Source organism: Pan paniscus, chromosome 4 (genome assembly GCF_029289425.2).
Source record: "Pan paniscus chromosome 4, NHGRI_mPanPan1-v2.0_pri, whole genome shotgun sequence".
Lineage (NCBI taxonomy): Eukaryota > Metazoa > Chordata > Mammalia > Primates > Hominidae > Pan > Pan paniscus.
The window spans coordinates 19,679,916-19,928,491 of NC_073253.2; the positions used below are offsets into that span (position 1 = coordinate 19,679,916).

A 248,576-nucleotide genomic window follows, 5' to 3' on the forward strand; every position below is an offset into this window, starting at 1 on the left:
AAGTAGGCATAATTTATCCCCATTTTATAGATGAGAAAACCGACGGTCCAAGAGATTTACAAATGTGCCACATTGTTTAAGTAGCAGAGCCAGGATATGAACTCAGGTTAGCCTGGTTACAATCATTATGAAACACCATTCTCCTAAATATAAATACATTTTGTTCCTTCATTAAAATATACCCAGCAGAACCTCAACCTGGCAAAAATAGAAGCTCAATGAATCGCAGCATTGAAAGCACTTTATTAAATGAGTTGAACTGAGCAGGGTGCATGCTGAAAGCTCCCACTGACCTTCAAGCCTGCGCCTTCCATTTGTTCCAGCTCATAGTGCTCCACTCCCACCCCTTTCAAATCTCAGGGAGATTTTATTGTTATGTTGTTGCATTCAGGTAGTAAATGAATAGTCTTTTTTTTTTAGTAATTGAGTTGAGTTTGCTGTAATAAATAATGATAATTTTGTTGTTGCTCTCAGGTAATAAGTAGTAGTCTTTTTATTTTTGTAATTGAGTCCAGTTTGATGTAATAAACCAAATGTTAATCTCGTTTCATTTAAAACTTCTTCCCATTCCCCGTTGAGTTTTGCTCCAGGCTTGGAAGTCTACAGTGGAAGAGTGAGGGAACTTTGGTCAGCTGCTTTTCCTCTCCTCAGCTCTCCTCCCTCATCGGTTTCTGCTTTTGGCCTCTTCAAAGCTGCAAGAGGGAAGGAGAAAAGGTAAGATAGGAAAAGCTCTTACTTAACTGCATGGTTATGACTGACATTGGTGCCCTTAGGAGTGGCAAATAACCCGAGGTTATTTGTCTCTTGGAAGCCTTCCGGGAACCTTCTACTGCATTTCTGGCCAGATAACAATCTAGTCCCTGAGCGTCTAGGAGTCTGCCTGACACTGCCCCTTCAGATGGAGCCTGCTGTGAGAATTTCAGACTGGCTCCCTTCACAGATGCTTGCATCAAGTCCACAGCTTGCTGTGAACTTAGCCTTCCCTCTCTTTAGTCTAGACCATAACATGCTCATTTCATTCCAGCCCCACTGTCTGCTTATTTTCCTCTCCCACGTTTCCTCCTCTCTGCCAATCTCAATGTAATTCCCATCTGATCGCAGTGCACACCTTTTTCCATGAAGCAATGCCTTATTTATTCCTTCCCACAGTGATTTTCCCAAATGAAAGTCCCAAGCACTCTATTATGTACCAAAAGAAAAAAGAAGAAATCAGTTTTACTTAAGAAGCTTGAGTACATATATTAAATATTGACCCCAGGGTACACATCATTTTTAACATTCCATGTAATTAAATATGAAGTAGTAGGCATAGGCACTTCTGCTGCTTACTGAAACACATGATTGCCTCAAGGAAATGTACTTGTGTAATTGAGCTGTGAGCTGCTTTTTTTTTTTCATGGAATGTCATTTTCATGGAATGTCATTTCATGGAATGTCATTTTCACTTGAAAGACTGACTGACAAAAACACCCAACTATGGTTATAGGGAGCTGGGTATTTGGCAGGTATTTTCTTGAATGTAAAAGAAGCGAGTCTGTCATTTCAAGGAAAACAATTGACAGTGTTTATTGCCAATGATAAATGTGAGCTTTAAAGCAAAAATTAGAACTCGGGAAAACTTGCATCCACAATGATGAGCTTGACAATTTGTGGTGGTTTTGTAGCTGTGGCTACACATTCTTCAATACAGCGCCCTACAAGAGACGGAGGTTACCTTCCCTCCCCTTGATTGTGGAGTTGATTGTCTCTAGTGATGAGCTATCATACTGAGATTAGTTATAAAATGACTGTGGCTCCCATCTTGAGCAGACTATCTTGTTCTCTCTCTGTCTCTCTCTCTGTGTGTGTCTCTCCTTGCCACTCCTGTTTCTTTTGAACTGCTCACCATGGGACAATCCGCCAGGTTGTGAGGTGGCCCTGAGAGAGGGAAGCCAGCTGAGGACATACTGAAGCAGTCTATGGAGAGGCCACATGGTAAGGAACTGAGGGTTCCCAGCAACCATGGGAGTGAACTTGGGAGTAGATCTTCTGAAGCAGCCAAAAGGCACACGAGTGAGCTTGGAATTGGACCATCTCTCAGTTGAGTCCTAAGAAGACCATAGCCCAGCCAACAGTTTGACTGCAACCTCTTGAATGATTTCAAGCCAGAACCACCTAGCTAAGCCACTCTTAAATTCCTTACCCAAAGAAACTGTGAGATAACAAAAGTTTATTGTTTTAAGTTGCTGAGTTGGGGTAATTTGCTATGCAAAGATATTGAGAGAACCAATATTATTCAAATAATCAATGCATGATGTTATAAAATTATGCATTAGTAAATGAGCCAAAGTGGAGGATAGATTTATAAATTTTAATGTAACAGAGCATAAAAAGTTCACTGATATGGTATTTAGGTTGCACCTAATCTTTAAGAAATTACCGTTTTGTTTTGTTTTGTTTCATTTGGAGACAGGGTCTTGCTCTGTCCCCTGGCTTGGAGTGCAGTGGTGCAATCCTAGCTCTTAGTTCACTGCAACTTTGGACTCCTAGACTCAGTGCTGCTCCCATCTCAGCCACCTGCACACCAGATTAATTCTTTTAATTTGTTGTAAAGACTGGGTCTTGCTATGTTGCTCAGGGTGGTCTCGAACTCCTGACCCCAAGCAGTCCTCTTGCCTCGAGCTCCCAAAGTGCTGGGATTAGAGGCATGAGCCACTGTGCCAAGGCATCATTTGTTGAGTGCTGCTGTAGGATCAAAGAGTAATGCCCACTGTTATCTGGAAAAACTATTACAATACTCCTTTCTTTTACAATTACATATCAGTGTGAAGCAGGATTTTCTTTATGTATTTCACCCAAAACAATGTACTTCAACAGCTTAAATTCAGAAGCAGATATAGAAAACAAATGTTTTCTGTGGTACTAGACATTGAAGAGATTTGCAAAAATGCAAACAGTACCACTCATCTTACTACATTTTTTATTTTAGAAAATAGTTATTTTTCATAGAAAATGTTATTGTTAGTTTTAAATGAATTGTATTAGTTTTATTTTACTGTGTAAAAATTACCACAAGATTTAACAGCTTAAAACAGTTGATATTTATTATCTTATTGTTTCTGTGGGTCAGGAGTCCAGGTGCAGCTTAGTTGGGTATCTCTGGCTCAGGGTCTCTCACAAAGCTATAATTAAGTGTCAGTGGGGTGACAGTCATCTTAAGGCTTCACTGGGTGAGGATCTGTTTTTAAGCTCACTATATGGCTATTGACAGGACCCAGGTCTTCATTGCTGTTGGCCAGAGACATTGGTTCCTTGCCACATGGATCTTTCCATAGGACAGCTCTCAACATGGTAGCTGGTTTTCCTTAGAGAGAGATGGGGATTCAGAGAGAGAAAGAGCGAGCAAGACAGAAGCCACAGCCTTTTTGTAACCTAATATCTGAAGTAACATTCCATCATTTCTGCTGTATTCAAGGGAATTAATAAGTCCAGGCCACACTCAAGGGAAGTGGATTACACCAGGGCATGAAGACCAGGAGGCAGGGATCATTGGGCTATCTAAGAAGCTGTATATCATATGATTTAACAAATATTTCATATATTTCTCAGTGTTTGTTTCTAATAAGATAATTATAAATAGATATAACTCACATAAACAGAAGCTATTAGGGAGTTCTCAACAATATATAAGAGTGTAAATGTGTTTGTTTGTTTGTTTGTTTGTTTTTGAGTCAGGGTCTCACTCTATCGCCCAGGCTGGAGTGCAGTGGTGCAATCTCAGCTCACTGCAACCTCCACTTCCTGGGTCCAAGCGATTCTCCTGCCTCAACCTCCCAAGTAGCTGGGAGTGCAGGTGCGTGCCACCACGCCCAGCTAACTTTTGTATTTGTAGTAGAGATAGGGGTTCAACATGTTGGCCAGGCTGGTCTCAAACTCCCGACCTCAAGTGATCTGCCTGCCTCAGCCTCCCAAAGTGCTGGGATTACAGGCGTGAGCCACTGAGCCTGGCCAAACGTGTTTTTAAGACTAAAAAGTTTGAGAACTACTGCTCTAGAAATACAAATATTGACTTGACATGGTAAAGCTGCAGGACATTATTCAGGAGTTGATAATATGTGCCTTACTTTTATTATTATTCATAACCATAAACTCTTACCTACAAAATAGTATTTATAATAGCACTATGAGATACAGAAATTCATATTCAAATATAGTAGCCTTTGTCACATGCATGTATACAGTAGATGTGGTATAAAGACTTCATACTGTATGTACTGTATATTTTTTAACATCTGGAAACACATCACTTAATTTTTTTTAAATGATGCCTATTCCATATATTAAATACTTAGATTAGTAGCTTTCAATAATTAGTGATTTTATTATATTATTATTTTGTTGGATTGGTGTGTTATGTAGCTTCCTCTGGTGCCATCGCTGGACTAAATCTAGAGTTGTCTTGGACAAATAAGAATTATCCTGCCCTCCCTGGTAGAAAGGGGAGAGCAGAGAGCTGTTCTTGTGTCTGTTTCTTTTTAATTGACTTCAGTTCAAAATAATTCTTATGTCAAAGTGGCATATTTTGAAGTGGCATATTCTTCAATCCTTCACATGTAAGAATTATTTTTGTACAAAGTAATTGAGAAATCTCTAAGATGATTGGTTCATATTGGCTGAAAATAAATTTGGTTTCATGGAAAATTTAAATAAATTCACACATAGTGAATTATGTCATGTCTGGGCTCCCTCCTGAAGAGGTATCATCGTCAACTTGCTGGCAGTGTTGGGTTTAAAAGAAAGGGTGGGATGCATCCTTTAGCGTTTTTATTTTTAGCACTGTTGAGTGAACATGATACTTTTCTTTTTTATAGTTATGTAGATTTACATAAAATGACCAGTTTTCTTTTTCCTTATGCTTCAACATTGTTGGTTTGACCAAGGAAATTTGCCTAAGTAGCTAGGTAATTAAGTAATATACTCTATGACCATAGCTGAAGGGATTAAAATACAAAATCTGTACTTTAAGTCATGCTCTGCAGAGGTTACCGTCTAAGTAGATAAATCTAAGACTTCTAACTAAAGATCATAACAATATATGAAGCTTATATGTACTTACATATATGTACTTAAAATGTATGTAATACTTATTTATTTGCCTTCTTTTTGAGACTAGGTCTTGCTCTCTTTCCCAGGCTGGAGTGTAGTGGTGTGAGCATGGGTCACTGCAGCCTTGACCTCCTGGGCTCAAGTGTTCCTCCCACCTCAGCCTCCAGAGTAGCTAGGACTACAGGTGTGTGACGCTATACCAGGCTGCTTTTTTATGTTTTGAAGAGATGGGGTCTCGCTGTGTTACCCAGGCTGGTCTCAGAATCCTGGGCTCAAGCAATCCTCCTGCCTTGGCCTCCCAAAGTTCTGGAATTTACAGGTGTGAACCACCTGGTCTGGACTTTGCTTTTCTTGAAATGCTTCAATTATAGTTTGCCTATTTCCAACATGGAAGATTCTATCAGGAGATACTCAGCTAGACAGTGATGACTACAGATTGTTAAGATCCAAAAAAGAGAAAGATGTCAATTTAAAATATATTTATAACAAAAAATTTTCTAAGGCGAAAATAAGACCTATTTTTTAATCAGGGGAATATTTAATATTATATATAGTTAACTTTTTCAAGTGTTGCAGAATGCAGGTATCAAACATTCATCTCAAAATGTGAGCAAGTTACTAATGAAAGAAATGGTTTTTCAAGGTTTTCTTTGTAGTTTTACAACATATGTGTGTACTTCTAACATATTGTTTAGTTTTAAATGTTTTTGAGCTTCATATAAATAAAATCTTGTGCCTTTTTTCTGTGCCTTGCTTTTTCTCATTCAAAATTATTACATCCCTGAAATTTATTCGTTATGTTGCATGTAGTTATAATTCATTCATTTTTATTGCTGTACAGCAGCTATTATGGATATATTATGCTTTATTTATTAATTCTACAGTTGATGAATATTTGGGTTGCTTACAATTTCTTAATATTTCAATTGTAGCATTGAACATTCTCATATCTAGGTCTCCTGGTGCTGGTGGGGATATTTCTAGGTTTGGAAGCAGTGATCACAGCTATGGGTATCTTCAGTTGTACTTGATGATACTAATTGTTTTTTAAAGTAAGCATGCCAGTTTACATTCTCGCTACCAGTGCGTGAGCATTCCTGAGCTCTACATTGTTGCTAGCCCTTGATATAATACAAAAACAATGAAGAAAATGAAGAATGCAAGGAAAACTTGATGACAATACAATTTGTGGAAGACTTTAACATTTCTTTTTCAGTAATATATTTAACAGGCAAAAATTAGTGGGCTATAAAAGAATTGAATAATACAATCAATAAATTCAATGTATCGTATTCTTGCATTATTTGACTAGAGTAATATGTCTCCTTTGTATGACTTAGAACATTTGTGAAAAAATTGGTATGTAGTTGGCTACAAAGAAAACCTTGAAATCAGAAAAAGTGGAGATTTTATAGACCATATTCTCTGATCTAAAAGTCAATCAAGTAGAAAGAAATAATAATATAATATTAAACCTTAATTACTGGGAAGTTATAAAATGTAATTAAGATAGTCCTTGGAGCAAAAAGAAATCAAAGGAAGCATTGAAAAGAACTCTTCTTTCAAAAATAAATGGGATATAGTGAAAGGCATATTTAGAGTACTTTCATTATTAAAGAAGAAAAACTAAAAGTAAGGAAACTTTGTACTTAACCTTAAATTCTTCCTGAGCATAGATTAAAGAAAAAGGAAAAAATATACAAGATTAGAAATAATATAGATCCAGAAGACTAAAAATTAAATGCACTTCTGTGGCAACATATTTGAAATTTTTGCATGAGTATTTCTTAGTAAGACATAAATCACCAAAATCGGTCCCCAAATAAGAAAATTTTAATGTACAAATTGCCACATGTGAAAATTTGAAACTTGGTGATACTAGCTTCTAAAAAGATATCAGGACCAAATATTTCTACAGCTGAGTTCTAACTAGCTTTTTAAAAAAATATGTAAATTATGCCTCATTTTTAAGAAAGAAAAAGAAATTTGAAATATTCTGATGTTATTATTTCAGGCACCACTGAAAGATGCAAACCTTTTCAATTCATATTCACAAAAATTTAATACCAATCTGTTAAGTACAAAAAAAAGCCATAGACCAATCTCACTTATGAATATAGTGGCAAAAATTATAAATGAAATCTAGCAAGATAAAAAAGGAATACACTGTAATCAAATACAAATTCTTTTTTCCAAAAATGTAAAGACAGTTTAAATATCAGGAAAGCCAATACATACTTTGCTATGTCAACAAATTGAGGGACAAAAGTGATCATATTCATAGATTATGAAATGGAAGTTGATAAAATTCGATAATCAATCCCAGCAGAAACAAACAAAACCAAAATCGGCATAGAAAGAAACTAAATATGATAAAGATTATTTAGAATAATGTTTGGTGTTGGCTTCAGTAAACAGTATAATATTGAAGCCATTTTAATTGAAAACAGGAACAATATAGGTGATCCTGCTGTAATAATTATTCAGAACTGTTTTAGAAGTTCTAGCAAACACAATAAAATAGGAGAATAAAATAATTGGCATTAACATGGAAAAAGAAGAGATAAAAATATCTTTTGTAACCCCTTGAAGATACTGAATTTGTAGAAACTCTGAGAAATTAGCAGAAAAACTGAGATTAGCATAAGGAAAAAAACACTACTACAAAGAATGAAAGAGTGAGAATCTTGCCTTAACAGAAAGTAAAACATACTATTAAGCCACGGTAGTCAAATCAGTATTTTAATGACATAGAAGGAGACAAATAGATCCGTGAGACAGCATAGAAATCCCAGAAATAGTTCCCAACATATATGTGTGTATGTGTTTATATATAAACATATATGACAAAAGTGGTATTTCGTATCAATGAGAAAACAACAGTTTATTTAATCTGTGGTACTAAAACAATTGGATATTCAGATGGATGAAAGTAACAGCCTATTAAAAATAAAGCATTAATGGAAGGAAATGTTGAAATAATAAATGAATTTTTTTTTTTTTTTGAGACGGAGTCTTGCTCTGTCGCCCAGGCTGGAGTGCAGTGGCACGATCTCGGCTCACTGCGAGCTCACCCTCCCAGGTTCACGCCGTTCTCCTGCCTCAGCCTCCCGAGTAGCTGGTACTACAGGCGCCCGCCACCAGGCCCAGCTAATTTTTTGTATTTTTAGTAGAGATGGGGTTTCACCAATAAATGAATTTTTAAAGAAAAGAAACAGAAGAAAATTAGAGAGACTACATGTATAACTGAGGGCCTAGAAAAAAACTCCTTAAAAGGAAAATCAGAAGCTTTAAAAAGAAAAGACAGTTTTATTTGACTATATATAGATTAAAAAATAAACCAGAAATATTGTTTGTCTTTTAAAAATGTGTTTTTTAAAAGGTAATTTGCTTTTAATCTATAAAAGTATTGGCTTCACTATAGTTTGAGAAGCTCTTATTTAGGCTGTTCATCTATCTCCTATATTTCTGGGAAACTGGAAGATAAATCTAAAAGTTAGATCATGCTGGAATTTTTTGGCTGGAATATATCATAGATGGTACATACTTCATATTGCATTACGTTAGGAAACCCATAATATCTGTTTGTCCCATATTAGTGATGTCAATATTGACCACTAGATTAGCATGATGATGGCCTGATTCTTCCATTGCAAAGCCCAAATCATCACAACTAAGACCAGTAGGAACCAGCTCAAGCCGGCCTGAGTTTCCTTTTAAAGGACTCCATTAATCTTCAAAATTATTCTAACTTTTTGGCATAAAATCTCCCTGGCTCACCTTGTGCTTATCCTGCCCCAGACTTGGTATCACATATTTCTTTAGGAGTCCTGGTTCATTGTACTAACAAATGGTATTAAAGCCCAGAATTTAGATACCAGGGTGCTCTTTTCTACTGGGTTGGCCATGATTCTAGCCATTTCAGCCTGTACATCTAGGAAAAATATATTCTTAAAAATCTTGAGTTTACGATATTTCCAATTCTGTTTAACATTACAGCATTTTACATTGTTCTTTGATCTTCTTTTTTTTAACTTTTATTTTAGCGGTTCATGTGTAGGTTTGCTATATAGGTAAACCCTTGTCATGGGGGTTTGGTGTACAGATTATTTCATTACTCAGGTATTAAGCATAGTACCCAATATTTTTTCTCATCCTCTCCCTCCTTCCAACTTTCACCTTCAAGAAAGCCCCAGTCTCTGTTGTTCCCCTCTATGTGTCTATGTATTCTTGTTGCTTAGTGCCAACTTATAAGTGAGAACATGTAAAATTTGGTTTACTGTTCCTGCATTATTTTGCTTAGGATAATGGCCTTCAGCTCTATCCATGCTGCTGCAAAAAAACATTATCTCATTCTTTTTTATGGCTGCATAGTATTCCATGGTGGGTATATACCACATTTTCTTTATCTGGTACCTCATTGTGTTTTTGATTTGCATTTCTCTAGTTATTAGTGATGTTGAACATACTTTCATATGCTTGGTGGCTGCAAAAGTATGTCTTCTAATTGGGTCTTCTCTTACACTGAAATTTTTTATTCCTAACATTATTAACCCAATAATGTGTTTGTCCTGCACTATAAGAAAAATAATTTCAAATAACAAAACCAATATTAATACTAACAAGAAAATGACTGAATGAGACTTAGCATGTCTTTTTGGTTTATTGTCCTTGCAGTGTCTTGTACCGTGTTTTAAATTCACTCCAAATAAATCCTTTCTAGGTGTTATTATATAACCAATTTGATATACAGCTTTAAAAAAATTTTAGGGATTGCTTTTTAAAAATAAGTATTTTGAAATTGTTTACATGTATATTCTTTTGATCTCTACTGCATTACATATCTACATTTACCTTACTCATGTATTTATCAATACTACCCTCATAAACCTGCTACACATTTATTTTCTAGTCTCAGAGATGTACAATAATAGACTGTCTGCAATTAATTATATACAATAATGGACTGTTTTCAATTAATATAGTCGGTATTATTTACCAGGAAACAGCAGAAAGGGAAATGTTCTTATTGTGTCTGTTTTCTGGTCTTATGGAGCTCATATCGTGTTGTTGGGATGTGTCACATGAGCCAGTATTCACTATAACGGGTTACAGTTTTTAAAATGCAGTGTTTTGTGGGAGAAAAAGTTTTCTTTCTATAATGTTTGATAAAACATGTGTGTCTATGTGTATTTATATATGTGTCTTATGTGTCTTAGGTGCTTGCATTTACATATATGTTAGTTGACTCCATAATGAATTTTTTAATGATAAAATTTTTCAGCTTGGCTGAGATGTAACTAATAGATTTTATTATATTCATTCAGGAAGGTTTTTAAAATTATTATTTTTATATATTTAGGGAGTACTAGAGCAGTTTTGTTATATGGATATGTTGTGAAGTGGTGAAGGTTAAGCTATGAGTGCAATCATTACCCAAATATTGTACATTGTACCCATTAGGTAATTTCTCATCCCTCACCCCCTTCTACCTTCTCACCTTTCTGAGTCTCCAGTGTCTATTATTCCACTCTATATGTCCATGTTTATGCATTATTTAGCTCCCACTTATAAGTGAGAACATGCGGTAATTTACTTTCTGCTTCTGAGTTATTTCACTTAATATAATGGCCTCCAGTTCCATCTACGTTGTGTAAAATGCATGATTTCTGGCCAGGTGTGGTCATACCTGTAATCCAAGCATATTAGGAGACCAAGGTGGGAGGACTGCTTGAGGTCAGGAGTTCAACACCAGCCTGGGCAACATAGCCAGACCCCATCTCTATAAAAATTTTAGAAAATTAGCCAGGCATGATGGCACATGCCTGTAGTTAGCTACTTAGGAGGCTAAGGTGGGAAGATCATTTGAAACCGGGAGTTTGGGGCTGCAGTGAGTTTTGATCACACCACTGCACCACTGCACCTCTTGCACTTTGTGAGAGAGAGATACTGTCTCACAAAAAAGAGACAAGATTTCATTCTTTTTTATGGCTGAATAGTATTCTATGGTATATACACACCATATTTTCTTTATTCAATTACACATTCATGCACACTTAGGATGATGTTTTGCTATTGTAAAAAGTGCTGCAATGAATGTAAGAATGCAGGTATCTTTCTGATATAATAATTTCTTTTTCTTTGGGTGGACACATGGTAGTGGGATTGCCAGATCGAGTAGTAGTTCTATTTTTAGTTCTTTGCAAAATCTCCATACTGTTGTCCATAGAAGTTGTACTAATTTACATTACCACCAACCATATATAAATGTTCCATTTTCTCTGCATTCTCACCAACATCTGGAAAGATTTATTGAGTGCCTATCATGTAAAAGCACTGTCTAGGTATTGGGAATACACCCTTGAACAAAACAAAGACCCAGAACTCAGGGAACTTATAATCTGATAGGGGAAACAGACAACAAATAAATCTGGCCATTTTTGCTTCCTACCATCTAACCAACTCTCAGCAACTCCCAAACCTGGGTAACAATGCTAATGTTGCCGATTCTCTCTTCTATATAGCCTGTTACTTTACCATAACTATTTGAAGACATCCGTTAGTCTTTCCCATTGCCTGCTCCTTATTAATGGTACCCAACTGGAATTGTAAAATATGGTAATTAAAGAACTTTTAAGAAGAATCAAAATGTTATCAATATATCTGTTTTGAAACGTATTTGTGACCTATGTAGCAGGCATTTATTTTTGCTATTAAAATGATTATTTGCCTTACAGGAGAATTTTATTTAGGGCTATTTTTAAAGAATACACTCCCCTAATACATTTTAAATGATTCAACTTACAAATTTCTTATTTACACACAAAAGGCTTCAAATTCTTATTAGAATGAGAAGGTCTATACATTTTCTCTTGTGACCCAGGATTTCCCAAGCTTGGCCAACCTATGACTGAAAGTGGAATCACAAGAATAATGATAACCTGGATTTCACTGGCTTTGCCCCATCTGCAAAACTTCAAGTCTCTACAAAGGCCTGAATCTGCTGTCTCCTAAGTATTTTTGGGAATTCCCACGGGGTGTCTAATTATCAGGAACAAATCTGGTAAGCAGCCTGGCAAGTGGCATCTGCTTGGCCCTTTTAATTATTTCTATGAATACCTTCATGTTTCCTTTGGGATCTGCTTCGGTTTTGGCTATTTTCTGGACACAATAGGTACCACTACTGATGTAGCAACACTTTCAAAGAGCCAGGGATCTTTGGCAAAGTCCAAGAGAATGCCTCTTTTCCCTTTTTTGTTTTGCTGTCCGTGAAAGGAATACCCTAGCTGTATAGCTAACTTGTGTCCACTGCCTTAGAAAGTTTAGGAAGACTACTTAAGGCTTATCTTTTCCTCCCATCTACTCCTAATCCCTGTGGAATGTGAGATCAAGGATAGCTCTGAGGGACATACCCCAGACTGTGCTCAGAATCACATCTCTCCTCTGATTATTAAGGCATTGCTACCAGATTGGATTTTTAGAGTGGGATGCCTCACTGAATCTGAGTTACCCCCCGCCCAGGAGGGTCCTGCAGTCTCACGCATGTAGGATTTCATCAGGTTGCCCCATCAGTTCTCCAACATCAGGACCTGTTTGAGTCTTCAATAGTAGATGTTGAGACTTCTTCTGCACGCTCGATTGATTTATATAAAACTTTTCACTAGTCTCTAAGCAAGGTGATACACAATCATACTTTCAATTCATGTCATAAACTTGTTATTTAATTAATTAGACATAAGTGAACAATCCTATGGAAATAATATTTCCTAGTTTTTTTTTTAACTTGGAGGTTTTGGGGGCTTTTTACTACTAGATTCCTTTCTAAGTCTCATTTGTGTACATATAATTTTGGATGGTTATAAACTATATTGTTTTACATAATTTTTTGTAAATTAGTTTTACCTACATAGTTAAATATAGAATCCACATCTTACAAACGTAATGAACAGAAACTTTTCCATAGTCTTGAGGTAGCAACCATTTAATGAATGTTGGGTATTTGAATTATTTCCATTCTATACTATTCAGAATAGCCCTGCATATATCATATAATGACACAACTATCATTATAAAAACTATTATTGACTGGGCACGGTGGCTCACATCTGTAATACCAGCACTTTGGGAGGCTGAAGTGGGTGGATCACCTGAGAGAGATCAGGAGTTCAAGAACAGCCTGGCCAACATGGTTACCTGCCTCTACTAAAAATACAAAAATTAGCCAGGCGTGGTCGCGGGTGCCTGTAGTCCCAGCTACTCAGGAGGCTGAGGCAGGAGAATCGCTTGAACCCGGGAGGCAGAGGTTGCAGTTAGCCGAGATCGCGCCACTGCATTTCAGCTTGGGTGACAGAGAGACTCCATCTCAAAAGAAACAAACAAACAAACGAAAAAACTATCATTGAGGATTGACAATTGATATTGGTAATACCAATGTATTTGTATTGATACTTTTCGATTGTGTTCAATACATTCCTAACTAATAGGATTGTTAAGTGAATTTAAAAAGATAAATGATGTTAACTTAGCCCCTAGCACAGTTACTAGTACTTAGTTGGACTTTAATCTATATCAGTTCTCTTCCTCCAGATAATAAGTTTTAAAATTACTTTGACGTTTTTAAACATTTGCCACTCATTTAGATGTGCATAGTCACAAAGCACGCTGTGAACTGGAGGACATAGTACTGGGACCAATAGAACTGATCTGTTTATCAGGTTGACATCCAAAGGAGGTTACTTCGAGTCCAAATCCTTGATCTAAGGCCAACAACAATTCTTAAAGAAGTCTCACATGGCAGATAGGTTTTGAGGATTGGTAGGTAATACATGAAGTGAGGAGTATGACTTCATCTCTGTTGAATTTGAAGTAGGTTTGAGGGAAGGATCCAATTAGGAAGGTTGTTAGAGTTCTAGCCAGTTTGGTGCAAATCAAAATGCTGAAGCCCAGGTGAATCGGGCAAGCCCAGCATTGACTTTTACCCAAGTTTTGCAAAATTTCCAAAACCAGAAGGTCAGTGCATATTTAATGAAACCTGCCACTTATTGGGTATTTAATGTTCATCAAGTATTGTTTCCTTTTTAAAAGGTAAGAGGCTTATAGAACTTATGTAATTTGCCCATGGCAAAGCCTGGTAAGTGATAGAATTGAAACTCAAACCCAGGTCTGACTGACCCCCAGATTTCTATATTTCTATCACTAAGTTTATACTGTCTATATGTGAATTATGTAAAATGTTCATTTTCTTCAAAACTGTGTGCAAAACAAAAGTTCTGTTCTTCTGTATTAAAGCCTTTTAAGTACAGATAAATCTGTACAGCTGTTATAAAAATTATTTGGAGATATTTTTAATTGTTTCCTAGTTTATTTTATAATTATGGGGTACTCTATTATGAACTCTAAAGAATAACATATTGAAGAATTAACAAGAAAAAAACAGACATTGTTATTTCTTTTGTCTAAGTTTATTATCTGAAATAACATAAGATGCATAACGTTATTGGCATAAGAAGATAATTAAACACAAACCAAAATATTATAAGATCATAATGTAAGTGCTGCAGGGTGAGATTTTCTTACTCCATCACCGTCTGTCATTTTTCACCACTCTACTTCTGGGGAGAGGGCTCTTAAGTAAGAAAAGACAAAAAGGACGTTGTTAGCAAACACAAAGAGTTGCTTATGCTTTAAGTGCAGTAAACATTAGCCTGAGAAATGCTTTTCCTCTAGATTTGTTAATTTTATAGGATGCCTAGGAGGGAGAGAACTGATGAAAAAAGAAGAAAATTGGGTAAAACCAGTTGGGCAATGACATTGGAATCAGTGGATGAAAAGAACTAGGGGATGGTGGAAGGGAGGAGAATGGAGAACAGGGAAGAAGACCAGAAAGAGAAGGATCTGCCAGGTGTTCCTCTGCAGTGGACGCTGGTGACCAACTATCTTGCTAGGACAGATAAAGTATTTCATTATCTCATAGACTCCCAGCGTGTGTATTCATCATTGTCTAATATGATTTTCTTTGTACCGATGGATTGCACTTTCCAAATGTTAAGGGCATAGTTATCTTAACCATGAGAGTCATGAGAGGCAAGCAGGTTCTATTTTGGTTAGGAGAGGTGAATGTGGTATGGCGGAGGGTGTTCTAAGGCAGATTGTGGACTAAGAACACCATGAGAGCTGGGGATTTTCAGGCTTCCCATGCTAGAGGAATCCTGGGATGAAGATTTCTCTTTCCCAAACTGTTCCCATGAAGACACTTTCAGCAGCCGTGGCTTTATGCTTGCTGAAGAAAGTGGTCTAGCTGCAATTAAATATGAGGGCTTCAAATTAGAATGGGATTCAGGTTAACCAACTATTTCATTCACACTAAAATATAACTAGGCTGTCGGCCGGGCGTGGTGGCTCACGCCTGTAATCCCAGCACTTTGGGAGGCCGAGGCAGGTGGATCACGAGGTCAGGAGATGGAGACCATCCTGGCTAATACGGTGAAACCCCGTCTCTACTAAAAATGCAAAAAGTTAGCCAGGCGTGGTGGTGGGTGTCTGTAGTCCCAGCTACTCGGGAGGCTGAGACAGGAGAATGGTGTGAACCAGGGAGGCGGAGGTTGCAGTGAGCCAAGATCGTGCCACTGCACTCCAGCCTGGGCAACAGGGCGAGACTCCATCTCAAACAAACAAACAAACAAAATATATATATATATAAAACTAGGCAGTCAATCAAGTCTGCATGGTATCAAGTTCTTCCCATATTTGATCGGGGGAACTAATGGTCATCTGACGTGTGAGGGTACTAGGAGGGTAAAGATGAAGAAAAGAGATTGAGATTATAAAGCAGAGAAACCAAAGACTTTACAGTTTTGCCCGAGTTTGACCTAGTGATCCTCATTGGTGAAGCAAAAACAATCTATTCAGAAGTCTTTCTGAATTCACTGCTGGTGTTTCTTTTCTATTTGGCCTCATATATAAAGCATTTCTTTTAAAGCACACGCCAGTTTTTTTCAAAGGGACCTTTGTTCTCAGATGATCCATTATTTGTGGTATCACTGCAGAATTTGGGACAAATTTCAACTTATATCATAGAACTCCTTAGTGTACTTTATTATTCAATCCCCTCACTCCTTCCCTTATGCCTCCAAACACACTCTTCTTCCTCTCACTGCCAGAGTGATGTCAGAAGATTCTGTAGCAGGTTCTCGGAAGCCTATTGTACAGTAACAAAGAATTCCAGCAGTGAGCTGTGAGTTCTGTCCTTGCTGGCTTTCCCAAGTGGAAGGCTACCCTCATCTTTCACTAATGGCAGACTAGGACAAGCATTACCCAGGCCTGCAAGCTTGTTAAGCACTAGGAACCCAAGCAAGAACTCACCATGCCAATCAAACCTGTTGGGTGGATATGTGGGCAGGTGTTGAAGAACTTTTCTGGAAGAAGTACACACAATCTTGTTGTAAAGGGCGTATGGGTGTGGGAACAATTGGGAATAAGATCCCCTAGAGTTCCTTTACTTTCCCAGTCATCTAGGAATTTGATCAAGTGTTTCATGTTCTTTTGAAACATTTAGGGGATGTTTTCAAAGTTTTCTTTTTCCTAACCTCTTTTTGTCTTAGTCGAGGGGATCCAGAAAGCAATCATGGACCTTGTAGATGAGTTTAAAGACGAATTTCCCACCATCCTAAGATTATCACAGTCTAATCAGGTAATGTGATTTTATAACCTTTAAAAGGAATAGAAAAAATATATTCTATTTTTAGTATCATACCAATTATTTAATGCTTGATTTTGAGATCAGTGCTCAAAACTTTAGAAAACACTAATTTTGCCTCAGAAAAACAAATTTCAAATATTACTCATTAAGAGGGGTCTTTGGGAAGCACAGAGATTGTGGACCAAGAAGTGAGGCAGATTGAGAATTAAGTTTAAAGACAGTAACTATGTCATTAGGGTAAACACCTGGCAGTCTCTCAACACTACAATTGCAATGTAAAATCAGAAAAATACCTAGATACACTTTAGCAAAAATCTATGTCAATTAAATCAGTGCGAAAGCTTGAGATAAATTGTAACAATGGAAAGATAAATACAATATGGATGTGTGTTTAATAAGGAAAGAAAACAGTAGTATCAATTTAAATAAGGTATACATGTACATTTTTTAAACCTCTGTTCCAAAAAGGATTTGAAACAGATAAAATATTGGGAGTGAAGGAGGAGGGAGGTATATATTTTGAAGAGACATAAAGTCAGGAAAAAGTAACAACTTGTTTAGGGAACACATGTAACCTAATTTACTCAAAGGTACACAGCTCTTAATGGAAAAATGTGGTTCGGTCATTTTGATCATAGTTGGAATAGAATATGCTGTGAAGGTACATGGTACAGGAACAATCCACTTATCCACAAGTCAGATTCTTGGCAATGTCAAACATGAGGTATATAACCAAAACCTGGCAGTTAACAAAAAGCACTCTGAGTAACACAGTAATCACAAAGTATACATATTTCATTCCAAAGGGGGGTATTAGAGCTAACTTTAGCCACGCCTGCAGACAACCAGCCATCAGACATTTAGTAAACACCTCACTACTGCTTGGGACTGGAGAGAGGAAATACAGAGATAAACAAGACGTGATCCTTTCCACCAATGAGCTTAATCTAATGGAGATAGAGTTGTAAAGGAGTAATTGCATTAGAATATGGTAAGTGTTACATCTCTATATCTAATTTAGAGGAGTGAATGACTCTACTGAGGAAGGTCAAAGAAGGCTTCATGGAGGAAGCATGCTTTTAAGTTGGGTCCCAACGGATGAATAGTAGTTTTCAAGGTAAAGAAAAGGGTGGGATCAGTGGGTAGGGGCAGGGAAGCATATTCCACTGGCAGTGGGGGTTAGGCCAAAAAGTAGGAAACAGCATAGCATGTTTCCAAAATGTCAAATAAATATAAATTAAAGGCATGTAGGATAGAAGGGTTGAGATAGGAAATAGTAGAAAAAGGGGTGGAGGTCTTTGTATGCCATGTGAAAAAGACTGGACTTTCCCTTATAGGTAACACAGATATCAGCCACAGAGAGGTTTTGGGCTTGGAAATGACATTCAGTTTGCACAACGAAAATACTTTTTTGTGGTAATGAGATCCGAATGGAGGCAGAGCTTCTAGGAAGATTTTGTTGCAAATGACAGCTAAGAACAAGGACATTAACATTGGGAATAGAATGGGTTGAGCACAAGAGATATTTAGCATATTTTGAAACTGACAGTGTGGGATGAGAGAGAATGTGTAAAGGTTGAGGAAGATTCTGGATTTCGTGGGTGGCTAGAAGAATAGTGATCCCGTTAACTAGGACCAAAGACAAGATGAGGAAGAGCAGCTTTGGAGATAATGAGTTTGATTGGATCACAGTTTAAGGGGTCATGCCACATCCTGTCCAAGCCTTGGAGTTGAGTTATAAATTGGATATGTAGGTTGGAAGCTCAAGAGAAGCCCGGCTGAAGATGTATATTTGGGAATCATCAGTGTATAGTGTGATGTTATAGTGTATAGTTAAACCATGTATTTAACTAACTGTAGTGTACATTTAAACCAAAATGGCAATCATCACTGCTGAAGAAGATTGTGTAGTAACATTAGGGCATAGGATAGAACCCCCGACAATGCCATTGTTTAAAGGGTTAGCAGGGCATCAGAGAAAAGAAGAGAATGAAGAGAATGAAATTCTATGAAAGCCATCGAAGTGGAGAGAAAAAGGAGAGAGGAATTAGCAGCAGTCAGAATCCTCAAAGACGTCAAGTATGGGATACATTTTTTAAAGTTATTTTGCATGTCAGTAAAAATTTAGCCAACACTAAGTGGAAAAAATTTTAGTTACCCAGAAAATTTACTTATGTGGAACCCCTCATTCGCCAATAATGGTTGCTGTGACTTAAACTCTTATTTAGCAAAAATAATGTTCTGTTCTGAATAGAAGGTAATTGTTATATATGCAGATGATTCAAATTACTGAGCCTATACATTTCTAAAAATAAGTTAACTGGGCCAGGCGCGGTGGCTCAGGCCTGTAATCCCAGCACTTTGGGAGGCCGAGGCAGGCGGATCACAAGGTCAGGAGATGGAGACCATCCTGGCTAACACGGTGAAACCCCGTCTCTACTAAAAATACAAAAAATTAGCCAGGCGATGTGGCGGGCGCCTGTAGTCCCAGCTCCTCGGGAGGCTGAGGCAGGAGAATGGCATGAACCTGGTAGGCGGAGGTTGCAGTGAGCCGAGATCGCGCCACTGCACTCCAGCCTGGGCGACAGAGCGAGACTCCGTCTCAAAAAAACAAACAAACAAAAAGTTAACTGATATGCACTCTTGTTTACCATTGAATCGGATGAGTTTTAACTGTCAGGACCTACTGAACTCCCTTAGCTATAGTAGAGTTCTGGGACTTGTAGAATGGACTCCTAGATGGTATAATAGAAGACAATACTGATTTAGCCTGTAAGATAATAGCCCTGGGGGAAGTGGACATTCCCAGTATCAGTCATCATAGGAGGAGGCGGTCATATTGGATACAGGACACCAGAACTTGGAAGTTGGCCTTAGTGTCAGGGGAAGCAACTGTTTTCTGCCTTTGGCCGGCCCTCTCTTGGGTCTAGTGTTTGAGGAGGGGTGATACTAAAGGGTAGGAATCTGCAGGCACAGTAGTAACATGGCATCCAAGTGCTGGTCAGATCAGCTAAGCACGAGAGGTAAGGCTTAAGAGTTTCTGAGGGCAAACTGGGTTTTCTAATGCTGTATCTTAGCCTTGGCATCCAGTTGCTCCCCCTTTTTGCATTCCCCTAGCCTTGGTATAAAGTCTTTTGAAACATTGGAAACTATTTTGGCTATGCTCTGGAGTAGGAAGGAAAGACATGGGCAGATGTACATGCCTGGTCAATGTCAAATAGCTCAGGCCAGCACAGTAGTAATTATTTAGAAGGCTCAGGGTGAATCCTAGGAAGCCAGAGACAGGCATGGAAAACCTTGTTATCGTTTTCAAGTTTTGATTCTCCCACCATTGCTGAAATCAGAGAAACTGGGGTTTCATTTAATAAAAGAAATGGCAACTTCATTTATTCATTTCTACCTTCTGAATAGCCTCATTATCATTAGAACCATAAGCATGGTTTATGGTGACATCAGTTGAATATTGTGGTCCCCAAAGATAAAGCTGTGAGTTCCCATTTCCAACTAATTGAAGTAATTTCCTTATAGAACTTTAGCCAACTCAAATAGGAACATAATTAGTTACTTTATTTCTCATTTTCAAAACACTTAATATTGCTGTTTTCCCACTATTTCCTTTGAAGAATGTGTTGCTGAGATTGGCAAGAAACTTGAGTAGTTAGGGGATATTATCACATGTTTGAAGTTATTTACCCTTCAAATATAAATTATGTGGAAAACATTACTAATACTCCGTTGTTAAGCAGATTAATTTTAAAAGGTTAGATTGTAAGTGCTGCAAATTTTTTTTATTTCCAGGATGATCCATACTTCCCGAACAGTGAAAGGAATGGTCTTACAAATTCTTAGAGGGCTTTATTAATTGAGTTGTATCTTAAAATTCTAAATTTTGTGATTAGTATTTAAATCTTCCTCCCCTCCCCCGCACCACCCAGGCATGTATTTATTTACGAAAAGGCCATCTTGCTGGCCTAGAACAAAAAAAGATTTGATGGGAGTGACGATGGAATTTTTATAGAGGAATATATATACCTAGAATACAACCAGAATAATGATTACTAAATCGTTCTTCCTGGATAGATTTTGAAGGAAATCTTCTTTTTGAGGCTAGGAAAGTTACTTTTATTTTATTTTACTTATTTTTTTGAGATGGAGTCTTGCTCTGTCACCCAGGATGAAGGGCAATAGCGCAATCTCCACTCACTGCGACCTCTGCCTCCTGGGTTCAAGCTATTCTCCTGCCTCAGCCTCCCAAATAGCTGGGATTACAGGCGCCTGCCACCATGCTGGATTAATTTTTGTATTTTTAGTAGAGACGGGGTTTCACCAGGTTGGCCAGGCTGGTCTCAAACTCCTGACCCCAAGTGATCTGCCCGCCTTGGCCTCCCAAAGTGCTGGGATTACAGGCGTGAGCCATGGTGCCTGGCCAGAAAGTTAATTTTAGAATCTTGGCTTGAGATGATGGCTTCTGGGGTTCAGTTCTTTCCACCCCTTCTGTCCCAACCAGCCCAGATAATAGCCTTAGTATCTACTTCCTTAGTAAAGAGTAATTTTTAAAGGTTTACACTTGCAAATTTCAAAAGATTTCCATATGATGAATTTAAACTAGTAAACCTTTAAATTATGTACTACAATTGGGTATCTAAAAAATTTTAATTTAGATGCTCATTCTTGGAATAAGAGAAAAATATTTTAGGATAAATACAGTCAATTTTTGTGAGTTTTTAAATATGAAAGATGAATATATCTTTTTTCTGTTATCTTGTACTTAACCATATATACTACAAAATAGAAGTTGTAGACAGGACATATTAGAATCCATGCCAAAAATTTTGGAGTTTTATGCCCTTAGATGTACTTTTCTGAATTCTCTATGCTTTTTTATTTGTTGTTGGTTATTGTTAATGTGTGAAAAAAACTGCTAAGAAGGCACCAATGATGTTTGGAAATTACCTGTAATGGCATTTAGGTTTCTGAAAGTAATGAGACTATGACTGTCACTAGAATGCTAATTCAATTATATTTTTGTCTTTGGTGAGTTGTTTCTTGTGGAGAATTGTCATTATTGTGAAAGTTATAGAACTGTGCACTGAAAACTTTCTGTGTGGTTTCTAATGTAATATTTGGTATTTTTTTGATGTTTCTCAAGATTAATTTGTTTTATTTTCTGATACTCTTCAATCATTCATTCTGACAAAGATAGAGTGCGTATTACATGCCAGACACTACTTTGGCTCTGGAGAAAAACAAGCAAGCTAAATGGATATAAAACACTTACAATTTATACTCTAGTCAAGTAAAAAACAATGAACAAGGAAAATAAACAATATAGTACATTAGTGTAAGTGTTAAGGAGAAGAAAAACTATAGCAGAGAAGGGATGCAAAATCGAGGTGCAGAGATAGAGAGCACAACTGATGATTTTGGTAGAGTGACCAAGAAGGTCTTAGTGAGAAAGTGATTCTTGAATGAAGATGTGAAGGAAGTGAGGGAGTGAACTTTGGGATGCTTGAGGAATCAAATGGCATAGCTAGTGTAAAATCCCAGAAACCTAAAAACTTCGACAAGTTTTTAGGGAAGGGAAGGAAAGAGAAAAAGATGAGGCTGAACAGGTGAAGAAAAGACAACCTTTGTAGGGCCTTGTGGACCACAGTATGTACTTTGGCTTTTACACTGAGAGCAACTGGAAGCCACTGAAGCAGTTGAATAGAAGGAAAATATGATCTGACATGAGTTTTAATTAGATCTCTCTGGCTGGTGTATTGATGAACAGAATGAAAATAGGCAAAGGTGGAAGCAGAGAAACCACTTAGGCAAATTCACTAATCTGGAAAATAGATGATGGTAGAATTCAAATATAATAGACTGGGTGCTGTACTGGGGGTAATGAGAAGTGGTCAAATTCTGGGACAAGGTAGAGAAAGAATTTAGTAAGATTTTCTGACAGGCTAGTTTGACAGATATAGAAGAGTAAAGTTCAGCATTATAATTGCCTATGACAAAGAAATGGGCATGGCTGTAGCAAGAAGAAAATAAAAAAAGAAAAGCAAGATATATATTTAAAGAGTAGAGCTCAAATGGAGAAATCAGTTAAGAAGAATTCTTGTTTACTTAATAGCTCTTTAAAAATTCAGTGTGCATTTGGTACAGTGTACACTGCTCGGGTGATGGGTGCAGCAAAATCTAAGAAATTACCACAAAAGGACGTATTCATGTAATCAAATACCAGCTGTTCCCCAAAAACCTATTTAAATTAAAAAATAATTTTTTAAGTAAAAATTCAGTACACAAAATATGTAAATCTAGGAGGAAAATGAAACATTTGTATCTTTTGGCTGGTTACTTCAATTCTTGATATTTATCCCAGGGAAAAAAATATACATATATAAAGATTTAAAGTCCGGGTGTGGTGGCTCACACCTGTAATCCCAGTACTTTGGGAGGCTGAGGCAGGCAGATCACCTGAGATCAGGAGTTTGAGACCAGCCTGACCAGCATGGTGAAACTCGGTCTCTACTAAAACTATAAAAATTAGATGGGCATGGTGGTGCTTGCGTGTATGCCCAGTTACTCGGGAGGCTGAGTCAGGAAAATTGCTTGAACCTGGGAGGCAGAGGTTGCAGTGAGCTGAGATCGTGCCATTGCACTCCAGCCTGGGCCACAAGAATGAAATTCCATAAAAAAAAAAAAAAAAGATTTAAGTACATGGCAGGGAATTCAAGGGGTTTCATGGGGGGACAGAAATATTGGATGTTGAATATATGCATGGCACCATGCACAATGTAGTTATATAGTAGTCAGTCTCTGCCAGAAGTAGTTTTAATAATGCACTGGAGATTACACATCAGTTACTTTTCAAAGGCCTATTTTTCAGAAAAGAGAACCTGCGCAGAAAACATCCAAAATCAGGATGGCTATTGCTTTAGCTAAGATTAATCGAGCAACATTAATTCGTGGATTAAACAGCATATCCAGATCCTCCAAATCAGTGGCCAAACTTCTGCATCCTCAGCTTGCATGCAGACTTTTAGAGCTAAGGGACATATCTGGTCGTCTGCTGAGGGAAGTTAATGCTCCGAGGCAACCCCTATATAACATGCAGGTAAGGGAATACTGCATATGCACAAGTACCCCTTTTTAAGAAACTTTTAAATTTGCAAAACTTGAAAAATAAAATGTGGTGAACTTGATTGTCCTGTGTAAAACAGATATACTTGGATAAGAGAAATGAATGGTTGGGCCTTTTTAAAATATAGTGCAACGTGGACTTTTTTCTACCTTATTGTTTAATTGAACTATATGAAACTGTCCATTTCAAATGGTGCAACTTAAATATATGCATGTAAATTACCATTTATGTTAAATCTAACAGAAATCTTACAACTAGCCTTAAAAATTACTGTGTTTTGTTCCTTTTTCCTCATAACTTTGTTATGTTTCCAAGGCAACCTTTGTTTGACATAATATATTGAGTATATTTACCTATAAATTCAAATTACGTTTTCTACATTCTTATTGAGGCTCTGTTATATTTTGTTGAGGACAACAACTCTTAAAACTTTTTTGGAATCAATTTCTTGCTTTCTAAACTTCGCGGCACAGAACTCAGAGTTTCTCAATTTGGGCATTATACAAAGCATCCTAAATGTCACTAAAAAAGATTCAGAATTTTGCAATTCTGGCATCTAAACTGCAGGACAAATTAATTTGAACTCTTTGCTGAAGGAGAAGAAAATGGGGCTCCAATTGAGTTAAACCAAAAAAGAAGATGTATTAGCTCCCATAAACAACCCAGAGCTGTTGAGATTCCCGACATGGCTGGATACAGGTATTCAGACGATACCTTCCGGATCCTTTCTCGCTTTTGCTCAGTGTCTTGGTTCTGCTTTCTGTCTTGACTCCATTATTAGGCTGACTTTCCCCTCATAGTTGCAAGATAATTTGCAGCTGTTCCTTGGCTATATTCTTCGAGGTTCAATTCCAGCAGAAAAAAGAGAGAAAACCCCTGACCCCAACGGGAATGTCTCCAGGTTCATTCCAAGAGCATGGCTTGTGTTCTCAGTGCTTACCTCTAAACCAAGGACATGAGATGCACTGATTGGCCTAGAACTTGATTACCTGCTTATCCCTAGAGCTGGGGTTGGAGCTCTGTCCAGACCACATGACCTGAGAGTGGTGTGGAATGGGGGAATCCTCAAAAATCTGGGTTGCTTCAAGAAGGTAAAAAATGGATCCTGGATAGCTGAAATCAACAAATACCCTTTATGTTGGAGTCTCTCTTTAATGAAAGATTTTGACATTTCTAGAAAGCATCATATATTTCAGCTACAAATTGCCTGAGAGCAGCATTCATAAAAGGCTCTTTTATAATTTCTGATGTCTGAGAAAGTAAAAAATGGTTTGTGTTTGCCAACCACTGGATTCTTTATGAACTACAAGCCTTAATCCTGTATCTTTAGATCACTGAAAATAAACATAGCTGTGGCTCATGCCTGTAATCCCAGCACTTTGGGAGGCTGAGGCGGGTGGATCCTTTGAGCTCAGGAGTTTGAGATCAGCCTGGCCAACATGGCGAAACCCTGTCTCCACTAAAAATACAACATTAGCCAGCATGGTGGTGTGCCTGTAATCCTAGCTACTCAGGAGGCTGAGGCAGGAGAATCACTTGAACTGGGAGGCAGAGGTTGTAGTGAGTCAAGATTGCACCACTGCACTTCAGCCTGGGCAACAGAGCAAGACTCTGTCTAAAAAAAAAAAAAGAAAAAAGAAAAAGAAAAACAGGAAAATAAAAAGCAAAAAAGAAACAAAGCTAAACCATATTATCTTAAATCCCCACTGAAATATCTTTCTAAACCTAATGTTTTGACTTCATGTTTCTTTCCTTGCATTGTCAAACCTATAGTTTTTTATAGAGGGTTGGCAGAAGAAATGTCTTTTGAAGAATACTTCTGTATTTAATGAAATAATCTTTAAAGACACAGGCCATTATGCTATTCAGGGTCTTCCTTTTTGCTTCTCCACTAAGTCAGAACTGTGAAGGATCTGAGATCTTACACTACCCACAAGCTAACAAATTAGCCTGCCACAATTGTACACACACATATGCACATGCGCACACACACACACACACACACACAAACACACACACAACGAGCCTTAGGTCACGAACACATGGTTTATTATTCACAGCAAAAGCGTCAGCCAGAGCAGTATCTTGTGCTGGTTCCCTAAGCTTGAATTCCTTAGGGCAATGTGATGCGGGCCAAATGTTGCCTGTGCACACAGTACGTTGCATCACAGGAGAGAGGAACCTTGAAATCAGGAGACCCTGGGGACTTTTTATAGGGACACTGGCACATCTCCCTAGCCTCCTCTCCAAAAAGATATACAGATGGAGAGACAGAGAGAGGGAGAAAGAGAGAGAGATTAATTATTCATTACCCTGGAATATAAGTACATGTTTCAGGGAAAAAGGAGAGGGCTTTATTTTTAGTGGCCTATGACATGTTCAGGGAGGTACATGTCTCTCTAGAAGGATATACTTTTTCTACTTTGCAAGGCTGTTTACTATTCAAACATGTCCTTTGCTCAGAAGGGCCAATCTGCACAGGAATGAGAGAAATCCATGGAGACTTATCTCCCAACACTCATGAAAATTCAGTGGCAAGAAAAAAATCTGTCTTTCCAGTTGAATTTGTGTGTTTTTATCCAGTAATGAGAACTAAGAGACATAATCTGTTTGCCTTTTTACTTTGACTGATAATGAGTTTCTGAGGTAAATTTAGAGATCAAGTGTGATAACTTATTCCAGGAACCTAAGAAAAACAGGCTTAGGGACTAAGTGACTTGTGTAAGGTCAGGATGTTAACTGTGACTACCTTTTCTGACATTAATTTAAAATCCATGACTATGAAATCTCTTCTTCTTTGCCCTTATTCTAATTATCTTATGTGATCTATATTGCATCTCACTTATAATTTTCTTATGTTATAATTTTAACTGAAACTTGAAAAGAAAAGAACTTCAGAGTTTTGTTTATTTAAAAAAAAAACAAAAATCCTCTTTTGGCCTTGGTGGTGAAACTGTCCCTCTAGAGAAATTGTGCTTGTTGCTCCAGGGGTTCCAGCAACCTGAGACCAATCTTTATGTTTTTTTCAGCTTAGGATTTCCTGCATCACACTGATAGGGTAAATTCAGATCCCTTTATAAGGGGAAAGCCTGGAATTTTAATCTCTCATGGGAGTCCCACATGGAGACCAGTTTCCTTTCTTCCTGTTCTGGTGGATGCAATTGTTTGAGTCCCAGTTTCACTGAAATTGCAGTTCTGCAAAGACTTGATCCCCACCTCACATCTACCCAAGTCTCATGTCCAGTCTCTGTATTAATACTCAAGCACCCAACCATTATTTTAGGGTCCAGTAACATCTCCAGAGTTCCTGGGATATAAGCTCACACACTTGCTGCTCTGGCTTTTAGTTCCCTTTTTGTTCGTGGCATTGGGGGTGGGGGGAAAGGTCCCTTACCTTTTTGTAAGCTCAATTTTGTATTACATCTTTTGAACTTCATTTTTATAGCATTTCTGTTTTTTTTTTACTTTTTTTTATTATACTTGAAGTTTTAGGGTACATGTACCCTAAAACATTTCTAGGTGTTTTTGTGTGAGATGCTCCACATTAGCTCAGTCTGCCATGTGTATGGAACCAGATGTTTTTCAGCTTTACTTCTTAATATCTTCCAAGTTTTAAGATGATTAAATTTATTGGAAGTGAAATATACTTCTACATTTTTATTTATTCAACAAATAGCGGCCAGGCGTGGTGGCTCATGCCTGTAATCCCAGCACTTTGGGAGGCCGAGGTGGTGGATCACCTGAGGTCAGAAGTTCAAGACCAGCCTGGCTAACATGGTGAAACCCTGTCTCTACTAAAAATACAAACATTAGCTGGGCATGGTGGCAGGCACCTGTAATCCCAGCTACTCAGGAGGCTGAGGCAGGAGAATCGCTTGAACCCTGGAGGCGAAGTTGCAGTGAGCCAAGATCGTGCCACTGCACTCTAGTCTGGGCAACAAGAGCGAAACTCCATCTCAAAAACAAAAAAAAAGTTATTGAAAACCTGATATGCAAAATCACTGGATTAGGTACCAGGGACTCAGAGATGTCTCACCCTTGCCCTATGGACTGTGGGGCTCACAGGCAAATAAGCAAACAGTGTCAGTAGGATGTAGCAAGTGGATGATCAAAGTATGCAAAGTGCACTACAGAAACATCAAGAAGAGACATAGCATTCCAAAGAGTGGTCCATGTAGACATTCTAGAGATAGGATACTGTATCTGAGTCTTGGAGGAGGAATTAGCCAGATGAGAAGTAGGAGAATCATTCCAAGAAAAGAACAGTATATATGAAGATACTGAGGTGAGCGAGAACATGACTTATTTGGAGAACATAAGTAGTTCTGTATGGCTGGAGTGAGACAAGTGAGAACAGTCCCAGGTCAGAGGTTCCAGGGTCCTTGGGGGCTGGGGTTAGGAAGAAGCTTTACGTGGGGAGTATACAGTAGCTAGGGTTGATAATCAGAATTGCCAGTAAGGGAAAACTAAGTTGTAGTAAACAACGTCTCTCAAATCTCAAAGGCTCAGTGAGGACAGAAACAGAACTGACTATGAGGACAATCGCCTGGAGAGTCAAAGGTACAACCGGAATGTATGAGATGTGGCAGAGGTCAATGGATTGGTCTGTAAATGGAGTGCATCCATGGTACCAGAGGGTGCTGAGAGCAAAGTGCAGTAGTATGAGAAGCCACATCAGACAGAGTTCAGCTTACCCAGAGTGGATTCCAGCATGAATTCCTTTAAGAATTGTCAAACTGCCTGTCTCAGATGGAGCTTTGTGTGGGGAAGTAAAAGGGGAGAAAGCTGGAAGGACCATGCAAGGGGATACGCTTTGTGGATGCATGATAAGATATCACTCTAGGAAAACTTAGCTGTAAGAAGGTAAGTGGCCTGGTTAACTTACCTGAAGGTGTCTTTCAAATATCTTCTGGATGTGTTCTGTCTGGTCACTGTTTTGTGGATGACAAATGATGAAAAAATGCATTTGTAGCTGGAGCACCTTAAATAGCTCTACCAAAACTCTCTATTATGTGGCTGAGAATACCAGTGAGGCAGGTGACTTCCTTTGGAAACAAAGAAATAGAGGAACATTTTCATTAGGACACAAACAATAACTAGAATAGTGTTTCAGCTCTTTGACATGGGGAGCTCTGAAATGCAGCATCCATTAATGTTCTTCTCAAGGTGAAGAATGGACACTGGCTCAGGAGCTCCCTCTGCCATCCACCCGGGCCTTTCTGATTGGATGTTCAGCTCTAGAGCATGCTTAATATGTCATAGCGTATTGAAATGTTGTGCCAAATAGAAGCCTCCCAAAGACCCAACCGGCAGGAATGGCCTAAAGCGATTCTAATGGCCTGAGACATGTGCACAGATGGTTGGGGTCATGACTTTCCAGCTTGCCACCTTGTTAGAAGTGGGTTCTTTTGTACTTGGCTCTATGGATGCTGAATAAAATTATTCCTCAAACCCCTCCAGGTTCTGCAGGAATGAGACTGCAGTGATAGAATTGTGGCTAGTTCTATAAAAAGCCTCAGGAATGGAAAACTCTTAGTAGAGAATTTCCTGGTAGTTTTCAACATCTCCAGTGCCAGTATTTACAGAATGGTGCATCTGCTTAGCCTTGTGAGTTGCCTGCCTGAGTTGAGTCCGCAGCTGCTCTAGGCTGCAGTGACCTAGATAATCGCCTTGAATGCTGACTTCAGCCAAGACACGTCAGCTCCCAGACATCACTGTTGATTCTGGCAGGCCAATGCAGAGCCACAGGACCAAGAGCTCTTCCTGTGATAGACTCATCCCTATAATGGCATTAGAGTTGACTGATTTTACTTTGTATACATACTGCGGCATGGTATAGAATAGGGACCAAAGTGAAGAAAATCCTCAGCGTTTACAATGCCTGGGCTGTAAGGTGGATCCCAGTGAACTCGTGTTCTTTTTTCAGGATAAGGATCAGAAACTTACCTATGTAAAGTTTCTTCCTTACCCCACCCTCTAAGTTAGACTCCAATTTGGGGTTTAAACTATAAACCTCATAAATATCAGGAAGTTCTGTAGGTCCCACATGGGCCTGCCATGAGGCTAACTTGGCTGGTATAATCTAGACCCGGGGAAAGAGGATATTTCCTAGATAGTAGAACTCCTGGGCTCTTGAAGACATACAGTACTCCTCCACGTTGGCAAAGGGATTAGGACATTTGAGCCTTTACAGGACCACCGGATTAAAAGCTTGTTTAAGAACAATGTTCTACAGAATGTTAACACTGGGGTTAATAAAGTCAGGTAGCTTTCTTTAAAGTCAGGAGTCTTTCCTGTATTCAAAGGTGTTGTGAGTTGCTAAGCAAAGACACATTTGTGCAGCTTTTCCAAACTTAACAGGAATACTTTTTTTCCTGGACCTCTCTATAAGTAGCAGTCAGTGTTTCCTGCAACATTTGTCTGAGAGTTAGAATTTCCCCTATGACTCCCCTTGTAACTCTCGTCAGGGTGGTTTTGGACAATGTAAACTACATGGGGCCTGGTAATTCTCCAACCTTCAGGTCATGTATAAGTGAATCTTTACTGCTCACTGTTGGGTTTTTTGTGTTATTTATCTCAATAGTGAAAATAAGATGAACACACATACTTCTTTTATGAGATAAGGCAGTCAAAATTATGTGGAAAAAGTTGAATTAAAGGTTCAAAATGTTTTTACTGCTCAAATATCCATATATTTTACATGTTTTACATGACCAAATTTAAAAAGAAATATATGAACATAACATTGATACCAAGACATTTTTTAACTCAAATATGCACATAAAGTGAAATTAATATAACAAGGTTGAGATAAAAATTTTGAAATAGGCCAAGATCATCTAAAGACTGCCACTTAACAAATTTCTCCTGTTTTTTATCTTAGCTTTTACCATACACTATTTCTGCTCAAAGCAAGACAAAAATGAAACAGCATGGTTTATAATATGAAAAACATGTTTTTAAAGTGAATCATAAAGTTGAAAAATGGCTACTTGCCAGGAGCCACATATATTTTGGAGGAAATATATTTTCTTGTTACAGGAATAAAAAGTAATTATTAAAAGCATTAAAATATTTAAATATGACCTTTAAACAATATAAAGGTTAATTATTCAGAAGCATACCATATATCAAGTACATAATTTATTTTGAAACTAATCAGCTTTAATTACTTTTAGGTGAAGGACAAAACCTGAGAAAGAAAGATGTAATAAAACAGAAAGAGTAATTTCTCATGTAGACACCTGTATTAGTCCATTCTTGCACTTCTATAAAGAAATACCTGAGTCTGGGTAATTTATAAAGAAAAGAGGTTTAATTGGCTCATGGTTCTGTAGGCTGTATAGGAAGCATGGCAGCATCAGCTTCTGGGGAGGCCTCAGGGAACTTACAATCAAGGTGGAAGGCAAAGGGGAAACCAGCACTTCACATGGCTGGAACAGGAGGAAGAGAGAGAGGTGGGAGAGGCCATACACTTTTATACAACTAGATCTCATGAGAACTCACTATCCTGAAGACAGCACCAAGGGGGGATGGTGTTAAACCATGAGAAACCGCCCCCATGATCCAATGACCTCCCACCAGACCCCACCTCCAGTATTTGGCATTACCTTTCAACATGAGATTTGGTGGGGACACAGATCCAACCCATACAACACAACTTTTATTTTTATTGTATATGGCCTACCAATGATTGAACATGGACCTCCCACTATGAATTCATATATTCACAAGCTCAAGAACCTTTTCACTCTGCTAGGAGGTATATCTGCTTTTCTTCCTCCTAGAGAGTCTGCTCTCTACTTGTATATTTGTCTCCGTGTAGCCTAAAAGTGGGATTCAAAGGCATGCTATCAATTTGATTCTTTCTAGAGAGAAAAAGCAGCAGCTGCTTCATTTCCTGGAAACTCTTTCCAGAAGCCAGGAATTCTGGGAAATGCTGCAGGTGACCTATGGAGGGAGTGGGCAGAAACTTTCCCTACCTATCCCTACATCTAGGAGTTAGTACGGCCCGAAGAGAAAGGAGGAAGAAAGAAAACAGCCTTTCCCCAACCCCCAGCACCCCCACCCCCCACTCTTAGCTACTAGGCTAGATCCTATTCTTGGTTTCCTTGTTCTGTAAATCACTTAAGAGGGAAGAAGGAAATTGCAGTGGGCATTTTTGTTCTGCATTCAGTAGTGGCAGCACTAAGCGAACACTGAGCATACTAGAACAGGATGTACACATATTTTAATAATTTCATTTACAAAATACCATATGTACTTTCAACCTAACATACAAAATATAGAAAACAAGAAAGAATTTAATTTCTCTGAACCTGTGTTCTTATTTCATAGGTTTGTTAGAGGATAAAATGAGAGAATGCAAGGAAAGCCAGTAGAATAGAACCTAGCATGTAATGAGTGTTCTACAAATGTTAACTATACAAAGCCACATAACTAAATCATAACAGCAATTAAACTTTTGGTGCATTTCTGTCCAAACTTCTTCTATGCAATGTTAATTGTGTTTAATCATAAAAACATGGGATGTAGAATTTTTAAGCTTTATACTGAAGTATACAGAATAGTGCACAAATTAAGTGTATAGCTCCATAAATTTTCATAGATTGAACACATCTTGGTAAGCAGCACTCAAGAAATCTCATGCTGCCTTACAGTCACTAATTCTCACCCTTGCTAGGATAATTGTTTCCTTTTCTTCCAACAGCATAGTTTGGCTTGTTTTTGTATGTTATATAAATGGAATCAATCATACTTGTTATGCTTACTATTTTGAACCTCGATCTTTCTCTATTATTATTACTATTATTAATATTCCCTCTCTAATAAGGGACTATTAATGTCCCTTAATACTACCCATGCACAGACATTTTACTAAAAATTTTACAAGCATTTTCTTATTTATTTTTACAGCAAATCTATGAGATAAACATTAGCTATTATTCTCAATTTGGAGATGAGGGAAACAAAGCTTAGAGGAAAGAATTAATTTGTCCAAGATTTCATTACTCAAGAACTCTGGGGCTAGAAATTAACTACATCTATTTACTCCAGAGTCCATCCCTATAATGCAGTCCTTTACCACTCTTCATGAGCAGTAGTGTATCCCAAGGCAGCGTAGCTTAATGATCAGGTTAACAACTTGGGCCCTGGAGTACTATTTCCAGTTTAAACCTCACTTTGCTACTTATCAGCTATATTACCAGAGGCAAGTTGCCTACTTTTCTTTTTTCTGCTTTCCAGTTGTGGAATGAGGATAATAATAATACCAACTTCATAGGATTGTTTTAAGAATTAAATGTGAATACTTATAAAGTACATTGAACAGGACCTGGTAGACAGTGCCATGTAAGTGTTCGTTCAACAAAAAGTTATCACATGTTCTTCAGAAGTACCTTTTATTTATTTATTTTGAGATGGAGTTTTGCTCTTGTTGCCCAGGCTGGAGTGCAATGGCATGATTTCAGCTCACTGAAACCTCTGCCTCCCAGATTCAAGCGATCGTCCTGCCTCAGCCTCCCAAGTAGCTGGGATTACAGGCATGCACCACCAGGCCTGGCTAATTTTTGTATTTTTAGTAGACATGGGGTTTCACCATGTTGATCAGGCTGGTCTCCTGACCTCAGGTGATCCACCTGCCTTGGTCTCCCAAAGGGCTGGGATTACAGGTGTGAGCCACTGTGCCCGGCCCAGAAGTACCTTTTAAAAGGCTGCATACTATTCACAATAGCCTAGATATAGAATCAACCTACGTGTCCAACCACAGGTGAATGGATAAAGAAAATGTGGTTTATATACACAATTGAATACTATTTAACCATTAAAAAGAATTCTGTCATTTGTGATGGCAAGGATGAATCTGGAGATCACATTAAATGAAATAAGCCAGGCACAGAAAGACAAGTACCACATGATCTCACCCACACGTGAAATTTTAACAACACAACAACAAAAAGTTGGTACATAGAAGCAGAGAGGAGAACAGTGGTTACCAGAGACTAGGTAGGGAAAGGGGAAAAGGGAAGGATGGTGAGAGGTTGTTAAATGGGTACAAAATTACAATTAGATAGGCAGAATAAATTCTGGTGTTCTACTGCGCAGTAGGGTGACTACGGTTAACAGTAAAATATTATGTATTACAAAATAGCTAGAAGAGAGGATCTTTTAATGTTCTCACCACAAAGAAATGATAAATGCACAATGTGATACAGATGCTAACTACCCTGATTGGATCATTATATAACATAGACTTCTATGGGAACATCAAATTGTACTCCTTAAATATGTACCATTACAATGTGTCAATTAAAAATACATAAAAGGTTTGAAAAAATAAAAAGATTGCATAATATACCACTGAATGGATATAACATAATTTTCCTAACTATTCTGGAATCATTGTTTTAGTTTTTTCAATGTTATAACTCTTTAATGAACGATCATTGTTTTAGTTTTTTCAATGTTATAACTCTTTAATGAACGTTGTCTAATGAACATTATGTGCATGTTTTTACCATGCATTTACATGATTTTATCAGCTACAGCCTGTACCTTTTGGAAGTTCATCGAAGCCATTAAGTTGCTTGGCTCTTACTTCAGAGGAGCCTGGCTAACTGTCACTTCGCTGCTGAATGGAAAGGGAATGTATTTCCTAAAGTCCTCATTTCATACCCTGCTCAAGGCAACAAAGGTGGCCCATGAGACAGTATAACTAAGTATGTTAAGCTGATATGTTTCAGGCCGGTACACCTACTGCCAGAAACTAGAAACACAAGAGAGGCAACTTCATTATTGGTGTTAAACTTCTCTGTGTTTCATGAGAGCCTGTTGCATATGAGCACAGAACATTTTCTGAAGCTTAATGATCATCTAAGGTTAATGCTGGCCTTCAGCAGTCTCATGATTAACATTTCCAAGCAGGTCATGAATCTCTAGGAAAAGCTTATTATTTTGATTGCTGTTTACTTAATTGAGGTTGTGAATAATTAGTAAAGAATGATTACATGAATTTGAACAAAGGAAAGACTGTTTTTCTAATATGCACAGCAGCACCTCCTAGTGTGCACAGTTGGTAATTGGGAAAAATTAGTCATTTAGATCGCAGAAATGCAAGATTTTTATAGATTTGTCACAGGGTTTTGATTAGCACAAGAAAGTGTCTTCTTGTTAAAAAAGGAAAAATAATTTTCACAATGTGAAAAAGCCCAGATAGCTCTGAAGTAGATGACTTTTAGAAAAAAATAAATTCTCATTTTACAGTAACATTTTACAATATGACATTGAAACACTGAAAATGTTTGTTTATTAAGAAAATCTTTTCTGTTTTTGCAGGTCAGAAAGGGTTCTTTGTTTGAAATCATCTCCTTTCCAGCAAAGACTGCTTTAACTAGCATAATATATGCTTCATATGCAGCACTAATTTATTTGGTAAGTTAAGAAAATTATTAGAATCTAGAAATAAATCTACTTATTTTGTGTAATGTTAATAATACTGTGCAGTATACTGTACAATATTTAATGTTACCATTCACAAACAGTCTCATTACACAAAACAATTTTATATTAAAAATTTCCTTTTCTGATGAGCCAGGTCAATCCACCAAAACCCAGTTTTCTTAAATAACTAAAATTTTATTTTTATAAAGTTTATTACCACTTGAATATTTTTGACCAAGAATTTTTAGTTTTACTGTTATTTAGCTACAGTTGTTTTTTTCAGCCATTGTACCATGGTTGGCTAAAGTTCAGTATTCTAACATTTGGGGTTTCTCACTTTGGGGAACGCAGGTATTAGTGTATTTTGGATTACAAGTGCTGTGCATGAGAAACATATAAAAGATTTTTTAATTATAAGGGTTTTATTTTCTATTAATAGCCACTTAAAAAAACTGTAACACACAAAAAGGAAAGTGTACAGCTTAATGAATTATCACAAAATCTATTAAGCTCTATACTACCCAGGTCAAGAAACAAAACATTACCATAATTCCAGAAGCCTCTTTCTTGACCCTCACAATCACTACCCTTTCCTATACAGGATATCACTATTTTGACTTGTAATACTACTGATAGTTTGACTGCTTGAATTCTATATAAATAAAGTCATATAGTACGTATTCTTTTGTGTTTGTCTTTTGCCCAACACTGTTTTAAGATCATTCACTGCCTGTAGCAGTAGTTTGTTCATTTTCACTGCTGTGTAGTATTCAACTGATTGACTGTATCAACATTTATTTATCCATTCTACTGCTGATGGACATTTGGATTATTTCATTTTGGCTACTATGAATAAGGTTGCTATAAATATTCCTGTACATATCTTTTGGTGAAACTGCTAGGCCATAAGGTATGCATGTGCTGATACCTAGTAGATATTGCCAAAGAGTTTTCTAAAATGGTTTTTTAACAATTAACACAAATCTCAGTTTTAAGTCCAAGTTGCTCCACATCATTACTGACAGTATTGTCAATCTTCTCCATTTTAGCCATTTTTGTGGGCATGTAGTATAATCACATTGTGGTTTTAATTTGCATCTCCTTGACTATTAATGAGATTGAGTACCTCTGCATATATTAGTTGGACATTTGGATATCCTCTTTGTTAATTTCTGTTAAAATCTCTTCTTGCTTTTTTACTGAGAGATGTCTTTCTTAAAACAATTATTGATTTTTACTTTAAAAAACATATTCTAGCAGCCTGTCCTTTTTTGATTATATATGGACAAATTTCTTCTCTTACTCCGTGACTTGCCTTTTCATTCTTTTAATAATGTCTTTTAAGGAAGAAATTCTTAGCCAGGCATGGTGGTGTGTGCCTATAATCCCTGCTACTCAGGAGGCTGATGGGGGAGGCTAAAGCAGGAGGATACCTTGAGACCAGCTTGGGCAAAATAGTGAGATCCAGTCTTAAAATAAATAAAAGCATATCATAATTTTAATGTCATCCAATTTATTAATCTTTTCCTTTATGTTACGTGCTTTCTGTGTCAAAGAGAATCTTGACTTACACCTAAGGTCATGAAAATATTCTCCTGTTGTATTCTAGAAGCTTTATTAGTTTACCTTTCACGTTTAGATTTATAATCCATCTGGAACTAATATGAGGTAAGAGTCAAATTTTTCCCCATGAGTATCCAATTAATCTATTTTTTCTTTAAAAAAAAAGCCCGTTTTCTATTGTCCTAGAATACTTTTTTGCATAAATCAAGTGTCCTTTATATGTAGGTCTGTTTATAGATTCTCTGTTCTATTCAGTTGGTCTATTTGTCTATTCTTGTACCAATTGAGCACTGTATTAATTACAGGAGCTTTATATCTTAATAACTGGGAGAATAAGTCCTCTTTCCGGTTCATGAATATAATATATCCTTCTATTTATTTTGGTATTCTTTAATTTCTTTTAATCATTTTTATGTTTTTTTGTTAGCATTCTTACCCATTTATGTTAATATATCAAAACATACAAGAAGTCCCAATTAAGAGCCAAGCAGGTGTGTGCATGTGTGTGTGTATGTGTGTGTATGTAAGTTGACTAGATAGTTCTAAAATATATAGGGAAGTGCATAGGGTCAAGAATAGCTAAATATCCTTGAAAAAAGGTAGAACTTACTTTTAAACATATTAATTCAGTTTTTTAAAAACTAAATTTATCAACTATTTTGCCACTGTTTTAAATTTTCAAGAAGTGCTCAATATTTTAAATGTGAATCTTATACAAAATTGGCATTCAACTAAGCTAGGATGCAAATACATTGCATAAAATGAACAGGATGACATGTCTATGGGGAAATAAAAACTAGACTAACACAAAAATTAGATTTCAATTTCTCAAAGGCTGTTGAAATCATCTCACACAATTTATCACGCCATGAACTTTATAAGCAGGTAATAGAAACAAATTTTTGTTGATCTGATAATTGGTCATATATGTATCTAAGGCCTGGGAGAGGTCAGGTTACAATTTTGGTTTTGAAAGCAATATATATGTTAGATGTTAATGTCCTACGAGTGGAACCATATCAAGAGAAGAGACAGGTAAGTCAACAGAAATATGAAGAACAGCAATATTTAAGTGAGCTAAAAAAGAATCCATTTGGGAGACAAGAAGCAACAATCAGAAAGGCAGAAAGAAAATCAGGAGAAATAGTGCCAAGGAAATAGAGACTCAGGATGTTGTGAGTAGTTAAGTGTCAAATACAAGCAGAAAAAGTCAAGTAAAATGAAGATTTGAAGTGTCCATTAGATATAGTAGTAAAGATGTCAAGGTTAACCATCTCAAAAATGATTTCAGCGGCATAATTGGGTAAGGAAGACAGAAATAAGCAGGTTTCAGAGTGAACAGAAGGTAATAACGTGGAAACAGACTCTGGTTTGACTAAGAAGACAGAGTGTGTAGCAGTCAATAGAGAAGCAGATTCCCAGAGATTTTTAATTTTTAAATATTAGGATGGAAGATACTCAAGTATGTTATAGATTGCAGGGGAAGATCCAGTCAAGAGTAAAGAGGCTGAAGAGACAAGGAATAATTGATAGAGAAGATGGTAGGATGTAGGTTAAAAACAAAGATAGAAGGATACTGACCTTGATCAAGACCGTTCATTCCTGAGACTGGGAAAAAGGTGGTTAGAATGTGCACAGATATAATTTTTTGTTGGTGAGGGAGGAGAGAATGTTTCAAATAGGATAGAACTTTCCAACCTTTTTCGCAACATGAATTCACAGAGAATGATCATATTTTGGATAAATGGATGAGGCTGTTTACAGCTAAAGGTCATGACTTTAAAGGTTTCTAGTGCTGGGTCTGGATACATAAAAGTGCAAGTAACAAAGGATATCTGAATGACAGTACCTTAATCGATAAAGATATTTAAATATCTTAATTAGAAGTTGGGAGTTAGGCAATTCCCAGGTTTGTACAATTAGGTCCAACATGTTATCAAAGCCCAGGTCTGAATGTCTGTGCTTCCCCCAAATTCTTATGTTAAAATCTAATCCCAAGGTGGTGGTATTAGCAAGTGGGGCCTTTGGGAAGTGATTAGGTAATGAGAGCAGAGTCCTCATGAATGGGATTAGTGCCCTTAGAAATGAAGCCTGAGACAGCTGCCTTGTTCCTTCCACCATATGAGGACATAGATAGAAGGTACCATCTATGAAACAGAAAACCAGCCCTCACCAGACACTGAATCTGCCAGTGCCTTGATCTCGGATTTCCCACTCTCCAGAACTGTGAGAAATAAATTTCTATTGTTTGTAAGCTACTCAGTTCATGGTATTTTGTTACAGCAGCCCTAAAAGCCTAAGACAACAGGGTCTTTCCCTCTTTTTCTTCTAAAAACTTTTTAGTCCTTAGGTTTGTTGCCTCATGATCAAGCATCACAATACTATCAGTGTTCAAAGAAGGAAGAGGGAGATAGGTAGAGGGAAAAGACAGTCTATATAGGAGGAAAAACTTCCAAAAATCCTTTCTGAGTTCCATCCCAGCAGACATATCATTTTATTTCACTAGTTACAGGGTAGCTAATGAACTAACTGCAGGGAAGTGAGGGAAAGTGTCTGTGTTCCTCAATTCTATAGCAAGAGGCAGGCAAGAAGGAGGAGGCAGGAGGGCAAGAGGAAGTTGAGGCTGTTCAAGCCTGAGGACCTCAATCCTTTTGCTGTTACCTCTTTGGGAAAACCTTCTAAGTGTTTATAATCCTTTATATTACCTTGAGGCATCTCTTTGGTGAAATAAACTGGTTTAAGTCTTCTCATATTTCATGAATTTTCCGTTCTCACTGCGTGCCTTGAATACTTAGCATCATCATCATCTTCATCATTAGTAAACTTACAGAGTAAGTTTAATTAATGCAGTCCTTAGTGGTTCTGAATTTCTGAAGTTATTTTTCTCTGTTTTATTTTGACACTCCTCTCCTTAAAGTACTGAGTGACATTTTTGGAGGGGACAGTGGATCACATGTTTGCTCAGAAACCACTGATAGTAGCTTACTAAATTCTTACTGATATGTTGATGTCCTTTCATTGCACATGCAAGTATAAGCAAAGTCTAGGGGGAAGAAAATTAAAACAAAAAAACTACTTTGAGAAAAACCATGTTTGAGGACAAATTCCATCTCTCAGAAAATGTTTCATTTAATTACATCAAGAGAATAAAGATGTAAAACAGCTAATGAATTGGGGGAAAAAGATGTAAAACATATATTTATTGAAGCATACTAGGTTTTAAATTGCTCTCTAGATTGTAATGTATTATTTAGAACAATCTCCCAATGCTTATCATATTATGTACCTGAAGGTCCTGAAAAGAAGTGTTTTTTATTAGATTATGTAGATTAAATGACTTTATGTGGAACACTATATTGTATGTTTTTAATCTGTGGTTAGTAGCTTAAAAAGAAACTTTACTTTACAAACTCTTTTTATTGTATAGGCAGTCTGTGTTAATGCTGTGCTGAAGAAGGTAAAGAACATCTTCCAGGAAGAAGAATCCATCAGGCAAAACAGAGAGGAGAGTGAAAATTGTAGAAAAGCCTTTTCTGAGCCTGTGCTTTCGGAGCCTATGTTTGCTGAAGGTGAAATCAAAGCAAAACCTTATAGGTCATTGCCGGAGAAGCCAGACATTTCAGATTACCCCAAGCTTCTTGCTAATAAGCAGAGTAATAACATCCAAGTTTTACATTCTGTGTTTGACCAATCAGCTGAAATGAATGAGCAAATCTGAATACAGATATCACTGAACAGAACTTAAGAGTTATCTATTTAATGGCACATTTCATCTGACAAAACTCAGAGTCCAGTTTACATATTCTGAATTGCTCTGCTTTCTTAAAAAAAAGAGAAGGGGGCTACTATTAAAATGTCATTTTCTAGTATTTACATGATAGAGTAAATAAAGTGAATATTGATGTGGAATATATGTACTGACTACATACTTTTAATGAACAAGAAAATCCATCCTCTGGTAGGTTAGACTTTACACTGTGGTTTATAATATAAGCATATTTATAATACATTAATGTTTTTATTAAAGACTTGTTTTGAGTGTCTAATTCTTTACTTGGGAGGAAAAAAAGCCCCATCAAGATGGTGCATATCAAAATAAAAGAATATTTATTTTTTATATGCAGACTGGAGAGTTTGAGTCCGCCTATTATTATTTTGTAAATCACTTGTAAAGTTATGAAGGATTTGCAATTCACAGATGTCATAAATTTATAAAACAAAATATTACTTACCAATGTGATGAGAAGATTTCTGTATATGAAGACAGTACATGATATGATTTTTATTTCTAGATTTAGAGATACAAATTTAGAATGAAAAATCAAGTGCACACTGCTCATTATTGCCAGTGGCTCCTATGAGAAAATATTTCTGTAATTATTCCTGCAAACCAGGGCTACAGTTTTTGCCTGAAGAAAGTACTTTGATTTCTTCTGTTCACTTTATATTCTGGACATGTGTTAAGACCTGACTGGGCATTGAAGGATTATCACATGATAGAATAGACTGGGATGTACCTTCCTGAGAGATAGTACATTTTCTGTACTTAGTAAGTAGCTGCTACCACAAACAGTATCTATAAAAAGCCCAAGTCTGGTTCGTTGGTTGTCTGAGAAATGAGGACCAAGTGCTACTCATGCTATCCAAACTCCAACAGAAAAGGAAGTGTAATAATATGTAGTAAAGGTAAGTAAGCAGAGTCTTTACTATACAGACCTTACTCATTTACTATTTTTATAATAACCAAGAGAAAGAGTCCAGGTCGGCTCCTTAGAATGTTAAGTATTAGATTTAGATTCTTAATTCTATTCCTTTAAAAATACTACTGTGCTTTGAGACTAGGTTCCAATCTTGACAGTTCTTCTAACTCTGAATTCATCATCTACTCATTTTAGCTATTTCTGGTCCCACATAGTGGTGATTTTTGCATGAGCACTGACCATGCAAAAATCACCACTATGTGCTGCTGATTTTTGCATGGTGGGTGCTTGGGGTGTTATTTTAAATACATTACAACTGGTACGGTATGAGCACCAGGCAACTGAACGGTACTGACCATAAATAACTGACATGATAAAACCAGGGTGAACCAACTGAACATCAACCTTGCCCGGGAACTCCAAGGAACACAACCCTAGATCTCCTCTCTATAATATTTATAGGAGACACTTAGTTGTGCGTACATTCACAAAGTTCTAAAACGTTTTTAAAAATCTTTATTTGAAAATTTCATATAGGCGTTCAAAGAACATTGGCTCACTGAATAGGAGACTTTACATCTCTCATGGCTGGGCAGCAGCTGTGTCTGGCTTCCTTACTTCAAGATCTGCCTTGATCACAGATCACTTAACAGTGGTTAAGTTTCTTATTTTCAAGTTCAGCAGGTAAACCTATCTCATTTTTGGAGGCATTTTTTAAGTATAAAAAGTCTGTTATTTAGGAAGGTTGCACAGTTCAGATGTGAACATTTCAATGTATTTAAACTTTCCTAAAAATGTAAAAATAACAATCAAATAGGAGAGGTAGCAAATCCACAGAGGTGTAAATAAAACAAGAATGGAAGAATGCTGATAACTGTTAAAGCTGAGTGATGGAAGTTCATTATATAGTCTGTTTACTTTGTATATACTAAAACTTTTCCAGAATTAAGTCTGCTACATCAAACAGGGATTTTTTTTCCTATTTTAAAAATTAAATTTTTTAAATTAAAAAATTTTTTCTTACTAATCCTTAATTTTTACCTATTATTTGTTTACTCCAAATTTATTTTCATCCTTCTTAAACAGAACATCCCAAACCTATAACCTTCAGGTTTCTAATTAATCCAGAAGATTCGATAAAATGTATTCTATTGATCCTGATGATAATCCTTACATCATACTAAGTATGTGTGCTCTTAAACCTCTCAAATGTATATGAATTTTAAACAGTTGTGCCTATGTTGAAAAATTTCATCACCTTTAAAACTGAAGCAGAGTTATTCTAAAAATGTTTTCAAGCATACAAAATATTTTTCATTTCTATATATTTTTTATCAGGAAGAACTCTTAATTACTTTGAAGTCTCCAGTGGCATAAAAATCAGAGTCACACTTAAAAGGTTCATTAGAAAGAGTCACATAAATATTTCCGTTGTCTACTGTCACTGTGTGAATCCTTTGCTTTATTCCTTTGGAGCACCACTTGGGTTTTGCTGATGGATCTTTAGGGTTTATAGACTGGTACAGACCTTCTCCTGTTGCCAAAGTAATTTTGTATTTATGCCAGGGGCAAACTATACACGGTCGTCCATCAAAATCCTGGGGAAGAGAATAACTCATTTAATATTCTGACATGTCAAATGTTCTTGATAGACTCTGAAGAGTCTGCTGCAGAAGAACCAGGTTAAAAAACAGGTTAGCTTTTCTTTTTTCCTCCTATGTACAAATTATTCAGCATAAAGCAGATCCTAATCTGAGAAGAGTCATCAAGCTCTTTTACAGTTGATTAGAAAGCCAGTTAGAGCTCTATCAGAAGACTGACATGCTCAGGCAACTAAACCATGTGACTGCAGCTGTGCTGTTATCTATGAGATGTTAATGTCGCCTCCTTGACAGAAATGGGGCAAGGACTTCAAGTGCTTCTATAGGAATTTTCACTAGCTTCTAGAAGAACTGTAAGGTTCAGATATAAATTCAAAAGGAGTTACTAAAGGCATGAGTGCATATGATAATAGAAGAGCAATTTGTGATCCAAAGTAGTTAATTCTCAACTTTTTAACTGTCTTGGTGAAGTGCTTCTCAAACTTTAAAAAACATAGGAAGCACCTGGATCTTGTTTCAATGCATGTCTCTCTGTTTAAATGTAGTAGGTCTAAGGGGTTGGGGTGACAAGATTCTGCATGTCTAAGAAGCTCCCATGTGACACCAAAGTTGCTGGTCTATGGACAACAGTTTGAGGAGCAAGGTCTTCAAGCTCTCATTATGGACTGAAACTGGAGAAAATTCTATGGTACTATTATCAGCTCACACATGTAAGTGGGTGCTTTCATTTTCCCCTCTATATCCAAAAGTGCAGGAATACTGATTTGTACTTTCATAAAACTGTCAGCAAAGATTCACATTTTCATAATTTACGTTACATAAAACTGTCAGCAAAGATTCACATATGTGGGTTTGGACAATGGGAAAAAATAGAAAAAATAAACACACATATGTTCTTTAACATGAGGACAGGTGTGTACACTCATCAAGTGTAGAGAGAGTGGAATGCTAAGTTCAAGCTTGTACTTTGCATTGGTTAGAGAGAGAGAGACCAATTTCATGAAGAAACAAGAAATTAGGTGACTAGTTTTGGAATCCAAGGAAGCAAAGACAACTTCCCCCGTTCCTCCTCAGTTAAGACTACAGTGTGGTTTATTTCTTTAAAAATATATTTATACTGTATATTTTTGTTATATTATAAAAATAATATATACTCATTTTAAAAATTCAAATTATGCAGAGTGTATACAGTAAAAAGTGAATATTCTTTTTGATGAAAAAAGAGATCTCATAAGACTATTATCATCCTATGACGTGCTTTTTTCAGTCACAAATACATTGTTCACATCTCTCCATACCCATATGGATCTGCCTCATTAGTTTAATGATTGCATGGTACAGTTATTCCACAGCATGGCTGTATCATAATTTATTTAACCAGTTTCCGATTGTTAAAACATTTAGGTTGCCTTCAATTATTCATTATAATAAATACTGCTACAATGAATCATTCCTATACAAATACTTAAACATCCGTGCAATTATGGCCATAGAATAGATATAGAGTATAATTGCTAGGTCAAAAGATATGCATATTTCTCATTTATCTTATGAATTCCCAGAATACTTGAAATTATATTCAAAGCATTAAAATACAGTTCAAACCAATTATAAATTATTTTTGAATATATTTATTTGCTGAATTTGCTGAAAATAAATTTAATTTTACATACCTCTATATCTCCCAAATGTAAAGGTCCTCCTGAGTCTGAAAAGGAATTGAATATTACCTGCAGTCACTAAAAAACTGAAATTTTGATAGTTTCATGGTTTAAAGTTTTACAAATGAAAAATAACATCTTACGGTAACAGCGAATATCCATAGCATGATATTCTCCCTTGTGGTAGAAAATGACCACTTCTCTATCATGGACAACAGCTGTCATTCTTTCAGATTTTTTAATGTCATCTTCTCTGCCCACACACACAGAAGAATATTCCCTCTTTTCAGGATCTTGTGCAGAGCCATCAAGATTCATACTAGTTGAACATAAAGAAGGAAAGTTACAAGAAGTATTCACTAATTTGGTTCCAGCTTAATGGAGATAACCATAAGAATGAATAGTTTGGACTTTTCAAGATTAATGGAGGCACTTTCTGTAGCTATATAAAAATTTATAAATACTAGATTATTATTATTTTGAGACAGAGTCTCACTCTGTCACCCAGGCTGGAGTGCAGTAGCACGATCTCAGCTCACTGCAACCTCCGCCTCCCAGGTTCAAGGGATTCTCCTGCCTTGGCCTCCCGAGTAGCTGCGATTACAGGAGCCCACCACCACACCTGGCTAATTTTTGTATTTTTAGTAGAGACAGATTTCTCTGTGTTGGCCAGGCTGGTCTCAAACTCCTGACCTCAAGTAATCCACCCACCTCAGTCTCCCAAAGTGCTGGGATTACAGGCGTGAGCCACTGCACCCGGCCATAAATACTGGATTATATTAAGTAGGTAGTCATTACTTTGCGTTAGAGACTCTTAAAGACTGCCAAAATTAGGGAGGATTCCTCAGTCTGAGGCTAGAGTTGTATTAGATTCATTTCAAGGTCAAGAAGGAAATTTCAGAACTTGTAAAACATAGAGATTTAAGTTTCACTATCCCTTTATTTCCTATCAAATTCAACACTAAACAACATTCAGTTATCTGCATTGTTTTCAGCCTTCTGCTGAAGGCAGGATTCTTTGATTGTCTGAATAGTCTTCAGCCTCTTGGCTAAGGTGGTCCACTTGGTTTTGCCTGGAGTACACAGTTGGCTCTTACAGGCACAACCAGATAGCTATTACAGCAAGAGAAGGTGGGTATGAATGAAAACCTTTCATTTTCTTACCTCAGATAAAAACTGGTCACTGAGATGACAGCTGAGCTGAAATGCCCAAAATGCAAATGAACTAGACATGCCAACAGCTTGGGGAAGAGAATTCCATACTGAAAGAAGAGCAAATACAAAAGACTGAAGGAAAGAAAAGTCTTGGTGAATGTGTTCCAGAAGACTGGAACATAATATGCAAGATCGGTAAACAGGCAGGAGCCAGGTTGTGCAGTGCTGTGTATGGATTTTACTCTAAGAGCAAAGGAAAGCCACTAAAGAGTATAAAGCAGGAAAGTGTGAATTGATTTCTTTTTGAAAGAATGCCCCCGGCTCTGTGGAGAATGGATTATAGCAAAACAACAATGGATGCCCAGAAATCAGAAAGCTAGGGGTCCATGAAAAAGATGGTGGCTTGCCACAGGGGGTTGATGCTGTAGGGGATAAAAAGTAATAATAACAGTAGCAGCAGTAGCTACAATTATATTGTGTTAACTATGTGCCAGGCACTATTCAAAGGCTACATTTATTTATTAACTCCTTTAATCCTCCATGTTACTAAAAAGGTATTATTTTAATTTTATAGTACAGAGAAGTTGGGTTGATGAACTTGAATGAAGATGCTACAGAAAAATAAATAAAGATGACTCCCAAGTTTTAGGTTTGTGCAGCTAGGTGAACTGTAGTGCCAAAGACTGTTGAGGAGAAAGGCCAAGAAATGAATGGTATTTTTGCAGAACGGAAAATCAAGAGCTATATATATTTTACACATATTGAGTTTAAGGTATCTCAGAGACATCCACGTAGAGATGTCAAGTCAACAACCAGATATATGAGACTAAAGTCGAGAATTTCTAGAGAGAAAAACTGGGGAGTTTCCAGGTCATAGAATTCTATGGACTCACTTGGAGAGGAAGTGTAGATAAGGAAGAAAGTCTAAGACAATTCCTGAAACACTTCAACATTTAGAGGTCAGGTGGAAGAGAGGTTGTAGAGAGGCAAGATCAGTAGAGTGTCCAATCTATTGCTAATCAAATGAAATTCATTCACAGCTTTCTTCTCTGTCTTATATTCTCCTTGAATTGCAAATAGGTGGTAACCTGGAAAAAAAAAGGCAGGCAATGAGGCCAAATAAATTCCAATGCTGGTCACGTCTGTGTACTAAAAAATAAATAATACATGAAGAAAACGCGAGGTTCTTAGGAAACTGTCCTGAAACTTTGGTTGTTCTATAAAGAGTTGTGCCTACCCTGTACCCTTTTCTCTTTGTAAGTTCACTTACTCCCTATACATCCACCCTCCTAGAAATCAAATACTGATTAGTATCCAAGTAAGAGCTTATATTCAGAATATAACCATTACTACTCTCTTTTCCCTGTATTTCTAAAGTCTGTCTCCTATTCCACTCTTTAATATCCTTTTGGCCAAATATAGAAATTAAAAGGTGGGAAAAAAATCAAGACTAAGAAATATCTCAATATTATTTTTAGGAACAGGCTTAAGGATTATAGGTTTGATCCTGCCCTTGAATCAAAATAATGACTCAGGCCAGTGGCTCACACCTGTAATCCCAGCACTTTGGGAGGCCTGGGTGGGAAAATCAATTGCCAAGAATTCAAGACCAGCCTAGGCAACATACTGAGACCCAGCTCTACATAAAAATGTTTTTAAAAAATTACCCAGGTGGGTTGGTACTTGCCTGTAGGGTTGGCTGCCTGGGAGGCTGAGGGAGGAGGATCACTTGAGCCCAGGAGTTTGAGGCTTCAGTGAGCTATGATCATACCACTGTACTCCAGCCTGGGCAACAGAGTGAGACCCTGTCTCTAAAAATATTTTTTTTAAAAAAGAAGTTTGCTGTGGAATGCTCAAGATATTAAACACACACTTGTCTACAAATATTTAACAAAATTACAAATCAGTTGTCAACTTCAAATAAATATTCTAACTTTAGGAAGATATTTCATCATCCACACCTTCTTCAAATATAGTAATACTGTAGTATTTCACAGGAGTTAAGCAACATGATAATGTACCTTTCCTTGATCAAAAGGAATCTGCATTGTAATTCCACTCAAGTCTTAGGTTACCATTTTACATAAAAACACATATATCCCACTTCTTTTTTTTTTTTTTTTTTTTGAGATGGAGTCTCGCTCTGTAGCCCAGGCTGGAGTGCAGTGGCTCCATCTCGGCTCACTGCAAGCTCCACCTCCTGGGTTCATGTCATTCTCCTGCCTCAGCCTCCCAAGTAGCTGGGACTACAGGCGCCCGCCACCACAACCGGCTAATTTTTTGTATTTTTAGTAGAGATGGGGTTTCACCGTGTTAGCCAGAATGGTCTCGATCTCCTGACCTCGTGATCCGCCCGCCTCGGCCTCCCAATGTGCTGGGATTACAGGCGTGAGCCACCATGCCCGGCCCTATCCAACTTCTTTAAAGAAGGCATTTGTACCTTGGTGTACCTAGCTTAGAATGGTTACACACTATGGGCCAGTCCCTTCCCAAAAAAAGGGAAATTGTTTTCATGGAAGTGCCAAGTGACTTTAGGACTTCTGCAGATAATTTTCCTGATGGCTTCTCTAAATATTTATTTAATCCCATATAACTGATTGGAAGTTTTAAAATGTTAGCAGAAAAAGAGCATGGTTCATTTAAAAAGTAAGTTTATAAAACAGAAATTATTAAGAGTAAAATCTCTGTTAGTGTGTTACGAGCGAGCTTTAGAAAAAGAGAATTTATAGGTCACTATTTTAAGATAAATAGTTCTGAGCCATGTGGAAGACAGATATCAGATATCATTGTAAGTCTGGGCTCCAAAATTGAGGTGTAGGTAGAGAGATATGTGTGTTCATGTTTGTGCATGTGTGCATGTGTGTTGATGGGGAGAGACAGGGGCTTTGAATTCAATGTATAAAAGAAGGCATTACACACATCAAACTTAGAAAATTATAGGGATGTCAAATTTGTACTCTGAAGTTTGCATTTTTAATTCTGCTCTAATTTTTTTTAAAGAGGGGGATAGAAAAGTAATACATATGCTGTTTTTAAAAATTATTTCACAATAAAAAAGCAAAAATTTATTATTTTAAAGCAAAGGCAAAGAGGACCATGGCCATGATTTTCTGGGTTAGCTATGGCTGATAGGAGGCAAGAATACTATCTCTGAATGGTCATCTGGTTTTATTTGATTTTGGCAGGTACTCAAAGAACACAAATTGATCAGGTGGTAGTATTTGCCTTCAGAGTTGGGCATGCAGCCTTCATCACATTTTGTGACAGAACAGAGGGGTAATAAGAAAAATGGGAACAGACAAAGGAATGAACTGAAAGAAGGGGAAATAGGCTAAAGAAAAAGAAAAGAAAGAAATGTGGAATTTGCAATACATATAACTGACAAACTCTTGAGATTCAGAATATGTGAAGAACTCCTATAGGCCAGTAAAAAAAGAACAAATAATCATAGAAAAATGGGCAAGACATGAACAAACATTTCACAAATAAAGAAATCTGAATGGCCAGTATATGTAAAGACACTCAATCTCATTAGTAGGAAAACGCAAAGGAAATGCAAAGCAAGGCCATTAATGTGATACTATTTTCTATCCACCAGGCTGACAAAAAATTATACCAAGTATTAGTGAAAATATGGAACTGCTAGTGATAACATAAATTAGTGCTACCACAATTTGGCATTACCTAGTAAAGTGAAACATAATAATAGTCCCACTTTGGGTATATGCCACAGAAATGCGCACAGGTACACCAGGAAACATACACAAGAATAGTTACAACAGCAAAAAACAAAAACAACACAAAACCCATCAACAGAATGGAAAATGTGTATGTTCATTCAATGGAATGCTGTACAGCAGTGAAAAATGTATCTCTACATCAAGTTGGCTTAATTTCAAAAAACCTAATTGCAAGTGAAAAATTTAAAAAGGAATTCAGAGTATGTTTCCGTTTTTATCACAAAAGTGGCAAAACCAAACAGTATATTATTCATGGATATATGTACTATAGGGTAAATATATCAAGAAAAGCAAGGGGATAATAAACATTTCTTAAATGTCTAAAAATATTTACTTTTTTCTTATAATTAAAATTATTCTTTTCAAGATTTAAGTTGTATCCTAATGTATATTTATGTAGCAAATGACCCCAAACCCAAGAAAAACGGAACAAAATTGCCCTTTCTATCCTCAGAGAATGTGCCTGTGCATAGGTCATGAATTAACTATTTGAGAATTTTGTACAGCTAATTTCAAAACTTGGCACCAAAGGAGGAAATAAATGAATAGTTGTTTTCCTCCAGGCCAAAAAAAAAAAAAAAAAAAAAAAAAAAAGCACTACTATCAAAAAGTAACGAAATACAAGAGATGTAGTATAATATCAAAAGTTAATTATGTTTTCCCAACTCCCAAATAAATGAGAACCAAATACAGGTCTTTCTCAAATTTGAGTCACTACAAACTTACAGTTTTTGCAAGGTTTGCCTCCAACCCGACAAACTGGTGAACTTTTACGGGACTGATAAAAAAGGAGCAGAGAAAACTGGGGCTAAATGATAAAGGTTTCAGAGCACTATGATTATGGCCGTGCATTTTGCTTAGAAAAGTATAATTTTATATGTCAAATAATAGTTTCCTCTATGTATCTTAAATGGTACTATTTATACTATTTGATGACTTTTTACATTTAACACCCATATTATTCTTACTATTGTGAATATCATGATCCATTCACACAATAAGGAAAGCCCACGTGTTCACCTTAATTATCGTTATTTTGATGAACTATTCATAAACTCCCAATATATTTCGATTTTAAGTCTACTTTAAGATAGTAGAATCTTAACTGAATGAAACAGAAAATTAAACAACTCATACAGTTTGGGGGCTAGATGAAAACATCCCCCTGAAAAACTTAGTCGTTGTGTTTCATGTTCTCTTCGAGAAAAATTTTTGGCCTGTCCCTAAAATTGGTTTCTAAAGGTGCTAACTCCATATAAAATTACAAATTAGCTAAATGGATACTCGGTCACTATTAGATTCCTTTCCAACAAAGGAAATAAATTCAAGTGGAATTAAAAACAATATTTAGTGTAACTCAAATTTCCACAAGACACGGGAGATAAAAGAAACATGAAGTGAAACGTACTTACTTGTCACTCGTCTTGAATCATGACTAAGATGCTTTTACCAAGTGTGGAAACTTTGCCTACACATTATCAGAATGCTTATCTCAAGTATGACACCCTTGCTTTTACATGCAGGGAAGAGAAATGCCTTAGAGAGTAGTTTTTGTATCTCTCTGAATGGCAGAATAATAACACATAAAACTAGCTGTCCTTCAGTAAATGCCTACTGCTTGGACCCTTTGAATATAATAGTTCATTAGTCTTCACAAAACCGCCAACGGGTGGGCATTAGTTTTATTCAGGTAGCACCCACGTTTTTATAAAAACATGAGGCTTGCAAGTAAACTATCCTGAAGACACAGAAACCTTTTAGCAAAGCAAATATGTATATTGGTGATATATATAGTATTGATATTTATATTTGTCACCAAAGATGGTCCTGAATTAAAAAAAAAAAAGGAACGCTAATGTGCAACAGCTATGTTCACGAATGTTTACAATTGAACGCTTGCCCAATAATTTTATATAAAGTCACAGAGCTGCTCTGGAAATCAGCACCACCGTATGATGTTGAACTGTGATCATGAGTGAGCCAGACCTGGGTTTGCATCCCAGTTCTGCGTGATTTGGGGCAAGTTGCTTAACTTCGCTGTGCTGCAGTTTCTTTTACTTTAAGAAGGGCCCGCCACATAGGGGTGTGGGTAAAGCACATAAATGCTTTAACACATGTCAAATGTTTAGAGCAGGCCTAACCGCAGAAAACGCTCACAGCGCGTTAGCTGGCACCTCTAAGGTCCATCCAGCTCTGGCAGTTATCCTGCCTAACTTCAAGTTGTGTTTAACATTTCGGTAAAGACCGCCTGCAGTTCTGAGACTGCACGTGGCTGTCCAGGTGCTGCAAATTCTCGACACAGACTCCAGGAGGCGAGTATCCCCAGGACGGCCGGGGCTGCGGAAGCCCTGGAGCAGCTTCTATACTTTAGAGCTTTCATGGCACAAATGCCATGAAAGCTTGTTAAAAACGACCCGCGTACCCCCCTTAGGTGGCAGGTCTCACGTGTGGCCCAAGTTTCAAGGTGAACAAGCTCGGTGGGTCTCCTGTGCCTGGGCGGAAGCCCGCCTTGGCGGGTTAACCGTTAACTAACGCTGAACCGAAACCCAAGAGGGCCTCAGGCCCCGCAGCGGCGCGGCCACAGCCGGAATGAGGAGTCCACGCCCGCAGCCCAGCCGGAAGCAGCTGGTCCCGCCAGCCCGCCCCCTGCGCGGCGAGAACAGAACTTACTGTCCCCGAGTCCTCGCTCCGCCTCCGCGTGACGCTACTGCACGAGCCAGAGCTCCAGACATGCGCGGCGCCTCGACGGGGGGCGGGGCGAGGCCGTCCACGTGACCCAAGAATGCCCGCCCCCGGGACCGCCTCTATGGCATTGCCGGCAGATGACCCTGGTTGATAGAGATCTCTGGCCAACAGCGCCGCGCCAGCACCTTCAAACTGGCAGGCATACTCGTGTGCTTGACAAATGTGGATAGCATCAGTTTACTTTTTAGTTGTTTGTTGATCTCATTACATTTATTCAAATTTTAGATGCGCCCAGCGACTTCATTCAGTTATTTACCCTATAAAAATATTTGCTGAAGGTCTTCGCGATGCTGGTAACCCATGTATAAGGATGTTAAGGCCGGGCGCGGTGGTTCACGCCTGTAATCCCAGTACTTTGGGAGGCCGAGGCGGGCGAATCACCTGAGGTCGGGAGTTTGAGACCAGCCTGACCAACATGGAGAAACCCCATCTCTACTAAAAATACAAAATTAGCCGGGCGTGGTGGCCCAGGCCTGTAATCGCAGGTACTCAGGAGGCTGAGGCAGGAGAATCGCTTTGAATCCAGGAGGCAGAGGTTGCGGTGAGCCGAGATCGCGCCGTTGCACTCCAGCCTGGACAACACGAGCGAAACTCCATCTCAAAAAAAAAAAAATGTTTATTGCTGTGAAGTAGTGAAAATAGCTGAAGTGATAACACGGAGGAATGGTTCAATAAAACACAGCACAACAGTACAGACATGTGAATTACTTCGTAGCTGTGTACTGTATACTCAAAGGACAGGTCCATCATGTAATGAATATTGAAGGCAAAGCGTAGAATACTATATATGGTGTCCTCTCTTTAATGTAAACAAAAATTATTTTTTGAAATACAAACATGCAGGTATGTACATAAACTTTTTCTCGAAAAATCAAAAGAAACAATAGTGGTTGCTTTGGGAGGAGATGGAGAGTTTTCACTTTCATATTATGAACTTTGCAATTTTGCTTTTTTCTCATTGTACTTCCCTGAATTGACAACAACAACAACAAAGAAAACCACCAAAACCCTCATATTTGTGTTCCGAGCTGGGAAACTAGATGAGCCTAAGTTTTTAATTTCCTTGACTACTTTCCAATGCAGTGATTCTTAACCCTGGCTATGCCTTAGAGTCGCTTGGGAGTTTTGAAAAGTCGTAATGCCCAGTCTGTATGCCAGACCAACAAAATAAAACACAGATTATTTGGGGTGGGGAGGGAGTGGGCAGATTCAATGTATGTTTTTAACTTCCTGAGTGATTCCAGTGTGAACCCAAGGTTGAACACTACAACTTGTATTTAGTATGGTGACATAGTGATCTCAGGCTCTAGGGTGTCCCAATGAACTGGGGCAGCCGAAACCCAGGAACTTTGTCCATTTACCTCAGTGTGCTATATAAATGCCATTTTTTAAATGAGCCTCAACATGTAAGAAGTTGAATAGCTCAGAATAATTTGCTTCCAGTGCTAGTTTCTTCTGTTTTTTTTCTCTTCAGTACAGTTTTATGGTGATCAATAATATTTTATTGGGTCATTTCCCTTTTGGCCATTTTTTTCACTGACCCAAACACAAATTAACTATCTAGTTTTGATGTATCAGTTATCAAAGATATAAAATATATTTTGATTTATTGTAATTTCCATTATCTGTTGGTCATCCCAAATGATTTTATTGGCACATGGAAGGTGTTAGTAGTCCCCAGCTTGTCATCGAAGGATTAAATAAGGTTTGCCATTTTAGAAATCCTTTTTTGCTTTGTCATATTCTGGGCATTAAAAAAGGACACATCTTAGATCCATCGACCTTAAATTTGATATTGAATAAACTGAAGACCTCAGTAGTTATACATGCATATACACACAAGTAGGATGAAAGAAGAGAAACTTTCTTTTATCTCTACCAAAAGTATTCATATGGTTAGTCATGTGATGTTTGGAAAGCTATAATGGAGGTCAGAATAAACTACCCTTCTCCACTTCCCAAGTGCACACACACACAAATGCACAAAACCATTCACACACAGGCATGCACATTAGGTAACAGCAAGAACCCATCCAGTCTATTTGGAAGTCATTATTGTTCAGAATAAAGTTCATGATTTCTACTGTTATTTTGCCTTTTTTTTTTTTTTTTTTTTAAATAGAACAATGTTAGCAATGCTACCACTAAGTTTCACCTGTGGCCATCTTAGTGCAGGTACTACCTTTTCTTTCCTTCCTTCATTTGTTCTTTTAGCCTTTCCTTTTCCGCGCTTCTAACTTTGGCCTATTAGTGACACCTAGTGGTTCCTGTGGCCAGCTTTCCCCCTGATTTTGGCTCTCAATATCTTCATGTATGGTTTCAACTGAAAGTTGTGAGCCTAGTCCCTCTGCCGTGAGCATCAGGCTGTTTCTAGGCAGACTTTTCAGGCACCAAGACTCCCCTCTTAGAGAAGTTAAAAACTTGCCTTCAATCCTAAGCCAAAATCTGTCTTGACTGCTAGTGAAGGCACCTGTGTGCTGCTAGTTTCACTACAGGGAAGTTTGAAGGGTGTCCACCAATCTGGATTTCCTACTCCTTCACACCAGAAAAGGGTGATAATACTGCCTTTACTAGGCCCTGGAACTCAGATTACATGACAGTGAGTGTGGCTCTAAATACCACCTATGTGCTTATGACTCCTAAATGAATGTCTCCAGACATACGTTTGTTGGGGATGCCTACTTGACATTTCTATGGGGCTATTGTGGCAGAAACAGTGGTGTTCACCAGACATCCCATCAACTACCCCACATTTTCCAGCTCCACTTACAGTTTGTTGCGGCCACATGGCCAGTTTTGAACAATGGGCTGTAGACTGAAGCATAGAAAAGCTGAGATGAGACTTCTCCAGTTGCCTCTTATTCTGTCATAAGAATTAACAACATTCTGGATGGTGGAGCCTCCACCAGCCTGGGTCCCTGAGTGACTATGCAGAACAGAGACTACATCTCCCCACCAATTTCCTAACTTCCACTAGGCCGTGAAAGTCACATAACTTAAGTGAGAAATAAATTTTTATTATGTTAAGGCCCCTGGAATTTTAAGGATGTTTTTTATTATAACATACAATAGTTTAACCTGATAATTCATAGCTATCTCTAATTTCATTGTGTTCAAAATCGAAATACTAGTTCTCTCCCATAAATCTGCATTTCTTTGTCTTCTCCATCTCTATAAGTGACAACACTGTCCATCTTCAGGCTTAAGGGAGAAATCTGCATGTCTTCCTTGACTCTTCCCTTTTCCTTGCCGCACCCCTTCCTGCCCGTCCGTACAGAAAGGAGTTCGCATAGCTGACCTGAGACTGCTATCCTTAAAAAGGTCTGATTGTAAGGTTGGCCCTTCGCTGACATGTGAGAACTTGGCAGGTAAACAGTCACTTACTGTTGTGCCAAAGCCCTATTAACCTCAGTAGGAAAGGAACCAGGTTCAAGAGGCCGAAGAAGAGACCTAGAGCCAGCAAACAAAACATGGTGTTTTATTAGGTGCTTACAGAGTCCAGTGGTGGTGGGATGGGCAGGAAAACTGCAACCGCCTGCAACCATCATGCAGTTTATATGGTATTTTCACTTTATACCCTCCCCCTAACAATCTCCACCTGGCAAACTTCATGTATCCCAAAATTCGGGGCCTCAGTCCCCTATATTAGATGTTTCTCATAGATAAAGAATGACTCTTCAGGTTAGCTACTCCCAGATTCCCTAGCTCAGAACATACATTCAGGTGCATCTGCCATATGGGGTCATTCTGAGGGTATGCATAAATTATTACTATCAGGTGAGTTTAGCCGACACCTACACCTACACATACAAAGCTTTCCCTAAATAATAAAAGTGATTCCCTGTGCGTAAGCTATTTGTACAAACAATGCACTTGCTTTTCCTTCTGAGATTCTAGAACTTGATACCTGCTAGGCAGAGGTGCCTGTGACCAATGCCCAGTAAAAACTCTGGCTGCTGAGGCTCAGTCTTTCCCAGGCAAAAACATTGCAGGCATGTTTCTACATTTTCATTTCTGGAGGAAGAATGCAGTCTGTGTGACCCCTCGCGAGAGGGAGAACACTTAGGAATCCTGCACACGAAGTCTTCCATGCTCTGCCTGAGTCTTTTTCTTTACAATCCAGCTGTGTATCCTTACTACGTTTCTGTAATAGCATAACTGTAATGAGTCCCAGAATCTAGTGAATCTCCAAATGTGAAGGGGGTCTTAGGGACCCTTGATATCCCCCCATATCTAATCCAGCACTGAGTCCTGCCAATTCTTCCTAAAATGTATCTGAAATTACACCGCTTCTTACCTTATCTGCTATCACCACCCTGAAGGTACCATCATCTTTTATTTGTGTTGGACTTTGAGAGGGCCCAATAACACCTTTCTTTTATTTTCTGCCTGAGTTTGGAACCAGTTGAGAGACATAGAAAGAGATCAAGGTGTGAGCTTTATTTAATTATGAACATCTCAATTGGGGTGGCTTAAACATGCAGCCAAAGGGACTAACAGCCTCCTGAATTAAACTTATGTATCAAAACTCTCTTAAAACTGTCCTCTCTAGCGGACAGACTAGATTGTACCCTCTCTACAGGTACACAAATCTGTAGAAAGAAGAAAGGAGCTAAGCTGAGCATACCAGGAGAAGTGAGTGAAGGTTGGAGATTTGAATAGCTGAAACACTTCTTGTTCACTCCTGATTTTTATCTTCCTGGTGGGACTCCAAGTCCTGAGCATTAAGCGAATGATACACAGCTGACTTAAGTGGGGGGGTGGAGAAGAGAGTCTGATTAGCAAATACCACCGAACCTACATTGAGCCTGAAGCAAAACACCAGCCATTTGTACCAAGCCAGGCTTAGCAAATACACACAGCAGAGCTATGTGGGCCCAGCAAAGGCAAACCCCAGAGAGCTTTAAGTGATGTTGGCCTCGGGTGCAAGCTGCTGCTCCTTGACCTTGAACAACATTCAGAACATATTCATTCTGCTACACTGAGTGTTAGCAGAGATAGGGAGGCCACAAAGACCTAAGAAAGCAGGTATAACTAAGACAAGGTCTAAATTATGTCTTTAAGGACTTTGGCCTTTCAGACAGTAGTGGGTAGAGTCAGGTTTGCTGCAGTTAGAGGTAGTGATATTGATGAAACTGAAGCTTCAGGTTCCCATACTTGCATGGGGCCTTTCCAAGATCCTGAGGTCCTGAGGGACACAAGTAATGTGTTCACATGGTCATATGCTCTCGCTCTCTCTCTCACCCCTACCCCTCACATATATAATTATGTATAATTTGGTAACAAACACAAAAATACAGAAAAATACAGGGAAACTCTATTCCCAAACACCCATTTGAGAGTATAGTACCAATCTGATGCCCCGTCAGTCCCTAATGCTTTAGTATGTATTTTCTCCAAATCTGGACATTCTTCTACATAACCACAATACAACCATCCAAATCAAGAAGTTAACACTGACACACTACCGTCTAATCCTCAAATTCAGTTCAGAATCAAGATTGTATGTTTAGTTTTCATGTCTCTAGCTTTCTTCAGTCTGAGGTATCTCCTTAGTCTTTCTTTAACATTTATGATATTTGCATTTTTGAAGATTACAGGCCATTCATTTTGTAGAATGTCCCTCAATTTGAGTTCATCTGATGTTTCCTCCTGATTAGATTCAGGTAATGAAGGCACATCACAGAGACTGGACTTTGAGCCTCTGTAGGCTGCCCCTTGATTCCCTTCCCACTGGGCTTGAGCTGGCCGTGCTATGTCACTACACCACGTTGCCATCTATCCCACTAGGGCTCTGACACTCCTCTGTGAGCCACCTTGGTCACTCCTCCTTCTCATCCCCCTAGCCAGCATGTGTGTCTACCCCGCTCCGTCCCACCTACTGGCTTTAGGACTGAATTGTTCAGAAAGGAGAAAGAAGACAGGGAGGAATAATGATAATAATGTTTTTGTAAAATGTGTAAAAGCAAGGTAATTTAACTTCTGTGAATCAAGGCCATTGTCTGTTTTTCTTCTGTCACTCAGACATTTTGGGGACCTGGCTAAGGGGCGTCTGAGTTGGAAATACATTGAGTTTGGTTTTAGTGGGATATAGTTGTATGGTTTATAGCTTCCAAGAATTCTCCAGCTGCCCACTGTGGTGACTCTCCGTGTATGCCCAAATGAGGGTGAGGGCGAGGGTTCTCTCAAAATGTGAAGGTGGGACAGTGCCCGACATGGAAGTGTGTGAGTCCTAGAGCAGAAGCCAGATTTGAAATGGATGGAGCCAGAAATTAGGCTGTAGAAAATTCTATCATCAGATGTTCGGTAATATTGTAAGTATGGGATTCTGTTCTCATTGACAGTACACATGAAATGTGCTTAATAATGACATCATGTAAACTATAAACCCACCACGTCTTTTTTGATGGGAATCACGTGAAATAGAATTTATCAGAACTCCTATGTCTAAAGTACACAAACCTGTACCGGGTCTATAAACTAAGTTTGTTCTATGCTTCCTATCAATTAAAAAAAGATTAATGCTGTAGGAAAGATTGAATTATCTATCTGTTCCATTTATATAAAATATTATCATAAAATTAGTGTGTGAAGGGATGACTAGAGAGTAAGTAGACAAGATTGTAGACAAAAAGTATTATAGAGGTATGCCTGGCAATTAATGTTTGCTATTATGGCCATTTTAAAATATTTGTATTTTTTGTGATCATTCTTTCTAATTAAATATTCGCTTTTACATATATTTTTAAATGTATTGTTTTGTAACTTTTTCTTAAAGAGAACCCTTCCCCACTTCGTCACCTAAATCTATACCCAGCTGCATTTAAAATGTAAGGCAGCTGAGCTCCGCGTGTGCCTAACTGGAAATTGTCCATGTGGGGTTGGGGAGGCAGCACTGCTTCAGATTTCATTCTGCCTTCTGGGCCAGAGAGGGAACTGTGGAAGGACAAACCTTGGATTCCTGTAGTACGTCCACATGCTCCAAGTCACTCCATATCATCCATGGAGTCAAGAGAGCTCCGGAGAAAGTGTAGCTCAAGGCAGATTGTTTAGCCTGCCACTGAAAACAGCCACTGAGGCACAGGATTGAAAGCATGCTCCCAAGAGAGCTCCATGTCACTAGATAGAGATCTTGCTCAATTAAGTACAAGGGCTCAGAATGGAAACGGCGATGAAGAGAATTTTAATTGGTAAGACGTGAAAGACACTTGGAGACTGGGGCCTCCACCTTTGTAAATTTCTAAACTTGTTGGAAGGCAGAATGACTATTGCCTGTGTCTATGAATGGCTCTCCTTCTGCCCACCCGTCCCCCAGATTTGTTCAGCACAATGCCCAAATTAACCTCTTATGAAAAGATTTCTCCCAAATAGTTTACCTGCACAGAATATAGGTTTGGATTGCCTTCACTGACTGACTGACAGCCACCCTGAGGAAGTTGAGACACAGAGTCTCTCCTCTCAGATTCTAAGCCTATGCTAGAGTTTTTGGGTTCTAGAAGTACATCTTTATTTGGCAATTGCTCCAGGGACAGAGAATGGTTTGTTTCCTAACTTTGGTGGGTAGGTGAGAGGCTAGTGCTACAATAATGTTCTGGCTTCTGCTGAGACTTTTAACACTTTAAAAGAGTGAGGCTCCTCAGAAAATGGAAAATGAACAAATACAGCTTCAGAGATAGACTGTAGCTGCAGCTGCTTAAGGCTTCAGGAGCACCCCCAGCTGAGGCTGTGCAGAATCAGAAACAGGAAAAGCTCTGATTTTTTTCGTAGAAGTGCAGAAAATTTTGATTTTCGAACTGTGACCCTTCAGATTTTGATAACTTTGGGCTTTACCTTGCAAGAGAATTTAATCTCTGAGCCTCAATTTCCCCCTAGACATTAGTTTAGAGCCCAGATGTGATGTTTTTGGTTTTTGTTTTTTAGTTGTTGTTGTTTCATTTTCAATGGGGCCCCTGTAGCCCCAACAGAGGAGAGCATCTAGGAGTGGAAGTCAAATTGAAGTCCTTTCACATGAAACTCAAGGGGTAAGGCATGCGTATTTCCATCTGATCCTCTGCTAGGGCTGGTGTTTCTGGCATGTGTGTGCTTCATTGAGTGTGGAAGGTTATTGTGAAGATAGCAGAGGCTGCTAGAAGGTGTCCATTTGCAGAGTAGTTTTGCCCATTGACCTTTAAAGGCTCTGAGAGTTTCTGCTGTAAAGAAACCTGGTTGAGAAGGGAAGAATAAATGAGAAGATGTCAAGGGAAGACATTCAGAAAAATCCAGAATGTGGAATATTCTATTAATACAAGACAACTGGCTTGGTCTCATAAAAAACACAGTACTCTTTTTAAAAAGTTCAGGAAGACTGTTTTAAAATAAAAGGCACTAAACAGACATAACAATCAAATGCAATGTGTGAACTCTAATTAGATTTTAGTTCAAAAGAAAAAGTTATCTATACAAGTAGTATTGAGAAAAAAAGGGAAAATGTGAACATGGACTGGGCATTACATGGTATTATCCCCTTATGGAAAATTATTGTTAGTTTTCTTAAGTGTTATAATGCTTCTATGATTATGTAAGAATGTCTTAGGAGATGCATGCTCAAGTATTTGGAGGCGAAGTGTAATGTTATCATGAGTCTGCAACTGATTTTCAAGTTATTCACCAGCAACAACAACTATATACATATATATAAATGAAGATGGCAAAATGCTGAACTTTAGTGGTTAATGTGTGGGTGTTCTTTTGTGTTACTGTTAGCTTTTCTGTAACTGTATAATAAGAAGTTAAAGAAAAAGAAGCGTATTTAACCTAGTGTTCCAAACACTTGACTATGAAACTCTTTGTTCCCCTTATAATAACATTAATACATTAAGCATCTTCTGCTTCTTAGAGTACACTCTGTGGCTAGGGCAAGTTCTTAGTAGCTATATTTAAAAATATACAATAATGATAAATGCTAAGTGAAAAATAAAAATCTTCTTGAAAATTCAAAATGCACTCTAAAAGCCCATCTCAATAACTTAGAAAGAGCAGGTCTAATGCTCTTGACATAGTGGTGTGACTTCATTGACCAGACAGATGAAGGTCAAAGCTTGCACAATGATTCCTGAATGTCTAGTAGGCATTACCCAAAATGTTTCTCTTAGTATAACCTCAAGGATGACGATCCAGGCTAAAGTTTTGTTTGTTTGTTTGTTTTTGCTTTTGTTTTTGTTTTTGAGATGGAGTCTCGCTCTGTCACCCAGGCTGGAGTGCAATGGCATGATCTTGGCTCACTGCAAACTCTGCCTCCAGGTTCAAGCAATTCTCCTGCCTCAGCCTCCCAAGTAGCTTGGAGTACAGGTGCACACTACCATACCCGGCTAATTTTTATATTTTTAGTAGAGACTGGGTTTCTGCATGTTGGTCAGGCTGGTCTCAAACTCCTGACCTCAGGTGATCCACCCGCCTCAGCCTCCCAAAGTGCTGGGATTACAGGCGTGAGCCACCACTCCCGGCCCTAAAGTTTTAATCATCTGTATACTTCTGTGCTTAAAGAACTACATGAAATAATAGATCAGTTAGAACACTCTCAGGAAGAGATGTAAAGAAAAATTTGCAGGCATAATTGATGCAAAGTACACAGAATAAGATTAATAAAATTATTATTTATACTTCTAATCTGAATCCATAGCATTTATAAATGCGTATCATTTGATTTCCTTCAGTGGAGATTTGGGGATGTATAGTTGATTTGGATGTCATCTACTTTCTCTTTTTCTGGTAAAAGTTTCTTTTAGGGAATTCCTCTTGGGCAACACTTCTTCTACATGGTCTAGGTGGGCCACATACACACCCCTGCCCCCACCCTTTCATATACAAAGAGTGTACACATAACGCAGATCTGACCATGCACCCAATTCAGTGCAGTCAATTATAGATATTTTGCTTAAATTATGTGAAACAAGGCGCTTCCTTTCTACTGGTTTCATTAATCTGGCTGTATGTGTTGTTGGAAGCCCCTTCATCACTAGGGAGGTAGGCTGTCTAAGAATGAAGCCAACCCAGAGCAAAGGAGACCTGAGAGATGGGGAGAGACGGATTCCTGATAACATATTCTCTGCACCTGGATCCAGCTCTGCCTGAAGCAATTTTATGTTCTTGGACCTTTTGATTTCAAGAACCTATAAATTTCCTTTTGGTTTAAGTCAGGTTGACTGGATTTTCATTCATGACAACTAAAAAGTCCTGAATTATATTAGGAAAAGATAGAAAACTCTCTTCTATTTTCCCCTTAAGGAGTCACTAAATTTGGGCCAGGTGTGGTGGCTCATGCCTGTAATCCCAGCACTTTGGGAAGTTGAGGTGGTAGGATCATTTGAACCCAGTAGTTCAAGACCAGCTTATACAACATAGCAAGGCTCTGTCTCTATAAAACATTGGAAAATTAGTCAGGCATGATGGTGCATGCGTTGGTGACAAGCCAGGTGCGGTGGCTCATGCCTGTAATCCCAGCACTTTGGGAAGCTGAGGAAGGCGGATCCTTTGAGCTCAGGAGTCCCAGACTAGCCTGGGCAACATGCGAAACTCCATCTCTATTTCTTTATTTAGAAAAAAAGTCACTCAATTTGAAATTTGCAATTTCAAAACAAAATTTGAATGTATCAGTCAGTATTTTTTGTGACTTAAAAAAAAAAAGGCACTGGTTCTTCAAATAGCCAAATAACAGTGATGGTAATAGTAAAAACATTTAAAAGAGCATTTTCCTCATCACTTTTATGAAATAATACAATTAAGAACTGTAATTAATATGACCACTGTGGGGGAAAAATAGTGTTCTTTCATTATTATTATAACTACCAACATAATCTTCATGGAATTTTGCAGCTGTTTATAGGATAAAGTATCCTGCTTTTTGTACTATACAATATAAATTTTAGCTGTAATCCGTGTTTCCTCAGCCCTGTAAGTCTAGCTGCAAAAAAATTATTTTATTAAAGCATCTACTTAGCCATTCCAGCCCAAATTCACCACTCAGAGAATACTAGCTTTCCTTTAAATTCCTCCAAAGATAGCTTGATAAACCCAGGTGGAGTCACGTATGTCTGTGGCTGACTTGTGTGTCTCTAATACTGTTGTCTTGGGGTTCTGTAGATATTTTACTAAAACACTCAAGGAAGATACCATGGTGGATCTGGATGGGCACAATTTGACCAACAGACATTGAACTGATTTAGACTCACCCACTCCTCTAACCTTCGGTCCTCGTATTACTGGTCTCTATTTTCTCTCCCCTTAGGATGAAATCTTGACCTGAAGGTCCCTTATGCAAATAAGCCCTGGAAGATTGCCCCTTGCCAGTCCCTCAGGCCCATCTGCCATATTTGAAACCTGCAGTAAAAACTGCTTACAGTCTCAAGGTGAGAAGGGATGGCCAGGAATTACTTTTTAAATAAGCATTTTAATTCTAAGGGTTGATGTGGTAGCGTTAACCTACGATGGCAAATTCTTTGACACTCCTTCTATAAGAAGGTGGGGTGTATGTTCCCTGCCTTTGAGTCTGAGCTGGTTTGTGCCTGCTTCAACCAAGAGCACAAAGGAGGTAATGCCAGGTGACTTCTGAGTCAAGGTTATACGAAGCCAGGGGGCTTCTAACTTGTTCACTAGGACACTTGCTTTTGGGAACTTGAGCTGCCTTATAAGAAGCTTGACTCCTCCAAGGCTACCCTGCAGTGAGAAAACCAAAGCCACATGGAGGTCCACATGGAGGTGTTCCGGTCGATAGTTCCCAATAAGCCCAGCTTTTGAATACACCAGCCCAGGCACCAGACATACGAGTGAAGAAGCTCCTAGGTGATTCCAGCCCCAGCCATTTCAGTCTTCGCTGCCGAGGCCCCGTGTATCATGGAACAGAAAAAAGCCAGACTTCTGTACTCTGTCTAAACTTCTGCTCCACAGAATCCATGGACATAATAAAATGGTGGTTATTTTATACCACAAAGTTTGAGATACTATGCTACACAACAACGGATAACTGAACACGTTGATCCTGAATAAAATCAGGGTTTGTTAGCAGGGCAGGAGAGTAATGGCTGCTAACGTGGGCAATACAGAGCCTGCCACATTTCTGATGCCTGCTCCTGAACTGTTATCTGTGGACATGAGGTTTCTTTAACATTCCCATCTTTTAGATGGAAATTAAAAAAAAAGAAAAAAGAAAGAAAGAAAGGTGTCTCCTGAGGTTAAATAACTTCCTTAGGGGCAAATATAAGATATATCCCACAGGCATGATTTGGCTACAGCCACCTCTCACCTCTGAGAAGTTTCACATTGTAGACATGGGTTCGCCTGAATTCACACCAACCTGCCCTGGAACACACACAGGGTCCCTGGGACAAAACACTGAGGAGAAAACCCAGACCCTCATTGAATTAACAACTTAAAATAGTATTTGAGATGAAGGCTAATCTGGGGCCTGGCATGATGGCTCTTGCCTGTAATCCTAGCACTTTGGAAGGTCGAGGAGGGAGGATTACTTGAGCCCAGGGGCTTGAGACCAGCCTGGACAACAAGGCAAAACTCCCTCTCTACAAAAAAATACAAAAAAGTAGCTGCACCTAGTGGCACATGACTGTGGTTCCAACTACTTGGGAGGCTGAGGTGAGAGAATCACCTGAGCCTGGGAAGTTGAGACTGCAGTTAGCTGAGATGGCGCCACTGTACTCCACCCTAAGTGACACTGTCTCAAAAAAAAATAAAAGTAAATCTGTTGTAACAAACAGACCCACAAAAGTCAGTGGCTTAAAGAAGACATGAAAGCATTTCTTTCTCATGTGATCTTCTTGCCTGTTTAGGCTATCTCCACTCCACAAAATCCTGGAGTAATCCAGACTCCTTTTATGTTGTTACTCTGCTAGCTCCCAGTGTTAGCAGCGGCAAATCTATATGCATCTGCAGCAACTCAATTCTTGCCTCCTCAAAGGAAAGAATTTTGCCAAGGGGCATAAGGCAGAGTGAGAGGCCGAGACAAAGTTTAGAGCAGGAATGAAAGTTTATTAAAAAGTTGCAGAGCAGGAACAAAAGGAAGTGAAGTACGCTTGGAAAAGGGCCCAGTGGGCAACTTGAGAGATCCAAGTGCCCCCATCAACAAGTGGATGAAGGATATGAACAGACACTCCTCAAAAGAAGACATTTATGCAGCCAACAGACACAAGAAAAAATGCTCATCATCACTGGTCATCAGAGAAATGCAAATCAAAAGCACAGTGAGATACCATCTCACACCAGTTAGAATGGCGATCATCAAAAGTCAGGAAACAACAGATGCTGGAGAGGATGTGGAGAAATAGGAACACTTTTACACCGTTGGTGGGACTGTAAACTAGTTCAACCATTGTGGAAGACAGTGTGGCGATTCCTCAAGGATCTAGAACTAGAAATACCATTTGACCCAGCCATCCCATTACTGGGTATATACCCAACGGATTATAAATCATGCTGCTATAAAGACACATGCACACGTATGTTTATTGCGGCACTATTCACAATAGCAAAGACTTGGAACCAACCAAATGTCCATCAATGATAGACTGGATTAAGAAAATGTGGCACATATACACCATGGAATACTATGCAGCCATAAAAAATGATGAGTTCATGTCCTTTGTAGGGACATGGATGAAACTGGAAACCATCATTCTGAGCAAACTATCATAAGGACAGAAAACCAAACACTGCATGTTCTCACTTATAGGTGGGAACTGAACAATGAGAACACTTGGACACAGGAAGGGGAACATCACACACCAGGGCCCCTTGTGGGGTGGGGGGAGTGGGGAGGGATAGCATTAGGAGATATACCTAATGTAAATGACGAGTTAATGGGTGCAGCACACCAACATGGCACATGTATACGTATGTAACAAACCTGCACATTGTGCACATGTACCCTAGAACTTAAAGTATAATAAAAAAAAAAAAGAGAGAGAGAGAGATCCAAGTGGTCTGTTCGACACTTGACTTGGGGTTTCTATACATTGTCATGGTTCTGAGATTTGTGTTTCTTCTCCCTTGATTTTTCCTTGGAGCAGGCTGTCAGCATGTACAGTGTGTTTACTGAAGTTGTGCACATGCTCATTTGAGGCATTTTTCCCATACCAGTCAGGTGTTCCTAGAGGAAGGTCTTATACCAGTTCAACTCCCCCATTTTGCCTTAGTGCACGTGCTTGAGCCCGCTTGCCCAACTTCTGAGATCTTTTTCAGGAAGCGGCTGATCACGAGTTCAGGTGTTTTCTATCTGCTAAGAGACTGCCTTTGCCTGGTGGTGGGTGTGCCCAATTATTATTTTAGCGAGACAACTTAACAAACACCTGACTATCATCTGATGATCACCTGACATTCCTGGCAGGGGGCCTCTCCTGCCCTGTTCTTGTCTGCCCGGCTACTACTCTAGCACTAGCATGCTGTCCTCATCTGCATGGTTGAACCTGAGTCACTGCCACAGTGTGTGACTGTCACATCATGTGTTCTGGCCAACAGCAAAGGGAAAGAGAACATGAAGGAGGCCAAACCCGGAAGACACACAGGTAACTTTTGCTCATATCCTGTTGCTGAGAACTGAGCCACGCAGCTATAGCTAAGTAAAAAGTAGGCTGGGAAATGTAGTCTCTGGCCAAGCAGTGCATAAGAAAGGGAGAATGGATTTTGGTGGACAGCTGACATTCTTCTCCATTTCCAGCAAATGAATCATTTACTTGGATTGTTTGGGGGTTGAAATGATGAAAATGCTTAACATAATTATATACTGTTTTTCTAAAATGCATTTTGCTCTTCAGGTAGCCATGTTCTATCCAATACTCTCTCACTGTGTGTCCTGGCTGAGACTTTAACAGATACATAGGGTTGTAAAGCAAGACCTGTAGCTTAAGATACGATTGACTTCTTGGCTATTATCTTTTCAGAGGAGGTGGGGAAGCACATGACACAGGCTGAGCAAGTTATCTTTAGCCCCAATTGTTTATCTGTATCCTTATGTGTAAACTGGAGATGATTATGATATATGCCTTTCAGGTTGCTATGAAGATTAAATTAGTTAATGGTTGTAAAGTGCCAAGCATATACCTGCTTCATAGAAATCATTTAACACATTTTAGCTATTAGGATTATGTTAAAAGATAAACTTTGGCACATTACAATTTTCGAGTTTATTTAGGCAGACAGTGATTCATGAGTCAGGCAGCTCCAAACTGGCAGTGGCTTGGGCTCTTCTGAAAGGGTTCAAGGGGAAGCCCTTTATAGGGTGAATGCAGAAGCAGAGCAAAGAAATTATTTTATTGGTAAAAGTTTAAGCAGTTGCCTCATTTGGATTATCCCAGTGGGAAGTTCAAGACAATATGACTAATGCCCAGTTGGCCTCTTGTAATTGGCTGAGCTCAAGTTTCATTTTCTTTTAAATTCTAAGTTAGCTTTTGGTTTGCTTAAGTAGGAACCCAGGGCATCAGAGACACATCAGTCTAATGGCTTCCTATTTAATTATTTTAACAATTATTATTATTCCTATTGAATATCTTGCTTAATACAACAATACTAGAACTGCTAAAGTATGTCAATAGCAGGAGCTTCATCACAAGAAAAAAAGGGGATTTGGTTAGGGCCTGACTCTATCCCTTGAATTTAACCTTCCCCTTGTAGCTCTCTCATTTCATTATTGGTGTGAAATCTCATCAAATTATATGATAAGCAGTTAAACATCCCAATTTGACATGTTATTGGAGACTAGAATCCAGGTCTTCTGAAATCTGGGTTTTCTGACTCCCTTTTTTAATGCATTCACCACCATTTTACCAGTCTATCGATTATTTAGTTACCTTTTGCTGTGAAACAAACCACCCTGAAACTTACCGGCTTAAAATGATTTATTATGTCTCTCAGTTCTGTGTGTTAACTCAACAGTTCTTCTGTTGATCTCCCCTGGGCCCACTCACGCGGGTGCATTTATTAATAGCTGGAGAGTCAGTTGGAGGCTATGCCCAGCTGGGATGACTGAGTGGTTAGGCCTCTGTTTCCACATGGTCTTCATAGCATGACAATGTCACATCAGCTTTTCTGAAAGGGCAAGCTGTCATGTATAAATGTTTATTGAGTTCCTACTTGTGAAACATCTGTACACAATGCCCCATTGGCCAAAGAAGGTCACATGACCAAATTCAGACTCCGTGTGAGGAAAGATTACCCAAGAGTGGATATTAGGAGGAGTTATTCACTGGGGGCCATTACTGTAATAATCTACCTAATATGGTTTGGATCTGTGCCCCCACCAAATCTCACACTGAATTATATCCCCCAGTGTTGAAGGTGGGGCCTTGTGGGAGGTGATCGGATCATGGAGGTGGAGTTCTTATGAATGGATTAAAGCCATCCCCCTTGGTATTGTATAGTGTGTGATTTCTCACAAGATCTAGTTGTTTAAGTGTGCAGCACCTCCCCACTCTCTCTGTTGCTCCGGCTCCAGCCATGTAAAATGTGACTGCTTCTCCTTCACCTCCTGCCATGATTGTAAGTTTCCTGAGGCCTCCCCAGAAAAGAAGTCACTGTGCTCCCTGTACAGCCTGCAGAACCATAAGCCAATTAAACCTCTTTTCTTTATAAACTACCCAGTCTCAGGTATTTCTTTTCTTTTTTTTGAGACGGAGTTTTGCTCTTGTTGCCCAGGCTGGGGTGCAACGGCACAATCTCTGCTCACTGCAACCTCTGCCTTCTGGGTTCAAGCAATTCTTCTGCCTCAGCCTCCCAAGTAGCTGAGATTACAGGCATGTGCCACCACGCCCGGCTAATTTTGTATTTTAGTAGAGTTGGGGTTTCTCTATGTTGGTCAGGCTGGTCTCAAACTCCCGACCTCAGGTGATCCGCCCACCTCGGCTTCCCAAAGTGCTGGGATTATAGGTGTGAGCCACCATGCCCGGCCTCAGGTATTTCTTTATAGCAGTGCAAGAATGGACTAGTACAGAAAATTGGTATCATGAGTCGGGGATTGCTATAAAGATACCTGAAAATGTGGAAACAGCTTTGGAACTGGGTAATGGGCAGAGGTTGAAACAGTTTGGAGGGCTCAGAAGAAGACAGGAAGATGAAGGAAAATTTGGAACTTCCTAGTGACTTTTGTGACCAAAATGCTGATAGTAATATGGACAATGAAGTCCAGGCTGAAGAGATCTCAGATGGAAATGAGGAACCTATTGGGAACTGGAGCAAAGGTTACTTTTGTTATGCTTTAGCAAAACACTTGAAGGCATTGTGCCCCTTCCCGATGGAGCAGTGAAACTTCTAACTTGAGAGTAATGATTTAGGGTATCTAGTGGAAGAAATTTCTAAGCAGCTTAGAAATGTGATCTTGCTGCTTTTAACAACCTGTGCTTATATGTATGAGCAAATAAATGACCTGAAACTGGACCTTATATTTAAAAGGGAAGCAGAGTGTAAAAGTTTGGAAAATTTGTAGCCTGGCCATGTGATAGAAAAGAAAAGCCCATTTTCAGGGGAGGAATTCAAGCAGCCTGCAGAAATTTGCATAACTAAAAGGAAGGCAAGTGCTGATAGCCAAGACAATAGGGGAAAGGCCTCAAAGGCATTTCAGATCTTGTGGCAGCCCTTCCCATTACAGGCCCAGAGGCCTAGGAGGACTGAATGAATTCCTGGGCCAGGTTCAGGGTCCCCCTGCCCTGCACAGCCTAAGGACACTACTCCCTGCATCCCAGCTGCCCCAGCTCTAGTCATGGCTAAAAGGGGCCCAGACACAGCTCAGGCTGCTGCTTCAGAGGGTGCAAGCTGTAAGCCTTGGTGGCTTCCACGTGGTATTAACCCTGTGAGTGCACAGAATGCAAGAGTTGAGGCTTGGGAGCCTCTGCCTAGATTTCAGACCGTGTATGGAGAAGCCTGGATGTCCAAGAAGAAACCTGCTGCAGGGGCAGAGCCCTTACTGAGAACCTCTACTAAGGAAGTGCAGAGGGGAAATGTGGGGTCGGAGCCTCCACGCAGTCCCCAGTGAGGCACTGCTAATGGAGCTTTGAGAAGAGGGCCACCATCCTCCAGACCCCAGGATGGTAAAGCCACTGACTGCTTGTACTCTGTACCCAGAGAAGCCACAGACACTCAATGCCAGCCCTTAAGAACAGCTGCAGGGGCTGAATCCTGAAAAGCCACAGAGGCAGAGCTGCCCAAGGCCTTGGGAGCCCATCCCTGGCATCAATGTGCTGTGGATGTGGGACATGGAGTCAGTCAAAGGAGATTATTTTGGAGCTTTAAGATGTAATGACAGCCCTGCTGGGTTTTGGACTTGCATGGGGCTTGTAGCCCCTTTCTTTTGGCTGATCTCTCCATTTTGGAAGGGAAATATTTAACCAGTGCTTTTACCACTGTTGTATCTTGCTAGTAATTAACTCATTTTTGATTTTATAGGCTCATAGGAAGAAGGAACTTGCCTTATCTCAGATGAAACTTTGGACTTCTGAGTTAATGCTTGAATGAGTTAAAACTTTGGGGGACTGTTGGGAAGGCATGATTATATTTTGCAATGTGAGAAGGACATAAGATTTGGAGGGGCGAGAGGTGGAATGATATGGTTTGGATCTGTGTTCCCACCAAATCTCATGTTGAATTGTATTTCCCAATGTTGAAGGTAGGGCCTGCTGGGAGGTTATTGGACCATGGGGGCAGAGTTCTCATGAATGGTTTAGTACCATCCCCCATTGGTACTGTGTAGTGAATGAGTTCTCATGAGATCTGGTTGTTTAAAAGTGTGCAGCACCTCCCCTACTCTCTCTCTTGCTCGTGCTCCAGTCATGTAAGATGTGCCTACTTCTCCTTTGCCTTCCTCCACGATTGTAAGTTTCCTGAGGTCTCCCCAGGAGCAGATTGTAAGTTTCCTGTGGTCTCCCCACTGTGCTCCCTGTACAGCCTGTAGAACTGTGAGCCAATTAAACCTCTTTTCTTTATAAATTACCAAGCTTCAGGTATTCCTTTACAGTGGTATGAGAATGAACTAATACACTACCCCATCACATTTTATTATTGTCACTTTCCAATCTGGCCATGGAAAAGGGCAGCATAATAGCAATAGTTGGTCCTAAGTTTTCACTCAAAAGCTACTTTTAAATGAAACATGTATCTGTGATAAGTGATATATATCTATGTATGTAATAAAGGTCATATAGTGCTTTGCATAGAATGAATCTTTATAAGTATCAAATAATTGAATGAGTTAATTAATAAAATTAGCAATAGAAAGAGTTTGCAAATAATATTCTGTAACATTAATAATTGTAGGTTGAAGCCAGGCACAGTGGCTCACGCTTGCAATCCCAGGTACTCAGGAGGCTGAGGTTGAAGCATTGCCTGAGCCCAGGAGTTCAAGACTGAAGTGTTATGTGATTGCCCCACCACACTCCAGCCTGAGTGACAGAGTGAGACCCTGTCTCTAAAAATAAAAATAATAATAATTGTAGGTTGAGATTTCTCAACAAAATGCTTGTCATAAAAGTTATGGTTCTTTGTAGAATACATAGCTTTTAAAATGTGAGCGTTGTAACGGATTTTCTCGGATTTGTCCCATTGTGCCCAATGCAATGTCCAATGCAGTGCCTCAGTACATACTGGTTGATGGACTAAATAAAAGTATACTTGGAATATTCCTATTTTTTGATAAAGAACATAAGCCATTATGCAATAGGCTAAAATGGGACTCTCTTTTTCTTGCCAAACTTCTACTTCAGTTAGAGATTGCTTTGTGCTACAAATAACAAAAAATTCAACTCAACTGCTTTAAGCAATAAGAAATTGTATTGGCTTATTTCCTAGGACATCCAATAGCCAGGCCTCAGTAGCGTTCGGTCTTGTCAGCACAGTGAGTTCATTAAGGACCTAAGTTCTTTTCATCTCTCCACTTTGCCATATCCACAATGTTGACTTACTCTTGTGGCTTGCTTCCCTCTTGGTGAGAAGTGGCTGCCAGCAGCCATTAGGGTTACATGCTCCCTCATTTACCTTTAGTGTGAACAGACATTGAACATGCTAACTTCTATGGCTTTCCCAGAAGAGTTAAATGATTCCTTCCTAGATTCCCTAAAAAACTTCCCTCACTCTCATTGCATCCCATGACCATTCCTGAGCGAGATATGGTGGTGAGAGGGATGAGAAATTACTCCAGTGGCATGGACTAATCAAGTCACAGTCTTGGAGTTGGAGAGCACTGAGGTTTCCTCAAAGTGCTGACTTTTTATAAAAGGTATAGACATTCTAATAAGAATCTGAGAACTGTCAGAAAAGGAGAAATAAATGCTAGGAAGGCAATGAACAATGCCCACTACTCCTTCTGTAAGGCCCAACTCCCTACTTTTAAGTACTACCATTGCTGCATTAATTTTCCATGACAATTCTCCAAGATCTATTGCTTTCCTTCCTGTAATATTATTCAATTGGATTTTTATCCCTCATAGCCAGTATTAGAAAATAACATTAGCTATCATGTATTGAGGGAATCTGAAGAAACAAACCTAGATTCCCCTTACCTCCACCCAATCAAATATTTTGCGTACATTATCCTATGAAGGACATAGTATTAACTCCTATTTTCTTGATGAGAAAACCAAGACTCAAAAATATTCAGCAAACCACCTGAAGTCACACAGCTACTAACTGTACAGAGGAAAGTCAAGTTCAGGTCTTTAGACTCTGAATATTCTACTCTTTTCACAATATTATATTGCCTCCCAACTCAGCAAAATATATTTTAATTTAAGAAGAACAATTCATTTTGATTAGAATATTTTCCCTTTGATCAAGTCAGAACATTTTTAGGAATAGAAGGCAAACTCCTCAAATTTTCTAACATCTTCTGTGTCTCTTAGGACATACCTTAGAAAAAAATGCTTTAAATCTGTCTTCCACAAGATGAGCCAGACTATTCTATTTTTTGAATATTGTTTATAACTAATCACTAGTGTGGTTTATTACTCCTGGATGTTTTCTGCATTCTTTGCATTTCAAATTACAACATAAGTCACATTTACTTATTTTGGCCTTATGTTACTGAGGTTTTTCTTTAAGATGTAGAATTCTTTCCATTTAGTCTTTAAAGTTCTATAAAATCAGGACCACCACATTGCTCAATTCTGCTGGTGATGTTCACACCTTCATCAATATGAAAAGTGCTCCCTGAAGTCCTGTGTGCAGTAGTTTGGTTAAAATCTAACTCCAAAAAATGTAGAGAATAGAGGAATGGTTTGTCTCTATTTTATAGGGCAACTTTGATTTCTTTCAAACTGCAAGTACGTAGATCTGGTTTCTCTTCTAGTCGTTTCCTATTTGGGTGATAACTTAGAAAAGAGAGCAATTTCAGGGTCAACCGGTGTATTTGCCTTTGCTGTGTGATGTGAATATTATGTTCTACTCTAGCAAGAGTCTAAATCTGAATAACCTTCAGGGGCCTCCTTGACTAGGACACAGCTGAATCTCTGTGTTGCCTCTAGAAATGCAGATTAGGGTCAACACCAATAGGATGGCCATCCTGAGGAAATATCTCAAATTTCCTAACCTACAAATGCCTCCAGGGATGGGAACCAAGTCATCTAGTTATGTATTCAAGTTTCAGATATGGTTAAAATTAGAGGAAATTCCTTGCTTAAAGAAGAGAAGCATTTCCGTATAAATTGGGCTTAACTAAATCTACAAAACCTAGGAAAACATCAGTTTAATTGGATTTCAAATTAACTTCTTGAGTTGGTATTCTATATTTCCAACCCAGATGAAGAATTCTCAAAATTTCTAGGTAACAATGAGCTGAATACCCCTGTTGTATTGTAAAAACCAATCTAGATAACACTTTTGCAATAGTTTAAAAGTTTTATTCTTGCCTTTTTAACTAGCATTTCCTCTTCTTTCTTTACTGTAGAGCCTCAGTTTTTTTCATCCCTCCCTCAATACAATTCATATGCTCAGTTCCATGTTCAAGCCAATCATGGTGGCCCCATTTCTCTTGCAATGATAGGTCTAAATATGGACATGTGATATAGTTCTGGCAAATGAGTCATTTAGGAGAGTCTATCGGGGACTTCTGAGACATGTTGTTTCATTTCTATAAAGGGTACAAAAAAGAGAAATCCTTCTTCTTCTGGACATTGTTACATTTGAATGTGATGCCTGGAATTGCAGCAGCCATTTTGTGACCTCAAGGGGAACTGGCCTGAGTGTCAAGTCCACCACTCAAGATGGCAGACTGGAAAGAGGAAAAGGATCTGAGCCCTTGTATGAGTGAGGCTGCTCCAGAAAAACAGAACCAATAGCATTTATATAGATATATAAGAGGAGATGTATTACGGGAATTGGCTCATGTGACCATGAAGGCCCAAAAGTCCTACCATATACTGTCTGCAAGCTGGAGAACCAGGAAAGCTGGTGGTAAAATTTAGTCTGAGTCTGAAGGCCTGAGAATGGGGGCTGTGGGGGTTTGTGCCGCTGGTATAAATCCTGGAGTTTGAAGGCCCAAGAACAGAAGTGAACTGTCCAAGGACAAGAGAAGATGGGTGTCGCAGCCCAAGAAGAGAGAGAGAGGATTCACATTTCCTCTGTCTTTTTGTTCTATTTGGGTGGGCCCTCAACAGATGGGATGATGCTTGCCACCTCTGGTGAGGATTGATCTTCTTCACTCAGTCTATGATTTGAATGTTAATTTCTTCTGGAAACACCCTCACAGGCACACCCAGAAATGATGTTTTACCAGCTATCTGAGCATCCCTTAACCCAGTCAAGTTGACACATAAAATTAACCATCACAGCCCTTGATTATGAAGTTGAGCTACTTACTTAACCAACCCTGGCACAGCCCTACCACCAGACTTCTTGTCATGTGAAATAATAAGTTGAAGCCAGCTGAGTAAGCTTTTCTGTTAGGGTAGTCTTAACTGCAGAAAACAGAAAACCTGTCTCAGCTGCTTTAAATTTATTATCTCTCTTGAGCGCATTCGAAGTGGTCCAACATTAGGAATCGTATTCTGAAGACTCTCTGAGATTCTGCCTTGATTTCTCATCTAAGAATTCCCCCCTACCCTTCCATTTGGTGATCCTTCATGCCATCATTGAGATGACCTTTCTAAAATTGAAATTGGGTCAAATTATAACTGATTAAATTCTTCAAAGGCTACTTTTTGCTTTCTTGGCTTGGCACACAGACCTGTCTTCACTGGGGCCAGGCTGAATTTCTCTGACCACGTATCTCATTAGGTCAGGCCCCAAAGGCACCCTAAAGCTATTGTCATTACTTGACTATACTATGTTCTGTCTCTTCTATGCTTTGCAGTGCTATTCCCGTTGCCTAGAACACCTTTCCTGACCCGAAGGGTCACCCCCAAACCAGCCTTCAAGAGCTTCTTTTGGTGAGTCTTTCCTAATGTCCCCTCATAGTCCCCCAAGATTGTCAGATTCTCCTCTTCAGTTCTTCTGGCACCCTGACTGAATTCCCCTGCTATAACACAGGTGACACTGCAGTGTAATTGTCAGATTGTTTCCTACATTTGACTATAACGTCTTTGAGGGGAAAATGTGCCTTATTCATCTCAGCATCTCCAATGCCTAGCTTATTAACTGGCACAAAATAAGTAGGTAATAAATGTTTATTAATGAATAAATAATGGTATAATCCAGACTTGGGTTCATGAAGACAACTGTATCCTCTGTTTGGCTGATTTATTCCTGGTATTTTGCAGACCATTGCATCCTCAACAGGGTATGGAGGAACAAAGAGAGGAAGGAAAAGCTACAACTCTGGAACATCTGCTGTCAAAATTTTGGAGGAAGGTAAAGAAAGCTTAGTGAAGATTTTCTTTCGTATATCTTTTATTTGTTCTATCTCTAACTCACATGATGAATTACTCAACAAATATATATTGAGAGCCTACTACATGTCAAGCATTGTTTAAGCATTTGGAATATATTAGTGAACAAAACAGCCCTCAGCATTGGCTCTACAAAGAGCTTTAAACAATCATTTCCCCTTTCTGCATCTTAGGCCTGCATTTGTGCATGAACAAGAAACACTATAATGGAAAGCTTTAGATCCTCATACAAAAATCACTGATAAACCCATGGATATATTGTTCATAAGTGCTGCCACTTCTGTCTAGAACCAAGAACAGTTGAGAGGAAGAGGTTACTGATCAAATCCGCTCTTGACCTTGTTCTCAGCTATCCACACCAACAGGCATTGAATTCATTTTTTTAACAAGGGAGTTTTATATACACATGCAGCATTCTGAGGTTTTGACTTCCTTCCTAGCTGCAAATCTCTTTGAGGCTCCATCTGGGACACTGAGCCCCACCCATATGCACCACCTTGAAGCTTCCTTTCTCTGGTTTGCTGGGGACTTTGTATGGAGAGGCTCCATCTGGGCACAGCATTACACCTTTAGAGGCTGCTGGGGGCACAGGGACGATTTCCAACAGAAACCAAGTATATTTGAAAGACACCAAGTCAAGCTTTTGTTTCCTTCCTACAACCTCAGCTTCTGTTGAAGTGGAAACTAGACTGGAAATAAAGGCCACGCTGATTTTCTTCTGAGAAAATACATTACTATGTTAAAAAAAAAAAAAGTCCCAATTGCTCCGTGGGAAAGGTTTTTATTTTATAAATACTCTGTGGCTCTGAAATGACAGCATGATTACATTTCTGACAGCACTGGTATAATTCTCAGACTCCCCAGGGAGAGCAACGTGGGGATTTTCCTCCTGGAAAGAAAAGGCAAACTTGCAGGTGCTGAAGGTACATTTGATTTAAGCACGATTCAAAATAAGTAAATACAGATGATAACACAGCAAATACTGAAAGTTGGGTAATTCAGCAAAAATAAATGGCATTATCCAGAGCACTATAAATGCGTGAAAGAAAACTGCAAAAATAACTGTTTTTGTTTTTACAACTTTCCAGTGGCTCGCTGTCTCCAAATGGGGAGATATGAGAGGAACTGTAGGGAAGAAGAGAAACTGGAAGAGCGTAGGGAAATGTAAACATGAGAAGGGAATAGGAGAGTGGAGGAAGGGGACAACTTCAGTGTCACTCTCTCACAGACTCTCCTGACCCTTGTGATCTGGACAGACCCTGGCAGGCCTCGAGTTCCCTGGAGGTTGCGCCTTAGCGACAGATGACCCGTCTCTGACCACCAAGCACCTAGAAGGCACTTTCGCAGGAGCAGGGCAGGGGTCTGGGGCGCGGAGGGGGTGGGCGCAAGCCGCCCTCGTCCAGCGGTTCCCGCCGAGCATGGTGATAATGAGGGTGGGGCCAGCGTTGGCGGTAGAGCGCCTGGTGGCCCCGGGGCCCCTCCTCGTCCTCCGCGCCTCCCTGCGGCGCGCAGCACAGAGAGCCCAGCCGCTTCCGCAGCTGTCGCCGGAGCCGGCAGTCGCCCGCCTGGAAGAAGAGGTAGACGAAGGGATTGAGAGCGCTGTTGGCCATCGCCACCAGGCGCAGCGCCGCCGACAGGCCCTCTCCCTCCCAGTCTCCCGCGGGCCCGGACGACCACGCGGCCGCCAGCCGGGCGGCAAAGTAGGGCAGCTCGCAGCCCACGAACAGCAGCGCCAGCAGCAGGCTCATCTTCAGGCTCTGCACCTTGGCGCGGGGCAGCGCGCTGGGCGCAGGGGCTCGACCTGGGCTCGCCGACCAGGGCGCTGCAGCCGCGGGGGCCTGCGGCCGGTGCCGCCACCAGACGGAGAGTAGGTGGCCGCAAGCGACGCCCAGGACCGTAACAGGCGCGGCGAAGCCCGCGACGGCCTCGTAGAACGCGTAGACCTGCAGGTGCCAGCGCGGCAGGGGCGCGAAGATCCCGTGGCAGCGACGCTCCCCCGGCCAGGCGCGGGCGGCCGGGGGCGCGCCTGGCTGCAGGGACGTTGGCGGCGGCGGCGGCAGCGGCGAGGGGGAGTCCCCGCGCACCACGAAGGCCGGGGGCAGCGCCAGCAGCAGTGCCAGCAGCCAGCCCAGGGCGGCGAGGGCACGCGCGGGCAGCGGCCGGCCGTGCGGACGACGCACCGCGCGCCGGCGCTCGAGGGCGATGAGCACCACGAGGTGGGCCGAGGCGCCCCGCCCGGATGCCTGCAGCAGCTGCAGGAAGCGGCACGCCAGGTCCCCCGTGGCCGCGCGGGGCTCGCCCAGCAGTTCCCAGGCCAGCTCTGACAGCGCCGTGCCCCCGCACGCGTACAGGTCCGCCAGGGCCAGCTGCACCAGCAGGAAGTCCATCTTGCGACGCTTGGGGCCCGCCCAGGGCCCGCCGCCGCCGCACAGGCGGCACAGCACTGTGGTGTTGCCTGCCACCGCCACCACCAGGATGACCCCCAGGAACACCAGGCGGACGCGGCGGCTGGGCGGCCCAGAGGCAGGGGCTCCTTGCCCCAAGGTCAGGTTGAGACCCCAGCCCAGCAAGATGGGCACGGAAAGGTTGGGCGCCGGCGGCAGAATTGAGGGGCTAAAGAGATCCTCCATCCTTGCCCCGGAGGAAGAGGAGGCACCGAAGAGGGCGGGCAGGACGCGGGAAACCAAAGTGGAGGCGAGGCGGCGCGGGGAGCGACGCTGGGTCTATACGAGTTCCCAAAGTTAGTTGAAAAGGCACACGCACAGAGAGGGAGATGGATTCGGGCGGCTTTGCGCTTAGTTGTTTTTGTCGAATGTCCTCGTGATTTGTCACTCAAATGTGGGTTGTACACTCGAGGAACACACATGATTCCTATTCTCCACCTTCCCCGCGTCTTCCCTCCCATTCCCGGCGGGTACTCTTCCAATCTCTGCAGCGGCCCCCGACGCTACCCTCGCGGAAGCCGCGGACCCCTGGGCTATGAGAACCTCATCCGTTCTCTATTTACGTGTAAAGCACAGCAGGACAGAATGTCGCTTTGCTTGGCCATTGTATACGGCCAGTGTTATGCCAGCACCCACACAAGAGAGGACCTCTTGACTGAGATTGTACCACACGCCCCCACCACCCCAATGTGATTGCCAGTAGGAAAAAAATAGAAAAGACGTTAGTTTTTATTTTAAAGGTTTGAAATGCCATGGATCTGCACGAGCATGAGAAAAACAGGAACACAAGAAACCTAACAGCGTTTTGAGCAAAGAGGAGACCTATTAGCTGAATTTTGATCAAGATGTGTCTTCTCTGTCCAAGAATGAAAGTATTTTAATTAGAGGGTACTAAAGTCAATGATGTTGCTTTTAGGAGTGGCAGTGTTGCAGATCGTTCCAAATACTTCTCATTACTAGGAGCAGTGGGTCACAGCTGCTTTCTTGGTGATGTAAAATTCATTTCATTAGTCTGAAGAGGGCATTAATAGGTTTTATGCAAATGGTAGTGCATTTATTGCTTTTCTCCTAATATTTTCACCCAGTGAAGGATGCGTCATCACACTCCTCATTCTCTTGATTCTGTTTTCCAGCAGATGGGAAGTTGCTAGGAGGGGCTACGCCTCCAATAAGCCTAGAGAAAAGGTGACTAAGAAAGTGATAAGGCGGCCAATTTTTTTAAAAAAGAAATCCAAGTCACAGGAAATGGTTTAGATTAAATGTTGCTGCTTTCATTTTAGCCTTGTCTCCTCACAAACACATTTTAGTTTCCCTGTTGGAAGCATCAATTTGTCTTTTTATGCACCCTCCACGTTAATCATGGTGAAAGTAGAATTTCCTGTACTTCCTGGCCTGGGGGCCAGGGAGGTATGAGTGTTGTCTGGGGTTCACATTCCCTGTCTGAGGAAACATTTGGAACTTTAAGATTCATGGCCTAGGAAGATTTGGTGGGTTCCATGATAGACCTGCCAGCTGCTGTAGGAATCCCATTTCCCAAGCTGTTGTCCTTTGGCCAGAAACCTTGGTTATTTTCATCATCATCTCTGTGGTGCCTCGCTCTGGTCTGACAGGTTGTAGTTATCAGTGGGTATGTGTTGAGTTGATGAATTAGTGGATATACGATGCTTTTCAGATACCTTCGAGCATAAATGCCTGCCTTGACTATAAATCCATCACCTAAGAAAAAATTCCTTTTATACTATGCCAGTATTGTCCAGAGGAGCCCAAGGAAGCTCTATGGAGACATAGGAATAAGTGTTCCTGGTGGGACATTTAAGAAAGCTAGAGTGATAGCCTTGGAAAAATCTAAAATCCTGGTTTGATTTTCATACTCTCCCTTTAGAACTTTTTATCCAAGGCCTTTTTCTATGCACACACATCATCCCAGTTTATAATGCACTTCTTCCAGGGAGCCTTCTCTGAGCAATGTTCATCATTCAGTGATTTTCCTAGCCAATATCATTTCAGTGTTTCTCAAGATAGTCTATCATTTGTCTCAAATTTGTTGAAATGCTCTTATATATTAGCATTTCAAAATGACTATAGTGAAATTTCACAGAACTTTAGTAAGATCTGATAAAACATTGATTTTCAACAAATTCTTTTTTTTTTTTTTTCCCCTTTTTGAGACAGGGTCACACTCTGTTGCCCAGGCTGGAGTGAAGTGGCATGATCATAGCTCACTGCAGCCTCGACTTCCTGGGCTCAGGTGATTCTCTCACCTCAGCCTCCCAACTAGCTGGGACTGTAGGCAGACACCACCACACCCAGCTAAGTTTTGTATTTTTTGTAGAGGCTAAGTTTCGCCATGTTGCCCAGGCTAGTTTTAAACTCCTGGGCTCAAGAATCTGCCCACCTTGGCCTCCCAAAGTGTTGGGATTACAGGCATGAGCCACTGGGCCTGGCCTAAACTAATTCTTATTAAAATTATACAATGCACATAGTTTTGAAAATCAAATGGAACTAGAAGGCTGATAACATAAAGAGTTCCCTGTCCCATACATCTCCACTTCTTTATCCCCTCTTTCTAGAGGGAACCAATTTGGACTCTATTTGCTCTTTCTTCTGGCATTGACTTAATTCATAATAGTAAATAATATATATGTAATGCTATTCATTGATTTAACAAATTGATATATTATCTGTTAACTTCTTATTAAAGACTTATCTCTCGCACCTCTGTCACTATTTCCATTTCCCGTACCATTAGAACAATACTGTAATTTTGGGTTAGACTTATATTTGGTGTTTATATTATTATGAAACAAAAATATTCACAGTTGAGTTGTATATTGTGAATATTATGTTTTGTTATTTTTAAAGTTAATAATTGCCTTTTCTTACTTTTCATTGTTATCATAGCTAATTCTTCCTGTACCCTCAAATAGTCCCCCCATGCAATTTCCACAAGGTCAGTTTCAAAACGTAATATAGCAGCTCCAATTTTTTTTCACGGAAACCTCTTTACCAGAGACTTTCATTTTTCTCTTATTTGGGCTAATTTCTCCCAAGGCCTACTGCATAACTACCATCTGCGGACCTCCATTTGTTGTCGTCATTGAAACTTTCTGCCTTTCTCTTGGGTTGCAGTTCCTGTTTCTTGGATCTCTGGTCTTTCTCCTTGATTTCTTCCTTTTTGGTAGAACACATCATCTAATATTTCATAAGGTTTACAAGGTTGTACAAAGCCTGAGAACTAAGTGGTAAGAGACCTCATTGTACTCCTTATTTGAGTCATGCAGATTCTGTCTGGACATGTTGCCCTCTGGGCCAGCGGCCATCCTGGCATCTCACGTCAGCATCGTCCTAGGGATTCCTTTCACTTATCTCATGCTGGTTCTCTTGTTTTCTGATTTAATGGATTTTTTTCTTTCCTGGTTTATTTTCTTGCTTGGGAAGAAAGCACCTTTCAGTGACTTCTTGAGAGAAGGTAACTATTTGGGATCCCACATGTCTGAAAATTTCTATATTCTACCCTATTGCCTAACTGATTATTTGGCTGGGTTTGGAATCCTATTTTTGAAAATCTTTTCCTTCTGAATTTTGAAGGCATTGCTCCATTCCCTTTCTGGCTTCTGAGTGTTTGTGTTGAGAAGACTGAAGCCATCTGATTCATGTTTTGCTTAGATATGATCATTGTTTTTTTCTTTCTAGAAGCTTGTTATTATTCTCTTTTTTCTAACCAATTTTACAAAAATGTTTTTCTATAGGTTTATTTTTATCTAATGTGCTGGGCATAATCAAAGATAATGAATTATATTTAATTGTAATACTTATTTAGTGGCCTTTACCTAAATAGCCTCCCAGCCTGTCTTTTTCTTTTTGGGATGCTGACATTTGAAGAGTCCATGACACATGTTTAGCGGAATATCCTTAAAATTGTATTTGTTTCCACATAATTAAATTTGGATTTGACTTTTCTGGCAGGAACATTACATAGGTAATACTGTCAAAAGTGTATCATTTCTGGGGTGCATAATGCCACTTTGTCTCAATATAGATGTTGTCTCAATATAGATGATATTAAGTTTGGCATATATGTTTTGAAAACTCAGTAGTTTTTAATTAAATAAGCAGTACATATTAATTGCAGAAAAATTAGACAATGCATATTCACATACAAAAAACACTTAACATACTGCTCAAAAAAAACTGTTGTTAATACTCAGTGATATATATTTCAGGCTATAATGACTAGATCTGTGTATTACAGAAATAGATTACACTGCATACAACATTTTATATCCTGCTTTCATTTCACCTAAGATTGTATTTGGATCACTTCCCATGTCAGTGATAATATGATATAATTACCTGTTTAATGTTGAATGGATTACAATTATTTAAATAGCCCCCTATTTTTAGACAAAAGTTTTTCTCATTTTCACTTTATAAATAATCCTGTGAAGAACATCTGTTCACCTACATCCTAGCACATGCATTCAATTATTCCCTTATGATAAAATCCTGTCATTGGAATTGCTGAGGCTGAGCACGTGCATTTTTAATGCATTATAACATATAGTACTGAGTTATTCTCAACAAGGGACGCAAGCAATGTATGTGTCTTTTTCCCCATAGCCCCAACAATATGAGCATCATCAGTGTTTGTCATTCTCATAGATGAAAACACTTCATTATTTCTTCATTTTAAAAATTGAGATATACTTTATATATCATAAAATCTAGAATTTTAAAGTATACAATTCAGTGCTTTTTAGTATATTTACAAGTTTGTGCAACCACTGCCACTATCTAATTCCAGAACTTTTAAATCATTCCCAAAATAAACCCGTACACATTATTTTCCTCTTCCAGCACCTAGAAACCACTAGTCTCCTTTGACTCTATGGATTTGGTTATTCTTGACATTTCATAGAAATGCAATCACATAATGTAGCCTTTTGTTTTTGGTTTCTTTTGCTTTGAATAATGTTTTTAAGTTTCATCCACATAGTAGTATGTAACAGTATTTCATTATTTATGGCTAAATAATATTTCATTATGTGGATACACCAAATTTTGTTTATCCATTCATCAGCTGATGGATATTTGGGTTGTTTCTATTTTAGGCTGTTTCCATTTTGGTTGTTTTCATTATAGTGAACAATTCTGTTATGAATATTTGTGTACAAGTTTTTCTGCGAATGCCTGTTTCAGTTCTCTAGAGTATATTCCTAGGAGTGAAATTGCTGAGTCATATGTGAATTTCATGTTTAACTTTTTGAGGAACTGCCAAGCTGTTTTCCATAGAGACTGGGCCCTTCCCACCATCATTGTATGAGTTTTCCAGTTTCTCCCTTTGTGTAGATGCAGTTTCTCATTTGGGATCATATTCCTTCTGCTTAAAGAATGTGCTTTAACATTTCTTATAGTTCAGATCTGCTGGCAACACATTCTCTTAGTTTTCTTATTTTTTTTTTTTTGTCTTATAAAGTTTTTATTTTACCTACATTTTTGAAAGATACTTTTGCTGGGCATATAGGATTCTATGATGAGTTTTTCTTTCAGTACTTGAAAGAAGTTGCACCATTGTCTTCTAGTTTGCATAGTGCTTGATACATTTTGCTCATCTTTGTAATGATGTAATTCTTATCTTTTTGTTTATTTGTTTGAGACAGAGTCTTGCTCTGTCGCCCAGGCTGGAGTGCAGTGGTGCAATCTTGGCTCGCTGCAACCTCTGCCTCCCGGGTTCAAATGATTCTCATGCCTCAGACTCCCAAGTAGCTGGGATTACAGGTGAGTGCCACACGCGGCCAGGCTGGTCTCGAACTCCTGGCCTCAGGTGATCTGCCCAGGTATGCCTCCTAAAGTGCTGAGATTACAGGCATGAGCCACCGTGCCTGGCTGGTTTCTTTTTTTGGAGTGTTTCTTTTTTACTGTGGTTGCATTCAAGATTTTCCTCTTATCTTGCCTCACTGCAACCTCTGCCTGCTGGGTTCAAGTGATTCCCATGCCTCAGCCTCCCAAGTAGCTGGGACTACAGTCATGCACCACCATGCCCATCTAATTTTTGTATTTTTATTAGAGATGGGTTTTCACCATGTTGGCCAGGCTGATCTCAAACTCTTGACCTCAGGTGATCCACCCGCCTTGGCCTCTCAAAATGTTGGGATTACAGGCATGAGCCACCGGGCCTAGCCCTTTGTATATATTCTGCTTGGGCTTCTCTAAACATTTAGGTTGATGATTTGTTGTCTTTTATTAATTTTGGAAAATTCTCAGCAATTATCTTTTCAATTATTTCTTCCGACATTTTATCTCTTTCTATTCTCCGTCTGTGACTTGAATTACATGTATATTATGCCATTTCATACTGTCCCACAGCTCTTGGATGCTCTATTTTTCTCCACTTTTTCTTTTTCTCTTTTTTCCCCTCTCTGTTCCAGCTCTCCTCAGAGGGGCTTGCCACCTTTTGAAATTCAGGATTTTATTTTGAAAATTTTCTATTCTAACCTGTAGTCAAGTTTACTAATTCTTTCTTCTATCTCTAGTCTGCTGATAAGGCAATTGAAGGAATTCCTCATCCATAATAACATGTTTTTCATGTCTAGTGTATCCAATTTATTCTTTTTTGAATCATTTCCATCTCTGCTGAAATTCTGTATATGTTCGTGCATGTGGTCCACATTTTCCACTAAATCCTTTAACATATTAATCATAGCATTTTTACAGTTACTTTGACAGTTTCAACCTCTGGGCCATCTCTCAGTCTGGTTCTGTTTACTGCTTTATCTCTTGAAAATTGGCTTCTTTTTTTTTTTCTTTTTAACTCTTTTGCCTTGTAAGTTTTACTGAATGCCAGACATTATATATAAAAGAATAAGAGTGACTGATGTAAATAGTGTTTACTTCTGAAAATGGCCATGCCTCTTCACCCATCAGGCTACTAGGGTGGTAAATCTAATCAGTAGTTGAGCTAGGTTTAGATTTTGTTGTTACTACAGTTATCATTATTATACTATTGACTTCATATTCCTCCATACTGACATCTTGCGTTTCCTGTGAGGCCTGGAATGGCAGAAGGTTTTTCTCAGTGTTTCTGCTCCATCCTCAACTTTCAGCTGGCCCTTCACACTTGGCCACCAGAGTGGGGGAGGGGACGGGGATGTTTCTCTCCAGACTTTGGCCCCTCTCCCAGAAGTTCTGTGCTGTTTGCTGCCCATGATGGGGGCAGGGTGGCTTTCTTGGCCTTCCTGTTCCAACCTTTGTCTTATTCAGGCCCTGGGGGCCTGAGCCTCAAGTGTGGGAGTTTCTCCATAATCCTGTCCCTTCCCTCTATGGCAGCTGAATTCTGCCTTGTAACTTCCAAGAGCAAATTTCTTGGTTCTGTCCCTTTTGTGAGAAACCTTTGCTTTGTAACAAAGATTCTGGGCATGAATAGGTTTCTCCATCTTGCCTAGCAGTGATAGCTTTCGCTGTAATCTACCCCTCCCCAGTGACAGCTGACCTTTTGCTGAGGACTGGGGGTGAGAGTGTTTTCTGATCCTGCCCCAGTGGCAGATGTGTTTTGCTTTGTATGACAAAAAGTCCTGGGTTTTGTGCTTGTCCTCAAGAGGCAGCCACTCTCTGTCTGTACACCCATCCCACTAAGGGGGCTCCATCAGGTCTTCTGCTCTGCCCCTAGTCTTTCTCTTTAAGTACCATATTAAGTCCATGAAAGCAAGCTGGTTAGTCAGTGGGCACACCGTGTGTGGGGGGTTCCCAGAGTTTCTACTGTTATTTTCACATGCATTTGGCCTTTAAGTATATGTCAAAATATCAGTTGCTTTTTTACCCACTTTTTTGGCTGTGAGTTTTTCCTCCCGTGTTCTGTCAGAGGTCTCACCTGTCCTTGGAGGTGCTTGCCACCTTTTCGAATTCAGTTCACCTGTTGCCTGGCAATCTCCTTTCTCTGATAGGCTCAAGAAAAGTTTTGATTTTGTAGATTTTCTGGCTTTATTTTTTTCTTTTGGTTGTTGTTGTTAACATGGGAGCAGTATTCCCTTGCATCTTTGTCTAGCCTAAGTGGAAATACAATTCTCAAACCATTATTTAAGGATATCAAAACTTCACCGTAAATATTGCAAAATTTATGCATATTTTTTCTAACTTTTAACATTGAAGAGTTTTTAAATTTCCTTCAATAATACAAAGTTTAAGGCTAAGAATATTATTCTGAGTATAGTTTTGGTTGTATCATATATTTTTCTAAATGTTCTTATTTTTGTCTGTAGCCATGCCATCCTGAATGACTGATCTAAATTTTCTCATTTTTATTACTTTTAAAATAGCATATAATTATAATTTTTTGACCCAAGAATTTTTTAAGACTCAGCTTTTTAATGTTAAAATTAAAAAAAAAATTGGGTTAGGCCAGGCTCTGTGCCTCACGCCTGTAGCCTGAGCACTTTGGGAGGCTGAGACAGGAGGATCGCTTGAGTCCTGGAGTTTGAGACAAGCTTGGGCAACATAGGGAGACCCTGTCTCTGAAAAATAAAAAAATTAGTCAGGCACGGTGGCACACACCTATACTCCTGGCTACTTCGGAGACTAAGGTGGAAGGATTGCTTGAGCCTGGGAGATTGAAGGCTGCAATGGGCTATGATTGCACCACTGCACTCTAGCTGGGGTGACAGAGTGAGACGCTGCCTCCAAAAAAATTTTTCTGGCGGTAAAAATTCTACCTAATGAAAGTTTAATATACATAATTGTAAATAATACATACATAATTGTAAACAATATATATGTATACACACACAAATGAGTATGGCCAGTGTAGAAGGGGGATAATAGTTCTCACATGGGTCTAGATGGTCTGCTTTCCACATGAGCTTCTTCTACCTAGTTTGTGTTGAGTCATCTCTTTTTTGCTTCATGGCCCCTCATTACCAAGTTCTTAGTTTAATTCAGTGGTTTATAGTATGTTTTAATAGCCAGTAATATTAATCCCACCTTGATATTATTTTCCCATAATTTTATTACTTATTTCAGACATTATTTTTTCCATAAAAACTATAAGACCATTTCATTCAATTAAAAAAATCAAACAAAAATATCTCTTTTCTGGAATAAAATCAGGATTGCACAAAATTTATACATTAATTTTGGGGAAGTGATATTTTGAGATTAGATCTTCCCATCCAAGAACATGCTGTCATTGCATATTCATATTTTGTTTATATACTTCAATAGAAGTTTATAGTTTTAAAAATCTAGGTATACCTCTCATTAAAATGTAAAGTATTTTCCAGCCTGACCAACATGGTGAGACCTTCATCTCTAGAAAAAACTTAAAAATTAGCCGGGCATGGTGGTGCACACCTGTGGTCCCAGCTACTCAGGGGGCTGAGGCAGGAAGATCACTTGAGCCCAGGAGGTTGAGACTGCAGTGAGTGAGCCATGTTCGCACCACTGCACTCCAAACCTGGGTGACAAAGTAAGATCGTGTACCAAAAATAAATAAATAAGTAAACAAATAAATATGTATAGGATAATATGAATGTAATATTTTCTCTAATTTCTGTTTTTACCTAGTGATTCCTCTTATAGATATATGTTGAGTCAACATATCGCTCTTGTTGCTCAGGCTGGAGTGCAGTGGTGTGATCTTGGCTCACTGCAACCTCTGCCTCAAATGATTCTCTTGCCTCAGGCTCCCAAGTAGCTGGGATTACGGGCACCTGCCACCACACCCAGCTAATTGTTTGTATTTTTAGTAGAGATGGGGTTTCACAATGTTGGCCAGGCTGGTCTTGAAGTGTTGACCTCAGGTGATCCCCCCACCTCACCCTCCCAAAATGCTGGGATTATAGGCATGAGCCACCACGCCTGACCTTTGATTTTTGTATATGCAGCCATTTAACAAATTCCATCCATTCTAGTAGTTTTTACGAGGATCTCCTGGGTCTAATAAATTGAAAAACCACAAACAGTAGAAAGAATACAAAATCCATTAAAAAACAAAAACCAAAACAAGATAAAGCTCCTAGTCGATATGGATGCTTCTTTCCTGAGGATGGTAGTTTGAATAACAAGGTTCCAGACTAGTGGTTCCCAGATTTTGCTGCACATTAGAATCACCTGGGAAGCTTTTTTTTTTGAGCCTTTTTTTCTGTCACCCAGGCTGGAGTGCAGTGGCGTGATCTCAGCTCACTGCAACCTCTGCCTCCTAGTTCAAGGGATTCTTCTGCCTCAGTCTCCCTAGTAGCTGGGATTACAGGCACGCGCCACCACACCCGGCTAATTTTTGTATTTTTAGTAGAGACGGGGTTTCACCATGTTGGCCAGGCTAGTCTTGAACTCCTGACCTCAGGTGATCTGCCTGCCTCAGCCTCCCAAAGTTCTGGGATTACAGGCTGGGAAGCTTTAAAACTCCTGCAGCCTGGGGTAGGAGCCAGGCAATAATAGTTTTTAAACATCCTCAGGTGATTCCAATTTGCAGCAAGGTTGCAAACTATTCTAGCCCAGCATTGAGCAAACCATGGCCCACAAGGCAAATCCTGCATTTTTGTAAACAAAGCTATATTGGAACATAGCCACGCTCATTTGTTTACATATTGTCTTGCTGCTTTCACACTTCAGCGGTAGAGATGAGTAGTTGTGAAAGAGACCGTATGGCTCACAAAGCCTAAAATATTTAGTATCTAGCCTTTTTTTAATAGAAAAAGATAAAATCACAATGAGGTGTAATCTCACTCCAGTTATTATGTCATTTTGGTTATTATCAAAAGGACAAAAAATAACAAATGCTAGCAGGATGAGGAGAAAGGGGAACTCTTACACTGTTGGTGGGAACGTCAATTAGTTCAGCCATTATGGAAAACAGTAAAATCGTTCCTCAAAAAACTAAAAATAGAACTATCATGATCCAGCAACGCCACTATTAGGTAAATATCCAAAGGAAAGGAAATCAGTACATTAAAGGGATACATGCACCCCATGTTTACTGCAGCACTATTCACAATAGCCAAGGTATGGAATCAACCTGTGTCCATCAACAGATGAATGGATAAAGCAAATGTGGTATATATACACAATGGAATACTATTTAGCCGTAAAAAGAATGATATTCTATCATTTGCAGCGACATGGATGAAATTGAAGAACATTATGTTAAGTGAAATGAGCCAGGCACAGAAAGATAAATACTGCATGTTCTTACTCACAAGCAGAAGCGAAAAAAAGCATTAATCTCATGGAGGTAGAGAGTAGAGCAGTGGTTACTAGAGGTGGGGACGGGTAAGGGGAGAGAGGAACAGCTAAAGATTGGTTAACGAATACAAAAGTACAGTAGGATAGGAGGAATACATTCTAGTGTTCTATAGTACTATGGAGTGACTGTAATTAACAATAATTTATTATATATTTTCAAATAGAACAGATTTTGATTGTACACAAAGAAATGATCAATGTTTGAGGTAATTGGTATGCTGATCACCCTGATTTGATCATTATACCTTGTATACATGTATAGAAGTATACTGTAGTCCATAAATAGGTATAATTATTTTATTTATTTATTTATTTATTTATTTTGAGATGGATTTTTGCTCTTGTGCCCAGGCTGGAGTGCAATGGCGCAATCTCGGTTCACGGCAACCTCTGCCTCCCGGGTTCAAACGATTCTCCTGGCTCAGCCGCCCGAGTAGCTGGGACTATAGGCATGCGCCACCACACCTGGCTAATTTTTAGTAGAGACAGAGTATTTTTAGTAGAGACAGGGTTTCTCCATGTCTCTACTAAGACATGCAGAGGCTTGGTCAGGCTGATCTCGAACTACCAACCTCATGTGATCCACCAGCCTTGGCCTCTCAAAGTGCTGGGATTACAGGCGTGAGCCACCGCACGTGGCCAATAGGTAGAATTATTATGTGTCGATTTTAAAAAGATAAAACAAAGGGGAATAGTGTCTATTTGTTAGCTCTTTTGTGCAAGATTTTGCTACAATTTACTGTTTCTAGAAGGCTTTGCTTTATTAAGAAAACTACTCCCTTGGCCGGGCTCGGCGGCTCATGCCTGTAATCCTAGCACTTTGGGAGACCGAGGTTGGCAGATTGCCTGAGGTCAGGGGTTCAAGACCAGCCTAGCTAACATGGTGAAACCTCATCTCTACTAAAAATACAAAAATTAGCCAGATGTGGTGGCACATGCCTATAGTCCCAGCTATTTGGGAGGCTGAGGCAGGAGAATGGTTTGAACCCAGGAGGCGGAGGTTGCAGTGAACTGAGATGGAGCCACTGCACTCCAGCCTGGGTGACACAGCAAGACTCCGTCTCAAAAAAAAAAAAAAAAAAAAGCCTACTCCCTTTTACTCCCCACCCTGCTACAGCCCAAATTTGTTGGTTTTCTAAACTAATGTGATATTTGAAAAGCTGTAATTCCCAGTAAATTAATTCAACAAGTATTTACTAAGCTTCTACTATGTGTTAGGCATTTGAGATACTTTATGGAGAAAAGGGACAAAATGCCATGCCTGGCTGGAGCTTTTATTCTAGTACCGTCAGAAAGGGTAAAAGACAGCTCAAACACATTAATTATGTAAAACACACACTAAATTAAATGGTAATAATTTCTATGGAGAAAAATAAAGCAGGAAATTCCTTGTGAGATGGTGACATTTGAGCCATGACCTCAAGGAAATAACAGTGAGCCATGAAAAAATCTGAAGGAAGAACTGCACTCTAGGCAGAAAAAATTGACAAGTGCAAAGAGGTCTTGGTGGTGCATGCCTGGTGTGTCTGTCTGGAAAGCAACAGGGATGCATGTGGCTGGAGCACAGTAAATCAGGTAGGAGTATAGGAAGAGAAGCGGTCTTAGAGAGAACATGCTACCAGATTATTTGGGGCCCATAGGCTATTGTAATGACTCTGGCTTTTACAGAAAAAGATGGGAACCCAGTGGGAGCTTTGAGTATCCAGGGGTGTGATCTGTATTTTGACAGGCTCACTCTGGCTGCTGTTGAGAACAGACTGAAGGAAGCCAAGGACAGACTCATGGAGACCTCTTAAGAGTCAACAGCAAAATTCCAAGCACAGATCATGGTGGATTAGAACAAGAAGTTAGTAGTGGAGGTAGTAAAAATGGAAGCCCAAAGGTTATTCTCATTCCAGCTTCTAATTAGTGTCAGTTCCTCTCAGATTCTGGCATTAGATAATTGTCTTGATTTTGTACGTTTTTCTTAATTTTCGGTTTTCATGATTGTTAGATACCATTCTGAATTAGATATTGTCCTGAATATTCAACTGTACCTAATTATGATCCTATACTTAATATGCTTAAAACATGGCAGATGCTTGGTAAATTCTTACAATGAATGTGTATCTTAAAGGGTTTGGGTAGAATGAAGTAGATTTATCCTCACAAGCCTATTTTCAGGACCACATTTCTATTGTTATTGCTTTTCTCTCTATGATTAGCATATATACCCATACTTCAGCTACTTGTGTTCTTTAGGCTTATTTAGGAGATGGATGGTGGATTTGTATAGTTTAATTTTAACCTTAATACTCAGTCTTTCTTTTTAAGGGTTTCACTTCAGAATATGTGTGTTTGTGTATGCATGTGTATATACATATGTACTAAAAATCAGATATATTCAAAAGTAAAATCATTTCTCAGAAATTCATAATTACAAAGGTAAGCTCATAGAAATTCACTGAAGAACGATAAACAAATAAATAAAGGAGATGAACTTACTCATGAAGAAAACTTCAAAGACAGTTTGAAGAAGTATTAAGTTGGGTAAAATTATTTGCAGGTAAGATTTTTACTTGGAAAATAATATATCACTTGAAAAACTATTACTCACTATGAAGTGATTCAGCATAAAATAAATATGTGGAAATGGAGTGCACATATAAAGAAGAAGATCTTCTCTTAGAGGATATAATGGAAGGAAGATTCACTTAAAATCACAATAACTGATAAAACAACTGGAAATAAACCCACCTCTGGCTACATATTAGAATCATGGCTGGAGGGATTGACCAGCAAGACAACAATAATAGCACAGCAGGCCCAGGCTGTCTCAGAAGCTCTAATCAGCTGGTGTAGTGTAGAGCCTAGGGGGTATTTTTTAAAGTCCCTGCTTTTCACAAATTTTTCCGGAGAAATTGATCTATATGAAGAAAACTTAGACTACTACTGAGGGATATAAAAGAAGACTTGAATAAAGGGGAAAACGTACTAATTATTTAGAATAACTATCATAAAGAATTAAATTCTCTCTAAAGTAGGTTATACATTTAATGATTTCATTTAAAAGCCAACAGGACTTTTCATTTTTGTTACTACACAAACTTATTCTAAATTTGTATGGAAAAATCAAAAGTTGCTAGGAAGGACAATTCTGAAAAAAGAAAACTATTGCAAAGGGACTAGTCCTACTAGATACTGTCTACCAGACTAATAAAATAGACTGGTCTGGCTGGGTGTGGTGGCTCATGCCTGTAATCCCAGCACTTTGCGAGGCTGAGGCAGTCAGGTTGCTTGAGTGCAGGACTTTAAGACCAGTCTGGGCAACGCAGCGAAACCCTGTCTCTATAAAAATTTTAAAAATTAGCTGAGTTTTGTGGCGCGTGCCTGCGGTCCCAGCTACTAGGGAGGCTGAGGTGCGAGGATCACCTGAGCCTATGAGATTGAGGCTGCAGTGAGCAGTGATTGTGCCACTGCACTCCAGCCTGAGTGACAAGGCAAGACCCTGTCTCAAAAAAACAAAAAACAAAACAGAAACAAAGAAAATAGAATGGTCCAGTGGAAAATAAAACATTCAGAAATGGCATAAGTATAAATGGGACTTTGGTATAGATAAAAATGGCATCGCAAATCAATGGAGGAAAAGAAAATGTATTCAACCAAAGGTATTATATGATGAAGTGACATTTTTACGAATGGGAGAAGAGACAGTTTACTCAATAAAAGATCAATGGGTAGGCATATTTAAAAAAACAACCAAAGTTAGATTTCTAATATGTTTAATACATTCCAGCTGGGTCAAAGATCCAAAGGTGAAAAATAAAATTATAAAAGAAGACAAGTGGAGGCCGGGCGCAGTGGCTCACGCCTGTAATCCCAGCACTTTGGGAGGCCTAGGTGGGCAGACCACCAGGTCAGGAGATCAAGACCATCCTGGCTAACACGGTGAAACCCCATCTCTACCAAAAATTCAAAAAATTAGCTGGGTGTGGTGGCGGGTGCCTGTAATCCAGTTACTCGGGAGGCTGAGGCAGGAGAATCACTTGAAACCGGGATTGCGCCATTGCACTCCAGTCTGGGTGACAGAGCGAGACTCCGTCTCAAAAAAAAAAATGACAAGTGGAGAAGGCCATTCTAAATAAGATACAAAATCCCAAAAGCCACAAAAGCAAAGATCTGTAAATTTTGTACTAATATTTTTAATTGACAAATCATAATTGTATATACTTATGGGGTACAAAGATTCATAAATTTGCTTACATGAAAATAAAAATTTCTACATATCAAAAAATACCAGAACAAAGTCAAAAGACAAATGACAATGACAAACTGGAAAGAAGATATTTGCAGGATCTCTTACAAAAAGCTAATATCTAAAGCACACTTGTAATACAAAACAAAGACCAACAACCAACAGAAAAATAGGCAAAGAATAGAAATAGGAAAGGCCATGGTAAAGCAGATTCCAGTGGCTGTTAAATACATGAAAATATGCTCTACCTTACTCATAAAAAGAAAAATAAAAATAGAACATTTTTATCTGTTAGGTTGGCAAAGGATAAGAAGACATGCATTGATGGTGAGATTATCAGTTAGTATACCTTCTTTAGAGGTAATTTGTAGTATCTAGTGTAATTTTGCTAAATATAGTCTTGACTCAGTAATTTCACCTCTAGATATCTACTGTTAAGTGAAAAAAAAAGGAAAAAGAAGCAACATGCAGAACAATGTGTGCAGTATGTTACCGTTTGTGTAGGGGGAAAGGAATATATACATTTGTTTATAAATTTGTGGCCAATCTCTAAAAATGCGTAAGCAGGTGGTTTCGGTACTTGCTTCTTGGAGGGGGAACTGGATGGCAGGGAAAAGGGAAAGGACAGAGACTTCGTGATCACTGTTAACCCTTTTGTACCATTTGAAGCTTTTACCCTGTATATATATTACCTATTAAAATAAAACAGTAACAAAATCAGGTACATCCAGGGTTTACATCCCGTTAAATACTCCAAATACTCCCATCAAATACATCCAAACAGTCTCATCAAATACAAGTAGCTCATCAAGCACCATCAAATGCTCACACACAACTATTTTATGATACATATTATTACAATATTTTATATTCTCTATTATTTAAAGGAACATAACTGTTACAGTATTTGCTTCAATCCTTTTGATACTTCCACTAAATTGTTAGAAATTGTACAAAGGTCTAAATAATAACCATTTTTGAAAATATGTGATTTTATAATCATTGGCATTTTATCTTAAAATACACTACATTCTTACAAAATAATGAAAAATTGGTAATTATTATTATTTTATTTTTATTTATTTTTTTGTGACACAGTCTCACTCTGTTGCCAGGCTGGAGTACAGTGGCGCAATCTCAGCTCACTGCAACTGCTGCCTCCCAGGTTCAAGCGATCCTCCTGCCTCAGCCTCGTGAGTAGCTGAGACTATAGGTGTGCACCACTGCGCCCAGCTAATTTTTGTATTTTTAGTAGAGACAGGGTTTCACCATGTTGGCCAGGATGGTCTCAATCTCTTGACCTTGTGATCTGCCTTCCTCAGCCTCCCAAAGTACTGGGATTACAGGTGTGAGCCACTGTGCCCGGCCAAAACTTGGTAATTATTAAAACTGTTTCATTTAAAATACATAATTATGATCTTGTAATATATTTATATGTATCTCTAGAACACTATTTTTAAACTTTTTGTTCAAACTGCTCTTGGATTCATATGGGTTTTAAGCCACTGATCGATTGCATTTTCATACTTCCTTGGTTCCTTCTGCCAGTCTTGGTGCCACCTAAGATTTGCTATAACATTTGAATAATTCTGTCCTATACTTTGTTTCCACTTGATAAACTGCTCTTTATTATACTGGTGGACAGAAGCAGAAACTTTAGGGTAGTTTATAATGGAACGAAGCTTCTGATCCAAAGAATAAGTAATTTCTGGAAATTTTACAGCAACATTTGTTAATTCATCTGGATCCGAGGAAAGATCTGAAAGAAAAAAATTAAGTATGTGTCAAAATAGTGACCTGCTAAAAATTTTTTTAGAATGTCATTATGACAGGTAATATATTAGATTTTTTTTTTTAGATTTTCAGTTCCTGTTAGTGTAATAAAATGAAGGACAGTATAAATGGTAAAATAACATACCAGGAGTTAAACACCCTATGTTGCATGCCCAAATTCCCTCCTTCCTACCATTGTCCAGCCATCCCACTTTTTTTTTCTTTTCTTAAATGCCAGAAAAAGTCAAACTTTTATCATTAGTAAGCTGGTTTAGAACAAGTTCTTCCTGTTTTTGATGTCCTGCCTACTTTGACAGGCAGAAATGAATACAGTAATGCTTATACTGTACCATTTTAACAGCCTCAAACTTTCTACAAATTCTTTATATAGACAAGTCATGTTACTGCAACTTTACTCAGTCCTAGTTTTCTTTATATATTAGTATCTTATGCTTGGAGTTTTGAAAGTTACATTCATCAGTACTGTCCATTTGAACAAACAGCCATGGAAATACAAACTTCTCAATCACTGCCAGCAAGAAAATAATGATAAATATTTCAGATCCATAAAGATACTTTTTAGATATGGTGTGGGAAGACAGGGATATAACTAGTATACCAATCTAACTGGAAAAACAGCAAGTCAGAGATCTTATGACAATTAACTTCAGATAGTAAATGAACACTGTATGTTGAGGGAAAAACCTCTATGGGCCTACTTAAGTGCATTAGCCAAGAGGCCCCTGAAGAGATATGTGACTTTGCTAGGTAATTTCCAGATGGTACATCTTTAGGAAAGGGAAATCAATAAGCCCTAAAAAGTACAGAAAAGGCTGATTCTTTTGACATTTTGATAGTCACATCAGTTTTTTGGTAGAACATGGTATAAAAAACAAAATTTCAACAAATTTAAAGATCAAATTGGCTTTTATTTAGTGATTCCTGAATTGGGCAGCAACCCCTCTAAAGATTTAGAAAAGGCATTCTGATGAGCTGAGCAGAGGAGGTGGGCTTTATAGGCAGAACAAGGCTGATGAAAAAGTCCCAGAAACATGGAACAAAAAGCAGATTCGTCATTATAGTGTTACTTTCTTTGTCCAGTAAAAACAGAGGAGACTTCCTTATGCTGGTTCAGATTGGTTATTGTGATTCTCTTTTTTTTTTTCCTCTAAAGTTCAGTTTGATTATGGGGCACCTACTGCCAGTGACCCCATTCTGGTTTGATGTGGTCTGTTGAGCCTGGTGTAGGAACTCAGTTCAGAACAATGGCCTCCCATAAATTTCATTTGACAATGGCCAATGAACAAGCAAGAGATGCCCATTACTCATCAGGATGAAAATGTAAAGACTTCCTTTTTCAGCCAAGAATCCTCCACTCTTCAAGTGAAGGGGGTTGGCCAGTTTGGCCCCCAAAGTATTATTTTGATAATAATTTTGCTATTTGTAACTGGGAAGGAGCCTTAGGGAGAAATAAATATTACTTATGGCTTTAGCACATATTTTATGTACTAAATGGGGACAAACGATGAGTAAAACCCTGAATCTAAAAATGCTGCTTAAAAATTAATTCATAGGGTAGTGAAGCTGGCAGACATTTTTTAGAAGCTGTAAGAAGCATCAATTTTACAGTCACAGCTTCGTTGAAATCTCAGTTCTGCTACTTCTTAGCTGTGAGACCTCACACAGGTATCCAAATTTCTCTCATAGACTCCTCTGTAAAATGAGGATAATGGTACTATCTTGTGGGGTTGTGGTGAACATTAAATAATACATGTAAAATGTGAGGCTTCATAAGATAGGTGTTAATCCTTCAGAACAATGAGGTACAATGAGGTGTTGACTTCAAATTGGGAAAGATAACCATGAGTACTGAAAGATGCCCTGATCAGAGAAAACTGGTTTCAGTCATGAGACCCAGATCAAAAGCCTTAGGACACTTTCTCTGAAATTCAGCTGCTGATCTGCAAAGAGGCTGTTCCTCACATGGGCAACCTTTTGTAGATCGTCCTAGCATGAGAAGCAGCAGATATTCATTTATTTAACAAGGATTATTGGATATCTTGAGCAATGCTACATAGGGCAGTTCATTACACATAATATTACACTTAAAAATATATTAACAAACTTACCGAAGAGTTGAGGCAATATTGATGCGCCATCCGAATAGGCTATATATTTCCAGTGGTTAGTTCGAAGCATGTAGGTGGAGGCATTCACATTACATCCATGGAATTCACTCAGAATCCAGGGTGGATGCAGGTTTTTGACTTTATGTTCATTCTTAAATGTTTCTGATGATAACGACAACAAAGAGTATCCACTCAGGTTCTGAGGCAGAGGAATTCCAGCAATATCTATGTAACAAAAATAACCAAATATCTTAAAATAGCTCATTCTTTTATTAGCTGAACATTCACAAATAGCATCATTCGCATTTTTTTCATACCATTAAATGCCATGGAGACTGGAGATTGTATATGGATTTTGTAAACAGGCTGCCAAAATTCACATGCTTACCCCACTGGCCATGTGGACTTCAGCAAGTCATTTACTTATCTCAACCTCAGTTTTCTCATCTGTAAGAAGGGGATGACCACAGTACTTGTATTTATTAGGTTCATTTTAGGTTTAAATAAGATACTTTATGTAAAATTCTAAGAACTCTGAGTACAATGCCTGGCAGATAGGAGCCTTCAACAAATAGTTAATATCACCAGTCCTTTTTTCTCTAAATGATTAAATAATCATAGTTGTTTCTCAAAGTTTCTTTCATGGGATATTAACAAGTCTTATACAAGAAAGGGGTTTAGTAGTCTTATATGTTTGCAAAACAATGGTTAAACAAAATTAAACACATAAATTTGTTGTAGATGTAAATTTATTGCTGATGTATATGATAAACCTTCAGGAGTGGTATATAGTATACTATGTGCCCCAAAGTTATGTGATAACAGAGCTTTTTAAATTCTCAAGTAGCATCTTGAGGGACTAGCATCTTGAAAAACATGCTTTCAGGAATTGTGGATTATATTTATGAAGGGAAAAATAATTTTTAACTCACCAAATATAGACATATAGAACAACAGCATGAGAAATGTTCAACTGAAAAATAGCTTATACTTTTAAAAATTGCTTTCAAGGTAATTAGACCTTAAACTTCCCTCTTCCTATAGAAAAATTACCATTAATTATGTCTGGGTAATTAGGGTTGTTCCAAAATGAGTCTGCAGTTGTCTTCCCCAGCCCTTTTCTGGTTTCAATGTTCATATTTTATGTATAAATATTTCCAATGAAAAATGGAATTACATCTGTAATGTTAGAAATTAAACCAAATTGAATAAGAAAATTAATTTAACTTGACTATCTTTGACAAAAACAGGTTAATTAAAGGATAATAGGGAAGTAGATGAAGACCGCTATAAATCTTCTGAAGGTAGTTGTTTCATATATAACTTGATAAAAAAAAGTTTGTAGCTTCCATTTTCCTTGGAAGAAGACTATCACAAGTATTAATTTTCTGCCAACCAATCAAAATTAGTGGCTTTTTTGTTCAGAGATAAGGAAAGAAAGAAGAGAGGAGTATTTCAGAGGTGACTGGTTAAAAACAAAAAGAGGAGAAAAGAGGTTAAAGAGGATGTGCCCGGGAGAGAAGGCTTGCCTGGGTGAAACTAACTGTGCTCCAAGACACAGAGACTACCTACTGTAAGCAGTGGAAAGAAGGCTGTGAGGGAAGAGGCTGGGTAAGGGTGGTCTGTGTGTCAGCCATCAGGAGGCACCACCAGCAAGGCATGGGAAGAGAGAGAAGAAGTCTTTAAGGAAGGTTGGGAGGCAGGAACCCACTGGCACATACTCATGACTATGGCAAGTTCTTGTACTCAGCATTTTAATAACCTTTCATACTTAGAAATGCCTTATTTTAGAACCATTCTTAATTTTCCTAAGGAAGCTTGGAAGACTAAGAAACTTATGTTTCTCCTGTGTTTATGAGAAGTCATTAGTAAACTGGGAAAGAGTCCATTCAAGTGTTCATTTTTAAAATTCATTCAGCAAACCAGGTGCTGTTCTAGCTGTAGGGAAACAACACTGGACAAGGCAGAAAAGCTCTCCCAGAGCTAACATTCTAATGTGGGCAGGCAGAAACAGCTGTGTCAGATGGTCGTAAGTGCAATGAAGAAGAAGAAAGCAGGGTAAGGGAGATAGAGAGTGATGGCAGGCATGTGGGTATGTGCTGTTTTATACAGGGTGGTCAGGGAAGACCCCTCTGAGAAGGTCACATTTAGACAGTGTCCCGAGGAGGGGCTAGAGTGAGCCCTACAGTTATCTGGGGAAAGGGCATTCCCCCAGGGGAACAGCAAGTGTACAGTCCCCAAGGCAGGAACCTACTTGGTTTATTCCCCAAACACCAAGCAGGCCTGTTTGGCTGGAGTAGTGTAAGTGAGGGATAAAATTATAAGAGATGAGTTGGGGAAGAGAAGAGATCATGTTGGACTCTCAAAGCCTAATTAAAGACACTGAAATTTTACTCTAGGTGAAATGGGAAATCAGTAGAGGGTTTTGAGCAGAGGTGTGACAGTCTGACACTAACAACAGAATGGTGAATTGACTAAAAGTGGGTAAGGGCAGAAGGTCAGAGAGAGTTAGGAAGCTATTGCAGGAATCCAGGCAAGAGATAAGGGGAACTTGGGATTCCAGTCTATTATTGATAGAATAAAATACCTCTGTAAATTGATAAAACCCATGTGAAATAACCATAATATTTAATAAATACTTCAAGTATTTATTGGTTTTTCTGTGCCTCAGAAAATTGGGTTTTCATTTTTCATATATTTATCAATAATTCCCTTAAAAGTGCTTTAGTTTAGACTGCTTTTCAAAAAGCTGTTTGATTTTTATTTAAAATCATTTTGCATATTTATTTCTCCTGGCAAACCTGTCATTCTAACTCCATTTTAAATAAGCTTCATCTTTCATGGGAGTATAAGCACAGACTAGAAGTAACCGCAGGGTTCTTAAGCAAGAGTGACTTAATGTAAAACAGTAAACAAATGGTAAAAATGCAGGCCTGGATATGTGTGATGATCTCCTGAAGAGAGATGATATTATATTTCTTCCTGACCATATCAGTACATAATGGATTTGAGTGGTATGGCAATGATGCAAACTAATATACACATTTTTTAGAGCATATCTAAGAAGAATGAAACGTATTAATGATAACCATATCTAACATTTAATTGTTTACCATGTTCCAGGCATTGTTCTGAGCTATGAAATAGCCACTATTACCCCCCCCCTTTTTTTTTTGAGGCAGAGTATCACTCTGTCACCCAGGCTGGAGTGCAGTGGCGCAATCTTGGCTCACTGCAACCTCTGCCTCCCAGGTTCAAGTGATTCTCCTGCCTCAGCCTCCCGAGTAGCTGGGATTACAGGTGCACATCACCACGCCTGGCTGATTTTTGTATTTTTAGTAGAAACGGGGTTTCACCATGTTGGCCAGGCTGGTCTTGAACTCTTGACCTCAAGTGATCTGCCCACCCTGGCCTCCCAAAGTGCTGGGATTACAGGCGTGAGCCACCACGCCTGCCCTATCCCCATTTTCATTGATGAGAAAATTGAAGACCAGACATGTTGAGTAACCTGCCCAAGATTACGCAGTTGGTAACGAGTAAAGAGGGGTTTGAACTTAGGCAGTCTGACCTTACAATCTCTGTACTTTTAATACTACACCATAAGCCTTGCCTTACTGTAGTTAGCCAACTTCATAATATTCCTCAGCCAATAAAAACACAAGAATCTATGCAAAACACCTGCCAACCCCCAGGCTTCCACTAAGGTCCTGTAACAAGAAGGGTTTTGAAATTTAAATCACTAGCAATGAAATATTCTTTTAACTACAACTGCATTTTTGTATAATTACATTCTCAAAATTAAAAAAATCTAGACTTATCTTTTAAGTGGAGAAAGGCAGGTGTTTTACAGAAAGAATATTACAGAAAACAATTCACATGAAAATAAGCTTAAAAATAGAAATCAAAACAATTTTAACTACAAAACGAGACACCTTTAGTTCTTACTGAGCTAAAAGAAGCTGATACCAGGTATTAGAGAAGAAAATATTTCAGGAAGTAATTTTTAAATAATCTCAGAAATAATATCAACTTTAATATTAATATTATAAAGAATTCCTATTCATAAATGTCATTTTCCTGCTGGTATTAGGAAATGATAATGTAATAGTATCCTATCACACTAGTGATAGAATTAGTTTATTTGATCCAAAAGCACAAATAAACTAAGCATATTCTTCCTATTTTATCATAAAATATTTTCTTTAAAAAAACCACTCTTTTAAAATACCTTTTAAAAAATGACTTGTAAATTCAAACTTTGAAATAAAGTATTGTTGCATCTTAAATTTCAATAGCCTCTTGATAGTAAGATAGGTTTATTAAAACAGGAATTCCAATTGGTTTTTCCTATTCAATATCTTTCTATTGAAGGTAGAATAACCATCTTTTATACATTTCTAAGATCCACAGAATGGAAGTGAGGAGGAACTATCGCTTGAGGTTTTGGCTTGAGATATATATATATATTTTTTGATACCAGAAGTGTTTTTTTCTGTTTAACAGACATTTCAGGATTTTAATTTCATTTTTAGTTTCCAGAAGACTCAAATATTTTAAAAGTCAAATACACTGTAAGCAAAGTTTATCCTTGAAAAATCAATTTCAAAACAAATTTTTCTCTTCATATCATTTTTCTTTATAAGCTTCTCCTCTGTGTGTGTAAACGGGATTCATACAAAATAATAAAGCTACAGCTAAACTAATAAAGAAAGGACTTTGAGAGCTCTAAGAATAGATACTGGCTTATATCTATTTTAAGCTCCTAATTGGTTAGAACAAAATAAGAAGTCCTTTGTAGATGTTTTATCAAAATATGTATAAGTTTGTTTATTAAGCAGAGGTGAAGTAGAACATACTGTCTCACAGGTCTAATTTTAGAATTAATCACGAATAAAGTAGCTTTAAACTGTTCCAGCACTGAGGAATTTTATCTTAAAAGGTTGAATGATCCATCAGATTAAACGTAGACCATCAGAATGATCTTTGTTCTGTTGGCTCCTAAGGCTGTTAAATAAAGAGTAGCCTCAGTTTCTGCCTGTTAATGCTGGTGTAATTGTTAATAGTACTCTAAAAACCTGCTAATTTGGACAGTAAATTAGATGGACACAGTATCTAAAAAGGAAACAAAACAAAACAAAAACATCAATTTGTACAGTTTTAAAGCCTTCATTTTCTTTTTAATACATGGGGGCAATTTTCACACATTTCACTTGTTAAAATTAATTGACTTTTTTTTTCAACGTTTTAGATTCAGTGGGTACATGTGCAGGTTTGTTCCCTGGGTATATTACTTGATGTTGAGGTTTGGGATAGGAATGATTGCATCACCCAGGTACTGGGCATAGTGCCCAACAGTTTATCAACCTCTGGCCCTCTGGCCCCCTCCCTCCCTCCCTCCCTCCCTCCCTCTCCCTTCTAGTAGTCCCCAGTGTTTCTTGTTGGCATTTTTATGTCCATGAGTAACCAATGTTTAGTTCTCACTTATAAGTGAGAACATCCGGTATTTGGTTTTCTGTTATTGTGTTAATTTGCTTAGGATAATGGCCTCCAGCTCCGTTCATGTTGCTGTAAAGGCCATTATTTCATTTTTGATGGCTTTGTAGTATTCCATGGTGTATATGTGCCACATTTTCTTTATTCAGTCCACCACTAATGGGCACCTAGGTTGATTCCATGCCTTTACTATTGTGAATAGTGCTGCAAGTGCATGTCTTTTTGGTAGAATGATTTATGTATTTTTTGGTATGTACCCAGTAATGGGATTGCTGGGTCTAATGGTAGCTCTGTTTTAAGTTCTTTGAGAAATCTCCAAACTGCTTCCCACAGTGGCTGAACTAATTTACACTCCCACCAACACTGTATAAGTGTTCCCCTTTCTCTGCAGCCTCACCAACATCTGTTGCTTTTTGACTTTTTAATAATTGCCATTTTGACTGTTGTGAGATGCTATCTCATTGTGGTTTTGATTTGCATTAGAATTGACTATTTTTAATCCAATCATTACTACTAGATATTCATATTGTTTCTAATTCTTAATATGGTAATAAATATCCAGGGAGATAAATATTTGTGCATATCTACAGGTTATTTCCTAAAATTAGGATTTCTAGGTCAAAACGTATGCACATTTCTAAGAAATATGAAATGTAACGTCACATTTGCCTACAAAACATTTGTATCAGTTTATATTCCCAGTAGCAGTATATGAGAAGGACTATTTCTTTCTTTTTTTTTTTTGTTTGAGACGTAGTCTCGCTCTGTCACCCAGGCTGGAGTGCAGTGGCACGATCTTGGCTCATTGCAAGCTCCGTCTCCCAGGTTCACGCCATTCTCCTGCCTCAGCCTCTCAAGTAGCTGGGACTACAGGCGCCTGCCACCACGCCAGCTAATTTTTTGCATTTTTAGTAGAGACAGGGTTTCACCATGTTAGCCAGGACAGTCTCGATCTCCTGACCTCGTGATCCACCCGCCTCCACCTCCCAAAGTGTTGGGATTACAGGCGTGAGCCACCGCGCCCAGCAAGAAGGACTATTTCTAATATAAGATTTTCTAATTCTTCTTAACCTTTGTCAACTTTATATGTGAAAGAAAAATATTTTTCTGTTGTAATATTTTTATGACCACTGACTTTGATTCTTTAAAAATATATTGGCCATTTGTGTATATTTTCTGTTGTGAACTGCTTATTTCTTTTGATCCATCTGTTAATAAGGTATTCCTCTTTTTCTTACAGATTTATAAGAGCTCTATGAATATTAAACCTTTATCATTTATAAAAAGATTAATTTAAGTAAATAATTGTGTTACAATGTTGTCTCCTGGCTCCAGCATAAGGCTTTTGTTGCATTGTTCTCTTTCTACCATTATCACTGGTTAACATCTGGTTAATAGAATGTTTCAGTGTTTTATATAAAGACCCATCCATAGGTATTCTCCTCCACTCACTCTTCCCCAACTAAAAAAATCATTTAAATGTAGCTTTCCCTCTTCTGATAATAAAAATAATATTCAATGTGAAACACATTATAAACTGTGCTAAGCCACGAAGATGTTAATTTTTCAGTTTAGAACTGGAGAGATTTATTTTTTACTTTATTTCCTTTACTCTTACTGAGGAGGTCTAATCAACACATGATCTAAATGCTGTTAATAAAACATATTCTGCAGGGAAATGTGACTTAGAAGGAGTCTATTACCAAGAATCTTATGAAAAATAAAAATCTATATAAAACTATAGTTTTAGAAAATTATAATAATTGACAAATTGCAGAAAAAAACCTACAGGTGCAGGGAATTTACATCATTTACAGAAGAGTTGGGATGGAATTTAGAGGAGTTTCTGAGACAGTATTTTCTTAGCTAGAGAAATTCTTATTAGCAAGTAACATAAATTAGGCAGTGATAGGTAGATGCATGAGAATTTCCCCATTCTAACAAATTTTATTTAGTATTTTCTTATATGACCTGTTAAATACATTATGAAATCTGCTAGTTTGCAGATGACCTTTAACTTTTATGATGTATAAAATGGCAAGAAGTAATAATGGTATCTTCTCAAGATTGTAGAGTACAAAATTTGCATTGTGGGCAAATATAAAATAATGTTTAAAGAAAAATGATTTAAACCATGCATTTTAATTAACTAACATATATGATGACAGAATGTCTAAGAATTGAATAGGGCTCACTGTAGACAACTCCCTAAAGATATTTAACTATTTAGCTGCTAGAGTCAAATAGATAAAATGGCAACTATCACTTTGAAATATACTGAGGGAAAAACGGAGAAAGAATCACCCCAGCTTTCCATAATCTTTTACAATACCTTTTTGCAGTTCTGGTCACTATACCTCAAGAAAACAGAATGAGGCTAAAAAGTCAAGCAAAGATGACCCAAGGAAGATTTTCTTTGGGAATGGGGAGGGTAGGGAGAGTTCTACATGAAGAAAAATTAAGGAAGGAAATTGTAAAGAATATATGCATATATTCATAAAACTCTAAATTCATATATATTCATAAAACTCTAAATATGCTAATAAAAGAGACCCAAATATACACAATTCTATATAAACTTCTTTAAAAAAAACACAGAAATGAGGAAAAGTAATAGTGATCGGCTAGAAACTAATGGAATGAGAAAGTGGCCCAGATATGGCTGAGTGTGATCATTACTTTGGGATAAAGGGAAACCAGCAAATGATGACTAAGAAACAGAAGAGATTAAAAATTCAAAGAACTGGCCATGCTTAGTGGCTCATGCCTGTAATCCCAGCACTTTGGGAGGCTGAGGTGGGCAGATCACAAGGTCAGGAGTTTGAGACCAGCCTGGCCAACATGGTGAAACCCCATCTCTACTAAAAACACAAAAATTAGCTGGACATGGTGGCAGGCACCTGTAATCCCAGCTACTCAGGAGGCTGAGGCAGGAGAATCACTTGAAACTGTTAGGGAGAGGTTGCAGTGAGCCGAAATCGCACCACTGCACTCCAGCCTGGGTGAAAAAGCGAAACTCCATCACAAAAAAAAAAAAAAAAAAAAAAGTTCAAGGAACTGGAAAGAAGTATGTGTAATTATATGAGAAGGGATATGAAATAAAAGAGGAAAGGACGCTGGTTTAAATTAACTCTAAATAAATTTAGTTAAATTAAGGGAAGAACTTTGTGGCAGAAGGAAGCAGATAAAAAGAACTCTGATTTCTTTGATTTTAAGATGCATCTTTCTTTCACATTTTAACATTTCTGAAATTAGAGAACATATCTTGTGCTATTTTTTTTTCTTTCACCAAAATTTATGAATTGAGGGTACTTTTTCCAATTGATGGTGCCTTAGAACAGAGAAACTAGTGTTTAAATGCTAATGAATTTAAAGTACTTTGCTAAATGAGATAGAAACTAGAAGTTAGTTCTATGATTTCCTTTGAATTTGATTGTCGTTATTCTAGTATCTTCAACAAAAACTGCTAACTACCCTTATCCATATGTTGCTTTTCTAGACATATGGCTATGCTTGTAGACATTAAGAAGCTAGTAAAGCAAATAGTACAGAACTATCTAAAGAGTCTGAGGAGGAATATGTTCATACTAGTTTCAAAGTGGATAGAATAATTCAGAAAGGAAATGCTTACATTTTAAGGAGGTGGTGGTAGACAATCAAATGATATACAAATCATATCTATAAGGTTATGAACCCGAATATCTTACATGGCTTACTTTACAATCATATCCTGAATACAAATCTTTTGAGGGAAAATGGCTATAGTAAGTGAAGGCCACAGGGACATGAAAAACAATCTCTTCATTCTTCAGAGTACAGATTTGACTCACAGTTGAATGAGTTGCTCAGGGTTATAAACAAGTCAGCAGGGCCTCTGACTACTAACTGAAAGACTGACTAACTGACCTCTTCAGTTGCATTCTCCAGCATTATTACAAATAAATATTTACAGAACTGCATTACTTACCAAGCATGGTAGGGTAAATATCCACAAGAGAAACCACATTTGATACTTGTAGGCCGGCTTTAATTCCTGGTCCCATCATCAAAAGTGGAACATGCGCACTAGCCTCGTACATGCTCATTTTATAAAACTGTCGATGTTCCATGGCCAGCTCTCCATGGTCTGAGGAGTATATGACAATAGTTTTCTGAAGAAGATCTAATTGATGAAGGGCCAAAATAATTTCACCTACAATAGAAATCATGATAAACCAATTAAAACTTTCAGTTCATGTTTTATTCTATCACATTAAGTTTATAACCACTCTACCCTATAAGAGTTTGTTACTATGCTTCTTAACATCTGAATATTACCTACTGTTCTCAAGTTAAGTCTAAAGTTGACAGTGGTCTGTCTACTGCTTGCTCTTCAGCTGACTAGAGGAAGAAGAAAATATAATACCCATGGGAACTCTTGCTCAAAGCTGCTTATCTGGAGATCATGCCGGCTTGTTTTCTAGGTTTCTACCAGAGAAGAGGGGAACAAATCTTCCCCTTAGTGCCTTGAATGAGAAAAGAAAGATCAGTCGGATATGAGCACTTTACATGTCTCAGATGATAAAAAGATTGGTATCACCTCTGACCCACAGTTTCTGTGCAACAGGAAGTGATAAGAGCAGTCAGAACTCCTCTTCTCTGCTACTTTTTCTCCCAAATCTCTAAGCAATCACCAGATCATGCTCATAAAGTTGGCTGAGGATTATGGAAATCCCACCTTTGAAGAAGGGCTGGAAGCAGGACAGATAGTGTACAAGTTTGATTTAGCATCTTCTTGGATAGGGAATAATGGGACAGTAAAATTCCTCTGACCAGTTCCTGTCTCAGTGTTCTCGAACTTCCTCCTACTGTAATTAAGAGAATCACAAGAAAGCACAGGCCAGAGAGAGGGGTCATCCCTATTTTGGCAGTTCCTAAATCTGGGTAGAAGAGTGTATATTAATTTAAAAACCTACAGATTCTGAGGTGTAATCAGGATTGACATTCACTGCTCTATGGAGTTATTCGCAGAGTTGAGACTCTCTTGATTTTTCAGCTGGACAACTGGAATTACTTACTAATCGGTCTTGCCCCTACTCCTCTTTCCCCTGCTTGTACTATCCTGGTGTCTATCTTTCTAAATTACCTAATCACTCCATTGTGTCACATCCCTGCTTGAAACTTTTTCATAGCTGCCCACTGTCGAATTCTTTAGCATAACAAGCAATGCCCCTGTCCACTCTCCACACTCAGCACCCTTGGCTACCTGCTAGACCTTTACCTTTCAACAATCCTAACCTGCTCAGAACCTCCTAAACACACACCATATTAGTTTACGCTTTCTTGCCTCTGCATATACTCTGCCATTTATGGTGAATGCCCTTTCTCCCACAGTCTACTTGACAAATTCCTATTCTTCCTTTATGACCCAGCTCAAACATGCATTATCTCTCTAGCAAAGCACCATTCCCTGCTCTTCTAGGTAGAGTAAATCACTTTGTTCTTCAGGATGCCTACAACTTGCATATTACTGTAGTTACAACAACACATTGTAATTCTTAGCATTTATGCTCATTCAATAAATGTTTACCGATTATGCTCATTCAATAAATGTCTAACTGGCAATAAATAATTGCCAGTTAGAATGGTAATTATTACAAAGTCAAGAAACAACAGATGTTGGAGAGGTTGTGGAGAAATAGGAATGCTTTTACACTGTTGGTGGGAATGTAAATTAGTTCAGCCATTGTGGAAGACAGTGTGGCAATTCCTCAAAAATTTAGAACCAGAAACACCATTTGACCTAGCAATCCAATTACTGGGTATATACCCAAAGGAATATACATCATTCTATTACAAAGATACATGCACATGTGTATTCACTGCAGCACTATTCACAATAGCAAAGACATGGAATCAACACAAATGCCCACCAACAATAGACTGGATAAAGAAAATGTGGTACATCTACACCACGCAATACTACGCAGCTATAAAAAGGAATGAGATCATGTCCTTTGCGGGGACATGGATGGAGCTAGAAGCCATTATCTTTAGCTAACTAATGCAGGAACAGAAAACCAAACACTGCATGTTCTCACTTATAAGTGGGAGCTGAACAATGAGAACACATGAACACAGGGAGGGGAACAATACACATTGGGGCCTGCCAGGGAAGGGAGAGCATTAGGGAAAATAGCTAATGCATGCCGGGCTTAATACCTAGGTGATGGGTTGATAGGTGCAGCAAACCACCTTTTACCTATGCACACGTTTACCTATGTAACAAACCTGCATACCCTGCACATGTACCCTGGAACTTAAAATAAAAATAAAAGAATGTCCCTGCCCTCATGAAGCTTGTGTTCTTCTAGGGAGACAGATGGTAAACAGACGAATAATTAGTATTACTATGTAAACAACCTGACAAGGTATAAAGTAAGCAGAATGATGGAGCTGGCACACTGAGTTAGAGTGGTTGGGGAAGACATCCCTGAGGAGGTAACAACTGAGCTGGGATCTAAAGACAGAATAAGCCAGCCATGTAGAAAGCAAAGGGAAGGGTGTTCCAGGCAGATGAAACAAAATATAAGACCTTGAGGTGGGAAAAGACACTAGATTGTCCTTAATTTTTTTTTCGTTTGTTTGCTTTTGAGACAGAGTCTCACTCTGTCACCAGGCTGGAGTGCAGTGGTGTGATCTTGGTTCACTGCAACCTCCGCCTCCCGGGTTCAAGTGATTCTCCTGCCTCAGCCTCCTGAGTAGCTGGGACTACGGGCGCACACTGCCACACCCAGCTAATTTTTGTATTTTTAGTAGAGATGGGGTTTCATCATGTTGGCCAGGATTGTCTTGATCCCTTGACCTTGTGATCCGCTTGCCTCGGCCTCCCAAAGTGCTGGGATTACAGGCGTGAGCCACAAATGTCTTAATTAATGAGTGATTTCTTAATAGTATTCAACATACTGTACTCCCCCAGTGCCCAACATAGTGCCTTACAGCTAGTAGGTACTTAATGTTTGTTAACAAACACAATGAACAGTATTAAATACTATTTGGTGAAAAGACCGGTGTAGATTTAAAAATTTACAGGCCAGTCGCGGTGGCTCATGCCTGTAATCCCAGCACTTTGGGAGGATCATGAGGTCAGGAGATTGAGACCAGCCTGACCAACATGGTGAAACCCCGTCTCTACTAAAAATTCAAAAATTAGCTGGGCGTGGTGGCGCGTGCCTATAATCCCAGCTACTCGGGAGGCTGAGGCAGGAGAATCGCTTGAACCCAAGAGGCAGAGGTTACAGTAAGCAGAGACCCCACCACTGCACTCCAGCCTGGAGACAGAACTAGACTCTATCTCAAAAAAAAAAAAAAAATTAAGATACAATATATTCCATAAATTTTGTAACTTGATGTAAGGGAGTTGCTACATATTTTTCTTCTCTGAAGAGACATCAAGAGTAGTATTCCCACACTCCCTACAGCAACATTCTTTCATTTTAATAGATACAGATGAATGAATGGCTATAAACTTTCAAATGCAATTTCTAGTATGCAAATGGGAGGACATTCTCTAACATCAGAGAATATCAATGAAATACAATTTGACAGATGTGCTCATGATTAAAGAAAATTACTTAAGATCTTATTTGCATTGAGTACTTTGAAAGTCCTTATGAGTCCTTAAATACTTTTTTTTTTTTTTTTTTTGAGACGTAGTCTTGCTCTGTCACCCAGGCTGGAGTGCAGTGGCACGATCTCCACTCACTGCAACCTCTGCCTCCCAGGTTCAAGTGATTCTCTTGCCTCAGTCTCCCAAGTAGCTGGGATCACACGTGTGTGCCACCACACCCGGCTAATTTTTGTATTTTAGTAGAGACAGGGTTTCGCCATGTTGGCCAGGCTGGTCTCGAACTCCTGACCTCAGGTGATCCACCTGCCTCAGCCTCCCAAAGTGCTGGGATTATAGGCATGAGCCTATACATTTTTATACCTGGCCAATACATTTTTATACTTGCTATATTATAAATAATTTGTCCATATGGCCTTTTTGCTTCTTGCTGTATACTTTTCTATTTTTACCCAGTGAATTTTTTTTTAACAAAAAACATTCACTTGTCACTTCCAAAGTTTACTCTGTACAGAAGAGGTGCTACCTACGCTTCACTAGTACAATTATGCTTCATTCCTAAGTGCAGCAAAATAAATGACATTAATTTATGAAAATAACTTTTGTTATAAAACAGATTTTTAAACCAGGGTTTTTCCACACATGAACTGGAAACTTCCATAGCTCTATAAGTGAACAGGCAAAATGTTCTTGACAGTCATGTGATGAAGGCAGGTTTAGTTTTGAGGTGGTCTTGAGCTTGAATGAGGGAAGAAAATTCGGTATGATTCTGGACCAGAATATACATGGAGAAACTTTAGTTAAGCCATGCTCTAAAGGGCCTGGGGAGAATGAATTTGTTTCATGGTTATTATAAGTTTTGGGGAGTCACAAGATTCTACAAGTAAATTTTCTCATCTCTAGAAACCTAAGCTGCGTTACAATTACCCATCACATGTGTACCTGTGCTTGGCTGAATATTGATTCCTGTTTAAGGACAGTAAAACGTTTCAAGTAGATGATAGCCTTCTGTGACCCTTTCTTTATGTGTGAATAAATCTGAGCATTTATGAATCTGAGAATTTCTGAATCATTAAGATATAAAGAGCTTTTCATTCTATCAATAATGCAAGTTATCAAGTTTTGATAAGTGTCAAGATTCCTATAGTTATAAGCAACTGTTGTAAGAAATATCTGAGGCTGTTCATGCAAGTCACCAAGCAGCATGATTACAGACTGTTGGAAAAATATTATAATTTTTCTTCATGTAATTGCTTATTAATTATACCACCTACCAAGCATGGCATCTGTCTCAGCACACATAGCATAATAAAATGCTCTAATATTCTTAATTTCTTTTTTTGTAAATCTTCCAGTGCAGTTTTTTGTATAAGAAGAGTAATAATCTATAGGGTGCATTTCTGACAAAGGTGACCACTTTGGGATTTTGATGGCATCATGAGACACCTAAAAAGGGGAGAAAAAACTTAGTTATGCTAGCAAAATAGTGCTATTTCTTTCCTCCAATAAGTATGTATGGTGAAATCAACAATGTTTAATTACTTAGAATAGTAGAAAAGAACAGTGTAAATATGTAAATAAAATAGTAAATCAATACATAAATTAGGAAAAAATTGTTAATACTGTCATAACAGAAGGTATATATCAATATGTGTATATATATCATGAGATAGTGGTAAAATTTTTAAAAATTATACAGGCCAATAAAAAATATGAGCTATATTAGACAGTACATGCTAATCCAGAAAAGTATCCAAGCACTTTAGTATATAGTTGTGTGACCAAAACTTCAGAATCAACAACCTCAGAATACGGACTCCTTTTCTCCAATAATTCACTAGTAAAAATGACAATATCTAGTGAGATAGCCAAGCACTTGTCAAAAACAAATATGACTCTTTAACACATATAAATGCTTATGTACAGTGTTGGTAAAAAAAAATTAGAACTAGATCTTGAATTCATATATATTTTAGTCATGTAACTTTCAAAAAGTTCAAACATTTACTTAGTATTTGGTTGAAAGTCATTTAACTCATGTCATTTGGCTAGTACTAACTCCAGACAAATTTTTGAAGATGAAACCACTTAGAACTTTTAAAGAAGATATAAAGTATCTAAAACACTGACATTATTTTCTTTAAAATAGGATGGACTAAATCGTGTTTCTGATTAGTTTTTTTAAACTAACTTTTAATTTCCACAGGTTTTTGGGGAACAGGCGTGGCTGCATGAATAAGTTCTTTAGGGTGATTTCTGAGATTTTGGTGCACTCATCACCCAAGCAGTATACACTGTACCAAATTTGTATGTAGTCTTTTATCCCTCACCCCTATCCACCTTCCCCCAACCAGTCCCCAAAGTCCACTCTGCATCCTCATAGCTTAGCTCCCACTTATTAGTGAGAACATATGATGTTTGGTTTTCCATTCCTGAGTCACTTCATTTAGAATAACGGTCTCCAATTTCATCCAGGTTGCTGCAAATGATTCATTCCTTTCTTACGGCCAAGTAGTATTTCATGGTATATATACCACAATTTCTTTATCCACTGGTTGAGTGATGGGCATTTGGGCTGGTTCTATATTTTTGCAATTGTGAATTGTGCTGCTATAAACACGTGAGAGCAAGTATCTTTTTCGTATAATGACTTCTTTTCCTCTGAGTAGATACCATGTAGTGGGATTGCTGGATTAGAAGGTAGTTCGACTTTTAGCTAAGGAATCTCCACACTGTTTTCCATCGTGGTTGTACTAGTTTACATTCCCACCAGCAGTGTAAAATTGTTCCCTTTTCACCACATCCCCGCCAACATCTATTATTTTTTGATTTTTTTTTTTATTATGACCATTCTTGCAGGAGTAAGGTGGTATCACATTATGGTTCTAATTTGCATTTCCCTGATCATTAGTGATGTTGAGCATTTTCTCATATATTTGTTGGCCATTTGTATATCTTCTTTTGAGAACTGTCTATTCATGTCTTTTTTCTTTGAGATGGAGTTTTGCTCTTGTCGCCCAGGCTGGGGTGCAATGGTGCAATCTCGGTTCACTGTAACCTCCGCCTCCCAGGTTCAAGCAATTCTCCAGCCTTAGCCTCCTGAGTAGCTGGGATTACAGGTACACACCACCACACCTGCTAATTTTCATATTTTTAGTAGAGATGGGGTTTCACCGTGTTGGTCTGGCTGGTCTCGAACTCCTGACCTCAGGTGATCCACCTGCCTCAGCTTTCCAAAGTGCTGGGATTACAGGCGTGAGCCCTATTCATGTCCTTAGCCCACTTTTTGATGGGATTTTTTTTTTTCTTGCTACTCTGTTTGAGTTTCTTGTAGGTTCTGGATATTAGTCTTTTGTCAGATGTATAGATTGTGAAGATTTTCTCACACTCTGTGGTTGTTCATTATGCTGATTATTTCTTTTGCTGTGCAGAGGATTTTTAGTTGAATTAACTGATTAGTTTTTCAAGTAACTTAAAATTGATTTACTATTACACATTTCAAAATACAGGTAGAACATGCATCATGTGGTTTGATATGCATGAATTTCAGTTATCACAGTATTGTTAAATAATACCAGTCCCCTAACAAAATTACCCCAGTAGACTTCAGTTACCAGGGTATGTTAACTGTGAATAACTGCAAGAAGTACAAACTTTCACACTGATATGCTGCTAGCTCTTTAGTATAAATCACTGGGTATACAACAGATATGTATGCCATTCAGTGACTAATCATATTGTTTCTTTTAAAATGTGTCAGTGATTAGTTATCTGGTACATGCACAGACAACAAAGCATGTACTTGTATCCTAGTGATAAATTAATGTGACACTTTATAAAAACAGATAATGAAGAGAAGTCAACAAAGATGAACATGCAGTAAAAAAAGGAAAAGTGACAAGGCTGGAAGTGAAATTCAAATCAAATGTAAATGAAGTTATAGAAGAAATAGCTGAGCTGGGAATGTTGACACTGCTGTCATTCAAGAGACACTAGAAATGTAGCCAGAGGAACTTAGTGAAGGCACATTTACAAGCATAAATGAGGAAGGCTGTTGTGAAGAAAAGGATAAAGATGTCCCACAGAAAGCGATATTGGCAAAATTTTTCACATTAAATGAACTTGGAGATATTTCATTACATTGAAAGTGCAAAAGTTAAAATGTTGGAAGGTAATCCAAATTTAGAAAGAAACAATGACAATTTGCCAAGTCTTGGAAAAGATGCTTTCTCTGTATCATAAGTTTTATGATGAGAAGGCAAGCACTCTTCAATCTACTGGTAAGTTTTTTTAACCAAAAAAATTCTCAATGTTTCTAGTGTTTTCATTATAGTGCACTATATAAATATTAGTTTATTTTTCCTTTTCCAATTTTTAACCAAAAGTAACATAATTCAAAATATTTTGATAAATGTTTTTAAAAGTGCCAGAAAATGGTCATTTTCCCCATTTATTAAGGTTGTTTTATATGGTTTCACCTTGCATGGTCATTTTTACAATCTGGAATGGTGCAAAGTGAGAGCTGCCTACATTTCTAAGAGAATGCCTTTTAGTTTCTCTTTTTATAGACATATCCTTAGCAAATGAATTCAATCCAGAAGCAGGCTTCTGACTTTTAACACTTATTTCTGTAAAATTGTCCCTTTAGTTTTTATCATACTAGTTATTGGTCAAGTTTGAATATACAATTTTCAAATTTTTCTTTAAAAGTGATAATAAAAGAAACAATGAGCAAATACCAATAAGCCACATATATAAATCTACTTTTGAGCACACACAATGTAGTTACTTACTTTTTCAAGCCAATAAAGAGATGTGTGAAATGTTGAAGATCCAAAATTTTCTCCAGAAGATGGTGAAGGGTAAGGGTGTGGTAAATTTAATCCCAAGTAAATAACAAATGGTTCAGTGTAATTAATTGCTTCCTTTCTTAACCAATTTACTGCTTTGTCTGTATTCTGCCAATCCCTTTCCATCACTCTGACTTTAGTCCTGTTACGGATAAGATTAACCACGGGCCTGCCTTCTTGTCTGAGTAAGAAAGCAACATCTCTTGTCCACGCTTCCACACGATTACTGAGGGAGCAAAAAGACACGTATATTGTCAGGTATATTAAAAAGTTTTAAAAACATACTAAGCATACACTAAGAAAACAACATGGAAAACAATTTTTAGACTCAGTCTTGTAAATGTTCAGAATAACTATATTAGATCTCAAAAAGAAAGTTATTGAGCATTACAAATTAAAAAAAATAGAAAAAAAGCCAAGAATTGAATATTCACTTATGTGTTCTTTAAAACTGTGAAAGATTATGTAGAACGGTTAACTTTTCTTATAGCAAGATATTTAAACAAAATGTTTCAGATTCTAGTATTTCTCCTTATTTACTGGATTTTCTAATATTTTTCTTTTTTTCACTTAGAAGATATTATTCCTAACCAAAGCTACTATAATTTCCTTTTATCACTAAACATTTATAGTTTTAAAAATCTACCTACCATGTATACTTCATGTGTTGCTGAAGTTTCAGGTTTTAAATTGTTTCCAGCTCTATCTTTTCTTTATTAAAAGAACAATTTTAACTATAATCTGAGCTATCTAAGCTAATAGTGATACAAATTTCATATCCATTATAAACCAGAGATATTTTCTTTATTTCTGATTTACAAATTAAATAATTCAATTAATTCACTTTCTCAAACAATTAATTCACTTTCTCTAAATCTTTATTTTATCTGACTGCTTGATTTTTCTCAATAAAGATCTAAGTCTATGTAGCTGACATAATTGGTTAGAAAGCAGTCCTGGGCATTTCTAGGAAGCTTGCTTTTTAAGTTTCTGTTGAAATAGGTATCTCTGAAGTGATCTATCTATTGAGAAAAGTGTTTTAAAAATCCAGATACCAACTCACAAATAAAAAATATTTTATACTAAAACATAATACTCCACTTAAGAGAAATTGCAATTCATACAAAATGACTAACCACCCATATATAAGCTAAAATAGAAAAATTTTATACCCTGACTTCTGAATGCAGGTAAATAAATTTAAATAGCTATAATAAAAATTCATTTTTCTTTGTAGATATTCAATATATTTTGATAAAAATAATAAAAACCATAATTTCAGCAGAATTACATCTAACAGATTCTAATTAATTCTAACAGATGGGAAACCCTAAAATAGGAAGTTTTGTATTCATCACACCACCAAAACAATCTGACACTGGCGTCTCATCTTTTGCTTAAATCATAGCTAACTCTTACTATATGTGACTATTAGTATTGTTGCAGAGGTGGAATTTTACGGGTTTATAACACCAGCAGTATGTGTGGTAGAACTCAGATTTTGAGAGAAGGAATAGGACACATATTTATATTCTATGTTTAGGAACCAAAGTACTTTCTTTTCAATCAGAGAGTATTACATGAGAAAATATGGCTGAGAAACTATTACAACAAGCAGGCTTTTAATACAACCTAATTAGTTGCCACTCCTTGGATTAACTCAGGTTAGACTATTGTCCTGATTGTGCTAACTGACCTAACCACTGGACTTCATGATGTAGTCTAGATCATGAGCGAGTCTAGACCATCTCAAAGAAAGATTTTCAAGCCTTGAAAGATGGCTATATTGAACCCAGCTTGCATCTTTTGCTACAACAGTGATTAAGTGTGACATCATTTAACCTTTCTGGTAATAAATTTATGCCTTCTCCTTATTTTTTTTTAACTGTGTTCCTGAGATTCTTTTAACCAAGGTCCCCTTAAGTGTAAAATGGCTCAAATAAAGTTAATTTTGGCCTACTCTAATCATTATGGCCAGATTTCAAACTTGGCTTTATAACTAAATAATATGCGATTGTCCTCTAACTAAATAATATGTGATTCTCTATTATCTTAGTGGTATCCTCTCTTGCCTTTTCATAAGTATGGCTTTAGCATGATTCCCATAATTGCTGGTACTTAAGTAGAGTTATAACAAATGATTTCAAGCACTGTTAATGCAGCAGAGACAAGATTATGGTTAAAGGCAAAAGGTATTTTTACCTTTCTCAAACTTTTTCACTTCTTTGATTAGTTGACCCACGTTCACTGTGCCTGAAGTGTAAAATAACAATTTATTTCTTTGCAACTTAGTGAGGAAGAACATGGGTATAAAGTGATGTATTCAGTAGATGAATATACTACAGTAGTTTAAAATCATTTAGCACTGTTTAATGTATTCAAAAAAGATTAATAATTATAATCAATGACTCTCCATTCTACTTTCACTACTTCCTGGTCCAGCCCAACCTTCCTGGGCCATCATGAAACACAATAAGAGGAGTAGATGCAGCCTAAGCAGTAGGCTGCTACAGGAGCTGCAATTCTTAGTCCAGAAAGTTCTTCTTTCCGGCCCAAGCTACCTTCCAGTCAGTGAGTCCAACGAGTAAAATATGGAATGAGAATATGAATATGCAACTTCATAATATATTACAATTACAATAATAAGATAACTCTTTTGACATTATAATTCTCTCTACTAACCAATGTATCCAGCCCCTTCTTACAAGAGTGATGGTCTCTTAATCAGGCTAAACTATTGCACCTGGAAATCATATCTTTCGCTCATATGCTCAGAGCTACTTCTTTGTCTCATCGTTCTAAGTGTTCTTCCCCGCCACCAGTAATTGCTATAACTTTTTCCAAATAAAAGCTTTCTAATTACTTAACCACTGGGGGTATTTTGAACCAATTTTTTACCATTCCATTTCTATGTATTTTGTCCAGAATACCAAGAGTATGGTTTCAATCAGGACAATTAAAAAGGACTTGCATCAATGAGGAGGATCCAAAACTACCTGTGGCTCAGATATTTTATGATTCAATGGCTGTTCTCAATATAAATTTACCCTGCTGCTTGCAATAGGCACAGCTATACAATGTATAGTTTCCTCTACGCCAGCATCTCTCAAAGTGTAGTACAGGGATCCCTAAGGATTCCCAAACACTCTCAGTGAGCCCATGAGGTCAAAACTATTGTCGTAATAACAGTAAGACGTTATTACCTTTTTCATTCTCATTCTCTCATTACACACAGTGTGCAATGGAAGACACCACTCTAATCTATCCTCAGGTAGGAGCTCAGATATGGAGCATACCTATCTTGAAGAAGATTGTCCTCTACAAACTTAGAGAGGCTTCAGTGTTTCATTATATCATGCCCCTCTTAAGTGGCCCAATGTCTACTTCAACTCTTTATAGAAATATAAGAGGGGCTTTTCTTCTCAAAGGGATACAAATAATCACCACACATTTCTGATAAAGATATTCACAATTTGTGAATCTTGTCCTACTTCCACCAGAGGTCCAGTTCTTTATATCCTTGCTACTCCAAGTGTGGTCCATGGACCAGCAACATCAGCAGCTTCTGGGAGATCCCATAATTCCCATATGTTGTGGGAGGGACCTGGTGGGACTCACCGTAATTGAATCATGGGGATGGTTTCCCCCATACTGTTCTCGTGGTAGTGAAGAAGTCTCCCGAGATCCGATGGTTTTTAAAAGCTTTCCCCTTTCACTTGATTTTTCATTCTCTTTTGCCTGCTGCCATGTAAGATGTGCCTTTCACCTTCCACCATGACTGTGAGGCCTCCCAAGCCACGTGGAACTGTGAGTCCATTAAACCTCTTTTTCTTTCTAAATTACCCAGTCTTGGGTATGTCTTTAATGGCAGCATGAGAACAGACTAATACACCATCCTAGACTCACTGAATCACAAAGGGCATCTAAGAAGTTGCCCAAGTCATTTGTGTGTATATTAAGGTTTGAGATGCACAGTTTAAGAATTTTTTTCTGCAGAAATCCTCAAATTTTAATCAAAATTCAATCAAAATGGAGGATAATCAAAATGGGGCTTCAACAGTAGCCTATAAATAGGAGAATTATTCTATCTTGGTTCAATTCCAGAAAACAGGTGATAGCCAAATATACTAACCAACAATCAGCAGTTAAATTAGTTATTTTTAACAACAAAAAACTTCTCACTAATACAAATGAAAAACAAAACTACTTAACACATTACCAACTAATTATTACATAAATTTGTATATTTGCCATTACTGTGTGGGTTTTCTGTGGCAGTGTGCCAAATTCTACTGCTAAAATATTGGATACAATCAGTTTACAAGTAGCACAGGATTAGTTTACATAGTAACAATTATATCTGAAAAAATATACCTTAAATTGATGATGAGACTATCACAGTTTTCTTTCCACATGAAGTAGGAGCCTAAACATAAACCTTCAGCTTCCTAAGAGTCTACTGAAGATGATTAACTATCTCAGACTTGGAATTCTGTGATCTCTCTCTTTTTCTCATTGTTATTGATGGGATTATAGCAGCTAATGTGTTTCTGGTAAGTCTCACAATCAAAATATTCGAAAAACGATAATTCTGAAAAATGCCCTTGCAAATTTCTGTATTGACCTAATAAATTCTGTAAGAAAAAAAGGAATCTATATTCATTCCCATTAAATGCTCTTTTCTGGACTTGGTGTGGGGGCTCACATCTGTAATCCCAGGGCTTTGGGAGGCTGAGGTAGGAGGATTGTTTGAGCCCAGGAGTTTGAGACCAGTCAGGGCAACATAGTGAGACCTTGTCTCTCCAAAAAAAAAAAAAAAAAATTCTTCGCTGGGCATGGTGGTATGTGCCTGTGGTCCTAGCTACTTGGGAGGCTGACCAGGGAGGATCACTTATGGTCAGGAGTTTAAGGTTTCAGTGAGCTATGATCCTGCCACTTTACTCCAGCCTAGGTGACAAAATGAGACCTCATCTCTTAAAAAAAATTCTTCTCTCAAATTTGAGAGAAACACACATACAATTTTTAAAAGGATTTACAAGGCTGTCATCCATCTTCTTTACATATGATCACTCCCAAAAACAGTCTGTTTTAGTTGACTGAATAACATCTACCCTGGCAAATTCAGGTTGGAACATCATTTTAAAATATACGTTATTTAAACGCTCAAAATATGCATGCTTTTACATTTATTACTTTTATTAATTCCAACTGTTTCATTTTTTGGTAAAATTATAATAGCTAATGCCCCTTAATCTTTTCTTATTCATGGATTTCTTTGCAAATATGATTAAAATCACAGATTTTTCTCTATTAAACAGTAATATTAATTATATCACAAATTATATTGGTTATATGATAATAATGATAGTAAATATATTTCAAAGAAAAGTTTTGTTTGCATGTGTGTGTGTGGAGGTGAGTATTCAGGGATTTTATCTTGTGAAATCTCACCTAGCCATTTTCTGGTCTGCTTGTGAATTCATCATTGTGGAAGCACTAATATTTACAACTTTGAATTCCTAGATGACTGTAGCCCTTGACAGAGTATACATGTTTAATGTAGTCTGAGCTTAAACAAAGGCAGCCTTTTTGATTCAATTAAAGAAATAATGAATATGTGCTACATGCAAGACATTGATCCAGGCAGGTGCTTAATGAGACTTGCTAAGCTAACAAATTGGTATTTCCACCTCATAATCACTCAGACATAAAACTCTCCTACTATTGTACTTTTAAAAATAAATGCCAAAGGCTACTTTATGGAAAAAACTGTAATAAAATACTTCAGCTATGAATCTAAAAACGGTTTAGATCACATTCACCATTTTATATCCAAAAGGAGATTATTTTTCTAATGCTTTTAAAGTAATTAACATATCAATTTGACTATAACATTTACAATTTTTGTAAACCTTTGTTTTTCAATATTATACAGAAAATGTAACCCAGACAAAATGCCATCAAATCTGAAAAAACAAAGCGGGTGGGTTATTGCCAGATTATCTGTTGTTAATAGAATTTACTAAGCAGTCATTGCAGCAGACACATCACCATATCCACAGCTCTTGCTGAAGGAGTGACCTAGTTGGCCACATTATGTAGGATTTAACTCCCTTTCTAGCCTGTCGACTGGCCAGGTATGGGCACCTAACGTAAGCACTAGCACTTAACGTGGCCAGCACTTAACTTATGATGGAGTCTTGCATGAAATATAAGTTAGGCCTATCATCCCTATTTACAGAATTTAAATTTAGAAAGAAAATAATCCAGTAACTGGAGGTGTTTAAGATGCAGCTATGAGGTAGAGAAAGAGTCACAAGGGAGATGGAACTTGAGCCAAAAAGAGTCTGGCAGGTCAAAGTTGGGATTAGAAGTGATATAGCTGAGAAGACCCAGAGTCTGGGTAGTTTTTTGTATTTCTAGTAGAGACAGGGTTTCACCATGTTGGCCAGGCTGGTCTCGAGCTCCTGAGCCCAAGTGATCCGCCCGCCTTGGCCTCCCAAAGTGCTGGGGTTACAGGCATGAGCTACTGCGCCCGGTTCCAATCCAAAAAACTTAATGAAAATGATCACCATATTGAGAGTACTAAGTGCAAATCTCAGTCAATTTTTAAGTCTCAGAATAGAAGACATGAAAAGTATAGACTTGGCTGGGCACAATGGCTCACGCCTGTAATCCCAGCAATTTGGGAGGCCGAGGCGGGCAGATCACGAGGTCAGGAGATCGAGACCATCCTGGCCAACATTGTGAAACCCCATCTCTACTAAAATACAAAAAATTAGCCGGGTGTAGTGGCGTGCGCCTGTAGTTCCAGCTACTCAGGAGGCTAAGGTAGGAGAATCGTTTGAACCTGGGAGGTGGAGGTTGCAGTGAGCTGAGATCGTGCCACTGCACTCCAGCCTAGTGACAGAGCAAGAATCCATCTCAAAAAAAAAAAAAAAAAAAGTATACACTTACGTGAGACATCATATCAACAGAATGAAGGACGAAAACCATATGATCATTTCAACTGATGCTGAAAAAGCTTTTAATAAAATTCAACATCCCTTTATGTTTACCCACCCCCACCACAAAAAATACTGGGTATAGAAGGAACATACCTCAACATAAAGACACATACAACAGACCCACAGCTAGTATCATGCTGAATGAGGAAAAACTGAAAGTCCTTCCTCTAAGATCTGGAACACAACAAGAATGCCCACTGTCACCACTGTTATTGAACATAGTACTGGAAGTCCTAGCTAATAAGATAAGAGAAAGAAATAAAGGGCATCCGAATTGAAAAGGAAGGAGTCAAATTATTCTTGTTTGCAGATGATGTAAACTTTCATTTGGAAAAACATAAAGACTCCACCAAAAAACTATTAGAAATGATAAGTTCAGTAAAGTTGCAGGACACAAAATCAACAAACAAAGATCAGTAGCATTTCTATATGCCAACAGCAAACAATCTGAAAAAGAAATGAAGAAAGTAATCCCATCCCATGAAGTAATCCTTCAGAAATGAAGAAAGTAACAGCTACAAAAAAATACTTAGGAATTAATTAAGGAAGTAAAAGATCTCTACAATGAGCACTATAAAACATTGATGAAAGCAATTGAGAAGACACAAAAAACTGAAAAGATATTCCATGTTCGTGGATTGGAAGAATCAATATTGTTAAAATGTCCGTACTACTGAAAGCAATTTACAGATTCAATGCAATCCATATCAAAATACCAATAACATTCTTCGTAGAAATAAACAATCCTAAAATGTATATGGAACCACAAAAAAGAAAAAATAAACAAACAAAAAACAACAAAAACAACCCAGCATAGTCCAAGCTATCCTGAGCAAAAAGAACAAAATTGGAGGAATCATATTACCTGCCTTCAAATTATACTACAGAGCTTTAGTAACCAAAATAGCATGGTACTGGCATAAAAACAGACACGTAAGACCAATGGAACAGATCAGAGAACCCAGAAACAACTCCATACACCTACAGTGAACTCATTTTTGACAAAGGTGCCAAGAACATACATTGGGGAAGGAACAGTCTCTTCAATAAATGGTGCTGGGAAAACTGGATATCCATACACAGAAAAATGAAACTAGATCTCTATCTCTTACCACATTAAAAATCAAATCAAAATGGATTAAAGATTAAATCTGAGACCTCAAACTATGAAATTACTGAAAGAAAGCATTGGGGAAACTCTCTAGGACACTGGACTGGACAAATATTTCTTGAGTAATACCCCACAAACACGGACAACTAAAATAAAAATAGACAAATGGGATCACATCAAGTTAAAAAGCTTCTGCCCAACAAGGGGAACAATAAAAAAAAGTGAAGAGACAACCCACAGATGGGAGAAAACATTTGAAAACTATCCATCTGACAAGATATTTATAACCAGAATATATAAGGAGCTCAAACAACTTAACAGGAAAAAAATCTAATAATCGGATTAAATAATGGGCAAAAGATCTGAACAGACATTTCTTAAAAGAAGACATACAAATGGCGAATAGATATATGAAAAGATGCTCAGCAACATTGATCATTAGAGAAATGCAAATCAAAACTATAATGAGATATCGTCTCAGCTAAAGTGGCTTTTATCCAAAAGTCAGGCAATAACAAATGCTGGCGAGGATATGGAGCAAAGGGAACCCTCATACACTGTTGGTGGGAATGTAAATTAGTACAAACACCATGAGGAACCATTTGGAGGTTCCTCAAAATACTAAAAATAGAGTTGCCATATGATCCAGCAATCTCTCTAGGTATACACCCAAAAGAAAGAAAATCTGTATATCAAAGAGATATCTGCACTTCCATGTTGCTTACAGTACTAGTTACAATAAGCCAGGATTTGGAAGCAACCAAAGTGTCCATCAACAGACAAATGGATAAAGAAAATGTGGTACATATACACAATGGAGTACTATTCAGCTATAAAAAAGAATGAGATCCAGTAATTTGCAACAACATGGATGGAACTGGAGGTCATTATGTTAAGTGAAATAAGCCAGGCACAGAAAGGCAAACTTCACATGTTCTCACTTATTTGTGGGAGCTGAAAATTAAACAATCGAAGCAGAATGATGGTTTACCAAAGGCTGGGCAGAATAGTTGGGGTGGGGGCAGTGGGAATGATTAATGGGTACAAAAAAAAATGGAAAGGATAAGATCTAATATTTGACAATAAAACAGGGTGACTATAGTCAATAATTTAATTGTACATTTTAAAATGACTAAGAATATAATTGGATTGTTTGTAACACAAAGGACAAATGCTTCAAGGGGACGGATACTCCACTAACCTTGATGTTTTCATCACGCATTATATGCCTGTATCAAAATATCTCCTGTACTCCCTAAGTCTATATACTTACTATGTACATACAACAATTAAAAATACTGCTTATTTTGACTTGGCTTAGAAAAATATTAATCTACATGAGCAGACAACATACATAATTACAATGGTAAGATGAAATGATAGGGAATTTGATTTTAGATTTTCAACAAGACAGAAGCTAGGAAAAACAACACAGCAGCGTGTTTAATTTCTCTTCTGATATCATTAGAATGTAAGTTCCATGACACTGAAGAAGTTTGTGTTGTGATTGCTATTGTATTTGCATCATCTAAAAATAATGTCTGGCACATTGTAGCTGGCTCAAAAATATTAGCTTAGTGGATACTACAAATAGCTGATTTTACTTTTGTAACTGAAATAAGGGTCATCTTCTAGTCTTAGTACTTTAAGGAATTCTACTTAATATTAAATTTTTTATTATACTGATGTTAGAAATTTAGTTTTTAAAATTTTCTGTATAAAATCAATTACCTCCTAATTCTATACACTTTCTATACACCATTCTATACATTTTTTGTTAATTCTAAAAAAAATTGATGTAATAGTGTTAAGTGGATTTGATCCCTTAGAATATGAAAGAATAAACAATATTTAAAATGCAGGCAATTATTTTAAGTGTGACATTCCTAAGACCAGGCTGATGAGCATAAAATATCTAGTTTTAGACATGTTTTCTCAATCTCTATACTAAAGACATTTTGGACTTGATGATTCTTTGCTAGGGAAGGAGCTGTTTTCTGCATTATAGACTGTTTAGCAGCAACCCTGGCCTCTACCCACCAGATGCCAGCAAAATAACCCCGGTGTTATCAACCAAAAATGTCTCCAGACATTGTCAAATGTCTTCTTGGCAGCTAAGGGGTAGAGGTGGGGGTGGTGTATGGGGGGTAAGGGTGACTGCCCTCAGTGGAAAACCACTACTTTAGGAATAGATAGGCAACACAATTTTACCTGAAGGCAAATACAAATGTTTCCTTTTTTTGAGACGGAGTCTCGCTCTTTCACCCAGGCCGGACTGCAGTGGTGCAATCTCGGCTCGCTGCAAGCTCCGCCTCCCGGGTTCATGCCATTCTCCTGCCTCAGCCTCCCGAGGAGCTGGGACTACAGGGGCCCGCCACCACGCCCGGCTAATTTTTTGCATTTTTAGTAGAGACGGGGTTTCACCGTGTTAGCCAAGATGGTCTCGATCTCCTGAACTCGTGTTCTGCCCGCCTCGGCCTCCCAAAGTGCTGGGATTACAGGCGTGAGCCACCGCGCCCGGCCCAAATGTTTTCTTTCAATTGATAAGAAGACAGCAAATTTGAACTTAAACCTGTTATAACACAATACATATAATGTGAAGGGGCAGATGAGTATCAGAAATTTATAAACCACTTAACTGTACTCCATTGGAGTTATAGAATTTCAGAGTAGAAGAACTTTTAAAGCCATCTAGTGAAAGCTCATCTGACTAAACTGGGATTCTAAGCAGATAAATTACTTGCTCAAGGTCTTATCATCAGTAAATGGCATTTTTATGAGTAATACTACCAGTATCTCTTTAACAACTGTCCAGATGAAACAACTGTGCAGCCCATAGAGATCCTAGTATGGTGTGGTGTGTCATATATAATAAGGGACACTTAATTAAATTAGTGTTCCTAAACTGGTACAAGAAGGAAGCATCGCTGATGCCTAAAAAAGACAGATGGAAGTATTATAATAATAAAGAAACCTGTAATTCTGGCTGAAAATATAAGCAGGTTCAAAAATGGCCAATTTCCGTAATAAAGAATTATAATAACTTGCATTTTGATTTTGAAAGTCAATCTATCAACAAGACTGAATGCCCCTATTTATGAGATTTCATATTGAGAGACCATGTTTTGTTCTGAGACCCATTTTTAAGTTTACACTGAAAAATAATGTGCTATATAATTCATATAACCTTCAGACATACTATTAACAGCAACCTTGACCTATTTGTCAGCCAAATGTCTGTGTGGGTACATACAGCGCTCATAAAAATACTCCTCGTGGCTTATTTCAATTTCCTAAGCTCTGGTGAGAGTGTGAGTAAATGAAAATATGCTTTAAGCAAGTATTGCACTGAAAACCATCTTTGACATCCCAAACATCAACATCTAAGTGTTTTTTTTCTCTACTAATTTTAGAATTCCACATGACAAAGAAAGAACTCCTAAATATTAATATTTAAAGAATTTTAAAAAGTTAAAAACAGGATATCCTCTATTAGTTGTAGATATATACAAAATACTAATAATGAACAAGTGATATGATCCTGTGTTACACAGAATATCAATGTTTATCAAATAATAAACTGTAGGTACTTCAAAATAACTTTTTCATTCATCAGAAATTTAATTGTGAACCTACAATGTACTGGCACTATGCTGGCAAATGGGAATAAAGCAGAGAAGAAGAGATAAGGTCTTTGCTCTGCATGGATAATTATCCTGCTGCGGAATATAAGTCAGGTCATATTTTAACCATGTCACATAGAAGAATAAAAGTTACAGGGAATATATGGCATTCAATCTTAGATTTCTTTTATTATAAACAGTTGTATCTTACTTTAGATTAAGCTTACATTCTAAAAAGGAGAAAGATTTTAAAGAGAAATTTGTGAAACTCCATAAAGTAACTAGCAATGCAAAGCACTTTAGAAAAATGATGGTTATGGCCGGGTGCAGTGGCTCACGCCTGTAATCCCAGCACTTTGGGAGGCCTAGGCGGGCAGATCATGAGGTCAGGAGTTCCAGAACAGCCTGACCAACATGGTGAAACCCCATCTCTACTGAAAATACAAAAAATTAGTTGGGCGTAGTGGCGCATGCCTATGATCCCAGCTACTCAGGAGGCTGAGGCAGGAGAATCGCTGGAACCCGGGAGGCGGAGGTTGCAGCGAGCCAAGATCACGCTATTGCACTCCAGCCTGGGTGACAGAGCGAGACTGTGTCTCAAAAAAAAAAAAAGATGGTTATATAAATGTTGGACTGCAATTCTGGTTAAGCCATTTTCATAATAATAATCTTTCCATTGAGTAAATGCTTACTCTGTGCCAGGCACTGTTAAATATTTTATATTATTCCGCTTAATCCTTGTATAGTATCTTTTAACTCATATAAAACACAGTCATCCAATGAGGTAGGCATCATAATTCTTACAGATAACTTACAGAACACTGACACTTAATGCCAGGTAACTTGCCCAAGAATTCTTACAGAACACTGACACTCAATATCAAGTAACTTGCCCAAGGTTACAAGGATAGTGAGCAGGGAAGCTGGGCATCTGACTGCTCTGATGGACACAAAGCCTGTGCTCCTCCTCCTACATGTACTTCTTCTCCCTCCCTTTCTTTCTGATATTAGCAGAGAAGAGTAGGGGAACAGGATTTTGCACAGAGAAACTAGCTCATGCAATAGTCCAGAAGTAGTAAAAAGCATATTAAGGAAAGTTTTAAAAGACCAGGTGCATACTGAGGGATGGAGAGGGTGGTATGAAATGAGACTGGAGGTAGACAGGGGCTAGATCATGTAGGGTCTCATAAATCATGTTGTGGATTTGAGATTTTAACTAACCTGAAGAGAAAAACCACTGAAAGATTTTAAGCAAGTGTGTCATGTAATCAGACATACATCTAAGAAAGATCATTCTGGTTGCCTATAGAAAATGGGTCAGATAGAGTAAGAAGAGTCCAGGTAGAAGCCCATTTTAATAGTTTAGGCAAGAGATGACAGTAGCTTGGTGGAGAGAGTGAGAAGTGAGTAAGTTGGAGAAATAATTCAGAAGTAGAACTGACTACATTTGGCAATGCATTAGAAGACAGAGTAAAGAACAGGAATGTCAGGATTGCTTCTGCATTTCCTGTACTGCCATCTTTTAGATTTTGGAGGACAGAAAAGGGAAGAAATTAAACAGTAACTAGGAGAGCAATTTTAATGTTCAGATTATTTTAGATTATTTTAGTATCTGTTTACCCAAAACTCACTGTATTCATCTCCTAGAACTGTCAGAATAAATTATTGCAAACTGTGTGGCTTAAAACAACAGGAACCTGTTCTCCCACAGTTCTGGAAGCTATAAGTCTAAAATCAAGGTGTCAGCAGAGACACATTCCCTCTGAAGACTCTGGCAGAATTTTTCCTTGCCTCTTCCTAACTTATGGTGACTCCTGGCAATCTTTCATTCTTTGGCTTGTAGCTGCCTCACTACTATCTCTGCCTCTGTCTTAACATTGTTTTCTTCTCTGTGTGCCTATGTCCTTGTTCCTCTTCTAATAAAGACAGCAGTCATGATTTCATCTGGAGATCCTTACTAATTACATCTGCAAATAAGGTCTATTTTCCAATAAGATCACATTCTGAAGTTCTTTCTAGGTGGTCACGAAATTTGGGGGAACATTATTCAACTCACTACATTCATCACTATTTTTGTTAACTTAATTTTTTCTTATTATTACTTATCATCATCATTAGTATCATCATCACCATCACAACAACCATTACAAATAACCCTCAATTAGCACTTGCCTAAGTAAGAAAGAGGCACTCTAATCCCTAATATGTATTTGTGTTGGGGTTCACAAGTGTTGCGGGATCCCAAGATCACACCGAAGTTCAGTAGGAGGAATTGCAGGACCCAGAATACAGCTGCACTCATGGCTATAATTTATTACATAAAAGGATACACAGCAAAATCAGCAAAGGGAAAAGGTGCTTAGGGCAAAGTCCAGAAGAAACTAGGCACAAGTGTCCGGTTGGAGTCGCAGAGGACATAATTCTTCCACCATCAAATTGCGACGACACATGTGAAGTGTTGTTTCTGCTCATTAGAGAATCAGTACCCAAGTTTTTTAGGCGGGGGTGCTGATTATATAAGCACCCTCTACTTCGCACATACCAAAATTCCAGACTCCTGGAAGGAAAGCTGGTATTCGGCATAAACCATAATGCACAAATGCTCCAGGCACACAATAGGCCACTCTTATCAGTTAAGGAATAGTGGGAATACTCCAGAAATCCAAGTTCCTAGATGTCAGACAGGGGCCAACCTCCCAAGCAGGCCTTTCTAAGGAGAGCAGTCTCAGGCCTCCTATGTTAGCTCTTTACTGAACTTATTGATACATTTAATCCTCACAGCAAAGAAATTAAAGTACACTGTCAACATTTAGACAATGTGTCCAAGATCAGACTACTACAATACTAGTAGTAAACAGAAACTATAATTCAAAAGCAGGCAATCTGATTCTTGACCTCTACTCTTAACCACTATGCTTGGCTGCCTGGTTTTTGAGGACTTAGTAAAATGAAAGAAAAAAAGAAGTTACAATAGACTCAAGTTAGAGAGAACTGACCAACGAAAGCAGCAAGAAGGCTATGGTTTTAAAAACAGATTTTAAAATTAATAATACAGTAGCCATTAAAGGAAATTCAATGAAAATAAAGCATGGGCTAAACGAGTTTACAAACACTATTTATAGACTTTTAATGCTTAAGAAAAACAAAATGACTAGTATATTAGCCATTTTAATGTTTTAGGAAGATGAAAGAAAGCTAAAATTTCAGCCTAATTAACACAATGAAGGGATTAAGAGATTTACTTTCACCTTTGTGGAAAAATAAAAAAATTAAAGTCAAAAAGAGTACAGGTACACGCTATGGCAGAGGGCAGTCCATGATGATTATTTTTGTTTTATTTTTACCTAATGGAGTGATGTCCTGAAGTATAGTCCAGTTTCCCAAATTTCTGTGTTCGGTAGCCATGCCTCTCCATGACATCCATCCATGTTGTATAATTTGGATCTAGACCCTTAAAATTATTCCAAGATTCTGTTAAGTGAGTGAAGAGGCCACTCCACATTGCTGAGAAAAAAAAAAAAAAAAGGAATTGGGATTAAGGTAAAGCTTAACAATTTAACTATTAGGACAATTACTCTGACAGAGCAGTCCACTAGTGAAGAGCTTATGCTCTGCAATAAGACGTACCCAGATTAGGTGCTTTACCAAACATTTCTGATTGTTACCTCATTTTATCAGAGTGATACTCTGTGGGGAGTTACTATTTCCATTTTACAGATGAGTTGACTAACGCTTAGTGCTTAAGTTACTTAAGGTAAATACAGCTGGAATTAAATACAAAGCATGTGTGACTAGAGGCCTCTTTCAATCATAAAAACAATCCCTAAGTATTTATTGGTTAATTTTCTAAATCAGACAATTGAAGTACAGATCTCATTTCCCCAACATCCTTAAGGATCTTCCCTTATTCCCTGTCCTTTTGCTGGCTTTCCACAAAAAACGTAGTGTGTTATGCCTTATCTCTCACTTTCTACAACTATGATTGTTTATTCAATAAACACTTTTTTTCCTTTTCCCATTTCTGTGTACATAAATAGAAAGTTAGAATAAGCTTTCTGTTTTCATCTAGCAAGATGTTTTCTGAGAGGTGGGATGGGGGATTACCTGGGTTTGAATCCCAATAACACCAGTTACTGAGTGGTCTTTGACAAATTATTTGACCTTGCTTACTCTTCAAAATTTACTTCTTCCAGGAAAAACAACATCTAACATTTTGAGACATCTAGGGTTCATTGGCCACTTTCTCATTCGTTATTTAATGTGATGCTCAGAACAACCCTGTGAGGTACACAGTATACACAGCAATTTGCAGATAAGAAGACTGAGTGACTTGCTTGAGGATTAGCATCCAGGTCATTGTCTCACCCTAGCCCACTGCTCATTCTACTTTACAGTTAACAAAACTGTTTTTTAATATGCCTGGTCCTTCATTATTGAAATATCATTTACAATATAGTTTAGTTTCTTTTCATCACTGGTAATAATATAGTTGTTAGTGTTGAAAATATAGGTGAAAGAAGTTATAACTCAAATCACAGAGAAAATCATCTCATTTACAGACAAACCAAATCACTGAGTGCCATTTATGGGTTCCAAGGCAACAAACATAAACCAGAAGACAGGGGAAAAGGAAAACAACCATCAGACAATAGATAGAATTTATAAAAATGGCAGTTTTTTCCTATTTGTTAATTATTCATGGCTTAATGTCACTGACATTCTGCCAATAAAACTATGCCTATTTGTTAAATTATTATAATAAAAGTGAACAATTTGACTTGGGATAAAAGTGAATTGAGATGGAAAGAAAGAGGTAAAGTATGTAATCTGAAATAATAAGAAAAAATTCAGGTAAATCTGAATATAAGTTGTAACTACTTTATGGTATACTCTAATGTTCATAGAAGTCCTCCCAATTACCTATACCGTTACTGAAAAATTTCCCTGGAAACAGAACTCTTCTAGGAAATATGAGTATTCCCTCATTTTCTTGGATGGTCAAAAGACTCTTAGTCCCCAGTCACAAGGAAATAAAATGGTAACACATGAACTAGACACCTTTCTAAATGATAAAAATTCCTACTCTTGAAAAATACAATTTGAACAACCCCAATAGCCAGTATATACCTTAAAATGCACATCTTTTATATTAAAACAATTTTATTGAGGCCAAATACAACTAACTATTCTACTTTTAGGTATAATCTTTTAAACTGTGAATATATTTTCAGTGTGTAGCCACTTTCTCCCATTCATATTAAGGATGTTCATACCTGCGCGTGATGGGCAACAAATTGGAGAGTTTGTGTAGGCATTCAGAAAGGAAGTCCCACGTGTCTTCATAAAGTTGATAAAAGGAAGTTTCACTACCTGACTTCCTGGATGAAATGTTAACCTTCCATCCTGGAAATAAAGAAATTTAATTAGCATTGATTACATTACCAAAGAAGAAAATTATTTTCTTTAACCATAAAATTTACAATAGCAGAAGACTTCAATATGATTTTAAGAATCCTCCAAAGATAAAAACAAAACAAGTATAGAGGGTGTTTCCAGTATCTGGTACATAAATAGCTAGAATTCAGTGCAGTGTTACACTTGGATTCATTTGACTACAGTAAATAAAGGACTTCCTGGAACGTTCTTTTGGGGGATGATGAACTAAGTATTTATTGAATACTTCACTATGTGCCAGTCACTGTGCAAAATCTGAGGATGCAGTGGTGAATAAAACAGAGTCTTAGGCCCCATGAAGCTTACAGTCTAGTGGGAGAGGCAAAAAGTATACTGGCAAATAAACTACGAATAATTACAAATTATGACGTGTGCTTTGAAAAAAATCCGAGATACAGAAGGACAAGAGAGACCTACATTAGACAGTGTGGACAGGGAAGCCTTCTCTGGGATGTATGAGACCTAAAGAATGAACAGGATCCAGCTATTCAAAGAATTTAAAGGACATACAAAGTTTGAGATATCTGTGAGATGAAAGTGGTGATATCAATTAGGCAGCTGGGGTGGGGTGTGGTGGCTCATGCCTATAATCCCAGCACTTTGGGAGGCTGAGGTGGGAGGATAGCTTGAGCTCAGGAGGTCAAGACCAGCCTGGGCAACACAGGGAGACCCTGTTTCTACAAAAAAAATTAGGCAGCTTGATAAGTGAGTCTGAAGATTAGGAGATGTTTGGGCTGGAGATATGCATTTTGGAGATGAACTGGGAATTGAAGAACTCACGTTGGTAAAGAGCAAGAACAGAAAAAAGAATGTTCCAGTCCTGGAGTTCTATCTATTATATGTTTTCAACATAATTATAAATAAATTCCAGTTTAGAACATGAGCCAACCCAAAATATAGAATATATCTAAATCCTTGAGATAGCTGAGATTCCCAAATAGAGATATAAAGTAGGCTGTTGGATACAGATAGGAATCTGGAGTTGAGAGAAGTCTATCTTGGTGAAATAAAACTTGGGAGCATTTAACATATTCATGATTTTGAAAACTGTGAGATTAAATAAAACCTTTCAGGGAGAGAGAAGAAGGAGGGGAAAGAAAAAGGGTCTAGAGGAAGCTATAAGGAGTCCCAAATAAGAGGGAAAGCAGCATGGGAAACTGAGAAAGAATGGCCAAGGGAGGAAGATGTGAGGAGACCGAGTGCCATGACAGCTGAGAGAAGACAGTGTGCCAAGAAAGAGGTAACATCTGCTGTGTTGAGAATGCACCTGAAATGAGGCCAGAAAATGCACATTGGAATTGGCAGTATGGAGACAGCTGGTGACCCTGACAGGAGCACTTTCAATGGGTGGTAAAGATGAACAGCTAAACTGGAAAGGGGAAGGAATGGGAGGCAGGAAAGTGAGGCAGCAGGGGGAAAAAAGAAAAGCTCTTCTGAGAAGTAATTTTGCAAAGCAAAACAGAAAAACGGGATGGATGTTAGAGAATGGTGTGTTAGCTGGAAGAAAATGTGGGATTAAAGTCAGTTCTTTTTTTAAGATGGGGAAAATTATGCATGTCTTATGTCAAAATAAATTACCACTTCTAGCAGGAGTAATCATTGAATGCTAAGGAAATAACTACTGATTTCCTCAATGATGAGCTAGAAAGGCAAAGACAAAAGTGCATAGTGGCCAGGCACAGTGGCTCATGCCTGTAATCCCAGCTCTTTGGGAGGCTGAGGCAGGCAGATCACCTGAGGTCAGGAGTTCAAAGCCAGTCAGGCCAACATGGTGAAACCTTGTCTCTACTAAAAATACAAAAATTAGCTAGGCGTGGTGGCAGGTGCCTGTGATCCCAGCTACTCGGGAGGCTGAGGCAAGAGAATCACTTGAATCTGGGAAGCAGAGGTTGCAGTGAGCTGAGATGGCACCACTGCACTCCAGCATGAGTGACAGAGCAAGACTCCATCTCAAAAAAAAAAAAAAAAAAAAAAAAAGTGCATAGCCCTCCCTCATGAGAATTTCTTTAAGCCCTTAAATTCAAATTCTCAGAAATTTATCCTCACAAATTCCAAATGTATATATGTCTTATGGTTACAATCTTTTGAACACGGGGAGATAACAATTTGTGGCCACTGCCTAGAATCTAGACAACCCAGGCTTACCTGGTTGGGGGATGGAGCAGAAGGTCACAAGGTAGAACTGTCTTAAAGGTGCTATATAATTCACATATTGGGATTTGGACTCCAAGTCCTGCAGGCTAGGTTCAAACTGGTGTAACTACCACTGCAAATGCCTACTGCAGCATATCAATAACTAATGTGTCAGATTAAAATCGATGTTAGTGATTTATTGACTCATCTCTATGACTAGTACAGGGACATTATCTGTATCAAAAGCAGGCTGGAAAGCAGGACTCTTTGAAATACAGTGGCAGAGATAACCAGAAAGGGAGGGGGCGACTGCCTTCATGTGGGAAAGTTCCCAACGATTCCATCAGTGAAAGGTGATCTATGTTAAGATTGCTGTCTGAGATATACATAAGGCAGTGAGTGGTATGCAAATATTCAGTGAATGAAATGAAATGAATCTCTAATCCAGAGATTTGTTCAATTTAAAAAAGAAGACAAATTTATGCTCAAAATTCAACAGTGTATTTTTGCAAAGCTTAATAAACTGGATTAAGCATATCAATCACAAAATTTGGTTCCTAGGAAGTATTTAAATTATGATATACATATTCTCAATGTCAGAAATATCAATAATACTCTAAACGAAGACCAAAATGTTATTAGAGAAAATATTTAAAAATTTTCTAGAAGTTTTGGTTTTTGACTTCATGTAGTTTTTACACACTAACAAATCATTTAAAAACTAGGCTACTACTAGTACTGCTGATAATGGTATCAATGGGAGACGGTCTATAGAATATTTCATTCTGAACTGAAAGGCATCTTAACACAGCTGGCTGATGAAAAAGAGAGAAAGTAAGTTTTCCATAGTATGTTAATGTGGTTTACAATGGATAGCCAGTTATAAGTGAAAACACAGTTCTGTCAAATTTAGTTGGGAGAGAAAATCTTGAAAAATGGCTTTTGGTATAACTTCTATAACTTACTAATAGCCCATTTCAATTTTCTCAAGGCCATTCCTATGGTTCAAACAAATTAAGCACTCTAAAATTGGGCATTTAAGAAATAAAAATGACCCATTAATTGGCTTTCTGCAAAAGTTACAGAAATGGTACCAACTGCCTTTAGTTGCTGCATTCTGCTCTTGTTAATTAATTCTCATGGGTCCACACATTTTTCCCCCTTGGGGTGGGTAAGTCTTTTTGTAGATACAATTTTGTGATTTTGATTGCTCCTTCTGAACCATGGCTTGTACTCGGTTCCTTATCATTATGGGCCATGCAGAATCAGAGAAGTTTAGATTTGAATTAATCATCCTAATAAAAGAATGTAACAGCAACTTTAATTTGCCATGTCAGCATGGCAAGACTGCTTATAGTGTTCTTCCCAGATCTGTCCATCAGACTGAATGAGATTCTCACTAGACTCTCTAGTAAACACTCCTGTACCTACTCTCCCCTGCCACTCCTGAAACCTCAGCAAAACTAAAACTGATACAGGTGCAGTGGCAGGGAGTAGAGGTAGGAGTAGGAGTGGGGATGCAGAAGATGCCTCTGTCCTTTAAGACCCAGGCAGAGATGCTTCTTTTCTATTATTTATTTAATTTTTAAATTTTTATTTATTTATTTTTTGAGACAGAGACTCACCCTGTCACCAAGGCTGGAGTCCAGTGGCACAATCTCGGTTCACTGCAACCTCTGTATTCTAGGTTTAAGTGATTCTCCTGACTCAGCCTCCCGAGTAGCTGGGCAGGTGCCCACCACCATGCCTGGCTAATTTTTGTATTCTTAGTAGAGATGGGGTTTCACCATGTTGGCCAGGCTGGTCTCGAACTTCTGATCTCAGGTGATCTGCTCGCCGTGGCTTCCCAAAGTGCTGGTATTACAGGTGTGAGCCACTGTGCCTAGCCTGTTTTCTATTCTTTTAAAAATGGGTTTATTAAGATATAATTAACACACTAAACAACTCATCCATTTAAAGTGTACAATTCAATGGTTTTTAGTGTATTCAGAAAGCTGTGCAACCATTACCATAGTCGATTTTAGAATGTTCTCATCATCCCCAAAAGACATTCTGCACTCCTTAGCCATTACTCTCTATTTTCCTGAAGCCTAGGCAACCACTAACCTACTTTCCGGCTCTACATGTTTGCTTTTTCTGGACATTTCATATGAATGGAATCATACAATATGTGGTCCTTTGTGACTAGCTTCTTTCATTTAGCATAATCTTTTTAAGTTTCATCTACATTGTAGCATATACCATATTTTTTATTGTTGAATAATATTACCAAATTTTATTTATCCATTTATCAATTGATGGGCATTTGGGTTGTTTATACTGTTTGGCCATTATGTATAATGAACATTATAATGCTATGAACATTCATGTAGAAGTTTTTGTGTAGACTTATATTTTCATTTCCCTTGAATATACACCTAGGAGTAAAACTGCTGGATTATACAGCAACTCTATGGTTAACCATTCGAGAAACTGCCAAACTGATTTCCAATGGCTGAGTGATCCTACCAGCAGGGTATGGGTTGCAATTCCTCCACATTGTTGCCATCTCTAGTTATTGTCTTTTTCATTATAACCATCCCAGTGGGTATAACTGGTGTCTCACTGTGGTTTTGATTTACATTTCCCGAATGATTAATGATGTTGAGCATCTTTTCATGTATTTATTGGTCATCTGCATATCTTCTATGAAGAAATGTCTATTAAGATCTTTTGGCCGGGCATGGTGGTTCATGCCGGTAATCCCAGCACTTTGGGAGGCCTAGGCGGGTATATCCCAAGGTCAGGAGATAGAGACCATCCTGGCTAATACGGTGAAACCCCATCTCTACTAAAAATAAAAATAAAAAAATTATCTGGGTGTGGTGGCGGGCACCTGTAGTCCCAGCTACTCAGGAGACTGAGGCAGGAGAATGGCTTGAACCTGGGAGGCAGAAGTTGCAGTAAGCCGAGATTGCGCCACTGCACTCTGGCCTGGGTGACAGAGCGAGACTCCATTTCAAAAAAAAAAGAAAAAAAAAAAAGATCTTCTGCCCATCTTTTAATTGCCTAATCCACAATCACAAAGACTTACACCTATGTTTTATTGTAAGAGTTTTTTAGTTTTACATTTGATTAATCAATCAATTTACTTAAAGTTTTTTTGTGTGTGTGTGTATGGTGCAAGGCAGGGTCCAACTTCATTCGTATTTTTTTTTTTCCAGCACCATTTGTTTAAAAGATCATTCTTTCCCTATTAAATGGTCTTGGCACCCTTGTTAAAAAATCAATTTACTATAAATATGAGAGTTTATTTCTGGACTTTAGATTCTGTTCCATTGATCTGTATGTCGCCTATCCTTAAGCCAATAACATACTACATTGATTGGTGTAGTTAAGATGTAAGCTTTAAAATTGGGAGGTGTATGTCTTTCAACTTTGTTCTTTTTATTTCAAGATTTATTTTTGGCTATTCTGGGTCCCTTGAATTACCATATGAATTTTAGGATGGGTTTTTCCATCTCTGCAGAAAAAAAAAAGGTTCTAGGGATTTTGACAGGCATTGAATTGAATCTGTAGATCATTTTGGTGAGTACTGCTATATTAACAATATTAAATCTTCTGATCCATGAAAAGGGGATGTCTGTTCATTTATTTAAATGTTCTTTTATTTCTTTCAACAATGTTTTGTAGTTTTTGAAGTATAAGAACTATATTTCCTTGATTAGATTTAAGTATTTCATCCATTCTGATGTTACTTTAAATGGAACTGTTTTCTTAATTTGACTATAAGTGTGTTAATCAATTAAGTATATAAAATACAATTTATTTTTGTACACTGATCTGGTATACAGCCTTACTAATTTATTAGTTCAATAGTTTTGTAGTGGAGCCGTAGAATCCTACATACAAGATTACTGCAAGTATAGATACTTTTACTTCTTCCTTTCCAATGTGAATGCCTTTATTTAATCTTTTTTCTAATTCTGTGGCTAGAACCCCCAGTACAATGCTGTATAGCAGTGGTGAGAACACACATCCTTGTCTTCTTCCTGATCTTAGTCAGAAAACTGATTTTTTTTTTCTTTTAACCGTTCAGTGTAAAGTTCTGGCTTTTTTTGTAGATGCCTTTTAGTTCCCTTCTATTTCTAGCCAGTTGAATGCATAAGGATTGTCAAATCTTCTCAAATGCTTTTTCTGCATCTATTGAGATGATCACAGGGGTTTTGTCCTTTATTCAGTCAACATGATGTATTACATTAATTGATTTTCAGATATTAAACTCACTGTACATTTTGGGGACAAATTCCACTTGGTAACGGTGAATAATCCTTCTTACATACTAATGAATTTGGTTTCCTAGTACATTTGTCCCTTGGTATCTGCAGGGGATTGTTTCCAGGACCTCCCAAGGATACCAAATCTTTGCGGGCTCAAGTCCCACAGTCAGCCCTGTGGAACCCATGGACAGGAAAAGTCAAGTTCTATGAGTTCCACATCCCATAAATACCATATATTTTTATCTGAGGTTGGTGGAATCTGCAGATTCAGAACCTGTGAATATGGAGGGCCAAATCCATTTTGTTGAGGATCTTTGCTCTTATATTCCTAAGGGATATTGGTCTGTGGGTTTCTTTCCTTGTGATGTATGCGTGGCTTTGGAATCAGGCACGGACTGTTTTTTTGTTTTTGTTTTTTGAGATGGAGTCTTGCTCTTTTGTCCATGCTGGAGTGCAATGGCACGTCTCGGCTCACTGCAACCTCTGCCTCCTGGGTTCAAGCAATTCTCCCTGCCTCAGCCTCCCGAGTAGCTGGGATTACAGGTGCCTGCCACCACGCCTGGCTAATTTTTGTATTTTTAGTAGAGACAGGGTTTCGCCATGTTGGCCAGGCTGGTCTCGAACTCCTGATCTCAGGTGATCCACCCACCTTGGTCTCCCAAAGTGCTGGGATTACAGGTGTGAGCCACCGCGCCCGGCCAAACTGGTCTTATAGTTTGGAAGTGTTCTCTCCTAATTTTTGGAAGAGTAGATGAAGAATTAGTATTAATTATTCTTTAAGTATTTGGTAGAATTTATCAGTGAAACCGTTTGGGTCTGTGCTTTTCTTTGTTGGTAGTTTTAAAGTTACCAGTTTACTCTCTTTACTTCTTATAGGTCTATTCAGATTGCCTATTTCTTCTTGAGTCAGTTTCAGTAGTTTCTGCCTTCCTAGCAATTTGTCCATTTCATTTATCTAATTTGATGACATACAGTTGTTGTATGTAAGTATTCCCTTGTAATTCTTTTATTTCTTAAGATAATGTAACCATTCTCTTTCATGATTTTAGTCATCTAGCTCTTTTGTCTTTTTTCTTGTTCAGTATAGCTAAGGTTTGTCAATTTTGCTGATTTTGTCTAAGAACCAATTTTTGGTCTCATTGATTTTCTCTACTATTTTTCCATCCTCTGTTTCTTTAATTTCTGCCCTAATCCTTATTATTTCCTCCATTCTGCTTGCTTTGCAGAAGCTTGTTTGGTCTTCTCAGCTTGTCTCTCCTGGTATGGAACCTCTGTCCTACTAGAGAGCTAGGGCCAGGGCAATTAGGGCCCTAGGATTCTCAACTTTCCGCACTTGGCATAAAGCCTCTGTCCTGTAAGTGGGGGCTGACTGAAGTAAGGGAGCCCTCAACTTCTCAGCTGCATTCATTAGGAATTTAACCTCTCCAACTTGGATTAGGAGAAGATGAGAAATCTCACAGCCTGTCCCTTTTGGTGAGATACCATAACCGGTGATTGGGAGCTGCGGGGGAGTAATCCTATCTTCTTGGCCACACCCACCTGAGTGAAACCTCTGTCAAAACTATAGTTCACTGCCACAGACCCTTCTTGCTATTCTTACCAAGTTTTCATAGATTTTCTTGAATAAATGTTTCTTCATTTGGTGTATGACCTTAGGACAGTTTCCAGACACTTTAAGTGTTTCAAATATTTAATAGTTTTAATGTATAGTTTAAAAAAGAGTTTTCATTTGGTTTGCTTGTTTTCTTGGGAGTTGATCTACAAAGCTCTTGCGTTGTTATCCTGAAAGTAAAACCAATTTGCTATTTTCTTCCTACAATTATTATCCAGCTTAACTGCTCTATCTTAGCCTGCAGAGTTTTAGAAATGATAAATCACAGTGTCAAGAATCTAACAGCATACCAAACTGGTATAATCATAGAGAGAGGAATTATTTTAAGTTTAAAGACCAACATTTTTACTATACAGTTGAATATACCTAAAACAAAAACTTCAAAGAAACTGTAAGCTGCACTCAGGACTAGCATTATTTCTAGTAATATTACAGTCTTATTTTCAAACACATTGATATATACATATTATATGTTTGGATAAAGCAAATAAGTAATTGCATTAATGCATTTAGACCAAAATATTTGGCATAAAACAAAAAAGATATAAGTATAAAAATCAAAGAATAAACTTGTAATTTTAAATTTGAATGGAAAGTATCAGTATGATCTCACAATTTATTTTTCTCATTCTAAAATATATATACTTTCTAGATTTGTCCACTGGAAAGGTCTAGATGCAATGAACACCCTAACACTCAGACTGTGGTCTCTAAATACAAGATGGGACAGGAAATATGTATTGTGGACATGGAACTCTGTTAAAGCAAGCTGTCAAATACTAATGGGGATGGGTCAAAAGGACTCAGAACCACCTGAAGGGGCTTCCACTGGCCAAAGATAGGACAGTTTGAATATTAACAAGTATGTGAATGCAAATTTTTTTTTTTTTTTTTTTTTTAATTTTTTTATTTTTATTTTTATTTTTTTTCGAGACGGACTCTCGCTCTGTCGCCCAGGCTGGAGTGCAGTGGTGCGATCTCAGGTCACTGCAAGCTCCGCCTCCCAGGTTCATGCCATTCTCCTGCTTCAGCCTCCCGAGTAGCTGGGACTACAGGCGCCCGAAACCACGCCCGGCTAATTTTTTTGTATTTTTAGTAGAGACGGGGTTTCACCGTGTTAGCCAGGATGGTCTTGATCTCTTGACCTCGTGATCCGCCCACCTCCGCCTCCCAAAGTGCTGGGATTACAGGCGTGAGCCACCGCGCCCGGCCGTGAATGCAAAAAATTTAAGCACAAATATAGAAAAATCTATGCATTCATACCACACTAAAAAAAATAACAAACCTATATATCTCAGTCATCTTTGGAAGTTTCTGGGATGTTGTGATCCACATTCGGATTCCCTTTTAGGAATGAACAATTGCCTCTGCTGAAGACAGCTACTTTGCTCAACATCATGCCCCATTCTAGGAGCAGCCCACAACCAGTGGCCATCCAACATGCAGGTGGAAAGGTCTGTTCTCCTCACTCCTACTGGAAAGCAGCTCTGAAGCACCATACTAGTTTGAGAACTGTCATTCATAAGATGGCAACAAAATTCAGCTTCTCCTCTGCACAATCCTGCTTCCTTCATTTGCCTTTGATTACAAGAGCACTCTGTAATAAAATGCCATCTAGTCAATTTCCAGTACTGCCCATTCTCTAAGTTTAAATCACAAAGATAACTTTAAGTAATATTTTCAAAAAATCCCATGGGCACATCCAGACTACGTAATTTTAATCATCAGGAATCTACGAGAAAGGAAATACAACATACGATTACAAACACTCTTTAGCGCCAGATATGCTTAACACCAACATCTGTGTGACCACAGTAACACCGAGTGATAATAAACTAATATTACAATTAATAACCAAACAATTGTCTAAGCAGCACTTTTTAAAATATGGATCATCCTAAAAGCATCGCGTAAGGTTGACAGTAGCACCTTTGGCTTGGGAAAGTTTCAAAAACTGTTTAAGTTTGGGATTCAGCCACATTACCAACACACACACATACACACAATTTCTCTGGAATACGGGGGAGTGAATCAAGTTATACCAACGATTCCATTTGAATCAGCACTAACAGGATTATCACAGACCTGGGTAATAAAAATAAACTTTCTTCACTTCTCACCCAAACATGAATTCCTGCAAACTTGAGGTGAACTGGAAAATGACTTTTGGAAAGCTAACACGCTTTTATGGAGATGCAGAATGTTATTTTACCACACAATTAAACCAAACGGGGGTATGGACTGAAAGTTCATTAGTCGTGGTAAAATAATTTAGCGAATCGAGGTCAGTATTAAAAAAAAAATCTGCAAAGATGTTTTCAGTGTTTCACGATTGTTTTACATGTTTGCATAGGTATGTGGTGTACGTGTGAGTACACGGGGCCTCACATAAAATGTATTTCTTTCTTTGCATCGGGGTAAAAGGTGTTTGAAAATGTCTCAGGTTCTGCTCCCCAAAGCCTGCAGCACAGGCGGCGGCGGTGAGGTCGCCGATCCCTAGCGGGGCGCCCCTCCCCTGCCTCGCGGTACTTACGAAGGAGTCGCTCACGACCAGCACCACATTGGGCGCTTTGGCTGCTCCCCGCCTCTGCTCCCCTGCTCCGGGGGCCAGTACCGCCAGCGCTAAGGATGCGACCACCGACACCCACAGCAGTAGCATCGCCGGTAGCGGTTCTGAGAGCCTGCCGCCGGGCCAGCCGCCTCCCTCTGGCGTTCTCTCCCTAGCAGAGCAGGGCAGGGACAGCGAACAACTCCCAAAGCTTGCAGTTTGGTTGCTTGATAGTAACGCCGAGCTTCACCCGCAGAACTACAACTCCTATCAGGCGGAGAGCGCGCACATGCGCAACAGAGAAATCCCCGCTTTTACCCACGTTAAGACCTTTTAATCAAATACCGAGCAAATCAGAACCCAGCCACTTCCAGTCACGTGAATGAGTCCTGGGCAAGGCGCATGCGCTCTCATTGCAGCCTCGGCGTTTGTAGAAGAGGAGCATCTGCCCCAGGTGGGTTCGGATTTCTGTCGGTTTTGCACAAGGGATCCTAAAGGCGATTGAAATGGTACTTAGAGAAAGAAAGGATCGGGGCCGGGGCTGTTCATTTTGGGCCGCGCAAGCGTGGCTGAGTGTTCGGCGAGAGCGTGAACTGGGCGGCGATGAGGTGGCGGCGCGGCTGTCACTTAAGTTGAATAGGGCGGTGCCTTGTGGGGCCTCTGGGTGGACCGCCTCAGGTGCGCCGTGAATGCCTTAGACCCCCCCGAATACCTTCCCAGGGAAATCTCTAGCCTGTCTCATCTTAATGCTTCTCTTACCCCGTGCAGTCAGGATTTACTGTGCTCCCATGGGGCGAGGAGCGGGGCCTAGTAAGAAGTTTCAGGCTGTAGGCAGGGGAAAGCATAGCTGTTCCTTGCCTTCAGAGAGCAAAGGAGATAAGCGAAACTGGAGGGGGAAATGGGCTGTGTGACATGTTCAGTTAGTTGACGTAGGTTCAGAATATCATTGTTTTGCTGCAGAATAAAAACCGGTCTCTTTTGACTGTTGAAGTCCTTTGGAGAGTTCTGGAAGAAGCAGATTTCTGTCCCAAAGTCAAATTCCAATTTCTGTATCTAGTTTCGGGTATATAATTTGCACATCACACTAGTAGTTTTAATATTCTGACAGTTAAAAGAGGAGTTATACTACTTAAGTCAACTGAATACTAATGTCTGGCAGTTTTTTTTTGTCTAAGATAATTGTAGTAAGGAACAGATTTGTTTATTTAATACTCACATGGCACTTAGGTGCTGAGCGTTATACTAAGCATTTACTGAGCATCTGCTGCATGCCACGTACTTTTATATGGAATATTTTCTATAATCCTCACTTTCACCATATTGCAGATAGGAAAACAGGCTTAGAGAGGTTAAATGACTGGCCTGAGTTTACACAGGGAGCCAGTCGGAGCACGACTGAAAATTGAAGAGTCTGTGCCGTAACTCACTAAATGCTCTGTCTGCAGTTAGTTTATCTGTTAGTGTAGCAGAATTGTTACTCAAGCAGCATGATAAAGATCCGCGGGAGCATGCAAAAACGTAAACAGTGTTGGGCGCGGTGGCTCACGCCTGTAATCCCAGCACTTTGGGAGGCCGAGACGGGCGGATCACTGAAGGTCAGGAGTTCGAGACCAGCCTGGCCAGCATGGTGAAATCCCGTCTCTACGAAAAATACACAAAATACTGGGCGTGGTGGCGGGCGCCTGTAATCCCAGCTACTAGGGAGGCTGAGGCAGGAGAATCACTTGAACCCAGGAGGTGGAGGTTGCAGTGAGCTGAGATCGCACCTTTGCACTCCGCCTGGGCAACAAGAGCAAAATTCCATCTCAAAAAACAAAAAACAAAAAACAAAACCCCTAAACAATAGTCTCAGTTTACATGAGTTTAGATTTCAGGGAAGCAAAACCAAGCATACATGAAATAATAATACAGCACGGAAGGTAATACAAGTGGGCTCTCTCATAAAAACAAATTTGTTTTGAGTTAATTTGGAATGTAGAACGTATTTTCTACCATAGTGACAATATTGACTGACATTTAAATTCATAAAAGTTATATGTAATTTTGTGTCTAATTCCATAAACTGTGCTTGCTTTCTACAGCCTTGTTTCCACAGGACATGTACTCTGATGACAGGCTTACAAGAATACATCTTTTCTTTCTCCCCTTGGCAGTGTCAATAGGAGCAGGTGCTGCAGTGATTTGGAGCAAGACAGATATTTTAGAGCCTTAGAGACGTTGTGCTGGAAGAATCTAAGAGGCTTCTAGTCCTACTTCCCATCTGACATTCAGTTTATCCTAAAACATTCCTGCTGAGTGGATTGTCCAGCCTGTGCTTTTTCATCTCCAGTGATGGGAAACACTTCCATTGAGTACCTCATTCCACATTTATATAGGTCTCATTAAAAGTTCCTATTTTAAGTTGAAGTTAATCTTCCTCTATTTTTAACCATTCATTAGTGCATTTTTCTTCACTTTTACATGGATAATCTCTCCTTTCAACAGTCCTTCCCCCAACTCCCTCGCCACCATTTATTTATTTTTCCTAGTCCCCAGTTTCTTCAGCTAGTTCTCATAATTTCAGGTTTCCTCATTGTTTTGATTACTCTTTTGTGAACGTACAACATTTTTGCTAATCAGTAATTCTATGCTATCAGAAAAGGTACTCAAGAGAATGTAACCATTTGCCTCACTGCCTACTTCCCTCCCGCCATTTTTCACTCCTGCACGCTCTCCTCTAGAATACTGAGTTCCGAAAGCCCTCTTTGGAAAGTGTGGTTCACAGATGCTTCTGTGGCTTGTTTTTCCCCAGGCGTGTGCTCAAAGTGTGGCTCAATAAACGTCTACTGATTGAGACACTTCCCTCAGTCACTCATTTTTTTGTTAACACTGGTAAGCCTTGGAAGCTGGAAGATCATTAGCTATTTATTGAATATGTATTATCCAGTAAGTGTTGGGTATATAAGAAGCTCTGAAAATATAAGACTTACGTCTAAGAATTTATTGAATTGGGAGACATAATTGAATTATGTCTATATAGGGTAATAAAAATAATATTTGTTAAGTTGCAGTCGAGTAGCTCAGTTTGGAGGTTTGGAGGAGGGAGTGATCCCTGTTGTAGGCTGTACTCTAGTATTCATGTAGTCTAGTAACTAATATGAAGAGGATACTCATGTTTGGTGATAGCTGTCTTGAGGAATACAGATGCTTATGGTGGGTTACACCATGATAAACCCATTTTAACTTGAAAATATTGTACGTCAGAATGCATGTAATATGCTGATAAGCCCATCGTAAAGTCAAAAAATTGTAAGTTCAACCATTTGTAAGTCAGGGACCGTTTGTGTAGGTAAGTTTACTTCTTGAGAGAGCAAGGAAGAAGGAGGTTGCAGGACGGTTGGGGATTTGAATGTGTAGGGAAAATTTTTAACACTGAGTTATCACACTAGTTGTTTTAGGAATGGCAAGTAGCAAAGTTGATTGAGAGACTAACCGTAGATAGGACATTATTAGTATACATTATGTCCAAGTACTCCATCTATGTGTGTATCAGGTAAGTGATGTAATTCTTACTTTACCAGTGAGGAAATGGGCTTTGAGTAATGAAGTCATGTACCCAAGGCCTAATGGCTTTGATCCTAGATCCATTTGATTTCCTAAGCTCACTCTCAACTAGGGTAAGCCTTGGTGGTGGATATGACAGAGTAAAGGGGCTGACAGGATCTAGGGTACTTTGTAAGAACAGAGTTGAAGTGACTGAGTGATAAAACTAGATTGGGTGAGGAGGGCAGCCAAGTGTTAGCAGGGCTAAAGAAGCCAGTGAAATAGTCAAGTTTGTACTTTTTTTTCTTTTTTAACTATTATCTTACTTTCCTAAACATTGTTTGGATTACCATACTTTCTTTTCTTACCAGTAAGACTTTCTACTGTTGGACTGACACTTCTATTTAGGTAGATCACTAATGAGTGTTTTGGTTAGGGAAACTTTTCATTCCTTGTTCATCCCTACCTGCCTCACCTAAACATTGTTTACTTCCTAGTTCTGAAGTAGCATGCTTTTTTTCACTTTATTCAATTTTTCAAAACCACCTCCATTCTCTGCAGGGACCATTCTAGATTATTTTTTTTTTGACAGAAGCCACTTCAGGGATGCTATCAAAATATCCTTAGAATTTGTAGATGTGTAGTTGTGTTACTATTTTTAATGACTATTTAAATGCATTATTAACATTAAAAAAATTTCTCTGTTTTCATTAGATTACAAACTAATATAATTATATTATACTCCTTATGTTCGTTCCTTAGAGAAAAGTTCTATTCTAATATAATTAGGCTGCAAATTGGGTGTAAATAAGTACCCTTAGTTGTCTGTAGATGTCCTTGATTCAAAGCAAAAATGGCACAGAAATAGTAGATATTCTTCTTTGGCTCTATTTTTTTATATTGACATCAGTGTATTTTGGGTTTCTGAAATGACTTCTGATCTCTTGTAGAAGTTTCCTTTTATCATCTGAGGCCCTAGGAATATAGTTTAGACCAATTCAGAAGTTTGGAGATTAAGAATAGTGTCTCTCTGGGAAAGAATAAAAATACTAAAAATTATACATAATTATTTCTCATGTTTTAAATTATGAATTATGAAAATTGATGCATTAAAAAGTTTAGAAGGTTTTGGGTTGTGGGTGTCATCCTTTTTATATGATTGTCTCATACTTGTTTTTGTTTAATTTAGATGGAAAATGGGTAAGGAACAATCTGAAATTCAATTCGGAAAGAATATAGAGGTGGTAATAATTGGTAAAAGGTAAGCGTCTACAATGCTAAATAATAAATTGGAATCTATTTTTACTTAATGATTGTTTTTACTCATTCCTTTCAGAAGAAAGATTTAATGGCATAGTTTTTTTTTTTAAATGTCAGACTATGGGTCATTACAAAATACCTTTTGTTATTAGATTTAAAGATACCATTTTTTTTCCTTTCTGTAATTAGCTTCCATTGTCGTTATCATTACTATTTATTATTATTGTTGTTTTAGCTTTGTGGAATCTTTGTATGAGCATATTGGAATATTATTTAAGGTTTCATAGCCTCAACTGGGGACATATATATCGTACCTATATATGTTGTCTTTGAGGAATATCATTGCCTTTATGGCATGACTGTCACTTTCTAACTCTTTTTAAGTGCAGTTGTTGCCACTTTTTATGCTTGATTTATGTTGGATAAAAATATTTTGGGTTGGTAGTAGAGAAACTTGAGTGAAAACGTACAAAATGAATACTCTTATTTAAAAAAAGTCAGTTGAGATTGAGGAGAATAGTGGGAGGAGAGGTATAAGGCGGAAAGAATTAATAGGGAGTTGTATTGTGGAAGAATATTAAAGACATCTCCCTCTCTTGCAAGAGAGCTAGATGTTTCTTTGACGTGTTAGAAATCCTTACAATCAAGGGAAATATCCAAAATAGAGGAGTATGGGGTTACGTGGAATCATTTTGGGTAGTAGGTTTTTACCCTTGGAAGGAAAATGGGTTTAAGTGGTACCTAGTAGATGGTTGGATCTCAATAAGGGTTTGTTTAGAAAATTGGTGAATGGACGTTTCCCTTTCCCCTCAAAAATAAAAATAAAAATTAAATAAAAAAGGAAGTAGTAGTTTTTAGGGTTAAAAAGGGGCAGATTATTTTGTGTTTTTACAAATTAACCTTCTGAAACTTACGTACGTATATGTGTGTATGCATGAGTGAGAGAGGACCTCAGTGCTAGCGTATTGTGTTAAACGTTGCATCAAATGAAGAAGGAATTGGAAGAGAATAGAGGGTTCCATTGTAGCATGAAGAATTGTAATTACATATGGAGACATACAGATACTGAAGGATATTTAATATTAGAATTGATTACCAAGAGAAAAATGGTGTTTGTTTCTATATAGTGGTCTTTAAAAACAACCTACTTAAAAGTTCCTAATGGCTTCCTATTTGCTGCTGTATTTAACTTCACACTTGTCTGTTTGACTTTCAGGATCTGTAATCTGAGGCTCTATTTACCTACCCAACCTAATTTTCTTCTCTTTAATAAGTCCCTTCTGATCCATTCAGCCTGGCTTTCTCACTGTTTCCTATACTTGCCACAACTCATTTCCACTTCTCTCACTTTGCTAATGCATTTGCCTCTGAGTAGAGCAATTTTCCTTCTTCACTCCATTTTTAAGTCTTGTCATCTTCTATTAATAGAAGCCATTAATAACATCACACCACACACCTTTACTTCTCTAAATTCCTATTGCACTTCCACTCATTACCCTTAGTTTAGCATTTGATTATTGAATGACTTATATGTCTTAAGTCTTTCTCTTGATTTAGATTATATTCTTTATATATTTTTTATATCATGCACAGCAAATAGCTTGGGAGCTGCATGTAGTTTAGTAGTGGTTGGTCCTACCTTGTTTGTATACATACCCTCATGAATGTTGGGTGATAGAAGAGATGGTGAACTTCCTCCTTATGTAATGGTTGTGGTCTTTTGTTTGTTTTTAATTTGAGACTGTTTTTGTTCCTTTTCAACTTGGACATTTTTTGATTTTTTTACTTGAGTGTCTCTTTTTGTCTCTTTTTATTGATCTAGATCAGTTGTCATCATCCTTGACGTTATTTTCTTCTTTTTAGTCTGCAGGGTTTTTTTTAACCAAAGGAAACTGGTGTGAGAAAATTGTGAAATCAGCATTGAAATTTGTTACCTACTCCAATCAAGATTTGCAAACTACAAAAAAATCATTCTGAAGCTTTCACCTATAAATATATACCAAGATAATTTCAGATAAGGTAGTAGTTTCTAAAGCAAGAACATATGAAATATGGTGCTTTAAATTATATAATTATTGTAACTAGGCAAAAAAGTTACTTATCTGCCTATTTAGGGAATCTGGTTCTAGCTGTAGATAAATTGATTTTATGGTATCTTAATTTTTCTATTATTTTGAATCCTAACTTTTTTAAGTCAAAAAGATTAAAAAATATGTATGTAACTTCTCAAACTTCTTTGGTCTCATACTTCTGTGTTAGCTTCTTCTTTGGATATAAAGGACTGTCAGTGTACCATGTCAGTGATTCATCTTTTTGGTACATTTTACTCCCTTGAGCATCTGAAGCCTATAAATACTTAATATTTACCCCAGCTTTGTTTTACCTTTCTATGAGATTAGAGGAGCTGACAGAAAATACAAATATTTCTTTTTTTCAACATTGAATTATGATTGAATTAGACTTGTTTACAGGTAAGCCAGAATAAGTTGTGTAATCTTAAAATATGCTAATTTATTTAAAATTAATATATCTTAAGACTAAATGGAGAAATACTTTCTCTACTAATTAAAATATCTTTTTATGGCTGAAATTAGTGTACAACCCTTTTGCAGTATCCATTGCTTCCATTCAAGTTTAAACATTGTTTTTCTTTAGAAAAAGTACAGGTAATAAACCTACAGTAATCCTTATTGTGAAGAAAGTTAATATCTTGATTTGTGTTTCACAGAAACTAGCATTAAAACAATGCTTTCTTAAACTTTCATATCACAGTCACTGAAATTATTTGTGTCAGTGTTTTATCTGTGACTTGGGCTTATTCTACTGGATCTAGCTTTGTATAGAGTGGGAGAGTTGGATTGAGATTGGTATGTGTTTTGAGTCCTGATCAACAAGATCATTTGTATTTTAGCCAAAATATATAGAGAATGAATGTAAATAAAATATAACTCAATTTCAACACTTATTAATTGATCATCTATAATTTAAGATATTAGGTCCTGGGGATGCGGCAGTGAAAAAAAAAATTCTTGCCTGCATGGAACTTACCTTCTTGTGGGGTTGGGACCCAGAAAATAAACAGGATAAATAAGTAGAATATATAGTATATTAAATGTGACAAATGCTTTCAAGAAAAATAAAGCAATGGAAGGGGTTCCAGAAATAATGGGTTGTTGAGAGTAGGGGGATGGCAAGATTAAAATGTTAAATAGCATGTCAAAGGAAGGTTTCATTGAGGAAGTGACATTTGAGTACAGATCTGAAGAGGTTAAGGAACAAACTGTGTATATTCTAGAGGGAAGACTGTTCCAGAGAGAAGGAGTCTTTTCCTTTTCCAGGTTCCCTTTTCAGATGGCTAAGTTTGTTGGAACATTTACGGTTGGGTAGGTATTACTGTAGATTTACTCAGGCTTTCTGCCTTGACAGAATGTCCAGCAAGGAAGTGAAGACTGCTCTAAAAAGTGCTAGAGATGCAATCAGAAACAAAGAATACAAAGAAGCTTTGAAACACTGTAAGGTAACCAGTATTTTTTTCTTCCACAATGAAAGTATGTTACCCATTTATAAACATTGTTGATTTGTAATATGTGAATTATTTCCTGTCCAAACAGCAAAAGTGGTAAGGCCATTTAGTAGAACCATTAGAATGGTTGGACTTTTAACCTCTAGTTAGCAGGATAAACTACCTCTGCCAAACTTAACTTTCTCTGTATTGGTAACTTACCAAAACCAAGTTCTTAAAACCTGAATATCCCATAAATGTCTTTTGATGATTGTATCGTGGAATGCTACTGTATCTTAAAGTTTTCATTGTTTAATGGCATGTTAGTGTTCTATTTCTATTTGGTTTGTGGATGAGAGGACCAAGATTATAAAGCTTATTTTTATGCTGATGGGTATGTTTCCATTCAGAGGGAGAAATTGGACTCGGGGGAGAGACAGAGGGTAGTGGTAGGAGTGAAGTCATCAATAGGTGAGAGACACACTGGGATCCAGAGCTTGAGGGAGCCCTTTAATCCTTCTTCCATCTTAGCAGGAGAGAAGATAGGTGCCCATCCATACAGTGTTGGTCTTGTAGATTTGGTGTTGGGAAAAGCTTTCTTCTCTAATGGCTTCTATTTTCTTGGCAAAGTATAAGATGAGACTGGGAGAAGACTTGGTTATTGGTTAGGAGGTTTGAGATAACAGAAGGTATGAAATAGTTTCTTTCTTTGTTTTTGTTTTTTTTTCTCATGGTGGGAAAAGAAACTTGCTAGTAAGGATTGGAAAGATTAGCAGGCCCTAGTGATTGCCCATTTGAAGTTTCAAGCTATTAAAGTGAAATTAGTGAACTCCGCTGTAGTTTTTCTCTTTGTATTCAGCTTCTCAGGTTTGGAGATGGGCATGATGGGGTTCAAGTATGGATGGAGAGAAAGATGAGAGGAAAGACATGCAAAGGAAAGACATGACAAGGGAGTGATGACAGTGGGGAGCCCTGGAGTCTAAGCTGGGTAAAGAGGAATGAGAAATGAGAGGTGGGCTGATAGGCAATGGAAAAAGGGGTTAGGATAGAAAAAATTAGAGAAACCAAAGGTTAAAGATTTGTTACCATGGGACCACTACAGTAATTGAACTGGGACGGTAAGAGAGGAGCAGAATAGTACTGTGCTGGAAATTCAGATTTTGGATGGGTGAGTAGTGTGGCGGTCACATAACTGAGAGGCCAGAGTGTTCAACGGGATATCAACATGAATGTTAGAATGAATACAGGCACTGAGGTGGAAAAGGATACAGAATTTTCACTGAAGGAAAGGGGAGTTAGGAAGTTGGTAGACTGTAGCAACAAGAAGGCTATTTTTAGTAGTAGAGTTGGATGGCCTGAGCTTCAAAGGTAGTGGGGTTGCTGAAGGAGGAAGGAGCAGTAGAGGACTGTAGGTGACAGACAGTGTGAGCAAGGAGAAGCAGTTTCTCACCTTCTAGGCCTGTGGCATGTGAGCTGTAAAAGAAGTCATCTGCAATCTGTAGGATGTATAGGGGAATTAGCCATGTTTTCATTGAGGCAGAACTTGGTGTGGTTAAAAGAAAGGTTAAAAATAATGGAAGGAACTTGGCTGACCCAGACTGGGAGTTCCAGAGGGCACAATGAAGAATTTAGGAGAGTGGTAGGGAGGGAATTGGGTAAGACTGGGCAGTATACATGGCAATATGAGGATGAGTCTAAGGAGTAAACAGGTAAAGGATACCCTTGTGAGGTTTAGGTTTCTGGTGGTGACTGATGGAGCCCAGCAGGGATGCAAGGCCGTGATAGTATTAATCTTGATATAGAAGAAGGTGGGCAGTGTGTTCCAAGTGGGGACAGGTTGTGGATGGAATACAAGAAGGGAAGAAGGACTGTTTCCTTCAGCACTAGGTTTATCTAATTGATACATGTTTCAATTATATACAGCACCACCATAGCTATCTTCTTTCTGTAGACTTTCTGCAAAATTCAGATATGAATTCCACCAAATAGTTAATAATTTATACTAGAGAGACCCAATTAGAAAATGCAAATGGATAGCTAATCAGTTATAAATGCCTGATTACTAATGTGTAGTAACCCAGAATATTGGTTGAGACTAAATGAATTTTTGAGTAAAGGAATGTTGCATTTGCTATGGTTTTGTCTGATCATCACCTTGTCTGCCTGTGGCGCTTTATCACATGGTATGAGTATCCCTTCAGGGAAGCCTTCTCCAGTTTGTGCAGAGTTCGGTACTTTTTTCTCTATGTTCTTTCAGAATCTCATACCTGCCTTCACCACATTGTTGATAATTATTTTCTTAAACATCCATTTCGGATTCTGAAAACCTGGTCATCAGGCAGATAGTCGGTACTTAACTAATTGCTGGTTGAGTATGGCATTTTGTTCAGCTGTTAAGTGCCAGCCATTGTACCTGGTGTTGGGAACATAAGCATTAATAAGGCCCCAGTGTTTAGAGCTTAACTTTGGTAGTTACATCATTGTTGTGGTTTGTTAGGAGGCAGCATTATTATGTTGAAGTCAAAATAAATAGAGAAACGAATATTTAAATTGAATTTTATTTTGGGAAGGAAGAATTGCAATTTGGGGCATACACACACAGGCTAAGTGGTCTTTTGTATGTCTGAAGAACAAAGAGAAGGTTGGCCATTTTATTGGAGAGAAACATGTTATGTATTATTTTGAAAGAAAGCTCACTGGTACTAGAGAAGCTTTTGGGAGCTGGCAGGCTCTGATTGGTGAGTGACGATGGTAGGTAAAACTAGACTTAGAGTCATGGCAGCTACTGGGGAAAACTGGTCTTAGGGTTACAGCAGGCCCTCAGCAGCTGGGCTTTTAGAAAATTTAAATCTTGGAGCAGGTGCTATGAGGCCTGAGTGCCTTTTCCCCCTGGTGCTCCCTTTACTGTGACTTAGGTGACAAGAATGACCCAATTTGTGTAATCATTGTGTTCACAGATAGAATGGAGCTTGTACTGCATATTAGGGACAGATTATTAGAAGTGTTATGTGGATACACTCAAGTCTAATAATATGACTCGCTTAACTCATGGAAATGTTCTTATTTTCTCTGGAATAATGTAAAACCTTAAGAGGCTAATTTCATTTTAGCTACTGGTTTTGTTTTTCTTTCCCTAGAACATATTTGCTAACTGCTTCAAGCTATTTTATTTTACCTTAGCAAGTAGCTGTTATTTCTGAAAGCAATTATCTCTACATATAATTTTAATTCCAGTTGGCAGGTGTTGTTTAAACATCATTGCCACTGTTTATTTTGAACATATTTGGTATAATCACACTGGGGTGAATCTACTTTCCTAGTCTTAATCTTGAGAAAAATCCATGTGTCTAATATGGGGAAACTATCATGGTGAAGGAAAATATGAGAGTTGGATTAAGTGAAATGAGATGGAGAACAGCTTTGTGAATTTGACCAGTAGCAGTATGGAGACAGGCAGGATGATTGAGTAGTTATTGTTCTTTTTATACCCAGTATTCTCAAAGAGCATGGGGAGGCATTTGGTATAGGTGTCAGTATCCCTCGGGCAGCTTTAAAAGAAACCACCTGTTATTTCAAAGCCATTATGGTCACTCATACAGTCCAACTCCTTCCCCTGAGGAAACTGAAACCAGATAGGTTAAATGGCATTCTGAAGTTTGCCCTGTTAAGTGGTAGATATAGATTTCCTGACTCATACTAGACTTTCTGTTATTGTTAGTTCATTTGCTTCGAAAATTTACTAACCTGCTCTTTTAATTTTTTTTAAATCAGACAGTGTTAAAGCAAGAGAAAAATAACTATAATGCCTGGGTTTTTATTGGTGTTGCTGCAGCTGAACTAGAACAACCTGATCAGGCCCAGAGTGCCTATAAAAAAGCTGCTGAATTAGAGCCAGACCAATTACTAGCTTGGCAGGTATGTAGAAATTTTTTTTTTTCTGTATTACGGAAATGGATTTTTTTTTGCATTTTTCAAAATACAGGTTTCGACATTAAACTAAGCATTTAAACCTACATTTGCCCCATGTAAGAAAAAATTTAAATTTATTGGTTTTCTAAACCTAAAAGTTAGTTTAGAAAAAAAGTGGTGCAAAGGATGTTGTTTAACACTATTTAATATCCTACCTAATGGATTATTTCTAATGTGAGCACTCAATTATAAATCTCTACCTTAGTTATATGTGCATATAAAAGACTTATCCACAATATTATTCTTTATGCTTACCTGAGGAAAAAGAAATGTTTTTTAATGTTTCCTAAAAATAAAATAATATAAAAATGTTAATGTTTCTATCTTTGAGGGCAAGTTAAATTCTTTTTTCTTACTTAGTGGCCTTAATGTTTTTACTTAGATTCTCCAACTTTTTCACATTTAATAACTTTGTTTGGTATCTCAGTCACACCTTTGAAACTGATTAATATGATGTAGTAGGCCCTGGAGAGTGTGAACCTGTTTGTCTCAGGTTCATGTGAATAAGAACTTGAGGATATCTGGTAACACAGTTAGAGAAATTGCTGCTTTTATAATGGACTGAGTGGTTTAGGATATCTGATCGTTCTTTAATGCAAAAATGACAATTTTCACAGACTACTTGATTTTTTTTTGTTTGATCATATCATAAAGGTAGTGTCACATAGATCTCAAAATTAAATCTTCTCACCTCTCCCCTGCCTCCCCCGCCACCAGTGGTAACTACGTAGCATGGTTATGCTAGTTAGCTTGATTATGGTGGTCATTTCACAGTGAATACATATATCAAAACATCAAGTTGTACACCTTAAAAACATAGAATTTTTATATGTCAATGATATCACAATAAAATACTTTAGATCACATGCTGAAATTGAAAAAAAATAGTGTCATATAGTAATCTTAGATGGTAAGATTGTAGAATAGCCATTAAAAGTGTTTATTATTGTGAAGCACTTCTAATGAATTTTCGAAAGAAAAGGGAATGATATACCTCTTTATTCCTGTCACCCATACTCAACAATATCCACTTTACCTGTGCCCTCCGACCCCCAGCTATTATATTTAGAGGCAAATCTCAGACAGATCATTTCATTTGTAAATTATAGTAATCCTTTTTCAGAAATAATCTTTATAGATTATCATATTATTTAGCAAAATAAATGAATGTGAGAACAGCAAATGTTTTAGGAAAAAGAATAATCATGAGTACTTCTTCTTTTAGGGGTTAGCAAACTTGTATGAGAAATATAATCACATAAATGCTAAGGATGACTTGCCTGGTGTTTACCAAAAGCTCCTAGATCTTTATGAGAGGTAAGAAATGTATGAGGAAAGTCCAGTTTCTTTCAAAGCTTGAATTTTAATAAACTGATTAAAAATCATGTAGAAGTATTCCAGCATTTACTGGGAATTGCGAAGCTTTTTTTTTTTTTTTTTCAAACATTTGTCATAGAATCTTTTGTGATTAAAATAGAATCAAAACACTACTAGTAAGAGGATTGACTAATTTTGGAACTTTGACATTATTTTCAGTCAATATAATAGAAGATAATATTTCTTAAACCTTTTCTTTTTTATGAGGAGCTTATTTTAGAAAATTTTACTGTAGTATGAAAGAAGATATGTTCTAATTTAAAATAGTACCTGAAATTATTATTGGAATACTTAAATTTTAGTGTTTTAAGTCCTTGGTTATTTTTATTAATCAGATTCAGAATCCTTTTGTGTGTGTGTGTGTTTTGTTTTGTTCTAAGTGTTGACAAGCAGAAGTGGTGTGATGTCTGCAAGAAACTTGTGGATCTATATTACCAAGAAAAGAAACACCTAGAGGTTGGTGAATGATTTTCTGACTTCTTTTAATAATAGATGGGCTGGGCGCGGTGACTCACACCTGTAATCCCAGCACTTTGGGAGGCTGAGGCAGGCAGATCACCTGAGGTCGGGAGTTCGAGACCAGCCAGACCAACATGGAGAAACCCTGTCTCTACTAAAAATACAAAATTAGCTGGGCATGGTGGCGCATGCCTGTAATACCAGCTACTCAGGAGGCTGAGGCAGGAGAATTGCTTCAACCCAGGAGGCGGATGTTGTGGTAAGCCGAGATTGTGCCATTGCATTCCAGCCTGGGAAACAAGAGCAAAACTCCGTCTCAAAAAAATAAAATAAAATAAAATAGATGGGGTTCTATGCTTTTGCTATTTTTATATATTAACAAATTAAAAATGTTTTTATTTGCAGATTTTACATTTTTATTGGCATTTTTACATTTTGGACAAAATAATTTAAAATCTCCTTCTTTAATAGGTGGCTCGAACATGGCACAAGTTGATAAAAACACGGCAGGAACAAGGTGCAGAAAATGAAGAGCTTCATCAACTATGGAGAAAATTGACTCAGTTCCTGGCTGAAAGTACAGAGGACCAGAATAATGAAACTCAGCAATTGGTATTGACTCATTTATTCCTCAAGTTTGTTCATGAAAATTGATCATTTAATTGAATTTAGAAAATGGAAACATAATTGATCATTGTCATTTTAATTTCCATTTCCATAGTAATGTTGAACGTCTTTTCATGTGTTTATTTACACCTGTATATTTTCTTTGGTGAAGTGTGTGTTCACATCTTTGCTCATTTTTTATTGGGTTTGTTTCTTTTTATGGAGTTTTTTTAAAATTTTTAATTTTCATAAGTTTTTGAGGAACAGGTGGTATTTGGTCACGAGTAAGTTCTTTAGTAGTGATTTGTGAGATTTTGGTGCACCCATCACCCGAGTAGTGTACACTGAACCCAATTTATAGTCTTTTGTCCCTCACCTTCCCCCAAGTCCCCGAAGTCCATTGTATTATTCTTATGCCTTTGTGTCCTCATAGCTTAGAGTGAGAACATACAATGTTCTTATCATATGTTCACGTATCAGTGAGAACACACGATGTTTGGTTTATCATTCCTGAGTTACTTCACTTAGAATAATAGTCTCCAGTTCCATCCAGGTTGCTGCGAATGCTATTAATTCATTCCTTTTTATAGCTGAGTAGTATTCCATTGTTTGTGTATGTGTGTGTCTGTGTCTATCTATATATATATATATATATATCACAATTTCTTTATCCACTCATTGATTGATGGGCATTTGGGCTAGTTCTGTATTTTTGCAGTTGTGACTTGTGCCGCTATAAACATGCATGTGCAAGTATCTTTTTTGTATAATGACTGCTTTTCCTCTGGGTAGATACCTAGTAGAGGGATTGCTGGATCAAATCGTAGTTCTACTTTTAGTTCTTTTTTTTTTTTTTTTTTTTTTGAGGCAGAGTGTCACTCTGTTGCCCAGGCTGGAGTGCAGTGGTGCAATCTCAGCTCACTGCAACCTCTGCCTCCTAGGTTCAAGCAATTCTCCTGCCTCAGCCTCACAAGTAGCTGGGATTACAGGCATGTGCCACGATGCCTGGCTAATTTTTGTATTTTCAGTATAGATGGGGTTTCACCATGTTGGCCAGGCTGATCTCAAACTCCTGACCTCAAGTGACCCGCCCACTTCAGCCCCCCAAAGTGTTGGGATTACAGGTGTGAGCCACTGAGCCCAGCCTACTTTTAGTTCTTTAAGGAGTCTCCGCACTGTTTTCCATAATGGTTGTACTAGTTTACACTCCCACCAGCAGTGTAGAAGTGTTTCCTTTTTACCACATCCACACCAACATCTATTTTTTTTATTTTTTGATTATGGTCATTCTTGCAGGAGTAAGGTGGTATTGCATTGTGGTTTTGATTTGCATTTCCCTGATCATTAGTGATGTTGAGCATTTTTTCATATGTTTGTCAGCCATTTGTATATCTTCTTTTGAGAATTTTCTGTTCATGTCCTTAGCCAACTTTTTGATGGGATTGTTGTTTTTTTTTCTTGCTAATTTGTTTAAGTTCCTAATTGATTCTGGATATTAGTCCATGAATTACATTGGAAATAGGACATTCAATGATAATTCAATGGATGCTCAAAAAAAAAGGATTGTATGTTAGACTAGGTGTTTTGTAAAAGTACAATTTTAAATTCACAGAGGCTCTTCTAGATAAAGTCAGAATTATTGGCCTGTAGTCTCATACGGAGTCTGGATGGAGTGGAATTGGTACTCATGGTGTCAGAATTTCATTCTCTTGTGTTCATAAGAATCTGCAATACATCAGTAACTTAATCACTGTAAAAAAGAAACTGAATTGGCTTTCACAAAACTGCTTATGGTGTCTAAAAAGTTATACCTTTAAAGGTGTGTTTCTTTACACTTCTGAACTAAGAGTACTGAATTACTTTGAGGTTTAACAATTCCACTGTTTAGAGTATTTATATTTAGTATTTAGAGTAAATTTAGTATTTAGTATATTTATGTTTAGTATTTTTCACCTAGAAAAAAAGTCTTTATGGTGCAGATTTTAAAGTAATTGAAAAGAATTTTTGAAAGACTAAAAAATAATTGGTTTTGAACCACATTTGGAAAATACGTCTATCATTCTCCTTTTTTTATTTGTAACTTTAAAAGTCAACTTAATGTCTTATTATAGTAAATAGCTACTTAATGTACACTTGTTAAATTGAGTGGAATTTTTAAATAAACAAATATAGACTGTATAGGATAGGAAGTTCATTTCTTTGTGTTCATTTGTTCATTTGTTCATGTGTTCATTTGTTCCCTCATTAATTTGTTTATTCAGAAAATATTTATTGACTACCTATTATGTGTCAGGCAGGGTCCTAAGAGCTGGGGATAAAAATGTGAGAATAAGATTTCTTTTTTGTGTGTGATAACATGATTTATCTGTGCATAGATTCAGTTGTGGAAAAAATTGAGCAGTGACAAAATTAGGTAGCTTAGCAGTTTCTCTTAAATTGTATAATATCATAATATAACTTTATTATTTTCCTTAAAATAATGTAGGTTACCAGAATATCAAACACATTTCAAAATAAGTAAAATAACTTTTTGGATGGTCTATCCCACCCTCCTCCATGACAGAGAATTAATTGTACTTAAGATTTTAAGAATCGATTTCTAACTGTTAGTAATAGATAAAAGGATGAGGGGATTTATTGTTACCTACCTTGAAAACTGAGTATTTAGAAAAAAATGTATTACAGATTTTTCATTTGGAATAATTTTATTACTGTTTTAAAAAATCTTTTATGCTAGACTGTTTTGAGCTATGTTCCTTCTTTGTAAGATTGTTAACTTTATCAGGGCAGCAAAATTTTACTTATTTACATAGACTTTATACCATACTTTCCAAAGAAAATTTGAGATATTAAATTACATTATGGCTTTTTGGTATTAAGTCATGAGTATTCATTTTAAAATGCAGAACGTGTAGCCAGCTGAGTGGTATGAAGTGCTTTATACCACTTGCCTTGGATTCTAGTATTGCTGTTCTTATTCCAGACATATTTAGAAGGCCTGTTGGCCTTCAAAGCCAGTTAATACTGCATAAGAGAAGTGATGGAATGTTCTTCAGAGTCAGCTAATACTGCATAAGAGAAGTGATTTCATAACAGTTCAGTCATATCTCTGCTTTTCTTTTACCAAAAGTATCACCCAACTTTATAACTGCTTTTTAAAGGTTGAAGATTTGCTATCATTGAAGATACTTCAAAGAACGTGCTAGGGATTTCAGAATTGTTTTAAAAATGATATGTGAGCAGTAGCAGCTATACTAGCATATAAGACTATACTCTGGTTGACTACTTTGTAGGAGACAGCAGGCACTTGGAAGTGCGTTTTGTTAAATTAATGTTGTTAATGTATAGTTGTTACTTACCAGTTGAGTGCAGTTTGCTGGCCAGTTGGAGTTAGAATGCATTCCAAAACTTACATATACATTTTTTTCCTCGTTGAAGTTGTCAGGGTTAGACTGTAGAATACATTTGCAGTTAATTGAACGTGTAGTTTGTGTAAGAGAGTCTTATACATTTAATCATTTGTCATTTAAGTATGATACAGATGATAGCTTTTTTATTTGTTTCAGCTTTTTACTGCTTTTGAGAATGCACTGGGATTATCAGATAAGATTCCTAGTGAAGATCACCAAGTACTTTATAGGCATTTCATTCAGAGTTTATCCAAAGTAAGTTGATTTTTTAAATCTCTAATGTGACTTGTATGTATTTCTAATTAGGAAAGTGTTCATAAATACATTTTACTACTACTAGAATGTAGTGTATTTTGCTTTTATATTTTCAAGTTTCCTCATGAGTCTGCTAGATTGAAGAAGGCCTGTGAAGGAATGATAAACATCTATCCTACTGTACAGTATCCATTAGAAGTGCTTTGTTTGCATTTAATTGAATCAGGTAATTTCTTCCTTATTATAGTGTGTGTCCTAGAGGTGTGTGATTATGTGAGTGATGTTATTAATCAAAAAATGTTTTAGTGTCTACCATGTTTAAGGTGTTGTTTCTGTGTTTCTGGACATAAAAAGAAGTATAATGTGTAGTCTTTGTGTATATGAAAAGACTAATAAATATAGGAAAGTACAGTAATACAGAAGAATTATGAGTTGCCAGATTTATTGTTAGTCAGTGAAATCTTTTTAATGGTGGGAATTGGAGGGGGTCTTGAATTTTTTATGGAAACTAGGTAAACAGGAGTAGGGGAAATGTATTCCAGCTGGCATGAGCAGAGATGTGGAGCTAGATGCATTTTTTAGGAATGATAAAATAGGTTTGCTTGTTATAGTGGAAGAAATAACTAAGATATATTTTGGCTAAATAGGTCAGGCTATATTACACAGAGCTATGAATATCACAGAAAGGATTTTTGGAAAGTTTAGCTGCCTCAGTGTTGATGTTATATCACAGTGTCATAAGAACACTGTTATGAATACTGTAATATTATAAAGTAATTAAATTCCTGAATCTCCTTTTTTAATGAAATACAGCATATTCAAATGGGAGAATTTGTCTCTGTGTATACTTCATGCTCTTGTATCTTCATGTACTTTGTTTGGGAGGAGGAGAGAACTGATGACAACTAGCTTGCTGGGAGTTGGCTAACCTGTAGCTGTGGAAGTCTTGTATCCAGGGCTGGTATTCCACCAGTTTACAAGAGGTTGGCTATATTGGTTTTTCCACCAGCCTCTTTCCTTTTGGTCAGTATCTGTGCTGAATAGATTTTTTTTTTTAATAACCTGAATTTCATGCCTTATTCTCTTGAGGTGAACAAATTCACAGAAGTCAGTCACTGAAATAGAAATATTAGTACGTACACCAGTGTGGTAGTGATTGTCAATTATTGTGGAGCTTTACTAATCCATTTAATTTTTTTCACTTTGTTGCTAAATGAGTATATACATGAGAATGCTTTGTATGTGAATGACCCTCACATGTGTCATAGTGAAAAAAGGGTTGAAAACTATTGCTAAAGATAACTGTGAAGGAAAATTCCTTGGTAGAAAATGACCATTGCACCTATCTCAGTTCTCCTCATTTTAACTCTCCTTTAAAGTCCTCTTTTACTTTTTTTTTTTTTTCCTGGTGTCTGAATAAAAAAATGCTGTTACTGGCCGGGTGCGGTGGCTCACACCTGTAATCCCAGCACTTTGGGAGGCCGAGGCGGGTGGATCACGAGGTCAGGAGATTGAGACCATCCTGGCTAACACGGTGAAACCGCGTCTCTACTAAAAATACAAAAAATTAGCCGGGCGCGGTGGCGGGCGCCTGTAATCCCAGCTACTCAGGAGGCTGAGGCAGGAGAATCGTGTGAACCCGGGAGGCGGAGGTTGCAGTGAGCCGAGATAGCGCCGCTGCACTCCGGCCTGGGCGAAAGAGCGAGACTCCTCAAAAAAAAAAAAAAAAAAAAAAAAAATTGCTGTTACCTTCAGCTCTGGTTTTGGTAGAAGCAGATGCCCTTTGCCTTACTTTAACTGACTCAGAGATAGACTTAGGAGAGTACTTTTTACTACCATAAGAAGAAAGAGAACATAAAAAGTATAGTGAGTGGAGTATAAAGTCTAAACTAACATGGTGTGCAGGACAGATTGTATAGAAGGTGGACTAGCTCCAGTAGACTAGGTGACAGTAGGTTTGAATGAACGAGGAGTATGATAGTGAAGATAGAAAGGAGCAGATGAATGAAAAAATGAAAGTGATTTCTTAGAGGGAAAGAGAGACAAAAATCAATTTTAACTTTCACCTCTCCTGAAAAGTTGGCCCAATATGGCAGGATGATTTGTATGAAATGTAGGTTATTGAGAGGAGATGTTAATGGGGCAGTTCATGGGAAATGCCCATCAGTGGTTTGCAGATGAGAGATCAATACTAAGCGTAGACATATGGTTTGGAAGTCATTTGCATGTAGGTGAAAATGACGTGGAATGGTTGCCATCAGAGGAGGACTAAAGGGAAAAATACTGAGAACTGTACTTTGGGCAGTGCTGGCTGGCTTGGAGGGAAAGAGATGAAAAAGAGAAAGGGAGTCAGTGAAGGAAGAGAAGGGATGAGGTCAGAGAAGAAGGTGGACTCTGACGAGAAGCAACACAAGACGACAGGGAAAGAGCATTTCAGAAGTGAGATTATTATGGTCTGTCTTGACAGATTGAGCCAACTGAGTTTATGATTGTGAGGCTTTTTATTAAGGCTATCTTTTTAAATGAAAGTGATTGAATTAGAGCTTAGATTACAGTGATGGGGAAAGAATAGGAAAAAGCAGGTATACAAAGGAAAGTGGACTTGACTAAGTGCATTAGGGAGCAGTAGGATGAGAAAGTGAAGCCCGCAGAGGGGATAGTAAGCTTTTAGAGGGGTGGGAGAAGAACTGCAATAGCTGCCTGGCAGGAGTGGTGTAAGAAGAAATAGTTAGTAGGTTAGATAGTTAACATTATGAGAGTGTTGCACTGAGGCTGAGGAGGATGAGGTACACCAAGCACAAGGAGCATACTTAGGAAGTCTTGTGATTTTTTTTTTTTTCCTGATAGGAAGCTTAGTTCTAAAATCACCCAGATCCTTCCAATTTTAATATAAGACTCAGTGTGTTCCAAAGATAAGTAGGCTGATTTTCTTTATTGTATGGCCCCTGGTACCAATTCTTTTTCCCTATTCTGCTGTTACTGTTGTTATTGATAAATTAATGGCTGGTGTTCACTCTTTTTATTTCCTATTCAGCTATTTATGGTTTTCACCTTTACCTCAGCCTTGGCCTTGCTCACATGCCAAATGACACAGTGAATACTTTGAAAATTCTTTTTGAGGACTGACAGAATGCTTTCTCAGTAAGCATAAATGTACCTATAATGTAGACTTGTCCTTATATTCTAAAAAGCCTACAAAATAATAGAAAAAAATAGGATCAACAATAGTCTACAGAGTTTTGCACATAAATTCAGTGGTTGACAAAGTGCTCTGATAAAGACATAGTGAAGGGATTATACTGATTGATTAGAAAGTGTCTTGGTTTAAATGAAAAAAATCATTTTTAGTAAGGTTCTGGATTTGTATTATGTAGAATGGAAAGAAAAGAAGGTCTATATCACAGCAAAAAGGGTGTATATGTGGATATTTACAGATATGGTAAAACCAGGGAAGAGTTCTTTCCCTTCTGAATTGTTGGTTGCAGGAATTTGTGGAACTGAGAAATTCAGGTTTAGGTACATTTCAAGTTAAAGTAGTATTCTTGAGGTGGAAGTTCAATAGTTAATGTAAGACAATAGGAATCTGTGCTTTTTTCTTTTTACTGCTCCTCTAAACCCGACTTTCAGTGTATTGAGAACTTCTGAGAATCTGTAAGGTCTCTGAAGTCTGAGCCGCCCTCCCACAAAGTACTTCAGTATGTACAGAATTTGCTACTTCACAGCAGTTAATCACTGGGTTCTCCTCCACTGAGAACAAATGTATTTCATTCTCCTTTGTCCTGCTTTGCCGGTTGAGAATTGAAAATTCATTTTCAAAATGACTCAGTTTATAAAGCTTCATATAACAAGTAGTGAATGGCTTTCACAGTTGTCATCTGTTGAAATTTTTTTTCATGCTAAATGACTTTTTTATTTATCTTATTTTGCTTTGTTACTGAAATGGGGGAGGATAAAAAAGCTTGGTTCTTCAAATTCAAGCAGAAAAGAGCTGGTTTAAGATTTTGTGCTTTAAAACTATTAGAAAATCCAGGTGAAGATAAATATGAATGCCACCAAATTGTACATGTTTTTTTCCCCCCTCAAGCTAAGTTTATTTAAAAGAAAAATTAGATAGTATTGATCAGCTTTTTTTGGGATGTCACAAATTAATTTTTTAAAAACCGACTTTTTGTAGTAAACTTTAAGAAACAGAATTTCATAGTTATTACTCAGCATCCAACACGGACCTCTTCAGAATACCCTCTACCCTTGGAATTTGAGCATTCATCAGCCCCAAATCTGGCTTGCGTTTTTGAGAAATAAAAATAATATTGTCCAACTGTTTTAAAGTTGTTAAATGTGGAACCTTAGAATCCTTTAAATGTTAAAAAGAGCAGTTAAGTAAATGATTTTCTATTCATTTGCAATGAATAAGATTCAAAAGCAATGAATTCTATTTCCTCTGTTTTTGTCCTCCATCAAGGTATTTATTTAGCTAGTATTCTCAACAAGAATAAGTATGAATAAGAGAAGGATTGATAGTTGAAGCCGAAATATTCCTTGTCTCTTTATACAAGGATCATTAGTGTTGTTATTACTGTTGCTAGTTTTGGGAACACTATAGAAAATTCCTCTCAGTGCTGCTTGGTCATATGCAGAGAATTGTTACCCAGGGCCGAACATGAACATAGTCTCCCCAAATCTTATTTTGTTTTTATTGTTATGCTCCCAGGCTTTAGCAAAAGAAATATGTTAGGAAGGTTTACCTTGTTTTAAAAGTCATTTATGTTCATCTCAGCCTTTTGGAAACTATTTTCATGTACCAACCCACACTTTGATTACCTGTGTGTTGTTTAAGCTACCCTAAATATGGATGTTCACTGGAGAGATGCATGATTTTTCTTTCCTATTTTCATCCCAGGTGTATTTCCTGTAATACAGGCAGTTTATGTAGTCAAGGTAGTCTGTCATAAATTATGTTTCTATGGAGGCAGGGTGTTTAGACTGAGATGGGTAGAGATAAAAGATAAGAGTTTGGTAGCTGTTTTTTTTTTTAGGATGGTGAAGATTTTTAGTTTTTTATAGTAATTTTCAGCTGTTACCTATTAACAGACCAAGCCTTTTTGAATATCAGTTCATAATGGTATTTTTAAAGGATCGTCACAAAATTTAATGAACACCTACCACATATCAGATGCCATGCTGGTCTGTACTCTCCAGAGGTTACCATTTAGCCACAGAGGCAATAAGGGCAGAATATACATGTTATAAGACTAATAGTAAAGGTCATATTGTTATGCCTAGACCGTTAGTTCCTCAAAGAAGACCACCAGAGTCCAGAGTCAAAGCCAAGCGGCAAGGATCTTTATTACAAGTTCGAACCTGGTCCCTCCATTCCACAGCATACAACAGGGCCCTGAACAATGCGAGTGTTTGCTTTTTATAGCCTGAAAGTTACAGGGGAACAAAGGAATTCTTTTGGTTCCCGCTCTTTCAGTAAAACTTTGAACGGCTGTCCCTTTATCGGAGACTTTCCTGGTGGTGTTTGTACTGGGCTCAGGAAGTTTGAGAGATATATGGCGATATGTGGTGGGATGGGAGGATGGGATGTGTTTGTACTGGGCTTGTACAATTGTTGATACAGCTTGTTACTTTCTATGAGGGTGTGACCTAGGGCTCCCCCAGCCAGTCCGGCCGCCGTGAAGGATGCGGTGAGGGAGATTCCTGCAATGAGGGGGAGAAATATGGCTTGTGCAGGTCTCGGTCTAGGGTCTGGGTGAATAACAGCACTAGTCCAGTTACCGGTATACCTTAGGAACTCGCCGGCAGTAAGTAGAGTTAACCGGGGAACTAATGTGACAGGAAGACACAGTAGGTTGGTAACAGAGGGGCTTGATAGGTTTTTAGATAATGTTCCATTACACCAGAAGAATATGCCTGACGGAGCCCTTAAGGTGATGTTAGGGGGCGTTGCAGTGATGCTGCAGAGGCTGGAATTAGTTCCTGAGAAACAGTAGGGAAACTTTTCTTGACTGGGGTTTAGGTATAGTGGCACGTTAGGGATAGGGGCATATGAGAGGTTTCGGTGGTTGTTAGCTTGGGCAGAGGTGGAGGATCCCCATGGCAGGGGGACAGCAGTTAGCAGTGGACGCCTTAGAGTGGCACACAGAAAGCAGCCAGACAGGCTGTGAAGTCCTGTAAGGTTAGCAAGTTCTAATCCTTCTTGCAATAATTTTAACCAGGAAAAAGGATGTAAATCTTGTGTCAGGCGGTTTTCTTGTCGCTGGATATTTCCATGGACCAGGGGCCATACCTGCACTAGACCCCGCCACAGATAGAGGTGACTGCTAGGCCATGTGGAGGCGGAGGAGTAGTATACAGCCTCGTGTTGAGGCGTGGTCCAGCGGGAGTTCCAGGGGTCTCTAACTATCCATGTATATGAAAGGTCTTTATCTCGTCTGCGATGGAAGGGCCATCTGGGATCTATCTGTTCTTTTCCACCCCACCATTGGTATTTATGGATGTTACAATAGTTATAAGGGCAGCCGGCACTTTGGTGCCACCAATAGTGCTTACAATTGTATTTAGTCTGATCATACTCGAAGCATATTATTGGTGCCACTGGTTTGGCTACTGGGAAATCGGTAAAATTTAGTAAAATTGGGCTATTGCACCCTGAGGAGGGGCAATCTGCACTGGCCACTAATTTCCTGGGCTTATGAGGTTGCCCAGGGTGGGTTTGGTTTTCATAAAGCCAGAATCTCCAGACAAAGGGATTAGGAGCTGGCTTTATGTTTTCCTCAGCGGCCACTAGGGCGACTAATGTTAGAGTTAGACTACTTAACTGCATGTTTGCAGTGAGCTATGCTGCCGGCGCAGGGTGAGTTTTAAGGGGTTGTTCTTAGTTCTGTCCACAGTCCACGTGTCCGGTGCTTCAGCCGCCGCCGTGATTGGCCTTAGAAGGTCGGAGGTTGGGTCCACTGGCTTGACGTGGGTGTAGTGGATCCACGACGCAATGCCTTCTACTTTCAGGGTGGTGGGTGTGGTCAGGAGTACTTGGAGTGGTCCTTTCCACCTGGGCTCTAGGGTCTTTTGTCGGTGTCGCTTAACCGGGACCTAGTCTTCTGGCTGGTACGGATGGGGTGTCCGTGGGGGACTGGTCTTATATAGCTTTTTCAGCTTGGGCCAGATTTCTTGGTGAATTTTCTGTAAGGCTTGTAGGGAAAATAAGAATTCAGAGACATTTTTTGTTTCAGACTTAAGCAGATCATCTTTTAAGCTAGGAACCAGGGGTGGAGGTCTGCCATACATGATTTCGTAAGGGGTAAGGCCCAGTTTGTAAGGGGTATTACGGGCCCGGAACAGAGCATAGGGGAGAAGGACTACCTAATTAGCGCCAGTCTTTATAGTCAATTTAGTTAAGGTCTCTTTTAAGGTCCGATTCATCCTTTCTACCTGTCCTGAACTCTGGGGTCTGTAAGCGCAATGTAGTTTCCAATTTGCCTTAAGGATGGAAGCCAAGTCCTGACTTACCTTAGCGACGAAAGCGGGCCTATTATCTGACCTTATCTGGACGGGGAAGCCATACCTGGGAAGGATATCTTCCAGAATTTTCTTTGCTACAACCTGAGCAGTTTCTTTTTTGGTTGGGAATGCTTCAGTCCACCCTGAAAAAGTATCTACAAAGACAAGTAAGTACTGGTACCTGTACTTTCCTGGCTTTATTTCAGTGAAATCTACTTCCTAGTAGATACCGGGCCTGGTTCCTCTGAGCCTTGTTCCTGTTGCAGCTTGAGATTGGGGGTATGCGTTGTTAAGCTGGCAGACTTTGCAACTTGTCACGATACTGCTGGCCGTCTCAGCTATATGTCTGATTTTGAGCTTGGAGCGTCTGATCAGGTCTATCATCCGCTGGGCCCCCAGGTGGGTGGTTCGGTGGATGTGTTCTAACACCTGTTGTCCTAATTTTTCTGGTAGGATGGTTTGGTCATTAGTATCAGTCCACGACCTATTCTGGATTTGTTTCAGGGGAAGTTTGTCAATCTACTGGAGATCTTGTTCTGAATATTCAGGGAAATATGGCAAGTCCCGGGGGCCCGGGTCAGGGAGCTGGAGTGCAAGGAGTTGGCTGGGAGCCTTCGCCACATTCCTTGCAGTTTGGTCTGCCAGAAAGTTGCCTTGAGCAGTTGGAGTAGTTAGTTTCTGATGCCTTGGGCAATGTACAATGGCTAATTTTTCTGGCCTCCATAGGGCTGTTAGCAGGGCTAGGATCTCTTGCTTGTTTTTTTATCTTTTTTCCTTCAGCCGTCAGTAACCCTCGCTCCCTGTAAATGGCCTCATGTATATGCGCCATTGCAAAAGCATATCGGCTGTCTGTATATACTGTCAGCTTTTTCCCCGCCCCTAAGGTAAGAGCTTGGGTGAGCGCTATCAGTTCGGCCTTCTGGGCCGATGTCCCCGGGGGCAGGGGTTCCGCCCAGATTACCTCAGTCTCTGAAGTTACTGCCGCTCCAGCGTACCTCTGGTCTTGATGCATGAAGCTGCTCCTATCAGTGAACTAGACGAGGTCGGCGTCAGAAAGTGGGCGGTCCTGCAGGTCTTTTCGAACTCAGTGCACCTGAGCTAGTATCTTGGTGCAGTCATGGAGTGGGGCGTCCAGGTCCGGGTTGGGCAGCAGCGAGGCAGGGTTTAAGGTCGTTGGGGGCAGGAAAATTATCCTGAGAGGATTTAGTAGTAGTCCTTGGTAGTGGGTGAGCCGGGCGTTACTCATCCATCGATTAGGTGGCTGTTTGAGTACACCTTCGATGGCATGTGGAGTAATGACCCGCAATTCTTGCCCTATGACAAGTTTATCAGCATAGGGCGGTTTTAATCTGTTGGAAGGCCAACTCGGCTTCGTCTGTCCAATTAAATGGCTGTTGCCTCCGTGTTGCCTGATACAAGGGTTTAGCCAGTTCTGCGAACCTAGGTATCCATAGTCTGCAAAATCCTTTTCTTGGCCTCTAGGGGCATCGGGTATTGGCGTACCTGCATGGGGTCTGTCCTAGGCTTAAGTTCAATAAATAAGGCAGGACGGTGTTTTGCTAGACTTAAGCCCCCCGTGTCCGCCCAAGCTTCTGGATATTGCTGGAGCCAGGTTGCTATGTCCTGGTCAGGGGCCGCTTTCTCCTGGTGGAGTCGGTACTCATCTTCTAGGTTTATAGTCAGGACGGACACGGGTCGATTGTGGGAGTTGGTCACGACGGGCCCCTCAGGGAGGAAATGGATCTGTGCTCCTATTTTAGTTAGCAGGTCTCTCCTCAATAGGGGACAGGGGCTCTCAGGGATGACCAGGAAAGAATGGGTTACATTCTTGGCTCCGAGGTTTACTGTTCTTTGTGTTGTCTATGGGTATTTCTTAACTCCTGTGGCCTCTTGTACCTACGAGGACTTGGAGGATAATTTCCTATTAGTTTTAACTAAGACCGAGTGCTGTGCTCCTGTATCGACTAAGAACTGGACTGGGGACCCCTCCACTTGCAAAGTTACCTTAGGTTCGGGGAGGGGGTCCGAACCCCGTCTTCCTTAGTCTTCGTCTTGATTGACTAGTACGGGTGTAGACCTAGGGGGTCCTTGTCCTCGTTTCTTTTTGGGGCAGTCTCTTACCTAGTGGCCAGCCCCCTTACAGTAGGCACATTGGTCTTTGCTCAGATTATCATGCCGGGGGGGCTGCCTAGGTTGGGTGTACTTTGGCTGTAGATGCTCTTTCTGTACCACTGCTGCCAGGACCTTGGTCATTTTTTCAGTGGCCTTAAATTGCTTTTCCTCTGGAGTATCTCTGTTATTGTAAACCCGCTGGGCTATCTGAAGGAGGTCCTGAATCCGCTTTCCTTCCAAGTCTTCTAATTTCTCGAGTTTTCTCTTAATATCTGGGGCTACCTGATTTACGAAAGACATTACAACAGCTGCCTGACTTCCTGGAGCCTCTGGATCTATGGGGGTGTACTGTCTAAAAGCTTCTATTAATCTTTCTAAGTAGGTAGCTGGGCTCTCTGTCTTTCCTTGCAGAATAGAATATACTTTAGCCAAATTAGTGGGCTTGCGAGCTGCTGCCTGGAGACCTGCCATTAGAGTCTGGCGATAAAGGTGTAGCTGTCCTCTACCTTCTGCCGTGTTGTAGTCTTACGCCGGCCTGGTCAGAGGAAAGGTTGCATTTATGAGGTCGGGGTTGGCAGTCGGTTGACCGTCGTCCTCCGGGACCAGCTTTCTAGCTTCTATCTGTATTCTCTTTCACTCTTCCGTGGTGAACAAGATTCGGAGGAGCTGCTGACAATCATCCTAAGTGGGCTGGTGGGTGAACATGACACTATCCAGTAAAGCCAGTAAATTTTTGAGGTTGTCTGAAAACTGAGCACTCTGAGTCTTCCAGTTATACAGATCACTGGTGGAGAATGGCCAGTACTGGAGCCTGGGGATTCCTGTGTCATCTGGGGGTCCTATTTCCCGAAGGGGTAAAGCCACCGTGGAGTCAGGCGGCTGAGGGGGGGCTAGTCCGCGAAGTGCGCCCTCGCATCCGCCCCGCCGGCCCTTCAAAGTTACTTTCCCTTTCAGCGGGCCTGTGTGTGCCGGCCGCCTCCTGTCCGCCTGCTCTTTCCCGCAGCTCAGCCAGGGGGGCTGGGGCCTGGGGCCCGGAGGGGTACGGAGGGGGTTCTGTGAACAGTGGGTCCCCGCTGTCAGGTAGAACAGGATGGGGGGGGCAGTTGGTTGCTTGGATTTTAGTGGTCGAGCAACCAGTGCCTTACAGGGTTCAGAGGCTAATTGGAAAGGGGACAGCCAAGGAGGCGGGTTCTCAACAAGGTCCTGCCATATGAGGATATATGGGATTTGATCTAAGTGGCCCGCACACCCAGGTAGGAAAATCTTGGACTTTACCTTAGTGATGACAGCAAGTCGGAAGGTCCCTTCGGGTGGCCACCCCACATCAAAGGCAGGCCATTCGGAGCGACACAGAGTAATTAGCTTTCCTTTCCTGATTTCTATACCAAGATCATGGCCCCTTGCTCTAACTTCTTTGAAATTACTCATAAGGAGAGATAGAGGAGTGCTCTGGGTATTACTTATCCTGTAATAATTTGTAGTCTCTTCCTGTAAAGGAATGTGGGTTAGAATCCTTGTAAAGGAAATCTGATCTGGCTTATAATGATATCTAATCGCAGGCGCACTTTGGCAGCCCGGGTCAGAGTTAGCTGCCTGGATCGCGATCGTGCTGGGGCAGCCCAGATCAGAGATAGCTGCTGCCCGCCAAACCGGGGCAGTTCAGATTGCAAGTGCGCACCGGAAGCCCGGGTCAGAGTTAGCTGCCTGGATCGCGATCGCGCTGGGGCAGCCCAGATCAGAGATAGCTGCTGCCCGCCAAACCGGGGCAGTTCAGATTGCAAGCGTGCACCGGAAGCCCGGGTCAGAGTTAGCCGCCTGGATCGCGATCGCGCTGGGGCAGCCCAGATCAGAGATAGCTGCTGCCCGCCAAACCGGGGCAGTTCAGATTGCAAGCGCGCACCGGAAGCCCAGGTCAGAGTTAGCTGCCTGGATCGCGATCGCGCTGGGGCAGCCCAGATCAGAGATAGCTGCTGCCCGCCAAACCGGGGCAGTTCAGATTGCAATTTAGATCAGATGAGAGCCAGGGGACGTCTCCCACCGGTCTCCGCTGGCCGTCCTACAGCGCGTCCGCCAGGACTGTGCCAGCTCCAGTTTCAGACCTCGCGAGTCACAGATTCAGATTCAGAACAGACACAGACAGACAAACGGAGATGAGCCAGCTCACTTATCAGTAGATCGATCCTAGCAGATCCGTTGACTAGGGGTCTGGTGGGCTTGGGGAATCCCGGACGAGCCCCCAGATGTTATGCCTAGACCGTTAGTTCCTCAAAGAAGACCACCAGAGTCCAGAGTCAAAGCCAGGCGGCAAGGATCTTTACTACAAGTTTGAACCTGGTCCCTCCATTCCACAGCATACAAGAGGGCCCTGAACAATGCGAGTGTTTGCTTTTTATAGCCTGAAAGTTACAGGGGAACAAAGGAATTCTTTTGGTTCTCGCTCTTTCAGTAAAACTTTGAACGGCTGTCCCTTTATCGGAGACTTTCCTGGTGGTGTTTGTACTGGGCTCAGGAAGTTTGAGAGATATATGGCGATATGTGGTAGGATAGGAGGATAGGATGTGTTTGTACTGGGCTTGTTTGTTTTGAGCCTAAGGCTGAGGAATGTGCCCGGCTCCTTTCAATATATGGTATTAGCAAATATTGTAGACCTGTGGTCTTTAAGTATGATCTCTGGACCAGTAGCATCAGCATCACCTGGTAACTTCTTAGAAATGCAAATTCTTAGGTCTTTAACAGACCTACTGAACCATAAACTTCAGGGATAGGGCTCAGCAGACTGTGTTTTAACAAGTCTTCCAAGTGATTCTGTTAGTGCAGACAATGTCTAGTTTAGACAATACCACTGGATCAAAAGGGAAAAAGCCGCTAGTTTTCTTGGGAGGATATAGGGTGTATGGAACTAGACATATCTATTTTTGGAATTCATATTTATGGAAGCTATGGTGAGAAAATATTGACAAGGAAGTTCATGCCTGGAAGCATAATAGTAGCAGGCTTGTGTCTTTTTCACTGGCTTACTAATCAAAGTAGTATTTCTTCCAATTTGTTTTCATATTTTACCAAATATACTGAAGTTTTAACTCTTTAGCCATTATTAATTCTTTTCATTTTTGGTGCCAACTTGGATTTCTAAATCAGTATATAACATATTACTACATATTACTAATGGATTATACATTGGTTTGCAAATGGTTTTCAAAATTTGAAATATATGAGCTACATGGTATTATGCAAATAATTTACCTTTGACATCTGTAACTGAAACAGTGGTTCTACATGTGGTTTGGGCTTCTATGTTTTATATAGTTATTAAAGCATCGGGTCTTTTTTTTTCAGGAATTTTTTTTGTTTCCCATATTTATTGCTTCAAGTTGTAGTCTGTCTTTTTAAGAATTCTCCTATGTGATTAAATGATTTATTAAACTTGTGAATGCTATTCACAATTTATTCTAAAACAAATTACAATTTTTTGTTTGTTTTTATGCTTTTGTGGGATTGAGATTGGGGAAAATGGAAATATTACAAAATATATAATGTTTTCTAAACTATTTTACCAAAATAAATTTGAAAATAAAATAAATGTAGGCATTGGATGACTATTTCATAAGTGTCACAATTCACTTATATAGAAAAAGATAGTTTTAGAAAAATGTGGAAATGTACTGGTAAATTTGTAGACTTAAGAGGAATGTGACTAAGTCTTTGTGCAGTGTCCTGATGAGTAACCCGCCTATCTTGTGATCCTTGGATGCTGGAAGAGTCTGCTGGATCTGACTGCCATGTCTCTCGCAGCGCATGGTTGCCCAGGAAGAGAACTTGAGGAAGACACTCTGCTTTGACAAGGGCTCCTTCATTTGACAACCAAATTGTTACAGCTGGCAAGCAGTAGGCTACGTGGCTTAGTCTTCTGGCAAGCAGCAGATTTCTTGTCTGAAATCCTAAAGTGGTTTCTACTTCCAGTATTTAAGAAGATGAAAAATCATAATTATTTAAATTAAATGTTAATATTTTCTGCATTTGCTGGTCTATTTAAGTTTTGAATTTCTGGAGTCAGCATGTGGTGAAGAATGCATAAGAATATAAAGGCAGATTTTGAGATTTAAGAATATGGGTTTGGGCATTTAGAAACTCGAAATATGTATACTAATAACCTTTTCTTTTAATTCCAGGAAATCTTACTGATGAGGGGCAGCAGTATTGTTGTAGATTAGTGGAAATGGATTCAAAAAGTGGTCCAGGCCTCATTGGCTTAGGCATTAAAGCATTACAAGACAAAAAGTATGAAGATGCTGTTAGGAACCTAACAGAAGGTAAATGTACAGTGTATGGCATGTAACATGAAGTATAATTATTATTCAGTCAGTAGGCATTTATCTTTGAGCCTTTCTTTAAGGAATGTCTATCTAAGGTGGAAGGGAAAAAAATGTACCTGCATACCTTGGACTCTGCTTAGGTTTGAACTCTGACTCCGCTTATCACTAATTTCAAGACCTCAGAAGAGTTAAACTTACTGTGTGTCAGTGTTTTCATTTGTAAAATAGGTATATCTATATAGAAAGAAAGAAAAAAGAAAAGAAAGAAAGCAAAGCGAAAAGTAAATCGGGAGGGAGAGGGAGGGAGCGAGGGAGGGAGGAAGGCAGACATGTAGATATATATGCATTAGGAACTTAGGCTTTAACTTAGTCTTACTAGGTATGATGTTTCTGGAAGAACCTACATTCAAATTATAGATCTGAATGGTAAATACAAGCCAGGTAGGTGGTTGAAGGGAATGGGAAGAACATTTTAGGCAGAGATGAATCTGTGAAATAGCCTGAGCTAAGAGGAAAACTGTTGTTCAGAGAACTGCGGGTAGTTCACCAGGGTTTGAGAATGAAGTGTATGTACAGGAGGGGACAAGAAGTGAGATTGTAGAAGTGCCTAGCAAGACATTGGTAAGGAGTTTGCACAGTATCCTGACAACAGTGGGGAATCAGTAAAAGATTTTTAGCAGGGGAATTTTATAATCTGATTTGTCTTTTTAGAGATATTCTAGCTACAGTGTAAAGAATGCATTGGGGTGGATGGCAAGCACTTGTAGTGATTTGGGATAAAGATGGTGGAGGTCTGAACTGACGTGGAGATGGAGAAAAATGTATGGTGAGGAATGAATTGAGGCAGAGAATCACTGTGACTTTGTGACTGATGAGATATGAGAGATGAAGAGGGGAGGAGTCTGATTTGGAGAGTAGGCATTGGTGCTGTTCATCTGTGTAGTCACAGAAACCTTGTTTTTTGTGATTGTTTTTATCCTTTTAGGGTTAAAGGAAAGCCCTGTCTGCACAAGTGGATGGTATCATCTGGCAGAAGCCCAAGTCAAAATGCATAGACCTAAAGAAGCTGTTCTTTCATGCAGTCAAGGTATTTTTGATACTTTTTGGGTTGACACATAAGGGTGACCAACCCTATTTGTTTTTATCTTAAAGGACAAAGATAGTGATTTTAAAAACCAAAATGCTATATTTTGTATTTTAAATTGCTAATTTTAATTTCAATGAGGTTAAATAAAAGTCTGCATGCATGTGTACTAGTGTGTTTATTTTTAAACTGACAATGAATATTTAGCAAAATTTTCCTGCATTTGGAATATTGACATAGTCAGTTTAGGCTTGGGTGTGGAGGTCCTCTGTCTTTGTAACAAGGAAGTTTCTGGTGTGTCCAAGACACATGAGTTCTTAATTTCTCTGATATACAGAGGGGAAACCTTAGGCATCTTGGAGCCTATTTGAATTTGACAGGGTGAGGGGTGGGGATAGGAAATCATGAAAGTGGTTCACTGTTTCTGACCCACCTGGTAGCTTGCCCCCTGTAACTAAGAAGCAGTTCACCTTGGTCCATTCTAATTCAGCTGCTTTCCCCTTCCAGTATCCTTAATTTCTTATATTTGTTACAGGTGCTTTGGTTGTGGGCTAACCTTTATTGTTTAGCAAATATAGATAGCCATTGTCGTTTTTTAGGATATTCAGTTTTATTATATGTTGTGTGAAGACAGAGGTTTTAAATTCAGATATGTTCTGTTTTAAATTCAGGTCTTTCCATAAGGAAGTCAGGGAAGAATTTATATTTAGCTTTGAGTTATTCTTCATGTATATTGTTTTGGAAATTTATGCTTATTGTATCTGCAATTTATTATATGTCATCCTTAAAAAAGAAAAAATAAACAGAAGTGATATGGCTGTCTTCATTTGGATACCCTTAATTTTGTCAGCTCTGAAGATCATAGATAATCTTGGTGCGTCTGGTAACAGTCTTTATCAGAGGAATCTTTGTCTTCGTTTGAAAGCAGAGGCTTTGATTAAACTCTCAGATTATGACTCTTCAGAGGAAGCAATTCGTACGCTTGATCAGGTAGTCTTGTCAAGTTTTTTTCTTCAACTCTAGTTAGTTTCCAATCAACCAGGCAACAACCATTCTCTGCCTACCACAAAATTTACTTATACGGATTTTGTGTTAGAGGTATGAATTCACCACATCTGCACTTTTATAAGTCATTCATACATTTGGGAACTTCTAAAGTTATTTGTTTGCTTTTTGATTAAGGACTTACAGTACTCATCATATAAGACTATTTCGTTAGTTCTAGACTTCATTCTCGTTTCTTCCTTTTGCCCTCTTAGGTTATTACTACTTGATTATTATTAATTTGAGATTCCAAATTTTTTCCTTCAGGAAGTGTTCTGCAGATTTGACAAAAATAATTAAGGACACTGTTAGCTTCATGGTAGAGAATGTTTATTTGTTTCATTCAAAGAAAGATTAATATTTCATAATGAAACCGATTTCTTAGTGTTTTGAGTTAAAGCAATTTGAAAGTCCATAGTGAAAAAAACTATAACTGGTAAATTATGAATTATAGCATTATGCCCTAAAGATTTTTGTCAGGTAAAGACTATTACTGGTCTAAAATTAAAATTGAGTTTTTAAATCAGTTTTATGTATTTCAAAGGGCTTTGTATTTCATAATATTTCTTTAAAATCAGAACCGTTGTCAGCATCTTTCAACAATTAATATTTTCTTGTTTTCTTTTTGCCATCCCACCAATAATGTGTTTTGTGTGAATGCTTTATAAAGGTTTTTCAAATAATGTTTTCACAAAAAAACAAATGACTGCTATTTTGGAGAACTAGCAGAGTCCAGGTCTGAGATAGAAAATGTACAAGATGAACCAAGAACACCTTGTCATGCTAGAAAGCAAGAAACTATAAAAGGGCTCAGACTACAAAAGGGCTCAAGAGCTAGCATAAAGAGATTCTTACTGGCTAAAAAGAGCATTACTAATGTGGTATATTGAAACACATCAAATATTTTAAATCCATGTGTTCATGATGATTCAGAAAACTCAGCAAATGTCCTCAAGAAAACAAATGTTTGGGGGAATGCTAAGAACCCAACTATGAAGAATAAAGGCATTTATCCTGCCTTTATCTGAATCATTCCTCAGGATAATGAAATAATGAAGGTAGGAGAAATTTGCCTTTGTTGAAGTATTCTGTCTAATAAGAGAAAATGACAGAAAATCACCATTTTGCAATCCCCAGTGAATTAATAGATCTAGGCATCAAGGGTTAATGGCTACTAACATCACACAAAGGCAATCAGGCTGGGCACAGTGGCTTATGCCTCTAACACTTTGGGAGGCCGAGGCAGGTGGATCACTTGAGGTCAGGAGTTTGAGACCAGCCAATATGGTGAAACTCTGTCTCTACTAAAAATAGAAAAATTAGTCTGGCTTGGTGGTGTGCACCTGTAATCCCAGCTACTTGGGAGGCTGAGGCGGGAGAATCGCTTGAAGCCAGAAAGCAGAGGTTGCAGTGAGTCAAGATCAGACCATTGCACTCTAGCCTGGGCATCAAAGCGAGACTCTTGTCTCTCCAAAAAACAAACAAAAAAAAGACAGTCAGACACAACCAAGTGCAAATACACCTGAAGACCTGAAGTATCCTTGGGAATCTTCAAACCTCTGAACCCAACTACTAATATACAGAAAATACAGGGAACCAAGGAACATGTTAAACACCTTGAGAATACGTTTAGCAAAATCCAGACTTTGAGAAACTGTGACAAATAAGCCATATTTTTCAACAGTTAAATTGTAAGGAAGAAAAAAAAAAGAGAAGGAGGGGGACCTTATTGATTAAAAGAGATAAGGCATTATCATTCAGTTCAAATGTATGTGTCTTATTTAGATTTTGATTTTTAAAATTGTTCAAATATGAGACGACTGAGAAATTTGATAGTGTTAAGGATGTTTGTTGGTTTTGTTTAGGTATGATAATGGTAATGTGGTTATGCAACTTAGAAATGAACTTTTAGATATAGATGCTGAAGTATTACAGGTAAAAAGTTACAATATCTGGGATTTGTGTCAAAATCATCTGAGCAGAAGTGTGGTAAAATTAGTGGAGGTATAGATGAAAAAAATGATTGCTTGTGAGTTTGTGGTTTTGTAGCTGGATGATGGGTACATGTGGGTTTATTATACTAGTTTCTGTAATTTTTTTCTGTATATGAGATTTTCCCTAATAAAAAGGTTATGAAGAGTGAAGATGTGTTATTAGTGATAGAAATCAGGACCTCTATTTCTTTATTCTATTAGGACCTCTATTATTTTTTATTCTATGCTTTTCTGTGTTCGTTCTTTAATTAAAGCAAACATTGCTGTGGTTGTGTTGAAGGAGATTTATAGCAGTTCTTTACAATTATTTTCTAGATTTCTGATGCAGATAATATCCCAGGACTTTTGGTTCTCAAAAGCTTGGCCTATCGGAACAAAGGTTCATTTGATGAAGCTGCAAAGGTTGGCTTTTTTATTCAAACTGAGCATTTTTTGAGTTAAAAGCATTTTTATTTGGCTATAGAATTGACTGGTGTCTACTTTATAGATTATGGAAGACCTTCTCTCTTCTTACCCTGACCTAGCTGAAGTTCATGCCCTTGAGGCTTTGATTCATTTCACCAGAAAGGACTATCTACAAGCAGAAAAATGGTAAGGATATATAAATTGCTCATAGAACCATTTACATCTTTGTTCTTTATATTTCTGAAAAATTCAAAATGAGTAGGCTTGATGAAGATTTGATTTTTCATGAATTTGATCTTTGTAGGCTTTAAGTTTTAGTATTTTAAAGAAATGTATTTAGCATGTAGTACAGTAGCTATAAAAAATTATATGATGGGTTTCAAATCTAATTAGCTGATCTTAGCCGGGCGTGGTGGCTCACACCTGTCATCTCAGTACTTTGGGAGGCCAAGGCAGGTGATCTCTTGAGCGCAGGAATTCAAGACCAGCCTGGGCAACACGATGAAACCCCATCTCTACTAAAAATACAAAAAGTAGCTGGGCATGGTGGCACATGCCTGTAGTCCCTGCTTCTCAGGAGGCTGAGGCATGAGAATTGCTTGAACCTGGCGGGTGAAGGTTGCAGTGAGCCAGGACCATTCCACTGTACTCCAGCCTGGATGACAGAGCAAGACTCGGACTCAAAAAATAAAAAAAAAAACCTGATCAGCTGATCATAATGTTCACTAAGCAGATGTAATGTTCAGTATAGTCTGAACACTTAGCACATGGTAGTGCTAAAAGGCCACTGTGCTTTTTTAAGATCCTCTTCTTCAAAAACAAATCACTTTTTTCCTTATGATAATATAAATCCTAAAGTGATGATTGGTTTCTAATTTGGCACCTCTGAATCACTCAAACTTTGATTGTTCCAACTAGGAGTCTCCTATATTGCATGTGGGTGTGTGTGTATTTGTTTTACTACTTCTTTTTATTACCCTTTGGTGACTTAGTTTTCAGAGAGCTCTTGAGAAAGATACCGAAGTTGCAGAATATCATTACCAACTTGGATTAACATACTGGTTCATGGGTGAAGAGACAAGAAAAGATAAAACAAAGGCTCTTACCCACTTTCTGAAGGTAAAGCAAGTGCTACAATTCAATTCCTAGTTGAAATGGCATTATAAAATCATAAATAATAATCATATACATTAGTTACAATTACTCTTTACTGAACTGTTTTTTGTGCTTTATCTTTCATATGTCAGGTTTTGTGATGGTGTTATATGGGTTTTCAAGGAAGAAATTAAAACATAAAATGTGAAAGTTACTTTTTGAAAAGCATGTGTTGTAGAAAACGAGACATAATTATCTCTTGTAAACAATACTTTTTAGGTAATTTTCACTGTAGTTTTATGAGCATACAAGTTAGATGTTTAAATTCCTGTTTTTTTAGATGTTTAACATCTATAACTCCTACATTCTTATCTTGACTTGTAAGAGCAGATTAATTCAGTAACAGCTCTAATTTCACATTTCCTTTACCAAAAAAGAAAATATTTTTATATTTCCTTTTACTTTCTATAAGCAGTGAGGGACAGCTTTCCTGTCTGTTTTAAATCTTACATCAAAGGATTTTTTGGCATATTTTTGTATGTTTAATGAAATTATTTCTTTTTTCTTTAATCTGTGTATTTATCTTCTGTATTTGTAAAGATACTCATTAAATGAACTTTTAATGTTCTGTTATTATCAATATTTATTTCAAAGGCTGCAAGACTGGATACATATATGGGCAAAGTTTTCTGCTATTTAGGTCATTATTATAGAGACGTAATGGGAGATAAAAACAGAGCTCGTGGATGTTATAGGAAAGCCTTTGAATTAGATGACACTGATGCTGAATCTGGAGCTGCAGCGGTTGACCTAAGTGTGGAGCTTGAAGATATGGTATGTCTAATAATCACTTTTGCTTTTTGTTTTTTTATCCTGAGTATATAAATGAAAATATTTTTATATATGTATACTTGAAAGTTATCATTAGTTTTTTTTCTATAGGTGCAGTATAAATATTTTTGCCTCTGTAAGTGAAGTTTTTTTCCATTGGCAGATATTAAATTACTAACCACTTATTGTTGAAACTGTAATTTGATGTTTACCAGTGTAAGTTTAAAAAATCAGAAGTGGGAAATGAAAATATGTTTGTGTACTTTACATGAGCATTCTGTCTTTTTATAATGTTCAATATATCTAATATTAGTATTTTCTTATTATTAGGAAATGGCTTTAGCTATCCTAACAACAGTAACTCAAAAGGCAAGTGCTGGAACGGCAAAATGGGCCTGGCTTAGGCGAGGACTATACTATTTGAAAGCTGGTCAGCATTCTCAAGCAGTGGCTGAGTAAGGCACCTTATTGTGTTTAAACTATGTTAGACAAGCATAACGGTTCCTTAAATTAAGCATTTTAATTGTCTCTTACCAGGTTGTATTTTGAGAGAAGAAAAAACAAAATTACTTTATGATTGATTGGTGTTTATTGTCTGCAGGGCAGTGGAATTGCAGAGATGGATTAAATGGTGTCCTGTTGTTGAGGAGATAGCCAGATTAGTGAATTGAAGTCTTAATAAATATGTATAGTAGTTCTCAATAGAAATTTTAGTGATGAGAAGCTGAGGTACATATCTTTGTTGTTCTGCTGACACACATTGTTTTTGGCAGGGGAGACATTTGGCAGCTTAAAGGGCATTGGGAGCAGCTCATATATGATCAATTTGAGTCATTTGATTTGAACAGTACTTAAATGTAAATAAATGTATTTGAATCAAGATAAAATTGTTTCTGGTTTATGTTAGTATCTAGAGTACAGGCATTTTCACGGAAATGGAATTTGATCAGATATTTAAAGCATGCCTGTTGTTTCCATATTTTAACTGTGGTATTTCTGTTTGGTAAAAGGATTGCTGGTGGGGGATTATGGGTTGATGTGACAAACTGAGATGGACGCCTGTCCTGGTAGGATAGAAAACTCGAGTTCCTCGAGATAATCAAGGAAAAGAAATGTTGTTCAGCACTTTTTCAAAAAAAAAGCATTTTATTCTTATTCTGAAATTAAAATAACATTTCTTAGCATTAAAAAAATTAATCATAAAAGGAACAAATTTACCTGCTTTAAATAGCACTTTTATAAGTAGAAGGAGCCACAGATATATATGTTTACTTGAATTATTTATTTTATATTTTCCTTTCAGATTTGGAGATAGTTCCATACTTCTAGTTCTCTTACGGTTTTTTAAATTTTAGTTTACAGGCAGCATTAAGAGCAGACCCAAAGGACTTCAATTGTTGGGAATCGTTAGGAGAAGCATACTTAAGCAGAGGAGGCTACACAACAGCCTTGAAGTCCTTCACAAAAGCCAGTGAGCTGAACCCAGAATCCACATACAGTGTGTTTAAGGTTGCAGCAATACAGCAAATCCTAGGCAAATATAAGGAGGCTGTAGCTCAATACCAGATGATCATTAAAAAGACAGAAGATTATGTGCCTGCTTTAAAAGGTAATTTATTTTTAGTAGCTCCTTTGACTTTTATGATCCTGAAGTATAAAATCCTTGAGTAGATTTCCTGCCTAAATGTATTGAATAACGTGAAAAGGACTTCTTTAGTCAACAGCAAGCATCCATATGAACCTCTTACAGTATAGCTTATATAAATTTGAATATAAAAAGATCAAATCTTGTTTCTTAAGTTAATAAATAGTAATGTGATAGAGATTTAACTTTTAGACAAACAGTATGATAACTATTAGATCTAAAAATTGATCTCTAAAACATGTTTCCCTACTCTTACATTTTGATAATTAATTCATCATGTCTCCAGAATATCTTAATACCTTTAATTACTTTGTAAGTTATACAAGCTCATTAAATTTTTTTTAAACTTCAGAGACAACTTGCATTGTTTTGTAGTTATCTAAGTTATTTTTGGTAATATAAAATACCACCATCCATATATAACCTACATTTGTAATGATTGTATTAAAAAAGCTGGGAGCTCATTATATATGCTTACTCTCCTCCATTTCCTTCTTTCTCCTTTTTAAAGAAACTGGTTTTTTTTTTCTGTTTGTTTTTTTTAAGGAATGCTTTATGAATTTTTGTGTCATCCTTGCTCAGTAGCCATGCTAATCTTCTTTTTATCATTCCAGTTTTGGTATATGTGCTGCTGAAGTGAGCACATAAATAGTATATTGTAAATGACATATAACTTAGGGCTTGAAACTTTTTTTTTTAATTTTGTAAAACTCTTTCCTCAAGAGAAGGAGAACTCACATTTAAGAAATCTTTACTAGGCACTTTAGGTAATCACTATTTCGTTTAATTCTTATAGTATATAGCTTGCTATACAGATTTTAATATAAAAAGATCATATCTTGTTTCACAATAGTTAATAAGTAGTAATATGATGGAGAGTAACATATAGATAATATCCACATTTTTTGTAGCCAAAGTTTTAGCAGGTAAGTAACTTGCCCAAAGTCAAGGAAATTCTTGGGTTCTGTAGATAACTTTTTTATAACTTCTAGTGCATGTTTACTCCAACAGAATTCTTCCATTTGAATTTCTTATTGAGTGAATGTAGGATCATGCTTTAAGATAATTTTATAACACACCATTAAGTTTTATTTTCTGGAAAGTGCTTTAAAATAACACCAATAACTTTATTTGAAGTTCATTTTAAGTGTTTGTTTTATGTGTTTTAATAACAGTGACAAACTTACCTGATTTTAGGTTTGGGTGAATGCCATCTTATGATGGCAAAAGCAGCTCTAGTTGATTATCTTGATGGAAAAGCCGTAGACTACATAGAAAAAGCACTGGAATATTTTACTTGGTTCGTATTATTCTTATTATTTATTGTTTATTTTTGTAATATTAAAATGAAGCCAAATTTAGAAGATCATTTTATGTATTCTGCTAGATATAGCAATTACTCAGAATGTCAAACATAAAGAATAACAGACAAGCCAATTCTATAACATACATGTTGTATTAATTTTGCACTTGGGGAAACAGATATAATTTCTTCTGCTCTTAGTAGTGGCTGGCATCCTAGATGCATAGGAAAGAATAGGAAGGAAGGAGCAGTCTGCTAGTGGAACAGCAGCTCTGACACCATGTGTTAGTGTTCTCTTTCAGTAGGCCTGGAAATGAGTATCTTTAATTGGAACCAATTGGGAAATAGGGCTTCAGGTGCTCAATATGCTATACATTCAGTGGTAAGAGCCAATTGTAGGATTATTAGTAGTTCTTGAAGGTAAGGGGAAATGACAATCTGATTGCTCCTGAGGAGAAACTGTGAAGGAAAAAAGTGATGTGTCTAATAACAAGAAAGGAATCAGAAAATTTTGAGTAGATTTGGCATTTTATAGAACTGTGAATTCATTGGTTAGGTCAGAAAAAGTGTTATCTGTGGTAGATGACTTCCAAAAGTCCACAAGTTAGATGTACATTTGAATTTTTTGTAAGTCTTAAACATCTTTCTTCTACTTCCCCTCTTTTCCTGCTTGGTTTCTCCTCTGTTTTGTATTTATTGGTTGTTCCAGAATTGCTTTTCATATGAACCAAATATGAAAAGAAAACCTAACCCTTTTTTATCTCACTGAATTTTATTGCTACTTTTCAAGTCTCACATAATGTAGTTCTTTCTAAAGAGAAGGTTACTGTGTAAAGGGCATGCTTTATGTGAACTGCTATTTAAGAGTAAATGTGAACCTTTGGGTGACAGTACCTTAGCTATAAATACTGCCTCTCTGAGCCTAGGAAATGTTATTCTGGATAACATGTAACATAACCCATTAGAAGGTGGCATATAAAACAATTATAATCTCCAAATGTATATTTACTTCCAGACTTACAAGACATTAATACTATCACAATTATTGTGTAAGGGTGATATAAGTTACTTCAATTTATAGATATTTTATTTTTATTGAACTCAAAATAAGAATTTAGGCTCTTAAAATCGCCTGTTTCACTTTTTTCCTCTCCTCATTTTTTGCTGTCAATTTTAGAAATTTTGCTAAGATATTTAGGCAAAGGAACTCCAAATCATATTGCCCTTCCTTCAGATTCTCAGTGGGCTTTTAGTCATGACCACAATAATTAATATTATTTCTTAGGAAGACATTGGAAAATTATTTTTGGCTGGACTCCATGAGTAGAAAAGGCTATGAAAAATGTTCCATCTGCCTTTCCATCTGCCAGTAACATAGCAGCTTGTGATAGCTGATTATTGAGACTTGGCTTAAGTGAAATTGCCATGTTTTATTTATAAGATCTCGAGAAGAGAAAAATGAAGAAAAATGTATAGCTGAAGTTTTTCTCATTCTAAAAGGAATTGCCCTCTGTCACCATAATTAATATTTCTCTTTGCTTTTTGAGCTTGTTCATTCAGTCTGCTCTTGTTTCGGTAAATGTAGTTCTTCAGATTTTTACGTTTAGATTTTTGGCTTTTTTTGGTCTCAGGATATTAATGTTCAACATCACCAATCATCAGGAAAATGCAAATCAAAACCACAGTAAGGTATCATGTCACCCCAGTTAGGATGTCTGTTATTCAAAAGACAAAAAATAAAGGCTGGTAAGGATGTGGAGAAGAGGGAACTCTTATATGGTTTATGGGAATGCAAACTAGTGTAGCCACTGTGGAGAACAGTATGGAGTTTTCTCAAAAAACTGCAAATAGAACTACCGTATGATCCAGCAACCCCACTACTGGGAACTTATCCAAAGGAAAGAAAATCATTATATCAAAGAGACATCTGTACCCTCATGTTTATTGCAGCACTATTCACAATAGTCGAGATATGGAATCAACCTAGATATTCAACAACAGATAAATGGATAAAGAAAATGTGGTATTTATATGCAGTGGAATACTATTCAGCCATAAAAAAGGATGAAATGCTATCATTTAAGGCAATTTGGATAGAACTGGAGGACATTATGTTAAGTGAAATAAGCCAGGAACAGAAAGTTAACCACCATATGTGCTTACTCATATGTGGAAGCTAAAAAAAAATTGATCTCATAGAAGTAAAAAGTAGAACAGAGGATACTAGAAGCTGGGAAGGGTAGGGGGAAAGGATATATGGGTAATACTTGTTAAAGGACACAAAATTACAGCTAGATAGGAGGAATAAGTTCTAGTGTTCTATAGCATTGTAGGATGACTGTAGTTAACAATAATATATAGTTTCAAATAGCTAGAAGGAGGATAGTGAACATTCCTAACACAAAGAAATTATAAATGTTTGAGATGATTAATATGCTAATTACCCTGATCTGATCACAATACATTACATGTATCAAAACATCTCTGTCCCTCATGAATATATATAGTTATGCCAATTAAAACATAAAATTTACAAAAATCTTTCAGGTCTTACCAAATATATTTGGTATATTTTATTTGAGGTGTCTGCATCAATTTTTTGCTGCCGTAACAGAATACCATGGACTGGTTAATTTACAAAGAACAGAAGTTTATTTGACTTGGTTCTGGAGGCTGATAAGTCCAGGAGCATGGTGCTGGCATCTTGGTGAGGGTCATCCTATGGCAGAAGGGCAGAATGCAAGAGAAAAAAAGTGGGACTGAACCTACCCTTTTATCAGGAGCTGACTCCTGTGACAACTAACCCATTCCTACAATAACAGTATTAATCCATTTAGGGAGGCAGAGCCCTCGTGACATCATCACCTCTTAAAGGTCCTACTTCTCAACATTGTTGCCCTGGAGATTGAGTTCCCAACTCATGAGCTTTGTGGGGATGTAGTCAAAACTACACAGCATGAGAGAAGATCTAAAAGCAAAAACCTGAGTTTACAATTGTCAGTTGTAAGAGAGTTACGAACTTTACTGCCTTGGTCATTGCTTAAACACAAAAAGCATAGTTTTAACATTTTAATATTAAAAGGAAATTGGTCCTGGAAAACTTATTTATTTATTTGCGTGATTGCTGCTACTTCTAATAAAAATGGTGAAGAGTAACAAAAAAAAGTGTCCACAAAATTTCTGGCACTTAAAGTAATCCCTTCCTCCTTCCCTTTCTCCTTTTCTTCTTCCCTTCCTATTAGCGAGGTGATATGATATAATTCAGTTAGGAGGAGGCTAGTAAAGTGCTTAATGTACAGTTTTTCTGTTTTAAGTAATAATCAGGGAGATAAACTTCATGCTTTTTATAAATAATTTGTAAGAATCACAATGTTTCTTTTTTTAGTGCTCTACAGCATCGAGCTGATGTGTCCTGCCTCTGGAAGCTAGCTGGGGATGCTTGTACCTGTCTGTATGCTGTCTCACCATCTAAAGTGAATGTTCATGTTTTAGGAGTCCTTCTAGGTCAGAAAGAAGGAAAACAAGTATTAAAGAAAAATGAGCTCCTCCACCTTGGAGGAAGGTAATTTGCAAAGATTGCCAGTTAATAACATTTGAATTGAATTAAGGCATTGTAACAAAAAACATTCACTTTTATATTCCCATAGGTGTTATGGTCGTGCATTAAAACTGATGTCTACATCTAATACATGGTGTGACCTTGGAATTAATTATTATCGCCAAGCACAACATCTAGCAGAAACAGGCAGCAACATGAATGATTTTAAGGAGTTGCTGGAGAAATCTTTACATGTATGGTATAAATAAATTTTTTATAAACTTTTTCAAAAACATAATGCTTTTCTTGAAGTTGTTTTGGATGAAGTAAATAGTGTTTTCACATAAAACCACATATATCTTGATATACATGCTGCTATTCCAAGAAATAAAAATTAATCTAATTTAACTTCTTTTCAGTGTCTGAAAAAAGCAGTGAGACTCGACAGTAGTAATCACTTATACTGGAATGCTCTTGGTGTGGTTGCATGTTACAGTGGTGAGAATTGAGTAACACTTCAATATTTTTAGAAGATTGTGTATTTCAAACAAAGTTCAGTTTCATCAAGTTTTGTATTTTTCAGGTATTGGAAATTATGCCCTTGCTCAGCACTGTTTCATCAAATCAATCCAGTCAGAACAAATTGTGAGTATTCTATGTGTCTATGAAAAAGAACTTCAAAATTTAGTATTACTAATTTTCTGAGACTTTCAACTAGACAAGGGGCCTATTTTAAGAAAAAAAATGTTATGTTTTTTAGAATGCTGTTGCATGGACCAACTTGGGAGTGTTATACCTCACAAATGAAAATATTGAGGTAAATATGTTGCCTGTCTGTCATATTTAAAACAAAGAATGTTTTCTATGTTATTGTCTCCTCAATAGCTCAGCTCCTTGTGGAGAAATGTTTTTGCACATCGTTATCTAGCCAGTATGCTCTCCAGTATGCTAGTTAATTGATGATATTCAATTTATGTCAAATAATTAATGTATAAGATTTATTTTCCTTTTTATGACCTTCAAGAAACTTCTGGTTTTGTGATTATGTTGGTTTTTCATTTAGAGATTAAAACAGTTCGATTCTGGATCAATTCAGCATTTTTTAAAATCTGTACACATGTAAGAGAAGTCCTATGTAGATAGTGTTGGAGGTGGAGTGGATGAGCACAAGGGAGACAGTTAGTACTCTCTAGCAGCTTAAATTTAACCTTTCTTGGATGCTTTACATTTTGGCTTTAGTAGATATTAATCTCTTTAAATAGCAAGTGTAATTTGTCATACTTGAGCAATTATACCTTAGGCAATTAGAACTAAAGTGACTGGGAGTATGTTTATAGGTCATGTTTGGAAAGTTTCCATAAATCTGTAGGTAATACCATGTCTGAACTGTTTTGTGTTTCAGCCGGTATATTGAATCTCATCCCAAAAAGCTTTCTCAATATTCTCAAGGATACATTAAGTCCCTGCAAAAAAGACTGGATTTAGAAAATTGTAAATAGATTGAAGAAAATATTAATTTGGATTTTAAAATACGTGAACTTTTTTTAATTTAAATAAAACAATGTCTTAATAAGCTATGGATGTGGTTTTATTGTAGCATGGGATAGTTTTTGCCCATGAGCTTACTTTTTAAAAATAGGAAAAATAAGACTGTTTCTTGCCATCCATAGATTGTTGAGAAAATAGTATAAAGTAGTATGTAATAAAAAGTTATTTTTTGTAGCAGAAAAAAAGCATCCAAGTTAATGTGTCCAAATTAGATATTTTTGAAGTTTCCTGATTGCTTAATGCAGAATTAAGTTGTTGATCACTCCTTCTCTAGTAGCAGGTATATACATCTCTAGCACTTCATTGGTTAGGACTTCATTGGTTGTGAGTTCTTATCCTCCCAGTTAAGCTAAAAGAAAGGGGAATAGATAGCCTTATTTAATCATTGCCTTCAAACCTATGGCTATCTAATGGATGGATGATTGGTTGGTTAAAAGTTCTGCAGATGACAAGGTAGAACCCTTTTTTGCTAGGGTTCAGAACTCCTAACCTGGGGAGAAATCTGTTGCACCCAGGAGTGTTCTAGAACTGTGTAGTTAAAACACTGCTTTAAGCATTGCTAATTATGCTTAAATAGTGAAATTTTATGTTCATACATATTTATGATGAGAGGTTTGACTTATTTTATGCTTTTTAAACATAAGCGGTTTAATAAGTTTATAAAATGACTTGCTGTAATATTTTTTGCCTTTTTTTCCTAGCAAGCTCATGAAGCTTTCAAAATGGCCCAATCCCTTGATCCATCTTATTTAATGTGCTGGATTGGACAAGTAAGAAATATAACATATAGTTACTAATAAGCTTGTTGATATCAATAACTGACTAATATGCATAACAGTGATAATAATGGTAACGGATAGCATTTGAGGGCTTACTTTGTGCCAGTCACTGTGCTTAGCTCTTTGTATACACTATTTCAGTTAATCTATCAATCATCAATTCTTTGAGATATGGTTGATGTTATACTCTCTTTATAGTTGTGGAAATAGAAACTCAGAGCTCCTAAGTGTCATTCCTAAGGCCACGTAGCTTGTAAGGATTTAACTCTGACTTGGGGGGCCTTTGAACACTTACCAGTCTGATATTACTGTGCCTAAAAAATAAACCCAGAACTCTATTGTTTAACTCACATTACAAAGAAAATGCACATTTACAAAGATCATTTTGAATATTATGTTTCTGTAAAATCTTCATATTTGGTTTGTCACTTGTTTATGAGTATTCTTTCCTCCCCCAAATTCAGATTTTTGTACTGCCAAATAGGAATCAGGATACTTTGTTACTAGTCTGAGTCTGTTACCTACTGATTTTTTTTTCTTTTTTTACCTTAGCATATCACTTTTCTGGATTTTAATTTTCTTACCTGAAAAAGAAGGGGATTAGACTGAGTGGCCTCGAAGTTCTTGCCTGGTTGAGAAATTATAATGAATTAGTAAGCAGTCAGTTGCTTATCAGAAAATTATTAATCAGGGTTTAGAGATCTTTTGTTGTATTTTAGACTCTTGGGCCTAATTCTAGTTAATTGGTGAAGCAAGCAGAGCTAGAAAGGCAAACTCCTGTTCCCATTCACTGTGGTAGCATCTGGGGGCAGTGGCGTTACTATACTAGCCTCTGTGTCAGCCATTGAACCCAGGGAGTCCAAGAATTTGCATTCTAACTGCTCCCAAGTGATGATTATGAGGCTGGTCCAAGGGACCTCACTTCGCGTAGTACTGCTGTAGCTCAGTAGATCTTAGATGATTATCAGAATCACTTTTTAATTTTTATTTTAAAAGTATTTTTGGTTTTAAAAATAATTTATTTTAGCAGGTAACTGGAAGATTTAGTTAAAATAATAACAATATAAGTGAAAAACTTAGGTTAACTTTGCTTTTAAGCTCAGCTAGTAAACCTTTGGTTCTTCTAGACAGTTTCATTTTGTATTATTATTGTTACTGCCTTTTAAACACATTAAGAGTCTGTTTTTTTCCTTTTATAGGCTCTTATTGCTGAGGCAGTTGGAAGTTATGACACCATGGATCTTTTCAGGCACACTACAGAACTAAATATGCATGTAAGAATCTGAACATTCTTCTTGAGGATTCATTAATGAGAAAAGTGTTATCCTTGTTAAGGGAATGAATAGATATTGGGCTAGGCATAGTGGCTTATGCCTGTAATCCCAGTGATTTGGGATGCCAAGGCAGGAGGATTGCTTGAGGCCAGCCTGGACAATATAGCAAGACCCCGTCTCTTAAAAAAAAAATTAAAAATTAGCTAGGTATGATGGCATATACCTGTAGTCCTAGCTACTCAGGAGGCTGAGGCAGGAGGATTGAGTCCTGGAGTTTCAGGATACAGTGAGCTATGATCATGCCATTGCACTCCAGCCTGGGCAACAGAGCAAGATTCTGTCTCTAAGAAACGGAAAAAGAAAATGAATAGATAGTGGTATTAGATGTTAATGACATCAGTTGTTTTTATTCTTTATTATTTCTTAGAAACAGATTAGTTGTCTTGAATTAAAGAACTACCGTTTTTCTTTTTTCTACAACTTTCAAGAGCTGGTGAAGAAATGACGTTGAGATTTAATAGATATAGTAGCAGTCATATATTAATAGAATAGAAACTGAGACTCTAGGAAAAAGATAGACATGAGATAAGGAGTAGGCATGGTAGACATTTCTAGATTATTTATGAAAATGTTTTAGAATTCATTTTTTTTTTTTTTGGTCTGACCTTTGGCAATGGTGCTGAGGAAGGGAAAGCCAGCCCATCAGGCAAGGCTCTGTTTTCTGCATTTTATCCCATTTGATTCTTCTCGTTAGGATTGGAGCAAATAATTTCAATATGTTCTTTGCTGTGTTTTATCATAGTGACCCTTCATTTAAAGGTACTTTTAACAATTGACTTAAAGAACATTGAGATGTGATATTTATTGTATTGAAGTGCATTGTTTTACTTCTTATTATAATTTTAATTGACACATTTATTATCCTATGTCTGCTTAACGTTGGCTTTTTTAAAGACCGAAGGAGCATTAGGTTATGCGTATTGGGTCTGCACAACATTGCAAGATAAAAGCAACAGAGAAACAGAGCTGTACCAGTACAACATCCTCCAGATGAATGCTATTCCAGCAGCACAAGTTATTTTGAATAAATATGTAGGTAAGGTACCTGTTATATAATAGCAAAATATTTGAGTAACTATTGAAATAATTTAAATAATTTTAAAAATTAATTCATTTCAAATTAAATATTGGTGTTCTTTAAGACATGAATTTGCCTTCTTTTTGCCACAGCGAAGCAGTCTTTACTTTGTAAACTTTAATAAAGGCTTTTGAAGAAAGATAAAAATTGTTACCTAATGATGCAAGAAAAAAGTAATTTCCTTGTTATAGTGGAGAGTGTATTAGGCTTTAGTACACTCTGCACTATACACTATACACTATACACTAGAACAGTTGCTGCTGTTCTCGCTTTGCCTTTAACTTTCTCTGCAGTCTTAGGCCAAGTGTTTTACCACCCTTAACTTCTGTTTACTCCCTGGATAGTGGATATAACAATACCTGGATTGTAGAGTTGTGAGAACTAGATGAGATAATATAAATGAAGTGCCAAACCCAGTGCCTTTAGCTTCCCCACTTAACACCTAATTTTTCTTGAAGATATTGGGAAGATAACATTTAGGTTTAGGAAGTTGACAGAGTGGTGAAATTTTATTAACCATCTGTTGTAATAATTCCGTCTTTTTAAATAAAACTACCATTGGGTTTTAATCTCTGCTCCACCACTTAGTAGCCTTGACTGAAACCTTGGGCATGCTACCAAAATTCTCAACAGGAAAGTATTTATTGCTTAGTGTTTAAACAAGATGATTTGTACAAAATGTTATGCAGGGTGCCTGGCATATCCTAGATGCTCAAGAAATGTTAGTTTCATTAACTTTTGACAAAATGCTAATAAAGAAGCAAGGAGTTTAAGCAAGAATACTGAAAACAGTAAATATTGGCAGTCAAATAATATAAAGAATCAGATAAATAGTGAAAAACAGGAGAGAAAATGCCACACTGTAGATATTGTGGGGATTGTGGCACTCTGCATGCATTTAGCCTGAGGCACTAGACTAGGCAATTAATTTACAAACGTCAGCACTTAGGGGGGGTTTGCCTTAGGGTGGGTGTGGCATGTGAAGGCATGGATCTCCTTATGCTTATTTTGTATTTATTTATTTATTTTTTGAGACGGAGTCTCGCTCTGTCACCCAGGCTAGAGTGCAGTGGCGCAATCTCGGCTCACTGCAACTTCACCTCCCAGGTTCAAGCCATTCTCTTGCCTTAGCCTTCCGATTAGCAGGTAGGCATTACAGGTGCGTGCCACCACGCCCGGCTAATTTTTTGTATTTTTAATAGAGGTGGGGTTTCACCGTATTAGCCAGGATGGTCTCAATCTCCTGACCTGGTGATCCACCCGCCTCGGCCTCCCAAAGTGCTGGGATTACAGGCGTGAGCCACTGTACCTGGCCCTCATGCTTATTATGACTCAATTTTGTTGACTCTTTCTTTTGTGACTTTAAGGATTTTTCAAGAATAACTTTGACTATTTGATTTTAACCTTAGTTGTTGATCTTAGAACCTAACAATCACAAAAGATATGGTTACAGTGTACTTTGTTAAATAATCTAAAGGATTTGAAGGCTTACTTTCCACTACTACTTTTAAGTACATTAGATCAGATACGTTTCTTTTTCTACATTTTACCTTCATAGATAGGTAATCACCCAATGGGTTCACTTTTCCCACTGCCTAGACAGAGCCAATATATCAAGACAGGGGAATTGCAATAGAAAAAGAGTAATTCACGCAGAGCCGGCTGTGTGGAGGACTAGAGTTTTATTATTACCGAAATCAGTCTCCCCGAACAAGCATTTGGGGATCAGCATTTTTAAGAATAATTTGGTGGATGGTGGTGGGCAGGCAGTGAGTAGGGAGTGCTGATTAGTTGGGTCGGAGATGAAATCATAGGGAGTTGAAGCTGTCTTCTTGCGCAGTCAGTTCCTGGGTGGGGGCCACAAGATCAGATGAGCCAGTTTATCAATCTGGGTGATGCCAGCTGATCCATCAAGTGCAGGCTCTGAATAGTGATATTATCCCCAGGAGCAATTTGGGGAGGATCAGAATCTTGTAGCCTCCAGCTGTATGACTCCTAAACCATAATTAATCTTTTGACTAATTCAGTAGTCCTGCAAAGGCAGGTCTAGTCGCTAGGCAAGAAGGGGGTTTGTTTTGGGAAAGGGCTGTTGTCATCTTTGTTTCAAACTATAAACCAAGTTCCTCCCAAAGTTAGTTTAGCCTGCGCCCAGGAATGAATGAGGACAGCGTGGAGGTTAGAAGCAAGATGGAGTTAGGTTGGATTTCTGTCACTGTCTGAGTTATAATTTTGAAATGGTGGTTTCAGATACATTATGTTTTTTGACATTAAAATTTCAAAATACTGCACCGAAAGTACCAAACTTACCTTCTGTTTCTAGTGTACAATACTGACTTTATTTTTTTTAAATACATACATGTTGGAACAGAACCGCCAAGAGAAATTATTGCTAAATTTAATCACAGGAAGGCTTAAGTAATTAGCCAAAGAACTGAATATCTTTATAAATCTCATGACTGGTTTTAACAAGAACTATAATTTCAAGTTATTATACCTTTGGGCATAAAAATGTTTAAATTCTAAAATACAACTAAAAATCAAATATAACTATTAAACATTATTCAGTAATTAGAGTTAATAAAGTTTTTACTGACATATTATATTCAAGATAAAATCAGGCCACTATTCTTAACAGTGTGAGTGATCTCAAGAGGTAATCTGATATTTAAGATACTGAAAAAATAAAACGAATATTTTGTTAATACCATCAGTAGGCATATTTAAAATGAAGATATTTCTTATTTTCTAGAAAGAATTCAGAATTATGCCCCAGCTTTCACAATGTTGGGTTACTTAAACGAACATCTACAACTGAAAAAGGAAGCAGCAAATGCATACCAAAGGTAAACTACATTTAATTGTGATAGATGCAGGAGGAAGATGAGGGGAAGGGTTCCTGGAGACTCTCTGACTGGCCTGTGCGTTGGGAGAACCGGGTGAAGCCAGGGGAAGTTCACGCCATTTGCAGGTGGGGAGGAGCCTGGCCTCTTCAGTTCTTGGGTGCGTGGCCTGGAATCAATCTGTGAGATGTGGGCCTGTTAGCAGGAACCCCTCTCGCTTTGCTGAGAGGTTTTTTTTCTTTTTTCCTTTTCACCCAATAAATCCATTCCCCTCACCCTTCAGTGTGTCTGCGTGCCTAACTTTTCCTGGTTGTGTGACAAGGACCCGGTTTTAGCTGAACTAAGGAACAAAGTTCTACATCAATTGCAATGTTATCATTGTTTATCGGTTATCTTTTCAAATGTTAGTTTCATTCTCGGGAAAAAGGTACTAAATAATTGTTTTCACTCCTTTCCTGATGTTTCATTGTATACTATTATTACATCTTAGAAGATGAAAAGATGTGTTCCCAAATTTTCAGCTATATTTTGGTTTTTGTTGCTCATCTTAAGGAGGTGGGGTGGAGAAATTGAGAGAGAGAAATCAATAGAAAAGAAAGAAGAAACAAAACAAAAATCTCAGGTTTTTAGAAAAGTCTGTCTTTTAAGAACTTGTCTAGCTTTATTAGATTTGAACATGTGTTCAATGAGACAAGAAATGAGAACATTGTGATGTGTTTGTTTGAATGACTTTAATATCTACTATGTATTTATTTATTCATTTAATAAATATTTTTTGACTACTGCGTGCCAAGCAGCGTTCTTAGCACTGGCTATTTTGCAGTAAATTAAAAAAGACAAAGGCCCTGTTCTCATGGAGCATGTGTTCTGTGGCTGAAGAGACATGATAAGCTAATAAACATCTGTGATGATAGTAATTGCTAAGAAAGAAAATTAAAGTAGGGAAAAGGGCCAGAGAATGCAGGGCAGGAAGTGACATTTCAGGTGAGTTTAAGAATGGATAGATTTACTAAGGAGGCAGTTGAGGCCTGACTTCAGTGAACTGAGGCCACAAGCCACTTGTTTATCTAGGCAGGACCATTCTAGGCAGAACCATTCTAGGCAGAAGGAACAGCAAGAGAAGTGGAGAAGTGGAGGAGTGGATTTGGCATGTTTACAAAATAAGAAAGCCAGTGTGCTACAATGGAATGACCAGCTGGAGAGTGGTAGGAAATGAAATCTACATAAATTTCTATGTAAATTAATGGATAGGTGATAAGAAAATAACTATTGATCTCATGACCAACTACTAGATGAAAAGTAAAAAGACCTGGTTGCCTAATCTCTGAGGCACATTATTGCCCTAAATCTAAATAAATATTTACAAGAAGCCTTGTCAGGTAAAAAATAATTGAGGTGTCCTGAATGCTTTGCCATATGCTTTTATGGATCTCTCCATAGTTCAAAGGAGTAATCACTAGATGGTACTGGAGCCTGTGTAATCAAGAAGTTATTTTTCCAGGTGTGTATGGAAAGAAGTATATGAAAATAAATGTATATGAAAAACCACTATTTTGCTTCTTTCAAAGCCAACAAACTTACCAGTAAACTGTATAAATATGACAGACTGCAATAGTGAGCAAGATTTTTAAACAGAGAAAACTAGGCAGCTAGGGTGTTTGCTATTTTTTTTTTTTTTTGGTACATATCGTTATTATTGCAGATATTGTGAATCTAACATTGGTTACACCTTAGGCTTAAAATGGCATCTCCACAGTCACTTGGGTGTATGTACCACTTTCTTGACTGATCATCACTGCTGTTTTCTGCTTTAAACAACTGTCTGATGGTTGAAGCCACAAATTAGGCATAAATCTAAATAAGGGTATAGTTTTTCATCTCTATAATACTGTCTTTAGGCTTCTCTAGCAAATTCTTGTTTTTCATGCAACATCAGGGAGATAAAAAATCTTTCTTGGCTATTTCTCCCTAGCCAGTCGTCTTTAAATGGGAAAGAAAATAAAAACCAAAAATCTTGTTAAATATCCAACTCTTTTTAGTCGTTAAGACATTTCCCTGCCTGCCCATAGGGAACTGAGCATGAGAAGGAAATACACGTTGTCAGCAGGTTATTTATTCCAATCCTTGAGGGACTTCTAGTGACTAGTCCCCTTCCCTCAACTTACTTTTCTTTAAATATTTTTCTGTATGTACAAGCAAGGGCACATGAAAGCATTCAATTTCCTGGCTTCCTAACTCAAACTACTAATATATAAATAGTTTCAAGGGTGTTTTCTATAAACTCCAAATATGTCAAAACTTTAAACTGTGACATAGTCATTTCCTATATTTAGATTTTTGGAATATTTAGAACTCAAATGTCATAAATGATTTCACTTACTAAGAGGTTATTTAGATGTTATTTTCCTGAAAGTCTAAAATCTAAATATATATAAGTGCTTTTGTGGTACCAACTTAATAAAATATGAATAAGCTATTGTAACTAGCACCAAAGAATTAGTAGAATTAAATGAACAAAAATCTGTGGATTCAGCTAAAGAGGAAGGTAACAGAATGCTATTGCACAGAGATAAATTAAAATACCTTTTTTTTTTTAAGGGCAATTTTGTTGTTACAGACTGCAGAAGACCAAGATACTTACAATGTTGCAATAAGAAATTACGGCAGATTGTTATGGTAAGCGTATTTTTTCTCCGTTAATTTTGTCAATTGATTGTATTTTTCTGGTGAAAGCTATGGGACTGGTGATATGCTGACTAGTTCCTAGAATACTGGTACATGTAGGATACATAATTTCCATAGAAACAGGCTCTGTTAACAGTTTCCTATACCTATAATGGTAACCAACCCCAGTGTGCTTTACGTGGAGTAGAGTTAGAACTCATGGTTTGTTGACTGGAGATGAGAACATTTGGAAGAGAGGTAGTGACTGTCTCTAACAGTAGAAGCCTCGTTAATTGGAAGAGGAATTAGATTTATTCTGATTTGCTATATATTATTAAACCGGGGAGGGACATTAGGGGTCCAGTAACCCCTTTGAAATAGTACACAAAAATTGTTGTGTGGGTACCTTTTGGGGATGGGGAAGGAGCTCTATATCTTTCCTCAGTTTTTCAGAGACTTCTAACTCTAAAAAAGAATAAAAGAAAGAAAGATTAACCAATTGTTTTAGAGGGTAGAACTAGGACCAGAGAATAGACGTATTGCAGGAGGAAGGTTTTTGATTCAAGTTAAGGCAGCATCCTAGAGCTGCCCTAAAGTTGAATGGTACAGTTTGAAAAACACTGTTAGAACTATACTTTGATGTCTTAGGATTAGTGCTACATCTTTTAAGGAGCTACCTGGCAGACCTTAGGTAGCCAGTTATTTTCTTTTATAATTGTGTACCTGAATTATATCCAAAATTGGAAAATTGAACTGTTCTGACTGCCTCTCCTTTCAATTATTTTAAACTGTTAAATTTAAAAGTTGAAAAAAATACTTAAAAGTTGATAGAGCTGTCAGTTCCAAGATTTTGTTGAAGCAGAGGACAGATATTGTATAGAATAAAGTATCTGTTCTTTTTAGTTTTGATGTTTTATATAATCTAAGTACTAATGTAAGTATTTTAGAAGAAAATATATACCTTCCACTGAAAACAGATTTTTTTTAAGTTTACTTTTATTATGAAATGTATGAAATGTGCAAACATGCAGTAAGTAATAGAATCATTTAATGAAAAGTCACCAATCAAATTATATCTTAAAATTCTGTCAGCTTGCTTCAGGTTACTTTTTCTTTTTTTTTTTTTTTTTTTTTGGGATGGAGTCTCGCGCTGTTGCCCAAGCTGGAGTGCAGTGGCGCGATCTTGGCTCACTGCAACCTCCACCTCCGGGGTTCAAGAGATTCTCCTGCCTCAGCCTCCCGAGTAGCTGGAATTACAGGTGCCCACCACCACGCCCAGCTAATTTTTTGCATTTTTAGTAGAGACGGAGTTTCACTGTGTTGGCCAGGCTGGTCTCGAACTCCTGACCTCGTGATTCGCCCACCTTGGCCTCCCAAGGTGCTGGAATTACAGGCGTGAGCCACCGTGCCCGGCCTTCAGGTTACTTTTTCCAAAAAAATTTCAGATAGATTTGTTGAAGCACCCACATTCCCTTCTGTAGTTCCATTATTTTCTACACAAAAGCACGCACATCTTAGAAGATAGTGTTCATTTAAAGAAATACTTTTAATATATATGTATGTATCCAAAAACAATCTAAGGTAGTCCTCTTTCCTTTATCAAAATTTGAGTATTGATTTTATAATTCCTTTCACCTTTATAAAACTTATTTAGAAGTGAAGGTTGCCTATATTTTTAGCCCCCATTCATATCCTCCAAGATTAAAAAGATTTTATAAAAAGATTTCCACAACACATTAAAAATAAAAACAGATTCAGGTTATAGTGATGGATACCAGAAAGAAGAATCTCAAAGATATAGTGTTTCTCTTCAGATGATGGCAGTTGAGCTTATACAAGTTCCTTTTATCTTTAGGCAAAAACAAGTCATTTTTCTGTTATTAATAAGTATTGCACTTTAGTATATATTACAGTTTATATTTTCCTCCCTCTTTTGTTTTTAAGATGAAGTTTCTCTCTTGTCGCCCAGGCTGGAGTGCAGTGATGCAATCTCAGCTCATTGCAACCTCCGCCTCCCGGGTTCAAGTGATGCTCCTGCCTCAGCCTCTCCAGTAGCTGGAATTACAGGCACCCACCACCATGCCCGGGTAATTTTTGTATTTTTTTTTTATTAGAGACGGGGTTTCATCATGTTGGCCAGGCTGGTCTTGAACTCCTGACCTCAAGTGATGCCCCTGTCTTGGCCTCCCAAAGTGCTGGGATTACAGGTGTGAGCCACTGTGCCCGGCCTCCTCTCCCTTAAACACAAAGAAGAATAATATGTTGTTTGTGGAATTTTAGTGTATCTGTATGCCCTCCAAAAAAGAAAAAAAAAATGCGCAGATAAAGAGTTTACACAAAAGATAGGTTTGATTCTGACTAGGCATTTTATGACTTGTTAAGCTTGGCAAAGATGCTAGAATCATACTCATAGGGTAATATTTAATTAAGTATTCAGCTTAAAAAAATTAGAGATCCGTATTAAAGTCAACTTGAAATTATTTTTATAATTTGGGATTTTAATTAAAGCTTGTTAAAAAAAAAAAAAGAGACACTTCGTAATTCAGTAGACCACTATAAAAAAGGAAGTACACATGAAATTATCAAAAGAAACTTAGTGTAAATTTTTTTTTTTGAGACCAGTCTTGTTCTGTCTTGCCCAGGCTGGAGTGCAGTGGCACAATCTCGGCTCACTACAACCTCTGCCTCCTGGGTTCAAACAATTCTCCTGCCTCAGCCTCCTGAACAGCTAGGATTATTGGCATGTGCCACCACGTCGGGCTAATTTTTGTATTTTTAGTAGAGACGGGGTTTCACCATGTTGGCCAGGCTGGTCTCGAGCTCCTGACCTTGTGATCCACCCCCTCCCCCCACCCCCCGCCTGGGCCTCCCAAAGTGCTGGGATTACAGATGTGAGCCACCACGTCCGGCCCAACTTAGTGTAATTATATCTCAGTATTTTGATGATACACACCAGAATTACTTTTGATATTAAAAGTAAGTTGTGCTTTACTTCTTAGTTCCATTGGTGAATATGATAAAGCTATCCAGGCTTTTAAGTCAACACCCCTTGAAGAGTTAGAAGACATCATAGGTTTTGCATTGGCTTTATTCATGAAGGGGCTTTATAAAGAGAGCAGCAAAGGTAAGTATATTGCTCTAAAGCTAAGGACACATTTAGAGTCGAGTTTAATCATGATGAGCATACATACAGAAAGATGTAATAATGAGATGGGTGGGGGTTGCAATGTTTATTAAAATCTGACTAGGAGTAAGCAGCGATACTAGGCACTTTTTTATCTGTTACCTCATTTAGAATGTTATTATGATGAATAGTCTTTATAGTAGTGTTATGAGCTGAGTATTCATTATACAGATGAGGAAACTGGGGCCCAAGATCACTTATGGCAAATAATGTGACTTAGCATTTGAAAACAAATGTTTACTACTCTACACTGCTTAGATGTTAATTTCTGATAAATGAAAACCTCAACCATTGTTAGTAATAGATTTTGATTTCTCCAAATATGTTATATGATGCATTTTCACATATATGGGCTTAGCCCACATGTGTATAGAGCGTTGAAATATCTACTGCTTGATGGAGTTGCTGGGCTGCACGTGGAAGTTTTGGTGATATCTCAGTGGCTGCAGGCCTCTGCTTCTGACCCAAGTTGGCTCTTAAAGACTGTGACCTAGATCCCCATATAGATTCCGAACGTAGAAGTTAGGGATTGTCACATAATAATCCTAATGATACCTCAGAATCACCTTGGAACAGTGAAAACAAGTTAGATTATTATAAATTCTTATTCTATCTGCTTGAGAACAGGAGAATACAAAGATATAATTGTATTTAGACCTTTCTGAAAAATTTGGAAAGGAAAAATCCCATGCTTCATCAATCAGGATGGCTTTTATATTGTTTTGTTTGTTTTCACTTCTATGTAACAGCCTATGAGAGAGCCTTGTCTATTGTTGAATCAGAGCAAGACAAAGCCCATATCTTGACAGCTCTGGCAATAACTGAATATAAACAAGGAAAAATGGATGTAGCCAAGACATTGCTATTTAAATGGTATGTATAGTTGACATCAACACTTAACATGACCAGATACTTAGATATTTGGGTTGAGAATTGGAGCAATGTAAGTTCTTCATGTTTTAGGAACTTTTGGGTGAACAAAAGGGATTGGGCCCACCTGGTTCCGAATTGATAGTCACAGGTAGAGCTACAGATTGTGATTTAATTCTTATCCCTTGATCTATTGCATTCTTCGAAACTGTCCATTACTCTGTTGCATATTATTTGTTTTTTTAAAAGAGAAACTGATCACCTGATAATTAGTATCTTAAAATTTTAATGAAGATAGTTGTAATGAAGCCTTGTCTTTTGGCTTCTTGGATTCCCAAAGAGATATTTTCTTCTTTCCTTTTCAAGATAACCTGTTAAAAGGTTCATTTAAAGGTAAATCTTTTTAAAAATGTGTAACAAAACTTAAAACTATTTCTGTGTTTTTGGAGTAGGTTAATAAAATAACGACCTGTGTTATTTGTGGTTACTTATATAATACTTTTTAACTTCACTGAAGATTAGTTTTTTGAAAAGTGACCTGAATTCCTTCACAAGCAGTAGTGATTAATGTATGCTGTTAAACAGTGGCCTCAGTGAGTGTTTTATTGGCATTTTTGAGTGATACCAATCTTCATGGTACAGAGATATCCTCCCATTGCAAAAAGCTTATATCCTTGCCTCCCACCCACTAAGTGCTAATATTAGCACTCCTCAGTCATTGTGACATCAAAAAAATTGCCTCTGTAACTACCCCATCTCCAAAGGTGGGGGGATGGAGATGGTTAGATTGTACTGGTTGAGAACCAGTTCTATAGGATAAACTTTACATTTGTTTATTTGATGTAATGCCTTTGTCCTATCCTGTGCCATTACAGTCATTTCCTTGTCTAATAAATAAGCAATTTTTTTCTTCCTCTTTGCTGGTTAGGAAAAACCAACCCATTTAAAAGAAAATCCTGTCACTTTACATGGCTATATCATTTTAACATGTATCTATCCTTATATATAACATGTTCCAAGAACTTAAATTTGCAAATGGCTTGGTGACAAGAATCATAGATACTCATGATTACTGCAGTTATCAAGGGCAAAAGTAACCCCATATTAGAGTCATTAGATTAGTCTTTGGTTATTGCTTAAGACAGGAAATGAAAGTGGGGAAAAATATATATATATACAATCTTGTTTTTCTTTTTTTCCCCTTCTCCTATGTGAAGGAAAACCTTTACCCCGATGTTTTATGTTGTTGGATCCAAGCCTAGGTTTTTTGTTTTTTATGTTTCTTTCTTTGTTTTTGATTTTCTGCCTGTCTTCACCCAAACTTGACACTACCAACTGCTTCCACCTCTACCCATTGGCATTATTTTGTTTGATTTTCATTCTATGAAAAAGTTCAGTTCCTTAGTCTATATTGCTGTTGTTTGGCATTCATATGTTGTGAACTGAGCAGTGTACTAGACACTGATTTAAGGGGAATAGGATTAAGTTCATTATGGGAAAAAAGTCTGGTTACCAACTTTATAGACTGTGATAATAAGTAACCATGTGTAAAATCCTTAGAACATGGTAAAAGACAACATACAGATATTGAGCATTCAGCACGTGTTTGCTTAATACTAGAATGTAGTCATTTCAGTCATAATTTAGATTTTGTTTATTAGTAAGTATTAAAGTAGGTAGATTTTTTTTCCTTTAAGCAAGGCACAAAGTAGAATTTCTTTTTTTTGTCATCAATATTGAAATTTATATTTTACTATCTGCTTTTTGGCTTTTTTAGTTGTACCCATTAGCCATGTGGTTATTTGCTAGACATGACACTGACTGACATACTTCCATATTTGGACACATGTGTATTAACTCTTATTGTAAAAAGAGTTACTATAGATACTTTAAGTAAGCTGTTTACTTCAGAACTGCCTCAGAAAATTCATGATTTGATACCTGTTTGTCAAAATGAAGTACAAAACTTTTAATTTCCCCCTTCCAAAAATAGTCCAAAGACGTAATGGTAGATATGTGACATTTTATAATGTTATAAATATTTGTTATATTTCAGTGAGCATTGTTTAAAACTTAGACCTGCTAAATTATTAATTTGTTATATAGGGTCATTTAAATGAAAAGTGATTAAAATATATCTTTCCTACATTGCCATCTACAAAACATCAGATATTACGGATGTTAGATTGCATCTCAGTGTTAAATCTTCACCGATAGATGTACTTATGTAAATAATGAAAATTCTACTTATAACTATAGAAGTGAATTGTGGACGTAAAATGGTTATGCCGTTTGGATAATGGCACTAGGCAGCATTTGTGTAATAACTAATGGCAAAAATTCATGGTTAGTGATGTATAAAATAAAATGTTCTTTGAGTAAAATATTCCCTTTATTAATGTTATAGAAGGGGAGATACAACAAGGAACTAACGATTTGTATGACAGTGTCAGATATTATTTTGATTTTAGTATTTCCTGTTTTGGTTTATTTGCATCTTAGAAGAGCATAATGACATTGTTTGATGAAGCCTAATTATGCTGGACTGTTTTGACCTGGTTTAACCCTTCTGCTAGGAATTTAGGGATGAAAACCAAATAGTCTTTGCCTCGAGTGATACTACACTCTAGAATTTCCGCTTTGGAGAATACTCAGTTCTAACTTGTGATTCCTGGTACAACAAACTTTATTTTTCTAGCCTAGCAAAGATCTAGAAGCAGAGGAATCCCAGCCTTTTAAAAGTTATTATGTGGTTTTCTTTTAAAAAGCTCCTGTTTTTGGAAAGTAGAATTTATGGGTACAACATCTGTTCATTATTTGCACATAAAATAAAACCACTTAAGTAAAAAAAAAAAAAGTTTTTAAAAAAATTCCTTTATTTTTATTACAGTATAAAATTCATAATAATTCTTATAAGTTTGGTTGTTAGTGGAGAGGTAAGATTTTCTTTATTTAAATTAACTGGGATTCCTAAACATTAATGAATTTTCCTCCATAAGGCTAAGTCAGATTTTATAGTTGAAAGAGGAAAAAAAATGCTAGATGTTTACCTATAAAATGTAAATTATCCTTAAATTATAAAAATACTCGTTTGGAGTATAGTGGATATAGAGACAATTTGTACTTATTATGTAAAGTGCTGGTTTCAATACCATAGAGCAAATAGGACAAATCTTTATCAGAAAGATAAAAAACATTTTAATTGAAGAGTTTTTTTTATTATTTATACCTTCTAAGATTTTATTGGAACTCAACATTTTAGCAAAATTGTGCTAATTACTTACCTGGAACTGAAACTCAAAGAAGCTAATTTATATTTGTTTCTAAAACTTAGTGTATTAGTTCTCACACTGCTATAAGAAATACCTGAGACTGGGTAATTTACAGAGAAAAGGGGTTAAATTGGCTCAAGGTTCTGCAGGCTGTACAGGAAGTATGGCAGCATTGCTTCTGGGGCCGCCTCAGGAAACTTACAATCATTACAGGAAGTGAAGGGGAAGCAGGCATGTTTTACATGGCCAGAGCAGGAGGAAGAGAAAAGTGCTGCACACTTTTAAACAACCAGATCACGTGAGAATTCACTATACAGTACCAAATGGAGGTGGTGCTAAACCATTCATGAGAACTCTGCCTCATGATCCAATCACCTCCCACTAGACCCACCGCCAACACTGGGGATTACAATTCAACATGGAATTTGGGCGAAGACACAGGTCCAAACCATATCACTTAGATGTAATGACCAGAAAATAAGTTTGGCTTTTGTTGGTCTGTGAAAAGTCATTGATGCTTTTAACTGCTTCAGTCAGGGAAATTGCTATCTCTTAACCACCAAGAAATTTGCTTTTATATTAATCTTAAAGTTGAGTTTAGTTTGGTGACTCTTTATGTAAATTGCTTTTTATACTAAATAATGTTTTAATAGTTACAGATAAAGACTACTCTAGTCATAGGCCGGGCGCGGTGGCTCACGCCTGTAATCCCAGCACTTTGGGAGGCCGAGATGAGCGGATCACGAGGTCAGGAGATCGAGACCATCCTAGCTAACATGGTGAAACCCCGTCTCTACTAAAAATACAAAAATTTAGCCGGGCGTGATGGCGGGCGCCTGTAGTCCCAGCTACTCGGGAGGCTGAGGCAGGAGAATGGCGTGAACCTGGGAGGCGGAGCTTGCAGTGAGCCGAGATGGTGCCACTGCACTCCAGCCTGGGCGACAGAGCGAGACTCCGTCTTAAAAAAAAAAAAAAAAAAAAAAAAAAAAGACTAACTAATGGGTAATTTAAAAATATCTTTACAGCTCTATCTTAAAGGAACCAACCACAGAAAGCCTTCAAGCCCTGTGTGCTCTAGGGTTGGCAATGCAGGATGCTACATTGTCAAAAGCAGCACTTAATGAGTTACTGAAGCACATCAAACACAAAGACAGTAATTATCAGAGGTGCCTTCTTACATCAGCGATTTATGCACTCCAAGGCCACAGTGTGGCTGTGCAAAAACAAGTATCTAAAGCTGTTCACAGGTAAATTCTGTATTTGTGAACTTGGAACCTAATTATACTTGATATGGTTGCATTTGACATTTGGACTTTATTAATACTATAAAATAAGGTAAGAATATACATTTGAAAACCAAACCCTGCTTTTATGAAATTTTACACAGGACCAGGTAACTGACTGTATATATTATTTTACCTATAAGGATTGTGTTTTTTTAATTCAATTGATAAATTTGGCCCTTAGTCAGGTTAAGGCCCAAACTTTGTTTTACTATTAAAGCTCTTAATTCCCAAGTTTGTAATATTCTTAGTCCGTTGTCTGGTACTGTCTAGATTGATGGTTTTAGTAATTTTCAGCCATTTAAAGATTCATTAATTTCTTCAAAAGTTTAATAAAAGGAAGCTGTCATTAGTAGCAGTGGTTAATTATTATGTTTTATTTTTAGCAGTGAAGTGTCATGTCTGTAGTCTCTTTTCCTTTTAGAGTTCATTTTTATTAACAATCTTTGCTGGGGTTTTTTTTAGTTATTTTAATATAAAGCTTATTCCTTATGTCATTTTTATTAGTAGTCATCTTCCTGCCATGCAGTATTACTTATCCTATAATTTTTAATCTCTTTGTGTTTGAACACAGTGTGTTAAATTTCCTTAACTTTTCTTAATTATCTCATGACTTTATAATCATCCATTGTTGATTTTTTTCTTCTTCTTTTCATAAAGACTGTTGGTGTATATAGGTGATATAAAGTATGTTTTCTAAAAATACTTTCAACCAAACATGCGCAATTAATATGAACTTGTTTTAGATATTAAGAAAGGTTTTAAACTTAATAAATTGTTGGTTGCTTGTACATTTTGTGGTTAAAGTAACTTGTCCCTAAGCCTGCTACTTTTGATTCCTTTAGCAACCCTGGTGACCCTGCTCTTTGGTCTCTGTTGTCTCGAGTTGTTGCACAGTATGTTCAACGAAATGCAAAGGTAAAGTAATGTTTCAAATTCTAGCAAAAAGATAAAATAACTTGTGATATGGTAAATATGATAATTTTAAACTATGGCATTATTCTTCTGCAAGATAATTTATACAATGAAGAAAGTTCTGTTATTAACTAAATTTTCCATTAGTCATTCAACGAATACTAGACTGAGTTTTCTCCATGTATGGTTGCACTGTTCTAGATGTTGTGGGAGGTACAAAGAAGTACAAAGAAGTGGGAGCTACAAAGAAGTATGAAGATCTCTTTGAACACATGCAGATTATGTTAATGATATGTGATAAAGTAATGTAACACTGCCATATAGTAATCATTAGCTATGTGTTTTTGAATCCCAAAATATAATTTTATTTAAAATCAAGTTAAAGATAAGGCAGTAAGAACTAGAACACTGCTAATATACAAAAATGTAATTATAAATATGAAGTCACTGACACTCTATGAAGGATTATATACTATATTTTAGTTTGTAGCATCCAGATATTTTCAGGAGTCTATTCTTCTATTAACTTCTGTGGTTAATATATCCTCTCATAGTTCACTTCTCTAGTTGGTAAACACAATGGTAATAGCTAATGTTTTGAACACTTACCACGACTAATAATTCCAACATCTGAAGTCTGCAAGACCCATAGACTTGTTTGACGTCTGTGAGTCTTGTTCGTTATTCCTACTGATTTTCATTCTTGGTGGCTTTGTTTCTTTGTTTACCCAATTGTGTGTACTTGAAAATTATTTGTAGGAATAATTTGAGGCCTAGAATTAAGGTGCCTTTCTACAGAAATAATTTGTACTTGCTTCTGCTGGGTGCTTGGGAGGTCCATCAATCTGGGACTACGTTATACAAAGTTTAGAACTTGGGGTTTTTGGACAAAGCAGGCTACTTTGTGCTTGGGTTGCTAGTTCTTGAGACCTGGAGTAATTCTGATTCACCTTGAACCTTAGGGTGTGGCCTGTTGGGGTCTCAGCTTATTCTGATGTAGGTCTCCTCTATGCTCCCCTCCTTGTGTTAACCTGGGCCTTAATTTTTGTCCTACTAGCCCATACATCCTTCAGGATTAAAATTAAAATTTGTTAGCATTTGGGCCAGGCACGGTGGCTCATGGCTATAATCCCAGCACTTTGGAAGGCCAAGGAGGGTGGATTACCTGAGGTCAGGAGTTCATGAGCAGCCTGGCTAACATGGTAAAACCCCGTCTCTACTAAAAATACAAAAATTAGCTGGGCATGGTGGCGCACGCCTGTAGTCCCAGCTACTCGGGAGGCTGAGGCAGAAGAATCACTTGAACCTGGGAGGCTGAGGTTGCAGTGAGCCAAGATCGTGCCACCACACTCCAGCCTGGGTGACAGGGCAAGACTCCATCTATTAAAAAAAAAAAAGAAAGAAAGAAATTGTTAGTATTTGCAAATGGCAGAAGCGGCTTCCTTGCTCACTTGTCTCTCTGAATTCCAGTTTTCCCTTTCAGTTTTGGCCTGGTAGGTCCTTAATATCTTGTCAATTTTTCAGTGCTTTTAAGAATATATTTTTAAAATCTTTTATCTCAGTGCTTTTCAAACTTTAATGTGCAACTGAAGTCACCTGGTGATCTTGTGAAAATGCAGCTTCTAATTCTGTAGGCTTGAGATGGGACCCAATATTCTGCACATCTAACAACCTCTTAGAGAGTGTGGACGCTGCAGATGCACAAGCCACAGTTTGATCAGCAGGGTTTTATTTCATATTTTTAGTTATTTTTAGGAGTAAGTTGACTCAAAGGACCTTGAAGACCATTGTTACTCGACTCCAAAATTACCTGAATAAAGTGCTTTATTATGTGTCAGCTATCAGCATTTTTATAATCTCAACAGCCATTTGAAGTAGCTGCAATTATTTAAAGTTATAGATTTCAAATTGACCTAATGAAAACACTGTGATGCTATGTGTATTTTTCTTATTTTTAGTATTGAGTTGATTATTGAAGCAATGATGAGCTTCACGGTGCCTTGAACTTTATTTATTTTACTAAAGTATGTAAGTTTTAAAAATACTATGTATTTTCATATAGTAAGCCATGTTAGTTTATCTTTGTGATCTCTCTCAGTCTTTATATTTTATATTGTTAGAAAATGTATACATTTCGTTGGTAAAATTATATAACTTTTGAACCTTCAAATGAATATTTTGAAAGTAGAGTTGGTCACAGTAGAAAAGATTTCCTTTCACAAGATTATTAGTCTTTTCAAACAGCAATAATAAATTGATACTTTTAAGAAGTTTAGGAGTTGTGAATGTGGTAAAACTGAACCTTTCCAGTGATTTAGTGGAAAGGTCTTATCAATCTTAATTTTTTCTTTTTCATGAAAGTTTTTGCATTTGTATAAATCATCAATATTTTCTGTTCTAGGGAGGTGTTGTAGCAGGAAATGTGGCTCATATTCTGGACTTAAATCATGGAAAGGTTAGTTTGTCCTAGTACAAAGGAAATGTTGAATGTATTAAATAATATTGATGAAGAAATAATAGTTTTCATAGTCTTAGGGATTATGTCATATCAAATACAGTCTTTTAGTCAGTTTGAAAGAGAGGGAGCTATCAGGAAAATTGGCTAACATCTTTTCTCTTATTTAGAAGGCATTACTGTACACTGCGGTAAATCAGTTGGCTATGGGAAGCAGTTCAGCAGAAGATGAAAAAAATATTGCACTAAAGACCATTCAGAAGGCAGCTCTCCTTTCTCCAGGTGCATATAATATCTATTTCATTAATTCCAATTCTTTTTTTTTCTAAATACATATTTTGTAAGTGGGGGAAAAATCTTGCACACAATATATATTTTATTGGCATTGTTTATACCAGACAAAAATGTGCATAATTTAGATCTACAACAGGAGTTTGGGTGATTAAAGTATTTTGCACTATGTAAGTGTTTAATACAATATATAATGCTATCAGAAATGACTTTTTAAATTGATGCATTATCGATTTACATAGTTTCAAGGTGCATGTGATAATTCAGTACATTTATATTCTTGAATTTAGAGTCTATCAATCTTGCATTTATTTGTGATTTATAGGAGCAAAGTTTATATTTCCATGAAATAAGGCAAAAGGGAATTTTAAGAAAATATTTCAAGATTTTGCATATCATTTGATTATCTGCTTTTGGCTACTGATTATTAAGAGAGCACCAATTATTGAAAGAGGCCTAAAGGAATGTCTGCTTAATGATACTTTATTACCTGGTACTGAAAATCTGAACTATACACATATTTTCAAGAAACAGTTTTATTTCCATTTTGCATCAATATGGTTTAAAGAGTTTTACCTATAGTTACTAAATTATTTAACATGCATATTTAGATATTTTTACATGTAGTTAGCTTCTTGAAGGATGGGGATGTATCTTGTGTGGTAACTGTTAGAAATGCCACAGTTATGGCCTCACCTGAGCTAACTGTGTCATATGTAGGCTGTTGATCACAAAGGTACTGAGGAATGTTACTTAAGCATGTTCCATCACCACTACTGGAAAAATGCCATAGAAGACTGGAATGTCTAGCAGTATAGGGTTATAAGGTATATTTTAACATAATATAATATTATTTTAAATATGAAATAATGTATTAAATGTATTCCCTTTGAACTCTTCAGATGTGTTAGATCAGAATGCTATTGCTTTTGCCTAAGCACTGTTGGGAAAACAATTACACCAAGAACAAGTTCAATGTTATCTTCACAATAAATTGTAAACACCCTCATTAAGCTGCAAAATAGCTAACATTTCAGGGATTATTTTGTAAACTAAGTAAAAAAAGTCAATATTCTGTTGTTTATCTTTACTTTCATTTTGACATAGAAACAAAAAGAGACTAAACATTTTGATTTGTCTATGTTATATATATATTGGTAGGTTTTTTTTATTTTTGGAGTTCTCAAGCAGATATTAGATAGACTTACTCTCAATAATTCTTATCATGGATCCAGAATGATAAAAGATCTATTAGCCTTTGATTGTGTAAGGACATAAACTTTAGAAAAGTGTGACTGCCCAGATTAGGTCCTCTCTAATGATCTCTGATGTTCCCAGATTATCTGGATAAATACATACTCAAGGAAGCAGAGACATCACATAAGATGCTAAAACAGTGACGGAGTGGCAAAGATGAGTGCCTGTTTGAGACTTGTCCTTAGAGTCCAATGAAAATGAATATAACTGTAGTTATGTGTAGTGGCTGTACACTTAGTCCTTGTAGATCTTTAGCTGTACAAAGCACAGTTTTGATAGATGCTATTCCAGGGAGTCTTGTCAGGAATTTAAAGATAATTCCAAGAATTTAGAACTGAATGGAAAAAAATCCAATTTCTGCTAGATTAGTGCTTCTGTGATACTAAAAGTTATTTTAGCAAGCTATATTTTAAAATTTTTAGGTTTGTAGTTTATATATTATCTTAGAGTCACTTTATTTTATAGGGAATTTGGGTTGCTGGTTATCTATGGATGAGTTCATGGAAACAGTAATTATTTTGTGTTGTGATAGAAGAAATTGCTGCCAGCTATTGTCCATTCTCCAATCAGAAATCCAAACTATACAATACTGTAAGATCCCTAAAGTAGCTATCCCCTTAATCTTAGGATTAAGTTAATATTCAGAGATTGAGTCCACTTCAGTTGGAATCATAGAATTTAAGACCCTATGGCACCTCAGCTATTATCTAGTTGAGTTGTCTTGTTTTATAGGAAAATGAATCCTAAAGGAAGAACTACCACACATTAATTAGTGGCATGGCTAGACCTGAAACCCAGATCTAAGGCTGTCATGTGCCTTTCTTTATATAGTAATCAGATTTCATCAGAAATTCTAGGAAATAGTCCCCATTTGTTTATTCTGGAATTTGATGATGTCTGTGTTCCTTAAAATAAGGTAGTTATTATTTGGAGCAGAAATTGTTTCATAATATGGAGGTATGCATTTAACTTTTTGTAAAAGTATTTGATCTGCATAAGATTTTAATGATTCTTGTAATTTTGTTGATTTTTGTACTTTTAGCAATAATACTGGTCACCTATAACTGAAGTAGATATATATTTCAGATATATGATAAGAAACATATATTGGGTGGGGTGGTCAGATAAGAAAAAATAGAAAACTAAAGCTAATAAGTATGATCAAGTGACTATATTGTTAACTAGCACCCCCTTGTGAGATATTAAAAGCATTCATTTGTTTTTTTAAGAGTAGCAGTACTAAAATATTAATTTGTTGAAGTAAACGGCAAAATAAGATTTATAAAAATAAATGACCAAACAAATGAAAATTAAAAACTTCTAAATTCCATATTCCCTTCACGTTTCTTTTTTTCACAGCTTTCTTAAAAAGAGAAGTCGTTATGCATAATCTTTTCTATGCATAAAAAGTTCCCTTCCAACTCACTGCTGTTGGACTTTTCTCCTTCTCCCTACCCTGAAGCTGCTGTGAAGGATGAAGGAAAGAAGAAAAGATCAAATGAATGAGGGATAGATAGTCATATAAATGCTTCACTTGGAATGATGAAGTGACTTTTCTGCTTGCCTATTAGAATATAATTAAAATCTTGAGCCTTTCCTTTGGCTTAAACTTTTCTTAAGAACTGAAAAATTGTGTTATCTTCCTTGTCCTAGGAATGAGTCTTTAAAACAGCAACTATTAAGTCATGAAGATGAGTGAGACTTGTCCTTGGTGTCCAGTGAAAGTGAATCTAATTGCCCTTTCCACAGTAATACAGCATTCTAGGCAGCTGAGCTAACCAGCCATGGATGAACAGCTTAATAGGATGTTTATCATTCTCTGATATGTTTGGAAAAATTGGCAAATCTGGAAAGATGAATGTAGCAATGTGTCTCTGAAAACAAGTGCAATTTAATTTTCCTTTGAGAAAGTGAAATTTTTTTTTAGATACAATTTTTTTTTAACTTGTAAACTCTTAATCTCATTTTTGATAGTTTTTAAGCAACATGTTGATTTTAACAAGACTTATCACTGTGTATTTCCTGTTTTCAGGTGATCCTGCTATCTGGGCTGGGCTAATGGCAGCCTGTCACGCTGAGGATAAACTGGCCTTAGTGAACAACACTCAGCCAAAGAGGATAGATTTATACTTGGCACTGTTATCTGCTGTTTCTGCTTCAAGTAAGTTTTAAAAAGCATCTTTTACATGATTTAATTCAGATTTCTTGAATGGTTAAATCCAGAATACAAACGGCTTCAGCATATGTTGTTATAAAAAATATATTCATTAGGCCAGGCATGGTGGCTCACGCCTGTAATCCCAGCACTTTGGGAGGCCGAGATGGGCAGATCACGAGGTCAGGAGATCGAGACCATCCTGGCTAACATGGTGAAACCCCGTCTCTACTAAAAAATACAAAAAATTAGCTGAGCGTGGTGGCAGGCACCTATAGTCCTAGCTACTCTGGAGGCTGAGGCAGGAGAATGGCATGAACCCAGGGGGTGGAGCTTGCAATGAGCCGAGATTGCGCCACTGCACTCCAGCCTGGGTGACAGAGTGAGACTCCGTCTCAAAAAAAAAAAAAAAAATATATATATATATATTTTTTTTTAAGAATATATATATACATTATTTAATGAATATATATATTTAAATAATGTATATATATATATTCATTAAAAATCCATAGTAAAATGTTTGTACAGAAGTGTGATAGGCATATGTATTTTCTCTTCCAGATAGCTTAAAAGCCCAATGGGTTCTGTTAGCTGAAATCTTTGTTTTGTAGCATTTACTTTGAGACTTTACCGGCATTTTAGGATAAAGGTGACCTGGAAAGAGTCCTTTACTGAAACCAGCATTGAAATTGTCCCATGATTCCTCCTGGGAATTTTGGTCAGAATAAGCTGTTAATCTAATCAGATTTAGTTAACATTGTTTCGTAAATCTATAAATTTCTTCACTGAAAAGTGACATAGATTAACCTACTTAAATTAATAAATAGATTAGCCTACTTTTGTCTTGGGACATTAGCTTTTCACTGAATTAATTTTAGGTTATTAATCATTTTTTAGTAAATGTTAAGCATCATTACTGCCTGTCTTTTGACTACTAGGGCAAATTAAGAAAAGTGAGTTTTTGTTTAATGGTATTAGATTATATAAGATTGAAATATTTTAATAAAATGAATTTATTAAGTGGTAATTCAGAAATACCTATAATATAGTTATTTTGAAACCATGCTCTTCAGATTAAAAGAAAGAACAATATACCTATTTTTATTTTTTATCCACATTGACAATCTCTTGTCTTTCATTGGTTATGTTTAGACTATAGGTGTTTGAAGTGATTGTTGATATAATTGGTTTACCATTTTCTATTTTTTACCATTTTCTATTTGGTAGAAATAGAAAATTTTACCATTTTCTATTTGTTGCCTTTGTTTTTTGTTTCCATTTTTGTCCACCTATTTTTCTGTGTTTTGTAGTTTTAATTGTGCATTTTATTTGATGCTATTTTCTCTTCTTTGTTAGCATGTCAGTTGTATTTCCTTTTCTACTTTTTTTTTTTTTTTTTTTTTTACTGGTTGCCCTTTCTTACTGGTTGCAATATACATTTAGAATTAATCCAACTCCATTTTCAACTAACACTATACTGCTTTATGGATAGTGCAAGTCCTTATAGTAAAACAATCCTAATTATTGTCCTTTATGTCATTGCTCTTTTGCTTACACATAAGCATGAGTCTGTATACATCCACATACACGTAAGCACACATAATCAAATACATTGTTGCTATCATTATTTTAGTTGTTTTTTTTTTTTTAAGAGATGAGGTCTTGCTGTGTTGCCCAGACTGACCTCAAACTCCTGGGCTCAAGTAATACTCCTGCCTCAGCCTCCCAAATCATAGGTACAAGTCACTATGCCCAACTAATTTTTTTATTTTAGAAATGAGGTCTTGGCTGTGTTGCTCAGGCTGGTCTCAAACTCCTAGGCTCAAGCAGTCCTCCTGTTTTGGCCTCCTAAAGTATTGGGATTACAGGTGTGAGCCACCACATCCAGCCTATATGTGTTGTAATAGGTGAGACTAGTTTCTTGTATGCAGCATATGTTGGGTAATTTTTTTTAATCCATTCAGCTAATCCATATATTTTCAATGGAAAGTTTAATTCATTTACATTCAAGGTTATCATTGATGTGTGTTGCCTTATTTCTGTTGTTTAATTAGTTGATTTTTTTTTGGTATATTCTTTATTTCTTTCTCTCTTTATTGTGTGTTATTGTATTTTGGTGCTTTTCTGTAGTGGTACCATTTGTGTCCTTTCTCTTCCTCTTTTGTATGTTTGCTTTACCAGTGAGTTTTTACTTTTGTGTGTTTTCATGATGGTAAATGTTGTCTGTTCTCTTTTAGGTTTAGATTCCATTGAGCATTTCTTGTAGGACTGGTCTAGTGGTGATATTCAACTTTTACTTGTCTGGGAAAACTTTATTTTCCCCTCATTTATGAAGAATAAGTTTGCTGGGTATAGTGTCCTTGGCTGACAGTTTTTTTTCTTTTCAGCAGTTTGGATATATTATCTTATTCTCTACTGGCCTGTAAGATTTCTGCTGACAGATCTGCTGTTAGTCTGATGGATGTTCATTTATAAGTAGTATGCTTTTCTCTTTATGTTTTTAGTATTCTCTCTTTGTCTTTGACTTTTGATGGGTTACCTATAGTGTGCCATGGAGAACATCTTTTGGAATTGTAAATATTTGTGCATCTCTAAGCCTCCTCCTGTTTTCAGATGTCTAAATCTCTTGCTAGAATTGGGATATTTTCATCTATTATTTTGTTAAATAGTTTTTTTAAACAAAATAATTATGTTTTCTTTTTGCCTTCTAGGACACTGACAATTTAAATATTTGGGTGTTTTATGGTGTTCCATATGTCATGTAGGCTTTGCTTATTCTTTTACATTTTTGTCTCACTAGGTTATTTGAAAAGATCTGTCTTCAAGTTCTGAGGCTCTTCTGCTTGATCTAGTCTGTTGTTGAAGCTTTCAGATATATTTTGTATTTCATTTAATGAATTCTTCATTTCTAGAATTTCTGTTTGGTTATTTCTTATGATATCCATCTGTTTGGTAAATTTTTCATTAGTGTCCTAAATTGCTTTTTCTAATTTCTTTGTACTGGTTTTTAGTATTCTCTTGTATCTTACTGAGCTGCTTTATTATCAATATTTTGAATTTTTCCCCTAGGATTTCATAAATTTCTTTTTGATTGAGATCTGTTGCTGTAGAATTATTATGTTCCTTTGGAAGTGTCATATTTCCTTGCTTTTTCTTGTTTCCTTTGTCCTTACATTGATATATGCATATCTAGTCTAACAGTCACTTCCAATTTTGGAATTTTCTTTCGTAGGGGAGCACTTTTTCCTGAAGATGTATCCATGGTGTTGTTGGGGTAGGTCACTTTGGCTTTGATTCTGAATGTAGTCTCTGATTTCTTTGGCTGTAGACAGCATCAGTGATATTTGTGATTTCTTTGGTTTGTTAGGATGTACTTGTTAGTGGAGGCTTGGTGAAGTTATGGTGGGGCCTGGGATGCCAGATAGGCCAGTCTTTGGGTCCTAGTGGTGTCAGCAGTTGGCTAAGCTTGCCTGTCCTTCGATGCCAGAGCAATGTCCTGGTGTTAGTGGGTTTAGACAGGCCCATTCTTGTGCCTCTATTAGCTGGATTGCCCAGGTTCCAGGAATGGCAGCATTGGTGTATTAGGGTTCTCCTAGAGGGACAGAACTAATAGGAGATATATATATGGGGAGTTCATTAAGTATTAACTTACAGGATCACAAGGTCCCACAACAGGCTGTTTGCAAGCTGAGGAGCAAGGAGAGCCAGTCCCAGCCCCCACACTGAAGAACTTGAAGTCTGATGTTTGAGGGCAGGAAGCATCCAGCATGGGAGAAAGATGTAGGGTGGGAGGCTAGGCCGGTCTCGCTTTTTTGTGTTTTTCTGCCTGCTTTATATTTGCTGGAAGCTGATTAGATTGTGCCCACCAGATTAAGGGTGGATCTGCCTTCCTCAGCCCACTGACTCACATGTTATTCTCTTTTGGCAACGCCCACACAGACACACCCAGGATTAATACTTTGTATCCTTCGGTCCAATCAAGTTGACACTCAGTAGTAACCATCACAATTCGGCTGGGTAGGTGGGTGTGTTCTTGAGTCCCTGGGCAGCACACGTGGTGTGGGTGATGGTAGTGGCAGTGGGACCAACCCTCTGGGACCCAAGCAGTCCACACTGGCATTGGTGGTGGCTGCAATGGACTGAGCACACCAGTCTCCAGGCCAACAATGTGATACATGTAAGTGAGTGCCAGCTGCGGTGTTAGTGGCAGATTGGATGGGCCCAACCTCAGACCCCAGAGGAGTGCTCAAATGCTAATGGTGGTGGTCTGAGCTGGGCAATCCCCAAGCCCCAGGAGGGTATGCTTGGGTACTCTGGGGAATGGAGCCAGGCCAGGTAGACTGTCCTTAGGCTCCCTGGTCGTGCATGTGGGCCCTGGCTGTGATAGGCAGGGGCAGAGTGATGCCGGGCTGCCAGCAAATGCTTTGTTGGGAGCAGCAGCTGCTGCACTGTGACCCTGCTACTGGGTAGGGTGGGGTTGCTTTCAGTGTGAGCAGCCATAGGGTTGCAGGCTTCAGTCATGCCTCAGCTCTGCTGTATTCCAATGCAGTGGTAGCTGCAGGGCAGTGGAATTTGTTCTCAGGGCACTTGAATATGCATGGCTGCTCCTTACCAGCAGCTCATGGTGGTTGACAGTGGCTCTCACCTCAGCTCCAGCAGCAGTGGCTGTGGGCAGGGAATATCAGTGGGGCTCCAGGACTGTGGAGATACAGGGGCTGTTGGGCTGCGTGGCAAGACACAGCCTGGTAGAGGGCTGGGCTCTCAAAATAGTGCCTCACTCTAGCTGCTTAGGACTCAGGGGTTTGTGGGACTCAGCGTGAGCTCCCACTTTGGACCAATGCCATTATTATGTACTCCCTATGTTAGTTTTAGGGCCTGCAAGGGTCACGAGGTTGTCTTATGGCTAGAATTATCAGAGTCCATAGTAGGAATGTAAACTGTTAGGGGTCTCTTTCCTATCCTTTCCCTGCATTCAGGAGCCTTTCTAGGCTCCCAGCTGATCCCAGCTGAGCAGACGACCTCACTCCCCTCTCCTTCCTTGCTTTTGGTGTTTCCTGTCACTTTTCTGTTGAGGTCCAGTGTGCTTTCTTAGATAATATATCTGAAGTGTGATTATCTACTTGCTATTTGGTTCCTTTCCATGGACGAGGCGAGCACCAAATGCATCTAATCAGCTATCTTGAATAGCTATCTTAAATTCACTTACTAGTGAATTTTACCAAATGTTTAAGGAAAAATAATACCCATTCTACTCAAATTCTTTCAGAAAATCTAAGATAGTAACACTTCTGACATCTTCTATGAGGCTAGCATTACCCTAATACCCAAACCAGGCAAAGAACAACATTGCTTGTGAAGGTAGATGGAGAAATTCATAACAACACTTCACCAATTCAAATCCAGCAATACATAAAAATGATAATAATACATTATGATCAATTATGGTTTATCCCAGGAATGCAAGGTTGATGTACCATTTGAAAGTGAATGTAATTTGCCATATTAGCACCTGTGAAAGATGCCAAAGAGTTTATGCTATATGATTCCACTTATATGAAATTTGTGGAAATGTAAATTGGCCTATGTGACAGAAAACAGATTAGGAGCTGACTGGGGACAGGGGCTAAGGGAGGATGGAGTAGGTTGGGGACAAAAGTGGTTACAAAGGGACAAGAGGAAAATTTTGAAAATGCGAATATGTTCATTATCATGATTGTTGTTTCACTGATATACATGTCAAATATCATCAGATTTATAGTTTGAAAATGTGCAGCTTATTTTACATCAATTATATCACAGTAAATCTTTACATGTTTTCAGCAAATTATTTTATTGTTTCTTTAGAAGTCACAATTATATGAGGCTTTCAGTTATTTAGCCACAAATACTCCTGCCATGAAACTTTTCAGAAACCTGTCACTTGTCAGGATAGTCTATGGCACATGTGGCACATGTAACTTTGAAAAACTGTGTATGGATGATAAGTCTAACGGTAATTTTTTAGCAACCAGTTACTCCTCTAAGAACACGTTATAAATTGCAGAAGAAAGTAACATTGACATTTTTTGTTTACAGTTAAAGACAAAAAATTCTTTGAAAATTACAACCAGTCTCTTGAAAAGTGGTCTCTCTCACAAGCTGTCACTGGTCTAATAGACACAGGAAGAATATCTGAAGCTGAAACTCTCTGCACAAAGGTATTTTGTGGAATGTGCATTGAAACTCATGGATTCTTATCTTACTGGGAAAATAACTTCAAAAATGGAATGTATGAGGCTAGATGCAGTGGCTCACTCCTGTATTCCTGGCACTTTGGGAGACTGAGATGGGAGGATCACTTGAGGCCACGAGTTTGAGACAAGCCTAGGCAACATAGCGAGAGGCTGTCTCTACAAAAAATTAAAAAATTAACCGGTCCTGGTGACACATGCCTGTAGTTCCTGCTACTCAAGAGGCTGAGGCAGTAGAATTGCTTGAGCCCAGGAATTTGAGGTTGCAGTGAGCCATGATCACACCACTACACTCCAGCCTGGGCAACAGAACGAGATCCTGTCTGGGAAAAAAAAAAAAAAAAAAAAAAGAGGAATGCGTGTTGTTTAAAGAGCAGGTAGTGGTGGTGATGACAATTATGATGATAACAACTAAAATTTATTGATTACTGTACTTGCCACAAACCAGTCACTGCATTTAGCATTTTGTATTTGAACTTCACAGCAATCTTATATATAGGTATTTATTATTATCCTCATTTTTACAGATGAGAAAAACTGAGACTTAAAGAGGATAAGTAATGTGCACAGGAGCTTACAATTAGGAATGGATAGAGTTGTGATTTGAACTCACATTTGTCTGACTCTAGGACTCAAGCTCTTATTATATAGGTCTTTAAAAAATTTTTTATTTGGGTGTCATTAGAGAGGCAGTATTTTCCTTTGATTTCTGATTGATTCCTTCTTAATGCTATATTTTCCAGTATCCCTTCAGTTTTCCAAAGTTCTGGATCACATAGAATGACTGTGGAGATTGTCAAGTGGGTGACTGGAATCTACTCAGTAGTCTGTTTTTACATGCCAGGATTGGAGGGCTCTATGCTTGCAGGCTCTGTGAATAAATGTGTATTACCTTGCCTAGAACATAGTAGGGGCTCAATAAATATTTACTGAAAGAATGAATTAGTTTCCAAAGCTCACTTAGAAATAATGTAATGGTTAAAGAGAGTTTTGAACATGACTTTTCCTGAAAACATCGTATTTCATAATTGCTTACCATGGAGGTTGTGTAATTTTTTTGGAAAGATCAGTATACATTTTACAGAGAAAGAAGAATGGACTTTTGAAGATTTCTTTGGTTCTTAAATTCTATGAAAAGCAGAGTGATACATTTTTTCTTTTGTTTAAGGAATTCCATCTAAGTTCAGGACAGGGTATTACACAGTAAGTGTTTACTAAGCATAAATTGACAGTTGCTATGTGCCCTCTGATAGAATAAGTGATGCCTAATGAACCTTTCCTTGTCGGTTTGTTGTTGCAATCTCTTACTTAGAAGAAAGCAATCAAATAAATTTTAGAAATACATTTAAGATCTAATGAATAAAAAATAGAAAAGTATGCTATTGAGGGACAAGCAATAAAGAAATATTTGAAACAATAGTGGGAGGACTTGTTTACAGAAATTCTTCATATATATAAAAATATATACACATACAGAGAATATAAGTATATACAATACATTTATGTATGTATGTAGGTAAGTATTTTAAGATATAAACAGTAGCTTAAGGAAATGGGGAAAATAGGTCATTTTTCTTACTTGCAGTACTTGAAAAGGCTGTGCCTAGAAGAAAGACATGTAGAGTGAATACCTTTGTTAAGAGGTTAAGAAAGAAAGAAATGTATGCCTCTTTTCTTCTTACATAGTATAGTTTATTCCAGTATGGAATAGTGATAGCATTCCCACTTAATTTTATATTTATATTTTCTTAGTTCAACTATTTACTTACATTTAGAACCTAAATTTTTCAGGATATCACTTAAGAGTAAACTAAGTCAAAGGGAAATACATGTAGACTACAGTAATAGCATTACTGATTTTAAAGGTTATTTAAATGTAAAGTTTGATATTTACAGGCTGTTTATTGTTTTGTTTATTTAATTTTTGCAGTTGTTTTCTCTTTAATAAGAAAAGGTATAAACCTTCAGAATTTTATTTTCCCGACTTGGAGAATAATGCCTTTTACTTTTAACACTTAAGAACCTATTTGATATATTCCTCTTTGGGATTTGATTTCTAGAATTTAAAAAGTAACCCTGATCAGCCAGCCGTTATCTTACTTTTGAGACAAGTTCAGTGTAAACCACTCTTGGAGTCACAAAAGCCACTCCCAGATGCTGTACTTGAAGAACTACAAAAAACAGTCATGTCCAACTCAACCTCTTTTCCAGCTTGGCAGGTAAGTTTTCTCCTTTCTTACTTGAGTCTTCAATTAAAACACTTCATAATATTAGTTAATGTCAGAGCTATGCTCCATTTTTATTTGGCTTGCTGTCACTCTCACCATGTTATCTCTCAGTTTCAAGATCTAAAAGATATTGTGGTTAGAGGAACTAAGGAAGTTTAATACTAGTTTCGGATCTGCTACAATGATGATTTAAAGCTTTTTAAGTTATTGATTCTAAATTTTCTGACTTTAAAACAGTGATGAAAATACTGTCTTTTATATGGGTTGATATGTTATAGACATTTTATAATAAGGGTATCATAATGGTGTTTAACTCTGCTTTTAGAGGAGATATGTATAGTTTCTCCCTAGCTACTTTACAGATAACCTGTATTTAGTGCTTTTAGAAATAATTATTTTCAGGATTGATGCATAAATCAACAGATCATCTGCTCTTTCAGGTGGCTCTGGTTATCCACAGTGACAAATGCACAATGATCACTGTGTGCTTTGTTCTTATTGATATTAAAATACAAGGAAGCACATAATTATTTTATAAAATTTATTATATTTCCTCTGTGCCCCAGAGAAAGTATCAAAAGGGCTTTTTGATATATATTTATAGACGCTTATTATCTTACTATAATTTGTTTTTTATTCTGATCTTTTATTATATCAGCTTTTTTATATCCCTGCTTTAGATAATTTGAAAAAATTATCTGGCATAAAATTACTGGATTATGAAAACTAAGCCTCCCTTTTACTGTAATTCTTTTTTCCCCTTTCTTAGAGTAAGTTTTCTGTATGAGATTTAGGATTTAAGATCAACATCTAGTTGACCTCAGAACATCTAGCTGACCTTAGATACTTAATCAACAACTAGATGTTGTTGATTTCATATTCATTATCAAAGGGAGAAATACATTGTCAAACTAAAAGGGAAAAATTGAAGGATAAATTATGTCATAAGTGTATTAGTCTATTTTCACACTGCTGATAAAGACACTCGAGACTGGGCAATTTACAGAAGAAAGAGGTTTAATGGACTTACAGTTCTCTGTGGCTGGGGAGGCCTTACAATCATGATGGAAGGAGGAAGGCACGTCTCACATGGTGGCAGACAAGAGAGAGAGCTTGTGCAGGGAAACTCCCCTTTTTAAAACTATCAGATCTTGTGAGACTTATTCGCTATCATGAGAACAGCACAGGAAAGACCTCCCCTCATGATTCAATTACCTTCTACCAGATCCCTCCCATAACACATGTGAATTCAAGATGAGATTTGGGTGGGGACACAGCCAAACCATATCAGTAAGTAAAGTCTTAAGAGACTGCATGTGTGTGTGTATGTGTGTGTTTTCTTTTATATTATGATATAATTCACAAGGAATAAAGTGTAAAAATCTTAAAAGTACTACTCTATATATGACATACCTGTTTAACACCTCCCATATCAAGATACAGAACAGTTCTAGCAACCCAACTGCTTCCCCTAGGCCTCTGTCAGTTGATCTTCTTGCTTGACTCCCCCCACCCCAAAACAAGGAAATCCTCTATTCTGACTTCTATTTAGTTTTTCCTGTTTTTGAACTTCATATCAATGGAGTAGTACTCTTTTGTATCTGGTTACTTTCACTCAACAGGATGTCTGTGAGATTCATTTGGTGGTTTCATGTAGCCATAATTTTTTTCATTTCATTTTATGAACATACGATAATATTTATTCATTTTATTGTTGATGGGCATTTGGGTGTTTCCAGGTTTTGTCTAGCATGAATAATGCTGCTGTGACCATTCTTGGTAATGCTTTTTGGTGGGACATAGGGTATATGTATGGTTAATTTAGTAGATCCTGCCAAAGAGTTATCTAAAATGGTTATACCAGTTTACACTTGCACCAGCAGTGCATGAGCATTCCAGGTGCTGATATTGCTAGATTGTTGTGTTTTTCCCCCATTTTGGTGAATATGTAGGTAATAATATATTGTAGTGATTTTAACTTGTGTTTACCTGATATCTAATGACATCAAACAACTTTTCGTATGCTTATTGAGCCTTTGGATATCCTCTGTGTAAAGTGCTTTGCATAATTTTTAATGGACTTTTCATTTTTTACTTACTGAATTATTGGAATTTATTATATTTCCTGAATCTGAGCACATTTTTTGATATTTTTATTGAAAATATTTTCTTACACCTATGGCTGCCTTTATTAATGTTATTTTTTGATGAATAGTTCTTAATTCTAATGAAGTCTGATTATGGTTAATGCTTTATTGGGATATTCTATTTAAGAACTTTTTGCTTACTCTAGGTTCATGAAGTTTTTTTTAATATTTTGTTTTAGAAATTTTATTGTTTTACTTTTCATGTTTAGGTCTATAATTTATCCTGGATTAATCTTTGTGAATATTGCAGGAGTTAAGGTTTATTTTTACCCGTAATTAACATAGTACCAATCTTTGAAAAGACTATTCAGTCCCCATTGAATTACAGTGATGCCTTTGTCATAAATCAGCTGTGTATATATGGGTCTTCAGGCCTCCTTATTTTCCATTGGTCTATTTTTTAATCTTTTGTTTTTTATTCTTGAGTATAGCTTTATAATTAGTCTGAATATGTGGTAACATTAAAACCTCCAACTTTTTGTTCTCCTTCAAGTTTGTCTTAGGTCTTTTGCATTTCCAAATGCAGTAGTCCTACCTTATCTGCAGGGGAGATGTCCCAACACCCTTAGTAGATGCCTGAAACCGCAAATAGTAATGAACTATACACACACACACACACACACACACACACACACACACACACAATGTTTTTTCCTATACATACATATATACCTATGATAAAGTTTAATTTATAAATTAGGCACAATAAGAGATTAACAACAATAACTAATAATAAAAGTTATAGCACTATATTATAATAAAAGTTATATGAATGTGGTCTCCCTCTTTCTCTCAGAGTATTTTATTGTGTTGTACCACAGGTAACTGAAACCACAGTTAAGGAGAGGGTCTACTGTAAATTGTTAATTCTCACCCAACAAAGCTCTGCTGGGATCTTAATTGAGATTGTTTAGAATCTACAGTTTAATTTGGGGACAATTGACAAAGTAATACTCTACTGAATATTTTCTGTCCACAAATGTGGTATATTCCTCTATTTAATTTAGTTTGAAATTTCTCACAGCATTGTTTTGCAATTTTCAACCTAGAGGTCTTTTATACTTTTGTGTTAAATTTATTCTAGGTATTTGGTATTTTTTGTTGTTGTTCTATTTTGTGTGTGTGTTTAAATCATCTCCAAACATTTGAAAATTCAGTTGATTTTTATACGTTGACTTTCCAGCACCTTGCTAAATTCACTTATTCTTTGAAAGGTTTTGGATTTTGTATATAGTTATGCCCCTTTTACTTTTTTCTTCCCAATATTTACATATTAAGGTTTTTTGTTGATTTGTTTGTTTTGCTTTATTGTACTGTCTGGAACCTTTAATACAATGTCAAAAGTGGTGATAAGTAAACATTCTTGTCTTCTTCTTACCTCAGGTAGAAAGCATTGACTATTTCATTACTAAATATGGTGTTTGCTATAGGTTTTTATAAATATCCTTATCAGATTAAGAAGATTCTACTTTGAATATGCTAAGAGAGTTTTTTCTTAAAAAATAATGGGTCTTGAATTTTATTAAAACTTTTTTAATGGCATCTATTAATCTTTTTCTTTATTCTGTTAATGTGGTAGATTACATTGATTTTCATATATTAAGCCAACTTTGCATTCTTAGAATAAGCCCTAGTTGATCATTATATATTATTGTTTTTATATATTGCTGGAGTCAATTTGCTAATAGGCAGCTGTTGTTAAAAGAATTGGCAATATGACAGCCCTTTTTTGACCTGTAATTGTTTTTTGGGCACAGAACTTACCAATAACTAAAAACATTTTTACTACGACAAAGTTTATTGAATTTGTTGGAAGTAGGGGTAACAGACTGCATAGTGAACTAAAATCCTTTGCCTCCTTCTCCTTTTTTGTTTCTTAGTGGCTGGCACATGTGTATCAGTCCCAAGGAATGATGAGAGCTGCAGAGATGTGTTACAGAAAGAGTCTACAAGTGGCATCCCAACAGGGCAGTTGGAGTGGGAAGCTCTCAAGTCTGTTGAAACTAGCACTACTTGCATTAAAAGTCTGTATGGTAAGATCATGTTATAATTATGATCATGAAAAATTGATTTTTTATCTTTCTTTGACGTGAAGGCTTTTTACATAGTAATATTCAATTGAAGTCCTGTTGTTTCATTGTCTTCTAGTGTGGCTTCTTGATACACTTTGTATTTTGGGTTTGTGATGGACATAGAGCAACATAAATCTATAGACTACAGCAGAATATTGTCGACGTTTGGGGAAAAAAGATTACAGTTTTAAAAGTTGAATTATATTAGGATATACATTTTTGTTTCTTGGTGAAACAAATTGTATTAGAAGTAAATTTAACTACTCAACTGTGACAAAAATGTTAATAGTGAACATTTCAGTCATTCTCATTTCAATTCAACATTCTCTAAGAGGGATTTCTAGTAACTTATGACCTAACAAGCTATTTTCTGATACCAATTTACGTATATGAATCTGAAAGTTTTACGTGCTGGTAGGGAAAATTTGTCAAGATACATGTTTAAGTGGGAGTGAGGGCAAACTGCAGAACAGGATGTATGATATAATTCTAATGGAGTGTTCATATATGTGGTATGAATTTTTAAGAATGTATATCTCTAAATACACCATGTATGTTTGTGCATATGCTTAAAGCACGAAGATATAATTATATGGAAACATATATAAGAAATATAATGGCAGTTATTTGGAGAAAGAGACTGGGGGTTTTAAAGGATGGTAGAGGAGAATTTTTCATTTTATATCTTTTGATAGTGTTTGGATTTTTTTGTCGTTTCCTTATTATTTTGTAATTAAAAGTTAAATTGTTATTCTTTTGGTTTTACATGGTTAGAAGAAATTATCCTAGACAGCCCCAAAGTAACTCTTGTTTTTACCATAGTAATCCATGAGAATGTTAGTTATTCACTTTAACTAGGCATTTGACAATGAAATGTAGAATTAGGCCTTTTTTTTGCTTTGGTGCCATTACTGTAGAGCACATTTAAGAGATTCTTATGTCAGGGGCTATTTCTGTTCATTTTTGCTTCCTTGCTATGTCAGTCTGCCTTGTGCATAGGGGGTTCTCTATAAATGGTTTTGAGTGAATGGACAAATAATAATAATGTGGCCAACTAATTGTAGTTCACTATTTTGTTTTGTTTGCCCCATATTTGTATATAACAAAGGTCTTTATGGCCTTGGTAACTGGTGAGCCACAGAAGTTGCACATAGTACCTATAACATGCCCTTCAATTTGTGAACTGGAGAAGTAGACACTCTTTTAGCGTAACTTATTAGTTGTTACTTTTCAGTATTATTTATTGATTTTTGTTAATGCTGGGAAATTAAATCTGACCTGGAATAGAACAAATTAATAATAGTTTTAACAATAGCAAACTATAGCACTTAGTCTGTGCTAGGTTCTGTTATAAGTGCTTTATTCTTATTAACTTATTTAATAATCACAATAATCCTATTTGACAGATGAAGAAATTAGCTTGCAGTTCAGTAATACCCATGTATACCTGTCCCCCCAAATCCCCCACCCCACCTTTACCTGTACTACACCACCGAAGTATTTTCTCTAAGAGCCCATGTTCTGGTTCTGCCATTTACTACCTGTGAAACCTTCAGCCAGTTAAACTGTTTAAAGCCCTTAGTAGTGGAGATCAGAATATCTATTTTACCTTCTTGTGGCATTGTTTGAATAATGAAGGAATGTTTACACATGCCTTTGTAAACCTTAAAGTGCTATCAATCCAATTTGTTCTTGAAAAAACATTTGACATCCAATAATTATAAAGGAATAAAAGGTATGCCATATTTCTATGGTAAACAGCCGGCAGTATGGGGAGGATGGATATATTAAAATAAGACATTTATAAAAGTCTTTATTTGAAAGTTTTATTATATGTGATAATATGTGATCTGGATGTAAAATTGACAGGTTGGCTAAGATACTAGATAATCAGATTCCAAAGTGAGATATCAGATCAAGATAGATTGCTGTAGCATATAGAATCCTCCAGTATAACCTGAACTCAGCCTTGAGCCATGGGACATTCCAGTGCCCCCAGGGCTGCGGCATTCAACTCAGGAGTACAGAGCTGAGATCTGTGGCTGGCACTTGAGTTGGGGAGGAGCCCCTACCCTCAAGAGCTAAGAGGGGTGCGATGCATGGGTTACTGGGCAAGGACAAGAGTGGGGCATGCCTCCCTTTGCAGGGCCAGTCCAGAAAAGTTTTGGCATATCTCCCTGTCATAGTCCCTGCACAAGGGGACCCCAATGTGGGCATGGAGTGAATGATCAGAGGGGGCTTCCCCTAAGGCCCTGGAGCAGAGCTGGTGAGGGGGTCCTTTCTATCCTGTCCCCGCCATCACCACTGAAGAGCATGCCTATGAATGTGAAGAAGTACAGAAGAGCCATATGGCTAAGTGTTAGCCTAGTTACCCACTGTTACTCTTCTGCACTATCTATCTACTGGATTGCAGCCCAAACTACAACACCAAAAATTATCTTGCTAATGTATACGCCTGTGAAACCAAGTGCAAGAATTCACCTTCACATAAAGATCCTGTACAGAGCCCTGGCTCTTTGGAAGCATCCAGAAATAAGCCAACTGACTGTACTCAATTTATACCACAGTTAAAGGAACACCAACTGTATTTGTCTGTTGCATTGCTATAAAGAAATACCTGAGATAGGGTCATTTATAAACAGAAGAGTTTTAATTGGCTCATAGTTCCACAGGCTGTACAGTAACCATAGCGGCTTCTGCTTCTGGGGAGACCTCAGGAAACTTACAATCATGGTGGAAGGCAAAGGGGAAGCAGGCACATCTTACATGGTCAGAGCAGGAGCAAGAGAGAGAGGGGGGATGTACCATAAACTTTTGAAAACCAGATCTCTTGAGAACTCACTCAGTGTATAGTACCAAGGGGGAATGGTGCTAAACCATTCATGAGAACTCCGCCTCCATGATCCAATCACCTCCCACCAGGCCCCACTTCCAACATTGGGGATTACAGTTCAACGTGAGATTTGGGCTGGGACACAGATCCAAGCCATATCACCAACCTTCCCAGATGAGAAAGAATCAGCACAAGAACTCTGGCAATTCAAGCAGCCAGATTGTCCCTGTACCTCCAAATGTAGCCTACTGGTTCCCCAGCAATGGTCCTTAACCAATCTGAAGTGACTGAAATGGCAGACATAGAATTCAGAATCTGGATGGCAAGGAAGCTTGTCAAGATTTGGGGGAAAGTTGTAACCCAATCCAAGGAATCCAGTAAAATAATCCAAGAGTTGAAATGTGAAATAGTCATCCTAAGAAAGAACCAAACTGCACTTCCAGAGCTGAAAAATTCACTACAAGAATTTCATAATACAATTGGAAGCGTTAAAAGAAGAATACATCAAGCTGAGGAAAGAATTTCAGAGCTCACAAAGTGGTTCTTTTAATCAATTCAGTCAGACAAAAATAATGAAAAGCGAATGTTTTAAAATGAACAAAACCTCTGAGAAATATGGGATTATGTAAAGAGACCAAATCTACAACTCATTGGCATTCCTGAGAGAGGATGAGGAACTTGGAAAATGTATATTAGTCCACAAAAATTTTCCTAAATTTGCTAAAGAGGTTGACATAGAAATCCAAGAAATACAGAAAACCCCAGCTATGTACTGTACAAGAAGATCATCCCCAGGGCACATAGCATGAGATTTACCAAGGTCAATGCAAAAGAAGAAGAAGTCTTAAAGGCAGCTAGAGAGGAGGGTCAAATTACATACAGAGGAATCCCATCAGGCTAGCAGCAGACCTCTCTGCAGAAATGTTATGAGCTAGAAGCAGAAGAGTTTGGCACCTATTTTCAGCATCCTTTTTTTCTTTTTTCTTTTCTTTATTTTCTTGTTTTGAAGCATCCTTAATGAAAAGAAATTCTGACCAAGAATTTCATATCCCACGAAACTAAACTAAATAAGTGAAGGGCAAGCAAATACTGAGGGAATTCATTGGTACTAGTACAAAAACAGACACATCGACCAATGGAATAGAATAGAAAACTCAGAAATAAAGCTGTACACCTACAACCATCTGATCTTTGACAAGGCTGACAAAAAGAAGCAATGGAGAAAGGACTCCCCTATTCAATAAATTGCATTGGGTCAACTGGCTAGTCATTTGCAGAAGAATGAAATTAGACCCTTACCTTTCAGCATATATACACACTAACTCAAGATGGATTAAAGATTTAAATGCAAGACCTCAAACTATTAAAATTCTAAAAGAAAACCTAGGAAATACCTTTTTTGACATCAGCCTTGGCAAAGAATTTTTTGGCTAAGCCTCCAAAAGCAGTTGCAAGAAAAACAAAAACTGACAAGTGGGACCTAATTAAAGAGCTTCTGCACAGCAAAAGAAACTATGTACAGAGTAAACAGACAACCTACAGTATAGGAAATAAATATTCACAAACTATGCATCTGACAAAGGTCTAATATCCAGAATCAATAAGGAACGTAAATCAGCAAGCAAGAAACATAACCCCATTAACAAACAGTTAAAGGACATTAACAAACACTTCTCAAAAGAAGACATATAAGTGGCCAACAAACATATGAAAAAATGCTCATCCCTATTAATCATCAGAGAAATGCAAATAAAAACCACGCTGAAACACCATTTCACACCAGTCAGAATGGCTATTGTTAAAAAGTCAAAAAATAACAGGCTGGATGTGGTGGCTTATGCCTGTAATCCCAGCACTTTGGGAGACCAAAGCGGGTGGATCACTTGAGCCCAGGAGTTCAAGACCAGCCTGGACAACTTGGCAAAACCCCATCTCTACAGAAAAAATTAGCCAGGCGTAGTGGCATGCACCTGTAGTCCCAGCTACTCGGGAGGCTGAAGTGGGAGAATCACCTGAGCTTGGGAGGTTGGGACTGCAGTGAGCTGAGATCTTGCCTTCTCACTCTCTCCTGGGCCACAGAGCTTGAGACCCTGTCTCAAACAACAAACAATAACAACAGAAATAACAGGTGCTGGTGAAGCTTCAGAGAAAAGGGAATGCTTAAATGCTTATATACTGTTGCTGGAGATGTAAATTAGTTCAGCCACTGTGGAAAGCAGTTTGTAGATATCTCAACTTAAAGCTACCATTTGACCCAGCAATCCTATTACTGAGTATACACTCAAAGGAAAATAGATCATCATACCATGAAGACACATGCATTCATGTGTTTATCACCGCACTATTCACAATGCAGAGACATGGAATCAACCTCGGTGCCATATGGTGGATTAGATAAAGAAAATGTGGTACATATACACCATGGAAATACTATACAGCCATAAAAAAAAGAACGAAATCATGTCCCTTGCAGCAACATGGATGGAACTGAAGGCCATAATTCTAAGTGAATTAACACAGGGACAGAAAATCAAATACTGCATGTTCTCACTTGTAAGTGGGAGCTAAACATTGAGCACACGTGAACATAAACATGGGAACAACAGACACTGTGGACCACTGAGGGTGAAGGAGTGGGACAGGGATTGATAAACTACCTGTTGGGTATTATGCTCCCTAACTGGGTGCAATATACCCATGGAGCAAACCTGCACGTGTATCCTCTGTATCTGAAGTTAAACTTAAAAAAAAAAAAAAAAAAAAAAAAGGCATCAGGAGAGTGGAGTTAGAGAAGGATTTGTGAAGACATTTCTTTGGAGAGGGCTGTTGCCTCACCCATTTTCCCCCTGGCATGTTTCTACAGACAGATACACACAAAGTTGAGGAAGAGGGTCCTATCAGAGAGAGGGAGGCTTCAATCTGTGTCCTCCGGGGTCCTGGAAGCATGTGTCTAGAAGCATATAAACAGGTATCTAACATGTTTCAGAGACGGTGGCACTCAGTCTTAGGTGTTAGGACAGAGAAGAGGAGAGTTGCTAGCGTTTTAGAAAGTGATCCCATGTTTCTGGGAGAGAATGGTCAACAGTAGATTAATCCCAAGGGTAGGCAGGAGTATCTCCTTGTGCTATAGGGAGGAAGGAATGAAGGAGAGTTGCTACAGACAGAATTAGCAACACTCTCAGAGTTTGTTAGATCCAGAAATGAGCAATGCCAGTGGTGAGAGTGGGTTGGTGTAGGAGTTATCCTAGATCCTGTTCACTAAGGCCACCTAGAGGGATGATGGGATGTCAGCAGAAAGGAATCTGAAGTTTCCACATTGCTAGAGGATGTGGAGAGAGTGAGAAGAATAGAATACATTTGCTAGATTAGTGGAACTGCAGATGAGCAGGGCTGGCTTCATGGGCTTGCAGCCTCTGCAGTTACACAGGGCATCATACTTGATTTAATGTTCTGTAGTTGCTATCTTGAAACTCTTCGTAATTTTTAAACAAAGGGCCCTACACTTTATTTTGCACTGGGCCCCACAGCTTATGTTGCTGGGCCTGCAGATGAGAGACTACCCATGAAGTTGGGAGTCTCTGCTAAAGCCAGGTTGAGAAAAAGAGCTTTAAGTATCTGTCAACCCTGGAGAGCTTGGCACCACCTTACAATGGCACCAGTTAAATGCAAATTTCCAGTATTTCAGTAGGGTCCTGAAGCTGCAATTAGCCACAGGAGTTGGGAGTACTAGGGAAAAGGAACCAGCCACCCGCTACTGCCTGTAACCATACTCTAGCCTGGGAGCTGAGGGGAATTGGGGCGGGGCAGGGAAGTATGTGCAAATATTACTTTTCAGCAAAGACTGAAGTGTTGAAAAAAAAAAGAGGACATTCTAATTGAGACTGTATTTGTGGATGAATGTAAGAAAAATGGAATAAGACTCATGGGGCCTAATGTAATTTACATCCAGGGACACAGAAAAAGTATCTCTCAAATAAATGTTGAACAGGTAGTGGGAAAAGAAAACAGAAGTGCATTCTGATCACTTTGTTTAATATGCCAGGTATATATAGTAACTTTCTCCTTATAAAGTCATCTTTGGGCTAACTTTACAGAGTGTTTTATATGATTTCATAGAATTTAGAGAGTATATTATTAAAAGCATCCAGTGAGAGTCTTATGTTACTGGTTTTTAATAAGATGTTAAGAATAATTGTATTAGAATGTGCTTCGCCTTACTTTCTTTGTCAGATGTACCCAAAGTAGCCACTATTTATAGAAGATGCATCATAACCACTATTGTCTATTTTCACATTCATTATAGCTTCCTCTTACTTGATTATACAAATTGCTATTGCCTATACTGCACTTAGAGATAATTGCTCTAATTTTTGTTATATAATTTAGTGTTTGAAATAGACTATATATATTGACTCACTATATTGACTTTATTAAAATACATATTTTAGATACTTGTGGTTATGAAATCTTTGTCAAAATTTGAGATTTTTTTAAATGAAACTTTTTAATGCATTTTTTTCTCTTTACATAATTCAGTAAAGTGTTCATCACTTTAGTTTGTTACTGTTTCTTCAGAAATACTTACCTTTGTTATTTCTGAGTCAGTACCTAATATGAGAATAAAGCTTGTAACCCAAGTAATATATAGATACATTAATATCTTAGCCATAAAGTAAAATTGTTAAAAAGTTTTTAGTACTGATTACTTTGATTTAATACTTTTATCTCTGATCTGTTTTGTACTTTTTTATATTGGGAGTTTATTAAAATACTTTATTTCAGCCTTTCCTCTCTCCTTAGATGATTTTTGAAATGTAGAACTCTATATTTATCACTACCAGTTAAAGAATCAATTATGTTAAATTTAGTTTTGTATATTTGGTAGACACAAGACTGATAGATTTTATTCACCTATGTAGTATAATAGTGCATTTTCTTTAAACGAATATTTTAGTGTTTTTTAAATATCTCCTCTTTGAAAACCTCCTTTATCCCAGTCTACGCCATTTTGTAGCTCCTTTAGAGCAGGGATCAGATCTTAAATCTCTTTGTAGTAATTATACTCTTTATATTATTTATATGGTGACTTGCTCAAATAGGTACTCAATAAGAATTGAATTGTTGGCCGGGCGCGGTGGCTCACGCCTGTAATCCCAGCACTTTGGGAGGCCGAGGTGGGCGGATCACGAGGTCAGGAGATCGAGACCATCCTGGCTAACATGGTGAAACCCCATCTCTACTAAAAATACAAAAAAATTAGCTGGGCGTGGTGGCGGGTGCCTGTAGTCCCAGCTACTCCGGAGGCTGAGGCAGGAGAATGGCGGGAACCTGGGAGGCGGAGCTTGCTGTGAGCCGAGATCGCGCCACTGCACTCCAGGCTGGGTGACAGAGCAAGCCTCCATCTCAAAAAAAAAAAAAAAAAAAGGAATTGAATTGCATACTTTTCAAATAAATATGCCAAATCTTTGAGTTAATATTTGTCTTATATTTTTATAGGCTAACATTTCCAATGATCACTGGCCATCTTTGGTTCAAGAGGCTACAACTGAGGCCTTGAAGCTTTGCTTTTGTCCACTGGCTGTTCTTTTACAAGCTTTGTTACAATTCAAACGCAAAATGGGGGCAAGGTATGAAGAATCTTCATCTTTTTCTTATTAAATGCTTCTTCACTTTAAATCTTTCTAGGAAATAATCAAGGAAAGATTATAAACTTTAAAGTTTGTAACAGACCGATTTAACAAACTTTGGGGGGTATTTATATATCTGTATCTACTTTGGAAGAACTGGTTCCAGAAATCCAGTAAGGGAGAAACAAAGCCTTATATTTGTTTAAAAAGGCAATTTGATACATATTTATAGGGCATGAGGGGTTTGGCATGATAGCATTTCCAGTGAAGAAGGTCTTGGAGTTTTTGTTCTTCACTGTGTTAGGAGGCACCAACAGTGTGATGTGGGTTCTAGAAACAAACAAAACCAAAAGACCCCAATACAAGGCTACATTATCAGTTCTTGCTATTGTAATAAGCTATGAAAAAAGTAATAAATATTGAAAAGGCAGAGACATGTTGTTTATAAATGATGTGGTTTCCTATCTAGAAAATCCGAAAGCTGCTCTGATTAAAATACAAAAATTCTATAGCAATGTTTATGTTGGAAGAAGTGTACTTAAATTTGAAGAAAATTATTTAAAGATCATATGGGTAAAAAATACAGGCAAGAATACTTTAATATTTTGAAAATATCTAGTTCTAATATATACTACATATAATACAAAGCATCTGTAAGTAAAGCAGTGATTGAGGAGCAAACATCACTGGAACAGAATAGGTATGGTAGAAATGGAGGTTAGTACATACAAATATGTAGCAAAAGACACATCACAAAATAGGGATGGTGGAAGATTAAGACCATATGGCTGATTAGCAGCTCCAGCACTATTTATTAACATTTATTTATTTGGGGCCATTTTTATGTGTGACTAATTTCACTAAGAAATGTTTTAGGCTATAATTTAAACTTCCTAATGAACTACTTCTGCTCATGCTCAGTGTTGGTAACTTAGAGAGTACTATCTCCCCTTCACCCTCTACCCCAATAATCTTTGTTAACACCTCCCATAATTTTTATTGCCTTCAAAACGTAGCCCAAATAAAAATGCAGTCTAAGAAAAATAACAACGTGCTTACTATGTGATCCCTCTGCAAAAGCATCTTCAAGACAAGTTATTTAGTTCCTGCTTCAAACTAATTGCTGCTTAGAAGATCTTTCTGTTTAGCAGTTCTGAATATACTAATGGTTTATGTTGTTTTTAGCAGTACAGAAGTTTTGGAGTCATAGATGTTAGTAAATTAGGAAAGAAAAAATTAGAACACAGCTGTAAATCAGCCTGTTATTACATGGGTTTACATTATCATACACATCCTTGAAAACATATGCTAAAAGCCTGATATGATATACATAGTCTGTAATGTAGATGTTGAATATTTCTTGTTCCACTCTTTATCACCCTTGCATTATTTAGTGACTTATTTAGTTTCTGCCTACTTTTCAAAAAGATTGGAGGTAGAGCACTCAAAGTAGATTATAAAATAGCGACTGTCTCTCTATTCTCTTTGGAATGAGAATAACTTGGAATAATTTACTTCTCTGCCATATGGGAATAATAACTACCTACCTAATAAGGTTGTGAACATTAAATACAGCCATATGTATAAACATTTAGCATGGTACCTAATGCATGATAAACACTCAATAGATATTAACCATTATTACCTTTATTGTTATCTGAATTAAAAAATCATAATCAGACACCACATCTGCAAAAATATGAGAAAGATAATGTGTGTGTGAGATTAGTATGGGAAATATCTTATGGTAATTTGCATGCTTTGGACTAAATGTAAATTTTTTTTTTCCAGAGAGACACGGCGTCTTTTGGAAAGAGTGGTATATCAGCCTGGGTATCCCAAATCTATTGCGTCAACCGCACGTTGGTACCTACTGAGACACTTATATGCCAAAGATGACTATGAGCTTATTGATGTAAGGCATTGATTTTATTTAAAATGTTTGAGGCACTGATTTTACTTAAAATGTTTTATCTTTGATCTAAGGGTTTTTGTTCAAAGTTATTGTTCAAAGTTACTTCACTTTTATGATTGAATTTTTAAAAACTGAGTGTGTAATTTTTTGGCTAATAAAAGACTACAATGTCTACTGTTACATCTGTTGAAAATGAGAAATATTTATGCACATGGTTTAAAGGTTAAATATACAGTTTGTATCTTACCATGGGTTAGTTATGACATTCTCCTTTCGATATTAGAACATCAAAAGCTGAGGCTCTTTGGCATAAATAACAGAACTGTTAAAACCTGTGTTTAAAAAAAGTTTAATGTTGATTTAACCTGTATATGTACAAGATGCCTTTATATGGGGAAACTATACAGGTTGAGCATCCCTAATCTAAAAATCCAAAGTCTGAAATGCTCCAAAATCTGACACTTTTTGAGTACCAACAACCTTGGGGTCGTGATCAGTTGTGAAGCATGTTGTAAGTAATTAGATACTAACCAGAGGTGACAAATGGTTTTACTTTTTTATTTTCAGTAATAAAATATAACAGATTCATGGATATTTTTATATATCTCTCTATTAATGCATTCCTATAAGCTTTTTTAAGTGAAAGAGAAGGGTAGAATTTTAAGGAGCTTGTCTAATTGCAGGACTTTATCTTTGAACCAATGAGAACATCACAAGTTTAAAAGTCATCCATTAAATGTACTGAGGTTTGTAAAAAGTTGCGAACTGCTGATCTAAAGCCCTTACCTAGTGAAGTTTATAACAATACAAATATATGACCATCTAAACCCAACCTAAAGCAGTATCAAAAATCAACATTTTCTTTCCCTTTTTTGGCCAGAAGGGAACGACTTAACTACACTTTCTTTCATATTATTTATTTACCGTTGTTATTTCTTTATAAATTGATGGATAAAATATTTTGTCCAGTTTTTTATAAACATTGGATTATTTTATAGTAAGGAAGCAAAGAAAAAGCCGTAAGAATGAAGCAATGAATCAAGACTTTTTCCCAAAGCGACATTTGTTTAAAACTATAGTTATTCATTCCTTTTCTTTTTTAAAGAAAGGACTCTAAAGAAGTTGAAGGTTTTAACTGTATTTAAGCAAGAAGCAAGGCTAAGTAAAAATGGCCAGCTGGTAAACCAAAGGAGAGAATGTCCATGCATGAATTGTCACTGGTCTTGTATTAACATCACAATGATTATACTATTTTTGCCTGCCTATATTTCTCTTTTCCTGAAACCAGGATATGATATACCCCTTATAGTCTTTTTACCCCAGAGTTTCTCATCTTCAGAGATCTCAACTCAACCTACTGAGATTGTGGAATGCACAATTTTTTCTTAGGTGTGGGTTGAGGGTGGGTACTGTCCTGTGCAATGTTGGATGTTTGGCAGCATCCTTGGTCTGCTAGGTGTTAGTTGTATTTTTGCAGCCATTGCAGTGGAGGCAAATAGGCAGATAGGATGGAGTTAGAAGTAACAGAATCCTAATGGAATGTTCGTATTATCTTTAAAAAAATGGTTTGCCTTATTCTTGCCTTTACTATAAAATACATGTGATAGTTTCTACTCTACTTCTCATGGTATGGCTCTGGCATCTAAATATATAAATATATATGTATCCAAAATTATTTTGAATAATGTAGAGAATATACAAATGTATTGGGTTAAAATTTTCATAGCTTTAGCCAACAATTTTAAAAACACAATGAAAATCACTGAAAAGCTTTTTCGGTACCTACAGCATTTTGAAATACTGTTTGCCTTTTGGTGAAACGTAAAAGTTGAAAGAAATAGTAAAGAAAACAATGCTTGGAGAAAGGCATTGTAATCAACATATTCCAAATCAAAAAGGTGGAACATATATGAATGTTGGGAGACAGTTCGCCATGGATCTCTTGCATTTCTAAATATCCTGTGAGCAGGAGGCCTGATTACTCTTTGTTCTAGTCTGTCTTTTCAAAGATATTCGTATAGTGAACATCCTTGGAAGACAGAGATAGTATCTCCCTCCAGAACAAAGGGTAGATATTCCTGTCCATTATAAAAGATTAAGCATCCTAGGCTTAGGGTTCCCTTCTTGTAATGCAACCGACTGCATATGTGGGAAACTATATCAGTCCATCCACGTCACAGGCTGAGAGGACAAGAAGAACAGAGGCAAATATGTTGATGCTCATGCTGTTTGCCATACCTTGAATAATGAAGACTTTTCTCTGTGACCTAAAAATCCTGTATCTTCTGGCAGTATCTATGGAACTGTGGCAGGCTAACTTGTTAGCTTCCAAATAGAGGAGAATCTCAGACCCTTCACAGTGCTTGACAATGAACAACCAAAAAATGTTTTAGTATAAAGGATCAGCTGAAATTGAATCTTCTAGTTTGTGAAATAGGTAAAATCATGGAAAAGTTATTGATAAAGCCTAGAACCTATAGCCTAGATCCTGAGCTGTGGTTTCAAAGAGGAGCAATTTCATTTGAACAGTTCTATGCATAAAGTAGTCTTTTTGAGTAAGGGTTTAGAGGTGACAGTATTATTAACAAAGCCAACAAACAAAACCTTTAATTTTATGCAGTGCTAATAACGATAGCAATCAGGCTGGGCGCAGTGCCTCACGCCTGTAATCCCAGTACTTTCGGAGACCAAGGCCAGCAGATTACTTGAGGTCAGAAGTTTGAGACCAGCCTCTGGCCAACATGGTGAAACCCCATCTCTACTAAAAATACAAAAATTAGCCAGGTGTGGTGGTGGGCGCCTGTAATCCCAGCTGCTTGGAAGGCTGAGGTGGGAGAATCTCTCAAACCCAGGAGGTGGAGGTTGCAGTGAGCCGCCAAGATCAGACGATTACACTCCAGCCTGGGTGACAGAGCAAGACTCCGTCTAAAAAAAAAAAAAAAAAAAAAAAAAAGCAATCAGAATGTTGGCATCTCTACTAATTTGAATGAATTGTGCATCTCTCTGATGTTAGCTTCGTTTAAACAATTTATATCTGCAAAAGTGACTGAAAGATTGCACAGAGTCACTTTTCCTAGTGTAGTTTGATGTTGCCTTTTCAAGACTGCCGCCCTTGGATTACTTGGCTTCAATGAATCAAAATATAGATATTGTTAATAAACAAAATACTAACGTTCCTGTATGTGATTTCCCATAGGTGCTGGTAAACAATGCCAAAACTCATGGAGATACAAGAGCATTGGAACTGAATCAGAGATTGTCCTCACAATAACATTGGATTATTTTATAGTAAGGAAGCAAAGAAAAAGCTGTAAGAATGAAGCAATGAATCAAGACTTCTACCCAAAGCAACATTTTTTTAAACTATATTTATTCCTTTTCTAAAGGAATCTAGAGAAGTTGAAGTTTTTAAGTTAGGAATGCAATTTTCTGTTAACTCCAAACCTGATTTTAATCTGAAAAAAAAAAAATTTAATTTGGGAAAACCAGAATGAAAGGAAAACCATTATTGCCTTGGTTGCTTAACATTATTTGTAAACCATTATTTTCTGCATCTTGCATGGTGCACAATAGAATATCTTTTACTGTAATCCCTTACAATAAAGCCTTAATAGCCATTTTCTATGTAATATGCAAAAGTAGATTAGCACAATGCACAATTTTCTTTTGTTAAAAATCAAACTCAAAGATTTAATTCCTCCTATGAATTCTAAAGTTCGGCAAACCAACTCATCATAAAATCCAAATAATCTTGTAACCTATTTATCTAGTGATTCATCTCCGATTCTGTTGAAAAAGCATAATATAAATGTTGATGAGTCTAGACTCTAATGGGTATGTTTATATAATTCCAAACACTCAGGTGTGTGAATGCATTTAAAAACATTAATGGAAAATAATGCTGATAATATTTAATTGATCATGCAATTCCTTCAATTATGATGGAAAGACTTGAACTTTCTGAAATAAAACAAAAATACAGCATCTTGTTTTCTTTATAGTGTCAATATCAGACATAATTTCTAAATTTCAAATTTTAAAACTTGAAAGCACAGTTATCTATTTTTTTAAGCTCTTTACATATTTGAAAAAACTGTCACTTTGGATTTGTGGTTTTAAAAATATTTTCAGACACATATTTATTGTACAGAAAATATGTGGTTACGTGATTTATGTATGTGGCTTTTCTAAACCAGCAGCATCAGGATGTTACTTTTTAAGATAATATAAATTGATAATATCCTATAGTTAAGTTGTACTTCAGAGGTTAATAATTGAACTGAATTTTCATCTGGTGTTTCCCAAATCTGGCTGAACATTATAATCATTCATACCTATGCAATCAGAATCTTTAAGGATGGGGACAGGCCTAGGACTCTGCATTTTAAAGGTATGCCGAAGAAATCCTAATGTTTATTCAGATTTTCAAACTACTATATTACTCCAATGATGATTCTTCCCTTTATTTCTTCAGCAAGGTTCAACACGTGCCATTCTCTGCTCATTTCTTCCTTATCTTCATAGCTGTCAAACTGATTCAGTAATTTTAACAACCTGGTCCACAGACTTAGCCACAGATGCACTTCAAAAGGCTGCCTGCATAGCCCTCATCTCCATGCCATTTCCTCAGGAAAACACTTCAGCTTTTTCTTCCAGAATGGGTTGGCTCCATCTACCTAAATGCTTTGTATTCAGGTTCTTGCCCTCCATCTGTTTTCTGGAGCGTCACTTGCTTCACAAGATTACCCTTTGCTTCGGGACCATAATCAAAGGGTAACCTTTTGACTTTTTTGCCAAATTCTGCCTTCCAGGGACCTCAAACCCAGGTTTTTCTAGACTGGAGGGTTGGAAAAACACCTGAGTTGATACTGTCTCAGGTCATTCTTTTTTGCATTTATGTGCACACATTCTCCCTTAACTTTCGTTGCCTTCTCAAATTGCCACCCAGTTACCGTGAGCCTCAGATCATTTCTGCTCACATAATTTTTATGGAGCTTACTTTGTGCCAGAGCTAGGCTAAGTGTTCTTAACATTGTCATTTAATACTAATTAATAAAGGTGAATGGTGTTAAACTACATGCCTAAAGCAAAGGAAATTCACGAATCAGTGTTATCAGATTCCAGAAACTCTAAAACAGTGGCCAGAATGTCTTTTGGGCGTTTAAAGTTTTGTTGTTTTTTTTTTAAGACGGAGTTTCGCTCTTGTTGCTCAGGCTGGAGTGCAATGGTGCAGTCTCAGCTCACCGCAGTCTCCGCCTCCTGGGTTCAAGTGATTCTCCTGCTTCAGCCTCCTGAGTAGCTAGGATTACAGCCATTCACCACCACACCCAGCTAATTTTTTTGTATTTTTAGTAGAGACAGGGTTTCTCCATGTTGATCAGGCTGGTCTCGAACTCCCGACCTCAGGCGATCCGCCTGCCTTGGCCTCCCAAAGTTCTGGGATTACAGGCGTGAGCCACCACGCCCAGCTTTATACATAAGTTTAATTAGAGAAATTAGATTAAAAATTATTTCCTGAAGTACCAATATTTAATATTCATATTAGTATTTCTTTTGTTATATTTTGTTTGAGAATTGTAGTGAATTTTCTATTTTTATCCATTTTTTATTATTGATTAATTAGATGTTTATACACTAGTTTGGCATCTGATAATTTCCTATGGGAAAAACATGTTTCAGCTTCCAAGTAAACTTTTGGAACATAATCTGTTTGGGGTCACTTGTCATTTTTCATGAAGTGTCCCTTTTAATTTCTGGTCAGGAAAAAACAATCTAAAATCCTGTGCTGTCTTTTCACTTTATGAAAAGGAGCTATTAAACTTCCTTTAGTTTAGAATTCTCTACAGAATAGGATTAGATAGAAATACTCATACATTAAGGGAGTTAAAAGATGTGGTTATTTAAAACAGTATAAAACATTAGGTAAATATTTACTAGTTTGTAATGTATGAATATGAAGGTATACATATTTGGTTGCTGCATAAAAAGTTTGATACCTCCTTTGGGAAAGTTTTATAAAAATACAAAAATGAAGCCTATTTTGGAGTATGAGTGAATGTGGCTTGCAGATCCCTTTTTGTCTTGGCACATTAAAAAATGTAGAAACTTTGTTTTGACAAGGTTGACCCTTGTGTCTCTACAGGTCTTCCTTTCACTCACTTTAGTTGTTAATGGCTAGAAAATGTCTCAGGCTGCCATGCTGCTTGTTGTAAGGTATAGCACTCAGCTGCTGGTTATAACTTGACCCTCAGTTTCCAGGAGAGGTTTTTTTGTTTTGTTTCTATTTTTGTACATTAAAAAGGTACATTTATGTATTATATACAGGTACAATAATTTTTCCACATGTGTTTTTAAAGACTTTTTATACAGATGAAATGAAAGTCCAAAAACTCCCTCATTTAGAGTATGTGCCTCATTTTTGGTTTAGAAAATGTAGTTAGTCACATAAGATCTATTGTAACTCCAGACCATTCATGGTGTCTAGCTGTCCCTATGCTACGATAGTGGGTTTTTCGTTCTTTTGGATTAGAAACTTTTTGAATAGCAATATTTTAAATCCTGGTATGCCTAAATAAACACCCTTACAACCATAATATTTTTATAAATGCTAAACTATCTTTAGACCTCAAAATGTTTTGAAGTAGGAAAATAAAGGTGAGTATCTCTTTAACAAGAGCTATTATGAAACATTTGAAATATTTGTTCTTATTAATTATAAACTTAGAATTGAAAACACCTGTTTGTTTTAGGGAAGGGAAATGGCGCCAACAGAATGATGATCGAAGTTGGAGTATGCACCAAAACAAGGGTTGGATTTCATATTATATCACTGGACTGTTGAAATAATTGTCATGTCATGAGGGTTCGAGTCAGTATAAAAAAGTTTATTTGGGCTTCATTTTTCACCATATACTTTCCCTGTATGTAATGCTTACTATAAAAACATATTTAAATTACATTAATTTTTGGGGGGATAAGGTGGGTATGAAAAAAATGCTTATCTTGCAGCTTTTTCTTATAGTAAGCAGAATAATGGCCCACAAAGATATTCATGCCCTAATTCCCAGTTTGTGAAGATGTGGCAAAAGGAATGTAGTTGTTCCTTTGTATAATAGCTAATGTATGAACTACTCTCACCCAACACGCTACTTACAACACAGTATCACCAACACCATTTTTAAGTACTTCACTCTAATTCTCTTTAAAATAAACCACATTAAATTATACTCACAAAACTTAAGTGGTATGTTTCAAGCTGAGTTTCAATATTGAATGGGTATGAGACTAGATAAGTCTTGGCCTTTAGTGTTTATTTGAATTTGTAAAATAGGCCTTGAGCTAGGTTTCTAATGGCAACATTCTGTTCTTCTAAGACCACCAATGTTTTCCAAGTCAGAAGTGAGCTGAAACAAAATACTGAAATAAACTGCTTGGTGCAGCACCTGTGAAGCAGCAACCCTGGTTTCCATTGAACAGTGGGACCCCCTGTGCTTGAAGCCCTTCTTAGGGTAGAACCCCTTTGCCAAGAAGCCTATACGGTAGAAACAGATGCGTAAACAGGTCTTGGTTCTTGGTGCTAAGACTATGAGAAGGAAAGTTGTTCTACGCTCAGAGACTATTTTAGTGGAAGCCAACATCTATGAATGGCTGAAAGTAATTACATGTGCCTGCTACATGCCAAATAGGTTATACTTTTTTTTTTTTTTTTAATTGAGACGGAGTCTCGCTCTGTCGCCCAGGCTGGAGTGCAGTGGCGCAACCGTGGCTCACTGCAAGCTCCGCCTCCCGGGTTCACGCCATTCTCCTACCGCAGCCTCTCCGAGTAGCTGGGACTACAGGCCCCGCCACCACGCCCGGCTAATTTTTTGTATTTTTATTAGAGACGGGGTTTCACCGTGATCTCGATCTCCTGACCTCGTGATCCGCCCGCCTCGGCCTCCCAAAGTGCTGGGATTACAAGCGTGAGCCACCGCTTATGGAAAGACTAGCCACATTAAATACAACATTTGCATTGTTTTATTATCTGACTCCCAGGTGACAAATAACTTGAGTTTCTAAGACCCTGCCTTTTTAATGCTATTTCCTTCCCTTTGATCATATAAAATACGGTTATTAATCTTCAGAGAAGAAATCCTACATACTTTAGTATCAAGCAACCAAGAGTGTTTCTGGAAAATATCTATATACTAGTGGTTTAAAAGTTCTTACCTTAATTTGTTCAATATAATAGATAAAGAAAGGGAGAATACTGTACAAATAGTCTTTATATACACCCTAGCTTCAGAAGTTTGGAAATTAGCCTGTGAAGAAGTTAAGCACTATGAAGAAGTTAAGTGGTATGGAATAAAAGACAACTACAGGTTTGGTCTTCGCAGAGTGAGTTATGTGTTTTCTTGCCTATACACATTCCTGGCAGTGCAAATTTCTCTTGTGTTGGGGACACAAGTGTCTCTGGGCACAGGAGAAAAGCCAGATGGAGCAGAAGGTTTTTCGTGTGGAAAGAAGGAGGAGTTTAGGCAGAGAGAAAAAGCATTGCTGAGAAGGCAAATTTATATTGTTATAAGCAGCTTCTATTAGGTGGAGATAAATATATTTCTGAATTGCCTGAGACCAGCCTTCCTGTGCCTCAGAACAAGTGTTATGCATATGGTTGGAAGGTTTTTCTAAGAAATAGATTCAGAATAAAGAATCAACTCACTGTGCCCAGATTTACATAAACAGTGGTGAATAATTTGTAAATATTGGGAAATATATAGGCAGCATAAAGTTTTTGTGTCAAGTAGCTTCTAAGAAAGCCCAAATAAGATCTAGTATTGCAAAGGATCTTGATACTGCACCAGCCCACCCTTTGCTTCAGGAAAGGAGCTTTTTGTGCTTATGAGGTAGTAATCATTACCCACCAGGGCTTCAGCAACTGGGGATAGATTGAATGCCCACCATGTGCCAAGCTCTATCGCCTCATTTAATTTTCACTTTTTTTAAATAGTGGCTATTATCCTTATTTTACAGACCAAAAAACTTTTATAAAGAAGTCTCAGAGAGATTATCTTTTCTAAAATTATCTGTATTCTTAGGCAAGCAGAATCTGGCCCCAAAGATAGTTTCCAATACTGTTGTCAAATGTTGTTAATGATTGCTGTCAACTCAAAGAAATGTACAAAAGTTGAGGTGTGTATCTTTGAGTCTGACTCAGTTATCCTACAAACCTGTATTCAGATGCTGCCATTTACCTTTTGGTACTATCTGAATTCTAGGAGGAAACTTAGGAAGAAGGGAACCTCCTCCCGAGGATTAACTTTGCAAATTTAAGCCTATGTAATGATAGAGAATAGAATACTCCACTCTTGTTACATTTTGAAGTTGATATAAGCCGGCTGAAGTGAGCTTATTGTTTCATTTAATCATTTAATCCTTGATAACATCACAAATGCCGCCCCTTGGTTTTCTCTTTGGCTTTTTCTAACCTGTCTTCCCAGAGTTCAACTTTCTTTTGGCCATCCCATGTTAAGGTACAAAGGACCTTACTTTTTTTTTCTTTATCAACTAATCCCCGCAGAGAAGATAGTTGGTAAAATCTCATGGGTGTGTATATGTTCATTCATTCATTCTTTTCTTTCTTCCTCTACCTATCCATCCATCCATCCTGCATTTTTTGAATATTTAATGTTGGTATTATGAATACTTCGAAGCTGTTAAGTGTAAGTGATAGAATTTTGGCCTAGAGACTACACGGATTCTTTAGTATAAGAGTCATTTTGGGTTGTAGGGGAGGGGGTTTGTCCAGTACCATGTAGGCCCCACTCCATTTGAAGTCTATCCCTGAATGTTTGCCTTATGAACACAGTGCATTACTTTTTTGTAGAAGGATCTACTAGATGAGTACTAATGGCTTTTACCTGGCTGTAATGGCTATTGGGTTTGCTTTGATGGCCAGGACTTTTGGAGGAAACATCCTTCACTGGACATTAGCATCAGCATCTTGTGCACCTCCAGTCAATGCCCATAATGTTGTTTCAGCTGTTAGCCTCCTTCTCCAGAGACAATTGAAAGAAATGCTTTTAAAATAGAGGAATAGTTCCGCATTATAGTTTGTTCCAGGAGAAATCTATATTTTGTACTTCCCTCTGCTTTTGTCCATTGCTAGAATTATTGCAAGCCAAGGTATTTCTTCTCATACATAGTAAAAAAATCTTTTTTAAGCTCAAGTATTTTTAGATACTAATCTGAATCAGAGTTGTATGCCAGTGCACCATGGAACTTGTCTTTCTTTTCCCATAAAGATAAAAAGCTCTGTTTACTTGTATTAATACCATTTATCAAGTACAGTGCCTGTTATGTATCAGACACTAGTATTAGATGGTTTACATATATTTAGAGAAACAGTGTAGCATAATGTTTAAGAACAAGTTCTCTGCTCTTGTGAGTTCAAATCCTTGTTCTATCTTTTACTGGCAATATGACCTTAAATAAGTTATCTAACCTCTCTGTGCCTCGGTAAT

At 37.6% G+C, this 248,576-nt stretch overlaps 5 protein-coding genes and 1 non-coding gene across 12 annotated transcripts; 2 read left to right on the forward strand and 4 right to left on the reverse strand.

Annotated features, from left to right (window-relative positions):
- The first annotated feature begins 398 nt into the window (after positions 1–398).
- On the forward strand, positions 399–41,426 carry SPATA9 (spermatogenesis associated 9). 3 transcript variants are annotated; one of them, XM_063604378.1, is made up of 6 exons: positions 399–714; positions 11,969–12,148; positions 16,686–16,774; positions 23,658–23,885; positions 35,247–35,342; positions 40,342–41,426. In XM_063604378.1, the coding sequence occupies exons 3-6, from the start codon at positions 16,709–16,711 to the stop codon at positions 40,630–40,632; spliced, it is 681 nt and encodes a 226-aa protein (XP_063460448.1). In that variant the 5' UTR covers positions 399–714; positions 11,969–12,148; positions 16,686–16,708; the 3' UTR covers positions 40,633–41,426. The 3 variants fall into 3 exon arrangements, with proteins under 3 accessions (XP_063460448.1, XP_003822808.1, XP_008974594.1); XM_003822760.5 differs by lacking the exons at positions 399–714; positions 11,969–12,148 and adding an exon at positions 15,884–16,508; XM_008976346.4 differs by lacking the exons at positions 399–714; positions 11,969–12,148 and adding an exon at positions 15,884–16,483.
- Positions 41,427–42,114: 688 nt separating this feature from the next.
- RFESD (Rieske Fe-S domain containing) lies at positions 42,115–52,536 on the reverse strand. 4 transcript variants are annotated; one of them, XM_014344841.4, is made up of 6 exons: positions 52,442–52,536; positions 46,925–47,119; positions 46,041–46,138; positions 45,020–45,195; positions 44,889–44,923; positions 42,115–43,212 (listed from the first exon to the last, which is right to left on the reverse strand). In XM_014344841.4, the coding sequence occupies exons 2-6, from the start codon at positions 46,982–46,984 to the stop codon at positions 42,949–42,951; spliced, it is 633 nt and encodes a 210-aa protein (XP_014200327.1). In that variant the 5' UTR covers positions 46,985–47,119; positions 52,442–52,536; the 3' UTR covers positions 42,115–42,948. The 4 variants fall into 4 exon arrangements, with proteins under 4 accessions (XP_014200327.1, XP_014200326.1, XP_063460449.1 ...); XM_014344840.4 differs by having other exon boundaries at positions 51,184–52,454; XM_063604379.1 differs by lacking the exon at positions 52,442–52,536 and adding an exon at positions 51,180–52,430.
- Positions 52,537–76,214: 23,678 nt separating this feature from the next.
- GPR150 (G protein-coupled receptor 150) lies at positions 76,215–81,994 on the reverse strand. Its single transcript, XM_057302259.2, has one exon. It carries the CDS (start codon positions 78,990–78,992, stop codon positions 77,691–77,693), a length of 1,302 nt encoding a protein of 433 aa, XP_057158242.1. The 5' UTR covers positions 78,993–81,994; the 3' UTR covers positions 76,215–77,690.
- Positions 81,995–95,246: 13,252 nt separating this feature from the next.
- ARSK (arylsulfatase family member K) lies at positions 95,247–144,169 on the reverse strand. The gene is made up of 8 exons (XM_008976347.6): positions 143,856–144,169; positions 133,138–133,267; positions 131,209–131,368; positions 116,067–116,349; positions 112,548–112,719; positions 107,635–107,859; positions 98,175–98,399; positions 95,247–96,031 (listed from the first exon to the last, which is right to left on the reverse strand). Exons 1-8 carry the CDS (start codon positions 143,979–143,981, stop codon positions 95,742–95,744), a joined length of 1,611 nt encoding a protein of 536 aa, XP_008974595.3. The 5' UTR covers positions 143,982–144,169; the 3' UTR covers positions 95,247–95,741.
- A 63-nt stretch (positions 144,170–144,232) lies between these two features.
- On the forward strand, positions 144,233–242,061 carry SKIC3 (SKI3 subunit of superkiller complex). Of its 2 annotated transcripts, XM_003822763.5 has the most exons (43): positions 144,233–144,324; positions 148,582–148,653; positions 150,516–150,671; positions 152,079–152,169; positions 155,926–156,069; positions 157,349–157,440; positions 157,881–157,956; positions 158,431–158,571; positions 162,132–162,230; positions 162,348–162,456; positions 176,015–176,155; positions 177,144–177,245; positions 178,093–178,232; positions 180,596–180,682; positions 180,768–180,871; positions 181,678–181,804; positions 182,435–182,614; positions 182,942–183,066; positions 183,967–184,220; positions 185,454–185,556; positions 188,945–189,121; positions 189,207–189,351; positions 189,517–189,595; positions 189,681–189,742; positions 189,858–189,914; positions 191,347–191,415; positions 192,624–192,698; positions 193,653–193,794; positions 196,586–196,679; positions 199,275–199,352; positions 202,340–202,464; positions 203,274–203,397; positions 207,692–207,913; positions 208,795–208,867; positions 211,266–211,319; positions 211,490–211,601; positions 214,900–215,028; positions 221,101–221,222; positions 223,316–223,474; positions 227,511–227,663; positions 236,032–236,162; positions 237,954–238,077; positions 241,274–242,061. In XM_003822763.5, exons 4-43 carry the CDS (start codon positions 152,080–152,082, stop codon positions 241,346–241,348), a joined length of 4,695 nt encoding a protein of 1,564 aa, XP_003822811.3. In that variant the 5' UTR covers positions 144,233–144,324; positions 148,582–148,653; positions 150,516–150,671; position 152,079; the 3' UTR covers positions 241,349–242,061. The 2 variants fall into 2 exon arrangements, with proteins under 2 accessions (XP_003822811.3, XP_063460450.1); XM_063604380.1 differs by lacking the exons at positions 144,233–144,324; positions 148,582–148,653; positions 150,516–150,671; ... (2 more) ...; positions 157,349–157,440; positions 157,881–157,956 and adding an exon at positions 158,076–158,218.
- LOC112439915 (U6 spliceosomal RNA) lies at positions 184,794–184,900 on the reverse strand. The gene has a single exon (XR_003028139.1). It is a non-coding gene; the product is annotated as a U6 spliceosomal RNA (small nuclear RNA).
- Positions 242,062–248,576: the final 6,515 nt, after the last annotated feature.

Bases quoted from the DNA above. Each gene is read 5' to 3' on its own strand.
- SPATA9 (XM_003822760.5), top strand. From the start codon at position 16,448: ATGCCAATCAAACCTGTTGGGTGGATATGTGGGCAGGTGTTGAAGAAC. The intron at 23,886-35,246 runs GTAAGGGAATAC...CTGTTTTTGCAG, and splicing joins AACCCCTATATAACATGCAG to GTCAGAAAGGGTTCTTTGTT. The intron at 35,343-40,341 runs GTAAGTTAAGAA...TTTATTGTATAG, and splicing joins ATGCAGCACTAATTTATTTG to GCAGTCTGTGTTAATGCTGT.
- RFESD (XM_014344841.4), bottom strand. From the start codon at position 46,984: ATGTTGAAGTGTTTCAGGAATTGTCTTAGACTTTCTTCCTTATCTACA. The intron at 45,196-46,040 runs GTAAGAAAATGA...ATGTTCAACTAG, and splicing joins GTGACCAGTTTTTATCTGAG to TATGAATCTTGATGGCTCTG. The intron at 44,924-45,019 runs GTAAGATGTTAT...ATTCCTTTTCAG, and splicing joins TATGGATATTCGCTGTTACC to ACTCAGGAGGACCTTTACAT.
- GPR150 (XM_057302259.2), bottom strand. From the start codon at position 78,992: ATGGAGGATCTCTTTAGCCCCTCAATTCTGCCGCCGGCGCCCAACCTT.
- ARSK (XM_008976347.6), bottom strand. From the start codon at position 143,981: ATGCTACTGCTGTGGGTGTCGGTGGTCGCATCCTTAGCGCTGGCGGTA. The intron at 112,720-116,066 runs GTAAGTAACTAC...TCCCCTTTTTAG, and splicing joins CTCTTTATTGGCTTGAAAAA to GTGTCTCATGATGCCATCAA. The intron at 96,032-98,174 runs GTAAGTTTGTTA...TTTTTCTTTCAG, and splicing joins AATATTGCCTCAACTCTTCG to ATCTTTCCTCGGATCCAGAT.
- SKIC3 (XM_003822763.5), top strand. From the start codon at position 152,080: ATGTCCAGCAAGGAAGTGAAGACTGCTCTAAAAAGTGCTAGAGATGCA. The intron at 158,572-162,131 runs GTATTGACTCAT...TATTTGTTTCAG, and splicing joins ATAATGAAACTCAGCAATTG to CTTTTTACTGCTTTTGAGAA. The intron at 180,872-181,677 runs GTAAGGATATAT...TTGGTGACTTAG, and splicing joins TATCTACAAGCAGAAAAATG to TTTTCAGAGAGCTCTTGAGA.